General features: G+C 37.8%; 1 protein-coding gene and 1 pseudogene across 1 annotated transcript; one reads left to right on the forward strand and one right to left on the reverse strand.

The window, feature by feature from the left end:
- Window positions 1-18465: 18465 nt before the first annotated feature.
- On the reverse strand, window positions 18466-198464 carry MEI4 (meiotic double-stranded break formation protein 4). The gene is made up of 5 exons (XM_036415126.2): window positions 198410-198464; window positions 137733-138044; window positions 109093-109628; window positions 69749-69880; window positions 18466-19508 (listed from the first exon to the last, which is right to left on the reverse strand). Exons 1-5 carry the CDS (start codon window positions 198462-198464, stop codon window positions 19239-19241), a joined length of 1305 nt encoding a protein of 434 aa, XP_036271019.1. The 3' UTR covers window positions 18466-19238.
- LOC118706266 lies at window positions 162325-162415 on the forward strand (annotated as a pseudogene).
- Window positions 198465-288358: the final 89894 nt, after the last annotated feature.

A 288358-nucleotide genomic window follows, 5' to 3' on the forward strand; every position in this document is an offset into this window, starting at 1 on the left:
TGACATAATTCAATTTCCCCTCAACACTTATATTGGAGATTTTCTTAGTTTTTGAAGTCTTCTGTTGAGAAGAAACTAGTTACACATTTCATCAAACTTATGAGATAAGGGAGGGCACCATGGAGCAATAAGTCTCAATGACTGATTCTGTGGAAAGCCCATTTCTATCTTATTACCATAACATTTAGTTATATTGGATTCCTGCTTTAACAGCTTGTCAAATTGAAGCAAAAGTAAGGGGAGAAAGTGCCTTAAGTTTCAACTATTGGGAGAAGATTAATATTTTCCCCAAAGCAATGAACCATTTAATTTCTACAAGTGTTATCTGGGGGAAATAATATCAACAGGAAACACATAGGAACCAGAATAAGCACTCAGTTTCTAAAGACTCCAAGATGCCTGGTTCAGGGAAGTCAGAATAAAATTGTCCTCTTAAAATATCATTGACTGCTGTGTGTTTTTTTGTTGTTGTTTGTTTTGTTTTTTTGTCTTATTTAGAAATTAAACTGAAGTTGCCAGAAAATTGTCAAGAATGAATATCTCTTTGGGAATTCAAAACCTACTGACAAGTTCTGTATTATGAAGAGATAAAGACATTTATCTTAAAATGGTGAATGATATTTTAATATGTCAAATAAGTGACAGTTAAGACTTACTGTACTTCTTGGGTTTTCAGTGAGAGAGCAAATAATGAGCATTCACACATGTGAGCATGCACCCTCAGAAATAAATGTTAAATAAAGAAAATGTTGCTTATTTTTCGGGTTAGCCCTAAAAGAAAACTTCTGGCTTGGTGGTGAGGCAGAGGGGATTGAGGAATCAGTAATGTTCTCACAGTTAATTTTAAATAACTAGCCACAAATATTATTGACCACATAATAAGAAAAAAGTAAATCTCTATTTCTATGTCTAAGAAATTTTATCTCAGCTGAGCCATTAGAAGTAGATGCACTGGAAGAGGAGTCTATATAAGGCAGGGTCTGAGTTGCATGGGAGAATGGAGAAAGCATATAAACTGATTTCTATGGTTTATAAAATTAAGTTGTAAGAGTTACTGAGATCAATATTGATTAGGCATTATTTTGAGGATTATCTAAGATTGTTTCAAGCTAGTAACCTACCATTTAAATTCAGAATTATTGACCTTAATACTAATGATTAGAGGGAAAAAAGTATCATCTGACTGGAATGCTATTCATGTAGGAAGATATCATAACTGGTGCTAATGTCAAACACATTATCTGTTTCATATCACACACATTGGGATTTAAAGTTTCAACAGACACTTGGTCCTTTTCTCTGGGAATAGTACCTCGCCCATAATGGTGGGTCCATGCGAACCATAGTTCTGTCACATCGCCCTGCTTCTCTGGAAATATCAGATTGGTCTGGGTGAACAACTGATTAGTCACATTTGGTTAGTCACATTTCCTTCAAGAATGTGAACTGAGGGCAGATCCTGGGACTTGGGTTCTGAGTCACTTTGATGGCAGAGTTCAGTGGAACATCGCAGACTCTTGATGCTGTGAACGCCAGACCAGTCTCATAGTTTCTTAAGACTTGCTTCTTCAATGTTTTCAAAATTTTGCAAAATACAGTGTAAAATCTCTTCATAATGAAGACTTCTCATGTTGGTTCTATTGTTTAAAAAATAAAATTCTTGAGTAAGCAGTCATGACAATAGAGCTTAGGAAAGGCCTTAAGGAATCATCTAGCTCAGTTCCTTCATTGAACATGAGACAATCAACACTCAAGGTCTGAGAAGTCCAGCTTGTGGTGAGAGCTTAGTGTTCACTTTGACTGAGTGTTCCTGGTTCTTGAGGTTTACCCACGTTACAAGAAAGACATGGAACACAAGCCTCTTAGTTTAGTAACCTTCCCCCATAAGTGTTTCCTTACGCTCATGCTACACTTCTCACTGTTCATATTTCTAATTTTTAAATAACTTTTACTGTATGACGGAATTAAAAGGACCAATGATATTTGCAAATGCTCTACTTAGCCAAATTCCCCAAATTATTATCAATATAGATTATTGATAAACAAAATTTATTTACATAGGGAGAGTCTAAAATAGTTAATAAAACGAGTGACTCAGCAAGTATTTATTAAATCCTTAGTGTGTGCCAGGCACTGCTTGAGTTGGTAGGGCTATGGTAGTGAACATCGTAAAACTTCTGCCCTTCTTAAAGCTCCTCTTCTAATTGGGGAAAAGACAATTAAGATCTGTATGTAAAATAGACAGTCTTATTATGTTGGAATGAGAACTGGGAGTGAAAATACAGTAGGGAAGGGAAATAGGCATGTGAGGTGTGGTACTGTAGTTTTAGAGATGGCGTTTCCACCTGAGCGGCTCACAAAGTGGAATCGCCATTTGCCAACTAATGCAGTATGACTAAAACAGATCCCACAGGGAATATAAAAATAAGACTATGATGTAGGATGCCAGGGATTAGAGATATTCCAAGCAGAAGTTTTTTTTAATAGCTGTCACATGCTCAGATAATACTGAATGTGCACTTCAAGCCCATGTATAAATGTGGGTATGTGCTTAGCCCAAACTTCTGAGAGACTTTGTAGCCATCTGCAATTACTCATCAAAACATCCTTACCATCGTTTTAGGGAAGGTGATTTTCATGCTTTCGTTGTTAGTGGATTGTACAGCACAGCCAAGTACTCAGACACAGTGACACTAGCCTGTTTTCCCAATATCTTCTTTTCAAAGGATTGGTTTATGTTACATTTCCTATGGCAGGGCCTGCCATTGGGGATGTTAAATGAAGTCCCAAACACAATCTTGTTACAAATGCTTCTTAGATGATTACTTATTTTATTTAGGATTAGAGTTTATTCTTTATTGTTATTTTGCCAAAATACAGCAGAGGAACATTTGACTAATAGTTAACAGAAAACATAAGGAATCAGAGAAATTGATTTAAATTCAACATGTTGTCATTTTTGTGCCAACCTCAAGTACATCTGTGAAAAAATTTCCCTCCAGAATTAAACTAATTTACGATGAGAGAATTATCTTGCTTTACTTTACCCCAATAATGTACCATCTGCTCAATGACCTTGACTTTCTTTAAGTCCAAGTGAGTATACTGCCACTCACCAAGAGAGAAGGCAGGGATAATTATTTCTCTCCTATTTTTGAAGTCATTGCTCAACTGCAATAAATGTATTTCATTTTTCCTATAAACCTAAAACCAGTTGGTAAGCTACTGCAGAATAAAGCCTTCTTCTGTTTGCATATTCACATAATGTTGGAGCATGAATAGGATTCAACATTTTCATTTTTTTAAAAAGAAAAACAAATGTGGGCCTTTCACTGAAATAATAATGAAGCCTTTTGTTTTGTCCTTTTAGAAAGGGACATTTTCCATCTAAATTTAAAAAAAACACAAACTAGATTCAAGAATCACAAAACCAATTATTTATTTTTCAATTTTTCCTCTTGCCCTTCCTTCTTGCATACCTCCCTTCCATAAGACTTATTAAACATTTAGTATGTGACAGGCATTTGCTGGATACTGATAATAAAACAATGAATAATCAAGGTCTACCATTAAACAACTTATGTAAAAAACATAAATATAAAAATATCTCGCAACAGGGCTACTTCCTCTGCAAACTCATCTCTGTTTCCTGCCCCCTACAGTCTATTCTCTACATAGCAGCCTGGTTAATTTCATAAACAAAGATAAGATCATGTAATTCTCATGTCCAAAATCTTCCTGTGGCATGTCATGTCACTTAAAATAAATTCCAAACTCCTTACCATAGTAAGATCATAATATGATTAGACTCAACTCTCTCTGACTGCTCTCGCCATCATTATGTTGTTCAGGACACATGGATGTACTTTTTCTTCTTAGGGCCCACAAACATGTCCTGCCTCAGGGCCTTTGCAAGGTTTTCTGTGAAATTACTTCCCACTATACCTTTTTAGGATGCACTCCTTTCAAGTCTCTGCTTAAATGCCACGTCCTCAGACTCCTCCGATCGCCCATTCCTTTCTATGGTAATGAGGAAATCAGGGAAGGCATCTATGATATTGTGTCACTTTAGTTTTAATACCATTTATATAATTTATACAGTTTCTTTACTAGTGGCCTGGTGCACATTGAAAGGAAATTAATTAGAAGAAATATCTTAATATTTGCCCTTTCTCTATGATACAAGTGCCAACAGTTGATCTTCAGACATATTCTGTTGACAATACTTTCTTTCAGCTTCACAATGTCAACAAAAACAACCAAATTCATGATGGACAAGGACAGATCGAAACACATGCATGTGATTGGTGCCAGAGAGAGCTTTATATGTATTGCACATGCACAAGTCAACATTTATTTTTAAATTGCCAGTGCATGTCATATGTACCAGCCAGTCAACCGGTCAGTCAGACAGATGGACGATTAGCCTTTTATATTTATAGATGGCATCATCTACTTTCCAGATTTTTTTAAATTTTTTAATTTTTTGTTTACCACTTCCCAGATTTTAAGTTTCATGCAGGAATGGATGTTTCTACCTGTTTTGTTTACATTTGCATTCCCAGCCTCTAGAAATGAGCCCAGCACAGAGGAAGTACGAACCAATCCTACCGAAACGATTTCATACATGATGATAGCACAGATGGGCAAGTGGAGTGACGGGCAAGCAGGGAAGTCAGGGGACAACTCACTGCAGTAAAATGGGACTAGGGTGCAAAAGATAAGCAGAGATTTGATTGATAGTGAAAGGAAGAAAGGAAATTTTGTGGAAGATATGTGTATGAGGTGGGTACCCGGTAAGGTGATGAATTAAATTGATCCAGGCATGAAGTGCATGTGGGAAATTAAGTTTCAAGTACCTAGAAGACACAGCTATGATAGTCATTATTAGAGATGTAAATGAGAGCAGTGGGGTCTCTTTGAGGTTAAGCATAGGGGGAAACCAGGACTCTAATGCTGGATAATGCCTCTCTTGAAGACAATGTGTGCTTTCTGCTTACTGGTGACAAGCATCTCCATGAAGAATTTGCATTCCATTTTAACAAGTTTATGATAATTAGTAAGTAGTTTTAAGGAACGAATCCTTTTGTCATTCTATTACTAAAATTATTCACAAGCAGAGAAGCTCAGGCTTGCATTTACATTCTCCTTTTTCCCCTGCCAGCTCACAATGCCTGACACACGGTTAGGAGCTCAGGGCATGATGACTACAGCAGGAGTTTTAAAAGTCTTATTTTAAAGCCAAATATTGTAAATGAATTGGGAGTTCTATTTGGAGCATCCCTCAGAACCTTTGTAAAAGGAATAACTGCCTTTCATTTATCCATCCGAAATCTCAGTTGCCCAGAGTATACAGTGGGGCTGTATCTGGCTGGGCAGGATGCCCCTTGGTCAGGTTTGCAAGGGGTCCATGCCATTGCCATCCTCAGTGGCCAGGGTTGGCACCACTCCTCTGAAGGGCAGCACCATTTTTGTTCTCAGCCCTTGAAGTTCTCAGTCATCAGCAACACTAGTTGGGTATAAGTCACCCTGTTTCCTAACTACTTAAATTTACAAATTGCAGACATAAGGATAATTAAAATACTTGGAGTTTCACCCATATTTGGAGTTTCTCAAAGATGGGAATAGCTATGCTTGACTGTTATCTCAAGCATCTAATATAATTTTTTTAATGTGTTCAGTTAACATATTTCTGATGTTGTAAGTAAGGTATTGTTTAGCATGCTTTATATGGGGCATATGACAATGAAAAAAGAAAAAGACAAAAAAGTTTACCTTCAGTGTCATATAGTCTAATGGGAATAAATAGGAAATAAGTAACATGTATGGTATGTGAGAAGTTGGCAGATGTTAAGAACAATGAAGCAGGGAAGAACAATGAGGCAGGGAAGAAAGTTGGTGATGTTTGTGAAGGGGAAGCTTGCAGGCTAAGGTAGGGGCTCAAAGGGAAGATGGCATTTGTGCAAAGACCTCAGGAATGTGAGGTGGTATATTTATCTCTAGCTATGTTCATCTGCCTGAGTACAGTCACCTGAGTACAGATTATGGGCTACTCGGCCTCTGTGTAGGTGGGTGAGGTAGGAGTAGACTATGACGTGGTCAGTGGTGTTAGAATGCTGATCAAGCCAGGAGAGTTCCATGAGATATTAGAGAAAGGACTGCCCATGAGAGCAGGCATGGTTACTGGCTCCTGAATGTAGGGGCTGTCCCTGGTTATCTGCTCCCTGGCTAGCCTGGCATGATTAGGGCAGATGGATGGTGGCCCAGAGTGTGAAAGCCTCCTGCCAGCCCCTTAAAGGAGGTAATTGGGTATGGGCTCTGGATTGGTTGGTTTGAATATGAAAGAAGTACTCTCAGGCATAATTGACTACCTCTGGGAATTGGCCAGTGTCAGCAAGGCCCCAGAGGTCAAAGACTCAGATAAATGGCAAATAGAGAGATAGAGGCTAATGTTCTATCTTGTGTTCTATCCTGGTCATAGTGACAAACATCCAGTAACTCCCAACGGAAGAAACATAAACTGTATCTTCCCTGAGTGAGGACTATAATTACCAAAGCACCTAACTGATGCAATTTATTTATTTTTTTTCACTGCAAGAGAGACTTTGCTAGGTTTCAGATTATATTTAATATCTCAGAACCTGCCAGGCTGCAAGATCATTAAAAAGGTCTTTGACCTACGCATGATGGTACACAAGTTTGTTGTCCATAATAAAGATCCAAGTCATTTCTCACTCATACATTTGTCCCCAAAAGTTCTGTCTTCAAAAAATGGCTTCATATAGAAAGAAAAAAATCATTTCAGATCACACTTGAACCAAAGTGCTCTTTAAACCTGTGCCAGAACTCGCTGCATCTGCTTTCTCAGTCCTCCTCCTTGCTGTTGGCTGTGATGCGTATTCTTTATTCCTCTGAACACTATCTAGGCTGCTGAAGGAGAAACTCCATTCATTTGCATCTGTAGAGCAGTGTTCTCAGTTCTCCAGCAGGGATGGGAGAACACATGGTGACAGCTCCCAGGCACCCTTAAAAAAAAACTCTGCCTTGGGGGGTGAGAGGGCTTAGTGGAGAATTTGGATTCACTTAAAAAATCAGCTATGGATACTATCAGATTACTATCATCTGTCCAGACATTAAGAAACTCCATTGGCTCATGACTTATTGATGGGAGGCCAAATATCCTAGAAGACTCATGTGTGACTCTTTGCCTGGGCTCTTAAGCTCATCTCCTATGTCCTACAAATGGATTATGCTTCAGACCCATTTGCACCTGACTTTATCCGTTCTGCTTCCCATTTCATTACTTAGATTGTTACCTTCAAAGCTCATGTAGCTGGAACCTATTTAGACAACAAATATTTTGTTAATCAGATAGTATTAGTCATATTAAGTATTAAAACAATTTTCAAATAAATCTATTTTCAAATCTAAGTTTTAATATTTGAATGGAAATGTTTCTCAGATGTAAGGATTAGAACTCTATTCACATGGATCAAGCTGAAAATATTTTTATTTCAAAACAGTCTTTCTTTTAATTTGGAGAAGAAAAAAATAGAAGCACCAGACTTTCCCGTTTTCTTCTCTATGTCCCAGATATAGAGGATATTTAATAGTTTTTGCAAATACTTGAATCAGAAAAAGTGTCAACATTGTGAGCCAGCATGAGGTATGAGAAGTAAACAAACCAAACCCCTGGTTTCCAAACAAGAAGATTGAAAGGAAAATGATTCCATGAAAGCAATAAGCTGGATATAAGGAGAACAAATGAAACAAAATGAAGAACAGATGGGCAAATAACATGATCTGAACAACAAACCACAGGGTAATTTTTAAATCTACCAAGTTAAAAAAAAAAAAAAAGCCAAACACAGACTTAGATAGAACAACTAAAAAAAAACCCCAGAAGTATAGGAAGGGAGTAAAAGCATATTTTAGCTGTCATTCATTCGTTGACTCAACTTCAAATCCTCATTCAAATAATTATTACTAGCAGGGATCAGGGAAAAGAGAACCCTTGTGCTCTGTTGGTGGGGATGCAGATTGGTGCAACCCCTTGGAAAGCAATATGGAGTTTCCTAAAAAAATGGAACTGCCTTATGACCCAGAGATTCCACTTTGGGGAATTTATCCAAAGAACCCCCAAAACACTAATTTGAAAGAATACATGCACCCTTATTTCATTGCAGCATATACACAATAGCCAAGATCTGGAAGCAGCCCGTATCAAGTGTCTATCAGTGAGTGAATAGCCTTAAAAAAAGAAGGAAATCTTACCTTTTGCAACAGCATGAATGGACCTGGAGAATTTATTTATTTATTTTTAAAACATATTTTATTGATTTTGTACAGAGAGGAAGGGAGAGAGATAGAGAGCTAGAAACATCGATGAGAGAGAGTCATTGATCAGTTGCCTCTTGCCCATCCCCCACTGGGGATATGGCCGCAACCAAGGCACATGCCCTTGACCGGAATCGAACCTGAGTCCCTTCAGTCCCCAAGCCGACGCTCTATCCATTGAGCCAAACCGGTTTCGGCGTGGACCTGGAGAATTTAATACTAGGTGAAATAAGCCAGTCAGAAAGACAAGTACCAATATAAACTAACAAAATGGAGATAAACTCATGGACACAGAGAATAGAATGGTGATTGCCAGATGGAAATGGGGTGGTGAGAGGAGATAGAAGAAGGTAAAGGGGTCATGGGAGGATACTTGACTTGGAGTGGTGAAAACGCAATACAATATATAGATGATGTGTTGTAGAATTGTATACTTGAAACCTGTATAATTTTATTAACCAATGTCACCTCAATACATTCAACTAAAAAATCATTATTGGCGACATATGTTGTGCAAGGCATTGAGGAAACAATGGCAAACTAGGCAATGTTTTCTTCATCCTGGAACGAATGACCATTTTGAGAAGACAACCCCAAACAAATAATAATAAAAGGAGGGTAAGAGTGAACATTAAGTATGAACTACTTTGAGAGAATGTAACTAGCATGGAGGATCCAGGAATGAAGGCATGTTTCCAGAGGCAATAATGTTAAGCAGAAATGGTTATTGGTGAGTGACTAGGTGTAGTGTTATAGAAGGGTGGTGGTGGAGGACATGTTGGGTACTTTGGAAAGTGGTGTTAGAAAGAAAATATAATAACAGGAGCATAAGCTCTGAGGTGGGATACAGCATAGCTTGTCTTAAGAAAATCCCAGTCAGCACTTCTGCAGAAGAGAGGGAAGATACGATGAGCATAGGCTAATCCATTTAGAACCTTAAAGTTCTGTCCGAAATCTCAACTTTACACCCAAAGAAATGAGAAGCCATTAGTGGGTTTAACTGAAGGGATTTTAAATCTAAAAACAAAAGAATCATGCTGACTGTAGCAGGAAGGCTGGGTTGTAAGGCAGTGATAAAGGTAGGTAAATAGATATGAGGCTGTTTTATTAAACGATGTAAGGTGATGGTGTTTTGGAGCAGGCTGTTGAAATGGGGCCCAGGATGACAGACACATAGCTGAAATAAAAGCCACAGCACTTGGGAATTGACAGCATGTGAGTAATAGGAAATGGGAAGAATCAGGAAAGGTCCCTAGGTTTTTATTTTTATTTATTTTTTAAAAATATATTTTATTGATTTTGTACAGAGAGGAAGGGAAAGAGATAGAGAGCTAGAAACATCGATGAGAGAGAGTAATCGATCAGCTGCCTCTTGCACACCCCCTACTGGGGATATGCCCACAACCAAGATACATGCCCTTGTCCCGAATCGAACCCGGGTCCTTTCAGTCCCCAAGCCAAAGCTCTATCCATTGAGCCAAACTGGTTTCGGCAGGAAAGGTCCCTAGGTTTTTAGATAGAACAAACCTATGGTTGTTGGAAGGTGGATTGAGGAAAAACAAAACAAAACAAAAACAAACAACAACAAAACCAGCAGAGGAAGTTTACGGAAAAGTTCAGAAATTCTGTTTTGTACATATTGAAATGGAAGTGTTGTGTGCCAACTTTGTGTACATTTTAAGCAGGGAAAGGTTCATAAGTATTTCTCACAAAATAAATATTGAACTGGGGTTGTAAAATTAATTCAAGTAATTTAGTGACCTTATATTGTTATCTTTTCACTGATACTAGGACTAACTACACAGCCTAGACCAACTTAAGACATTAGATACATTTAAGAATGCAACTAATATTGAAAATAGAAGTTGTAAAGGAATTAGACTTGATTTATAAAGCTGCTTTGCAGCAAATTTTGCGTTTATTTTATATTAACTGAAAGACATACTTATTTATCCCCAATTAGCTTCACTTGAGATTCTGCTGGAACTTAGTTTTGCCTCCTCGCATGTCCAAACAAACCCTTTGCTAAGCAACTTGGGGTAATGCAGAGTCAGAGTGATTGTGACCATTTCCTAGGTCTACTTATGACCTGAATTGTAGCCAAAGTATCTGGGTTGGCTAATACTTAGTGAGAGATTAAACAAGACTTGGTTAGGATTGGTACAAAGCATGTTTAGCCTAAGTACTTTATGCAAAACTTGAAACTAGTTATTAAATGTCCTCTATGTCTGGTTAAAAAGACATTAGAGTGTATGCTTCTATTTCTCTTCTTTTTTAATTTGCAAAAGGTAAAGAATTAATAAGGTCCAGTATCTTTTATCAAAAACAACTCTGTTCAGACAGATATTGGACTCTGGTTCTATTATTGTGTTTGTTTGTTTTGTATATTTGTGTGTTTTTTCTGTGGATGCACGGAATTGGAGTAATCATGATTCCAGGCCAACACTACACTCATTATTTGTCCTCTTTTAGCCTGCCTGCTTTTTCTGTCTATCCCTTCTTCCCATTCCATGTTCCATATTTCTTTTATTAGTTATCTTTTTTTAATAGAATAACTATTCATAAATCTGAAACAAAATCTAGGAAGTCCTTGACAATAGCCTATATCTAACCATATGATTTATTTTATCTAATCTGTTTCCCTGCTTGCTGATAACTGTAAGAATCATTCTAAATCCTATTTCATGTTTCCTTTTCATATAGTACTTGAGGCCTGATGCATGTAATTCGTGCAAGAGGCTTGGCCCTCGCAGCTGCAGCCAGGGCTTCGTCCAGAAGGTCGTTCTGTTGTCCAGTCTAATTAGCATATTATGCTTTTATTATTATAGATTTCACATCTATATGCAGTCATTAAAGTGCATATTTTATTTTAATTATTTTTGATTCTTTAAAAATAGATTTCATGCTATATGTAATCTTTGTGATTAACTGATTTATTTTTGTTGTAATTCATATTGCTGAATATCACTGTAGTTCATTTGTTTTAATTACTGAATAGTTCCATTGAGTGAAAATAACAATTTATTCCCTTCCTTTCTGATTTATGAGCATTTGTAATCAGTGATGCTGTGAACATTCTTGAATTAATAAATGTTCTCTTTGTATAAATGCCAGGGTTTCTTCTGGGTATTTACTTAGAAGTACAATTACTCCATCACACCATACTTGTTTATATTGCTGTGAATATTTGTCAGGCTTTAGTTTTCATGATTTAAAACTAAACTAAACTAAAATAAGATAGGAAAAATATTAGACCATTTCTTCTTCAATGGTGTTTGAATATATTTGCTTTGAACTACAGTGATATTCAGCAATATGAATTACAATATGAATAACTGGCCAAATGTTGGTTATAACTATGTCAGTGTGACACCTGATTCACACCTAAGATGCATTTACTTCTTAGTGACTACAAAGAAAAAAGAATGCCATGACCAAATAAGCTTCTCAAAGTATAAGTAGGCCCATTTACAAGTAATTTTCTATTTTTATTTACTATTCTCCCATTCTCTTGAATTGGTAATAGGTGGAGAAGGGCCTAATGGAGAAGGGCGAACATGGAGAATAATGTAGCAGCCAGTTTCATTCTGCACTGGCTTCCTGGTCCTGCTTTCTTTCCACCAAAATGACCTCATAAAAAATAATAAATGAAATTCCATCATTTCTGTTCATTTATTCCATAGTCAATCAAAATAATATGAACCCACTTTGAAAATCCTATGCCCTTCTATTCACTATGTCTGAGCAATACACATAACTCCCTTCAAGACATTCTTTGGTCTAAAAAGTATTTTCTTTAGATACCAAAGGAAAATAAATATATGACACATTTTGCCTAGAGCTTTTCAACCCTTGATGCAGAACTATTTTTTAATAATCTAGTTAAAACTTGTTGTCAAGAGTAGAAAGATTTGAAGTTTCTGTTGATAGTTTTTATACATTACAATTGAGTTAAGTCATAAAAGATTTTTTACATTATAACTAGAAAGGGGGATGTATTTACATAAAATTATATTGTATACAGATAGGGTTTTCCATCAGTACAAAGTCTTATTATTTAAGACAAACTTAATCCTTGTACTGTTATTTGACCAATGATTATTCACAATTGGTAACATAAGGAAAACACTTTCCAAATCTCAGTCCATTCTCTACTTAGGCAGTATCACTTGGAAACAAGATAGCTACTAAGAGAATACTTCTGTTTACATTTTTAGATTCACAGATCTAGAATTACTGACTGTGAATTGAAGGAAAGAAGAGTTGCTTAGATTAGTAGTGGTGCATAGTGGGTGAGTAGTGGGTGCTCCAGACTCTTCACCCACTTTCGTGTTTGTAGATCATCCTCAATTTGGCGAACTGATCACCATTGCAGAATGAGAGAGATGAGGAAACTGATAATTTATAGATTAATATAGCAATGTAGTCGATATTATTGATCACTTACTATGTGCCAAAACATAGCACTTAAAGGTGCTAAACTTCAGGGTCTAAGTTTAGAAAGACTAATGTCAAGCCCATTTTCATCAATATTTTTTTAAAGTAGTTCTAAGTCAGCCAATTGATTACTAGTAAGTGTGTGACTTGACTTCTCTGCTTGATCTTTCTATTTTGTCACCTATATAATGAGGGTAATGAACTAGATAGTATCAAGGTCCTTTTTAAGTCCCCTCCAAAATTGGACATTTAAAAATATACAATGTATGAATGATGGGTTAATGGAGTGAATGGTATTTTTTTTTTTTTTTGTCATAAACTCTTATATGTGCTTAGATTACAAGATTCATGGGTAAGAGACAGTGCACCTGGTTTCTGTCCACAGGAGGAGGTGGACTGCCAGGGAAATTGTCAGCATCTGGAATCACAAGGTCCAAAAGGCATGCAGAATCTGAGTTCAGTCCAGGCAAGTCCAAGCAATTGGGAGATGGATGGGTACACGGTTGCTTATACTTCAATGAGTAATGAGTGCTCTTTAGGGCAAGGTGACCAGCAAAATTATTGTTCATAAGAACTCTGTTGTGATTGACACAGGTATCTGCTGGTAGAGTGTCATCGATGATGTGAGAACTGGAAGAGAAAAATACTGGCAGTGTGGTCCAGCCACATTATAGAGGGTGCTCAGAGGAACAAACAAAAAATGGAATTAGTACAAATAATAGTATTGGCCTATTTACAGGGTTGGTATGAGAAGTCAGTGAGAAAGTGCATGTAAAGTGCTTACAAGAATACCAGATACCTAGCATACACTGTGTGTTAGCTCATCCTTTTTTTAGTATTGTTATTTTTATTTTAGAGTTCACAAAATGCTTTTAACACTATCATTGTATTTCATACATACAAACAATCCTGTGGTGAGATTATCATTTTTAAAATTTAAAAAAGGACAATTTATTCATTTAACAGGGATAGAGTGATACCCTCACGTTTTACTCCCTGTACTAGACCTTGTTAACTGTGAAAAAGTATCGCTGAAGGCCTCCATGAAGACAGGAAATAGGCCCAACCCCAATGCGGGACAGTAACTTTTAGTAATACGGGGTAGTTACCTGGACCGGTTTTAGTCTAATCATTTATGCTTGCATTCAGAAGAAACATGTTTCCCTAGAAGATCCTCTCTGTTCTTTACACTTTAACACGGAAAAAAAGAGGCTCTATATTATTATGAGACAGTGAGAGTACGAAATTATTCTTTCTTTCTAAGGCACAAGATAACTTGGCCAATGATGGCCCTCTTATCTGTTTTTCTGTTCTCTCCACTACCCCTCCCTGTCCTTTCATCTGTGCCGTCAGCAGTGTGTTCTCATTGTTACTTCAATATGGCGAATAGGAGGGCTCTCAAAGGGAACTGGAGGCAGGGTTGATTGACAGGCAGAGTGCAGGGGAAAATCCTCACATCTCTTCTCCTCACATCAAAGGAAAATGCATAAACGAGAGCTGCCTGAAATTTTCTGGGGGAACATATCACCGAAATATTTTTATTTATTTATTTATTTATTTACTTATTTATGTTTTTTGTTCTTGTGATAATACATTTCTTTTTACCTCTTAAGATGATTTAGAAATGTCAAATACTGCCAACAGGATCATATTGATCAAGTCTAATAATAAAAAATATATATATTTTTTCTTTGCACTTAAAAAATATTATTTTGAAGTCAGTGTAGAGAAACAGCGCCTCATATCTATTATTTTCCCCCCACATCTAAGACTTTTGAATTAGCTCTCATCCATGTACAGTTGTCTTATCTTGATTCTAGCATTTTTGAAAGGTTTAACTTGCATTGTCCTCAGAAAGTGTTACCCGCACTAGCTTACAAAAGAATCAAATACTAGAGTAGAATTTAGACCCATTTAAATAAATGCCACTGGCTGGAAACCTCTGAGATCTTACTGCAACTTTTTATCCTTCCACACACAAAGGCTACTTCCATCATCCAATTTTACTTAAAGAAGTGTAAGTTTCCCACCATTACAATGATCACAAGTGCATGAAACATAGGTCTAAAAAGAACTCTTAAAAAAAGAGTGAAAACTGTCAGGATAACTTAACTCTACAGTTTCCACTTTTGCAGTTAGGACATGACAGCTGTGGTACCTGAGGCCCCAGAGTGCACACTGTTGCCTTCGTTGCTTATCACCTGTTTGAATATTTACTCTGATTCCACCCCCCCCCCCACACACCCCAGTCCAAATTACATGCTCTACGCTTACTTCTTCATCTAACATGGGATAATGTATACATATCTCATAAGGCTATTAGGATTAAGCAAAACAATACATTTAGAGGATTTCCCAGCACATACTGGGGCTTATATATCTGCCTTTATAATGTGGAGGTACCAAGGCACTGGATTATCTGGTATGTATGGAAGAGAGTCTGTTTAATAGGACAGAAAGAACCTCACAAGCCAAGATCATACTAACTTCAGAAATGAGTATTTTTGTTTTCAGATGGGAATAGTATCAGTATATTCAGTTGGAGTTAGAGATATCCTCACATTTCTATAAAGTGACTTCTAGCTTTGCTGTGTGTTGTATAATTGGAGAGCCCAGTCTCTTGTGCTCTATCCTAGATGTTGTTAGTTGCAAGATTAGGTGCCTGGTGAACTCCACCTCTTGGTCATGGTCCATTGTGGAAGGAGATAAGCCACACATTTGAAGTCCAGTGGTCGCTCTTCTCAGGGGAGTGGCCTGGCTCTGGAGTCTGGGGAAGGTCACGCCAGGGCAGTGTCAGGTCTGCTCCATGTCCTTGATGCTGGATAGGACAAAAAAGCACCTGCTTGTGGTGGCAACCCTTGAAGAGAAGGAAGTAAAATATAAGAAAGGAGAATTTTTTCAAACTTTAGAATTAGTTTCAAGAGATCTGGATCTCTTTTTACAAAATGAATGTTGAATTGAGTGTGTGATTGAAGAGAGAAAAAAAGAAGAAACAAATCCTTTTCCCTGATGGTTAAGTGTTTGGTGTTTCTATTGTTCCTCAAACATTAATCATTCATGAAAAGGTCTTAGTAGTTAAGATGTTAAAGCCCAAAGCAGTGATAGCTCTGTTCCCTTATCATGTCTGGGGAGCTGTTCTTATGTAACTCCGAAGCTTGCAAAAATGTGGAACTAAAAGCTAAGTATGATAATGCTGATTTTTAAGTGTTATTATGATTGGCAGATATATTTGTAAATTAAATATTCATTTTAAGTTAATCATGAATAATTAAGTTTCCCCAAATCCTCCTTTGGGATTTTAAGGCACACACAGGGAAAGTTAAGTAGTTCAGTTAAGTAATTTGGTATGATTGAATTTCTACTTTCTGAATGCCTTTATATGCATTAAGTCCTCCTATTTGGTTTAAACAATGATTAGAACAGTGATTCTCAAATCACTTGATAAAAGAGATTTCTGGGCTCCATCCCAGCCTTTTTGATTCGGAAGTAGGTCTTGGTGGAGACCACATTTGAAAACCACTGTTTTATTTGTAGATCAGAGACTTAATGAGGTTAATGTTTATCTATGAATATTCTATGGATTTCCTATGAAACACAGCTACTAACTAAAATGTAAGTTCACCAATTAAGCAGCTGCAACAAAATTAGATTAAATATCAGAATAAAATTTTACAAATTCAGAGTATATATCTATGAATTATTTCAATGTCTTGAGTGTTAGACTCATATTTTCTTTTTACAAGTTATTTTCTTATTAGTAACTAGAGGTCTGATGCACGAAATTCATGCAGTAGTAGGCCTGCCTTCCTCTGGCTGCTGGCACTGGCTTCCCTCTGGCCATTGCAGACACTCGGGACCCAGGCTTCTCTTGCAGCCCCAGCTTTGTACGGAAGGTCATACAGAAGGATGTATGGTCTAATTAGCATATTATGCTTTTATTATTATAGGTGGATTATTTATTTTTTAAACATTTAAAAGATATATATATTTTATTGATTTTGTATAGAGAGGAAGAGAGAGTTAGAAACATCGATGAGAGAGAGACATCGATCAGCTGGCTCTTGCACACCCCCTACTGGGGATGTGCCCGCAACCAAGGTACATGCCCTTGACTGGAATCGAACCAGGGACTTTCAGTCCGCAAGCCGACGTTCTATCCACTGAGCCAAACTGGTTTCGGCTATAGATGGATTCTTAAAACTACTTAGAGGACTTTTATATTAAATGAAACAACAACAACAACAAAAGGAAGTGGGGTCAGTCATACTTCATAAGATTTTGACAGTTTTTAACAGAGTAGCCCATTCTTTGACCAGATGAGTTTAGTGTTGTCCAATTCTATAAATAATTTAAAAAGAATGAATTGACTTTCCAAAATAATAAAATAATGCTGTATCTTTTTTTTTCAATAGAAGGTCAATGTTACCACTCTAATCATCTCCTTCAGCAAATACAAACTTTTGATCTTGAGTCATTATATTGACTGTAAAAGAAAGTTCTATTTTACAAATCTGATAAAATACAAAACTTAATATGCTTATTTTTATATGTGCAAATAATTGGTTTGCACACAAAGTTGGTGCTTAATAATTGATGAATAAATGAAATCAGACTGTCACAAGTTAGAGCCACCAATATTTTTAAAACATCTACAAATGTACAGAAAAATCTGTATATGTAAATAGCTTTTTGCCTTGCCTCTCACCCAGGAATATTCTTCCCTATGTATGCCAACAAATAAGAGTAAAAAGTACACTAGTTTGTGAAAGAACCACATAAAATGTCACCGATATTTAGTTATAGAGCCAAGGATAAAATAATCACATTTATTTCCTCTCCTCACTGGACTGAGTACTGGAGCTTGACAGTCCATCCACTGCACCTTTAGAGTGAACTTTGCACTTTTATTTTATTTATTTTTATTTTTTTATTTTATTGATTTTTTTACAGAGAGGAAGGGAGAGGGAGAGAAAGTCAGAAACGTCAATGAGAGAGAAACATCAACCAGCTGCCTCCTGCACACCCCCCACCAGGGATGTGCCCGCAACCAATGTACATGCCCTTGACCGGAATCGAACCTGGGACCTTTCAGTCCGCAGACCAACGCTCTGTCACTGAGCCAAACCGGTTTCGGCTGAGCTTTGCACTTTTGAAACATCAATATTTGAGGATGTTTTTACTCTGGTAAAATGCTATACATTCAGTAAAGAAGTATCTTCATTGTCCTCAACTTGGGGTGCAGAACATACACATGTGGGAGAGACCAAAACCCTGTGTACAGTAAGGAGCCCAGGCCAGTGAGATCTGCAACCTGAGCAGAGCTTCCCAGGAGAGCCCAGTTCAGATGAGCTGACCCCCACCTGATGCCCACATCTCTGAGAAATAACTACTTCCTGCTTTGTGTCACTGAGATTGTGTGACTGTTTATTACATACTAATCGCTGACTGATACATACATTGAGTCTCGGTATTATAAAAAAGGCTTTCTTTTCCATAAAATTAGAAATAAACTCCAAAAATAACTTGCAGTTAGTTATATTACTTTTTATATACATAAAAAATATCAGTGACATTTGGGAAAGGTAATTAACTTATGAAGCAAATTTGGGTTTATGGTGTCCTAAATTGTGGAATAGGAAATATATACTATATGCTCACTAAACTAGTTGGGTATGATTTTAAGAATTGAAATAAAGTCAATAAAACGATGTAACTGAAAAATTTAACCAATACTTTTAATAAGTATAAATATACTTTTAGTAAGTATAAAGTATATTTTTGGATAGATGGCATAATTTGTGAAAATTTCCTTAATGTCTTATTACACGACTTAAACTACATTTTAACAATAACAGGAATATTACATACAATCAACAGGATCAAAACTAGCATTTTTTGAAAAAAACAAATAGAATATTTAAGCCACTAATGAGTACTTTCAAAAGGATTTGACAGATCTGTTGATTATAGGAAATTAAAGGCAGTTACTCTTACAAATGTTCAACTTCCCTCCTGCAGGAGTCCCTTCTAAGAGAGACAAAGATATAAGTGAAACTGTGTAAGAAAAATGTTTTAAAAATCTAATTTATAACCACTTATTTGAAATGCTGGGTTGATAAAGCAATAAAACTTTTAAGATCTCTTCCATTGCTTTTTAATATCTATTACATGGAAATATTTTAAAAGTAAATACGTTTTATGACATGCGCAATTAATAACCCATTTTAGAGACTAAGAGACCAATATTGAATAACATTATAAAGTTACATGGGAATAGCTGATATTGACTGATTATAGGAAAGAAATATGATTCATAATAAATTATCACATATTAAGACTCTTAAATTTAATCATTATATTTAAAGATCATTTAAAATGCTCATTTAAAAATATTCTTGAAAATCTTTTAAGTATAAGACCTTCATATATACAGCTTTTGTATGTTTCTGATATTTGATAAATTACTAAGGAAGTGAGTTATTTTCAACAGTTTTTATTTCTATGGAGTTCAAGAGAATGCCCAGTCTCCATAAATAAAAAGTAAATAAAGGAAATGTATCAGAGAGTTGCAAAACAGCTTCATCATGCTTCTGAAGAAACTTCTTGATTTCTTGATCATCTTGCCCCAAACTCAAAGTATTGCCTTCTTCCTTTTCCTTTTGAAGAAGCTGCTCCAGAACCCAAAAGAGGGAGAAAATATTTTCATAGCCTGAGACATCATAACTGGCTTGTACCTACAAATAAACAACAAACTGCTTTTAAAAAATATTGGTTGTAGCTCAAATCAGAGAAAAGCAAATAAAGAGATTAAATTTTCAGATGAAAAATAAATACAGTTGACCCTTAAATAACATAGGAGATAGAGGCACTGACCCACCTTCCACCTATACAGTTGAAAATCCCCATGTAACTTGTGAAAACCCCCACGTTTAGGTTGTCCCTTAGGATCCAAGGGATTGGTTCCAGGTCACTGAGTGGGTACAAAATTCACATATACTCAAGTCCTATCTATACTAATAAAAGAGAAAATGCTAATTAACTGTACTGTAGCCACACCCACAGTCAATCAGAGTGGGTATTCAAATTAACCTAACAAAATGGCAGTTAATTTGCATATGCTGAGGGAGGGAGGAGTGAAGACTGAAGACAACATATAAGAGGGAGAAAAAGTGGAAAGCAAGGCAGCTGCTAGAGGGAAAGTGTGGGCGGGCTAAGGTTGGGCAAGGTTTGGCAAGGTTTGGCAGCACACAAGACCACTTGCAGGAATGTTCTTACAAAGGGCCCTAGATTAATGCATAGAGTTGACTCTGCACATAGGCGGACTCCCAACCATAGACAAAACACAGTGCAGGTATTTAATGAAAAAAATTGGCATTTAAGTGAATTCACAGAGTTCACACCCTTGTTGTTCAAGGGTCAACTGTATTTGACTTACTACCTCTGTCTGCATGTTCCTTTTTGAGAACGAAGGAGAACATTTGACAATCATGTATTACTTTTTTCTCTTGCTGGTTTACAAAGCTGTAAATCCTTTCTCTGAACTATTGCTGCAATTTATTACTCAGATGATTCTGAGAATACTTGGCAAAGAGGCTTACACATAGCAAGTTCTGTGTGTTTATTTTAACATTTCATCAAAGATTTCCAATAAATAATATTCTTGCTAAGGATAATATAAGGATTTTTAGGGGAAGGATTTTAGGAACATGTTTCACTGTACAACTCAGTTTTGAGCAGTTAGAGCTATGATCTGTAAGTGACCAGACATGACTGCATCCTGAATCTACAGAAATTAGGGAGTAATAGGATTAGATTGTGTGGAATCAGATATGTGGTCATTAGGGGAAATGTAGCTGTGTTTTGTAGAAGTTATTAGGCTTAGGTGGCTAAAAATGAAATGGGCAATGGAAAGTCTAACACAATGGAATACAGGAACCAGTGAAAAGATATAAAATGGCTTTATCATTTACTTATTAAGAGATGTGTTAGAAATATTCATCAAATATATTTGCTATAATAATACGTAAATGAAGAAACAGTCTTTTAGAGTCCATTGGAATGTATTCTTCTAATAAACAGAGTCAAATATATATAAACTAATCAAATTTAAATTTAATAAAAACAATAAAAAAACCAACCAAGAAACTGTAGACCAGTCTCATTTATGACTGTATACATTTCCAAGTTTTATGAATATACACACATAATTCCAAACAATGACATTTAATTCAGTAATGTAATCAAGCAGGGTTTCTTTTTAGGTGCTTCAATAATATTCTTATTGATAATATTCTTATCAATATAATCCATCATAATAAATTTAAGGGGAAAAACTATATGATCATGTCAATGGGTACAGAAAAAAAATTTTGTTTTCAATTACAATTTACATTAAATATTGTATTTTCAGGTGTATAGCATAGTGGTTAGATAATCATATACTTTGCAAAGTGTTTCCCTGATATTTCCAATACCCACCTGGCACCATACATAGTTATTACATTATTATTGACTGTACTTTATGTTGTACTTTACATCCCTATGACTATTTAGTAACTACCAATCTGTACTTCTCAATCCCTAATACATAATATTGTATTAGTTTCAGTTATCTATAAAAAGCCTAAGTGACCTTTACAACTGAAGGATTGGAATGACCAGTTGCTATGACATGCACTGACTACCAGGGGCAGATGCTCAATGAGGAGCTGCCCTGGTCTTCTGCTGCTCTGGCACTGCTACATCCCCCCGCAGGGTCCCAGATTTCAAGAGGGTGCAGGCCAGGCTGTGGGACCCCACCTGTGCACATATCTGTGCACCAAGCCTCTAGTACAATATAATGATTTTATATGTGTATATATATTGCAAAATGATCTCATAACATATCCAGTTAACATCCATCACCGTATATAGTTACAAAATATATTTTTCTTGTAATGAGAACTTTTTCACTTAGTTCCCCAAACCACTCCCCTTATGGCAACCAACAGTTTGTTCTCTGTATCTATGTATGAGTTTGTTTCTGTTTTGTTTGTTCATTTATATTGTTCTTTAGATCCCACATAAGTGAAACCATATGGTAATTGTCTTTCTCTGACTGATTTATTTCACATAATATTCTCTAGGTCCATCCATGTTGTTGCAAATGCTAAAATGTCATTATTTTCTTATGACTGAGTAATATTCCATTTCATAGATATATCATCACATTTTTGTCCAGTTGATGGGTCCTGGGGTTGCTTCTATTGCTTGATAATTGTAAATATTGCTGCAATAGCATAAGGGTAAATATATTCTTTTGATTTAGTGTTTTGGGTTTCTTTAGACATATTCCCAGAAGGGGAATTGCTGGGTCATAAGACAGTTCCATTTTTAATTTCTTGAGACAACTCTTTATCCCCAACAGTGCACAAGAGTTCCCTTTTCTCCACCTCCTAGCCAACACCTGTTGTATTTTGATTTATTGATGACAGCCATTCTGACAGGTGTGAGGTGATATCTCATTGTGGGGTTGATTGGCACTTTTCTGATGATTAGTAATGTTGAGCATCTTTTCATGTACAGGTTGGCAGTATGTATGTCTTCTTGGTAAAATGTCTATTCAGATCCTCTGTCCATTTAAAAGTCAATTATATTCTTACTGTTGTTTTACACAACTTCTTTATATATTTTGGACATTAACACCTTAACAGGTTCATGATTTGCAAGTGATATAGTCCCATTTGTTCATTTTATATTTTGATGTAAATCCAAAAGAATAATTGTCAAGACAAATGTCAAGGAGCTTACTACCTATTTTTTTTTTTATAAGAGTCTTATGGTTTTGGGTCTGATTTTTGTATATGGTATAAGATAGTGGTCCAATTACATTCTTTTGCATGTTACTGTCCAGTTTTCCCAATACCATTGATTGTCCTTTCCCCAATGCATATTATTGGTTCTTTGTCATCCTATGTAATAAAATCCTATATGCAAATTGACCAAATAGTGAAATGACTGGTCACTGTGACATACATTGACCACCAGGGAGCAGATGCTCAATGCAGGAGCTGTCCCCTGGTGGTCAGTGCACTCCCACGGGAAGCTGGGCTCATGGCTGGCGAGCGCAGTAGCAATGGCAGGAGCCTCTTCTGCCTCTGAGGCAGTGCTGTGGAGCAGGCCTAAGCCAGCAGGCGGACATCCCCTGAGAAGTCCTGGACTACGAGGGGGCGCAGGGAGGGCTGAGGGACACACCCTCCCAACCCTAGTATGTAAATGCCGTGCAGCAGGCCTCTAGTAAATATATAAGTGAGTTTATGTCTGGACTCTATTTGGTTGCATTGATCTACTGTTTTTTGACAATGAACATTATTTTGATTACTATAGCTTTGTATTGTAATATAGTTTGTAATATAGCTTTGTTGCTTCTCAAGATTGCTTTGCTATTCAGGGTCTTTTATGATTACATGCAAATTTTAAGTTTATTCTATTTTATACTTCCTTTTAAAATGCTTATAATATTAATTACTTCCCCCCTCACATTCCCACAAATTGGACTATACATTATTATATAAACACATCTAATATCTATATGCTGATTTCCTTGATATAGAATGGACCCTATCATCAATAACTAATTACTAGGACTTTGGTCAGCATTTAGTGATCACTAAAGATGCCAGGTATCTAACTGAGCCTTTCAGGACCCCACCATTTTTACAGATTTGAATTTTTTAACCTACATTCTGGTTGGTTATAAGTTTGTTTTATCAACTAAAACGCTAACCATGTTGAGAAAAGTTAATATGTTCCTTTCTCTACAGTTTTTATAATTTATAGAACAATGTCTTTCTTGTCCATAATAAATCTCAATATATATTTGTTGTTTCAAATTGAACAGGAATTGTAGTGATTTAAATGGTACCTATATAGACACATGCAGCAGTGCTCCCTTACCTATGGATTTGTTTTCAACAATTTAATTACCCAGGGTAAACTGCCTTCCAAATTATTAAATGAAAAATCCAAAAATGAACTTGCAAGTTTTAAATTGCAGACCTCAGTAGTGTGATGAAATCCCATGCTGTCTTGCTCCATCCCTTCTAGCACATGAATCACCCCTTTGTCCAGCATTTCCATGCTGTGTAGACTACCAGCCCATTAGTGGCCCCCTCAGTTATCAGATTGATTAGTACGGTATTGCAGAGCTTGTGTTCATGTAACCCTTATTTTACTTAATGGTCCCAAAGTGCAAGAGTAATGATGCTGGCAATTTGGGTATGCCAAGGAGAAGCTATAAAGTACTTCTTTGAAGTGAAAAGGTGAAAGTTCTCAATTTGGAAAGAAAAAAAAATCAAATGCTGAAGTTTCTAAGATGTATAGTAAGAACAAATAACTCTATCCATAAAATTGCCCAATTTATAAGAAAAGCAAAATATATATAGAGTTCAATGCTATCTGCAGTTTCAGACATCCACCGGGGGTCTTGAAATGTTATCTCCCACAGATAAGGGGAAGGGGTTACTGTATTGATTATTATCAGTGGTATTTTTCAATATAAAATTATTTTTCAACACTTTATTCCAAACTAAAATATTTTTGCAGTATGTGTTTAACCCGATAATATGAGCAATGTTTAAATATTTTTAAAATCTGCTTAGAAATGATCATTAATAGTCTAAATTCCTATATGAGATAAGAGGTAATTCTTCTTGGAACTATTATTATAAACTTATATACTTATTTAGACATTAACAGAAATTACGCGGTGCTTAAATGCAAATTCTATAGCAAAAAGGCACATGTATTTCATTTACTTTGAAGCTTAAACTACAGCAGATACAGTATTTTAGAATGACAATAATAGGTAGAGTGGTGCAAATGATTTTAGAGCTCACCTCTATTGATATTAGCTATATATTCTAGTATTTATCCTTTTGGGCCATACATTGGGATTTTGTGAACCAAATGGTTATTCTTCTTTGAAGTTACTCAGATTACTTTTTAGTTAACCATGCTTTACATGTAGAACACATTTTTATAAACAGTTAAAAATTGCCAAGTGTGCTTATCAGAGAGTGAAGAGAAGTCTCCCTCCCGATAGAAGCCATAGCTTTGGGGCAATTCCAGGGTAAGTGTGGAAAGCAGGCTGACTGGGTCTTGGCACCTTTCCATTTGCTTTGAGACCCGCACTCTGGGCATGTTTAGTTTCCAGGTGGCCTGGGGTCCTCACTATAGTATCTCACTCTTTATGTGGCTTTGGACTCTGCTTTTTACATTTACCACAACTTATCTGTCTTGGGTCCCACCTCTATGCTAAAGACCTGTTCTCTTAATAAGTAACTGGATAAACTCTTGTGCTCTAAGGTATTAACAACTCATAGATTATTAATTTGAGACAGTATTTACCTTACATGCCTTATATGCCCTCCCTCTCAGCATGACTAAAATGTGTGTCTGTGGGGGAGGTCTCTCCTGTAGTCATCAAATACCATCACACTGGTAGCTGCCTGCTCTGCTCAGACACTTTCACAATTAATGTACTGCCTAAATCAAAACTAAAATAAATGATATTAAGATGATGGCTTTTACTCTTCTATATTCAGGTATAATTTATACATTCTCAGCATCACATTAGACTGAACTGCACTAGAAAATGCTAGGAAATACCCAACACAGGAGGAACATACCCACCTGGAAACACCCAGGTTTTTTGTAGGGAAGATGGAATGAACCTCAGTCACAAGCATCATGGCTGGGTCTGTCTGATACATTGCTACAAGTCTGTCTTTTTATCTAGGTCTTTCAGGATTGAGGGAGCCTTCAGAGGAAGCTTCTCTAGTCCCATGACTACTTCTTCTGACCCAATCCTATTTAGATAGCAGGGAACCTTCAGAAGAGGACATACTCTTTTGAAAAATCATCAGATATTTTGTAGAACATATTTGGAGTTAAAACATTTACAATATCTTTATTTGTCTATTCTTGAGCTGGGCTTGAGAAAGTCAAAGTATATAAATATTTTTAAATGGTGAGAATATATTATTTCTAACATGCTGCTAAATTTCACTTTAAAACTTAGATTCTGAAGGTAAGGCTATAGACATAGTATGCCAGTTTCCTAACTAGTTGGAATTTAGATATTTTTGCAAAGGCTTACTATAGTTGAAAAAGACACTGCTACTTGCTCATCCACATCCATTTTTTCCTTTCCTTTTTCATCTGTTAACCTCAGTTTTGTTTCTGGTGACAATGGATCAACTAAAAATGTACACTGTTCAGTCTTTGTTAAGGCCAATTCTGGTCAAAGAGTTGCAAATAGAAGTGACAGGGTGGGCTTTCTGCGAAAGCTCTTTGTCTTTAATAGTGGACAGACTCTGGTGGAATGTATCTTGTGCCTTCCCTCTTCCTGGGCAAATACAGATGAAATACTTGCAAGGAGAAGGGCCATCCTGTGAGTGTGAGGATGAGGACCACGCAGGATGGGCAGGAAGGGCCAGGTTCTGGAGGGCACTCTGCAGCTCAGTATTCCCACACAGGGAGCTGTTCCTGCCTGTACTATATTGGAATCCCTTTCTCCACTTTGACCTTTTATATTTGGGAACTTGCGACTTCATCTAGGCAGGAAGGTAACTCTTCATGTTCCTTGGCTTTGATAAGGTGCAGCCTTCTGCTGTCTCTGACACAGAAATGAAAGAGAGGCCTAAAGGAACAAAAACAGTCCCATTCCTTGGCAGCAGATAAAGAAGGCATTGTACACTGGAGGTGTGGCTCGAAGTTTGCATGTTTGTATTTAATGCTGAAAAATCTGTCCATGTTCACTAAATTCAACAGTTTAATTGATATGCTGGCTGAGGGCATGCAGAGGTAAAGTCTGACATTTTGAGAAATAAGTATGCTGCTACAGAAGTGGTGAAAACACAACATGACATTTTTTTCATATTTCTTCAAACTCAAGAGGTAAAGAAAATCCGATCATTACAGGGCAGAACATCAAGACAAAAAAGTATAGGCATGTAACCTAAATGTTAAATTCAATGATCACTAACTATAATACACCAATGGCTCAGCATCCTGCATGTCAAGATTTTATGAGACTGTACCAACTGAAATCAATAGTGTTGAAAAGAATAAATTCAACACAATAATTTAAAGGAAAAGGTCTATTGTCACGTAATAACTAAATGAGAAACATACCCCTGAATTTTAAGAAACTTGGCCTTTTTTCTCTACTAGAAGGCAAAGAAGCAATAGATTTCAGTCAAGGAGCTGAGGAGGAGGAAGTTCACTCTCTGTCAGCAGTTACTATGCACTTCTGATGCCCATGAGAAAGCACTTACAAAGCTAACAGTTAACCAGGGGCTTGGCTAGTGCCCCAACAGTACTGCAACAGTGCATCAGAGTAGAGTAGAACCACATGCATATCATATTATATATATATATATATATATATATATATATATATATATGTGTGTGTGTGTATGTGTAAGAACACATAGAATCAATAAAGCAAAGGAAGCACATATATCTAATATATGCTATATAATATAGTACATATATTTAAAATATACTGCCTATAATATATGTATATTACATAATTATATATAATATCTGTTATTTAATTATATATTTCTATTATAGATATATCCATTATATAATATACATGCATGTGTGTATATGCATGTGTATAAATATGAAATAAATGAACTTATTGCAAAAGAAACACACATTCACTTAAGACTGTTTCCTACAAAGATTGTGTCATATCCTTTTCCTCTGCCCAACACCTGGGTGCCAACCCTTACTGAGGAAGTACAAAGCTAAAGGCCGATAGGAGCAGAAAGTAGATAATTGGGGAAGATTTCATATATATGAATTGTGAGCCAGGGCTCCAAGGGAGTGAGGGCTGTAGAGTGGTGTGTCATCTTTTGATCAAAGTGCTGGGCAAAGAAGAATAAAAAGGATTCAATGGCTATTAATCCATTGTGCTTTATACAGATAATGGTACAGATATCTACCTTAAATGCTGGATATTGGAGACTAGTTCCAAGGGGTTTTTGTCAAATTTGTGAGGTAACTTAGATAAAAAGTTCTAAACTATTAACATTACTAACATTTGAGATCTTAATAGCTTACCTTGTAAACTCTCCTATGGGGAGTAGTTCAAGTATGCAAGGTTTGTGCATAAAAAATAGTATGTGAGGAATAAAGATAACAAAGTATTTGAAAAGTAGGTCATTATGACCCTTGTTCAAAAAAACTAATTTTTCTCATTAACCGATTTTACTTACTTTTCTCAAATCTGTTCCCTGAGACAGAATTTATATAGTAAGTAATAGTAAAATGAGCAAACTAAAAAATAAAAACAAAAATAAAAAAGGCCTGTAGGGTAAGAGGACTTTGGACAGGGATCACAGACAGAGAGGGTGGTTTGTATTTGACAAAAGTACAGACTGAGTCTCCCAACAAAAACAGATGTGGCAGTGCCGCCTGTTGGTTGAGATCTTTGACAAAACAGAATTGTATTGAGCCAGATTTTTTTGTAAAGGAAGACCATCATGGATTTAATAATCCCCACTGGCCATTTACTAGTTGTGTAACCTGGGCAAGTTATTTAAACCTCAGCCTTACCTTTTTCCTCATCTAAAGCTTAGAAATAATAACAATTACTCCTCCAGTGGGTTGTGCTGAGAGGATTACATTAAATCATACATTTAAAGCATAGCACAGGAGCACAGATTTTCTTGAATAAGTAATTATCTATTATCATCATAATCACCATCATGAAGTTTTTCCTCCAAAGTGAAAGAGCTCCCAGGGGAAGGTACCCTGCACCTAGGGGAAGACTACTGGCATGATTCAAGCAGTGTGCTGTGCCAGTTATTGAACACATCTCAAGTTTACTGCCAACTGTTCTAGAGCTTTGTCAAGAACCTGAGGTAGCACCTTTATCTGCTTTCCTCTATTAAGAAAATCCTTCAAAAACAGCAGTAATCTAGCAGAGAACTCCTTTTTGCATAGGAGAGAGGTGCTGAGGAACCTAAATGTAAGATGATTATTTTAAAGCCTTTCTGATACTAGAAAGCCCTATAGGATATGAATATCTGCAAAAGAGTCCATTCACCCCAGACCTTACTCCAAACCCCTATCAACATCATATTTAAAGAGCTTGATTGATTGTCTCTCTTTAATGTTATATTCTCCAATTATTGGACTAGTGTTAAATGGGTCAACTTATTCAAGTTCTATTCTGGAGGGCAGCTCTATCCTGAGTCCTAAATATGTCCTTTTGGTGACTCAATAATATCACAGATTAAACCCTAAGACTTTAATGTTTTATATTTGCATGTTTCTCTGGGTAAATATACTGTGGTTTGACGCCTACCTACCACTTTCTGGGTCATCAGTATTAGCAGACTGGTGGTTATGATGATAAGATAGATTCCACGTTGATTTTAATACATGAACATAGCATGTTCCTGTTCTAATAGGTCTCTGGAGTCAATTTTAAATAGCTGTATGCTGCATCCCCACTGCTTTCTTGGGATCTGTAGCCTCAATTATGGGGTCATCAATCCCACTCAATAACTTTTTCACTATTTTATAGTACAATATTAAACTTGCTCTAAAGCTAGAAATCCTAAGTAAATTTGAGAAGCAAATATATCCTTTATGAGTTTGGACTTTTATCACAGTAATTCTTGACAAAACAATACAAACCAGATGATTTGGTTATTAATATGTCTATTAAGTGAAAGAACAGGACTCAGACTGGAATAAAAGCAGCTGAGTTCTTTAAGGACTAATTCTGCTGGGAGTACTCAGCACTTTAAAATTTTATGGTTCTGCCTGCCTTGCACTCCCCTCTCTCTCTGTTCAGTCCTATTACAAACATTTGTTGAGTACCCTCATGTGCCATACCCTATGGTGAGTGCTAGAGATAGAAATGAACAGGATAGGTTCCCTACCTATATAAGAACTCCAGTATCCATCTCTAAGGAGACAAAGAAGTGTGTAAATAATGACAGTGCAGAATGCTTGTGCTAAGGGCTATAAAAGAACTCCAAGGAGAATTGAGTCATTTGGTGTGAGAAGATGCTAACGGGCAGGAAATGACTTGGGTCATGAATGATGATCCTGCAGGTTTGCTTCCTGCAAGGTGGGAGGGCAGGATGCTTTGGGAGATGACTTGAAAATTACTGTCAGCACAGGTAAAACACCTGTCTCTGGTAGGAGAATATGCAGTGAAGTAAGGCAGAGACAGAGAGCTTTAAAGGGGCAGTAGGGAGGGTTCTCACCAAACTCTGGAATAGTTCACTCTGCAGAATCCCTCTACCTTCTCTCAGGCCACGGAAATAGACTAGATTACTGGTGTGCACAGTCAAGGGCCAAATCTCTTCTACTAGTAAGTGTTAACAAAACCTTTAAGAGTGTAATTGTTTCCATGAGTTCTACAGTAACTGAAATGTTTGAAACTTTCTGAAAGATGGAATGGATAACAAGAAGAAGCAGGAAAGTAGTATTCTTGGGAGAGAATGAAGTTTCACTAGGTTCAATGATTCCTACCATGTAATTAAGACAGAGCTTGAGAAAAAGAAGCCAAAGCTGATGACATACCGGCTATATACTGGAAACAGATATAGATAGCCATTACTGATGAAAAACAAATGTCCAAATAGCCAGCCACTGCAGGTAAAATAAACAACAAACATTCTTCTTTAGGACTCTAAATAAAAGATTATTCAAGATAGCATCTAAACCTGACCAGCCAGGCAGAAGACAGGAGCTAGGTTTTTAGAGGAGCATCAGTGACTTCCCAATCAGGCAAAAGCAGAGCATTAAAGCAATGTCCTGGAGGCTGCCACATTTGATAAATGTGCCTAAGTAAACAAGAAAATATATAATATATGTATATTTTAAGAGCACCGGATCTAAAGCCAAGATTAGTGACAAGGCGATGTGCTGAAAAGTGACCAGATCCTTTCCACTAATTTTGCTTAGAAATTGAAAGCTGAATTTGATTTGCCTTAGATAGTCTACTTATTATCTGAGGCAAACTGAACAGGGTTGGGTTCACAGAGATGAAAAGCCAACACATCTTTCTCTTTTTTCTTCCTATTTTCAATATGTATCATTACTACCTCCATGAGATCAGTGTATTAGAACTTGCTATCAAAGGCTGAGTGGAACTGCATAACACAGAGGGAGGTTTAGAAACATAAAGGAGAAAAAACTATTCTATCAACATTTTATCTTGTTATTGAAATAGAGTCTGGGCCTAGAGTAAAGTGAATAACATATTCTTTTTAAAAAGCCAATCGACCATCATTTCTCATTTTTTTTTAAAAACAAGTTTTTTGAGATAGAATTGACACACAGGAAAATTTACCATTTTAAAGTAGTTTTTTGAATTTAATAAATTACTTTTTAAGTGTTTTTTTGAATTTGATAAATTACTATTACAGAAATAATTTTTGAATAAAGAAAAAGCAGTCATGCTACAATCATATGATATTGTTTAAAAACATTTTGAATGTTTATTACCTTCTATCTAGTTGATTTTTTATTAATATATATATATATACACAGCATTTAGTGTATTTTTTCACTGCTACATAAAATATTTCTCTAACACTTTACTATAATTTTGTTATCTAAAAATATTTCAGAGAAATTTTTTTAAAAACAAAAGAACCATATGCAATGTGGAAGGCTTAGGAGAAGGAACTAGACATCAAACTATGAGTTTTTCTTGTTTTGTTATCAGAGAAAAACGTGTCTTGTCTTTCCCTATTGCTAGTGGGAGTTTCATTCTTGGGGTATCGCTGGAAGAAACATTTCTAGAGGTCCCCAGGGGAGGAGGAGATATGGTAGAAGGCTTTATTTCAGTGGAATTACATTCCTGCATTGCTAAAGTCCCATTTCCCTAATCCAGTCACAGAAGAAGTGTAGCTGGGTTTTAGTAAAACTAGAAGCAAAGTCAATATCCAGAGTTTCCTCTCCATATTGGATTGGGTCCAGTATAGTATCAGGCTAGTTGCAGTCCATCAGTGTGTTGTATGTGGGGATCCACATCACAGGCCACCCGGGAAAATGCCAGGGAGTCCAGCATGCTAAGAGGAACCAAGAGAGTGAACTTCTTTGTTCAGGATATTATATACCCCAAATTTTCTGTGAGCTTGCAGTGGCCACACCCATTCTGGCCAATGACTTCTGTTCCCAGGTGTGACTGACAGTAAGCGCTTTTCTTAGTCATCCCAATGCAAGGGCTTGCATCTGTTTGTCCAGTCCCCCTTTGTAGGGAACATGCCTATAATGTCTGGCCTTCAACTGTTTTCTTCCCTTTTATTAATAACTAATAAAGTACAATGGTATCGATTTAACTTTTTTCAATATCACTGTGCTGAGAAGCTGCTGGGAAAATTGATCTGTTACAAAATGCTAAGTAGACCTACAGCAAACATGTCAAACTCGCGGCTAGTGGGCCACATGCCTCATTTATTTAAAAACTCGTGCTTGACCTAGAGATAGCTTCCTTATCTTAGTGTTGTTGGTTTTTGTGTGTGTGTGTTTTGTTTTGTTTTGTTTTATTAAAGGAGTATAGAACCAGAGGAAGTCTTAAGCTTTCATTCCTTCTTCAAATGCCATTTCCTCAGTAGCTACTGCCAGATACAATGCTGAGATGGAAATGACATAACAGCAGCAAGTATGGCTTTAAATCCTTTAGGCCTCTCAGTTCAAGGTGGACTTACACATAAATGACCACAATACAATGGGATATAATATCACAAGAGAGTATTGTCCATGGTATTACTGAAGCGGCATTGCTGCTGAATGAGTTATAGTAAAACACATGAATAAGGAAAGTTAGTGCATTATAGGAAATTCACGTATTAACTTAAATATACTGAAAAGAAAACAAGTAGAACACTTTAGCAAACTTATGCTAATAAACAGGTAAAAGTGCTGCTCATCTTTTCCAGATGTATATTACAAAACCAAAATCAAGTGTTCTGAAGGAACACTTGCATTTATAAGACAGATCAATTACCGTATTTTTCGGACCATAAGACGCACTTTTTCCCCCCCAGAAGTGGGGGGAAAAAGTCCCTGCGTCTTATGGTCCAAATATAGCCTACACATATACTTTAAAAAAAAAGTTTTTTTTACTTGCCTGGCTCTGTGTGGTCTCTGTGTGCTTGCCCGGCTCTAAAATGGTTCTAAATGCTGCTGTTTACTTTACAGGGTTGATTACATGTGTTTATGACTGTGATGTTGGGTTTTAATGCACATAAAATATTTTAGGACACTATTTGTTTCAGAATCTTTTTTTCTTCATTTCCCTTCTCTAAAAACTGGTGCGTCTTATGGTCCGGAGCGTCTTATGGTCCAAAAAATACGGTAGTTTATCTAACACTGTGAGGACTTGGGTATATGCTTCACAAGCAGTTGTTTTCAGAAACAAAATGATGTTTCCATTGTCATTGGTTAATTTAACATAACCATTAGAAAGTGGTCTAGCTGGTTTGGCTCTGTGCATAGAGCATAGGCCCCACACTGAACAATCCTAGGTTCAAATTTGGTCAAGGAAAAATTTCTTATGAGGAATAATTTTTCTAGTGATCCTAGAAGATATGATGGAACACTGAACATTACCTATTTAGGGGTTATCTACAGAAAATTACTACGAACAGTTACTCTTAGCAAATAGTATAATAGATTAAGTTGTATATCTTTTCAAAGATTTAAGTTTTAAGAAAACTCATTTAGAGAAAAAGAGTACCCATACTATAGGCACAATTTATTTTAGGAAATTGTGTGTGTGTGTGTGTGTATACAACTGCATATAATTAATATAGACATACTAAGTTGATTTAATGACCCACAAGTGTGTATTTAATATCTTGACAACAATGTTTTATAAACACAATTTTAAAGCAATTATAGAAAAACCTGCACTGGCTCCTATGAAATAAGACTTTGGTTTTAAGAGATTTTTAATAAAAGTTTGGTTAGTAAAAAAATATTCAGTGAGCATGTATTGTATAATGCAGAAATTTGTCTGGTCTTTGCCCCTAGTTCCTTGGTGAGCCTCTAAATCCTTGGAGTTACCTAAGTACATAGGAGTGTCTTTGTTATTCATGGGGGGCCTTAGCCTCACACTTGAAATTACTAAGGAGATGAGTAAGGATGGGGTGGTCACCTGAAACACCAAACATGCAAATGAAAGGATTGGGGCATTGAGCCAGCCTGACCTTCAGTGAAGACTGGGGGCTAGAGATTGAATTAATTCATGTGGCTAATGATTCCATCTATCACATCTACATAATAAACTCCAATAAAAATTCTGGAAAACATTGCTTGGTGGGGCTTACTGGTTTGTGAACACCGATACACCAAGCAGGTACCGTACCCTGATTCCCATGAGGAGGAGGGAATACTGTCTCTGTTCAGGACCCTTCCAGACCTTGTCCCATGCATCTTTTCACTTGGCTGATCCTGACTTGTATCTTTTATCATAAAATAGTTGCGTACTTTCCTGGGTTCTGTGGGTCTAGTAAATTATCAAACCTGATGGAGGCAGTAGGGACTTCTATCTATTAATTGTGCACTTTAGCTAAATATTGATTTCAAATCATTTACAGTATTCCTCAGGTAAAGTCATGTGATGGTTTATTGTTGAATGCTTCCAGTTTGAACTACTGAGAATCAATGGTATTTAATTTACTAATTCATTTTTGCTCACTAAAAGTAGTTAGGCTTTAATAGTAGGAGATCATATTCATTCATTCATTTTAGATTTCTGTGTGAGTGAGATTCAAATAGCAAAACATGCAGAAGCCCAAGGGCATTAACTCTGCTCTGACATAATAATGCTGCCCCTGATGACCAATCAGGGCCTGAATCAAGCCAGTCTTATGAGAGTGGTCACTACAAAGCAGTCATTTGCTGCATTTATTGCTAATATGCTATGTTAAATTTTAATTATTAAATGCTGAGTGTTATTAAATGCTCTCAAACCATTTACTTCTCTTGGACTCAACATATTATGATGTGCTCACTTCATTTTCAAAGTCAATAGTATGCAATTTTCAGAAAATTCATATAACCCTACCTAATAAAATAGTAATATGCAAATTAACCATCACTCTGCTACACCAACCACACCCACCAGCCAATCAGAGTGAGTATGCAAATTAACCTCAGCCAAGATGGCTACAGCCACAGAGAGCAGGAGGGAGGCTTGGGTTTCCCAGGCAAGGGAAGAGGCCAAGCTTTCCGCCTGCCCTTGCCTGCCTAGGCCTCCACTCAAGGCTAATTATAGAAGTTTTAATTATAGAAGGTAAACAAATCCAAACAGAAATGACTGCCGGCCACAGAGCAAGCAGGAGGCTTGGCTCTGCTCCAGGCTACAAAGTTTCAATTGTAGAAGGTAAATAAATTCCAGATACCTCCATTTGGATTGCTAGGGGGCATTCTTTTAGAACATGCCCTGGGTAAGGAGCACTAAGAATGGCCCTGGAAGATGGAGAATGATTCTTTGGCCTGCAAACCATCACAGGCCGCCCCAAGGGAACCCCCACCCTGATCCAGGACACCCTCAGGGCAAACTAGCTGGCCCCCACCTGTGCACCAGGCCTCTATCCTATCTAATAAAAGAGTGATATGCAGATTTACCATCACTCCAACACACAGTAGCTACCCCCATGTGGTAAAAGATGGCTGCCCCCATGTGGACACAAGATGGCCACCACAAGATGGCCAGCAAGGGAGAGCAGTTGAGAGGAACCAGGCCTGCAAGGAAGGGCAGTTGGAGGTGATCAACCCTGCAGGGGAGGGCAGTTAGGGATGACCAGGCCAGCAGAGGAGGGAAGTTGGGGGCAAACAGGCTGGCAGAAGAGCAGTTAGACATCAATCAGGCTGGCATGGGAGTGGTTAGGGAGTGATCAGGCTGGCAGGCAGAAGTGGTTAGGGGCAATCAGGAAGGCATGCAGGCGAGCAGTTGGGAGTCAGCAGTCCTGGATTATGAGAGGGATGTCTGACTGCCCGGTGGGATTGGGCCTAAACAGGCACACATCCTTCAAGGGGTCCCAGATTGGACAGGGTGCAGGCTGGGCTGAGGGACATCGCCACCCACCCCCCAAGGCCCTGTGCATGATTTTTGTGCCTCAGGCCTCTAATGTATTATCTTTTCCAATCTTTTTGTTCTCACTTAAAGTAATTTGTTTTATTATGTCTCAATAAAGAGAAAAAAATTGTGAGAGGCCAGAGAATCATTCTCCATCTTCCAGGGCCATTCTTAGTGCTCCTTACCCAGGGCATGTTCTAAGAGAAGACATTGACTACTGGGTTCCTGGAGCGGAGCATTTCACCCTCCCCAACACAAACTGCATAGAGAACGGACTGAGTCAACAGAACAGACTGCTCCCATCATTCACAGAAACTGATATTTTCAGAACATCCATTTTTCAAACGGCCAGAGTTGACATTTCTGATAGTCAATATTTAAGACTGTTATTCCAGTTTAAACTATTAGCCATCTATTTGAGTATGTATGTCAGTTATAAAGGTTGGCAAATATAAGCCTGTGAGGAAATCTTCCTTTGTCAGCCACTATCACCTGGATGACATTTAGGGAAAATGGCATAATATCTCTTCCTTCTGAATACTGGCATTTCCACTCTCAAAAGATTATCTTCTGAAATATTTGGCCATGGAAATCTGAGCAATGCCATATCTTAATGGCCTCCTATCAATCTAACTTGAAAGGATCATATGAAACTTGGGAGGAAATATAATTAATATAACACGTAATATTTCATATATAATATATATTCCTGTTTGTAGCTAGTGACAATGAAAGTTAAGTGTGATGACACTATATTTGCTAACATCTGAAATTTTCACTCAGCATTTCCCTTTTTCCCCCTTCTTTTCTTTACCTTCCTCTTTCTATTTCACACATTTTCTACTTCTTTTTCTCAATACCTGAGATATGTTGCCTTTGAGTTGTTATGATAGTCTGTCTCATATTTTCCTAAATCAGGATGGTTAGTATTTTTAATAGCTTTAACTGATTAGTAAACAGATGTGTTGGCATCAAGAGGCCGGTGCATGAAAATTCATACACTGGGAAGGAGGGATGTCCCTTCAGCCTGGCCTGCACCCTCTTGCAGTTTGGGAGCCCTCAGTGGGAGTAGGCCTAAGCCATCAGTCAGATATCCTTAGTGCTGCTGTGGAGGCAGGAGAGGCTCCCGCAACTGCCACTGCGCTCTCCAGCCATGAGCCTGGCTTCTGGCTGAGTGGCATTTCCCCTGTGGGAGTGCACTGACCACAGTGGGGCAGCTCCTGCATTTAGTGTCTGCACCCTGGTCAGTGTGCGTCATAGCGAACAGTCATTCTGCTGTTCAGTTGATTTGCATATTAGGGTTTTATAATACAGTAAATACAGTAATCCTCAGGTTATGTCGGAGATCCATTCCTACAGCATGACATAATGCAATTTTTAAAAAAATATATTTTATTGATTTTGTACAGAGAGGAAGGGAGAGAGATAGTTAGAAACATCGATGAGAGAGAGTCATCGATCAGCTGCCTCTTGCACCCCCCCACTGGGGATATGCCCGCAACCAAGGTACATGCCCTTGACCGGAATCGAACCCGGGACCCTTTAGTCCCCAAGCCGACGCTCTATCCGTTGAGCCAAACCGGTCTCGGCCATAATGCAATTTTTGCAGTAAGTCTGAACCCACCTACATAAGCACCTACGTCACTCACATGGAGCACATACACAGCAGTAATGAAGTGAAACATTAAAAAAGAACATTGAAAGATAATTCCTGACCTTTACTTGTGGTAAATGAATAATAAAAAAACATAAAGCACATATGTACACATGTCAATTTTTTTTTAATAAATAGAAGGGAGATGGCGATGTAACCATGTAATGACATACGTTGAGTCCCACGCAACCCAAGGACTGCTTATATAGGATTGCCTAAGGAAAGGTGACTTTAAGAGAAGGTAGAGAAAACCAATATTTATTGAGTACCAACTGTAGTTCAGGCAGGGTGCTAGGTACTTGATATATGACTTCTTATTTAAACCACAATGGGTTAGGTGGTGGTACTATCATTATTTTATAAAGACACGGTGAAGCTGGGCTGCGTGTGCCATAACAGAGCTGCGATTCTCCCCGGGTCTTTATGGCTCTGAATTTGTGTTTTCTTATTTTAAATTTTAGTATCTTGTGGTGTGACCTTGGAAAAGTCCGTTATGTATTGATTTATATCATCACATATTAGAAAAAGGATTTTTAAGTAAATAAATCCCAATCTCTCTGGATTATAGTTTCTTTGTAAAAAAATTAGAACTTCAATTCAATAAGCCCTTGATTACTATGGTTTGATAATTTCCATATGGACTAGAGTCCCAATGCTCATAATAAGTGGTTATGTATCTTAACATGCTGTATGATACTCATTTTACCACTGAATATGTATTTCAATGCAACTCTCAATCCTTTGCACATTATTAAAATATTAAATTATGTTACCACAGAACTGTATGAAACATTTATGTAGCATAAAAGAAGATGTAACAGTATTAACACAGTGTTTGCTGCTATAGACAGATATCCCTTTCCAAAATTCTGACTTCTGGATGTTTTGAAGCACTACAAATCACTTTTGGACCTAAAATGACTCTGTCCAGTTCACCCACCCTTTTTAACGCTTGTTTCACAATTTCACAGGCATACTATGTATTTTAAAGTCATATTACCCTGTGATAACACACAGTTCTTTCACACTTGTAGTTATTTCTTCATGGAGTCATGCATTCTCATAACTTCCTAATTGCCTGCAATATGCTACATAAAATGCTGGCTTCTCTGTAGTAGTGGACCAAAAAGATATAAGATGTGCCTGGAAGGAGTTTACAGTCTAATAAAGGAGACTGCAAATAAACTAAACACACACACACACACACATGAATACTCTAAGGAAAACACACGGAATGCTATGGCAGATCAAACCAGGAGATTGGCAGCTCCCCATGATGGAATCATCGGACAGCTGAGAGCCCACAGAGGCACCACCTTTGTGAAGGAAGTGGGAAACACTCCTGGCAGAGAGGGCTGGAATACTGGTCCATGTATGCGATTGGACAAGTTCAACTCCTACCCTTTAGCTGTAACCCTTCAGCTTTTGAAGTAAATAAACTAAAAATAGGCAAGACATTCTACCTTCCTGCCTTCTCTAGAGCTAACAAAATACACATTGCCTTCCTCTACACACATTTCTCCTGAGAATAGCTTTTTATGGCATGTTGTGACATGTGAATCTAAATGTATAAAATTAAGTTGAATTTAAAATGAACATATTCTACAGTATAATTTTATTTTCTCAAGTACCTTTTCAAAAAGAGACTTATAGTTCATTCTTTTTGTTGTTGTTTAATAGGACAAAAGAGCATGAGAGGTGAAGAACTTCCAGTCCAAGGACTGCTGTGAACCCTATAAGCCACCTCCAGCTGTGAAATTCTATGATGATCAAAATTCAAGGTAAGGCTCTGTTTGAGTGTTAAGAAACCCAACTCATGTTGCTAAATACACAAGTATGAAATATGCATTATCATTACTGTAGACATAATTCATAGGCATTTGCCAAATGCTCAATTAACTGATGAAATCTCCCTCAACCCAAACATAGTTTGGAACCTAATCTAAAACAATTATGTTAGTTACTTTAAATAAAAGAACTAGTTTCAATAATTTATTATCTGAACACAATACGATGAGCAATTACTTCTGTAAATTAAAGACACATTTCCTTTAAAAACTACATTTCTTTGCTGTAACAACAACAACAATGTTCAATAATGCAGCTACCTAATGAAAACCAGCATGCCACGCTTTACTGGGAACGTAATTATAGTTTTCCTAGCTCTAACTTTCATGCTTGTAAACAGTTTGAATGACACATAATTATCTGTTTTCCCCTAATACAGTCGGTCCCTGAACCTTTTTGTTAAATGCCTAACAAAATCATTCCAGAATTAAAGTCAAACTAATGCCACATCCATTTAACTTTACAGTTTAGACTTATCACTGTATGAAGTAAAGTGACACTTAGCAGTATTATGTAACTCAATCTAAACTTAATTGGTAGTTCTTTTGTTTGTTCTCCTTGGCATGGGATTTAGCGTGCATCACTAAAATGTCTACATTTGAAGGGAACTAGTTTGCCATGTCCTTTCTGTCTCTCCTCATCCTATCTACTCTGCTCCCCGAGATTAGGTACATATGGAGCATTTGCCCCATTCCGACTCTGGTGGATGAGCGATACCCTGAGAAGTCCCCCATATAGCAGGGCTACGTTCCCTGCCTGTCCTTCAGTTCCCTGTCAAGACAAGTTGTCTCTGAGTGGGGAGTTTGGGCAGTCATTCTATTCCTTCTCATTCCTCCCAATTCCATAGGTACTTCTATGTGCCCACTTCTACCCAGTCATCCATGTATTCACCAAATATTTATTCCAAGCACTCTGCAGCCTCATGACCTCTGTGCTTGCTGCCCCTTCTCTGTGATATTCTCTTCGCCAAATATTCACCGAGTCTAGTCCCTTCATCCAGGTTAGTGTTCAAATGTGAGATCTTCAGGGAGGTCCATCTGACACCCTACTGATGACATGGTCCCCTAGCATTCCATCGTCTCACCACAACTTACTTTTCTTCCCAGCACTTATTATTTGACATAATTTATATGCATCTTTTTTCTTCTGCTCTTGGAATGTAAGATCCAGGAGGAAGTGCTTTGCTTTGTTAACTGCAATATTCTCCTCAGGTAAACTGGTCTCTGGCATAGAGTTGCCATTCAATATACAAATGCTGAGTGAGTAACTTTTCTCAGGACCTGCTCTGCATAAGGCACTGGGCTTGGCCAAGCAGGCGATGCATCCAAGGGGAAGTCACATTCCAATAGTGAGGGAGCAGTAAACCCAAACGAGGCCCAGGGCTGGATGAAGCACAGTTACCATCACTCTTTTCCACCCAGCGGCCATGCAATGCTTGATTTGGGCACCACTGGTTGGGATCTCCGGGATGATCACAGGATCAGGGGCAATTATGAACACTTATATGTAGATTAGATAATTTGTCTGACCTTAGATTCAGTCTCTGGAAACTTTTGCTCAATAATTTTATCTTTTGATGTAAAAACAGGAGGCAGTAATTTTAGAGTTATTGGGTAATTATCTTCCTTTCTTTCTCATTACCTTCACATCGATACTCTTCCCACTCACATACACAGAATTATATAACTTCTTTTGAAGAAATAAGAGGAGAGTTTACTGAACAGTGCTCTAGATTGTTCTGTGTCTTTAAGAATTTCTTTAATAAAACAATAGGTATACATACATATACATATATGTATTTTATTTGGCATGGATGAGCTTTTTTTACTTATGTGTTTATTACTGTTGGTGCATAATGGCTCAAGTTTTTCCTTTCATTTTTAAGTATAGGTATTGTTAATCTGTTTACAGAGGTCCTATAGTCTGATTGCCTAAAGCATATAAAGTCAGTGTCTGAACGTACATTGATACTAAGAAAAGCAGCTCAAAATAATGAATGTTTCATATCCTGAATTTTCTTATTTATCCTATAAAATTTAAACTACCATGTTTACTTGCATTATTAATGAAATCAATTTGAGATTTGTAAGCAGAAAAATGTCACTTCAATATACATCAATCATTTCTTTTTCTCTTTTCCTGTTTATTTTCCCCCTACACATGCACCAAGACTTCTGAAACTCACTGGCCACAATATATGTCCTAGAGTGGTTTTTCTCAAATTGTGTTTGGTTAAAAGATGTTTTATCACAAGAAAATAAAAAGATTTCATGGCCATTAGTTTGGTAATATTCATAGTAAAAGCTCTGATAAATTCTGTAGCAAATATATATGAATAATTTATGTGTTTCCTATGCCTTTATTTTTAATGCTATTTTTTACAGATAAAATCTAGTGAGACAGTGATCTGTGGGATGTTGATTTGGGAAATGCTTATTTCACAGCCTTTTGGTTCATGATCTTTTTAAAAACATTTATTTATTTTATTTTTTGCATTTTAATTTCTTTATTGGTTAAGGTATTATATATTTGTTCTCATTCCCCCATTATCTTCCCAGCCCCCCCCCCCCCACTCATGCCCTCACCCCACCCTGTTGTCTATGTCCATTGGTTAGGCTTATATGCATGCATACAAGTCCTTTGGTTGATTTCTCCCCTTTACCCCCGCCCTCCTCTGAGGTTTGGCAGTCTGATCAATGTTTCCCTGTCTCTGGATCTGTTTTTGATCATTAGTTTATGTTGTTCATTATTTCCCATAGATGAGTGAGATTATGTGATATTTATCTTTCTCTTGATTGGCTTATTTCACTTAACATAATGCTCTTCAGTACCATCCATGTTGTTGCAAATGGTAGGAATTCCTTTTTTTTTTAGTGCAGCATAGTATTCCATTGAGTAGATGTATCTCAGTTTTTTAATCTACTCATCTGCTGATGGGTACTTAGGCTGTTTCCAAATATTAGCTATGGTAAATCGTGCTGCTATGAACATAGGGGTGCATATATCCTTTCTGATTGATGTTTCTAGTTTCTTAGGATATATTCTTAGGAGTGGGATTACTGGGTCAAATGGGAGTCCCATTTTTAGTTTATTGAGGAAATTCCACACTGATCTCCACAGTAGCTACACCAGTCTCCATCCCCACCAGCAGTGCACGAGGGTTCCTCTTTCTCCATATCCTTGCCAGTACTTATAGTTTGTTGATTTGTTGATGATAGACACTCTGACAGGTGTGAGATGGTACCAAATTGTCCTTTTGATTTGCATCTCTTGGATAATTAGTGAATTTGAGCATGTTTTCATATGTCTCTTGGCCTTCCTTCTATATTCTTTTGAAAAGTTTCTATTTAGGTCCATTGCCCATTTCTTGATTGGATTGTTTATCTTCCTTTTGTTGAGTTGCATAAGTTCCCTGTAATTTTGGAGATTAAACCCTTATCAGTGATAACATTGGCAAATATGTTCTCCCATGCAGTGGGCTTTCTTGTTGTTTTGTTGTCATGATCTTTTTTATGCTACCAGTCCCCTCTTTTCCTTTTCTCAAGTCTTTGCACTTGCTATGTCACTCAGAGCCCATTTTAAACATTCTCAAGGGGATGACCCTATGTTCCTCTCCCCATCCTCCCTGCCATTCCTTCAAAAATTACTCTTACCTCATCTGTATACTAGACTCTGTGCTTTGCTCTCTGGATAAATGACCAGTAGATTCATTAACTACTATTGAGGAGTTTTAGGGAAGCAGAGAAGGAATATCTAACCTGAGATAAGGTGTAACTGGGCTGCACCAGGAAAGTAACCCAGTAAAAAGTGATGTAGGATTGTATTTGTATATAGAGGAGTAATTGGGGGAAGGTTCTTTGATATACATGACATATTATGGGCAAAAATATATAGCATGTGCAAATTGTACTCTCCAGGACACAGGGAAAGAGGAGGAGGTGGGGATTAGTGTGATCAAAGAGGGCTTTGTATATTAGGCACATTGATTTATCCTCTAGGCTAGAGGCTCACAAGCTAGATTATGCACTTGAATTACCTGAAGTTTCTTAAAAATTCCTATTCATGTACCTGGCATCAATTCAGATTTAACATATCTGGAGCCTCATGTAGGATCTGTTTTTTGTTTGTTTGTTTGTTTTTGTTTTTGTTTTTTGTTTTTAAACTTCACAGGTGATTTAATATGCAGCCAGGGTTGAAACAACTGTTGGATGCCTTGAAAACTTTGGAAGCTATTGAAAGATTTTTAGAAGTATGAAACATGATCAGATTTACATAGAATAAGTTTGTTCTTTCACATACCTGATTTTAATATGATGAGTGCATTAATATCATCCAACTTTATAAAAAAACAGCCCCAAAATTTACTTCCTCTAATTCATGTGGCTATGATTGGCAGGGCTAGGTCTGGATACCAGGACTAATCCATGCTATTGAGCTACACTTTGTATTCATGAAGAGGATCTTGTGTCACTGTCAAAGGGCATTTCCCAAACCATGTGACATGCTCATGGGGTCATGTCACTAAGTGGGTTATCATTAATCTTTTTCTCTTCCTTATTTCTCCATTTATCATAAACTTAGGCAACCCTTCATGTGCTCAATGGGCTAAACAGAGGGATTTATAGGGACATATGCCAGAGATACTCAACGGAGTCAGGGGGAGTCAGGTAGGCATCTGAATTGCATTTGAAGGATGAGAAGGCTTCAGGGAAGGGAAGGAAGGCTAGAGTTGGGAATGGCATTCCAGGCAGAGCAGGAGTATCAACCAAGGCAAGGATGTAGACAGAAAATACTGCATGTCAGCGCACACTGTGAGAGACGTGGCTGCAAAAGTATGGGGCCAGTTAATAGTGTCTTGTCTACCATGTGAGGAAGCTTGGATTTTACCAGGTAACTAATGAAAGAATGGATGCGAGAAGAAGAAAAGCATTTTTCATAAAGTCTTGTGGAAGTTATGACAAGAACTGATACCCAGAGTAAAATTATTAGGAGAACATACATTAGGCCAAAAACAGATAGCAAATTCTTCACACAAAAATGCAGTTGCCTATTTGCAATTCTAATTATTTTTTTAAAGAAATTTGCTAAAGTTCTAGTTAAACTGACTTTCTCTACTGAGATGAATAAAACAACACTATTTTGTATTTCCTTAATGATATAATCTGTTTCCAAGTATGTGTGTGTGTGTGTGGGGGGGGGGTATTTTTTTTGTGTGTTTTTTGGAACTACCTTTTCAGTAATCACAGTGTTTTTTTCCTCCATTTAATCCTTACTCTGCAAAACCAATTACCTTAGCAAAGCATAAAAGTCTTTTTAATTGCTTTGTTTTTCCAAGAATATAGCATACTAATTAATAGCCTCGAGTTTGAAATCAAATATACCTGAGCCTTACAAACCATGTGGCCGGGAACCGTAAGACCTCTAAACCTCAATTCCTGAGCTTTAATGTGAAAATAATTAAGTGCAATAATTTTCTTACATATGTATCATATAATAGTGGAAACATCATTATACATTTGTCCAAACCTATAGAATGCACATCAAGAGTGAACCCCAATGTAAACTACAGGCTCTTGGTAATGATGAGGTGTCAACATAGCTTTAGTAATTGTAACAAATGCAAAACTCTGGTGGGGGATGACTGTGCACATATGAAAACAAGGAGGTATTTGGGAAATCTCTGTAAACGCTCCTCAGTTTTACAGTGAATCTATAATTGCTCTAAAAAATAAAGCCCATTAAAAAAAAAAGATAGAGAGTATAATGGGAATTTATTAGAAGAACAAAAAATGAAAAGTCATCCATAATACATCACTGCTGATATTAACTTTGCATTGTGCATTATTTTAGTCATTTAATATTTATTTCTCTTAATGTTTTTAATTTTTTTACTTTATTTTTATTGATTTTTTACAGAGAGGAAGGGAGAGAGAGAGAGAAACATCAGTGAGAGTCATCGATCAGCTGCCTCTTGCATGCCCCCCACTGGGGACATGCCCATGCCGGCAACCAAGGTACATGCCCTTGACTGGAATCGAACACGGGACCCTTCAGTCCACAGGCCGACGCTCTATCCACTGAGCCAAACCGGTTTCGGCATAATGTTTTTAATTTTTTAAAGAATTATAGTTCAAGACAAAAGTCTTATATTGAGCATGTTGGTCAACAATTTAATCTTAAACACTGAGGTAAAAAGTTTTTGGGGTGAGTGATGCCATTTCTTATGTAGATTTAATAGCATAGAGCAAATTCTCAAATAGAAACTTTAATCAGAATTCAAATGATTTAGAATCCTCAATTAATTTATCCCCTACCTCCTATTTATGCTTTTAGGAGAAAACAAATACATAAATAAAAAGAAGAAAACAGGATATATTTTTTAAAAGAAGGTCATGGTCACACAGAACCATTATTAACAGATTCTCTTTAGTTCAGATAAAATCCACTGAGAACTGATATTCACAAGCATCATACTCTCCAAGATTGTCTAGAAAATACTTAATTATGTTCAAGTAACTATTAGCTAAACAGAAAATCCAATGAACTAGAATAGCCCATTACTTGGATATTCTAATAAAATGCATAGTCTTTAATGAATGAGAGTCATCAAAATGGATCTTCTCTAAGATATTTATTTTTGAGATTATATATTCTAAGCCTCACATTATTTCCTTCCCTAATCTTTAAACAGAACTTAATTTATGTCCTGATACAGAAAATTCATGAGATGCCCACACAAGGACTTGGTTCATGCTTTTGAGTTCAGTTAACTCTCCTGGAAGAGACTGAGCCTGAGTACTTTCACAGAGTAAAAATTCTCCAGACCTTGAATGTGTCATAAATGTTAATATAGTTCCCAAAGCTCCCTGATGTACATTGTCTCATATGCTCTTTAAGCTTATGTAGTGTAGAAGTTGTTAGCTTTGACTTACAACAAAGGAACTGTAATTCGGAGATCTGCAATGGCTTTTTTCATAAGTCCACAAGCCCTGAAATTGCAGAGTGAGCACAGCATTCGTTTTCGTTGTTGAATAAGCAACTTTGGGTAAGCCAGGGACTTTCTTGGAATTCTTCCATCTTGCACTAGTAAAAGGCAGTGACCAGTCTAGAAGATCTACAAGTCTGCAGAGCACAGAGCAATGTGTTACTAGTACTTAGGTATTAGGAAACCTTGTTTTGCTGGCAATAACCTTTCTTATTGGCTTCACGGATCCCTATTCCTCTCCATGAGCATTTCTCAGAGTGTGGTCCACAAAGTGCTGTGGCCCAAGACTTCTTCAGAAAGTCTGTGAGGTTAAAACTATCAGAATAAAATTAAGAAATTATTTGTCCTTTTCGCTATCTTAATATTTGCATTAATTATACAAAAGCAATAATGGGCTGACTCTTAGGCACATTAGCATCAAATCAAAGCAGTGATATACCAAACTATACCAGTAGGCATTCTTCTCTACCATCTAGCATGACAGTACAAACAAAAGTAAAACAAAACACAAAATGAAAACAATACCTTGATGGAACAGTAAAAATAATTAATTTTAATAAATAGCAATTCTGAGTGCACCTCTTTTTTTTTTTTAACAGTCTACATGACAAAATTAGAAATATGCATGAAGTGTTTCTGCGACATGCTTAAGTATGATGGATTCAGACAAAAAATTACTTGGGTGTGAGTTGCAAGCCGGCCTAACTTCTTTTTGCATGGAATACCATTTTACTTTGAAGAATCTATACTAGTAAAAGGGTAATATGCTAATTAGACTGGATAGACCAGAAGTCTTCTGACGTTCTATTGGACAAAGCCATGGTGGTGGGGGCTGAGGCAGAGGCGGTTAGTTAGGGGCAAACAGGTCAATAGGCAGAGTGGTTAGGGGCAATCAAGCTGGCAGGGGGAAACAGTTAGAAGCAATCAGACAAATGAGTGGTCAGGAGCTAGCCGTCCTAAACTAGCAGCTGGACATCCCTTGAGGGGTCCCAGATTGGAGAGGGTGCAGGCCAGGCTGAGGGACAATTCCCCCCCCCCCCCCCCCGCACACACACACAAGGGCACGAATTTCATGCACCAGGCCTCTAGTAGTTAATAAAAAAATATATAAATAAAATATGAATAAAGTGAGACTCTAATTAAAAAAAACACATACCCCAAATTGCAGTATTTGTTACTAATGATACATTCAAGCTTCCAAGAAAAAATTAGAAGTTTGATAAACTTGTATCCACCACAGTGAGCTGGAAAGTTTTCTAATATTTAATAACTTTTCTGACCAGATTACTGGTAATATTAACAGATACATATATATATGTATAGATGCTTCATATGTATTTAATATTATATAATGAAATGTGTGATCATTTAGAAAATACACATAACTCAATGAGCCAAAATTTTTCAAATGACTAATTAATTCATGGGTAAAAGATTCATTCAAATGGATTTAAGAGAACAGAAGAGTATGAAAAATTCATTGTATGGATTCAAATTGGTTGAGACCAAGAACAAACACTTTTGGTGTTTCTCATCTTTCTTGCTCATGTTCTCCCCCATTTAGAATGATTGAGAATCCTCAGTTAACTTATCCCTGCTCCCCCATTTATGCTTTTCTCTCATCTTCTGTGTATCTATATTCTTCTAACTCTTTAAGGACTATCAAATCTTGCATATAGGAGACACTACAAATATGTACTGATTTGTGTTAAATTACAGTACAAGCCAAGTCTTTCAAATATTACCTTACTCAAGAAAAAAACTATTTATTGCCCATTTCCCATAAGGTACTGAGGGTTAAGAGGTGCATGAAATGCACTTTGCTCCCAGAGGACAAAAAGCTTCTTGCACACTCTCTCCTTGGATATTCCCCAGGACAGCTCAATCCCATGTGGTGTCTTACTGCACAGTCAGCAGCATTTACTTGAAACCAAGAGTTATATGCTGGCGGTATATACCTCACTGCTCAGGAAGGCTGTAAGCCCTCTGAATGCTTGCTTGACAAGTTCTGGCATAATGAAGAGTTTACTTGCTTTCCTAACATGATCATTTAAAGAGTACTTAATTGTTGTTCTTTTATAAAAGGTTTTTCATTTAGCTGTGTCCCATATATTGATTCAAGAGAAAAATATGCTTTATACATAATACTCTTATCAACAAATTAGTTGGCTCTACTGGGTGAGAAGGGCTTACTCCTCTTTTCTATAAAATCTTTAAAAAATGTAAGTAACTTGGATAATACATAAATATCTTCAAATGCGCTAATAATACTTAGTGAAAATGCTAATAGCAACAGCCTTTTGACTACTTTTCCACAGTAAGTGGCTCTTTTTCTGCTTTGTGAAACTCCAACATCTAATTTAGAACACTGCATATAGAAAACACTAAAAAACCCTGTTGATTTAACTTATGGTTAAATTCTAAGACACATAATCCACAAGCCAAAACTAAACCTGTCTCTAAACTAAAGTTATTTAGAAAATATTAGCTTATTTTCAAGAAGGATGAAGCGTTCTACCAGCTTTTTCTGAGTCAAAATACATTTTAAATGCTTTATTCCTATGTTTTATAGCTTGCATATTTTAAATAATAGTTGTCCTTAGGATAATTATGACACCATTTGAAGAAAGATACAATATTTATGTGTTTTTATTTTCAAAGCTTTTCTTTAACACTTGCCACATCCCATCAACTTCTGAGGCTTTCTGTCAGGGGAGCTGAGGCTCAGCTTTCTAACGAGAGACGTTTTAATCACCAGAGCCAAGCAACCAAGTTCAGAAGGCATCCTATTTGTACAGGAAAGAAACAAAGCAGTGTAATATTCAACTTAAGGAGAGAACTTGATTAACGCTCTAAGAATGGAACTGTATTACATATTTGGGTCCTTACTCTCCCTCTCCTATGTATACATCCTAGATGTTTAATTAAAAGAAACCATAAAAACAAAAAACAAAAACTTGGGCTCATATACAAATAAGCAAGTTATATTATGTCTAGGCCAATAAAGGTCTAATCAGACACCAGGCAATAATAACACAAGTTCACTGTTTTTGAAGCTATCAATATTCTTTTTTTCAAATCCCTGCTTTCAACTTCTGTGGGTGCTATTCAGTATATCTTCAAAGGCTGAGTGAAATAGAACATATAGCATAGTTATCGCCTCAGATGCTTAGCCATATTGTACATATTTAAGATGAAAATAGAAATACAACTTTTTACCAAACTCTGCCACTGCTTTCACATTTTAATATTAGATGTGCTCATCGGAAAAGGGATTACAATCAATCTGCCACATGACATGCATGTGTATGGAAACACTGTCTCAAATGTTAATGTAATACTGTGTCAACTAGCAGTTCCACCGAAAAGTGTCAGACTCTGAGAAATACACATGCACGAACTGGGAATTGGAGGTTTCCCTGCGCGTGGTACAGAGAATCACTGAAATGGCCACTTTGGCATGCCAGGCACCACCACGTCCCTCGTCTCCTTACTGCACACTGCAGCTCTGCGGTCACCAGGCTGTGCCAGGGGAGGCCTTGCTCCATAAATAAGTTTGTGGTTCTCACTTTTCCTTATTTGCATTTTTTTAACATCTAAGCACTTTTAAGAAAACATACAAAAATATGTGAATATCAGTATAACAATCCCTAAGCCATACGTTATGGTGAAAGTCAAAACTTCAAGGAGAGCATTAGCACAAACACTGAATGTGATTTCCCCCCCGAGTGACAGTAATGAAGCCCTGATGGGTCAGTCCACCCTTCTCATATCTCCAGGCACCGCACTGTGCCATCATACTCCCAGCTGACCCGAAACGTTTCCCCTAAGACCTATGACCACTCAGCAGACTCAAACCCTTCCTTTTCTGTGAGCTTGTCCAGGGAGTGCCCAGCCACCTTATTTTTTCTTTTGCACTTGCTCTTTCCATTAAAATATTTACATTCGTTCTCTATATAAATCTAAATATATGAAATAGCAGTCAAATCTGTTCTTTCAACAATTATTTTATGCATATATTCATTCAGAATACTTACTGATGACCTGCTTTGGTCTGGATTACTCTTCACAGTGAAACTGTAAATGTCCCATATACCTCATTCCCCAGGACATTTCAGCATCACACTCGCCTCACAGTGAAAGCTCGATGTATGTTAGGTTAATAATGATGGGCAACAACATGGTTTGAAAGTAGCTACAGTTCATATTCAAAATGACATGGCTAATAAATGAGAAAATAAGTACTATAGTATTGTAATTAGCACTGCAAATCCTAACTACAGATGAGAATACCTTCTGCCTCTGAAACCTGGCTGTGCACTTAAGTGTGGCAACTGCAGAATGTGCTTGAGAGAGAGGGCCTCAGCTAGTGGCACTCTAGTTGGAAAGGAGGTGGCACAATATGGCAAATCTGAGTATGCCATGTCACCACCACAAAGCTCACCTTCCCAGAGATCCTGGCGGAGTTGAGCCTGTTGCACACAACAGGGGCCTTAATAGTACACCTTCATACCACCTTCCTTCTCTACTTTTAATCCAAAGAATTACCATTCCTTCATCAACCTATTGAGGTTCTGTGTGCCTAGCACTTTGTAGGCACTGATCAAAATGCCAGGCATCTGTCTTTCCTTTGACTTTACATGCTGCTGTCGTCTCGAATAATTCCTATGGCCCTAGGATGAACCATGTAAGGCCCCTGACAGACGCTTTATTGTCCTAGTTATCTGCAATGAAGCTCACATCTCCTCCATAACTGACAGCTAGAAGTGCTCAGTTCTAAAATCTGAAACTCTGAACTTCCACACCCCCACTACTTTTCTTCTTTTTGTTTCTTCCAGTTCCTGAACTTGTCACTGAGCACCTCTAGGCCATTCAGAACGACTCCATCACTGTTAATTGCTTTTGTTTTCTCCCCCTAGGATGTAATTGGCAGATAACTTTATAGTGTAAAGTGTTTAGCATGATTTGATTATATATATTGATATATTGAAATAACTACCACAATAACTTTATTTACTATCATCGCTTCACATAGTTACAAAGGCTTTTTCTTATAAGAACTTTTAAGGTCTACTCTCTTAGCAACTTTCAAATAAAAAATATAGTATTGCTAACTACAGTCACCATATTTTACAATTCATCCCTAGAATTTATCTTATAACTAGAAATTTGTACCTCATGAGCTTCTTCCCCCTTTCCCAAACTCCTACCACCACCTCCGGAAACCACCAATTTGAGTGCAGTTTTTTTAGATTCCTCATATAAGCGAGATCATACAGTATTTGTTTCTCTGTCTGACTTATTTCACACAGTATAATGCTCTCAAGGTTCAACCATATTACACATGGCAACATTTCATTTTTTATAGCTAAACGGTATTCCATTATATGTGTTGTATATATGTATCTGTGCATCACATTTTATTTATCCATTCATTCATAGATGGACACTTAGGTTGTTTCCATGTCTTGGCTATTGTGAATAATGCTGCAATCAACATAGAAGTTCAATATCTCTTCAAGATACTGATTTCATTTCCTTTGGATATATACCCAGAATAGGAATGGCTGGATCATATAATAGTTCTGTTTTTATTTTTCTGAGGAACTCCCATACTGTATTCCATCGTAGCTGCACCAATTTACATTTCCACCAACAGTACACAAGGGCTCCCTTTTCTTCACATCCTTACCAACATTTGTTAGCCCCCCCCCCTTTTTTTCTCTCTCTAATGTTCTTTTTTAAAATTGATTTGAGAGAGAGAAAAATTTATAAGCTGCCTCCTGCATGCCCTCTACTGGGGATTGAGCCTGCAACCCAGGCATGTACCCTGACCACGAATCAAACTGGCAACCTCTGGGTGCATGGGACAACACTCAGCCAACTGAGGCACACTGACCAGGCTCTCATGTCTCTTTATTGATAGTCATCCCAAGAGGTCTGAAGTAAGATCTCATCAGGATTTCGATTTACCTCTCCCTTATAATTAGTGATGTTGAACACACCTTTTCATGTATATATTGGCCATTTTTATATCTTTGGAAAAACATCTATGCAGTCCCTGTCCCTGTTCTTTGTTCTTTGACTGTGTGTTTTTTTTTTTTTCAATAGACTTGTATGAATTCTATACATATTTTGAATATTAACTCCTTATTTTATATAAATGATTTGCAAATATTTTCTCCCACTCCATATGATTCCTTTATGTTTTGTTGCTATGCAGAAACTTTTTACTTTGTACTCCCATTTGCTTATTTTTGCTTTCTTTGCTTTTGGTGTCGATTCATTTTTTTTCTATTCCTTCAAAATGGGCTTTATAAAGTACAAAACATGTGTCTTGCATATCCTTTAATTCTTTAAAAAATATGAAGAGCCACATATTAGTCTTTTTCCTTTAAATCATTTCTTTTTTCAAACGATGTCTGTATAAAGTGGACATGAAGGAGATGGAGATTCCAATGTTCTTTTCATTCATTGTCTTCTTTTAAATTCTGAGTGAATCACAATTTAGAAAACAAGATGTAGGTGTTTCAGAGTCAGTGATAGTTGATAATTTTGGGGTATTTCATTTCTATTTTAAAACAAAAAATCCTCATTTATAAACACACTTATTTTTTCATAGGTGAGTTAGAGAAATAGAAAAATGGATAAGACATTGTCACTAATCTTGGTACATTAAAAAAAGATTCAAATAATACCGAATTATAATTATTTCCAATAAAATGTGTTACTGTATCATATAAAGATAGCAGTAAGAAGGATATGGGAGTTCCTTGCCCATGGTGATTAGAAAAGACTTCACAGAAGGCATTAGGTTTTAACTGCATCAGAAAATTGTTCAGAACAAATGTGATTTTACTTGCCACAGAAAGAAAAAAAATTGGGAAGAGACATTATTAAAATACGTTTGGAATTTTCTCATGATACGGAAGTGATTCTATGATTTCTATTATTACTGACAGACCTTTATCATGACAGCCAATAAAACTGTAGCAATACATTCTGATGCTTATGGAAAAAAGTAAGAATTAATCATATTTAATTGACATTTTATTGCTAGCACAGCCAAATACAGAAGAAATAATTGGCTTTATTTCCCATACTTACTGAAAACTTCTCCAGTTAATTATAACCTAAGCACTGAGTGGTTGTGACAGCAACTGTACACTTGATTCCTCCACAGCTGTTTGCTCCTTTCTGTAAATTTGAATTATACACCTACCTTGAATTCATGCACCCTTGCAGAACTTGTAGAGAGAGCACCACTGATTCTTTTATTTAAGCTCATTTCTCATTAATTCACCAAAATAAGTGAATAAGGAAATGTTCCCTCACTCCTTTCCATTGTGGGTAAGAGCACAGCACCCTTTAAAAATGACAGGAATTCTGCCCTAGTTGGTTTTGCTCAGTGGATAGAGCGTCTGCATGTGGATTGAAGGGCCTTGGGTTAGATTCTGGTCAAGGGCACATATTAGGTTGAAGGCTCACCCTGACTGGGGTATGTAAGGGAAGGCAATCAATTGATGTGCCACTCTCAAGTAGGTGTTTCTCCTCCTCCCTTCCAAGTTCTTTAAAAATCAATGGGAAAATATCCTTGGGTGAGGATTAACAATAACAACAAAAAGGAATTCTTATTAAAAATTACTTCATCAAGAGTCCTCCAGTTCCTCATTTAAGTATCTATGAGGGCAAAAGAAACTAAGCAGGAGGCTAATTGAGAAACATAATCCATAGCCTTCCCTGCTCTCTGCCTCAATTCTCCTGTACTTGCCAACCCACAGGATGGGAGGTCCAGGAGCACTAATGCTGTGTATAGGACAAGTTGCAGCAAAAGGTCTAGAAATTGTCAACGCTTAGCACTCTGGTGTTACTATATCCCACGCGCTGATCAAAGCACTCTGGCCCAGGATCACAGGATTCCATGTCAGGGCCACGAGAAAAGCACTGAACACAGGTGCCATTAACCTTGTCACAGTCTGCTCTCTGGAAGAGGAAGGGATGGGGGTTTTCTGTCACCTCAGTACACAATGACCAGGGCTAACAGACATGGCATTTGTGGGGAAATCCCAGTCAGATCCAATGGTAATTTTTACATTACTTCATATGAGAAAAGGAAAAGTCAATTAAACAAACAGAAGAAATATAGACCCCCATGAGAAACAGTGAGGCGACACAGAGAAGAAATAATATCCTAAATATTAGATACAAGGAGGAAGGGCAAGACTGGAAATGACTTACTGAAGAAACTAGAATAAGGAGAGAGAAGATGGTTAAACAAGTTCAATGGCATTGAAGGGTACATGTTCATTATAAAAAGGTAAAAGCCAATGAAAGATAGACAACATACTGAATTATAAAAAGCATAGAGTGAAATAAAAGTGTAATATGGTGAAATGAGGAAAAAATCCAAAAGGAAAACTGAAATCCACACTGAAGATGATAAACTGATGAAGCAACATTACAGGAAACTGAATAAATAATGAAGGAAGAACTTGAGAAGTTTGCTTTACATGTAATGGGTAAGGACAAAGAGAAGGGCTGAACTGTCTGGAAAATGAGGACCATCTTTGGGAGTGAGAAATAATAAGACTGAATACAAAGAGATGACCTGTCCCAGTGCTGATGCTGTCCCATCAGGAGAACTGGCCAATCCTCGCTGACCAACATTGTGGCTACTTCTCCACAGGACAGAACAAAGGCTGTGGACTATTCAAGGTGGGATTGGGGAACTGAGGCACCCACATAAGGCTGAGGCCATCCACGTCTCCTCTCCATTAGTAGGTGAACCAGGAAAACAAAATAAAGCTTAAAGAGTAAGAATGTGTATTCTTGCCTGCTTCACTTGATTCCCAGTGGAAAGGAAAAAAGGAAAAAGTCTTTCTGTAAATCTGAATTATACACCTACCTTCATAGGTTGGAGATTAAGCTCACATATACTTTAACATTTATATAGACTATTATTCTTTGTAGGTTAAGTAGTCTTAAGTCTTAAAGCCACTGGTACGTGATGTTTTTACCAGGAGGCTACGGATAGAGTGTGGGCATGGGCTCCATTTTATTTTCTATTATCAATATAACATGTTTTATATTATAGTAAATCCATATAAAGTATAAAATAAAATATAAAACCACTGCCTTTAACTTCTTTCTTCAACATGGCAGAAATTGGGTGTAGGCATAGTCACAGTTATAAATATAACATTAAATGCAGTCATATACATGCACTGCATAATTTAAATTTTGGAATAAAAAACATATCACATTACTGACTTTTATGTATTTAATGTTTTATATTCACCCCATCATTCTTTAACAAAAGGTTTCAATTTGCAATGCAAACTTCTGAATTAATAAGCAGAAATTTAGAAAGCTGAGGAAGTTTAATCAATTTTATGGAGAAACAAATTCTCTGTATCTTCAAGATGGAGAAAATTAACCCCAATTCATCACGCATTGAAGAAAGGCTTCTGTTAGGTTCTGAAGGCTTGAAAGACAATTTACTGCAACATTTCAATGTACATAGAGAGCCTCTGTTTGCAGGTATAAAAATGATCAGTAATTCCAAATCTAAATTTTAGAACATGCTTTATCATCATGAACTCTACTTTTAAAGAATTAATATCATGATTCCAAAAGCTATAGATAATGACTGTGTCAAGAGAAAGACAAACATAAATAAATTCATGAGCCACTCAAGCATCAGTGATGTCAGCATGCTCTGTGTGGGCATCTGTCTCTCTAACCCTTGAGAAACTCTCCAAACTAAAGTGGTAAAATGGCCAAAAAAGTGGAGTGAACATGATGCAGTCTGTTTGAAGAGTTCCCATAAAACACATGTTGGATTGGCTGCCTTTCTAAGTCTTTGATTCAACTGTCTAAGAATTAAAAATTATACATCCACCAAATTGTAACTGCATCTAATTTTAGAATTATGTTCAGTGGAATAGATTTTCCACAGCCACTCAACTAGTTAATGAAACTAGAACAGAACCCAGTGCTTCCAATTGGCACTGTATTCTCTTTCTACCCATTTTACCAATTTTATTACATCTCTGCCTTAAACTATGATTAAATCATGAGTAAATTAATGATGAGCCTATTTTTAAGAAATACATTTATTTTTATATTTTGAATTGCACTGTCATAGCTTCTTCAGTATAGCTTCTGGACTTAGAACACAGAGACCGATATAATGCTCACAAATACATAGAAATGCATGGCCTTTAGTGATAACTCAGTCAGTTCTTTATCTTTGATATACTGATCATGCCCTCTAGATAGAGACTGAAATGGTTATTTGAACCACTTGTTCTCTAACATTTTTTTTTATAGTTTAAAGTATTACATATGTCTCCTTTCCCCTCCCCCCACTGACCTTCATCTGGCCGCCCTCACCCCCCTAGTGTCTGTATCCATTGGTTATGCTTATATACCTGCATACAAATACTTTGGTTGATCTCTTACTCTCACTGAAGTTTGACAGTCTGTTTGATGCTTCTCTGTCTCTGTATCTATTTTTATTCATCAGTTTATGATGTTCATTATATTCTACAAATGAGTGAAGTCATGTGATACTTATCTTTCTCTGACTGGCTTATTTCACTTAACATAATGGTCTCTAGGTCTGTCCATGCTATTGCAAATGATGAGTTCTTTTTTATAGCAGCATAGTATTCCATTGTGTAGATGTACAAAAGTTTTTTAATCCACTCATCTGCTGACAGGCACTTAGGTTGGTTCCAAAGCTTAGCTATTATAAATTGTGCTTCTATGAACATAGGGGTGCATATGTCCTTTTCAATGGATGTTTCTGGTTTCTTGGGGTATATTCCTAGAAATGGGTTACTAGGTCAAATGGGAATTCCATTTTTAATTTTTTGAGGAAACTTCATATTGTTTTCCACAGGGGTTGCATCAGTCTGCATTCCCACCAGCATGGGGGTTCCTTTTTCTCTGCATCCTCACCAGGACTTATGGTTTTTTGATTTGTTGATAGCCATTCTGACAGGTGTGAGATGGTATCTCATCGTCATTTTGATTTGCATTTCTCAGATGATTAGCAACTCAGAGCATGTTTTCATATGTCTCGTGGCCTTCTGTATGTCAATTTTCGAAAAGTGTCTATTTAGGTCCTTTGCCCATTTTTTTATTGTATTGTTTATCTTTTTTGTTAAGATGTATGAGTTCCCTATAAATTTTGGACATTAGGCCTTTAATGGATATAACATTGGCAAATATGTTCTCCCAAGTAGTGGGCTTTCTTGTTGTTTTGTTGATGGTTTCTTTTGCTGTGCAGAAGCTTTTATTTTGATGTAGTCCCATTTGTTTACTTTCTCTTCAGTTTCCATCGCCCTAGGAGCTGTATCAATAAATATATTGCTAAGCCATATGTCTGATATTTAACTGCCTGTGGATCCTTCTAAGATTTTTATGATATCCCATCTTACGTTTAAATCCTTTATCCATTTTGATCTCGTTTTATTTTTGTGTATAGGGTAAGTTGGGGTTCTCGTTTCATTTTTTTTGCATGTATCTGACCAATTTTCTCAGCACCATTTATTGAAGAGACTGTCTTGATTCGACTGTATGCTCTTGCCTCCTTTGTCAGAGCATAATGGCTTGGGTCAAGAAAATTATAATTTATATTTGTTCCCTCACTTCCACCCCCATTCCTCTCCTGCTATCTTTTCTCATTTCCTGCCAGGGAGAGTAGGTTTTTCTCAGATCTGAGTTTTCACCATTCATGCTGCTGGTACACAGTTACATGACTTTGACCACTACTGAAGGGACTGGAAAGAAAACAAAATGAAAACATCGCAAGGATTCTTGCCATACTGTCCAGCTCAGAAATGCTGCATTCCCTGCCACCTGCCAGAAAGACAGGATCCTATCCGAACGTTTGCTGTCCTCAAGCACTGTAGTTAGAGTGGGGCTGATCTTAGATCAAATCCCAGAGGTAAAAGAGGGGGAAAATGGAAACACCCTATATGATATTTTTTTGTTCAGATTTTTGTCCTCAATAATTCACACTTTAATTTTTTTTTTTCCCAGAGTCCTCAGGTAGTTGCTTTTTGTATTTTTTTCTTCTTCTTCTTCTTCTTTTTTTTTTTTTTTAGTTTAATCAGTGGGAGAGAGATTGTAGTGGCTTATTCTGTTTTATCCAGCATCCTAAGTCACATTTTGTTTCTTCAGTGTTAAGAGTTTTAAGTTTTATTATACGAAAGTAAAGTCAGAAAGCAAGCCTGACTTCTTTTATAGCCTCCCACGACAAACCTTTCAACCCTCGCCAGCTGCCACCGGCCTTAGCAACACAAGGAAATTCGGACATCACCACCAGGCTGATTCTGGTACCTCTTCAAAGTGTTTCTTAGACTTTTGTCCAAGATTTATGCTGAGGGGAGATGAACATTATAAACTTACATTCCCGGAGTAAAACAAAAATCTTTGTGGTTACTCATGCCTGGTTTCTATAGAGCATGGGTTAGAAACCATCATTCATAATGATGGAAACAATAATGCAAACATATCTGGAAAATTGTTCTTGAATATGGTTCTAATGTCAATTTTTTATAAATGTGTATTAACATCAGTGGGGTATTCTGTTTTAAGCTTTATACCTTATTAAATAGCAATAAGAGCAATTAATAGCCATTGGGCACTTACAATGTCAATTTTGCTAATTGCACATACAGATTATTTAATGAGACCCACAAAAATTGCGATAGTACTATTGCTGTCAAAATTTTAAGAGAAGAAAATCTGAGGTTTAAAAAGATTATTTTCACTTTATCTTTAAATACTTAAACACTTATTTCTAAAAGCTAGGGATCTTCTAAAAGTATTACTAAGAACATTATCACACCTAAAAAATTAATGCCTTAGTATCATTATATATATATACATAGCTTTAGCTTTCTCCAACTGTCTCATAATTTATTATATTTTATGACTTATTCAAATCAGGTTACAAATACGATTCATATAGAGCAAGAATTGGCAAGCTTTTTTTGTAAAGAGCCAGATAGTAAATATTTGATGCTTTGCAGGGCATATGGTCTCTGTTGGAACTACTCAACTCTGTTGTTTTAGTGTAAAAACGGCCATAGACAAGGCATAAATGAATAATCATGGCTGTGTTTTAATAAAACTTGATTTACAAAAGCAGGTGGCAGGCCAGATTTGGCCCAAGGACTACAGTTGCTCAATCCCTGATATATACCAACCAGTTAATATGTCTCTGGAGACTCTTAAAATACAGGCTCCTTCTTCTGTTCTTTCTCTATGCTCTCCTCATTGTAATGCAATCTATGTGTTGAAGAAAATGAGATGGTTTCCTGTAAAGCCTAAATTTTTTTTAAGGTGTCCCCCTGCCACTCCCCCGTTATTCCTCCTTCACCCTGCCCCACCCTACCCTAGAACTTCACCACACTATTGTCTGTGTCCCTGGGTTATGCATATTTAATATCTTCCCATCAATCCCTCTCTCCTGCCCTCCGAGATCTGTCTGTTCCATTCATCCATTTTACCAAGTGTATCCTCATGGTTAATTTAACATATTCTTCTTTCTGTATTGCCTGTGCTTTTGTAATTCATTCTAGAGCCTTCAGAGTCCATATGTTAATAAAACAGACTACTTCAGAAGTCACCTGGCATTTTAGCCAGATATCTGATTCCAAAGCTCATGCTCTTAGGCAAAATGAATTATCTTATCCTTTGAGGTTTCTCTTAAAGATATCTAGCCTAACCCCGATGGGGGGTGGGGTGGCTCAGTTGGTTGGATCATCATTCTATACACCAAAAGGTTGCAGGTTTGATTCCCCATCAGGGTACATACCTAGGTAGTCACTCTCACATCGATGTTTGATATTTTTCTCCTCTCTCCCTCTATAATCAATAAAAAGTCATATCCTCTTATGAGGATTAAAAAAAAAATCTAGTCTATATATGGCATATGTCCTAGCTAATATTCACCTTTATTACCGGTTTAGGTCATAGATTTCCTTAATAAGTAGCAGCTTCAAAAAGGCACTTAGCAACATGGTAATGTTATAACCAATCATGTGTACTGGGGCATTTTAAGCCTTGTCTAATGCTTACTTAATTTCATTATTTGAATAAAAAAACACTGGTAAAGAGAAAGCTTCGCTAATCTAAAACAGAGCTCTTTAGGAGGAATTTCTCCTAAATTCCTATTAAATATTGCAAAAATAGGAAAAGCCCACACTGAAGACTACTGATCTCCATGTTGTCCACTTGAGCACAGTTTGATGCAAACCTGCTCTCCCTGTGGACTGGCTGCTAACTAAGCCAGGCTTCCGAGATCTGCATAGGATCAAAATTCGCACACTTTCAGAAAGCATTATGGCTCCTCGCTCAGCTGAACCAGGTCACCTCTTTTTTGCACAGAGCTATGATTATTTTTATCTTTATCTTATTACAAAATGATTATTTTATGGCTATATTTTGCCTCACTATAGAAACTTAGTTTACTTTAAAGAAAGTATATACAAACTCATTTCAGATTCAGAATCTTTAATTTGCATATTCTATTTTTATATGTGAGTTGCTTAGCTTTTATTTTATTTAATAAGTTAAACAGATATCTGAAAAGTAAAAATGCTTCCTGTTGTGAGCAGTAGAGTATTTTAGTTTTCTTCTGCTAATATGCTTTTCTTCTAATTTAAAATATCAATTTTCATGGAAAAATTTCATCTACTTTGCAAATATTAAGCTTCTGAAGTATTTAATATAAGTATATACATAACACTCTAAATTCAGATTTCATCCCATTCTTATCAATATTCCAAAAGCATTATTCATTTTTAATAGCATGGCTACTATACCCCAAAACAAGCTGATTAAATAGAGGTATGAACCCTATAAAGGAGAAAAACACTCCTGTAAAGTATCCATTAAAAATTGAGATTTCATTTTAAAGTAATATAGTTCTTATATCTAAGAAGACTTTTCCTTTTATAATCTATTTTACATTTCTAATTCTGAATATTTTTCAACAGAAAAATATTTCATAATGGAAAAAAGCATAGCTCTTGATATGCAGGGTGCAGCAGAAGTAGATTTACTGTTGTTCATATTAATTAATAAATAATAATACAAGAATAAAATATTTTGCATACTGACAACTATAAACCTACTTTTGCCTCACCCTGTATACATTCAACACCATTAATATTTTTTCATATATACTTCAAATTCTGTATCTTTAAAAAAATTTTTAAGTGTATGGATATAGTGGAAGAGTGTTGTGTGGGTGAACAGTTTTGTATATATAATTTTCAAAACTTGTATATTTGAGTATCTTTCCTCCTTGGATACTTCATTCTTCCTCATAACTCAATATTGTGCTTTTAAAATTTACCAGTTAATACATTAAGACCTAATTTATTCATTTTAATTAATATTCTATAGAATATTCATTTTTGGCATACCACATTCAGCCATCTTTTAAAAATAACTACTGTTGTTTCCAATTTTTTACAAAATTGTTAAAGTCCACAACCTTGTTCAGGTCTCCTTTGGTACAGATACAGTAGACTAGCTGTATCTTAGAGGATAAACATCGTTAACTTTACCTGGTGATGAACGCCATTTTCCCACAAAATCACAAACACCTGACATTGTTCTTGAGTTAACTTTAAAAATAATTATGTCAATATAATCATAAATCATGAAACAACTTAGTTTTGTAATTTTGCATTCCCCTGGTACTGCTAAGATTGATCATCATACAAGTTAACTTTTGTGTTTCCTCTTCTATTAAACTGCCTTTTCACTTTATTAGCTATTTTTCTATTAGATTATTTTTCTCTCTTTCTTATCAATGTGTAGTTCATTATGCAATACTAGAGGCCCGGTGCACAAAATTCGAGCATGGTGTGGGTGTGTGTCCCTCAGCCCAGCCTGCACCCTCTCCAATCTGGGACTCAACATCCCTCTCACATCCAGGACTGCTGGCTCCCAACCACTTGCTTGCCTGCCTGCCTGATTGCCCCTAACCACTCCCCTGCCAGCCTGGTCACTCCTAACTGCTCTCCCCTGCAGGCCTGCCCCCCAAACCCCAACTGCTCTCCCCTGCAGACCTAGTCCCTCCCAACAGCCCTTGCCTGCAGGCCTGGTCCCCCCAAACTGCCTTTCCTTGCAGGCCTGATTGCCCTTAATTGTCCTCCCTTGATGGCCTGATACCCTCCCAACTGTCCTCCCTTGCAGATCTATCAATAGTTGCCCCAAACTGCCCTCCCCTGCAGGCCTTGTTGCCCCAAACTGCCCTCCTCTGCTGGCCATCTTGTGTCCACATGGGGGCGCCCATCTTGTGTGTTAGAGTGATGGTCAGTTTGCGTATTATCTCATTATATAGGATTATTATATAGGATTGGTATTAATCTTGTATTTGTTGTATGTATTTTTGAGGAAAATACCTTACACTTATTCACCATACCAAGAAACAAAATACACCTTCTTAAAGAAATTTTCTTTCTCATTTGATCTGGTTCCATAAACATGCTCCTAGCATACTGAGGCCTCAGGAACTTGACAGCAAGTTGGGAGGAAGAAGACGAAGCTGGTGGTACTTACTGGGAATTGGCCGCAGGAGAAAGAAAAGGAGGCTGATGACTAGGCCTATATCCTCTTCAAGTGGACCTCCTGCTAGTTGTAATTGGAAGGAAATTTCATCTATTGAATGTCCTTAGTAGAAAGTTCCTAGCTAAAGAATTACTTATACCAAACAGACTTAATCTAGGAGACATTTCTCCATGAACATGGCCATATAAGGTGTAAAATTATCTAGCTACTAAAATGAAGATCTGTAACAACTTCAATTTCTCACTCTGTGAGAAGTGCAACAAAAGTTTCTTCTGGGGACCACGTCTTTTTTGAGGACAGAGATAAATTTATCAAAACTAGAACCTCAAGAACCACACTGGATGTCCCGCATCTCTTTCTACTTCCTCTGCCCGCTGATGGCCGATCTCTTTGTAATTATTAGTAAAGGTGATATAGAATAAGATCTCTGATTCACAGGGTTCAATCCAAATGTGATTTTGCTCAGTGTCTGCAACTATTTTGTCAGGGCTAAGCCTCAAACCCCCACTAAGCCACTATATTATTTACTTTGTGCCTCGTTCTGGTCTTTCTCCTATCTGATTTCACTTGGCATACCATACATAGAAACTATTGATTTAGGTTCTTCCTAAAATGTTATCTTTGCCACCTTCCTACTTATCCTCACCTCAGGGCAACTTGAGGCCCAAATTGGAGCTGAGACTGGAGGTTTTTTTTTAACATGTATATAAAGATAAACTAAACATCCATGCCCCCCCTTTCCAGGTCACCTTTCCACATTAACAAAACACTACTTTTGTTGAAATCTGAAAATGCATGGATAAACCAGCTTTCAGTAGTATGAAATTTTATCAATGCCTGATCATAAAGCTGATTCTGTGAAAATCACACACATCTAGAGAAAACTGTAAACTTATTATTTTTTTAAATTATTATACAATCCATTTTTTAAAATATATTTTATTGATTTTTTACAGAGAGGAAGAGAGAGGGATAGAGAGCTAGAAACATCGATGAGAGAGAAACATCAACCAGCTGCCTCTTGCACACCACCCACCAGGGATGTGCCGGCAACCAAGGTACATACCCTTGACCAGAATCGAACCCGGGACCTTTCAGTCCACAGACCTACGCTCTACCACTGAGCCAAACCAGTTTCGGCAATTTATTATTTTTAATCCTTACTCAAGGAGTGAGGAATTTTTTCCATTGATTTTTCTCAGAGTAGAAGGGAGGGGTAAGGGGGCCAGAGAAGAAAAACTTTGATGTGAGAGAGACATATTAATTGGTTGCCTCCTATAGCTCCCTCCTCACCTCCACCCCAATCAGGGCTGCAACCTAGGTACTTACGCTTGACCAGGAATTAAACCCGCAACCCTCCAGTGCACAGGCTGACACTCTAATCACTGAACTATACTGGCCAGGGCAAAAACTGTAAAATTATTAATAAAATTCTTACACACAAAGCAGAATCTACTGAAAATAAGTCCTTTTTCTTTTATATAAAGACGAGGCCTGGTGCACAAAATTCATGCATTCAGGAGAGGAGGCTCCCTCAGCCCGGCATGCGCCCTCTCACAGTCCAGGAGCCCTTGGGGGATGTCCAACTGACAGCTTAGGCCAGCTCCCAGACAGCAATCAAACATCCTTAGTGCTGTTGTGGAGGCAGGAGAGGCTCCCATGACCACCACTGCGCTCACCCAGGCATGTGCCTGGTTTCTGGCTGAGTGGTGCTCTCCCTGTGGGAGCACACCAGTTGAGTATCTGCCCCCTGGTGGTCAGTGCATGTCATAGAGACTGGTCATTCTGCAGTTTGGTCAATTTGCATATTAGCCTTTTATTACAATATATAGGATGTTCAGCCCATGGATGCTCTGTAATTATTTACTGACTGGCTTTTCCTAGATATGGAAACTGCTTGCATTCTATCTAAATATAGGAAGAAAGCCACTTAAGGAAAAAGTTACTCACAAAATTTTCCAACACAATTTCCCAGTGGCATAATGATTGGAAAATTAAAATTACTGTCTTGATTTTGTTCTCAGTTTTGAACAGCCAAAGAAGGCAGGCCTTCAGAAAAATCAGTATGTCTGCACTCTATGGAATCCTACAGGAACCACTTTTTCAAAGTTATTCCCAAAATAAATAGAAAACCAAGGTGATTCTGTCACAATAATCATGCAGAGAAAATTCTGTCACTCCAAAAAGAATGATAGCTACAAACTCTTAATTTATAATAAATCAATTGATAAAAACTCCAAGTGGAAAAATACAAATCACATATTTGTCAAGATACTAGGAAAGTTTTATCCTCAGCATTAAATAAACGATTTTTCAACATCCAAGAAAACAGCATTCAAATAAACACAGCTATAGAAAAAGATAAGAGGATACAAACACTCTTTCTCAAAAAACTGGTAAATAGTTACCTATTTTAAATGAAAAAAAAAAAAAGTAAAAGTCTTGGAAGATTATGAAATGTTTAGAATAGTGTTTAACAGCTTTAATATATATTATTTGATGTTGAAGGTTCCTATTTTACCTTATTATTTATGTTTTCTTTTAACATACTATAAAAGCTATGTTGGTACTTGCATGCTAATTCAATTATTTTTCTCAAACTTATGATTTTATATATTCTTGCTTCTTCCCATATACTTTCTGAATGGCTGGCAGACATGAAAGACATCATGTTGTTGAAGTTCTATACTGTGTTGTTCCAGCAGGCAGTTAATTTAGCTGTGAATCAGCAAGATCCTCTCAGGGCTTCTTTATAAGCTTTGTTAGGATCCATGCAGCACAGCCTTTATCCTAGGACTATAAATCACCGTGCTGCTAAAGGTGTAACCTTTTGAGGTCTCTATTGACTGCCCAGAGTATTAAATAAGGTCTTGCCAATATGACTGGGTAAAATTAAGATGGCCCCGAGCACTGTGTGAGCCCTGGCCATGGCTCAGCTCACAGCTTCTTTGTAGTTCTTTCCTGAGTAGATTTTGTTCACTTGGCCTCGTGAAGTGTCCTGCATACATGCAACTTAGTATTCAACAAATAATCAAGAAAACCTCTGCATACAGTTCCTGAGCCATTCCTCTTCAGTTTTCTTCTCTCCATGAGCATGACCTAGAAATTCTACCTACATCAATGCTCCTGAATTCCACCTGTGTCCCTTCCATTGAGGGAAGCTGCTGGGATTTGGCTGGGCTCTACCTGTGCCAGTCCAGGAAGGGCCTTCAACCTCAGAGTCACGTTCCCTATCTACAGAATCACCTTTTGTCTTAAATTCAAATTTATATTTTTGTCCATATTTTTAGCTATTCACATTGGGAAAGATATTCTGTTAATAGTAAATTATCACTTTTAAAAATTCTTTTTCAGAAGTTCTGAGAAATTTTATTTTTAATTATAATTAGATATTGTTATATACTTTCTCTAAAAATCTTAATATGCAAAAATTTGGGATATGTTACTAATACGATTGAATGTAGTTAATTCAATAAAATATATATCTTCATGAGTCAGTTTTAGAAAATGGTTAAGTTTTATATCAGAGGTCAAACTGCATAACAATAACCTAAATGTCCAACAATAGACTAAATAAATCAAGGAACATAAATGTCATAAAATACTATTGAGTAACTAAAAAAAAAATAACATTTTCTAATAAGAATGCATAATACAAAACTATGTATTATATGATACAGAGGTTTGGAGGAGCAGAAAACTAAGATATAAAGAAAGCAAAATGTGAAGTATGATTTTAGTATTTATATTTCTATTTATAGATTTTCTGCAAAATCAACATTATATATAAAATATTTATATCTGAAAAAAATTTAAACCAACATTTATAATGGTAATCTAACATATATATATATATATATATATATGAACTTTTCTTCTATCCTTGTTTGTATATCTGCCTTTCCTATTCTACTTTACTTTTCTGAGTCCTTGTTCTCTTTCTATGATTTCATGATTGCCATAAAACGATATTTCCAAAATTTCAATGTATGCCCCTTTTTCTCTTGTTTTAATTTCATATTTACATCTACCTACATTTAGATTACTTCATTGTTTCCTCAACTTTATACAAACTCAACTTAATGCCATTTACAAACAAGCATTCCTTCCCAGTTACCTAATCCTTCCCAGTGGTAACATTTCCCCCTCTTAGTTTTACAATATTAATATTTCTCCTTTCTCCTCCACCTTAAATCTTTCCTTGAGTCCTTTGAATAACATCTCTTATATCCAGTGATTATTTCTATTGCTGCTTGAGGAAGATATATTGCTTTGAGTCCCAAACAAATGGCCTCCCTGTATTCACTACTACTCTTGACTCCATCTCTTCCCAGTATACTACTAAATAACTCTCCGAGCCTCTTATATGATAGACACCTTGGACTAGAGTGAAAAACTGTAAAACTGCATTTTCTCTATTTCCTGCTGCTAGGGTTCTGCATAAGCTGTTGGTTCAGAAACAAATGCACTCACAAAAACTTTGTAGTTAAAACTGAATCACAGAGTGATACAGGTATAGGGCCTACATTTGGCGGTTGTACATTGTGGCTGGAATGTTTTCTGGACTCTCTGACTGAAGCAGCAGCTTCTTTTTATATATATATATATATATATATATATATTTTATTGACTTTTTTACAGAGAGGAAGGGAGAGAGAGATAGAGAGCTAGAAACATCGACCAGCCACCTCCTGCACACCCCGCAACCAATGTACATGCCCTTGACCGGAATCGAACCCGGGACCCTTCAGTCCACGGACCGATGCTCTACCACTGAGCCAAACCGGCTTCGGCTGCAGCAGCTTCTTGATTCAGCAGGTAGAGTCCTGGTCATAATTGTAAAGACAACAATTCCTTTGGTAGCTAAATTCTACTGAGTAGTTATGGGAGTCATTCATGAAATAACACATGTGGTCCCTTCAGCCCTCCCAATAATTTAATAGTTTGGAGTGAATTTTATTGTCTACTGTTAAGAATAACAACTAACCCGACTGGTTTGGCTCAGTGGTTGAGTGTCAACCTGTGAACCAAAATGTCTGGGTTCAATTCCCAGTCAGGGCACATGCCTAGGTTGTGAGCTCAGTCCCCAGTAGGGGCCATGCATGAAGTAGCCTATTGATGTTTCTATCTCCCACCTCTCCCTTTTTCTCTAAAATCAATTAAAAATATTTTTTAAAATAATACCAACTAAGAGTTTCCTTGTCTTTAAACAATAATTCTAACATCTTGAAGGGTTATTAGAAGAATTGATAGGTGGACAATTCAGGTAAAGCATATTAATAGCAGAAATGTAGTTACTGTTCTTGTGTTATTGTTAGCACATAACAATTAGAGGGCCAGGGTTTGAGTTACATCTTTAGCAGATGTTCTTTCTGCAATCTTGATCAAGTTACTTAACTGCTCTAAAATTTTATTTCCTTATAATGTAGGTGAAAAATACAACTACTTCATGAAGTTTTGTGAAAATTAAATGAGAATATATAACTAATTTTCCCCCTGTATTTTGTTATTCTCCAAACAATCTTACTTGATCAACTAATTTCCCACATTACTTCCTATTTTTAAATGCCACAACCTTACCTATTTTATCAGAATCCTGGGCACACAATTTTACAAAAACATGCAGTGGCTCTATATTCTGCTGTTATCTCCTTTTTAACTTAAAGCCATTTTTTAAGTTGTACCTTTTTCATGAAGTCTTTGCAGAGACTTGCAACCTATCTTGATCACTTCTTTGATCTTGGAGCTCCTATAAATAGCACTAGGCAATTTGACACTTTGCTTTTTTTTTCCTAATTAGTAAAATATGCCTTAGTTCTTTTTCAAATTGACTTTTAAGTCCTTGAAATTAGTAGCAATTAACATTAAAAATTATCTAACAGAGTTCTTAAGAGAGTTTACCATTTAGTAGTCACTTGAACAAATTGCTGACTAGATGATTTACCATGCCATTCACTGAATTCAATTAGATTATACAGTATTTTTGCCAGATGCCATTAAATGTAGGGCAGAGAACTCAGAAGTAAGAACTTGGTTAAAGGTACTTGAAATTATATACATACATTTTTGTATTCTTAACTTTTTCTTCTTTACCAAAACATTTCTACCAGCCTCTGAATTCCTTTAATTGTACTTAATTCTACCATAGAAACAGCAATAAGTTAACAAAATGAATGCATAATATACCAATCAACATTATAATATTGGAATGACTGCTGTTCCTTAGACATATCTGTCAGCGGTGATATAAGATATACATATAAATGGGCATAGAGCACTGGTTTTCAACCTCGGACACATGCTGGAATCACCTAGAGAGGTTTAACTACAGAAACCTCCATTTAATATGAATGGTATATGGCTTGGGAACAAGATGTTTAAATTTAACCAGATGATTCTCACAAGCAATTAGGAAGAACCACCACTGGTTAGAGGCTATGCTCCACTCAGCACCCTCTCCCATCCACTTTCTCTCACTGCTTTGCTTTAGGAACATGCTGCCTGCTTGGAGATTTAAGGCCATTCACCTAAGCATTCCGTTGTCACCAGTAGCACCTCTGGTACATATATACAAGTGTAAGTAATGGGATGTTATTTTGAAAACTATTTTCTGGGGGGAAAAAGCTGTCTATAATTTTAGTAGGCAGTAATAGTATTCACATGCATAAGAAATGAGGTATAAGTTAAATATCAGCATGGCAAGAAGAGGAGGGGATGGGAAAGAAAAGCTATAGCCCTATTAACAATAAAGGAGAGCTACAATTTCAGTTGTAAGTACCTGATTGATGGTATCCAGATCATCAACGAAACTATTTACTTCTGATAGAAGCAGAGATATTATAGATTTTCTCAACAAGCTGCAACTTCCCAGGGTTACCAGAGTCTGAGACACACCATGCTGTACCTGAAACTGAAGATAAAAAATGAATAGGTTTCTACTTTTTATCAATCAGGTCAAAATAGATTTAGTGGACATTTTATAAGACTTCACTAACTGAGCTCCATGCTGTGGGGAGTACAAAAAGTGTCAATGTAATTCTAGGTGAGTCTCAAGCACAATTATGAAATAGATAAATAATAATATAAGTAATGAAATTTTCTATAACAGTTCATATTTTTAATTGTATGACAAGGTGCAAAAATTGAAATTTTAGCTGAAGTATCAAGATGATGTAACCATTTAGATGACAAATTACATACAAGAAGAAAAAAAAGATGACAAACGAAGACACTTAAGCCCGTAGCCACTAGATGGATAAATATAGACAGAGAAAAAGGGTGAAAGAGAGAAGTTAGAGATGTTGTTGGGGAGAACTACTGGTATAGTATGAGTCCTGCTTCTATGGGGACACACTTCTCTAGTCTTCACAAGTCAAAATCTAAGCACTTCAAAGTGAGGAGAAAATAATGAGGGGCTCTAAATTGTCATCCAGAAGCCAAAACGTACTTACCACTAATAAAATTAAAAGAGAAATTGGATACAATAAATTATTTCACATATAGTTATTAGAAGAAAGGCCATTTTATTATTATTCACATTAAATAATGTGTATAAAACTCACAGCTGAAAATTCATTCAATATATCCTTTAAAATACCTGGGAGAAAGGAAGCTTCAAGGAGAATCTCAAAACCTAGAAACAGCAGCTACCTTGTGATTGTACTATATAAGTTTAGGAGCATATTAAGCATTTATATGTAAAATGACTTATTTATTTAATATTAAATGCCATATGAAACGTGTCACTCATATTCTTTAGGGTGATTACTTAATATAGCTATTTCTCAAAATGACTTTCTTTTTAACGCTCACCCTAGGATATGTTTTTATTGATTTTATTGATTTTTAGAGAAAGAGAAACAAGGATGTGAGACAGAAACACTATGAGTTGCCTCCCACATGCATTGCACCGAGGATCAAAACTGCAACCTAGGTATGTGCCCTGACCGGGAATTGAATTGTCACCTTTTAATGTACGGGACAGCGCTGCAACTAACTGAGCCACTTGGCCAGGGCTCAAATTGACATTTTAAAGATGTATTTTAACTTTAAAATTCAGTCACTATAGAGTGAATGTATTATAGAGTTCAAAAGCAATTTTATTATTATTCTGGGCATACATCACTAGCTATTAATAATAGTTTTCTAAATCAACTTAATCATAAAATCACATCAATATATTACCATAGAAGTCTAGTTATTTTATCTTATTTCTTAAATATATAATTGGTTCAGAGGCCCTTTGTAATATTCCAGTACTACTTATTATTTTCTTTGTACCTCAAAAGAAAAGATACTCTCATCTAAGCTCTAAAAACCTTCAGTTGGGTATTTTGCTATTGCTTTAAAATTATTTATCTCCTTTCTCATTATTTAATTCTTTGTGACAGGGGTGGGGAACCCCCATCACCTGGGCCCAAAAAATGATTTGGTCTGGCCCTGCCAAGGCATTAGGAGCAAGTTAATGAAATGTTTGACCAGATAAAGCAGGCTAATTTTTAAGTTGACAACTTTGTATGGCCCTTGAATAATGTTATAATTATCCAAAATGGCCCTTGGCAGGAAAAAGGTTTCCCATCCCTGCTTTGTGGGATAACTTAAAGTGAAGAAAAAGTTGGGATGCTCACATTAAAATAAGAGGGATTTTAGTAAATAAGAGATTTGCAGACTCAGAAGCCCAACATTGTCTGAGTCAAGCTGTTATGTCTCAGTTTGCAAACTAGTGATTGTGACAGCATCTGCTTCCTAAAATTATTGTGCATATTAAGATAGACAATAAATAAATGGTTAACATAGTGCCAGGCACCTAGTAAGTGCTCAGTAAGTGTTCAAAGTTATTATAATGTAGAACTAGAGACCCGGTGCACAAAAATTATGCAAGGGGGGGATGTCTCCCACAGCCCAGCCTGCACCATCTCCATCTGGGATCCCTCGCACAATCCAGGACTGCTGGCTCCCAACTGCTCATTTGCCTGCCTGTCTGATTGCCCCTAACTGCTTCTGCCTGCCAGTCTGATCACCCCCTAACCACTCCCCTTCTGGCTCAGTCACCCCTAACTGTCCTCCCTCACCAACCTGGTTGCCCCTAACTGCCCTTCCCTGCCCAACTGTCTTCCTCTGCTTGCCAGTCACCCCTAACTTCCTTCCCCTGGAGGGCTGATTGCTGCTAACTGCTCTTCCCTGCTGGCCGGGTCCCCCACCCCCTCCCCCTCAACTGCCCTCCCCTGCTGGCCATTTTATGTCTTAGAGCACATGTGTCAAACACAAGGCCCGCGGGCCAAATCCGTCCCACCAGGCCTTGCAATGTGGCCCGCACCGCGCTGTCATCACTGCACTCCGCTGCGTTTCCATCACAATGACAGTTTATGATTGTTCAGTAAACCATTCAGCCCGCGATTTAGGCTGGATTTTAGATTTTGGCCCCTTCTCTGATTGAGTTCGACACCCCTATCTTAGAGTGATGGTCAATTTGCATATTACCCTTTTATTAGATAGGATGATAATATACGAGTATTGAAGGTTATATAAGGTTAATTAACTGACCTTTGAATTAAATACTAGCAATAAAACCTACTTTTCTAGAGTTAGTACAGTCCTAGTAGAGGACACTGTTGAGACCTAAATGTCTTCAGAGAGTTTTCCATACTATAGGTATGAACATATACTGAAGTTCATATGAGAGCAAAACCATGAGTATATAACCATTAGGTAATTAAGTTTGTGTACACTATTATAAAAATGGCATTTCTTCTCTTCTTCTTTACATCTTAATTGACACTGTTCTTTTGTAAATTTGGCAGAACTTTTTGAGACAGGCTAACAAGGAGGCCAGGGCTGACAATAACATTATAGGCTACCATAGTAGAAACCATGGAAAGCTCTCTCAACACCCATGCCATCTTTATCTATTCTAGCACATCTTCCTGAGATGCTAGTATGTTCCTTCTGCACCCAATTTGTTCAGAGTTATGTTTTTTATCTACAGTTCTTTATATGGTGCATAACATTTATTGAACCATTCTTGTATTCCAGAAATAAATTGCCTTTGATCATGGTATATGATCCTTTTAATATGCTGTTGAGTTTGGTAATATTTTGTTGATAATTTTTACAAAGATAATTATCAGGGATATTGGCCTATAGTTACATTTCTTGTAGTGTCCTTGTCTGACTTTGGTAGCCGAGAAATGCTGGTCTCATATATTGAATTTAAGAGTAAGAGTGTCCTTTCCTCTTCAATTTTTGGGAATATTTTTGTTTAAATATTTGGTTCATCATGGAAACCATTACAAAATCACTTTTGAGGGAAATATTTCCAATTTAGTTCTTGGGAAAACCCACAGATGAAATTTTGACAAACATGTACTAATACTAAAAAGTGACCAAATAAACTTGAAAATAAGCTATCATCTTTTAAACAGTAATAATAAGTTAGATCTCCTAAAAGCAACTGAAACTGAGAAATACTCATTAAATGACAAAAATATCAAATTAGAAGTAAAGGGAATGGTAGTAAGTTGGAAATAGATATAAAGAAATCATTCAGAATGTGTAAACATGAATAGAGATTAACAATCAATTAAGGTGTTATATGTTTATATAGATTTCTTTTTGTAATCAAGAGAGACATCTGGAGAAGAAACAACATAGGGAAATATAAAAGAAGAAAGTTTTCCAGGCATAAGAACAACAAGAATTCCCAGGTAAGGGAACCATAATATACACCAACAGAAAAGAGCAATTAGAATGACACATAATTCCTCAACAGCAAGAATAAAAGCCACAATAAGCCTTTAACACACTGTCCTCAAAACACTTAGAGAAAATAAATTAATCTATAATTGTATGCTAGGCACAAGTATATGAATCCATAATTTTGTTCTTGAAGAACAAAAGAAATGGGACATTTTTAATGAATAATATAGGTAGTTTAATACTTATTTAATAGTACTAAAGGGAACTCTAAAGGGTGAATTTTAACAAAAGGGAAAATTATCCCTGTAGTCTTTTATTTGCTGTTTTGAAGAAGTCTGCTTCCCTTTTCTGTGACAATTTATTTTAAAGTTTCTTTAGACCTACTTTTATATTTCATTATAATCTGCAACAAAAGAGAGCATAACCTGATACTAGCATTTGTTGGCTGTGTTAGTAAAACTACAGATTACACATAGAAGAAAGGTAAAAACATAAGGACAAAAATAAATAAGGTTTATGGTCTCAGGAAGCTCATAATAAAAGCAAACTTAAATAATTCATGGAAGAAATAAAGAAAAGCAGGGACACATAAATATTGTGAAAATCATAAGTTCTTGAACAAATGAATCAGAATAAATCATCAGAGTAAATAAATCTTTCTAGAATGAACAAAAGATCAGATATAGGAAACAGGACTTCTTCAGTTTTCAAACAAAATCGATACACTGAAACCAAGATATATCTAGGAAATATTAACTTCCAAATAAAAGAGAAAGGCTCTTTTCATTTCCTAAGGCATTAACTGGTAGATCTCTTTAAAAGAGAAAAACTACTATCCATATTCTAGTTCTACAGCATCGCTTAAAAGTATCTCCCTCATCATAAGTTAATATACTCATTGGAGGAAAAAGGGGCAAAGTGATGGAAACTGGATGCTCACTGGTTAATTAAAATATCCACAATAAACTGAATTAAAGGTAGATTAAGTAGTTAATACCAGAAAATAATACTTATGTTCATTAGAATTCTGGTCAAGTAATGACTTTTCTAAGTTTTAAGCAATAAAATGAGTAAAACAAAAAAGTTCACATATAAAAAAGTTTTAAGTATAGTAACTAAAAGTGACAAAACTTGTGAGAAAAAATCTATTAGATATGACAAAAAAGACTTAATGGAGCTAGTAAAATATACTTAAAGTGTTAAAATATCATTGAGCAGTTAAAATAGGTAATTCACAGAGAAGTAAGTAGAAATAGTAATATTTGAGAAAAGAGTTCAACACCTAAAAATAGTCAAATTAAAACAAAGAACATAATATTTAAACACTGTGAGGGAATGGGAATGAAAATACTGTGTGTGTACACACACACACACACACACACACACATAAACACACACCGTATTTTCTGGCATATAAGACGACTTTTAAAACGAAAATCGGGGGCAAAAGACCAAAATTGCACAAAAATTACGTGCAGATCTTGACAGCAAAGTACCCCCCCACACACACTTCAAAAAAAAGACTTAGTCTTATACAGCGAATATAGGCCTAAATCTATGTTTTAACTGTAAAATTAGGGGGTCGTCTTATATGCCGGAAAATACGGTGTGTGTGTGTGTGTGTGTGTATACAGAGAGAGAGAGAGAGGGAGAGAGAGAATGTTTTTAAAATATCTAACAACATAGGAAATAGGATGCATCTATTATATATAGCAAACACTGCAATGATGTATAACATAGAATACTTCTATCATAATAAGTTAAAAAAAAAAACAAGTGATTAGTTTTTGTTTTGTTTTTAAAGTAAGGGGATAAACGTGTATTTGTTGAGATCAGGAAGAATTTAAGTTTCTAGAAAAGAATTGTAAAAATTAATTTGACTTCATTTTACGGCTGTGTTAATGTTGATATTTCTGTTTTAAAAGCTCAAGAAAACATGAATTCAAGAAACTAATTAGACTGATATACAGGGTAGACAAAAGTAGGCTTATAGTTATTCACAGGGAAAATGATACAAGAATAAACTCTGTTTTGTGTGCTTACAACTGTAAACCTACTTTTGCCCCACCCTGTAAATGTAACAGATTCTGTTGTAGTTCTAATGGGACATGTGATTTTTTTACCTTATGAAAAGATATGCAAAATAAAGCACCTATTTTGAAAAATCAAGGACACTGATTTTAAACATTAGTTTTCAATGAAAACTTATGGCAGTAAACATACACATACCAAAACATAATGAAAATCCTGAAACAGACCAGACTAATAAGGTAGATGACAGCAACCATATATAAAATAAAAAACAAAACTACGTCCAATTTAAAAAATGCACAGAAGTATAATGGTGGCTGGGGTTTTAGCTTGAATAACAAAGTATTTTTTACCTTCTGTAGTCTCTACTCAGGTAATAAGCCAAGTCCTTGATTTTGTGTGAAAAAGAACTATGATATAAACTATAGTCTGAAGTGGTAAGCAAATATAGTCTTTAAAAAATAAATATGACAATGATGGCAGATGATAGCAAGAATTTCATTAGGACAAATTGGAATTGAACATTTAACAAGAGAGCATTCTAAATAGAGGTATTACAATTATAAGTTTACCGGTCAAAGCATCACTTAGGGAGTACACTGTGTGTTTACTTGAGGTCAAGTTTGAGTACTTACATTGCCAGTCCATTTTTGGCTCCTACTGGATTTGAGGTTTTGCACAACAGTATCGGATTGGATTGGGCATGAGTATGATAAATTTGAAGCTCAGAAATTGCTAATAATAGTATAAATATTTACTATTAATAATAATTTAAAATATATACTCATAAGAGAATGAATAAAAAGCAAAAATAAACTTGACAATGTGTTAAAACATCTAGACAAGAGAGTATTTTAGCTTAATTCAACTTATTAAGCAAGTTAATTATAATTACAGTAATGTGCCTATAGAAGGGAGAATGAGAATTAAAAATAAAATTGTAGCTATCTAGATGAAGATAGGAGGATTGCTTACAAACATTTTAAGAATGAAAAGGATTAGTGATTGGTTGTTATTCAGGAATAAGTAGAAATCAAGGGCAAAACAAAGAAAATTTCTATAAGAAAAAGAAGTGTAACACTTTTCTTTAATAAATATACCTTGGTCATAAAGTATTAGTTCCACACTTTAGTGTTCAACAGAAGTGATATAAAAAGTATTATGGCGACGCCTTAAAGGGCTTGGAGCCAGTACTGTAAAATAGTATAGTGAAGGCACATTCAGAAATTAGTTTTGGCTTCTGATGGACAATAAATCTGACACAGCTCAACAGAAATCAGCCCACAGAAGACAGAAAAATAAAGACCCAGATGACAAAATCAAGTCAAGCTCAGGAGTTCATGCGTCTTTGCTGGCCACCTTTGCACACTGTGGAAGCCCCTGACCAGATTCTGACCTTGCGGCAGCCTGGACATGTAAAAGAAGTTAGTTACTGATACTTTACGGAAGCCAGTATCACTTCCTATAATCACTATGAGTTTTTCTTTTGTCTTCCCATCTGTAAAAGGACAAGGGACCATATACAGGGAGAACAGATTAACAAAGGTAGGTAGACTCTTGAAATAGCTAGATTGTGATCCAACTGTAAACAGATTCTCACTTGCTACCTTTCTCTGACCTGGTGGGGAAAGACAATGGAGTGAGTGTCTAATTGAAACAACATCATGCCTGTCAAAATTCTAGATTCAAACCAAGGGGAAATTTGTTAGAAGTACACAAAGAATGTGGCCCTAAACGTCAAAACTATACATGTTTGTCCATATGGGTTTCTACCAGTACTGGATTCTACTTCCAGTCAGGATTCTTATTTTATTCTCATTAAAGCAGCGCTCAGTATCACCTCACAAGAAAACCCTTTGTTAAGTATGTTGTAGGTCTGCATCTTCTACCAAGATTCTTAATGGACTGTCCTCTTTAGATTGACCCATGCACTCCTACACTCCCATCATGTCCTCTTGCATCTGCATAAGTGATTTCATAATTAATTGTAAGGTCTTTTCATTGCAAACTATAACTTGTATTCAGAAAAGTGTTTTGTTATAAAACCACATACTCACACACAAGCATTAACATTTTAACAAATAGAAAAGAAACACTTATGTAATATGTACCAACCCCAGGTCAAGAAGTGAAACTTGGCTAGCACCCCTCTCCCTCTCCACAGATAAACTCTTTCTTGGTCTTTCATACTAATCAGTCCCTTTTTTGAAATTATATCAGACAAGAAAAGAAAATTACAGGCCAATATCCCTGACGAACACAGATGCAAAACAAATTCAACAATACATTAAAAGGATCATACATCATGATCAAGTAGGATTTATTCCAGGGATGCAAGATTGATTCAACATCTGCAAATCAATTAATTTGATACATCATATTTACAAAATGAAGGATAAAGATGATAGGATCATTTGAATAGATGCAGAAAAATTCAACACCCATTTATGAGAAAAACTTTCAACAAAGTGCATGTAAGGGAGCAAACCTCAAGATAGTAATGGCCATATATTACAAACCCGCAGCTAACGTCATATTTAATTGTGAAAAGCTTTTCCTCTAAGATCAGAAACAAGACAGGGAAGCCCACTATCACCACTTTTGTTCAACAAAGTATTAGAAGTACTCATCAGAGCAGTTAGACAAGAAAAATAAGGAAAAGGCAACCAATATGGTCACGATTTGCATATGATATGATGCTATATATAGAAAACCCTAAATACTACATCAAAAAATATTACAGCTAATTAATTCTATAAAGTTGCAGAATACTAAATCCATATATAGAAATTTGTCACATTTCTATATAGAAATTTGTCACATTTCTATAACAAACTCCCAGAAATAGAAATTAAGAAAATTTATAATTGCATCAAAAAATGCCTAGGGAAATATTTAAAGTTAGAAGACACAAATAAATGGATAGTCTATACTCACTGATTGGAAGAATTAATATTGTTAAAATGTCCCTACTACCTAAACCAATTAATAGGTTCAATACAATCCCCACCTTATCAAAATTCTGAAGTATTTTATAGAGAAATAGAAACAATTCTAAAATTGTATGGAACTACAAGAGACCCCAAAAAACCAAAACAATATTGAAAGAAAGAAAAAAAGAGAACAAAGCTGAATTCATCACACTCCCTGATTTCAAAATGTAATCCAAAGTTATAGTAATCTAAATAGAACATAGATCAGAGGAACAGAATAGAGAGCCCAGAAATACTAGTGAACCCACACATATCTGGTCAATTAATTTATGCCAAGAATATTCAATAAGGAAAAGGTAGACTGTTCAATAAATAGTGCTGAGAAACTAGACAGCCACATAGAAAAGTGTGACACCGGGCCACTATATTATACCATGCACAAAATTAACTGACCATGGGTTAACAACTTGAATGTAAGACCTGAAACCATAAAGATCCTAATTGATTTTGGGCAATGATTTTTTTTTTTCAGGTGTAACACCTAAAGAAAAGGCAATGAAAGCAAAAATGAAGTGGGACTATAACAAAATGCTTCTGCATAGCAAAAGAGTTAACAAAAATGAAAAGGCAACTTACTCAATGGAGGAAAATATTTCCAAGTCATATATTTATCTGATAAGGGACTATTATCCAAAATATATGAAGAACTCACACCTCAAAAATAATAAAAAAAATTCAATTAAAATAGGCAGAAAATATAAACATTTTTTCAGAGAAGATATACAGAAGGCCAACAGGAACATGAAAAGATAGTCAACATCACCAATTGTCAGGGAAATGCAATCAAAGCTACAGTAAGATATCACCTCACACATGTTAGAATGATGGTCACCAAAAAGACAAGAAAAAACAAGTGTTGGCAACCATGTGAAGAAGGGGAACCCTTTAGCTCTGTTGTTGAGAATGTAAGTTGGTACAGACACTATGGAAAACAGTATGGAGGTTTTAAAAAAAATAATAATTTAAAAAGGAGCTACCATAAGATCCACCAGATCCACCACTTCTGGATATTTATTCAAGGAAAACAAAAACACCATTTGAAAACATATATGTATGTTCATAGCAACATTATTCACAATAGCCAAGATATGAAAACAACCTAAGTGTCCATCAATGGTTGAATGAATAAATAAAGCAAATGATAACACACACAGTAAGATTTAACCATAAAACTGAAAGTATGAAAGGAAAAGTTAAATACCAATTGTAGCTACAAAGATCTGGCAGAAAGAAAATAATTTCTTATGTAGTTTTGATCAGAAAAATATGACTAAATGACCTGCAATATTTAAAATCACACAATACTCAAAATCAACCAATATCAGATCTGGTCGAAAGGAGGGGGAACTCAGGCTCCTTGGATCATCAAGCTTCTGCATATTCTGATAGCATGATGCTGGAAAGAATCAGGACTCAAGAGCCCAGCATAGTGTCAGAATAGGTGGCCTCAGGAGAATGTTCTGAAGAATCTAGGGGCCAGCTTTTGAGGAGAGCCAAGAGACAGAAAAGACAAAGGAGAAGAGAAAGCTGTTTTTTTGTTTGCTGCCTCATTGACCCTTTGAGGAACATACCTAGCTGTCAGTGCTGAAAAATGAAACGAGTAGCTAAGCAATACTGGACCAAGGACAATTTCCTGATATTATGCTAAATAACACTAGTACAAATACTTCTTTTCTATCCCTGTATTAAAAAATACTAGAACTGGGAATTTAAAAACATAGCTGCTTCCAACAGGAAATACTAGCTCCCAAAAGAAAAAATTGTGGTCAATCAAAATAAATTGCTTGTTAACACTTGCTTCAGGATACTCACCTAACTATGGCCATCAATCCAAAGTTATTACATTGCAGATTTTTGTCAGTCCCAATCAGTTTGACCCTTGGCAAGACCCACCTGAAAATCATTGGGCTCAGGCCCTAAAATTCTATAAATAGCCTTCCTGAATTTTTCCATTTGTAAATACCACTACAGCTGTGCCAAAGGGCTGTTCTATAAACTTTGCTTTGTTTTAATCAATAGTTTTTTCCTGGTGGTCTTTTGGAGGATTGAGAATGAAAGCCCATGTGGCTTCACCTGCTCTCCTAATGCCTTGGCACCACTGTATGAAAGTATCCATGGACTAAGAAATATAAAGGCTAGCTACCTTTTGCTGTACCCTACCAGTGGTCAGCAAACTCAGTAGTCAACAGAGCCAAATCTCAACAGTACAACAATTGAAATTTCTTTTGAGAGCCAAATTTTTTAAACTTAAACTTCTTCTAACGCCACTTCTTCAAAACAGACTCGCCCAGGCCGTGGTGTTTTATGGAAGAGCCACACTCAAGGGGCCAAAGAGCTGCATGTGGCTCGTGAGCCACAGTTTGCTGACCACGGCCCTAGGCAAAGTATCAGATGTTTATCTTGCTCCAAAACCCAACCTCCACTCCAGTAAGCCAAACGCTGTATCACTGCTAAATAATTGGCCTGGAGAGTAGCTCATTTCATTTTCTGACTCCAAATGAAATTAAGAACAGTGAGGTTGACACAATTTCCTGCAGAATCTATGCATATATAGTTCAGTATATCCTTTTATTTTCACCTTCAAAAGTTCTACCTTCTTGCTCGGCCAGTATGGCTCAGTGTTTGGGTGTTGACCCATGCACTGAGAGGTTGCCAGTTAGATTCCTGGTCCAGCACATGTCAGGGTTTGGGGCCTGATCTCAGTGGGGACCTGCAGGAGACAGCCAACTGATGTTTTTTCTCTCATCAACGTTTCTATCTCTCACTCCATCTCCTTCTTACTCTCTATAAAAATCAATAAAAACTTTTTAAAGTTCTACCTGCTTAATCTTTTTCTGATCTAAATTAAAATATTAATATTCACTGAACCATATGATTTGTGTAATCAAAATAAATATTTAGAATTTGCATATTTAAGCTTCTGATAATTAAGAAATATAGGAAATGCTTCTTTGTGGATTCCCCAAAGAATATTTATCCATATGGGTTCACAACAGCTGTTACATATTCCAATTGAGCTTTTCAGGAAGCATATACTTAGGGAACACTAAAATAAAGAAAAGCTTTCATCAATTTGCTTTAGCTATAAACCCACAGAAAAAGATTATTTAAGTACCTTCTTTTGAACAGAAATAAGATATTTCCACACACATATCTCAGGATCCTAAAGTAGATTATATACTGTGAATTTATTAATTGCCTAGGAAAAGATTTCCAAGTACATACATCCAAATAATTATTTTGAGAGTCTCAAATTAGAAGAAAAAAAAAAGCTGATGAATGCATATCTTTGCTTGCATATACACAGTAATTTTAAAACATTATGTGAGATATGAAACTGAAACCAACCAATGAACGAATAAGAAAAATAAGCAAACAACTCATAGACACAGACAACAGTACGGTGGTTACCAGATGGGGAAGGTGGGTGGGAGGTACTAAAGAGTAAAGGGGATCAAATATATGATGACGGGAGAAGGTTTGACTTTGGGTGATGGGCACACAACGCAAGATGTAGACGATATATCAAAGAACTATACATTTGAAACCTATATAATCGTATTAAACAATGTCACCACAATAAATTTAATCTGATTCAAGGAACTGTTTTCTTAAGTATATGCCAGACAAACAGACATGTATGCTTAAAATAAATTTGTTTTTCAATACTAGAAATGCATCTATAAACAATAGAATGATGACTCTGATATCTATTTACACAACTTTAATAAATTGCTAAAAGAAAATTAGAGTACAACTGAGCTTTAATTAAATACCCTTGAATATCCAATCATGCAATCAATTTCAATATAAGCAGTTGTGATTTTAAGTAGATTGATTTTTTTCCTCCTTTTCCTGCTCACAGCAAGAGATCTAATCAAGAAGATACATTTATATGCATTAATTTGGAGACAGACAATAGATTCTTACAATATAAAAAGAAACCATTTATAATATTCAAATATAAATAAGGATAGATACTGCTGCTTGTGTACCAGAAAAAAAAATTATTACATTTGTGGACAAGTTTATATTTTGTGACCTATTTATGTATTATCCTTTGATTACTAAAAATTCATTGTCTATGACATGTATCTTCCATTTAATAGTAAGATACTATTAATAGGGCCAAGTACTGAAAAGGCCCCAAAGTCTGTTTTGAGTAATTTTTAAAATATATTTTATTGGTTTTTAACAGAGAGAACAGGAGAGAGATAGAGAGCTAGAAACGTCGATGAGAGAGAAACATCGACCAGCTGCCTTTTGCGCACCCCCTACCAGGGATGTGCCCGCAACCAAGGTACATGCCCTTGACCGGAATCGAACCTGGGACCTTTCAGTCCTCAGACTGACGCTCTACCACTGAGCCAAACCGGCTTTGGCTGTTTTGAGTAATTTTTACATCTCTATATATAAAATATGCAAATAGAGCGAATGACAGAACTGAACAACAGGTCGCTATGACATGTAACCACCAGGGGGCGCACACAGAACATGACAGGCATGGGCTGCAGCAGGATGGTAGAGCAAGTAAGTGGGTGCCCCAAGACCAAGGTGGGGTGTCATTTGCTGTCATTGGGGTGAACTTTTGGTGGTTACTGAAAATTCTTTGCTCCTGTGTGCCACGGTCCTGGCTGGGACTCATACCTGCTGCCGGTGCCAGCCCTGGTCACATCTGTAGCTGGCGCCACATCTGCAGCTGGTGCCACTGCTCGCCAGTGCCAGTCCCGATCGCTCAGCACCGTCATTGGGTGCTAGCAGTGGCTGCCAGCCCCAATCACCCGAGGGCTTCTCCATCTCCCCCTGCTCCTGAAGGGCCATCAGGACAGCAGCCTCTGCTCATACCCACTGATGGCGCTGGCCATGCTCATACCCACTGCTGGCTTTGTCTCCAATCACTCTGCACCATCAGCATGTGGGAGCTGTGGCAGTGGGAGCAGGGCTGAGGCAGGAGGGGTCAGCCGGGGGTGCAGAGGATGAGCCAAGACCTGCCCCTGTGCCCACCTCAGTCTTGTGGCCCACAGTTCCTTTCAAGGTGCAGGAATTCATGCACTGAGCCCCTAGTTATAAAAATAATAGCCCAGGGCAGCAACTTTCAACTGGTGTACTGCAAGAATTTTTAAAGCATACAATACCTGACTATTTAGTCAGGGGCACTAACTTTTCCCTTTTTCCCTTAGATTGTCAAATTAGAAAAATGACAACTATGTGGCTCTGTTGGCTGGGCATCATCCAGTGCACCAAAAGATTGCCAGTTCAATTCCAGGTCAGGGTACATGCATGCCAGGGTTGCGACTTGTTCCCTGGATGGGGACATGAATGAGGTAGCCAAATCATGTTTTGCTCTCATGCGATGCTTCTCTCTCCCTCCCCCTCCCCCTTTTCTCTTTTTCTAAAAATTAATAAAAATCTCCTTTTAAAAATGGCAGCAGCCAACACAACAGTAGTCATTTGGTGTGAATGAATTAAAATTATATGTATTTTTGGTCAGATTGGCAAAAATATATTTTTGATGTGCCACTGAATTTTAGTAATTAGTTTATGTATGCCATGAGATGAAAAAGGGTTGAAAATTGCTAGCTTAGGGGCTCAGTTCTAGCTTGAGATTAACACTGATATTAAAACAAATACTTGTGAAATGTATTGCCTAACTTGCCTCTTCCTTTTATCCCCGGGCACCAGGCAGATGACTTCTTTGCCTCCAGTGAAGCTCATGTACAGTTTTATCTCTATGATCAGACTCTTAAAGATGCTTTCACTGGCAGCAGCTGGCCTACAGATCAGTTTATAATCATGGTGAACTGGGACAAATTGCTCCTATTCCCTTTTTCCAGAACATTTACCATCCTGAGACCAGTGCAAGAGTGCCAGAGTCCCCAACAGGTGGCCTGGAAGAAGATTGAGAGATCCATTCAAGTGTTAACTACAGATTTTTGCTGCTTTGCAATAGAAATGCTAGACCATCTGCCAAGTACACCTCTATACTCGTTAAAACGGTCTTGTCATGTCTCTTCTCACTTGGGAAGATTCGATAGGCATTAATGAGATCCCACTTCTAATAGTGGGCAACATATACAACCCGGACTTGCTCAGCATGCATTGATTTAGCTCACTTTAACTTGCATTCACTTAGACATGCCCATCAACGTAGGTCTTATATTTTCTAGTGTTGCCAAATGCAAATGCTATCAAGGGATTCTTTCCTTTTTCTTTTCTTTTTTCTTTTTTTCTTTTTTTCTTTGCCGTACAGACTGTAAAGGAAGCTGAAAATCTCATTGTGTCATATAACTAGAGCTGCCAGACTCAGCAAATTAAAATACAGGAAACAGAATTCGAATTTCAGATAAACAATGAATAATTTCTTGGTATAAGCATGTCCTAAATAATACATTTCACTTGGAAACTCTCATGCAACATGATTTTTGAATTTGATAAAATATATCTAAGCTCTGCCTAATACCAACCAGCTTGATTGATGGAAAGACTAGTAGAGAAGATGTGAAAAGATGGGCTTCTCAACCTCTATGCATTCCAGTATCCATACTTATAAAATGGAGAGAATGATACTTTTCCTGTCAACAGGGTTAAGAATCAATTAAGTGACCAGAAGTTAAATGATTCTAAAAACTAAATATAAGACAACCTTATCCAGGAGTTATTATTAATATCTACATTTTCAATAAAGGAAGTTGGCTTGTTACCTTTTCAAATAGAAATCAAAACTTATCTCTTTGAAAATAAAAATATCACATTCATTGCTCAGACTATTAATACTTTGTCTGTTTCTACCCAAACCACTGCACTTAACTATTATTGTAAAGGTTACAAGTGACTTCTTAAATAAGCTAATTAAATCCTAATTCTGTATTGTTCATTACTTAACTCTGTGCTTAGTTCACTGTACTTACTACAACATGTAATAATTGTTTTACACATTTATCCACCAGCACTTAATCTGCCAGGCATACCTTAGATCTTTAATAACTATACTGAGTAAGTAAACAAAGATTACTTATCAGTCCTCATCTAGTTTGTCCTCGCGGTAGACACTGATGGCCATGCAGATGCCCATTCAATGAAGCAACTGTCACTGCGGCTAGGAGAGCATTACCAGATAGCATTCAACTGCCAGTTATTAGCTCAGCTCTACAGAGCGACCTCACTGGAATTCATGTCCATATTCCACCAGAAGTATAATGACCTGGCCTTTGGGCCCAACTTAGGACAGCTCTAAAGAACCATTCTAGCTCCAAAGCTCTCTTGGGGGTCAACAAAGCTTGCTGTTGGGCCTACATCCTGACTCCATTTCTTCTGCTTATCCTCCTTCCAATCCTTGTCTTCCACAGATGTGGATCCGAAGTACTCCTGGATAAACATCCTGCACATCACACCTGTTCCCAGAATCTGCTTCCCAGGCCAGGGAATTTAACCTGAGATATTCTCACAATTTTCGAGAGTAAACTGCCTCTGAAGCAACCTCCTTGCAGGGTTCCTTTGCCAGTCCTCTTCTTTCCTCCTACACACGTTAAGATGCTAGATTGACCCAGAACCAGCCCTGTTCCTTTCCCCCCCACCACCAATCTATTTTACTTTATTTCAACAATTTCTGTATTTCTTGATGTTAAAGGTACCCACACTGATCTCTCATCCACATTGCTTTTCTGAGTTTCACATTTGTAAAACCAAGTTCATCTGAATGGCATCCCCATTTGGTGCCACCATTGGAAGGCAGGGACCCCTAGCTGCCTTTCAATCAATTCTTCCCATGCCAGATACTGATCTTTTAAAAACAAAAATCAATCCACATTCTTCTTCTGCTTTAGGGACTTTCCATTATGTTTCTTGATAAAAATTCAAAACATTATCCATGATCTAGGAGTAGGATGGATGCTTTTCATAATAGTGAATATTCACTTTTCATATACAGTCATTCATAATTATTCAAACAGATGCTTTTGAGAGTGAAACAAAATGCTATTGACATTTGCTCCAGGAAAAGAGACAATCAGAACTAACCCAGGCAATTGATGACATGTCCATTCTAGGTTCAAGTATTCACTGTAATGTTTGCAAACTTTCTTAAGTTACAGAATGACTACACATAGTTTTAATGTCCTAATGTTCACGGCCTTCATACTGATTTGGATCCCAAATTATGTCATGGTAAAAAATGTAGCATTGACATTTTGAGTGTGAAACCCATTAAGATGTCTTATGGAGCTGTTGTACTTAACTAACCCGGGGCTCCACAGCCTTTAAGGCTTTTTGGCAATCACCTATGGGACATTTTCAAAATGCATGCCTACAATACATTTCCAGAACCACAAAATCAGAATGCCGGGAGTAACCCAGGCCTGCGTGTTTTGGAAAACCTTCCAAGGGTGGAACCACTGCACTATTCACTGACAAGCTCTGTTCCCACCACTTTTGAAATTAAAGGGAAACATACACAAACATTGATTATGTACCCTTATCTGCAGTGAGACTATTAATAGGCTTAGCAGTATGGCTTACCCTTTGACCAGTGCTTGGTTTTGCTTTAGTATACTACAGCAATAATAGAACTTTTTGAGGAGTAAAGATAGAACATGATTGGCAAAGGCTGATTATGGCTGAGATGGAGGGTCCATTACATGGTTGTTCATCCCTACTTTTGCATATGTTTGAAAATTTTGATAATAAAAAGCTTAAAAATAAGAGCCATTGGTAAAATAAACAAACAAATAAATAACTGATAAACTGAAATCAATGGCATGCCCAGTTAATTATAGTTCTTAAATGACTTTTAGACCTCCTCCTGACACTAACCTTACTTCAGGATTTTATTATTTCTTGCCTGAAATCTGAGTTTACTTTTTAACTCACTTTGCTATCCCCTAATGGATATATTCATTCATTCTTCGAAATATCTTTATCAAGCACATCTATTTGCAAGAACTAGGGTATGTCAAGTAAATAGCATGCTCTCACCTGTCAAAGCTGGTTTTGTAGACATAAATGTGGTCAGGCCATCCCCAGAAAAATAAGACAAAACTATCATACAAGACAGGATTGCCACACTTTCTGTGTCAGATAATAAATATCTTAAGCTTTGTGGGCCAAAGGTCTCTGTTGCAACTACCCAATTCTCCAACTGTATTGCAAACGCAGCCACAGACTATATATAAACAAGTGTGTGCAGATAGTTCTAATAAAACCATATTTACAAAAATAGTTGGCAGGGTAGATCTCATCCACTAGTATGGTCTGCCACCTGATCCAGGTTAATAACAAATTCCTTAAAACAGTAATCCAAGGTTCTCAATAATTAAGTTCCTTTAACATAGTAATCCAAGGTTCCACATGAATATGACCCCAAAAGGCCCTTATAGCCGATTTCCTGCCAGGATCCCATGCTCTGGAAGCTTCTCCCTATGTTTTGCATTACCACAGACTTGGCAAACTTTGGTTGAGCACTTATAATATTCCAATACCTATAACAGTAATATTCTCCACATGAAGCCTCTAGATTTCTATATTTACTGAGTCTTGGCAGAGTTAACACCTCCCCCAAACATCTATATATATAAAAGCCCAGCAACCGAATGGCAGAATGACCAGAAATGACCAGTCAACCAATTGCTATGATGTGCAGTGAGCACCAGGGGGCATACATCCATGCAGGAGCTTCCTTGGTAGGTTCCCGCAACAGGAGCAACTGCTCAGAAAGTGGGTCCACACCCACTCTGCTACCAGAATGAGCGGTGCTCTCACAACAGAATTATCCCCACAGGCCACACACTCCCACCAGTGCATTAATCTATGCTCCAGGCCTCTAGTCCAGTGGTTGGCAAACTACGGCTCATGAGCCGCAGCTGCAGTTTGCTGCTCTATTGACTAATGAGTTTGACAACCACTGGGATAGGGGATTAATTACAAGGAACAACAACAGCCTGTAATTATTAGGAATTGAGAGTCTAGGTCAGTGGTTGGCAAACTAATTAATCAACAGAGTGGCAAACTGCAGCTTGCAAGCTGCATGTGGCTCACGAGCTGCAGTTTGCCAACCACTGCTCTAGACCTATCTAATAAAGAGAGAATATTCTAATTGACCCTCATGCTGTTGCAAAGATGGCGATGCCCACAGCCAACAAGGAGGGAATATGCTAATTGACTGCCCTATCCTCAAAGATGTTGACACCCACAGACAATGAGGGAATATACTAATTGACTACCCCACCCTCAAAGATGGCAGCACCCACAGCCACAAGATGGCAGTGCCCAGTCCCCTCAGCCCCACCAGGGTGCCAACCTCCAGGGTCCCCCAGTCCTCTTAGGCTTGTGCTGCCGGCAGGGCAGCAGCAGAGGTGTGATTGGGGTGTTGTCTTCCCCTGATTGCTGGGTTGCCTCCTGCCCCTGAAGGCTCCTGAACTGTGAAAGGGGGAAGGCTGGGCTGAGGGACCCCCTTCCAGTGCATGAATTTTCATGCATCAGGCCTCTAGTATATGTATAAAATGCTATGAAGGTACTTATCAGATATTACAAATTCTCTAAGTTCTATAATATATCCCCACCATCACTGCCCTGGCTAATCAGAATGTCTGTTAAAGGCATTTCTGGACACTGCCACTTCAGCCTCTCAGAATAGACATGTACTTCTTTTTAAATACAATAATCTCCTTTATCCAAGACTGGATGCCCAAACACAGATAGTACCAAATCCTATATCGACTATCATTTTTCCTATACATATATATCTATAATAAAGTTTAATTTATAAATTAGGCAAGAGATTAGAAATAACTAATAATAAGTAGAACAACTATAACAGTATATTGTAATAAAAGGTATGTGAATGTGATCACTGGTTTCATGGGATCCCTTACTGAAGTCCTTACTGCAGGCTCAATGTTTTCTAGCACAACTTACTGCCAACAATTGGAACCAGCTCCTGTTCATGTCTCCTGTGCACAAATTTAATGCCTTTTCCTTCTTATCGAAGCACCTATCACACACTGTGACTGTAACTTTTTCAGTCTGAGATGTGACAGCAAAACTAGCACAAATTTATTTTTCCTTCTTCACAATTTCAAGGGCAAGATTCCTTCTTATAGATCTTAGCAACTTCAGTGTTTTTTCCCCCCTTTCCTTAGTTGAGAACTTCCAGTTTTTCACTTAAGGAAAGTCTTTGGGCTCCTCTTTGGCATATCAAAGTTGTCAGCATCACTGTTCTTTTTATTTGGGGCCATTTTTAAGTAAAATAAGTGTTACTTAAACATCAGCACCATGATCCTGCCACACAGTTCAACAGAGATAGCTCTTAAGTGAATAATGGGTGGGTCCATATACAGTATGGATACTATGAACAAAGAGATGCTTCACTTGAAACTTAATATTTGAAACATCATTCCAAATATTTACTTTTCTGTTTTAACCTATTGGTACTAAATAAGCCCTGCTGGACAGAGAGACAGGGTGAGATCTCACCATGCTACTCAGATCGGTGCCCAATTTAAAAGTTATGAATTTTTTACTGAATTGTTTATTTCTGGAATTTTCCATTTAATAGTGGAACTGCAGGAAACAAACCTCATAAAGTGTTAGATAAGGGGTGCTTCTATACTGACAATATTAAAATTTATTTCTTTTTCTTAGTCCAAAGCAATAACCATGCAGACATAGTACTTCATGGAAATTAATGGTATAGCTCATGTGCACTTTAACTACATGCTTTGTTCTAAAGTTATTCCTGTAGTACACATTTTTCTTTGCCAAGAATCTAATGAAGTTTCTGGCCATATTTTCTTCTCATGCACCAAAAACAGACCAGATAAAAGGGACAGGTCATTCATCCCTTTTCTCTTAGGAAGAAACATTCTTAACATACCCCCCAAAAAAAGAAGAATTCTATTTTAGAGACCTCAAGAGAAAATGATTTTACAACCTCCTCTGGTAACCTGTTCTAATACTTAACAAATTTTGCTTTCAGAAAAATAATCTTCATTTAGTTCCTTATACTACAAAATAAGATGAAATTTTTCCTTGTCCTGTTCTCGAGGATATAAAACAGCATACATTACCTGTGTAAAAAACCTGAACATGCTTTAAACTTAATGAAATTAGCCGAAACCGGTTTGGCTCAGTGGTAGAGCGTAGGTCTGTGGACCGAAAGGTCCCAGGTTCGATTCCGGTCAAGGGCATGTACATTGGTTGCGGGCACATCCCCAGTAGGGGGTGTGCAGGAGGCAGCTGGTCGATGTTTCTCTCTCACCGATGTTTCTAGCTCTCTATCTCTCTCCCTTCCTCTCTGTGAAAAATCAATAAAATATATTAAAAAAGAAAAAGAAAAAAAAAAGAATAACTTTAACAAAAGAGTTAAAAAAAAAAAAAAAACTTAATGAAATTATCCCTAACCTGTAGCCCTCATCCTTTTAGAATTTTTATTCCTTGAAGCAATAATTCTGGTTTCAAACTGCAAAAATGTTTGAAACTAAACTCTTAACTATATTTTTTCTGGTTTAAATAACTGGTACTAAATAATTGCTTATACTGCCTTTCCTTTTTATACAACTAGGAATCATTCATTAAAATGTAAAGTTCTAATTGGAACTTAAAAATTTGACTCCTATCCTTTGTCTAGCCCCTGAGCAATAATGTTCCCCAACAAAAGTTTTTTAAACTGGATCATACACAGAACATTCTTCAACTATCCATTTTTACATAGTAATATGTAATTGAAAATAAATTAACATAGTGTTATCTAAAGTGAGAGGTTTGAAAGCTCATTAAATTGTAATCATTCACCTTGAATAAGAAAAGCACATAGCAGGTAATGGTGATATTTTGCAGAATACTAATTCTAACTACTTTAGTTCAATTTAATCAGAAGGCCCAAGGGATGACAAGGGAGGACATTATTGTAGGTTTTATTCTTCACTTATTTTTTACTTTTCCAACCTAAAGATATTTTCACTTTAATAGAACATTCTTATCATTATTACACAAGATGAAAATATCTCCTATTATTTTATTGTGCTATTCTGTATAATACAATAAAAAAGTGAGAAAAATACACTGCTCAATATGATTTCAAAGTGTTTTAAGGTTTAAAAGTCATATGCCTAATACTGATGTTGAAAGTACAAATAAAACCTGCTAACCAAAAATCAATGGCCCATAAAACATATTTAGTAGACATACTGTATCAAATTGAAACATCTATAAGCATACATGTGAATAAAACTCTATTAAATAGAATAAAGAGATTATTATCTTAGAAGACTAGAAAATATCATGTATATATCAGTGCTTCTTAGACTGGATATACTTCAGAATCACCTGGGAAGCTTTTAAAGTTATATTGGTACCTGAACCCTGTCACAGAGAATTGTTGATTTGTCTGGGATGGGTCTTGGACATTCATATGTTTAAAGTTGGCTAAATCTAGGGATATAAACTACTGATGGAGCTAGACAACAGAGAATATTATATAAAAATAAAAAATAAAAAGGAAAGAGGGAAAACAAAATGGTTTTGAATTCAGCATGCACTGGAACTGGCAAGTTCAAGAAAGAGAAACCCACTCAATGCTCATGTAAAGATGGAAGTTTATTGGCAGGAAGGAGTATATGTGTTGATAGGGGGCAAATGTGCTGAAAGAATAGACAGAAATGAAGTAATCAATGGCCAGCTTTTCTAACTCTCTTGGGAACCAAATGATTTATTTTTTCTATTCACTCTATTCTCCTTTCTAAGGTCTGGATTCTACTATTTCCCCACAATTTAACATTTTGTTTAATGTTTAGATTGTGTAACACTATAGCACTAGTGTTCACCATCAGCTGACTCAAGTTTTTGTCCAATTCTACATTCCAAGAAGAACAAATCTGTCTGTCCTTGCTTCAATTAAGCATCCTCCTGATTTTGTGTGCGCATATCCTAAGAGATATGCCCAAACAATTGCTGGATTCATCAGTACTATTCCTGATAGAATATGTGACCAATTTGACCATCTCATATCTTTTAAAAAATGTATTTATTGATTTTGAGAGAGAGAAGAGGAGAGAGATAGAGACATCAATGAGAGAGATCATCATTGATTGGCTGCCTCCTGCACACCCCCTACCAGGGACTGAGCTGGCAACCTGAGCATCTATCTGCCCTAGCAGCCAGGAACCGAACCAGTCACCTCTTAGTTCATGGGTCGATGTTCAACCCCTGAGCAACACCTGCCAGGTCTATTTTATATCTTTAATTTTTTCCTGAAAAAAAAACAAACAAACAAAAAAAAACAGAGCGTCTTCCTGGTGTTTGGAAGCTTTAAGTTAAAATAGTAAATATATTTAAGTAAAAACAATGCATAAAGTCATAGCTAGGAAATAAGCAGTTATATTTTTTCACTATCCTTTCAGTATTCATCATATTCTTCCCAGAGTATCACAGGACACTGCTAGCTATATTGCCACAACTAAAACCTAAATGGCAACTTCTTCTCTCAAGTATGTCCAAAATTCATATTTTTCTCTTACTCTTTTCAAGTTAGTAATATATGAGGGAGCCTAATGTTCCATTTTCAAATCAGTGTGTAGCTAAATGCACAGTCATGACTCCTTGAAAATAGGGCATAGAATCTTTACTACCTCCATACTTCTTATATCCAGAACAAGTAAGGGGAAAATTCTGAATAATGTTCAAACAACTTGATATTAGTATTATGTAATGTACCAACTTGATTTCATTCATAATAAATAGAATCACTCTGAATAAAAGTTAGTGTAAAAAAATCTATAAATCCTTAGTGAATAATTTTAAGTTATGGAAAAGATAACACATAAGCTGAACATTTAGAATTGTTAAAAACACACACACACACACACACACACACACAAGATTAAACACTGGATATGCCGTAGGATGTTTCTTTCTATGCCACAAGTGCCCTCTAAAATTCTAATACTGTGAATCTGATGGGAGCAATCTAGGTGATTCTGAGGTCTAGTGAGAAAGGGGGATCCTGGAGCAAATAAAGCTGATGATTATTTCCTGTAGGGAGAACGACAGCCCTTGTTCCATTTTACTGCTTTCTATCTAGCTGCTGCTTCTCCACTTTTCCTAATCCAGTTCCTCCAAGCTGCATTTACTATGTTATTCTTACCCAGGAGCCAAAGGCCTTCCTTATAAAGACAAATAAATTGAAAGTTCTTCTCACTTTGCCACTCCCAAAACATAATGCTAGTAATTTCTCCCACATTCTCAAACCAGCAAATGTCCAGTGGCACATTCACACATATAACATCTTGCTTTTGTGTGTCATCCTAAGAACTCTTTTTACGGAATGACATAGCAGAGTCAGATAAAAACGAAGGAAGGAATACGGAAATGTGAGATATTTCTATTCTGTGTCCTTACATTTTCCTTCTCAATGGCCTCTTACTCTTCTTGCTATGCTCTCTCTCATTCCAAATAGCTTATTGCAAGTACGGAAAATATTACACCTCTTCATACCAACCTAGGCCTAATAATCCAAGATATGATCTGTAGTTGGGAATAGCTTGAGACAAATCCTCACAAGGATTTTAATGATAACTGTAACCTTTATGTCTCATTTCTCATTACAGAGAGGGCTGGGTTTAATAATAAAATAATAGCATGTGCATAAAGTTTCAAAAATTTACAAAGTGCCTCCATAAACATTATTTTATCATCCCCTGGTCCATTTTCAAATAAAATGAAACTACACAGAGATTATATGACTTACTTGTAAGTGAAAAACTCACTTCCAAATCCCCAGCGATTTTCTATATTCTATACCATCTTAACCCACATGTTCATGTGATGGAGGAATTTTAGTGCTAGTGTGTTATTCAGAGGTAACTAGGAGGGGAATGTGTATGAACAACTTTTAAAAAGCTTCAGTCCTTGGGTAAGTAATGTAAACTGCAACTGATTCCTTGGAAAATGTGAACAAGTAGCTCATTAGAAGGAGAGATAAATAGAATCAATAAGGGTTGCCTAGTATGGCACCTGAACAGGGCCCAGATGGTTGATTATATTTTCTCGTCTATCTATCCTGGGGGTATAAAAGGAGAAATTATGCAAGTAAATATGGAACTGGAGAAAACCAACCTAGTGCAAGTCAATTTAATTTGAGATTTACATTTAACAGTGCTCAGCATGCAGTCATTTGCTGTTACTTACCAGACTGCAAATTTTAAGAGAGCTTCTTAATAACCCCTGTGATTGAACTGTTGTTCTGTCAGCTTTTATCGACACTCTTGCACCTAAGAATTTACAGTATTTCTTATGCATTAATTCCCTCGGAACTAGTGTTTAATTAACTCATGGAGAATGAAGCCTTGTGTTTATTGGTTTGAAATGCATCAAGGAGATACATTAATCTATATTTAAATAGCATGTGTCCATGAGCAAAAATCTCTCCTGGCAGCTGAGTAAAATTATGTCAACTCAACAGTTGCCCAAACCAGCATGTGATGGCTGCTCAGTTCACAGTGTCCGCTCAGTAACAGCTTAAACTACACCATGTGCCACATCATACTGAGATTATTGTTCATTTCAGGACCTGAAAACTTCAGAATTTATACTAAATCATCTAAAAATAATTTTGTCCTTTCAGTTACTAAATGGCGTGTGTATTTGTGTGTGTGTGTGTGTGTGTGTGTGTGTGTGAGTGATCATTAGAATCGCCTGTGAGACTTTTAAAAATATAAGATGCCTAAAGATTAAATATTAATGGTTTTGGCATGGGATTTAGACACTGTTTTTTTGTTTTGTTTTTTGTTGTGTTTTTTAAAAAACACAACAAAAAACAAAACACAGATTAAGAAACATGTAATTTTATGTCAATTAGTAGAAATTATTTGAAGAAAATTTCTATATTGATGCTTGTTAAGCCTTGATTTCTCTTAATTATTTAAGATTAGTTTGCTATAAAAAGGAAATTCTAGTACTATTTTCTATGGAACTCGTCTCTTGGCAGAAGACTGACACTAAATAAGTATTTAGTAAACATATATTTCTAAGTAACTACATACAAATCTTGGTTAAATGTATATATTCATGTTTAAGTGTCTTGACTTTTATTATTTTATTTTACTCTGAAGCAATAAAAAGATTAGATTGGCAACATCTACTTTCATTTTGTTCAATCTGATGTTCTTTCTCAAAAATTTATTATCATAAAATATCAGAAATATTGATGAAAATGGCTAAAATAAAAGAAACCTTTTGCTTTGCACAATAATTGATCTCATATTTCAGAAGAATTTGCTTCCACAATACACTCCCAGTGAAATAAATTAAGAGATCTTTCTAAGACAGTTCTGGTTTCAATTATTTACAAAGCCAAGAAATGGAATACATATTATTGTTTTATTTCCAAGCATCTGAAATTATTATTTAGTCATGTAAAGAGAGCAGTTTCATCATGCTTTTCATTTTTGTTTGTTTAATACTCATGAGGAAAAAATGAACACATCTGAATGGCAGAGAAAGTGTATTTTTAAAGTATTTTGCCACTGCCCCTTTTATACTCTTAGGTCAGTGGTCAGCAATCTCATTAGTCAACAGAGCCAAACATCAACAGTATAACAATTGAAATTTCTTTTGACAGCCAAATTTTTTAAACTTAAACTTCTTCTAACGCCACTTTTCAAAATAGACTCACCCAGGCTGTGGTATTTTGTGGAAGAGCCACACTCAAGGGGCCAAAGAGCCACATGTGGCTCACGACCTCAGTTTGCCAGCCACGGTGTTAGGACATTGTGTGATTTTACACATTAAGGAAAGGATCTCCATATCATAAAAAAAAGTCATTTATTCATGAGTTTAAATCAGCTTTGTTTTTAAAATAGATTGTACATACTTAAAATACATAATTTGATAAATTTTCATCTACTCAGTTTGTCTAAAATTCTTCTCACAGGAGGCAAACAACCCTTTAAAACACACACATACACACACACACACACCTTTCTTAATATCAGAGAGGAAGGGAGAGGGAAAGAGAGATACAAGTATCAGTGACGTGAGAGAATCATTGATTGGCTACCTACTGCACACTCCCTACTGGGTATTGAGCCGGCAACCTGGGTAAGTGCCCTTGACTAGAATTGAACCTGAGACCCTTCATTTCGTAGGCAGACCAACCCTCTATCTACTGAGCCAAACTGGCTAGGACATGAGTAAACCCTCTTGTCCACAAAATATAAAAATGAAAGTATGTGGGAGAGTTTACACTACTATGATTGAGATTTTGCCAAATGATATTGAACTATGTTTTGTTTTGATAAGGGAAGAAGTCAAGTTGAAAGAAGTCACAAGCTGCCTACCAGTATAAGGGGCAAGAGGAGTGTGCAGCTGAGATTGGAGTATAGGGAGATTGGGATCATTCTGTAATTTCATAGTTTTAGCTTGTTTATTGTCATCTATAAACAAAATGTTGTTGTATATAACTTGGAAGCATGACCATTGCTCAAACATGCTTTGCAAATAAAAGTAACAGATTAAATATGAGTTTTGAGTGAGTAACTTATTGAACATATATACAATGGCTTATTACTTTTAATCAAAGGTCTAGCAACTTCCCATTTATAGTAGTCTTTGAGTAAGTATAGCACATGCAGTGTCATAGTAAGCTACCATTTATTTTAACTTGAGATCTCCTTAGGGCATGTCGCTGAAATTTGGAAGGCATCATGACATTTCTTTGTAAATCTGTTGTTTTTCCCCACTCCTTGTATTGTCAATTGCAGCTATGTTTAGCCTTCTACAGTTTGAAGGGAAACCATGAAATGCTGTCTCGGAATTAGAAAAACTAAACTTGCCTACACATTCCAGGGATCACTGTTTGGAGGATGGGGCTTTTCCTCCTATTTCCTTATAATATATGCTTAGTCTCTGCTAGGTATATACTTAAGGCAGTGGTCTGCAAACTGCAGCTCACGAGCCACATGTGGCTCTTTGGCTCCTTGAGTGTGGCTCTTCCACAAAATACCATGTGCAAGCACGCACATACAGTGCGATTGAAACTTCGTGACCCATGTGCAGAAGTCGGTTTCCGGCTCTCAAAAGAAATTTCAGTGGTTTGTACTGCTGATATTTGGCTCTGTTGACTAATGAGTTGCTGACCACTGCCTTAACCCTAACTAATAGATTGACTTTTATTCCCCAAGGGAATTCTAAAAGCCAGATTACAGACTGTATTCAAAACATACCCCACTCTCTCTCCATTCTCTATCTTTCCCAATGGCCTTGCATCTCCCAAGGTCTGAACCCATGACAGGCAGGCAATCCATTCAGATAGTTAATTCTAAAATGCTTTGGTAACCAGGACAGAGAGAAGATGTATATTCTTCTCAAAGACTTCTGTTAGGGTATAGGAAAAAAAAAGATATTTTCTGAGCTGAAAGGATAGACATTGCACCAGTGGACATAGGGCACTGGGCTTCTACTAGCTAGGGTTATGGAAACCACAGCTTTGGGAAGGCAGCTAGTGCTTATGAATGGAGCCTCTTGAGTAGGACTGTGTGGATTAGATCCAGGTTCTGCTTAGCTATACTCATGGAAAAGTTAGTTCCTCTCTATGTCTCATTCCTCCATCTGTAAAATAAGGATAATAAAAATACCTTTCCTGGGTTGTTATAAGGGTTAAGTAAAATGATCTATGAAAAGCACTTAGCAAGAATTCAATACATGTAGGGTTTACTCTATGAGGAGTGGGAATCAAAATTTGTTTTCTAATGCAGTACTTCTCAAACCTTAATGTGTATCTGAATTACCTGGCGATCTTGTTAAAATGCAGAATCAGATTCTGTAGATCTAATGGGTTTTGAGATTCTGCATTTCTAACAAGCTTCTACATGATGACAACATGGCTGGACTCTGGACCACATTTTTAGTAGTAAGGTTTTAAGGCATGAAGGAGCAAACACTCGTGCTGTGGGAGAGAGTAGCACACAATATTTGGGAAATCTAATTGTACTTATGTGGACCGATCATAGGCATTAGAAAAATAACAAAGGGAAAGACATGTCTGCTTAGTTCTACAAAAGCAATCCTAAATTATCATGTGATACAACATCAGTATATGCATTTTACTACCAGATTTTTACCAGGATTTACTTTATTTTAAGAGTAAATTCTATATATAAATGTTAATCTTAATATGGGAGTCTTAATCTGAGCATGCTTAGTGATTTTGTCATGATGATCTTGAGATAAACATTTAACAGAAGGAATGTTAGCTAGTCATGCATTAATCCAATTATTCAATTCAATAAAACTTTATTAAAATTAAATTATTTAAGTCAGGTAGACTATAATTAGCTAGGAACTGTGCTAGGCCATTAACTTAATTTTAAACTTGATGGAATTGAAAGGCATGATATAGAGAAGAGATAAACAGTAAACCAAAATAGTAAACTGATCAGCAGATTAATCTATACTGATAAAAGCTTAATACCCTAATTAGATCAGGAGACTTTCTGGACAAAGCTATGATGGCAGGGCCGAGGCAGAGGTGGTTAGGGGCAATCAGGCCAGAAGAGGAGGGCAATTGGGGGCAATCAGGCCAGTGGGGGGTGGGAGCAGTTGGGAGCTAGCAGGTCGGCAGTGGGGGGCAATTGGGATCCATCAGGCTGACAGGGAGGGACAGTTGGGGGTGAGCAGGCCAGCAGTGTGGGGGAAGTTGGGGGTGAACAGGCTGATGAGGGGGGGGGGGCAGATGTGGGTGATCAGGCCAGCAAGGGGGGAATGTTGGGGGCGAGCAGGCAGGCAGGCAGAGTGCTTAGGGGTGATCACACAGGCAAGCACGTAAGCAGTTAGAAGCCAACATTCCCGGATTGGGAGAGGATGTCTTACAGAGATCAGGCCTAAACCAGCAGTTGGACATACCCAAGGGGTCCCGGATTGGAGAGGGCGCAGGCCAGGCTGAGGGACATCCTCCTATGCACAAATTTCATGCACTGGGTCACTAGTATCTATGTAACTTAAAAAGAGAAAACATAAGAGGGTAAAAGAAAGTAGCACGTGCCCACACTTGCTGAGCCAGTCTGCACTCATCCTTATAATAGCCTGCTTTTTCTTAAGTTGATCTGAAGGAATCTCCACTTTATGCAACCTCCCAAGAATGCCTATTCCTTCCTAGGCAACATCTCTATTAGGTAACTATTACCTTAAATGCTGACTCCCAGACACTCTGAAATAATTTCAAATAACTATAACTTTATCTCAAAACTAGAAGCATAGTGCACCAATTCATGCAGGCCTGGTGCACAAATTCGTGCACAGGTGGGGTCCAGCTGGCTTGTCCCAGTGGGGGCCCATTGGGCTGGGCCAGCAGGGGGCAGGGGCCGAAGGCAGTTGACCATCCAGCCCCACCCCCATTCAGGGTGTTGGGGGCTGATTGGGAGCCAGGCTGGCTGGGATGGAGCTGATTGGGGCCCAGATCAGGCTGGTTGACTGCCATACTGTGCATCATAGCCACCTGTTCTGGTCATTCTGGCCATTCCACCATTTCAGTCGCTGGACTTTTATATATCTATAGATGGACATGGGAATTTCTTCATTAGGATAAATGAGTGTTTAATTGAAAATGTTAAGAATTCCCTGAATAACTATGAACTATGGCCATCTCAATGCCATGCTCTTCTGTTTTTAAAATTTTATAAACTAGCTCAGCTGGCGATGCTCAGTAGTTGAGTGTCGACCTATGAACCAGGAGGTCAAGTTCGATTCCAGGTCAAGGCACATTCCTGGGTTGCAGGCTCAATCCCCATTGTGGGGGAATGCAGGAGACAGCAGACAAATGATTATCATCATTGATGTTTCTATTTCTCTCTCCCTCTCCCTTTCTCTCTGAAATAAATAATCTATCTGGAAAAAAAAAGTTTTTACAGTATAGAATGAAGGAATTAAAATGTAAAATGAAATAGCATTTTGATATAACTGAGAGATAAAAACCCTAGACAGGGCAAAATATTAACAACATAAAGACACTTATGGTAACAATGTCATATCCTTCCACACTTACTAGTCTGAAATGAGTAATCAACAGGCTCAGCTGTCTTATGTAAAATATATATCCAAGTGAAAGAAAATATTTTTATAAGAACATATAATTTTAAATTATTATTGTGAATTATCTATACTATGTTTCCCCAGCATTAACTCAAAATGTCAAGCTACTGAACATATATGCATAACCCATGGACATAGACAATAGTGTGGTGAAACCCAGGGGAGGCGCAGGCCTGGGTGGAGGAGGGCAGGGAGGAGGAAGAGGTGTGGGAATAAGGGATATCTGTAATAATGTCAACAATAAAAAATATACATATCAAGTTCTTTATGAGAAAGCAATAACCCCAGAAATTAAGATTTTTCTGTGCTTAGGGTTCAGTCCTAGGCCCTCCTCTCTTTCTGCCTATGATTTCCCCTCTTAAAGCTTTAAACAATCTCTATATACTCTGAAGAGCTAAATTTTTCTCCAGTCAAGTTCTCTCTTTTGAGATCCTGATTGATAAAGCCAACTGCCTTGCTCTGTATAAATCTTGTCATCTTGCAATCATCATAAAACTCACTATGTCTGAAAGAATCCTGTCTTCCCTCCCTCTCCCCAAGCCTGTTCATCCTCTAGTCATCCTTTAATCTATAAATGACACCTTTATTCTCCTAGTGGTTAATGACCAGAAATTAACTAGGAATTAACCAGAAATGACTAGGAATACTACTGTTGGATGTCCACTTCTTCCTCTCCCACACTGAATCCATTCCTAAATCCTGTGGGATTTTCTCTTTAACATACTTAACTTTCCCAGTTTTTTAAATTACAAATTTTCAGGCATATAATATCGGATAGTTTTATTGTATCATTTATTTCAAAGATGGTGGTACCCTGTCCATTCCAAGAGTTTCATTTCCATTTGAAACTTCTAGTTGAGTCTTTTGGTGTTTACCTGCATTATTCTAAATAACTTACTTTTCTTTTCACATTAACTTTTTAAAAAAAAATTAAACTGATTTGGGTTACATTAGCTAATGAGATTATATAGTTTTCAAGTGTACACTTCTATGGTAGATGATTTGTATATTGCATTGTGTGCTCACCACTCAAACTCAAATCATCTTCCATCACCATATACTGTCCCCCTTTTTCCTCTACCACCCTCTCCACACCCTTCCCTCTAATAATCATACTGTAATCTGTGACTATGAATTTTATTTTTCCTTTTTGTTTAATTATTGTTTTCAGTTTCATATCCCACAAAATAGATCAAAGACTAAATATAAGATAGGAAATGACACATTACATAGAAGAAAACATAGGTACTAAATTTATGGACTTTGGTCTTAGAGATATTTATGAATTGGACCCCAAAGGCAAAGGAAGTAAAGACAAAAGTAAATGAATGGCACTATATCAAACTAAAAAAACTTCTGCACAGAAAAGAAATAAAAAACAAATCAAAAAGGACACCAACTGAATGGGAGAAGATATATGCAAACAACAGCTTTGATAAAGAGTAATATCCAAAATATATAAAGAACTCATTCAACTCAACACCAAACAAACAAGCCAATAAAAAATGAACAGAGGACCTGAACAGACACTTTAGTCCAGTTTTTAAAAAAAAAATATATATAGTACCTTCACCTTCAACTCTTTTTCCAATAAAATACCTTTCAAAAATTATTTCTGAGAATAAATCTCTAGTCTTTTTGGTTGTTGTTATGGGAGAGGAATATAACCCTATGAGGTAGGAGAGGACATCCAGGATTCTAAGGACTTTCAAACCACCCTCTGACCAATCTTCCTTATTTTCCCTTCCAGCATCTGGCCTCCACTCCTTCCAGAAGTAACTAACAGAGCTGATTCCTTCCTTCCTTCCTTCCTTCCTTCCTTCCTTCCTTCCTTCCTTCCTTCCTTCCTTCCTTCCATTTCTTTTTCCCTTCTTTCTTGTATAATTGGCATACAATATTATATTAGTTTTAGGTGTATAACATAGTGATCCTACCTTTATATACATTACTAAATGACCACCACAATAAGTAATTACCATCTGTCACCATACAAAGTTAATACAATATTATTGTTTATACAGTACGATAGTACCCTTGCTGTACATTACATTCCCATGACTTGTTTTACATCTGGAGATTTGTACCTCTTGTTTGTACCTTTATCTATTTCACTAAAATCTCCCAACCTCCCTCTCTCTGGCAATCATTTGTCTGTTCCCTGTGTCTACGAGTCTGGTTTTATTTTTTCAGCTTTTTGTTTCATTTTGTTGTTTAATTCCACAAATAAGTGAAAACAAATGTAATTTGATTTTCTCTGTATGACTTCCTGTACTTAGCAAAATATCTTTAAGGTCTATCTATATTGTTGCAAGTAGCAAGATTTCATTTATTTTTTATGTCTGTGGAAGGATCATAAAATTATGTCCACTACCTGGTACATGGAGGCACTTTAGGAATGCCATTACAATGTCAATAAGATAGAACTGCTGCTAAAGAATATTTTATATACAAAAATTGAACAAAAGTCAGGAGATGGTTTTTAAAAATATGGGAGCATATGAAGTATAACTTTTCATTTATTTTCATTGTTTCATTTTTAATTAAAAAAACAAACATTTTGTTTCTAATACAGGCTCAGCATTAGTGGGGGGGAAACAGGATATGGCCCCTTCCTCAAGGACAAGATTAACAAAAAGAAAAAAATTTAAAACCTTAGACCAAATATTATGCTAAGCACTTCATTCGCATTTACTCATTGAAAATTCCCCAAAGTCCTATGAGTCATATGGTAATAGTCATATTTCTTATTTCCATTTCATAGATGTGGAACTTGAAGTTAGTTAATTTATCTAAAGTCACTGCTAGTAAATAAAAGTGTTGGGATTTTAACCTAAGCTATTAATCTCTGTGATAAAAAACATATGAAAAGCTAAATAAAAATTTTAAAACTTGAGCCATACTAGATAAGCTGAAATAAGATAGCATATGTCAAATTGAAAAGTGAATTGTGTTGACAAAAATCGCCACAGAAGTTCAGAAGAGGAACCTATTTCAGATCAAATTGATAAGAAATAATTTATTAGTAAAGTGAGGTTTGAGCCATGTTTTGAACAGTGAGTAGAATTTGGAGGGGAAGAAAATAATTATTTGGGTGGGGACTGCTTATCAATCTCAATGATTTCTCAATGTCATTGCAAATGGCAAGATTTCATTCATTTTTATGTCTGTGGGAGGATCAGGAGATGATGTCCAACTACTGGTAAATGGGGCACTTCAGGAATGTCATTACAGTGTCAATAAGACAGAGCTGCTGCAGAAGATGTTATTTACTTTTAGGGATCCTGGTACACTTTCAGAATCACATGCAAACTATGAGCACCTTCCTAGGTAAAAATGCACATAGTCCTACACCTAAAAATGTGAATACAATTTTAAATTGTACACCTAAAGACCCTTGACCTGTAGAAGAAACTCAAGTATTAACAAAACACAGAAATTTTCATTACCTTGCCCTTCATCATGCTAGGCTCATTCCCTGCTAAGCTCCTCTTCTTCCCAACCAAAACCCCCAAACTTGTGTTCAGTCCAGGGCTCGCCATGCTTCCTCCTGCTTCACAGCCTCTGTGCGAGCAGTTAGCATCCCTCCCCGGGTGATCTGCCAGGTGGCCATCTTAAGACTTAGCCATCTTTCCAGATCAGTTCAAGATATTGAAAAGCCTTATATGTGATAAACAGTGAGCACGTGAGATGGGGAAATCAAGACCAGGAGTAAATAGAGGCAAAGCAGTGAACATAGAACATATGAACATTTTACATCTTATTGTATAAAAACAAAAACAGGGAGCTATAAAAAGAAATAATCATGAGAAAAATAACTCATAGAAACTAAAAATACTTAAGCAGAATTTTAAAAATTTCAATAGAATGGCTAGGAGAAGATATGAAGGAAATCTGACGGGAAAAACAAAAAAAATACAGTATCATAAAAACATAAGTAATTTAGAAGGTATGCCCTAGGACAGCTGTCGCCTACCTTTTGACCTCATTGACCACCAGTGGTCCTTGGACCACCAGTTGGTGACTGCTGTCCTAGAACAAGTTAACAGGGAAGGTAGAAGGCAAAATATAGTAGAAAAACTAATCAAAAGTTTTTCAGAAGTGAAGGATAAAATCCCAGATTCAAAGCATCACCATAACTCAGGAAAATGAATTTTAAAAGACCCACAGTAAAAGAGTGTTCATCACCTCAATGAAGTTATAAACCAAGAAAAGAAATACAGGTGCTCCCCAAAAATGTATACACATTTTAATAGCGGTTTCCTATTACATTTGAAATGAAATCTATTTCAATAAACTCTGCCTTTATATTTATTCAATGTGTGTATACATTTTGGGGGGATACCCTGTATATGAGATCCAGGGGCTATGTGAAAGCGGCAAAGAGAATTCCCAGGGTAATAATGAAAAGAAGTCCCTGGAGTAAAGCTAAGCAGCAGATGAAGGGAGCATCATCTACTTTAGAACGGGAGGATTAAGGGTTCCATAAAGAGTATCTTAAAAAAAAAAAAAAAAAAAAGATGAACGTGATAAATGAATTAATTTGTTTGGCTATACTGAGAGGATGTTTGTAACCCTGTTGAAGAGTTTGAAACAAGAATCAATTATAGTATATAGAAAACTAAGCAAATGAAAAATTAATTATATATTGCATGTCTCAGTGCTTATATTTCACATCTATACTAATAAAAGGTTATGCTAATTAGACTGAACATCTTCTGGACGACCTTCTGGATGTCCCTCCGGACAAATCCATGGTGGTGGGGCCAAGGAAGAAGTGGTTAGGGGTGATCATGCTGGCAGGGGAGAGCAGTTAGGGGCAACCAGGCCTGCAAGGGAGGGCAATTAGGGGTAACTAGGCAGGCAGGGGTGCAGTTAGGGGCAATCAGGCAGGCAGAGGAGCAGTTAGGGGCATCATACAGAATGGTTAAAGGCAATTAGGCAGGCAGGCAAGTGAGTAGTTTGGAGCCAGTGATCCCGAATTGTGAGAGGGATATCCGACTGCCGGTTTGGATTTCATCACACTAGTCAAAAGAGTTTCTCATTTAAAACTATGCACTGCTTATTTCTAAAAATTTCCACTTAATATTTTCAGACCATGGTTGACTGCAGATAACTGAAATGGAAAGCAATACTGTGAATAAAGGGCGACTTCTATATAGATGTAGGTCTAAGGCAGGGGCGGGCAACTTTTTTCTGCCAAGGTCCATTTGATATTTATAACATCACTCACAGGCCATACAAAATTATCAACTTAAAAATTAGCCTGCTATATTTGGTCAAAAATTTAATTAATTCACCCCCAATGCTTTGACAAAGCCAGATGAAAAATGATTTCAAGGGCTGTATACAGCCCGCAGGCTGGATTTTCCCTAACCCTGGTCTAAGATGAAAATTCCTTATAAATTTGTTATTAAATAAATATAAAGTTTCTAAAATAGCATGAAATAAATAGAATTTATCTAAACCTGAAAATTCACAAATCACACATTTTCTCCCCTAAAATTACAAATAATTTCAACCAAGCTAGCATGAGGGAGTTATTTAAAACAATTTTCAGGATACTTCCTATCTCTTGAATCCATACAGCCCTGTCATTAACTAATATTCACAATTATGACCTCAATATCTCTGCATCATGTGGTAACTGATAAGGAATATGAATGTGAGCATCTGAAAGGATCCAAATCACACAAAACCTGTCTAAAGTAGTTTTAAAAGAAGAAAGAAAAAAGAAAGCATAAAGAAAATCAGTTTTCCAGACAGAAACAAGCTCTTATTGTTCATTAAAGAAAAGTTAAGCAAAATCAGAATAATTTTATGACTAAATGTATTGAGAACATGTGGTTGAAGATTTATGTTTTATTTAAAGCATAACTATTGTAATCCCTGTCATATTCCACAAGTTTTCCTATTACATTATACAAACATAAGCTCACTTAAATGAAATTGATAGCAGAGCTCAAGTTTTTAAGCAGTATAATTTAACTAAACACTTCCAATCTATGCAAACAAGTTTTTCAAAGGAGTATATTTTCTCTAAACTATGCTATTTTATTTTAATCAATCAAGAGTAGTATCAATAAAAAATGCAATAATAGGAGCTATCCTATATTTCATGTCAAAATATATTCTTTCTGAGATTTTGCTTATTACTCAAGAAGGCTAAAAAAGACAGAAAAGCATTTAAAAAGAGCAATCAGTATTCAATTATTCTAATAAAGCAGCTCTCTGAACATATCGGGGAGATGATGATGTTCATAATGATAGTGAGGGTGACAACAATTTTAATGACTCAGTCTAGATGCTTTTACTGAGGAGGAAAATATCCCGATAAAATGTCATTAAAACTTATTTATGGATCATCATCCTAATTGTACAATAAGACCAGTGTGCTATTTTATAATTCTTTCTCTAAATGCAAAAATTACCTTTCTGAGAAAATAACAAAGCCATTCATTTACTTATTTTTCCAACTACCCAACAATGGCTTGCAGCATGACAAATGTCATAAAATGTACTTAAGACCCATCTGTACCATCAGAAGCTTCTACACACTCCTTACTTCCAAACATTTCCTAAGGCTAATCTTGGGTGGTTCAGTCCTTAAATAAGAGAAAGACTAGACTGAAAACATCTTTGCATCATGTGGTGACTGATAAGGAATATAAATATGAGCATCTTAAATGGTCCAAATCACACAAAACCTGTCTAAAGTAGTTTTAAAAGAAGAAAACAAAAATATACCAAAAAAAAAAAAAAAATCAGTTTGCCGGACAGAAAATTCAATGTTTTTCACAAATGGCAAAAGGTTAATCATGAAGTTTTCTATAATGTTGATTAAATCATACCTTAAGAGAGAAGGAAAGAACAGATATATGTGCAACAAAAATTAGGTTATTCAAATTTTGTCAGAGATTTGAAAATTCAGGTAAAGCCTACACTGTACCAAAACTCAGCATTAGATAATGGCTGAGGACAAACACTCAATAATGATATAGCTAACAAAACAAAGTCAGACAACATTTTCCTCTAGTGAAATAAGTTAATAAGTTAGACCTTTTAGTTTCCTCTGTGAGATTTTCAGTTGTCAATTAAAAAGGATTAGAATATAAAGGCATTTGGAGTTTCCCAAAGGATCAGACAGTGAGGAAAATAGAACGTAATAAAGAAAACAACCCTCTATTATGCCTCAGGAGCCAGAGAACAAAACACTTCAGGTTACCTCAATGTCACTTGTGAAAAAATAGTCCCTGAGCCAACCTTTCTAAGCAATGTTAAATAAATTAAGAAAAAACTATAACAAAGCCATATATTATGTGCTCTTCAGCCAACTTATTCAATTAACCCATATCTGCAGAGGGCCCACAGGGTATTATGTCACTTACAAGAGAAATTCTAAAAAAAAGATTAAAAAAAAACACTCTTTGACTTCCAAGCCTCTGTTAGTCAATGTCAGAAAAAGAAAAAAAAGAAAAAATCAACACAGTACAGGGAATTCATAGAAGTTATAAATTGGGAAAACATCAATGTTACTGGTTTAAAAAAAATATTGAGATTTTTTAAGCAATAGGAAGTAAATGTAGGCAGGGCAAAACAAAAGAGAAGAATCCAAGGATGTGATAAAGAACGGAGAAGGTAATTCAAAGTAAAAAGGCAAGAGTTTTCCACATATGCATCTACATAGATAGCAACACTGTAGCAATCAGAGGCAGACAGAGGTGGGGACATGAGGGCTGGAAATACCGTTTCCCCGAAAATAAGACAATGTCTTATATTAATTTTTGCTCCCAAAGATGCGCTAGGTCTTATTTTCGGGAATGTCTTATTTTTCCATGAAGAAGAATACGGTACACACTTATTGTTAAATGAAAATAAAAGAAATTTATTACCTGAATACGGTATGGTAGTACGGTAGTTGTCAACACAAACCAGACAAACTGTGAATCCTACAGTATCAAGAATTTACTCATTTATTCAATGACAATCATGTCATCATCTTCTGGAACATCATCATAACAATCCAATTCCTGAATTTCCTGGTGAATTTCTTGTGACTCCATTTCTTTCAGAATCAGTGGACCAAATCTCTCAGGTTTAGCCTAGGGGGCCTTGTTTTTTGGGGGATGCCTTATATTTCACTCAGAAGGAAACCTATAAGTAGGTCTTATTTTTGGAAGATGTCTTATTTTCAAGGAAACACAGTAGAAGCAAAACATCCAACTAAAAACTGAGCCACAAGGTTAAGGGACAGCAATAGCCATTATCCAATGGGAATGTTCATCAAAATTACAGATATATTAGAGATTTCATAAAGAGGTTTACTACTTACCCGGTTTATACGGTTGTTCCTTAAAATAATGTGCAGTAGAATTTTCTCAAATTCTTCCAACTTCTTGGAACATGTTTCAAGAATATGACTAGATAAGTTACAATCGCTGAGCAGTCTAGCTAAGGTAGCAACAGCTTCTGTCCAAAAGATTGGAAAAGGAAATTTTGGGTCACGGTAAAAAGTTATCAGGCCTTCTAGCAACTGAAAAACAGAATCAGATACGGTGGAAGAGGTGTTCTCAAAGTGGCTCAAGTCTGTTTTAAGACTCCCTGATTCTGTCCAGTTCTTCAGTTCAAGTAGATGTTGCAAAAACTGCATGTGAGAAGACAAAGGATTTTTTGAAGTCGCATCTTTTTTCTTTGCAATTGGCAGTGGTGGAAAGAGTGTTGGGGTGCAGCTCTCCACAAAATCTTGAGACACCTCTGAAGGTTCAGTTCTCTGCTCATTTGATAAATCACACCCAGAATCTTCCAGCCCAGTCAATGTATTTTCAGAACTTCCAGGCTCCTGAGCCTGCAGCTGGGAGGGTGAGTCTCCTGAAATGGAAAGAAAGACAAGTGTAATCTTTCTGTAGCTAAAATATTTTCATATAAAAACTAGACATTGACTTTCCTAATTTAAAATGCTAAATGAAGCACAGATATATGCATTAAACATTTTAAAAGCAGTATGATAAAAATTGAATAGACGAAAAACTGAAAGAAATTGTTTAGGCTGACTGCGGAAAAGGTTTTTATCTTTACTGTAGGAAGTAAGGGTGATTCATCTATATCGCTATCTGTCATTCAACTGTGTGCCAGGCTTGAAAGATGCAGAGGAGAAACCACAAAACCTGAAAGTGGTGCCATCTGGTAGAGTCCAACAAGCAATAAGGGGTACCTAGAGAGAGATTTGCTCAGGGTGTTATGCAAATAGAAGGACCCTGATTAGCTTAGTTCATTCTGGAAGAGGTGATGGTGGAGCTAACTTATAAAACATAAATAGAAATTCAAAGTTAAAAGTTAGGGGAATGGAGGAACACAGAAAACTCCATATACCCAAAGGGTAAGCACAAAAGCACAGGCTTAAGAAGAAAAAGAAAAGCATTGTGTATATAAGGACCCACAGTAATTTGACATTCCTTTTATAAGAAAAACAAATAAATAAGGAAGAGGTTAATATGGAGATTAAGAGGCCAAGTCATAAAATATCTTAAAAGAATTTATAAGTGTAGAGTGAGTGTAATTCAAACTCTAATAATGTAAAATCACTTTGGAAAAAAAATATATGCATACCCACACATGCACTTATATATAAAAATAAACAATTTATATTTGTATGTATACTTATTCATGATTATCTACCTATCTATCTATCCTTAAAACTATGTCTACTATTGTAATCATTAGAATCTTCTCACATGGCTAGAGAAATACTGAAGTTAAGGTTTAATCTACTAACTGTAGGTCATTCTTTGATAGAGATGCCATCAGAGACATAAATAAGGTTGTTGTTGTTTGTTAATGATTTTCACCAGTGATCACATCCATAGCAGCTTTGCTGAGTCAGGGAGGTATAGAGAGGTCAAGCTGCAATGGCCTGGAGAGTGGATGGGGAGAGTGTAAGGGAAGAATGGTAACAGTCATGTGGAATGAATTAAGTTTGAGAACTGAAGTTCCACTGTAATTTGTTGCTCTTTTGTCCTTCGGAAAGTGTAAACTGGAGAATAACTGAAGACAACTGTGGCATGACAAATTAGGAGAAACATGAGCAATTACAGACTAAGAACAGAGACACAAGTATTGGAGATAGGAGAAAATATGAAAATGTCAGGTGAGGCATGGCCTAAGAGAAGGTAGGAGACTGAGTCAGGGATGCTAGTGGATGGGTGCTCATGATTTTGAAGATGCCTCGTCCGCATCCTGACCTCCTCAAAGACACCCTGGAAACAGGGCTGAAAGGGATTCCTTTAGGTTATGTGGAAGTATTTTTTTTCTCTGACGCTAAAGGAACAAAGGGGAGAACGTATAGGAATATTTTTTAAATGCCCCTGTCATAAAGGAAGATAAAGGACATTTCACCTAAGAAGTTAGATATATATTTTTTAAAGCTGGAGACAGGAAGACACTAATTGAACAAGGCATAAGAATAATGATGAAAGTGACATCTTCTACCCTCAGCACCATGTATTTGGAAATCTATCTGCAGTTGAACCTCAGTTTTCAAATGTCTCCCATCTGGAACATTTCGGTTCTCCACCAAGATGTTCACAGAAAAAAGTGTCTTGATTGTGGACAAAAAACTTAGTATTCAATCTGACAACCCTTTCATGCTGATACCTCTGCATGACAAAATGTCTCTCAGGAAACAAAGGAGAGAATGCTTCCGTGGCTGGCCAGATGAGGATTAGCACTTTTAAAACATAAAGTGGCCATCGGCCATCGAGAGTGGTAATGTCTCTCACAGTGTGAAAGTACTCACAATACAACAATCAAAGGCAACAGAATACGTAAAATAAATTGTGTTGACTTGAATAAAGGAAAATAGTTGGCCAGTGATAGCATTTCTGAGGCAGTGATATGAGAAAAAGTGAAGATGCCTCGTCCGCATCCTGGCCTCCTCAAAGACACCCTGGAAACAGGGCTGAAAGGGATTCCTTTAGGTTATGAGGGCGGCTTGATAAATTTAAGAAGTGTTTATTTATAGATTAAACAATACATTATACATGAACTATACATAAAAAAGGTTAAAACGGAATCCTCTGTGGGTCTGGATTCAATGTACATTTCTAATGGTTAAAAATAACTTGGTTTTCAAACAAATCCCTTCTCAAACAGCCTTGTGGAATGAATTAATTTTGAGAACTGAGGTTCTACTGTAATTTGTTGCTCTTTTGTCCTTTGGTAAAATTAGAAGCTGATGAGACAAAATCAGAGCTTTAACTTGGAGTTCATACACTTTAACAAGTGCCTGCTATAATTACTGCTAGTGTGCAAATGTGTGCTTGCTAATTATCACTATACTATCTGACTTCATGATAGGGAGAATATGCAGTAATTTAAAAAATGTGGCGATACCCAGGACAATAAACTATCAGCAATGTGTCTAACTGCACATGGCTATTTCTATACTAAAACAGGCAGATAGCCTGCTCGTTTCAAGCTAATGGACAGTTTCTTTTACTTATGAGCAAGGATAAACATTTAAAACTAGAGGCCTGGTGCGCAAAATCTGTGCACAAGACAGGGGGGTGGTTTCCTTCAGCCTAGCCTGCACCCTCTCCAATCTGGGACATACCTCTCACAATCCATGACCACTGGCTCCTAACTGCTCACCTGACTGCCTGCCTACCTGCCCTAACTACTCTGAATGCCAGCCTGATAGCTCCCTAACTGCTCCCCTGCCAGCCTGATTGATGCCTAGCTGCTCCCTGCTGGCATGATTGTCCCCACTGCCCTCCCCTGCTGGCCCGATCTCCTCCAACTGCCTTCCCCTGCAGGGCTGAGGGGAATGAGGGCTGAGGCTGGATGAGGCTGGATGCTGCAGAGACTGGGTGAGGCAGGGCTGAGGGGACTGGGGGACTGAGGCTGGATGAGGTGGAGCTAAGGGAACTGGGTGCTGCCATCTTGTGAGGGTGTAGCAGTCAATTAGCATATTCCCTCTTTATTAGATATGATGAGTTCTCAACACATTCATCTCATTCTTCACAAAAGTAAAGGAAAGGGGTGGTTATTATGGTAATTATTCAGGTAGAGTATATTTTTCTTTTAGGTAATTCAGAATGTTGCTCCACTAAGAAAGTGAACAAAGTTTAAATATTTCATTAACCTACTCAATTTTTCATTAAGGTAAGCTGAATTTTATGGGTGGTGATTTTAAGGAAGACTCATAAATTCTACTAACTATTAAACTAGGAAGCAAAAATCTACTTTCTTGTTTCTGCTTTTTACTCCTCACTGGTGTGCCTTTTGGCAAATCAAGCTACACCACCTCATCTCCTACCTGTACTGAGAGATACTCATTTGAAGGAAGTAGTTTTACCCATTCCTGTGCTCTGGAGATAGGACACTGAGATTTTATACAATACTAGAGACCCAATGCATGAATTTGTGAACCAGTGGGGTCTATCGGTCTTGCCTGGGGAATTGGGCAAAAACCGGCTCTCTGATATCGCCTGGGGGGGTCCCTGATTTCGAGAGAGTCCAGGCCAGGCTGAGGGATCCCAATGGTGCATGATCAGTGCTGGGGAGAGAGACAGGAGATTGGCCAGCCAGGGAGAGCATGGGAGGGCTCCAGAGCATATCCAGCCTGATTCACTCAGTCCCGATCAGCAATCAGCTAAACCCCAGCAGCAAGCTAACCAACTGGTTGAGGCATCTGCCCCCTGGTGGACATTGCACATCAAAATGAGCAGCTGAATAGCCTTAGCATGTCATTAACATATTACACTTTGATTGGTTGAACGCCTGACTGGTCGACTGGACACTTCACTTATTAGGCTTTTATTATATAAGATGGCTTACAGTGTTAAACTCTCTCTATTGAAATGAATACAAGTTTCTGATATTCATTTTTCACTTTGCAAAGTAGTTTCACCACATAATTCAATTGTTCTTCCCAACAGCCCTGGGAGATAATGAAATGCAGGCTCAACTTGACTAAGAGATCTGGGAAAAGCCATACAGTGAGCAAGAAAAACCAATTCTTCAGTTCCAAGTCCAATCATGTTGTAACTACAGCAGGAAAAATAAAAATAAAAATAAAAAAGCCTGTGTTTTTCCATGCCAGCTTCTGAAATTTCCATTATAGTGTTCATCAATTTCTATATGTTGTCCACTTGCTTATGAGCTCCCAAATGTCAAAAGTACTATCTCTTGCAATCTTTGTGGACATCTCACTAAATAATACCATCACCTGCAGAAGACACCTTATCAGGAGAAACTCTTAGTGCTACCACTTGCTGCCGGCTGTGACAGACAGATCTTCTGTCATCCTTTAATATTCATAATGACATTGGGAGATAATGAAATGCAGGCACAACTTGACTAAGAGGATCAACTCCTTTGCAACTTTTAATAAACCACAAGTTTATAAATAAGAAAAATAACATAGAATATATAGACAACAGAAAGAATTTGGCTATGGTAGTAATCATTTAAAATGTCTCAAAATACTTGTTAACAAATAGCCAATAATATACTTTTTTATAGAATCTACCACTTCTTATATATAACCAATAACCAATTTATTTCCTCTCCTATTTGTTCTCAATGAAAACTTTGAGGACTATGAACAGGGTTTCCATTGATAACCAGCACTTCTATATTAGAAAGTACTCACTGCCTAATTCAGTAAATAATAGTGGGCAAGCATCATTATTGAATATGTCCCTATAAGATGGAAAAGAGAAAGAGGAGAAAAAAGCTTCCTAGAGAAAATTAAGCATTTTCAGTAATACTGAATATTAACAGGTTACAATCTCTGACAATAATCATTAATAATATATTTATCCATACAAACAAGATTTTTAATTAACCAAGCTTATTTAAGTAATTTATAGCATGGAAAAGACAGTAATATACCATTGTCTCCTTTAAACGAGTCTTACAAACTATAAACAGACTCTTCTACTCATTTGTTTGGATGGTTTCTCTAATCATAAATCTCAAAGCATGGCTAACAAAACATCATACCCAAAAGGAGGAGGAGAAAATAGAGGTATGCTTCTGCAGCTTTCTGCTGTTCCTGTTTTTCCAGGAGAAACTAAGGTGAAGCAGAAGTCAAATGACACTTCTCTCTCTTAAAAAAAAAAAAAAAAATGTTTTAAGTGATTTTAGAGAGAGTGGAAGGGAGGAGGAGAGGATAGGGGGAGAAAGAGAGAGAGTCAGAGACAGAGGCAGAGAGAAACATCTATGACAGAGAAACATCAGTTGGTTACCTTCTGCGCACACCTTTACCTGCAACCTGGGCAAGTGCCCTGACCAGGAATCTAACTGGCAATCTCTTGGTGCACAGGATGATGCTCAACCAACTGACCCACCCTGGCAAGGATTCTCTTTTAAGTTCTTATTGGGCTGAAGAGACTGAGGACCATAATTTACCTCCAAGCCATTGGATATGATCTAACCAACATGTTTGTCATTAGATTTGAAAGAGATAAAACACACTAATCAAGCACAGTCTAGCACATATTAAATGCTTAGTAAATACAGGGTGTAGCAAAAGTAGGTTTACAGTTGTTTGCATGGAAAATAATATAATAATTAATGAATGATAATACAAGAATAAACTTTGTGTTTCACATAGTTTTAACTGTAAATCTACTTAAGGGCAGACAGAGTTTACTACTCTGGGTATTTTCTATTGCCTAACGCCTACCCTTCTACATGGTTGGTGGTCTAAATACTTGTTGCATATATATTAACAAAAAGCAAAATCAAATAGCATCTTTTCCATTCACTGAAAGGTCATCACTACCAACTATGATTTCTCAGCATTAATAATCATCACATGCATGGATACGTAGCATAAAAGTAATGTTTACGCCACCTGGTGGTCAAACAGGAAATGCAATGTTAAAGTACCACACAATTCATCTGGGGGGGTGGGGGGTGGAATTCACTTTAAAGCAACTGTCTTCTGCATCTGGAAGGATATATTTTAGCCTATTGTAAAACATATTTGAGAAATGCTGTCCAAAAAGGCTGCAGTTTGATTAATCCCTCCCTAGCAGCATGTCACAATTCTAACTTTGAATACAGGAAGAGAGAAGCAATGTCAAACGCATGAAATTCCAAGTTAATGGTATGATATGTCTTAGCTGAATTTTCTTCACTACATGAGGTTCACAAAACAGCATATTTGTTCTTGTACTTGTCTGCTTGGTTCAGGACTATTTGACAATATAATGCCTCCTGCCTTCAGATGCTCAAACTAAAATTTTCTAGGTACCCCCATCTCTCTCTCCCAAGTCATCTTCTAGTTTGCCAATTTAAACCTTCCTTGTTATTGTGCCTTTGGCTTTCTTCTCCTCTTCCTGCTTCCTGAGTGTCCCCACTTTTCCTACAGCCTCAAAGGATTCTTTTAAGTAGATGTCCCTCAAATCTCTATCTCCAAATCTACCTACTCTCCCAAGCTCAAGTCCCTAGGTATCTCGACATGACTTGATCTCACCACTGTAAACCTCTTATGTCTAAACCATAACCTTCACTTAAACTTGGTCCAATTTCCAAATAACAGCACTCTTCCTCGACCATTTGAAACCTAAGAGTCAACTCTGACTCTTTATTGAACCTCATATACATTCCACTGACAAATAATATTAATCTTGCCTCACCTTTCTGTTTCTTGAGTATTTTTAAATTTGTTCCCATTTTGGGGGCCTTTGCATTAAATGTTCCCTCAGATGCTCTCATTTTCTCAATGCTGGTTCCTCATTATCATTGTATTGTCTGTTTAAATGTCACTCCTTCAGAAAGGCCTTCCCTAAGCTAAACAAGCCGCCAAAATAATCCTAGCTGGTTTGGCTCAGTGGATAGAGTGTCGGCCTGCAGATCAAAGGGGCCTGGGTTTGATTCCAGTCATGGGCACATATCTTGGTTGCAAGCTTCTCCATGGCCCAGGCCCTGGTCAGGGCACTTATAGGAGACAACCAATTGATTTGTTTCTCTCTATCTTTCCCTCCCTTTTCTACCCTCTCTTAAAAAAAAAAAAAAAAAAAAAAAAAAAAAAAAAAAAAAATCAATGGAAACATATCCTAGAGGATTAAAAAATAATTCTTAAAAAAAAAAAGCCACCAAAGTAACTTTTGTCACATCTTCCTGTTTGAATTCTCTGACTCTCCCTTTACACTGCACTGCCTGATCATTTCCTGCTGATATAACCTGTCTCACCCACAAGAATGAGCACTCTGATAGTCTTGGACTCCCTGGTTTGTGGCCAAATACCAGAGCCTGGAATGTGGTATAAGAGCTCAATAAATATTTACTCAATAAAGAAAAACCTCCTTTATATCACCTCTTTCTTTCCATGCTAAAATAGTTACACGTAAGACCTGGCTGTGACAATGATGTTTTCGTCTCCAGTCCCCTTCCTCTTCCAAATAATTCTAAACACAACTACCCAATTACTCTGCCTAAGTAACCTACCCCTCAGGCCACCTAAAGAATCACTTGCAAGAAGCATACTGCTTGGCACGTGCCTAGCACACACCCCATAAATGTTAATTTCCCTGTTGAAAAAATCTCCAAAGGCTCCTCATTGCCTTCAGAATAAAGCGTGTTTTCCACTGGCTGCCAATCCTCTTAATAAGCTCCAACCTAGTTTTCCATCTTATTTTCCAGAGCACCACTACATACTCTAGGTGCTGCAGTCAAGGTAAACAATTTGCCAGTAGAGTCCTGTGTCTGTACTTAACACTGTTCCCTCTTGACTGAAATATCCTAGTATCCACAGCTTTCTAAATCCTGCCCATCCTTCAAAGTTAGCAACTTCCTCAAAACAAAACAAAAAACAAAACTTTCAAAAGTCCTGTTCTCTAAAACAAAATAATCACTCTCTTCCTCCTCTGAACAATAGTATCTTTATCTGGACCACAGAGTCTTAGTAGCTATAAGCAGTGACTTAAGGTCACAACAGATTATGTAATCCTATGGGCAGGGCATGGACCTTTTCTCTTTATATTATCTACATTTTTGTAGCTAGTCACTACTGAATAAAAAGGGGCTGAATATCTGAACAAAATAATTTCTCTAAAGGAAGAGTTACTAAGACCAAATGAGGAATTGGTAAGCAGCAGCAATCACTCTTTGGATTCAGTCACTTACAAGGCAAAGATGAGCAGGATAGGTAAAAAACATAGTCCTAATTTCATTTCCTCACAAACACAATCAGGTTGAGACAGTGGACTCTTATGCTGTGATGCCAGTATCACAGCTCTACAGAATAACATCAAATCCTCAGAAATGCAGCTCTCTGCCAAGTGAACCAATGAGTCCACCTGCACAACTTCCATTCATCAGTGTGTGGACATTATGAACACCATGTGGAATGGGTGATTACTAAGGCAGCAATACACTACGTTAATTCGCCTCCCAGTGCTATGAATGCCAAACCACACAGCTCTCCACAATCTAGCCCCAATTACCTTGCCTGCTGAGATCCCACAGATCTCTAAACTCTTATCGACCAAACCTCTTCCAAAGAATTTGCCTGAATTTGTTTCCTACCATCCCTTGGAGCCACTGCTTTGATTTCAGTTCTTGACCACAGGGTTCCAACTGCTCACATCTCTACTGCCAAGATATTAACTCTAAGCTGGCTTGATAGTCGGAGCCTCCCCTTAGATAACTGAGGTTGACATTCATTCCCATGAATGTGTCCATTTGGCTCACTGTATCAAGTGCAGTTTCCCCACCTGTGCATCGCATAAGGGGGGACATACTAAAATGAAGTATTCCTAGGGAATCCTGTTTCAGGGAGGGCTCCAGAAACTTGTATTTTAAATAAACATCTCATGGGAGTCTCATAATTGAGCAAGTCTCAAGAGCAATGCTTTTCTCTATTTCCAAACCCACGCACTGAGCCTATGTTACTTGTTTGTTGCTGGGCTCGAGATCTCCAAGTCTATAAGAACTTATACAGAAAGATTTTACATGAGTGGTTTTCAACCTTACTTGCATGTGAACAGTGACTTTAGAAACTTTTTAAAACTCCAAATCCAGACCACAGCCCATCCTAAGTACATCAGAATCTTGGGGGTGGACCTCAAATATCAATATTTTTTAAAGCTTCCCAAGCGACTCTAGTGTGAGAACTACTAGATTAACTTGTCTGCTCTGCCTTCTTTGGGTAGCAGAGAAGCCATCTCCAATCACACCTTCAAACCTCCCAGAAATGTCTGTTTCCTCCCTACAGGTTGTTTAATTCATGCTTAATATTTCCAAGTTCAGCTGGATTTCCACTCCTTTTCAGGGTTCACCTTTGTCAGTTTATGACCTATTCTGCAGAACGGGAGCTTTATCTATTCCAGCTGTGTTCTTCCTGCCTTGTCCTAAGCCAGTCAGCTTCCCTTATGGACCAGAGCCTGGGATGCCTACCCAGCAGTCCTGCTCCTACTCCTTCTTACGTTCTCCACGCAGCAGCCAGAGCAAGAAGAACATTTCAATCTCCTTCTTAATGCTCATCAAAGGATTCCCACTAGAACAGCCCTACATTATCTGCACTCTTGTACACTTCCTGGCCTCATCTATACCTCACTCACTGCTATGTAGCCACCGGCTTGTTTCTGCTCATTGATGCCAGCTAGGTGCTACCTCAAGGTCACCCGGTTGACCCTGCCCAGGCAGGAGCTGGCTCAAACATCTCCTTCTCAATAAGATCTCCCTGACCACCCTGTCTAAAGTAGCGGCCCCGCCCCACGCCCAGGCACCCCATCACTTCAACCGCATTTGTTTTCCTCACAGCTTTTAACACTCTCGGAATTTTTCTTGCTTATTGGTTTACATGTTATTACCTGTCTCCTCCATTGGGATATAAATTCTATTTTTCTTCTATCTTCTACTACTGGGTCTCCAGAAATCACTGTGGGTTGTTTTTGTTGTTGTTTGTTTGAAGAAATGAATTAACTGCCGAGACCGGTTTGGCTCAATGGATAGAGCATCGGCTTGGGGACTGAAGGGTCCGGGGTTCGATTCCGGTCAAGGGCATGTACCTTGGTTACGGGCATATCCCCAGTAGGGGGTGTGCAAGAGGCAGCTGGTTGATGACTCTCTCTCATCGATGTTTCTGACTCTCTATCTCTCTCCCTTCCTCTCTGTAAAAAAATCAACAAAATATATATTTTCAAAAAAAAGAAATGAATTAACTAACCAACAAATGACCACAAATAAATATAATTAAAACCAAAACTATATAGATCGTATGTAATATTTTTATTGTGTCTGTCTCAGGAGATCTTGCCTCTCTAACCAGACCATAAAGTCATAATGAACAGCAAGTAAACTTTTTTCTTCTTTTTTAATCTTGAAAGTCAAGCTCAGTACTGAGTAAATATCATATATTTAAGTACTTACTGATTATATGGGCTATTTTAGAAGATTCTTGTATTATGCTGAAAAAATGTGTGTGTGTTGTTGTTATTTTAATTTTCTGCCTAAACTATATGTTTACAATATCACACCTGGACAAGAACATTAAGTCTCTAATTTCAATTCATCTTCCAATTTTTTTACCCTTCCATTCCACTCTCTAAATTACATTCATCTTGTTAGGTACCTTGCAACTTGTAAAATCTATAATTGCAGTTTTGACCTGCATGTGGCCATTGAATTGCCTGATATGGAGCCAGGCACATATTTGTCTAGCTGATACACATCTGTTCAGATAAAAATAAATCAGAACACTACAGAGACATCCCAAGATCAGCTTCATTTCTAGGGATAAGGACTTCCTCTGACCAGAACATTTTTGAAAGCCTGTCTTATATATTATAGTAATTCATGGCTATGAGTTCTGGTTTCAAGATTTTATCTATTTATTTATTATTTATTTAAATCTGACATATCAAAACCAGTACATGGAATTCAGGCTTTGTTGAAAAGCTATAAAAAAAGTTACTATGCAAAACTTGGATTAAAAAAATTATTGATAATCACAAATTATTGTTTTCTATAAAACATTAAAGGGGCGGGGGGAGAGGAGCCTAAAAAACTCAGGTAAAGTTATTTTTCTAGTAGCACTTAAAATATGATTTATTTATGCTTAGAGTGGGCATTATTACCTTCCAATGTTCCTTCTTACTAATTTCAGAATTAGCACCAATTCATTCTGCCCAGGTAACTGCTAAACATATATCTTCAAATAAGTTAGGCTTCTTCAAGGAAATAACCATGTAGTCCGAGGATACACAAAACATTCATAAATCCCTTTTAATCTTCAGTCCTGGTGACTAAAAATAATGTCCCCATCAGACACACCAGTCATGTTCCTTTTGCCTTGCAGAGCTGTGATGTATTTCCCCATTATCTCCCCATGGTGCAGGAGTCCTCATAAATTCTGTTGACTCAGGTGAAGGCACTCTGCTCCAGGATCCTCCACACCCTGCTGGGCTCAGAAATCACCACTCCTTTTCATATGGAGATGTCACTCCCAGAGCAGTCAGAATATGGATTTTGCAGGTACCAAACAAAATTATAAGACATTGGTTCCTTAACTATGTTTTCTCTTTCCCTCTCAAAATACAAAATATGTTTGGCCTCAGAGTCAACAAAACCAACACATAACATATAGGCATCACTGTAATCCCTGCTAAATAAAAAGTTTTCTTCAAACTGTGTTCTCTAGCATAAGGACACAAAGAAAATTTGCCAATTTTCAATATTTTTAACTCCTTTATAGCACTCTCTTTTTCTTCTCTCCCTAAAGCTCCTCAGCTATTCAATAAGCTGCATACTTTTTGTTTCAAAATGTACCTTTGGAACTTTTTCATTCCCCTTGCCAGGATCCTGGTCCATGTCTTTTTTTTCTTTTTCTTTTTAAAATATATTTTATTGATTTTTTACAGAGAGGATGGGAGAGGGATAGAGAGCTAGAAACATGGATGAGAGAGAAACATGGACCAACTGCCTCCTGCACACCCCCTACCAGGGATGTGCCCGCAACCAAGGTACATGCCCTTGACTGGAATGAAACCTGGGACCTTTCAGTCTGCAGACCGACGCTCTATCCACTGAGCCAAACCGGTATTGGCACATGCTCTTTTCATTTCTTGTGTGGACTACCTACCATGTCCTACCAGGCTTTCTTGCCTTCAGTGTCTTCCCCTCTCTTACATGCAGCACTCTGTTGCTGAATTAACACCCAGTCTTAGTCCATAACCTTTTAATGTCTCCTTATTATTGGAAAATAAAGTCCAGACTTCCTTTAAAAATCCTGTCTTCTGGGACAACACCCCACACTCAACCTCAGGATATGCTTTCCTTGGTGGAGAATACACACTGGCTTGCTGAATCCAGTGTCTCATTCAAAGCTTATTCACATGCTCTCTCTTCCCTTGAAAGTTTCCTAACCACACCTACAGTTACCTTTCCATGGATAGTCATAAAACATACTGCCTTTTACATGTGTATGGGTTTTCATATACCAATATATTCTACTTCTCTCAGCAAAGTTGACAATACATGAATGAACTCCTGGTCACTTGATTTAATAGACAGTCAATAATTTCTACCTTGCTGGACCTTTCACCTCATGCATTTCCTCATTCTCAAAATATTTACACTTGGTTTATGTGATGCTATCTTAGAATTTTCATTCTATCTAATGATTTTTTTAAAATTTCCTTTTGCCGCTGCTATAGTCTGAGTGTTTATGTGCCCCCAAAATTTATATGTTGATATCCTCACCCCTAAGGTAATGACATTAAAAGGTAACACCTTTGGGATATGATTAGGTGATAAGGGTGGAATTTTTAGGAATGGGGTCAGTACCATCACAAAAGAGGCCCCGGACAGCTCCCTCACCCCTTCCACCAGGTGAGGACACAGGGGGAAGGTGCTATATATGGGCCAGGAAGAGGGTCCTCACCAGACTCTGAATCTGCTGACACCTTGACCTCGACTTCCCAGCCTCCAGAACGAAGAGAAATCAATTTTGTTGTTTATAAGCTGCCCAGTCTTTGGTATAATAGCCCTTACAGACTAAGACACCAACTCTTACCATTGTTCACCATCTCATTTAATGCCAGCCTTGCCTAAACTATGCCTCTCTCTTGCACAATTCACTGCGATGCCTTGTAACTGGTCTCTGCACATTCAGCCTCCTCCCTCTCCAATCTGTCTCATGCTGGAGCATAAGGATCTTCTTGATCACAAATCTTATGTCACCCACCTGCTGAAAATACCCCAATAATGGTTTTCCAAGTATCCATAGTCTCTCTCAGAGTAAGGTCTAAGCACTGAATTTTTTCCAATTCCTCAGGTGGTTTTAATATGCAACTAAGATTGGAAATCACTTATTTTTTTATTTTGTTTTAAAATATATTTTATTGATTTTTTTACAGAGAGAAAGGGAGAGGGATAGAGAGTTAGAAACATCAATGAGAGAAAAACATCCATCAGCTGCCTCCTGCACACTCCCTACTAGGTATGTACCCGCAACAAAGTTACATGCCCTTGACTGGAATTGAACCTGGGACTCTTGAGTCCGCAGGCCGAAGCTCTGTCCACTGAGCCAAACCAGTTAGGGTGGAAATCACTTTAGACATATATAGCTCAACACTTCTGAGCTAATTTTAAAATCTAGAACATTCTCCTACCCCTTTCAAACCCACCTATCCTAAGTACTATTCAATCTTCAGATTTGAATTTAAATGTTCCTCCTCAGAAAGGCCTTTTCTGACTTTCAAGATGAGATCAAATTCCTCTGAAAAGGATTCCCATAAAACTTGTTATTACGTTTGTTAGCTGTCTTCTGCCTGAGACTTAAACTCCAAAGACAAGGCACCACATTGGTCTTACCACTGTATCCTAAGCACTTAGCATGGAGCCAGGCATGAGGTGGGTGTACAGCAATCTCACAAAATGTTACCATAGCATTATAAGAAAAGTGTTATGCAATCTCAGAGGTGAAAAGATTATTTCACTATGGGATAACATAAGTGACTCTTTTCTGTAAAAGCTCACAAGACTATTTTAAAATATTGCTAATACTCCTAAACTGAGTGACAATTCAAAAATAGAAAAATACTGTAATTGGACAATTTTGAATCCCAGAATTAAATGCCTTTCATTTCACTCTGGAATATAATATTTGAAGAATGACATAATAGTTCATCAGATATCCTAAGTATATGACCTAATCACAGGCTTGTTATGAAGATCAAGAATCATTCATATGTCAGTCTAGGGACATAGGCATTTCCATAGCTAACATTCTTTTTTTCCTTTTAAGTATAGTCTATCCGCCAATAAAGCCTCAATGACGACTCTGTAAGAAATTGTGACTATGGTCAAAAGTCATATACTTAATTTTATAGAGTGTGTTCTCTAGCATAAGGACACAAAGTAAAAATATTCTTAATTCTGAAAAAGAGGTGTAGCCAGAGAGAGCTCAGTAGTCAGTCATTACATGTGGATTATGATTAAAATATATGCTAGCGAGGGAGAACTCAAAGTCAATTTTCTACAAGTAATCACATTATTGCTAACCAAGCAGAACTCATTACTACTGATTTTACTATTGTTACATTCCTGAAAATAAAGTGCTTTCTCAGGGGTTCTGGTTTTCATAACTTGCAAGGCTGAGTATAAAGCAGTACAGCACAGCTTCAGTATTACAGTTGATTCATCCATCAGTCACTGTAAAAATGAGCAGTTGAGGAAATTAAATAAACTTGACCAAAAAGAGCAGCATAATCTCTTACCATTAAAAATCAAAATGAGCACACATTTTCAGAGAAAATAAGCCAAACAAAATAGATTCTGCCTTGCCAGAATAGACAATTTCACAGAGCTTATATGTATGCAATGCAACAATATAAAGGCACTGAAAAAAAGGGCTAAAAGGATTCAAATGGTAAATGAGGTATGGCCTCCTATTATCAAAGAACTATGGAAAAGACCAATAACTAGCTCTACAATAGGTCAAGAGGCATTAGTGTCAAGCACAGGTGCAGATGATATGCTCCAAGAGTACAAAGAAGTTAGATCAAGCTAGGAAAAATCAGGAAAGATTTCATGTCATGTGAGTGTCAAGGGCTCACAAAGCTTTCCTTAAGGAGGTCTTTCCTATCAGGAAAGAGCATGAACAAGAGGCAAGGGGCACGGGCAGTGGCTCGCAGAAGGTGTAGCTGGAACACAGGGAATGCAGAGGTATGTAGAGTAGGATGCAGGTCTGAAAGGGAAGTCTGGGTTCTCAATGAGAAGGAACTTGAATGTAATATGTCCCTAGACAACAGAAAGCTACCCACTATTTAAAACATGCTCTTAATTGTGAGGAAAAAGCAGAAGCAAAAAGGGTGGCAGATAACCTACAGGGAACTTCTGAAATAGGAGAAAGATGTTTCATAGAAGAGAGAGAAATCTTAGGGCTTTCTATGGAAGGATAAGAACACTGAAAATTATATAATTGGGAAATCAAAGCAAAAGACTAGAACTCAGATTCGAACTTTTTATGAAACAGAGTAGAGAATGAAAATCAAGTACCATTAATGTAACTTCCAAAGTAATTAAACAGGATGACAGCTAAATTCCCACTCAGATGGCCAGGCCTGCAACACACTGAGGATCTTCTACTTTTGTTACTGGACTAAAACTGAGAGTGTGGCAGTGATGCTAATCATTCCGTTTTGCTACTGGAAAGCAAAATACACAAACCGTTAAACCTTCGTTCTTCCCTTTCCCTTCCCCACCTGTATAAGCTGCTAAAACAGCTAGATCCAGAACTTTGCGAGAAAGAAGTAAACAAAAACAAAACAAAACCCTAAGGTTCAATGACAATTGCCATCAGAATATTAAGGCTGAGGTGGAAGGCAACTAGTCTTTATTTTTATCTATGTGTCAGGAAGCTTGGTGCCAAGTATTCCCATTAAACCTCACCACTGCCTGTTAGTGTCCTCCTCTTCCTCCTCCTCCTCCTCCTCCACTTTATCCTTACTTTACAGAGGAGGAAAGTGATTCTCCTGGGATGTAAAGAAAAAGGCTTAGCAAATATGGGTAGGTTTGAGATTCAGCCCAGATTCATTAAACTTCAAAATCCATGCTCTTTCCAATAAAAAGTCTATGCTTAAAATATGTCCTCAGCAACCCTTTCCCCCTTCAATAACACCTCCTATTCCTTTGTTGGTTCTTTCTTCATTCATTTATGCATGTTCATTCTTAAATTATTCACTGAACTACTCCTGGGTGCTAGACCCTGATGATGACCACTCATCAGAGTAGAAAAATGTTTTATATTGAGCATGGTGTTTGAGGCATTATCCTTTTCCTCATTCAAACATGCTGTCATATTGAATGTTACAATCACATCATGTCTATTTACAATTTCCAAGATGTCTTCTGGTAAACATACAGGTTCATAATATTTATGCCATAAAACCTGAGTGTCTACTAATCTCCAGTAAATATAGGAAATTTTAGTTAGTTGGAGGGAAAAGAATTTACCACAGAACTACCTAAAAGCTAATATACTAAGTAATTTTAATAGCTGAGAATTCTTGATAAAGTCAACAGAAAATCAGAATCCATGAATTATGATCATGTTGCAACAATAGTTTTAGTGTAATTTTAACTAAAGCACTATTAGGTGTGTGTATATATGTTAAATACTTTCTCAATTAAAGACTTACTTATAAACCATGCAATAGGTAATGTCTCTACATCAATTAATATTGGATTTCTCAAAAATATAACAAAGTATTACCAATAAGATTTCATAGCCACCTAATATGGGAAACCACCTGCAACATGTAAATGAAAGGGAGGAATAATACTGGCTTCTTTCTAAAGAGACATTTTCACTTATCATGGGCTGCTCAATAACTCAAGGATCCTGAATAGTATAATAAGTAGAGCAATAACATTAAAAGATGCATTTGAAAAGCATGCCACAAATTAATCACTAAGCTATATACTGTAACAAACAAATTAAACTGACACAAGAGCCCTGGCCTGTGTGACTCAGTTGGTTGGAGCAATGTCCCATACATTACAGGCGTCTTCAAACTGCAGCCCACGGGCCACATGCGGCCCGCAGAGGAGTCTGATCCAGCCCGCCAGGTTTTTTGGGCAGTGAGCGCAGCCGAGGTGTTACAGTAGGAATTAGTAGTTCATATAGTCCGGCCCTCCAGCTCTCTGAGGGACCGTGATCTGGCCCCCACTTTAAAAAGTTTGAGGACCCCTGCAGAGGTAGCAGGTTTGATTCCTGGTCTGGGCATATACTCAGGTTATGGGTTCAAATCCCAGTTGGGGCACATGTGGGAAGCAACTGATCGATGTTTCTCTCTTTCTCTCTCTCCCTCTCTCTGTTTCTCTCTCTCCCTCTCTCTCTTCTCTTCTCCTCTCCTCTCCTCTCTAAAGTCAATAAAATATTATTAAAAGCAACTGAAAGAAGAACAAAAATGCAAGTATTCCCTAATTTTATAGTTGTTAACTATTCACCCAAAGAAGCTTGAGATCCATCGAAGACCAAAGTCCAAACCAGCTGTGCCACCAGCACATCCAAACATGCACACAGACAACTGCACAGCCCTCCCCACAGCTTCCCACACACCCACCCTCCCTTCCCACAGTGTCATCCATGATCCCAAATTTCACACTGAAGTCAATTAGTGTAGACTAAATCTATAGTCAGATGTATCCCCAAAAAAGGACCAATTATTGTTTTCTACATTCCAATAAATAACTACAGTGTACTAAATATTCTGATAGATTAATCCAATAAAATAGGGGATTAAAACTAAGTGGGATTAGTAATGAAAGCTTTTAATAAAGATGTTTGAGTTGAACATCCTATATAATAAAAGGCTAATATGAAAATCAAACTGCGGAACGACCGGTCGCTATGATACATACTGACCACCACGGGGCAGACACTCAATGCAGGAGCTGGCCCCTGATGGTCAGTGCACTTCCACAGGGGGAGCACCACTCAGCCAGAAGCCCTGAGCCAGGATCACAACTGGCAAATGCAGCAGTGGTGGCATGAGCCTCTTCCACCTCCATAGCAATGTTAAGGATGTCAGACTGGCAGCTTAGGCCTGCTCCCGAGGGTGGGATGGGGTGGGGAGGGGAGAAGGGTAGGCCTAAGCTGGAAGTTGGAGCAACCCCCCAACTCCCATCCCGGGCTCTCAGACTTGTGAGACAGTGCAGGCTGAGCTGAGGGACTCTCCCCCACCCCCGAGAGTGCACAATTTTCATGCACTGGGCCTCTAGTAGAAAATAAAAGTCTACCTCTAACCAATGTTCCTCAATCCAAGCTGTATTTTAGAATAACCTAGGGATTATGAAAAAATAGCGATGCTTCCAGCGAACCTCCTAAGATTCTGACACAATTGGTCTGGGGTGCAATTTAGGCGTCAGGATCAAGGCCACTGCCAGGAGCTTAGCCTGTGTCTACCAACACTGCAGAGGCAAAGCCTTTCAGAAAGTGGCTTAAACGTAAAAATACACTTAATTTCAAGTTGCAAATTTGATTAATGGTACTTCTCTTTTTCACACAGGTACAAAAGATTCACATATAGCCACATTTTCTGTTAAAAAACAAGTGAGCTTTTTGTCATCACTGTGCTCACCTCTGCAGACGTCTGTGCGTGGACAAGGCACTTATTTAAGAGGAGTTTCAGAGGGACCAGAAAAGAACAGATCACCGAGGCCCGTGCTTCTCTGGGCCCAGCTCCTCAGGCATCAGAGAGCTGTGCAACCACACAAAGCAGCCCACCAGCATGGACTTGTCCTACTTTGGATTGACTGCTGCTCGGAAATTACAGATATGATGAGACATCTTGCAGCTCACAGGATAAAAAATAATCAGATGAGGATAAATACTTTACAAAATACACAGGTAGAAATAACTTGAATTATTAAAGGTACAATTATTAGCAAAATTAGGTATTAAAATATGCAAACTGCCATCTAATTTGTTATGAAAGGGTCAAAGAATAAGGTCATTCTATCAAAAATATTGTTTTACCAGAAAGAATGAACAAATTATACTAAATCCCAGTGGGGGGGCGGTATCTGTTATTAGAATAACAATGGAAGGAAGGAAAGATGACAAAATTCTGCAATAGTACATAGGATAGGAAGCATTTTGTAAAGTGTTACCAGTTACTTTTTCAGCAAGTGGCTATATTAAACTGATGTATCGATAAAATGTAGTACTCTAAAAAACGGCAAACGGTTTTGACGAGAGAGGAGCGAACTGCAAATTGTGACTCTTTGATTACGGTTGTTGTCGGTCAACTCATGAGGAACCCATTTTCCAAACTTTTGGACTTTGCCAAGTGCACACAATTGATTGGAAATTGTTTTTTGTGAACAATTTAAAGTTGTCGCAAGCTCTTGTTGGGTAATTTGAGGATTTTGCACCAAAAGAGCTTGAAGAGCTTCTTGATCAAAATTGGACACACGGTCTCGACCACTCTTGTCATCTAACGAAAAATTTCCCTCGCGAAATTTCTCAAACCAACGCTGGCATTTTCTGGCGCTAACTGTATCTTGACCAAGAGCACTACAGATGTTTTTTGCAGCCTCACTTGCTTTTCTTCCTAATTGGAACTCGTAAAGCATGCAGTGCCGAATATGCTCTTCATCCACCATCTTCTTAGCCCTAGTTTTGCAACAAAAACCAAACCAAACACAAACTTTTTCAAGCAAAACTTTATGTATTACATAACGGTACATTTTACGTAGACAATCCCTCTTGAGCTCATGAAAGTTATTTACACAATAAATATTTACCTGCCTAATCGGAGATGGTTAATTTGAATATCAAGCTGAGAAACATCTTTAAAGAACTATCTGGTGTAAGATCACACTGAATCAAGCCCTGTCTGTTCTTCATGTGACTTATTAATTAAAAGAATAATGAGGAATTTTTAGAGCTAGGATTTTGAAAGCATAAGAACCAGCATTCTTTGGAAACTATCTTTTTCTTGTTCATTTCAAAGCACAAAACTTGGCAGACATAGTCTAAATGTATTAGAGACACATGGGCAATATTTATCTCTGACTCTAAAAGAAATGTGAGAAACCAAAAACAAGAGAAGTTATCATATGCTTACCATACAGTAACTGATGTGTAAACAATGGGTTTGCTGGGTGGCTGAGAGCAGCTCACCACCTGTGTCTCCTGCACAGAACACGTGTCCCACAGTGGAGGCACTCTCTGATGTGTTTCATTGCCTCACTAGCTCTAAGATTTAAATTTTAAAATCCTCATGTTTCCAAAACAGGAGATTCAACTGACAAGGCCACCATTTACCTGCAGGGTAAGAAATGTATAATGGCTGTCTTTGTAATGAGTGCTATCTCACAAACCACAGAAGAACCCATATGAGTCCCACACATTGGATCTCCCTCCAGAGGTTCACTCCCCAGCACTGTACCACTGTTACTGATAAATGTGCCTGGTTTTGTACCACTGTTACTGATAAATGTGCCTGGTCTCTATATTCCATTTAGGAGTTCATTCAAATTTATTTTAGATCAGCTTAGATAGCTTAGCTCTCAGTACAACCCAGAATATAATGCAAGTATGTGTGTTCACAGATCCAAGTGCATGATAAAAAACTTTATGAGTAAATGTGTTTTGTATTATTGTCTATAACATGCTAGCATTAATTTATAGCAGTATATTTAGTTTTTAGTTATGTTACTCCATAAGGATTGGTATAATAGCATAGTTTAATCAGAATGTAAGGTGTGGTTTTTTTGTTTTTTGTTTTTTTACTGATTTCTGGTATACAGCATACTGCATTTCCTATCCAAAAATTTCCTTACAAGGTATCTTTTAAATTACTTGAGATCAATATAACAAAAATGATGGTTTCTCTGCAAAACAAAACAAAAAAGGGTGGGGTGCTATCTCATATAACTGCACAGACATATTCTGAATCCCTAACATGGGACACATGGGTGCTTATTAGGAAGGGAAGAGGAAGTAAGGATAGAGGGAAGGAGAGAGAAACCAGAGATTCACAGAAAGTAAAGTCAAACCCACCAAGGGGGTTACCCAGGCATTCAAAATACATACTTTCCTGGAACCCAGCGAGGCAAGGAAGACGGCTGTGCCATGCACTGATACTCAGAGCCTGGAACAGGGAAGAGATTGGGAGGACTGATGATTCCCACTGGAACACTGTATACCGCAGGATGTGCGCCTGCCCTCACCTAGGCACAGCCTCTGAAGCTCCTATATTCCTTTGGGCCCAGCACCTACTCCACTGCTTGTCTGGCCCTTCTTACACTCTATCTCCACCTCTCCTTACCAGAGTCAGTTCTTGTTATAATAACCACAATGGTTACATTTCTAAATTACTGCCTTGTCACTATTAAAGCCTTTTGAAAATATTCTGAGTCTTTTAACTTTAATTTCTTTGTATATTGATAATCTCTAATTTCAAAAGAATAACTCACATCCTATCTAATAAAAGAGTAATATTCTAATTGGCTGTCACTCCAACACACAAGATAGCTGCCCCCATGTGGTCAAAGATGGCTGCCCTCATGGGGACACAAGTTGGCCACCACAAGATGGCCAGCAAGGGATGGCAGTTAGAAGGGACCAGGCATTGCAAGACGGGGCAGTTGGGTGCAATCAGGCCTGCAGGGAAGGGCAGTTAAGGGTGACCTGGACAGCAGAAGAGAGCAATTATGGGCATCAAGCCTGCAGGGGAGAGCAGTTGGGGGAGGAACCAGGACAACAGGGGAGGAAAGTTGGGAGGGACCAGGCCAATAGGGGAGAGCAGTTAGGGGCAACCAGGTTGGCAGGGGAGGGCAGTTAGGGGTGACCAGGCCAGCAAAAGAAGGCAGTTAGGGGCAATCGGGCTGGCAGGAGAGCAGTTAGGTGTCGATCAGGCTGGCAGGGGAGTGGTTAGTAGGTGATCAGGCTGGCAGGCAGAAGCAGGTAGGGGCAATCAGACAGGCAGGCAGGCAGGCAGGTGAGCAGTTGGGAGCCAGCAGTCCTGAATTGTGAGAGAGGTCCCAAATTGGAGAAGTTGCAGGTTGGGCTGAGGGAAACTCCTCTACCCCCATGCATGAATTTCATGCACCAGGCCTCTAGTTTTATATAATGAATAAAACATACCTAATGTATAATTACCTATGTAATTTAAATTATTTTAGAGCCTTTCCTTTTTTTATTTAGTTTCCATTACAGTTGACATTCAATTATTATTTTGTACTAGAGGCCCAGTGCACAAAATTCGTCCCTCAGCCCAGCCTGCACCCCTCCAATCTGGGACCCTTCTCACAATCCAGGACTGCTGGCTCCCAACTACTTGCCCGCCTACCTTCCTGATTGCCTCTAACCACTTCTGCCTGCCAGCCTGATAACCCCCTAACTACCTCCCTGCCAGCCTGATTGATGCTTAACTGCTACCCTGCCAGCTTGTTTGCCCCTAACTTCCCTCCCCTGCAGACCTGGTCCCCCCCAACTGTCCTTTCCTGCAAGCCCAGTTGCCCCCAAATTCCCTCCTCTGCCAGCCTGGTCCCTCCCCTGCTGGCCTGATCACCCACAACTGCCCTCCCTTGCAGGTCTGGTCCCTCCCAACTGCCTTCCCCTGCTGGCCATCTTGTGGCGGCCATATTGTGTCCTCTTGGACACAGCCAAGTTGTGTGTTGAAGTGATGGTCAATTTGCATATTACTCTTTTATTAGCTAAGATAAAGGCCTGTTACATGGGTGGTGGCCAGCTGGATTGCCCTGAAGGGTGTCCTGGATCAGGATAAAGATTCCCTTGGAGCATGGGGCCACCTGGGCGATGGGCCTATGATGGTTTGCAGGCGGGCCCACACCCCCCCCCCCCCCCCCCCCCCCCGGTGACCCAAGTGGAGGCCCTGGTATCTGGGATTTATCTTCTATAATTGAGAATTTGTAGCCTTGAGCAGAGCCAAACCTCCTGCTTGCTCTGTGGCCCTGGCCATTTCTGTTGGGAATTGTTTATCTTCTATAATTGAAACTTTGTTGACTTGAGTGAAGGCCTAGGCAGGCCAGGGTGTGCAGAAAGCTTGGCTTCCTCTATTATCAGGGAAACCCAAGCCTCCTGCTCGCTCTGTGGCCACAGACATCTAGGTTGGGTTGATTTGCAGACTCACTCCTGATTGGCTTGTGGGTGTGGCTTGTGGGTATAGTGGAGGTATGGTCAATTTGCATATTACTCTTTTATTAGATAGAATTAGTTTCGCACAGTGGTTAGATAATCATATACTTTACAAAGATATCTCCCCAATATTTCAAGCATACCTGGCACTATACATAATTATTACAATGTTACTGACTATACTCCCTATACTGTACTTTACATCCCCATGACCATTTTGTAACTGCCAATTTGTATTTTTTAATCACTCCACCTTTTTCTTTTCTTTCTTTATTTTTTCATTTCACCTTTTTCACCCACTGCCTCTCCCCTATGGCAACCATCAGTCTATTCTATGCATAGAAATAAGCCTGTTTCTATTTTATTTGGGAGCCTTTCATTAAAACCAATATTAAATTAAGGACACATTCTCGGATGTTTATGTATATTATGCATGAATGTTTTAAATCCACTGCAATTTTAAGTAAATGTCTATTATTATATTTGACAATTTATATTAGAAGACCTAGTATGGGAAAACTAAGAAAGAAATGCTTATGCATTAATTTTCCATGCTCTTGTAGCATCTATAAAACTGTGAGCGCTCCAACATATAAATGCTGAGCTGTTAAGGCAATTATTTGCCATGTCTTCCCAGTACATGACCTGAGACAAGGTGAGAACAAAGAGATGGGGCAGAAAAGTAACCATCAGTAGAGAAAGACAAGGTTCATGCTGGTTCTGATGAGGTGCACATGGGCAGCTGCTAAATCCAGCCACTGTTCTGACTCTTGGTCAACACCAGTGTAGCTAGAATCTTTTCTTAAATATAAACTCACATAAGCCAAGAAGCTGGGTCTAGGGAAGGCAAAGAACTCAATCTTCAGGATATAAGGCACTCAAAGGGGACAGCTAGAAGGGTAGGGACACACCCAAAGCTATCTGGTTCGAAGGGTTGTTTCACAGGACCCTTATCTTAGATGAGCTAAATTCATCCTAAACTAATTATACTGCTCTGCACACAACCTCCACACAATCTCTGTATTCAGTGAGTTTTACAAATAAAACAATGACTTAATTTAATTTGAATTTCTCGCACTTTCTCTTTACTCTAGCCAGTTACTCCTCCAGTAGCCTATCTATCATTTCTAAAGACACACTGAGTACATAACATTATAAGGGGAAAAGCACATACCTGACACTTCATCCATCTATTGTACTTCCCTCCTGTGAATGCCAAATTGCTATACAAGTGTAATAGCAAACTCCAGATTCCCCTTGCCTGCCTCCCCCACCCCTCTGACACACACACACACACAAACTCACACACACACAAACACGCATGCACACACACATTCACTCAACAAGGCACTGCTCCTGACACCCTGAACTTTCAATCCCTAGTCAACACTGAAGAATAGTCACTAACATCTCCCTGGCCTATCTCTTCGCTCTGGGTCTCACACACCCACCTATTCAGTCCTAGGTGAAACGGTTGCCAACATCACAAAGCATCTTTAAGAAACTGTAATAGATTAAAGAACATAGTTTTTCTCTTTAATCTTATCCACTGTAGATCAAGAATATTCTTGGGAGAAAAATTAGTGTTGCTCTAATTTATTCATCACCCCTCTTCTCCCCCTACCTCCCTGCTCTATAAATTAGGATGTGCTCAGATACAAGGAAGGGAATACATGGATAACAATGGCTTAAACTAGGGGTGTCGAACTCAATCAGAGAAGGGGCCAAAATCTAAAATCCAGCCTAAATTGCGGGCCGAATGGTTTACTGAACTGTCATAAACTGTCATTGTGATGGAAACACAGCGGAGTGCAGTGATGACAGCGCGGTGCGGGCCACATTGCAAGGCCTGGCGGGACGGATTTGGCCCGCGGGCCTTGTGTTTGACACATGTGGCTTAAACCATTGTTGACCTTACTAAAAATGCCTTATAAAGTAAACCTAGAGTTGCTTTGACCTCTCGGCAATGTTGAGAAGGACCCAGGTTCTTCTTATCCTACTATTTCACTATCCTTAGCATGTTGGCATTAATCTATAATAAAATTAAAAAAATATGCTAATTAGACTGGACAGCCAAATGACCTCTATCTAGACATTATTCCAGAGGTCCTTCTGATGAAGTTGCTGTGGCAGGGGCCAAGGCAGAGGCAGTTAGGGGTGAATAGGCAGAGTGGTTAGGAGTGATCAAGCAGGCCGATGAGCAGTTAGGGGTGATCAGGTAGGCAGGTAGGCAGAGGGGTTAGGGGCAATCAGGCAAGCAGTTAGGGGCAATCAGGCAGCTAGGCCAGTGGTTAGGGGTGATCAGGCATGCAGGCATAGGGGTTAGGGGTGATCAGGCAGGCGGGTGAGCAGTTAGGGGCATCAGTCAGACAGGCAGGCAGAGAGGTTAGGGATGATCAGGCAGGTGGTTGGAGTGATGAGGCAGGCAAGCAGAGTGGTTAGGGGTGATTAGGCAGGCAGGCAGGCAAGCAGTTAGGAGCCAGTGGTCCCAGATTGAGAGAGGGTACAGGCTGGGCTGAGGGACAATTTTGTGCACTGAGCCTCTAGTTTTCAATATTGCCTCCAGTTTCAAAATGGCCACCACAGTTCCAGGCATCATGTCTTTATGTGGCAGTGTCTCATATGGGAAAAAGGGTGACTGAGGATAAAATATATATATATATATATATAATTGCTCTCTTTCAGGAACCTCAAGCAAAGAAACAAATATTTATCAAAAGCTCATAAAACTGCCCTGGCTGTTTTGGGCTCAGTTAGTTGGGCATTATCCCATGTACCCACAGATTGCTGGTTCGATTCCCAGTTAGAGCTAATGTCCAAGTTGTGGGCTTATTCCCAGGTAGGGGACTTGCATGAGGCAGTTGATCAAAGTTTCTGTCTCCCTGTCTCTCTCTCTTTCTCTTTCTCCCTCTCTCTTCCTCTCTCTGAAATCAATAAGATAAAATAATTAAAATTAAGAAATAAGCTCATAAGACTGCTTTTTACCTTTCAATGGCTGCTGCCCAACCTTAGGACAATATTGGCAAAATAAGTCGAAGGTGTTCATGGGTTAACTCACTGGGCATGAGAAAGAAAATGGTGAGTTCTTTAGTAAGGAGGAAAAAAGCTAGATATACTGGTAGATAACTTACCATGTCTGCCATGCATCACCACAAGGGTTCTGAGGAATGTCACTGGATATCTGGGCTTTTTTCTTTTTTTTTTTTTTAAATAATGAGCATTTACTTTATTTTTTTTAAAATATATTTTATTGATTTTTTACAGAGATTAAGGGAGAGAGAGAGAGAGCTAGAAACGTCAATGAGAGAGAAACATTGACCAGCTGCCTCTTGCACACCCCTTACTGGGGATGTACCCACAACCAACGTACATGCCCCTGACCGGAATCGAACCTGGGACCTTTCAGTCCACAGACCGACGCTCTACCACTGAGCCAAACTGGTTTCAGCATATCTGGGCTTCTTTGATCTTTCCTCCCTCCCTTTCTCTCTCCCTCACTTTCTCCCTCCTTCTTTCCTTCTTTCTTCCCACTACTAAGGGGAATTTAAGTAAAATAAAAATGTGGCATAATTCTCACCAAGTTCTATTTATCCTTTCTATGTATAGTTTAGTTCCTTAATAAATAATATTTTTTATATATATATATATCTCTAAGAAGCTGTAGAAAAAGAAATTAAATAACCGAGTTCCTAAAATACTTTAAAAATTATATCATACTTCCTTATTTGTTTACTTGGAAATTTCAGCTCTGCTTTATTTCATTCTCGGTTTCTCAGTTGCTTTGATGGGTAGTTGATACTGTAAATTAAGTTCCTCAGCTCCTCTTCCTATCAAGTATTTGTTTCAACATTTATTGAGGGCCTGCTGTCTAAACACTCCAGAAGAGTTGCATATGTAAAGCAACCCTAAAAGTTCCAGAAAGAAATACTAATGATATAAATACATCTATAACATCATTTTGATTTTTAGGAACGGAGTTTTCTTAAAACAAGGTATGTCAACACATCTTGAAGTAACATCTGTGTTCCTCCTTACTTTCCTATCAATCTACTTTACTCCCTTAAGGTTGTTTTTTTTTCTTTCCCCTTTAAGAGTAACTCTATTTATCTGAATCAATCCATTTATTCCTTATTTTTCAAGTTTGGAGAGATGGAGAGATAGATCACTTCCAGACATCTACAGTAAAATGCTTTACCTGTAATTCCTGCTGAGTAAACTGATTTTAATTATATGACATTTAAAAATTTCTCTCACAGGCATTGTAAATAAGAGTTTTCAGTGTAAGAACAAGTTATCACTCGGGCTCTCACTGTTAGGGACACTCTTATTCCAAACAAAAAATCCATGTCACTATGTCAGGGTTATAAATAGACCACAGCAGTTTTGATATCACGGATGTTTATGGCAGTCACACTTTAAGATTACTGAAAAATTTCATATGTGTGCATTGTGTCAATCATAACTTTACAGAGAAAACTGAGAAAAGTGATTGTTTGGCATTCACTGGGTACCATTCCTAGAAAGACTCTAGAAAGACTAAAATGTGACTATAAATCACATAACACTATTTATTAACATTTGGATATTAGGATAGTGAGTTTTCCCGACAGTTCCCCAAAGTAAAGTTAGAGAGTCCCTGTCACCCGTAACAATCATGTGTGCACTACACTTACATGCTCCTAATGTGACAGTCATGTTCTTTTCAATGGTTCCTTTTCCTCTGCCGTCACCTACTGTCTAAACACTCCAGAAGAATTTCGTGCACCAGGCCTCTAGTTTCTAAATAATTGTGAAACTAAAATAAAATAGATGGCTATATTAATAAAAGATAATTTCATACTCACCACTCTTAAACAATCCAGAACAAATCTTGCTCAGAAGAAGTTTTTGACGCAACTGCAGAACTTCAGCTTCCAAGCTTTCAACTTTAGCTCTCCACTCCGACTCCTGCCCAGACACTACCCTCGCAAGGTGCTCTGTGTATTCTCTGCTGCTCTTGTCTGCTGGTTTTGAGCGGATAATCGCCAAGGCCAGAGCTAGCTTTGCAGTTCTCAGATACCATACTTGATGATCTGTACTGGCTTCTATCCCTATGGGGCAATAAGAAAAAAAGTTATAGAAGTGCCTTTTAACTTTTGTACTGCATTTTATCGGGTCTAGTAATAATTAATGTCGTTTTTAAACATTTTAAAATCTTGCTTGGCGTTGACTTGTATTGACATAACCTTCAAACACGTGGTATCTACAGAACGTGTGAAGTGCAATTAACAAGTTTTGCTTGAAAAAGTTTGTGTTTGGTTTGGTTTTTGTTGCAAAACTAGGGCTAAGAAGATGGCGGATGAAGAGCATATTCGGCACTGCATGCTTAACGAGTTCCAATTAGGAAGAAAAGCAAGTGAGGCTGCAAAAAACATCTGTAGTGCTCTTGGTCAAGATGCAGTTAGCGCCAGAAAATGCCAGCATTGGTTTGAGAAATTTCGCGAGGGAAATTTTTCATTAGATGACAAGAGTGGTCGAGACCGTGTGTCCAATTTTGATCAAGAAGCTCTTCAAGCTCTTTTGGTGCAAAATCCTCAAATTACCCAACAAGAGCTTGCGACAACTTTAAATTGTTCACAAAAAACAATTTCCAATCAATTGCGTGCACTTGGCAAAGTCCAAAAGTTTGGAAAATGGGTTCCTCATGAGTTGACCGACAACAACCGTAATCAAAGAGTCACAATTTGCAGTTTGCTCCTCTCTCGTCAAAACCGTTTGCCGTTTTTAGAGCAAATTGTTACCGGAGATGAAGAATGGGTGCTGTATGTTAATTTGAAAAGGCGGCCTCAATGGTTGGATAAAAATGAGGCTCCGCAGCCCACGCCAAAACCTGACTTGCATGCGAAAAAAGTGATGTTGTGTTTGGTGGAATTTTAAAGGAATTCTTCATTATGAACTTTTACCATCTAACCAAACCATTACAAGTGCAGTGTATAGTGCCCAATTGGAAAGGTTAGCCCAAGCTTTAAGAGAAAAAGAACCCGCGCTGATTAATCGCAAGGGCGTAATTCTTCACCACGATAACACACGACCACATACTGCCAAGAATCACTGCTGAAAAACTGCGCCAGTTGGAATGGGAAGTTCTCCCTCAACCTGCATATTCTCCTGATATTGCCCCTTCCGATTACCATTTGTTTCATTCTTTGCAAAACTTTCTTCTTGGAAAAAAATTTAATAATGAAGAATGCCTCAAAAATGCATTGACCGAATTTTTTGCATCAAAATCACAAGAATTTTAGAACAGAGGGATTAAAATGCTTCCTGAGTGTTGGGCACAAGTAGTAGAAAACAACGGCAACTATATTGTTGATTAAATTTTGTTGTATTGTTTAAATAAATTCGATTTTAAAAAGTATTAGAAAACGACATTAATTATTACTAGACCTATTATTTGCTCAAAATTGATTTTACAGAGTAACACTAATTAGTAAGTTTATAATACCAATTGACACTAAGTAACAAAAAAATTTCTCAGGAACTGAAAGCATTATGAAAAATTTGCAGAAGAAAAAATCTATTCACATGCATATTAAGTTTATTAATATTAAAACAACAGGCTCAGACAATTTGACAAATTCTTGGGATGGAAAACACATACATTAATTCACTTAGTGATATCTAACAAATGGCATACATTAGAATCTCAGTATATATATATATATATATATATATTTATATATTTATATATATATATAATCACACACACACAGATGTGATCCCATCTCCCCAAATTCTAATTCAGTAAATCAGGGATAGAACTGATACTTTTTTGTAACTTTTCTTATTTTTTAATTACAGTTGACAAACAATATTATAATAGTTCCAGGTGTATAACATAATGATTAGACATTTATATAACTTACAAAATAATCACCCAGATGAGTCTAGTACTTGTCTAATGCCATGCATAGCTATAATAATATTGACTAGAGGCCCAGTGCATGAAATCATGCACAGGTAGGGTCCAGCCGCCTGGCCCCAATTGGGGCAGATTAGGGCTGGGCCTGTCAGGAGGAGGATATGGCAGGAGGTTGGCCAGCCAGCACCACCCGATTGATTTTGGGAGGGCTGATCAGGGATGGAGCTGGATAGGAAGAGGGGCCTTGGGCCCATTAGGGAAGTAGGGGCTGACTGGGGGTAGGGCCAGCCATGGGGAAGGGCTGAGGGTGGTGGGCCAACTGGCCCCACCCGCAAATGGGGTGGGGGGAGCAATCGAGGGCCAGCAGCCTGGGGGAGAAAATCATGGGTGGCTGGCTGGCAGGCCCAGTTCCTGATCAGAGTAGGAGGGCTGATCTGGGGTGGACCTGGAGTGGGGAGGGGCTGCAGGAGGTTGGCTGGTCCTGCCCCCTATTGGGGTAGGGGGGCAATCAGGGGTGTGTCCAAATGATGGAAGGGAATGCGAGCCAATCAGTGTGGTGGGAGCCCGTCAGGGGCAAGGCCGGCCAGGAGGAGGGGCTGCAAGAGGTTGCCCGTGGGCCTCACCCCCAAATGAGGGTGGGAAAGGCTGATCAGGGGCAGGGCCAGCTGGGGGAGGGGCAGCGGGAGGTTAGACAGCTGGCCCTACTCCCTGATTGGAATGGTTTGCTGGCTGCAGTGGGCTTCATAGTGACAGGTCGTTCCAGATGCCACAGTGTTCCAGTCACTGGCTTTTTATATATGTAGATGATGTTATCTATGCTATACTTTGCAATCCTATAACTGTTTTCATAACTGGCAACTGTACATCTTAATCCCTTCCCCTTTTTCACCCATCCCCTGAGCTTCCCTGCCATCTGGAAGCCATCAAAATGTTCTCTGAATCTATGATTTTGTTTCTATCTTCTTTGTTCATTTATTTTATTTTTTTGATTCCACATATCAGTGAAATCACATGGTATTTGTCTTTCTCTGTCTGGCAAATTTCACTTAGCAGAATACCTTCTAGGTCCATCCATGTAGTCGCAAATGTCAAGATTTCTTTTTTTTTTTTTTTTTTTTTTTTTGTCTACTATTTCATTGTATATATGTACCATCTCTTCTTTGTCCACTTGTTTATCGGAAGACACTTAGGTTGCTTCTCTACCTTGGCTATTATAAATAATGCTGTAATGAACATAGGGGAGCATATGTCTTTTTAAATTAGTATTTTGGAAATCTTCAAGTAAATACCCAGAATTACTAAGACATATGGTAGTTCCAGTTTTATAGTATTTTTGAGCATCTTCTGTACTGTTTTCCATAATGGCTGCAATCCCACCAATTTGAAATTCCACCAACAGTGCACAAGTGTTCCCTTTTCTCCACATCCTCACCAATAGCTGTTATTTGTTTTTGTTTAGTTATTGATGATAGCAATTCTGGCAGGTGTGAGGTGATATTTCATTGTGGTTTAAATTAGCATTTCCCTGATGATTAGTAATGTTGAGCATCTATTGGCCATCTGTATGTCCTCGTTGGAGAAATGTCTATTCAGGTCTTCTGCTATTTTTTAATTTATTGTTTTTTTTTATGTTAAGTAGTAAGAATTCCTCATATATTTTGGATATTAACTCCTTATTGAATGTATCATTTCCAAATGTCTTCTTCCACTCCTCAACAGGTTGTCTTTTCGTTGCTAATGGTTTCTTCATTGTGAAAAACTCTTTAATTTGATACAGTCCCATTTTGTATGTTTCCCTTGCCTGAGGAAACACATCCAAAAATTGATTTATTACTGATTGATGTTAAAATTTTTACCACCTATGTATTATTCTAGAAGTTTTATGGTTTCAGGTCTTACATTTACATATTTAGTCCATTTTTAGTTTTTTCTTGTATAGGGTGTAAGAAAATGATCCACTTTCATACTTTGGCATGCATATGTTCAGTTTTCTCAACACCATTTATTAAAAAGCCTGTCTTTATCCCATTATATAGTTTTGCCTCCATTTCATAGATTAAATGACCATGTAGGTGTGGGTTTATTTCTGGGTTCTCTATTCTGTTCCATTGAACTTTTTTTTCTTTTCTTTTTTTTAAATACATTTTTATTGATTTTCTACAGAGAGAAAGGGAGATAGCTTAAAAGATGGATAAGAAAGAAACATCAATCAGCTGCCTCCTGCAGCTGCCCCTGCATGACCCCTATGTGCCCTTGACTGGAATCGAACCTGGGACCTTTCAGTCCGCAGGCTGACACTCTATCCACTGAGCCAAATCAGTTTCAGCTCCATTGAATTTTATGTATGTTTTTATACTAGTACTATGCTGTTTTGATTATTATAGTCTTGTAGTATACTTCGATATCAGGTAGAGTGATACCTCCAACTTTAGTATTCTTTCTCAATACCGCTTTAGATATCCATGTGCTGTTAGCAAGGTAAAGATAATTCTGTTTCTCCTAAAATGTTGTGGGAGAAATGAGCTTCCAAAACATAGTATCTGTTTTATTTAGGAAAGATCAGTAGTAACTTTCAGAAAACCTTTTTTTTTTTTTTAATTATCTTTCTCTTTTGTTTTCCTTTCTTAAATAATTAAATTTATTGGTGTTACATTGATTAATAAGATTATATAGGTTTCAAATATATATTTCTATAATATATGATCTGCATACTGTACTGTGGGCCCACCACACAAAGTCGAATCTTCTGTTTCTACATATTTTAAAACTTTTAAAATATTTAATGTATACTCAAATAATTATAGTAAGTAATTAAAATGAACATTTAATGTTCCTGTAAGATATTTAGTGTCCTTGAATTCTTAATAGCTGAAAATTTAAAATTAACAGTCTTTTTAAAATAGTCTTCTTTCAAAAGTGCTTTCTTCTTCTTTGCATTGGAGAACAGGGCTTTGAAAAATCTAGTCACATTCCTTAGGACCTCTGGGTTCCCCTCAAAACAATTTATAATAATAATAGTGTAATATGCTAATTAGACCTGACATCCTTTAGGATGAAGCCAGGCTGCCAGGGAAACCCGGGTCCTAAATGCCTGCTGGCAGCTGGAGGGAAGCCTGGGTCCCGGGTGCCAGAGGGAAGCCAGTGCTGGCAGCCAGGGGAAGAAAGGCCTACTCTTGCATGAATTTCATGCATGGGGCCTCTTCTGTGTACATAAATATCTACTCTGCAAACAGTATTTTGACAATATTTATCTGTCCAATTTCTCCTATCCTCACTTTTCTCTAATATAATTTGCCATAACAAACTCTATAAACTGTCAATACTACAGTACTTTGAATTATAATCCTGAAGTCTAAAATTAGTTCATCTCCAAGATCACTGATGAAAATTCTGTATGAGAGCCCCAGGTCACTCCTATACAGGACTGGTAGAAGTTTAAATAAGATGACCATTCAGGAGAATATTTCCTTAATATGTATCAAACACCTTCAAGTATTTATGCCCTTTGGTCCAAAATAGGTTCTAACACTTTAACTTAACATTTTATTTTAAAGAAATGATCAGATCTATGAACAAAACTTCATGCTCACAGATAATCTTACAGGATTATTTATAATTACCAAAAAAATCCCACCAAAACCTAGAACAAAACTTGATACCAGTTTGAACATCTAACAATAGATACATTCATTAAATTGTGACCTATTATACAATTCAATTGAAAATGTTTTTGAAAATATTTCAAAGTATGTGAACATATTTTCCACATGATGTTAAGTACAGAGTAAAATGTAAGCGTAAATGCAATAAAATTGAACATTTGAGAGAAAATATCTACAGAGATTGGAATATTAATAGATTTAGAAATAATTGGGAGGGAGGAATGGAGAGAAAAAAGAGAAAGAGGGAAGGGGGAAGGAGAAAAGAAAACTTGAGTGATTTAAAATACAAATGATACATTATGAGTTGTTGAAGTAGAATTTTATTTTCTTATTTATACTTTTTTATAGTTTCCAAGTTTTTCACAATGAACCTCATAAACATATAAGACATAAAAATGTCTTAATGCTATTTCTACAGAAATATCCTCTATTCTACTTTTCAAAGTAGAAATTATAGGAAAAAATTAAGACAGTTTTTTAATAAAGCCCCAGAACTTTATACCAATCATTTTATGGTTATGATAAGAAGCGCCAGCCTGTGGTGCTCATGTCCTGAATTCTAAGACGTCTCTAACTATAAAACACATCAGTCCAACAGCAGCTTGGGAGAGGGGGGTAAAATAATAGCACATTAAACATACTCAAAACTTTAACCTATCAACAAAGGACTTTCAAAATTGAGCAAACACAATCATTAAAATGAGAATTTTGTCTCCCAAATTCTCTAATCTCCCTGATCAGCTTTCCCCAAAGTCTACTAAGTTTGTGAAGTTCAGACCTTTCCATGTCTACAAGTAGAGTTATGCACAAAACTTTATTCCCATAGATAATCTTTAGAACTAATAATTACCAAAAAATCATTCAGATGTGTTTGGTGTTTCTTCAACTATTTCAAAGCACACAATATGTTCTGAAGGTGGGACAAAAAAGCTTTCCAATATGACCAAGCAGCACACTACTCGACACCACATCCCCGAAGCAGGAGCACTGACTGGCTTGTAGTAAGAACTCAACTAAATTCCTGAATGAGTAAATAAATGAATGAATATATCAATGAAGGTCAGGCAGTCACAGCTGCTTGGCCAGATCTTAATCCTGGCTCTCATCAGTAAATCTTTGTGGATTACATCCTAGGGAGAATAGCCCTGGAGGGGGGATGGATTAGGAGGGGAATTTAATTAGTTAATCTATAGGTCCCATGTCTTTCACTTTGTGATGTGTCCTTTCTTGTCTATTTCCAGTGAATATATCGAATACTTCCTCTAAACTTATGCCTTTCTACAGTATAACTTTAAACTTTCATCAGAACAATTTCTGAGTAAAGAAAATATATGAAATCTAGTTCATACAGAGGTTTATTAGGTAAATTATAAGGGAGAAAGCCAGATTTTATTTCATTGTGAACACAATAAATACAGTAATTGCCTTCTCATCAAAGCAAGAAACTGAAGAAGACTGACTGAACATTATTTAAGTCACTGAGATAAATATGATAAGGACAAGAGTCTGAGTATATGAAGAAGTCCACATATACCATGATGATTGAATGTGCATTTAGCAAATGTTGGTCTGGGGCACAGCAAGCTCTCCTAATGCCAGAAAAGTAAGCTATTGTAAGACTTTTTAGAGAATTACTTTCAATAAACATACAGAATCTAATATACAATTTTTTTATTAGTTCCAGTTGACAACCCCCTATTATTGGTGTAGCTTCAATACACACTGTATTGTGAAATGCTCATCAGATTAACATCATGTGAATTTTAAATTAAAAAATCAGGAGTTAGTCAAGATTTGAAGATTCTCCACTTGAATTATTAAGGAGGCCTTGAAAAAGCCTTATCAGCAAAGAAAATCTGTGCATGACAAGAGACTAGTAAGGATAGAAGGATGCTTGTTTTATTTTATTTTTTCTGTTTCATTTCCATCAAAACAGGCCAATTAACTATAATTTCCCTCTTTTTGAAAGAGTTAACTAATTACAGACTTTCAATGTCTATAGAGTCTCTTAACAAGGCTTTCTTTTAAAAACTATATATTTTATTGATTTCAGAGAGGAAGGGAGAGGGAGAGAATCATTGATTGGCTGCTTCCTGCAGGCCCCCTACTCGATGGGGATGGAGCCTGCACCTCAGGCATATGTCCTAATTGGAATCTTACCGAGAACTCCTGGTTCATAAATCAATATATAACCACCGAGCCGACCAGCGGGCAACACTGCTTTATTTTTTACACAAACTTGCACCCCTCACCTTTTGATTCCTAAATATTTCTTTTTTTTTTTTTTGGCATATGAAAGGTTTTCTCTGGATTCTGGCAAGAAACTTGTGTAGAATTTCATACAGGAAAACACATCAAACACATGTTATAAATCAGCAAAAAAGAACACTGATTCAGAAATACAAAGTCAAAACAGCACAAGCAGCAATTATTCTCCACTAAGTATTTCATACACTGAGGTGGACATAATCCTCATCACCAAAACAAGTATAATGTTCTTTAGGGCACACAAAAATAGCCGATAGTTAACCCAACTTAAAGCTATACCCTCTGCAAATCTGAAATCTTTATGAGGCTACACTTTGGAAATGGAAAAAGTTAAAATGAAAATATATTATAGAATAAAGCCAGAAACCTAAGAAACACCCAAAAGAGGCAACAGAGAGAGGGTCAGCCAGCCCCAGCATAGAGGAACAACTGGCTTCTGGGAACCAGCAAGCCAGAGCCGCGCTTCAAGAAAAACAAGAGTGAAGAGGGGAGTAGGCAAGGCACAAAGCCCTGTGGAAAAGGTACATGACGCTATCATAAGAAGTCCCATTTTGTGAATGACACATTGGAAAATAAGATGTGTTTTGCAGTGACTATTATATAATGTCATCTTGGACTTCATTTTTGTGTACACTTAAGATATGAACTCAAGAAAGCACAAGCAGCCCATAGAAACATTTTCTTTAAGGCTCATTTTTAAGTCTTAAAAAATGCTCTAATTCTCATCCGTCCCACTTACTTAAATCTCACCAAGGAGAGCATCACAGCAACTGACAATGCTTCATAGCTTTTCACAGGGCTTCATTTTACAAATAAATCTAGTATTTCTTTTACTTTCTACTTAAATTTGCATTTAAAAAACAGAGTTCTAATTTTTCTAGCCTATTAAAAGAGAGGAATTGTTTCATAAATACTGAGCACTTTGATTCTAGACATTCTCTAGCACATGATGTCCTTTGCATGTTTATCCCTTTAAACTCAACTCCTCAACTTGCTCCAAACACCACCACCCCCCTCCCCCCCGCCACACACACACACACACACACACACACTATTGCCTTTGTTGTAAGTCAGTCATCACTCAGGGCTGGTCCTTATGCTTTCTTTCCATTACAACTATCTGTTCCCACCTGTGCCTGCCTAGAATGTCAACTTAGTTCTATGATTGCATATCCTCCAAAGTCAGACAGTGACAGACTCCCCTACTTTCACAGCACTTAAGTTGCATCCTATATCAATACAAAGCTCTTTTCTACCAACTACGTGTTAATTCACAGGATCCATGCTACCTATCCCTGTCCCACTTGGTAGCACTACAAACCCTAACCAACTAAGGAATACTAGAAGAAGCTGCAAGCCAGTAAACACACACACACACACACACACACACACACACACACACACACACACACACACACAAAAAAAAACCCACACACAAAACAGTATGATATCCTCTTGGGCAACAACAACAACAACAAAACAGCATAAAGTAGATATCCCTGGGTACCAGGTTAGGGCATCCAAATCAGGAATTAGTCCTTAGCTATCCTCCCACTATTAGAACCAATACTTACCTCTACCCATGTGACAGGATCCATTTAAGTAAAAAATGATGGCAATCCCTATGGCCTAACAGCTATTATCTACTTTTCCCAGGCAACTATACCAAACTTTCCAATTCTTCATTGATCTACCCATGAGAATGTGCTTCCCTCCTTAAAATTTAGATCTGACCAACCTGAAATTACCAACCCAAATTCATCATAGCCAACCATGGCCAGGCCTGAACCTTGGTGCCCAGTGAAGTATAGGCAGAACAGCAGCTACGTAGGCTTTTTTTTTTTTTTTTTAAGTAACACCATTTGTATTAAGAATTTCTAGAACTTTTTTTTTTAAATCATGCTATCTTGTGACCATGAAAGAGGTCTTTTTTTTTTTTAATATCATCAATCTATTTCATCTTATAAATAGAATACTTAAACAATAGAAATATGATAAGTCCTAGCTACATCAGTGGTTCAGTTTTACTCCAGGGTAATCAATTAAAGTCATTTGTTTAAAACCATAGGAATTTCTTAAAGTAGCTCATGCCCTAAAAGAAATTCAGATCTTTAACTTAAGGTTTCTGAGTCTAAATCTATTTGTCCTTTCAATAACTATAAGAAATTTATAAAATTTGGGTTTTACCCTATTACAAATTTTACTGAACTATTAAATGAAAATTTACTGAGAAAATAAAGAAACATTATTAACTTACCCATATATTTGATAATTTATCTCAAAAAAATTTAAATCTAAATTGTCTACCTAAGTTATTTGACTTGAATATAAAGGGCTAAGTTGAAAATATTTAGGTTAAGGTAATCATCTATTTTTAGACAAACATGGGTTGAAAATAAAATATAAACACTAAACATAAGAAATCTGGGGTGGCTTTATTAATAGCAAACAAAAGAAACCTCATGACAAGAAAATATTACCAAGAGAGATATAGAGGAACATTTCATAATGATAAAAAGGTCAATTATTCAGTAAGATTAAAAAATCCTTAATGTGTATGCATATAATAGCAATTATAGAATTTCCAAAAATATGAAGCAAAAACTGAAAGAACTGTGGACAAAAAGGGGCCACATGCTAACCTGACTAGCTCAGGGAAGGCCTGCATGGTGACTTTGCAAATTCAGAGACCTAAAGTAACCACAAAGGATGGTCTGAAATTAAAACTTTTAAAATTGGCCAAAACCGGTTTGGTTCAGTGGTAGAGCTTCGGTCTGTGGACTGAAAGGTCCCAGGTTCGATTCTGATCAGGGGCATGTACATTGGTTGCGGGCACATCCCCGGTAGGGGGTGTGCAAGAGGCAGCTGGTCGGAGTTTCTCTCTCATCGATGTTTCTAGCTCTCTATCTCTCTCCCTTCCTCTCTGTAAAAAAATCAATAAAAATATATATTTTAAAATAAATAAATAAATAAATAAAACTTTTAAAACTGAAAAGCAGTTTATGGTGGGTATTCATGTCCTAGACCAGTATCTTGTTTGACAAAGGTCAATCTTTACCTTGACTGAGCCTGTCTATTGACTTTTTGCACCTATGATACCATATCCTTGGAATGTCAAAGTAATTTTCTTTTTTCTGGACCCCTCAAAGCACAGGCACAGGTCTGTGGAGACCACAGATCTCCTAATTGTTACTGAGTTCATTGTTGAATGTGAACTATCCTGTACCCATCTAAGTAAAAGAAGTATCTATCATTTTACTTTTTATCCAATCCAAGAGGTTTCCCCTTTGCTTTCTCCTGCCTCTCGAATCTATGACTAATGGATTTCATATAACCCACTTACATCTCTTTTTTTATTGTAATGCATAAAACAAGGTGCAAAACTGCCATTCTCCTAAGCACTATCTCAAGCCATTGAAATTCTGCTTTTGGGCATTTGTCAATAGCTTGGCTCAGATAAACTCATAAAGTTCTGCACAGATATTAATGTTTCTTATGTTGACAGAACTTGAGGAAGAGGTAGACAAACCCACAATCATATGTGAAGATTTTGACACACTTCTTTAAATAAATGATAGAATAATTAGACCTGGAATAATAATGATCTATACTAATAATAGAGGAATATGCAAATTATCTGGGATGCTGTCACATCACGACCATTCAGCAGGGTGGGTGGGGTGTGGGGCCCCAGGGCTGGACTCTGAGTCTTGCATGGTTTCATCCCACCCAGGCAGACTCCCCTGTGGTCCCGCAGCCAAATCCCAAGGTGGACCCAGGGTTTACTAAACTAAACTTTACTGCAGCTGCTCCCCACACTCCCACCCCTTGCACCAAGACTGCACTTTCCTCCTGACAGGTGGGCAGCTGGGGAGAGCCTAGTGAGGTGGGGGTGGCAGGGAGCCATGGAGGGGTGGAGCAGCTGGAGCCAAGTTCCTGGGGATCTGAGGAGAGCGCCTGACAGGAGCCTGGACTGCAAAGAAGGAAGAGGAAGTGGCCACAGAGAGCTCTTCCAATCCCCCTGCACAGTCACCCTACCCCAACCCCCACACCCCTGAGGGGACAGGGAGGCTGACCAGATGGGGAGAAGACCCAGCTTCAGGGGTAGCCACAGCCCTCACCTCCAACCCCCAATCTCTTCCCCCACTACCTCCACCATGGGCACCCACAACAACAGTATGCTGGCAATGACCGGTAAGTGCCCCTGAGGCACCCGGGTCCGAGGCCCGCCATTGCCAGTAAATTTAGAACTATGTCCATATTTTCACAGTCAACTCATTTTCGACAAAGGCATCATGGAAATAAGAAAAATAAAGTCTTTTTAACAAATAGTGCTAAAACAATTAATTAAATATATGAGAAAAAATGAACTCTGTTATCTATTCTAATCTTACCCCAAAATTACAGTTAGCTAAATCACAGACCTAAAACCTAAATGTAAAAACAGGATGAAATAAGGTATAGGAAAGATTATTCATCAAAGTCAAAAAAAGTACTAAACATTAGAGAAAAACTGATAATTTAGACCATGAAGGTTCAGTCTGCTAAATTACATAAAACACTAATAAAAAGGAAAACAATGAACTGGAAGGAAATGGTCACTCTCTAAATCTGACAAAGGACTTGAATACAACTATTTAAAGCACTTTTACAAATCATTTAAAAAAAAAAAACACAACACACACACACACACACACACACACACACATATATATATATATATATATATATATATATATATATGATAAAAGCAGCTTTAAAAAGTCAGTAACTATATAGGGGTGGGCAAAAGTAGGTTTATAATTGTGAGTATGTGTATTCTTGTGCTATTATTTATTGATTATTGTCTTTATTATTATTATAATTAACCTAATTTGCCTGCCCCTATATAAAAAGGTATTCAACATTATTAGTTATTAGAGAAACACATTAAAACAGTGATACGCCACTTTACACCCACAAAGAGCTAAAATTAAGAAAGATGTGAATGCAACTGGGACTCTCACACATCGGTGGAACTGTAAAATGACAACCATTTTTGGAAAAGGTTTCACAGTTTCTTATATGTGAACAAATATAGCCTAGGAAATCCACTCATTTATTTACTCAAGAAATATAAAAATATATGTCACGAGAAGGCTTTCTGGTGGCTGTTCTCCTTCCAATAAGGTTGAAAAAGCAGACCCTAACGTCCCACTTCCACAAAAACTGGCAGCAGTGCGTTAGCATGGTTTAACCAGCTGGCACTCAGGATCCAAAGATGCAAGGCCAGCAAGCCAAATTCAAAGCACATGGCACTGCCCTGCACCTTGTATTGGGACCCATCCAGCCCCACAGTGAGATGTCCCAGGAAGAGGGACCACACCAAAGTGAAACCCAGCAGGGGCTTCAGCCAGAGGAGTGAAGGGTGGCTGGCATCCACAAACATATGCTGGGACCACTGGGATCTTGATGTGTTGGAGGAGGGGGAAAAGTCCAAGAAGTCCCTGTAGGCCAACAGGCAATGGCTGAAGGAGTAGCTCTACAAGCTCATCTCTTCCCCAGGAAGCCTGGCCTCCTAGAAGAGAGACAGTCCTGAAGAACTCAGGTTGGTCACCCAGCTGACAGGACCAGTCATGCCCATACCGAATGTCTACAAGAAGGAGAAAGCCAGGGTCATCACAGAGGAGGAGGAGAACTTCAGCCTTCTGACAATCTTCACATGGACCTGCCACTGCCAAGCTCTTTGACATCCAGGCAAAAAGAAAAAGAAAAAAGAAAAACACCAAAGAAGCTGCAGAACAGGATGTTGAAAAAATATAGTGCTGTTGCCAACTTGTGATTTAAAAAAAAGACTTCTATAAGAATTTTCATAGCAACTGTAATCAAAATGATCCCGAACTAGAAATAACCCATGTGTTTTTCAATAACAGGATGAATAAACAAATTTCAGTATATCCATACAATGACATACTACACAACAAAAAGGAATGAACTACTAACGCATTCAATACCATGAATGAATCGCAAAACATTATATCGCGTGAATAATAAATACACAAAAGTGTGCATACTCCAAGTTTCCATGTAAGTGACATTGTAGAACAAACTAATCACTGGTTAGAATAATTTTCATCTAGGAGATGGGGAGAGGAAAAAAGAGTGAAGGGCTGAGATACACTGGTATGTTAATTTAGTCAGGGCCACCAATGGTACACTTAATATTTTCCATTTCATTGTATGTAAATTTTACCCCAATAAAATAGAGGGTTTCTAGCAAAGATGGAGTTTAACCCATAGACACAGACAGTGGGTAGTGAAGGCTTGGGTGGCGGGGGGAAGGTGGGAGAGGGCAATGAAGGGAAAAAGGGACATGTAATACTTTCAACAATAAAGATTCTTTTTTTAAAGGGCCAGATTTATAATTCATCTTAAACAACTAAAAGCAAAATATAAAATGTAAAACAAAACGTTTTCAAACATTGGACAGAAAGCAGTGCAGGACTATAATTCCCTAGAGAAGGGACAAAAATAAGCTAAGTATCACACTGCATAGACTTATTGCCTGAAGGCAGGTTCCAGGTCATAGCAAGGAGATGGACCCCAATAAAGACAGACTATCTCAGTGGACTAAGAAGACTGAGATTGGGGCTCTGGCTGACTAGCTCAGTTGGTTAGAGCCGTGGTTGGCAAAGTGCGCCTCTCGAGCCACATGTGGCTCTTTGACCCTTTGAGTGTGGCCCTTCCACAAAATACCACGGCCTGGGCAAGTCTATTTTGAAGTGGCATTAAAAAAAAAAAAGAAGTTTAAGTTTTAAAAATTTGGCTCTCAAAAGCAATTTCAATTGTTGTACTGTTGATATTTGCTCTGCCCTTTGTCAGCTAAATAACTTTTCACTGTATGCAAAAACTGAAAAACATATAGTTGACCCTTGAACAACATAAGGTTTAGGGTGTGCAGACGTCCCACACAGTAAAAAAAAAAATCAGTGTATAATTATGTGTTTAGTAGAAACATTCTCATAAAATTGGTTTAAAGACAAAGTGAATCATGGTTGGAAAGTATGTATAGTGCCTGCTGAATCTACTCAAGAACTGTTGGTTATTTTTATCACTGCTAGTACTAGTACTACTATTACAGCTATGCTATTACATTACAATTTATTTGAAGGGAAGCAATGAGTCTTGGAATCACATAATTTCTAATTTTGTGCTTTCCTACCCAATTTTATTAGTTTAACCATTACATTGATCAATGTCTTCCTTGACACCCAATTAGTAAGCTTGAATCCAAATGCAGTTCTGGTATAGCCAGAAAAACAATTAGTTATTCTGTGACCAAATGTTCACTTTTCTAGACAAGGGTAATTGTTTACTTAACAAAAACTTTCATCATAATTGCTGACCTGGTATCAGTGATGTCCCTAGTGAAATTTTGTTTAATTCCAACATATTTTATAAAATCATAAACTCACTTTCATAAATCTACTACAAACAGTTTCTTCTAAAACATATTATCCCCCCTTTCCCAAAACACTATTCTCCCATGTCAAGTATATTTGCAAGATTTTGGTATTTAGCAATGACATATTTATAACATTCTATTGAAAGCTCCTTTGCGATTAAATACACTTTAAAGCAAATTAAAAATAAGTTTAAATAAGCAGCTGTGGGATCTTTCAGGCACTCTGATCAAACACGATCCTGCAGATTTAAATTTAGAACAGTTTGACACAGCACTAGCTGCTGACAGCACTATTTGATCTGAGTAGATGTGCAAACATTCAACAACAAAAAAGCATGCGTCAATAATTCATAGGTCTAGAGGCACCTCTCTTGGGTAAGGAAAGTATATCCTTTAATTTTTCCCCTATATCCCAAGACACATTTTGCTCTGCACAAAGTCTTTCCTATTCAGCCTGCCAGGAGACAGAGCACCTGTTACAATCAGATGTTCTGCTGACTTCAGCTGTTTTAGTCCATTAAGACGGGGCAGCCAGCTAGCTCAATGTGCAAGTCATGAAACCACAAAAGACAGCAGTTGGTGCAGACATTTGGCACTCTCTGAACCCCCAGTAATCTTAAACCCTCAATCCCCTTCGAGTAGATGAAGTTGTTCCTAACCCCACCCTGTGAATTCTATCTAGGCAGGTAACATGTTTCTTAGGCTCTGTTCATGCTGGGAGGCAAGCTGAGATCCCAGCACCCTTCGGGCCCAACTTAACCTTCTATTACATGTGTGGCCTAAACACACTGGCATTTCTGCCTCTATTGCCTTGATAAATCCCCTTCATACACTAACTCCAAAAAAACATATTAACACAGAAATAGCCAACTAGCTGGGGCTGCGATCACTCTGAGACAAAAGTCTTTTAGTGACACACTGTCAAATCAGAAATCTAGATGATGAATAGTTACAATGAACACATAAACAGGAAGTTCAATTATTTGTTGTTACTTTAAAATAAAGCAATACTCACCAAATTGTGACCTTAAGTCATTAGAAATTAAAGCCAGTGATGAACTATATATTTTTTCCATTTTCAGTAATATTTTTTAACTTGAGAATTCTAATATTTCATTATAGGAATCCTACTCAGATAACTATTCTGCCAGAAAACAACCCTGCAGCACAAGAAAATTAACCGACCAATTAATTTATGAATCTGAAACATAAAAAGGAACAATTCATAAATTTCCCAGCTGTACCTTTCTTCTGTTCAAAAAACTGGGAAGCATCTCACTGTACTTTTTTTAAAAATATTATTTTATTGAATTTTGTACAGAGAGGAAGGGATAGAGTTAGAAACATCGACAAGAGAGAGTCATCGATCAGCTGCCTCTTGCACACCCCCGGTACATGCCCTTGACCGAAATCGAACCCGGGACCCTTCATTCCCCAAGCCGATGCTCTAGCCATTGAGCCAAATCGGTTTCGGCTCACTGTACTTTTTTATAATAGACCACATCTAAAACATAAACATGATGATAATTCATTTACTTACCCAAAAACTATTTTTTTGGTCACTAGCTATGTCCAGAATATAGCAGTAATAGAAATAGATGAATTGCTGAGCTCACATTATCTAGTTGGGGGAGTTGAAAAATAAATAAAATATTTGTAAACAAATCGTGATGAACAGCTGAGAAAATGAATGCAGGTAAGATGGAGAGAGAAGAGACTGGGTGTAATTTTAAATACAGTCATCAAGAAGGGCCTCAATGAGCAGATAACTTTTGAGCAAAGATTCAGAGAGGTGAGGGAGCACATTCGGCTGATGAGGAAGAGTGGAAAGTGAAGGCCAAGGAGAGGGAAGCTGACAACAGGTCTGAGGCGGGAGGTGTGGTCTAAAGAGCACTTCCCCCAGCACCATCTTATTTGACCCCCATTAAGACAGAGCAGCTGTATATTAGGGTTATTATATAAATTAATAAAGATGTACATTAGGGTAGTTATTATGTCCATGTTATAGATGAGGGTCTGAGGTTCAGCTATGTTTCCGCTTGCCCAAAGCAACACAGCAAGCAGGAGTGCTCACAACCTTATCCTCGGTCTTACAGCTCGACCTAGTTTTTTTCCGCTGCACCTACTGCCACGCTGCTGTGCCCAATTCTGTGTCCTACAACTTGTCAGGGATAATGGATTAAACCAGACTGTCCTGAAGGGTGACTGTAACAGTGATGGGACTGGAGACTTCATGTGGAACTGCTGAAGAAAGAGAAGACCTGGAGAAGAGCCACATTTGAAAGGCTGCCAGACAAAAGAGGGAGAGAGATGTTCAATATTTCTTCAAAAGGCAGAATGAACCAATACATGGAAATTACAGAGACACACTTCCAACGCAGAGATGAATAAGATATCCAGTGATAGCAGCTGTCCAACAATGTAATGTGCTGTCATGTCAAGTTATGAAACTCCAATTACTAGAGTTACTCAAGCAGAGCCTGAATGGCCATCAGTCTGAGATGAAGACAGATTTCAGCACTACACTGCAGTGAAGGCTACACAGACTGACCGATATCTTTTCAAAGGCTGAGTCTGTGATTACACAAGCACCCGGCAGTGTAGTGTGGCAGTTAAATGCTGCAGCTGTGAATGCAAACAGCTTAGTTAACATGCAGTCTCTACCACTCATAAGATTTGTACACTTGACCTTTAAAAACCTTAGTTTGCTTATATGAAAAGTAATAAAAATAATAGAACCCACCTCATAGGGGCTATAGTGAGGATTAAATTTTAAAAAATGAACGTAAAGGACTTAAAATGGTGCCTAGCACATAGTAAGAGCACAGTAAAGTTTAGCTTCTACAGATAGGTATGTGTATTTGGGAGCCTGTGTATATATTTGTTTCTCTTTCTCTGTTTTTACTTTTACTCAGTAGTTCAATATTCTCAAAACAGAATTCTTACAGCATAGTAAATTACAATATGATGATACTAACCATAATAATAATAATGATAATAATAATAATAATAAACATTTAAACAGTCAGCCTAATTATTTCATATTATGTCTCTCTTTATTATCAGGAAATATGCAGAAAAGTTCATCTTTTAAACATTTGAAGCACAATTTAAAAATCATGAAATAAAATTCAACATTTTCTTAATTGAAACAACTATTAAATATTTAGTTGTGCTTTCTCAGCATAAGAAAAAAATACCTAACAATCTGCACCTGTATTTAATGTGTTTGTATACCCTAGTATTCAGGCATACATGAGTATGTATATATGTATATACATACACATACACACATACATTTTCTATTTTGAAATTAGGGAGCTAAGCTGGAAACCCACAGTAACTTTTAAGTTATTTCTCAATAATCAAAATGATTCCAGATATTTCTAATCAACGGTCAAGAATTTTATGTATGTGTGTCTATATTAATAGAAAATGAAAGAGAAATAACCATAGAAAGGTGCATCTGCATGCTGGAATCTGGAGATGCTTCTAGATGGTGGGGAATGAGCTACAATTTTAAGTAGATTTGTCATTACTCTTTTGTTATTCTGGATAAGCTGATACTTATTATTCATTGGGAGACATTCAAGAATGAACCTGAATGATAGAAGCCTTCACTTTAGAAAAAATGCAGGTGATGTCACTATATTTTATTTCTGCTGTAGGGTGCTCAATGTTTTCAGGAGGTCATAGCATGATACATTATAAAACAGGAAAAAAATTACTTGCAATACCAGTATTTGTATGATACAATAACACATATATGGATTTATGTCTATCATCATATTTGATCCTCCAATAACCCTATGACATAACTGCTATTATGCACTCTTTATGAATGTGCAAATAGGGGTTGAGGGAATAACTTGCTCAAAATCACATAGTAAGATATAAAGATCCAAATTTGATTCGAAATCCTTTTATCTTTCTGTATTGTCCATCATGTGGATACATTAATGTATAACAACATTTATTTAGCACCAAAACGAAGTTGAATATAGGTCATGGATTCTTAAGAGCTTGGTGTTAGAAGAGATAATCTAGTCTGTCACCCAATGACAGAATCAGAAGTTCAGTCTCCACAGACATAGTATTGAAAATTTGATTACCTAATGATTTGTTCTTAGAAACGCCTTCCAGACACTCTAATAGCTTCTGCTTATTAATCTCACATCCACCCTTGAAAGCAAAAGAGCATAAGGTCCACTCTGTCAAATCACTCTCTAAGGATTGGAAGTGAGCCATCATGCCCTCCCTCCCCACTCCTCACCCCCACCCATAAAATCCCCCATGTCCATTTCCCCTAAAATTATAATTGAGCTTTTCATTATGGCAGACACCTCTGATTATTCTCTGATTTGTCAAAATCCCTCTTCAGAGTGAGACCCAGCACTAAACCTCCAATTCAGCAATGAACCTAGTTATAGCCCTCAAACCTTTCTCTTAATGTCACCTGAGACAATGTTGTTATTAACAGTCAAGTCTCAGTGTTGGCTTAGATGGACATAAAACAATTAAATCTCTTTTTAAAGTCAGATCTGTAAACACAAAATTGATTCTATTGAGAAACAAAAACACTGACACCACTCTGGCTTCAATTCTCCCCACTGCCCATGGATAATCTAGCCACGGAGTACACTCTCATAATTGTGAGCCTCTGCCCAGGTTGTTTACTCTCTGACAGACATCCTTCTCCCAGTCCCTGCCTGCAGACTCTCCACTCACCCCACAGGCCAGTGTAATTGCCCATCTGAAGTCCTCTAGATTCACCCCTCCTTAATTCCTCACCCTGGCTGGATGAACTGCATTTCCACAGCAATCTGGAACCACCCTTCCCTCAAGGCAGAGCCAATGGCCATGTGGGGCTCTCCTCCCCGATCAGACAGCAAGTGAGCTCTGCAAAGGCATGGACTCTGCTTTCATCTTTCATCATTTCTAGCACTGGGCTCAGTGGGAAAGATTAAAAGGCTAATATGCTATGTGTCCTTCCCACTGTCCGGCCAGTCGCTAAGACATGAACTGACCACCAGGGGGCAGACACTCAAAGAAAGAGCTGTTGTGATGCACACTTGCCATTTACACAGAGATGGCAGAGTTGACCTGGCCAACAAAGGAACACTCGGCTCCCCCGACGTGGGATATAGGCCCCACCACCACCTTGAAGCGATACCCCACCAAATCGCAGCCAACACTACCAAGACCCCATGGCCAGCCTGGAAACAGTCACTGTGGGCGCCGTGTAATGACCTCACGTAGAAACCCCTGGCTTCTTCTCCCTAGCAACAACTAGCCTCCTTGCAGTTTCTTTAGCCCAGGAATATGATTTGCTTTATAGCCAGGTGCAAACATTTCACACGTTAACCAAATGTCTATGAAACCTTGTGCCTCATCTCATTTGATCCTCACGGAAGTGCTAGAGTAGGTAGATAGAAGACTCAATGGAATCCTATTTTCTTTTCATTAGCTGGAAAATGGATATTTAGAAAGTTTAGAAATTTGACCTGACTGAAAAGAAAAAATGGTGGACCTTGAAAATGACTTCAGGTTTTCTCACTGCACTGAATATAGTTAACTGCTACAGTTAAATATTTGTTGCTCACAATTACCTGAAAGAGAAGTTGGGGTGCTACATTGAGCTGAAAAAGTTTAGATACATCAGAAAGCAGGTCTAATTAAGCAAGTCTATTCTATATATATAAAAGGCTAAATTGACTCACACGTGCATGAGACTTATAAAGCTCTCACTGGTGCCAATTGCATGTATGTGTTTCAATTTGTCATTGTCAATCATGAGTTTAGTTGACACTTCTATTATAGAGAAAGGGCGAATAGCAATATTAAAATATTTTTTCTAATTAATTTCCTTTCAATGTGCACGAATTTGTGCACTGGACCACTAGTGTTATACATGAATGAGTATGCTAAAGGGTTGGGAGTGAAATTATTCACATACAGTAAAGATTAATTCCAGCTAAGGAATCATGGGAAGCTTCATGAAAAAGATAGTACATAAGGGAAGATAGGCAATGTGAAGGAAATGATGGCCTGCTTGGTTACATGGACAAAGAGAAAGGCATCAGCAGGGATGACAAAAGCCATAGAGCCTCAAAGGAAAACATTAACATCTCTTGGACACCATTCACTTTACACTTAGCACTTCATTGAATTATCTCACTTAATAATTCTGTGAGTTAAAATTTAGTATCTTTAGATCTAAAGAAATTAAAGTTCAGAGACGATAGCCTCCTCAAGGATACCTAGTTAACAAGTGGTAGAACTGTGTTTTGTTTTTAATCTTCACCTTTCTGCCTGTGTTCTTTCTACAATACAGATCTTGGGCTTAGGGGTAATGTGTAACCTTTATAGACTGGGCCTCCATGAACTGCCCTTTGGTTGTTTTGTGCCAACCTTGATATCCATCTCAGCTTATCACCACAGAAGTTCAGGTACACACATGCACACATACACACACATTCAGGCCCACTGACATCAAAAGCTCTATTAAGTGAGGGATGTTTCTTCCTAAAGACTCCCAGTCAGACAGGAAAGAATAATATCGCATGTCAATTAATCCTAAAAGTCCCCATCACAAATCATTTCAAATGTACCTTGGAGAGGCAAGAATAGCATAAGGACTAAGAAAGCAGGTCCAGGAGCCAAGCATGCTAGCTCCTTACTAGCTGTGTGACCTAGACAGGTTACTCAACCTCTCTGTGTCTAAGTCTGTTCGTCTAAAATGGGAATCAAAATAGTACTTAACTTATAAAGTTACTGAGGAGATAAAATTAGTTAAAGCATGTGATCTCCATGAACAATATCAGACACATAGTAAATAATGTGATGCTTGGTCCACTTGAGACTAGTATGTGGCTATGATTCAATCCCAGGCCAGCTGTCTCCAAAGCATGTGCGTCCACATAGGTCTTACTATAAATCTATGAAGAGCTCAGGGAAAGAGACTCGTGTGGGCTGATGTGAAAGGAGAAAGGATCTCTGGAACAGCCCTGGAAGATCTGAAAAATGAGTAGAAATCAGAAGCAAGGAGGGGGCAAAAGATCACTTCCAATGGGATGGACGGCACAAGCAGATAACAGATAAATGGCATGAGTATTTGTTGGAGAGCGCATGGATCTCCTTAACTAAAGAATAAGGTATTTCAGGGAATAAAGGAAAATAATATAGTAGAGAGAAGTTGAAATCTTGAAAGCCTATCAGAGGACTTTCCTGCAGTGGTAGGCTGGAAACAGGTGTTGACTTTACTGCAGTGGGCAGCTGGAAACAGATGTTGTCTTCTGAGTGGATGAGTGAAATGATCCAGTGGTGTTTTAGGAAGAGTTTTCATCTGGGTAAGATGGAGCTAAGAGACTACTGACACCACACAGTAAAGAAGGGCTGGAAGTAGGAGGAGGCCAGGGTGCTGGCAGTGTGCACACAGAACAGGGAAGCTCTGAGAGATGTTTGAATGTCAGGGCTTCCTGCCAGATTGGAAAAGAGAGAAGCTGAGGAAAGACTTGAATATGGTTCCACTATTAGGTTGGTGAAGTGATGGGCCACAGTCAGAAACATGTATTAAAAGTACTGTAAAGTACAAAGTGTCCAAAATAATGCTGATAAAATATTTACTCAGACCATTGGAACTATTCTCTGAAGTCATTGCCTTAATTCTCTGCTGAACCCGGCTTTTTATCAATGAGAGACGAAAATGAGGTAAGCACATTCATAATTCAAGAAGCTGGGTTCCTGCCATGTAGTTTGAATCAGTATCTTTCTCACTGATCTTAACAGTACTCATATTTTTAAAAATACACTGAGAAACTTGAGTTTATCTACTATTTACTACAACAGAATTAAATGAGCAATCTAATATGAAATGTACTGCTGGGGTCTTTGGGCTGTAATGGGTGCGTCATTGCTATCCACCATTATGCTACAGTTACTTGCATGCATACTACATTTAAAGTATTACAATTTAGGTTTTGGGAAACTGATTCTGATTTGAATTTATTGGAAATGTATGTAACAGGAAAAACCTATTCTTTAAATAGATTTAAAAAAAGGGGGGGGCTTATAATTATCAAATATATGATAGCTGATGGATAGTGGCTAATTTTTTTAAATTAAAAAACACAACAACCTTTACAAGAGTTAGTTATTTAAAACACTTATTTATAATATAAATATATTTTTTAGGAAGCAGCAACTTCTTGAGAGCTATATAAGTGTTTTATACTCTATTATAAAAAGGCAGAATGTCATGATAAAGTTATATTCTACCAACAAACGCTCAGCATCACTGTGCCAGGCAGTGGATACAAGGATAACCCTTCCCTCAAGAGCTTTGCATCCAGGGGAAGGCAGACAAATAAGAAAATAAATAAAATACGAACTAATGCATGAATAATAGAGCATTAGAGCAGTAAAAGAGGTAAGGTACACAAACAGTTCAGAAGAGAAAGAAAGTAGTTTTCGCCTACCACTCTCCCAAGAAATAACAAGAAAGAGATTGCATACAATCAGCTATTGTAAAACCCATTTTGTAGAATTTGAAAAGGATCACAAGTATGTTTTGTCTTGTTATGTAATCATGCACTAGAAGGAAAGCATAGAAAACAGCACAGCCTCTGAAATATATTTCCGAACAATTACATTAAAGATTAAGAAAGTCACATCTCTCTCTCCAACAGTGAAAACTACTTTCTAATGGGTTGTTTTCATTCTTTTATTCATCCAGATTAAACCAAAGCACACACTAAATACAAGAGGATTTATTTTCTGGAGTTCTGCCATGGCGAAAGCCATCTAATAAAAAATGAAATGGGGAATGAGCTCACTGAATAAATCAGAAGGAAGAATTAAAGAGCCTGACGGATATTTCGGAGGCCTGTTAAAAAATAAATTGAAGTTTCATTATAAAAATTGACTTAAATGAATGGTATACTTAAAAATCTACTTCAGAACATTTCCTTAAAGTCAATTTGACTATCAACCATAAAATACTGCATTTCAATATACTATTTTATTAAATTTCAAAATGCAAGAAGTACAGTAATAGGCATAAGCACAGAGTAAATGTCCAGAAAGAAAAGGAATAAAATACTAAAAATCTATAAGTATGCTGATATCTGCTATTCAGATATTAAACCTAAATAAATAGTTGAATCGCTTCTCGGCCTTTTGGTTAAGATCAAGTGTAGTATCTGTTCTTATCGGTTTAATAAATAGTTGAGAAAAATATTTTAAATACTGCCTCCTGAAGTAATAAAAGAATGGTTAGTGTACTTTTGATAGCTGAGGAAAAGTCAAACAAAACTGGGTAGTAGCCAGCCTTCTAAAGATCTGAAATTTCTAAACTACTTTACTCTCCTGATAGATGACCTTTAAATATAGATAAATCCTATAGTAGGGAAAAAATTAAACCATCATTAAAGACAACTGTTCATTTGATGTGATACTTAAACCAACAGAGGTGTGGAGTACAGATTGGGGGTGGATAATCCACCCCCACCCCCCCAACATTTGCAAGGCAAGGAAAGAGGAGGTGTTGATCCTCTCATATTCATTCACTGCAGGCAGTCAGGCTTCTAGGTAAAGTTATCATGCTTATGCCCAACTCAGCATGATCAGAAATACACCTAGAAAAAGAGGTTCTATTCTCAGAAACCTACTTATAAACAGATATAGTAAATGAACCATCTCTGAAGAACAGAGGAATGAAATATAAATTGGATTTGTTCCATGAAACCCCAAGAGACAAGACAAGGACAGTAGTTGCAAGTTGTATATACATATTCTGTTAGTCAGATGTGTCTAAAGAGGAGATTTTTAGTAGTGAGTTCCCTGTTGTACAAGGTGTTCAAGTACAGAGAGAGACGATAGGGATGGAGCAGAATGTACCCAAACTCTAAACAGAAAAAATTAAATGGATCACCTTCCAGGTGATCTTTCAGCTGATATCCTGTGATTATAAGAAATAGAAACCACCGTCACTGACTTTGTAGGAGTTAAAAGTAACAAACAGGTGTCTTTGAAACAAGTGGTAAGGATACTGGATGGTCAGGGTCCAGGCAGAAAGCTAATTGTACCTCAATGCGATAATGTGAGGAGTCTGATAAAGAGACTATTTCTAAGTGTGGGCAATCCAAAGGGGTAGCACAGTGTCCTGGGCCCAGTAATAACAGCACTGGGGCAGGGGCATCCTTCACCTGGGGGAGCCCTCGGTCTACAGGGATGAGAGGAGGGCACCTTACCAGCACTGGGAAGAGAGCATGGTGAGGAGGGGACCCCCTGACTGCAGCTGGATTTCTCATTCTACCAGATCCGTGGTCGGCAAACCGCAGTTTGTGAGCCACGTGCGGCTCTTTGGCCCCTTGAGTGTGGCTCTTAAACAAAATACCACAACCTGGGCAAGTCTATATTGAAGATGTGGCGTTAGAAGTAGTTTAAGTTTAAAAAAATTAGCTTTCAAAAGAAATTTCAATTGTTGTACTGTTGATATTTGGCTCTGTTGACTAATGAGTTCGCCGGCCACTATAACAGATCATCGTTATGACTGTGGAGAGAGCAGGACTGGCGTGACCCTGCAGGATGAAGGGGTATGGAGAAGATCTGGAGGGCCTTCAGATATTTGGTGTAAATGTTAGCAAAGCTACACAGAACAGGGCACACAATGAAAGCCCCAGGCTGGGTAAGAGATTGGAATATATTCTCTCTCAGGCCCCTTCCGAAGGATATAACACTGAATGCGCTTTTACTGATGGAGAGTCACAGACCTATGTTCTTTCCTATCATTGCACAGCACCAGCTCCTTTTCATTCCTTGGGCAATCCTCTGGATTTGTTCTCTGGACTAAGCACTCAAGTCCAATACAGAAGTATCCCAGAATACACATTACAGGACCAGGAAATCTGAAAATAGAATCATCTTACCTACCTTGTCAAAAATTGTTCATCAGATACCCTTTATTTTAAAAACGTTTAATTGTCTCCTACTTGTCAGGCTCACACAGGGATACAATCATCAACAAGACAAGCCTCTGCCTTCACAGAGCTTTCAGCTGACTATTAATCAATACAATATGAAACACCCTCTGTGCGGTAAAGGCATCTCAGAAGTGCTATAGATCAGACGTCGGCAAACTACGGCCCACAGGCCAAACCTCAGTGCCCTTGCTTCTGTAAACCATGTTTTATTGAAACAGCCAGTCCACTCATTTATGTATCGCCTTAGTGCTACAACCTCAGAGCTGAACAGTTGCTACAGAAAGAGCATGGCCCGCAAAGCCTGTAATATATTCTATCTGGCCCTGTACCGAAAGCCTGCCAACCTGCTCTAAATAAAACCTAATGCTTTAAGGATATACAGTATAGAACACATACTGTCACTCGTAAACCATCCCTCCCTCGGTGCCCTACTTACAAACCAAGTCCTAAAGGGGGTTGTCTTCCTGCATGGTGGCATTCCTACTGTCATACGTTTTTTCTTTTCCTTCTTTCATTGTAAAGGCAGATAACAAAAAGGACCAGGTGGATAAGGACTTCTATCAATAGCTAATTCTCTTCAGATGATGTTCACATTGTCTTATATATCTAGTCTTCAAAAGATCCTCTTCTCAGAATCTCACCAAACAAGTTTTGACAGGGGTGACTTTAGTTATCTTTTACACTGACAATAACAATGATTGTAAAAGCACTTAGCCAACACTCAAGTGCTATATAAATGCAAAGTCCTAGCAGCAATAGTATGTTTTCTTCCCTGCAGATAGAAACAAGAGTGGATGCTCATTCCCCAAACACTCCACCCAGACAGCATTAAAATTTAAAATATAATAAGGAAAAAAACAAAATAAAACTAGCTTTCACTGACTAAAATTACTAATTAGAACTGACAGGATCCATGCTGGTTCTGGTTCCTTCAAAGGAGGCTAAGAGGCTAAGTCAGTGGCGGCTGCGGCTGACTATTGATTTGCCATTCCCCAAACCCTTGCCTTTCCCTAATGGGAGTAGATGTAGCATGAATAAAATGGAATGGCCACTTAGTTCATACTTAGGCACTAAATACTGCAATAACTGGCTTTAAAAGATCCTTGCAACGCCTTGGTTCCTGAACATTTTCCCACCCCACCAACCCACTGATAAAATAAATTTCAAATGCTCAAAAGAGGGGAGGCTAAGCCCAACAGTGAACAGAAAACCAGGGATTAAATGATAACAGTGACACAGCAACGCCAAAACCGGTTTGGTTCAGTGGATAGAGCATCTGCCTGCGGACTAAAGGGTCCCGGGTTCAATTCCGGTCAAGTGCATGTACCTTAGTTGCGGGCACATCCTCAGTAGGGGGTGTGCAAGAGGCAGCTGATTGATGTCTCTCTCTCATAGATGTTTCTAATTCTCTATCCCTCTCTCCATAAAAAAATCAATAATTTTTTTTTAAATTTTTTTTTAAATTTTTTTTTTTTTAACTGTCATCCCGAATGCTCCTATGGCATCCACACATCCAGCAAGGAGAAGGATGGCTGAGTTGGTGAAAATTTTTCTTAATACTCTTACACAGTGTCAGCTCCCACTAATGAGCAGTGGTTCTCAACCTTCCTACTGTCTCGACCCTTTAAAACAGTTCCTTGTGTTGTGGTGACCCCCAACCATAAAATAATTTTCGTTGCTACTTCATAACTGTAATTTTGCTACTGCTAATGAATCATAATGTAAATATCTGTGTTTTCCGATGGTCTTAGGCTCTATAGTAGCGATTCTCAACTTGTGGGTCGCCTAAGACCGTACTTCTGACTTCTGTCTCTCAAGATATAATCATGCTCAGGCTGCTACCAGCTGTAAAACAGCAATCAAACAAACAACAAAAAATACCTCTAATCACCTCCACCACCAAAGCTTACTGTTCCTTCCAAAGTTGAAAATGATAGAATTGCCAAACCTTACAGCTGCTTGCAAATTCTCCTTCACTCCTCCAGTCTTAAAACACTCTGCTCTCTGACTTTAATGACACTACTCCAGTGATTATCCTCGAGTCTAGACCTGTGGTCAGCAAACTGCGACTCATGATCCACATGCGGCTCTAAAAGTCATCCAGATTACACAAGTTCCAAACTACTGCACTTGATCTAAAATCCTACTAAAGTAAGTCTCCCCAAATAAAAACAATTAGAATAGTGGGTAGCAACACACAAACCTCTGCCAAGTGACTGGGTCTCACGGATGCCACACAATACAATGGTAATCTCTCGATTTAATTAGAAAAAAAAAGGGCAATACAAACAAACAAACAAACAATGTGTATAATTAATTTGACACAAATATTGCTAAGGACAAATATATCCTACTCATGAACAGAGTCCACATTATTGTGTGTTTTTTTCCTCTGTTATGAGCATTGTATCCATATTAAAAAGAGTGCCTTTGCCGTGGCCGGTTTGGCTCAGTGGATGGAGCTTTGGCCTACGTACTGGGGAGGTCCCAGGTTGGATTCCAGTCAGGGGCATGTGCCTTAGTTGCCGGCATGTCCCCAGTGGGGGGTGTGCAGGAGGCAGCTGATTGATGTTTCTGGCTCTTTATCCCTTTTCCTTCCTCTCTGTGAAAAAAACAATAAAATATATTTAAAAATAAAAAAATTAAAATAAAAACAGAGCGCTTTTTTATACTTCGGATCCTAATGAAAGTCATACCAAGCTGTGTGAGTACTTCCAGACAATAAAGCTGTTCAAAGCCTTTCCTCATTCGATCCAAGCTATTCGATCCAAGTTCCTTCCTGGCTCTTCACCCTGGACACACTAACGCAGGGGTCTTCAAACTTCTCTCATTATGAGAATCACCTGGTGGAGGTGTTAAAACACAGATTCCTGATAGCACTTCTTATAGTTGGGATCCGGGAATCTGTGTTTTAACAACTCCACCAGGTGATTCTCATAATGAGAGAAGTTTGAAGACCCCTGCCTAACGCATCGTCTGTTCCGTGCACGCCGGCTTCCTGCTTTTCCTCTTGCCGATGCTCCCCTCCTCTGCCTCAGAGATGGGGTACTCACCCTCCGGAGGGTGCGAGCTTCTCCAGGAAGCTTCGCTGTCCACAGCATGTTATCCAGCCCTTCTCAGGCACTGTCATCCCGAATGCTCCTATGGCATCCACACATCCATCTCTAACACGAGCCTTTGATTGAATGAGGAGACCACGTGGGTCTTGTTGGGCACCCACATCCCTCCCCATTCCTCCCGCGTCCCCAGGGCCCGGTGAGCGGCTTTGCCCCCACCACCCCCCACGGCCTCTGCTCCCCCGGAGCCTCGGGAACCACAGTGGCGGCCAGGCCAGGCGTGGACCTGCTCCGGGGCGCGGTGACAGGGGAGAAACCCACCCCTCGGGGGCCGCTGTTCCGTGGCTGCAGTATCCCGGGCGCTGGGATCGGCACAATGAAGTGAGATGAGCCCCAGGCGTGGGGGCCACACAGCTGTCAGGGCGCGAGGCACGTGGGCCCGCCGGAGGGAGCACGAGGCCAGCGGAGGGGGAGGAGGGCGGAAGGGACGGTGCTCGGGGTCCCCACCTACCTTCAGGGCTGCGGCAGCGGGGGGTGGGTGCCCTCGGGGGGGAGCCGATGTGGGCAGCGCTGGGCCCCGGGCTCCGCGCCATCCCGGGCGGCAGGCGGCCCAGGGCCGGCGGGGCGGCGGGCGGCACTGACAGGCAGCAGCCGGCCTCCTGCCCTCAGGGAACGGCGGTGAGAGGCCCCGGGACCCCAAGGCCTCCTGGGCCCCCAGAGCCCCTGTGGCCGCTGGTTGGGAAAAGCGGGTCCTGCTCCGGGCCGGTGGCGGGAAAGGGCGGCCAGCTTCCTGTGGAGCCCCGGCGGCTGGAGCGCTCAGGCTCCGGAAAGGAGAGGAAAGCCTTTCCCCCGGAGCGCGCCCCCTCGTGCTCGCCGGAAGTGACACCAGACCTGAAGCCCAGGGGGCTTGGCTCAGCAGTTGAGCAAAGACCTAGGAGCCAGGAGGTCCCGGTTGGATTCCAATTTAGGGCACCTGTCCGGTTCGTGGGCTGGATCTTCGGGGAGGGCCATGCAGGAGGCAGCGGACCAGTGATTCTCCCTCAATGATGTTTCTCTCCCTTCCTCTCTGAAATAAATACAAAATAAATAAATATATATATATATATATATATATATATATATATATATATATATATATATTAAAGTTACATTGATTATATATATATTTTTTTAAGTTACGTTGATTTTATATATATATATATATATTTTTTTTAAGTTACATTGATTCTGATGGGGGTAAATTCTAAAACAATTTTTCATTTTCCAAAAGTGAAATTAAATTTGCATTTCTTCCAAGAAATTGTGACAAAAGTGATTTTGCGCACTTTTTTAAATCATTCATGTTGCATTGTTCATCTGTGTTCTAAATCACGTTTTGCCTTATGTCAGAATTCTTCCATGCTTTAGAATCCTCTGTAGTCTTCTCTAGTACTACACACAGTGCTGGTTGCTATTGGGTAGAAGTCTCAGCATATATTTATAGAATAAGATACCAACTATTTCTACATGGAGATTTGTTCAGTTTATTTTACCAAATGGATGAACTTCCTTTATCAAGATATCCATTTTTATTCAATCAGTTATTGTAAATTTCTTTAAAAGGTTAAGCATTCTTTTTTTAAATATATTTTATTGTTTGTTTGTTTTTTTTACAGAGAGGAAAAGAGAGAGATAGAGAATTAGAAACATCAATGAGAGAGAAACATCGATCAGCTGCCTTCTGCACACACCCTACTGGAGATGTGCCTGCAACCAATGTACATGCCCTTGACCAGAATCGAACCTGGGACCTTTCAGTCCGCATGCCTATGCTCTCCACAGAGCCAAACCGGTTTCGGCAGGTTAAGCATTCTTGCTCATTAAAAGAGAGTCAATGATTTTGAGTCTATTGTAATTTGTTTAATGTATCATTCTTCATTATTCCTGCAGACAAAATTTAGTTAAGCCAACACTGAATTATCTTGTACTCTAACCTAATGTTTTACTGTATTTGCTGTTCTTATTTGAGAAAGTGTAAAATTCAATCATTGTTCATCTATCACAGGTATAATCAAGAGTTGAACAGGAGAAATGTTGCAAAGTTGCCTTGTGTTGCTACCTGTATGGAAAGGACTCCAATTCTACTCATTCATTCAATATGCAAATGAACTGAACTACTGTGAAGGGTCAGGTACGCAGTGAGGCGTGATTGTTGCCCTTACAATGGCACAGTCTGTTTTTTTTGTTGTTGTTGTTGTTGTTTGTTTTTTAATAAATGGCTAGCCAAGACCTGTTTGGCTCAGTGGATAGAGCGACAGCCTGCGGACTGAAAGGTCCTGGGTTCGATTCTGGTCAAGGGAATGTACCTTGGTTGCGGGCACATCCCCAGTGGGGGGCATGCAAGAGGCAGCTGATGGATGACTCTCTCTCATTGATGTTTCTAACTCTCCATCTCTCTCCCGTCAACTCTGTAAAAAAAAATCAATAAAATATATTTTAAAAAATAAATAAATGGCTAAACTATCAAAATATAGTGCAATCCCTGAAATTCTATTAGAAAACATTAGAGTCAGTTTTAACAAAACTGTATCCTTTCTCATCAAGCCTTACATAGATATCTAAGTACTTGAGTACTATTTACTATTTACAATTTTCTTTGAGTTTCTGAAGAGGCAGTGGTTATGGATTTGATAAAAGTATATTCAGTTTTCCCCTCCCATATGTGGTTTTGCTTTTCCCAACTTCAGTTACCTGAGGTCAACCACAGTCTAAGAATATTAAATGGAAAATTCCTGGAATAAACAATTCATAAGTTTTAAATTGTGCACCATTCTGAGAGACTTGGTGAAATCTTGTGTTGGCCTGCTCCATCACTATACAAGAGATGGAGTTTGCATCATTTAGCAGTCATTTTGGTTAGCAGGTCCATTGTCTGGGATCCTTGTGTGTTCAAATAACCCTTATTTTATGTAGCAATGGCCCCAAAATGAAAGAGTAGGGATTCTGACAATCTGGTTATGCCAGAGAGATACCTTCAAGTTCTCCCTCTAAGTGCAAAGGTGGAAGTTCTCCACTTACACCTTTTATCACCTCATGTCATCATGAGAAGAAGGGTGAGTCCAATCACATAAGATATTTTGAGAAAGAGCCGAAACCAGTTTGGCTCAATGGATAGTGTCGGCTTGGACACTGAAAGGTCCTGGGTTTGATTCTGGTCAAGGGCATGTACCTTGGTTGCGGGCATATCCCCAGTAGGGGGTGTGCAAGAGGCAGCTGATCAATGACTCTCTCTCATCAATGTTTCTAACTATCTCTCTCCCTTCCTCTCTGTACAAAATCAATAAAATATATTTTTTAAATGATATTTTGAGAAAGAGACCACATTTCACATAACTTTTATTATAGTATACTGTTATAATTGTTCTATTTTATTATTAGTTACTAGAAGCCTGGTGCACAAAATTTGTGCACTGAGGTGGGAGGTCCCTCAGCCTGGCCTGCCACTTCTGTCTGGGAGCCTTTGGGTGATGTCCCACTGCTGACTTAGACCCGCTCCCTGTCACTGCCATTGCATTTGTCAGCTGTGAGCCCAGCTTATGGCTGAGTGGCACTCCCCCTGTGGGAGCACACTGACCATTAGGGGGAAGCTCCTGTGTTGAGCATCTTCCCCCCGGTGGTAAGTGTGGATCATAGCAACCAGTATTTCTGCCATTTGGTTGATTTGCATATTAGCCTTTTATTATATAGGATTATTTTTATCTCCTGCTGTGCCTTATTTATAAATTAAACTTTATCTTAGATATATGTGCATAGGAAAAAGCATAGTATATTCAGGGTTGGATGCCATCTGTGGTTTCACACGTTCACTGGAAATCTTGGAATGTATCCCCAGGATAAGGCAGAGGGAACTTCTTTTTTTTTTTTTTTTTTTTAAACATATTTTATTGATTTTCCACAGAGAGGAAGAGAGCAGGATAGAGAGTTAGAAACATCGATGAGAGAGAATCATCGATCAGCTGCCTCCTGCACACCCCCTACTGGGGATGTGCCCACAACCAGGTACATGCCCTTGCCCGGAATCGAACCCAGGACCTTTCAGTCCGCAGGCCGACGCTCTATCCACTGAGCCAAACCGGTCCCGGCCAGAGGGAACTTCTGTAATAGAAAAATAATGTCATGAAAATGATACAAATGTTCATAGTAGTTTTCATCATACTCATTTCTACTGGGACTATATAAATCACATGTGTCAAACACAAGGCCCGCGGGCCAAATCCGTCCCGCCAGGCCTTGCAATGTGGCCCGCACCACGCTGTCATCACTGCACTCCGCTGCGTTTCCATCACAATGACAGTTTATGACTGTTCAGTAAACCATTCGGCCCGCGATTTAGGCTGGATTTTAGATTTTGGCCCCTTCTCTGATTGAGTTCGACACCCCTAATATAAATAATCAATACAAGTTTGTTGAATATACAGGGTAGAGAAAAGGAGGTTTATTGTTTGTATGGAAAATAATACAATAATCTATAATAATAATAGAAGCATAATATGCTAATTAGACTGGATATCCTTCCAGATGACCTTCTGGAAGAAGCTGGCACTGCAAGGGAAGCCTGGGTCCCAGTGCCAGAGGGAAACTGGTGCAGGCAGCCAAGGGAAGGAAGGCCTACTCTTATACAAATTTTGTGCATCAGGCCTCTAGTTAATCTACACTAATAAAAGGGTAATATGCTAATTAGACCAGAAGACCTTCTGGGAGACCTTCTGAATGTCCTTCCAGACAAAGCCATGGTGGCAGGGCCGAGGCAGGAGCAGTGAGAGGCAATCAGGCCAGGAGGGGAGGGCAGTTGGGGGTGATTGGGGGCAGGGGCAGTTATGGGCAAGCAGACTGGCAGAGGAGGCCAGTTATGGGCATGCAGACTGGCAGGGGGGGAAGTTGGGGGCAGGTAGGCCAGCAGGGGGGAGGGGCAGAAATTGGGGGTGAGCAGGCCAGCAAGGGTAGGCAGTTGGAGACGATCAGGCTGTCAGGGGAGTGATTAGAGGGTGAACAGGCTGGCAGGCAGAAACAGTTAGGGGCAATCAGGAAGGCAGTCAGGTGAGTGGTTTGGAGCCAGTAGTCCTGGATTGTGAGAGGGATGTCAGCTGCCAGTTTAGGCCCGATCCCATGGGCCAGGCTGAGGGACACTGCCCTCTCTCCCCCCATGCGCAAATTTCATGCACCAGGTCACTAATAAAAAATAAGAATACTGTTCCTCATACTTACAACTGTATATCTACTTCTGCCCTATCCTGTAGAAATGAATGGATCCTCAGTATTTTAAAACATTTAATTTGTTCCTTTTAGAAACTACTTTTTTTGAAAATGTTGTGATTTGGCGGTGTGTGCCATGGCACAAAACACTTTTCTAAAGGAGTTTATAAAGAACAGAGGAAGGTGAGAATGTGCAAAGAAAGATGCACCCAAGGTTTCCTAGCTCTTCCTGTGGCTCACTGAACTTGAATGCAGAGCATTTGAAGGGGCCTGAGTAGAGAGGTGGAACAGCACATTTTAGAAAGTCATGTTCCTCATGTAATTTTAAGAGAGCAAATTCATTAAATGCCAATCAATATTTGTCATAGGAAACTATTAATGGTCTCTATGTATAAATGTTCAGGTTTCAAATGAAAACACAAAGGAAAATGGTTTACCTTAGATGGAGAATATAACTTACTATTAGCCATTTTAACATACTAAATGCAAAACAAGTAAACTGGATAAAATGAGCACAGAAAATGTAATCAAGGAATAATTCTAATTATGCTTTTTAAATATTATTTTAAAATTATATGTTTAAAAGCTTGTTTGGGGGGATATCTGTAATAGTATCAACAATAAAAATGAAGTTAAGAAAGCCTATTGTTAAAAATGTTATTTGTTTTAAAAAAACAACTTGCATTATTTTATAATATAAAATTGTGGAAGTAGTTGTAAGTCATTCTATCAAGAAACAGAGAAACTTCATGAATAATTCTAAGGCCAAAAACATTATATAGGAGAAGGTTATTAACTCAGTGTTCATTTCAGTTGTTCAAGAAACATTTATTATGCTAGGTATTATGTATACATAAGAAAGTCCTTGTCCTCAATGATCTTACCATCTACTAAGGGAGCCAAATTTTTCTATCAAATAATAACCAGAAAATACCAAACACACTGACTATGCCAGGTAATCATGGACTACCTGATTTAATGAATTGCCATAAAATCCTTATGGGTCAGGTGCCGTTTTTAATACTTAATTTACAATAAGGAAACTAAAATTTGGCTTGCTTAGCTCACCCATGGACATTCAACTTATAGATGGTGAAGCTGGGCCTTTCACACCACTCTGCATTACTCCAAAAGGCATAAATAAACCTAGCTTCTTCATGCTAGCACATCCAGATAGGCCTCTCTTTAGCTGCTGCCCTTTAATTCAGACCCTATTCAGAGTGTTCCATCCACTAATGTCTTAATAGTGGTATCTGAGGCAGCTAGCTCTACAATACTCTCATGTTTTTCAATGATTCTTCAGGCTTCTTGGACCAAGGTCTGTCATGGTTAGACTTCTACCCAGTAACTTTCACACCTACTTTAATTTCATACCCATATTTGTCACCACTCAGTATTCTATCACTAATATTTTCTTCAAATCGGTGTGTAACAGCCTAACATAATTTTCAGCAGCTTATGATCTCGTGGTCATTAGAGCTACATAGAAAACTACATATCATTTTCTTTAATAATTTAATTGCTGTTAATACAAAATTAGTATTTTATACTGTGATGCATATAATTATTCACAGTTAAAATTGCATCTTGTAATTTCCCCCCAACCTTTGTTAATGTGCTTTAAGAAGAGCAAAATCCATAAAAGTTTCCAAGTGTTTCAGACCATTAAACTACATTAAGTACATAAAAAAGAGTATGTTTTTAAAGCACTTAATGTTAAATCTTAAAGTTCAGAATTGTAGAAAACTGAAAATATTGAGACTATGGCAAAGGAAAGCAAACTTTTACATCTGTAAATTATATCTTTATTTAATATACCTAGAGTCACATATTGTAAAAAATATTCCCCAAATTACTTTACCTAAATGTTTATATTTGAGAAGGATTTAAAAAAGTATTTTATAGTAAACTTATGTTTTAAATTGACAAAGAATGTTAAGCTTTGTCCTAACTGATTAGGCTCAATGGAAAGAGCATCTGCCTGTGGACTGAAGGGTCCCGGGTTCAATTCCAGTAAAGGGAACATGCCTGGGTTGCGAGGTCAATCTCCAGTGTGGGTCTGATGTTTTTTATCTCTCTATCCCTCTCCCTTCCTTTCTGAAATCAATAAAAATATTTTTAAATGCAAAGTTGATTTAATAATGGGGAAATTTTAAAGTGATAATATGTTGGTCTGTTTCAATAACAAAATTAATAATCTGGCCGAAACCGGTTTGGCTCAGTGGTAGAGCATCGGTCTGTGGACCGAAAGGTCCCCGGTTCTATTCTGGTCAAGGGCATGTACATTGGTTGCGGGCACATCCCCAGTGGGGAGTGTGTAGGAGATGGCTGGTCAGTGTTTCTCTCTCATTGACTTTTCTAGCTCTCTATCCCTCTCCCTTCCTCCCTGTAAAAAAATCAATAAAATATGTTTTTTTTTTAAATTAATCTGTATAAAACAGAATAGTAAGATTATTTTTAAAAATTAATCATATTCAGGGGCAGTAGAGTTCTAGTGGAAGAGTGTGACTCTGATTATGTATATGCTAGAGTATATAGCTCATTAAGACATAAATGTCTGAAGGAATCAGGAAGTTAGGCATTAAAATGCTGAGGAATAGAGAAAAGCCCATTTCTTATCATCTTTAACTAGCAACACACCCTTTTTATTCCTTGAAAATTGAATTTGTTGAGGATATTTGTTTATTTGTTTGTTTGTTTGATAAAAGGCATCTAATATAGTGATTATTAGTATGAGCTCTGAATTAAAACTGCCAGGTTTTGTTCCTAGTTTTGCTTAATAGTGAACCAGGGTAAATTACTAACCTTTTAATATTTCAATTACCTAATCTATAAAATTGAGATAATAATGCGAGTTGCACTCATATTAAGTGATATAATCCATACATAGCACCTCAGACACTATCAAGCAAACACTAAGTTTTAAGTAAATACTAGCTATTATTACCTGAATTCTTATCTCCATTGCATAGTCATGTTTTTAGCAACTCCAAATATAAAAATAGAGTACAGTAGTGCATAATATTTTGTTTTCCTTACCCACAAACAAATGAGTATAGACAATTACTATCCATAAGGAAACTCTCAATTACTTTTACCCTCAACAAAAATTCCTAAGTATATTTGTCTCCCAAAAGAACACAACTACTACAGTTTTTCTATTATTTTCCAGCTCCCTTTTATATGTTCTGTGCTTCCCAAATCACAGAACAATATGACCTCTGAGCACATCTTTTCCAAATAAGGTTTTTCAGAAAAAGGCACAGTTGAGATTAAAGTAACTTTTTGATGGTCGCTGGTGCCAGTTCAACACCAAAAGGAATCCCCAATCTGGGGTGTGGTGAAGAAGGAAATTTTATTCAGTGCAAACAGGTCTGTGGTGATATGGCATGGCTGTAAAAACAACATGACTATATTGGGGGGCCAGGCCCCTCTTCAGCTAGGCAGCTCAGCTCAGCTTTGTTCTGCTCCCCTCTGCTGTGCTCCACTCTGCCCTGGCCTGCTCCTTGAGTCTTTGGTGTTTCAGCTCTAGCCAGGGAAACCCAAGACTTCCTGGAAGGGAAAATGTACTTCCTGATTAGTCTGTCCTCATGCAAATGAGCACTCTGAATTATCACAATTTGATTGGTCCAAAAGGCACTGTCATGATGGGTCAGAATTGAGCCACTCTGGTTGGTTGGATCTATGCAGTTCAAATTGAATGGGGAAATCTTCATTCCTATTGATTAAAATAGGATTTCAGGAGCTCCTTTATAAGGGTCTGCTCAGGTGGCAGAAACAGTGCGTGCAGGCAGGCAGTTCTGCACAGAGTTCAGCCAATGCAGGTTTCTCCCTGAAGGGCAGCTTGCACTTTTTGTAGAAAAAGCTGCTAAGGTGTGTGTGTGTGTGTGTGTGTGTGTGTGTGTGTGTGTGTGTGTGTGTGTGTTTGGGGGAAGGGGGTGTTTTGTGTATATGTGTTTGTTTGTTTGTTTGTTTGTAATTTGAGCCCAGTTAGCCCTCTAGGAGTCTTATGAGGAGGAATCTTCTTTCTCAGGGTCCACACTTATTACTTCTTTGTGTCTCCAAAATATAATTTTTAAAGAGCTGTCTTAAGAGGATCTAAAACCCAGTTTTTATTCCAAGAAAAAATTTGAACAACCAAAGATATCATTTTTAAAATATGATATACAGTCTAAGAGAAGAGAAAGAAAAACATGTATAGTAACGATATGTTGAAGACTGATTTTATACATTATTTGGTACTCCATCCTCTGTTAGGAATTTATTTGGGTACAAACTTTAATCAAGGCTATTTAAGCTGCAAGTCTGAAATGTGAAGACAATAACAATATCTGTTGTTTACTGATGTCTCTCTTCACTAATTACTTTGCATACTTCTTCTCATGTAAACCTTAAAACTCCACAATTATTTTATTTTCCCTCCATCAACAAATCACAGAAGTAACATTAAAAAGTCCCCAGGCATTTCAAGTATCAAACACCAAGGCTCCAACTCATTTCTGACATCCCTTTACTCTGAGTTCTCACTTTCTGGCCCCAGGTTTATTTCTTCCATCTGAAGTAAATGACCCTCCATCCTGCTTTTCCTTGCTCCCCAACACACACATTGATATTAGGTGGCTTTTGTCTGGGTCAGAGGACCTAATTCAGGATGGACTGTCTAATGATACACCTTGAGGGCTAAGTGAAATGCAATTGTACTTCATGACAAAGGATGAGACTAACTAGGCCCTAAAGCCTAAAGCCATATTCCTGTGTATTCTAATACATCTAGTATTCAGTTATATTTGCCCTCTTCCAAATGATTTGTTTTTTTTTTTGTTTGTTTTGTTTTGTTTTGTTTTTTGAAAAGGATATGCTATTCTTTTTTTTTCTCTTTTTTTTAAATATATTTTATTGATTTTTTACAGAGAGGAAGGGAGAGAGATAGAGAGCTAGAAACGTCGATGAGAGAGAAACACCGACCAGCCGCCTCTTGCATACCCCCTACCGGGGATGTGCCCGCAACCAACATACATGCCCCTGACCAGAATCGAACCTGTGATCCTTCAGTCCGCAGACCGATGCTCTACCACTGAGCCAAACCGGTTTCGGCCTCTTCCAAATGATTTGATGTGAAGAGTTATTCATTTGATTCTAGTGGTATTGCCTTATTACAGTGGAATAAATTTCTATCACAAATGGCAACAGCCATTTGCTTTCCTGCTTATTATATAGTACAAAGCAGTGAACCTATGTTGCTCTCCTATTGGTAACTGGGAGCCAGAAACTTGCACTTTCTACTTTCATTGTTGAAGGGGGTATGCTATCTTGGAAAAGACATTGGCATTAGAGTCAGAGCACCTGGGATTTAATTTGCAGTCTGCCATTTATTACACTGTGAACATAGGCAAATCACTTCAGCTCTCTGTGAAAAACAGAATTGGGGCGAGATGACGTCAGAAATTCTTCTCTGTCCTAAAATTCTCATTGTGCCCCAGGCCATATTCAGGTTACCTTAGGTGCTCCTGAAATATGTCACATGAAAATGTCATGCCATGGGGCCTTAGAGAGACTGAAAACCCTGTATTCATCTTGATGGCATCAACTGGAATCCTCATTGGAAATCTATGTGGTGCCTGCAAAACTCTGGGCAGACAATGAAGGGATCACCATTAAGGAACTCATTCTTTGGGGAAACACAGACAGTTAACAAGCATCAGGGTGTGGCATGCGTTTTAATGAAGACAATACTAGGTGTCATGGAAAACGTGGGAATGGACATCAGGCTCAACAGTGGGGACAAAGTTAGGAATGGCTTTTTAGAAGAGAAAATCAAAGCTAAGACAAGTTAAGTGATGCTAAGGGAGGATAAACTATTTGAGGGGAGGGAAGGGTATGCCCAGTCCCAGATCTCAGCCTAATGGGGACTGGCATACTTGGGTGTGTAACAAAGTGAATTGTTGCTAATTTTTAATTACCATCTCTTTAAAACAAATGACAACAACAAAAAACCACTTTCCAATTTATATCCCAATTATTTGTTACCAAAATAAATTGAACTATGCTGGTAGATTAAGATAAAATGTTCATTTTCTTGCCTGTAACTTAACTTGCTAGTAGAAACGTCATCTCTAATTGCTTATTGTGAAGAGATCTTTGAACCCTTGAAAGCTCATCAGAAATTATATTATTCTTGTTTATTGTAATTCTTACCTGTTGTTTCAAGTTGTTCTTCTGAGGCTGAAAATCAGTAGCTTTTGTTCATGAATAGTAATTCAATTTAAGAGTTAAAACTGAAGGTTTGATACTACCGTGTATCTTAAGACAGCTAACGTTCTCTGTCCTCAATGAGTTCACTATTTTATTATCTTTTAGAAATGCTATTGTGGCTTGCTTTTTATACTATCCAATGCTTCATCCAGATAAACAATCCCCCCCCCACCCCCCAGAATTCCAGCTGGAGGTGTTTGCCTTCTTGAGCAACTCATCAGAAGCATATTGTCTTCATCCTTTTCTTGCTCTTGCTTTTCAGTCTAACCTCAAATGAATTCTGTTTTGTTTGCTTCTAGGTTTGATTAGGTCATATTAATGGAACAGATGTAGCAACAGTGTGAAAAGGCATTTGGAAGATACACCATTTATGCGTTATCCCTGTCCTAGCACTTCATAGAGTTGCTATGTATTTGGGTGTTATTAAGAGAAGCCAGGTATCCATAACAATTGTTTCCAGTTTTGAATGATGTGGCGTGCCAGCCCTGGCTCTGATCCTTGTTGCACAGCTTTATGCTGGCATCTCTGAAGATGAGAGGAATAAAAAACAGGGGGGAAAGAGTTCATTGAAATATTTATGCATGTGCCTTAGAATTAGAAGGAGTGAGAATATTCTGGAAACTGCTTTTTAAAATCAAATCTCTAGAAATATTAATATTTTAATGTGTTGCCCCAAGCAAGCACTTTTAAAACATCTAAATTACCTTTGAAGTATTTTGATGAAGCAAAATATAGTGATTCTTGATGAAATAAAAAATCACTCAGATTTTTAATAAGAAATAATAGAAGTTGTGGCACTAAAGAGGTTGGTAAGAAAAAGCAGTGATATTAAGGACTAGCTTATTCTTTTGTTGATTATATTAGTGTCCAAATAGCTTCAGAATATGAGTAATAAGATAGAAAGGCCTTGTGGGAATGGTAATAGAAGTATGAAAAACTGTTCTTGAAATCCAATCCTGCTTTAATCTTGAGGTACACAACTCTTCTACCCAATTAGCTATTCGCTGCCCTAAATGAGCTATTTAAGAGTTTCAAAGGTAGTGGAGTCTTTCAACACTGCATTTAAAAGTGCAAATTCTAGAGTCAGACAACTTCAGCTAAAATGCCAGCTTTGCCATTCCTGGGCTGTGTCACCTTGGAAAACTTAACTTCTCCAACTCTCAGTTTTTAAATCTATAAAATGAAGATTATAGTAGGGTTTGTGAAAATTAAATGAGAGTAATTTACTTGAAGCACATAGCAGTCTGGCACACAGAAATGTCCAATATATTAACCATTATTAGTAGGAAAATAGGACATTTCAGTAAATATTCTCACTGTACTCAGGACTTCCTATTTAATGCTTGCCATGCTTGTCTGTTAGAACCATACATAGCATGTATGTATCAAAGTGAATGTATGTGGGTTAGTGGAAAGATTAGGTCGTATCATCTCTAGTTTTAGAGTAGCTATGATTCTGTATTCAACTTTTCTTGGGTAATACATTTGGTTGTGGTTTTGTTTATTATGTCCACAAGCCCAACTTATTTTAGAAATTTGGATTTGAAATACTATTTCTAAACTTGGAACAGAAGAGAGAAAATCAGGTACAAATGTTCCGTACTTCAAAAAAGTATTGCCAGAAGCATATTATAACTAGGAACAGAAAAATTGCTACATTAAAAATTCATAACTGAACACACTAAGGTTTTATATCACCTAAGTAGCTAATTAATTTATTGAATCAATCAAAAAGTACAAAGATTGTTAAGTAGGAAATATGATGAAATAGCTAGTCATTTTTAAATGTCAAATTTGGTCAGAAATAACTCTCTCCTTTGTTTTGAGCTGTAAATGAAAACAAATATAAGTAGTCAAAAATATTTCCATTAAAACATAAAGAGAAAATAAGCGTATGCTTTAGGGCGGTGCCTTGCACATTGTAGGTGGTCAATAAATATTTGCTAAATTGAACTGAAATACACAAAACACACTTCAGGATGACTAAAGTGGATTGAAGAACAAGGAATAAAGGTAGTGTCCTGTTTAGAAATGAGAGGCTGTTTGAAACTGGACCCCTATTAATCCCTGTCATGTCAAGAGCATTCCATTTCTTTTTATTTTATTTTATTGATTTTTCACAGAGAGGAAGAGAGAGGGATAGAGAGTTAGAAACATCAATGAGAGAGAATCATCAATCAGCTGCCTCTTGCACACCCCCTACTGGGGATGTACCCACAACCAAGGTATTAATACATGCCCTTGCCTGGAAACAAACCCGGGACCTTTCAGTCCGCAGGCCGATGCTCTATCCACTGAGCCAAACCGGTCCCGGCAAGAGCATTCCATTTCTAATTAAATTTCCAATTTTGCAAAGAAAACCAGCTGCATTCAGTTACTTTCTCTTTTAAGCAATTAGTTGTGTTACTTTTAATCATGGTAACTTTACCTCTCCAAGTTCCCTTATTGCCGCAGCTGTAAAAGGAGGATGACAGAAATCTTCCTTCCATGCTGCTGAAATCCCTTGAATCAGCAACGGCTGAGGGACTTTGTCAACTAAGCGCATCCTGGGGCCCATTTAGGCCTCAGTCAGAATCTCAGAGGCTGGGCCTGGAAGATATATTTTAAGAACCTCCCCTCCCCCATGTGGTTCTTATAATCATTGGTCATCAGAGTTCCCATCAGTGACTGATTTAGGAAAGGAGCCGTGGGTAGCATCAATTAATAGAGGCAATGCATTCTTTCCTCTTGAAATAGAATTCAAAGACCTAATGTTTTGCTAAACATTAAAAAAAGAAAATATCTGTATATATGGAAGCGAAATAATAATATTATATATTGTAGTAAGCTCTAATTTACTACCTCCAGAGTCAAGAGAAAGTAATAAATAATATTTTCCCGCCGAAACCAGTTTGCTCAATGGATAGAGCGTCGGCTTGGGAATTGAAGAGTCCTAGGTTCGATTCCAGTCAAGGGCATGTACCTTGGTTGCGGGCATATCCCCAGTAGGGGATGTGCAAGAGGCAGCCGATCGATGACTCTCTCTCATCGATGTTTCTAACTCTCTATCTCTCTCCCTTCCTCTCTACAAAAATCAATAAAATATATTTTAAAAAATATTTTCTCATGTGATTAGTATATTGCAGATTTAGAAATCTATAATTGTTCCTGAGAATTTAGGCTTAATTACTGTACATCCATGACTTGCTACTGTGTGTTTTTTAGTTTTCAAATCTATGCAGAGCACATGCTCCCTGACTAGGTATTGTTATAAGCACATTAGAAAAGTCTAAGAAATTGAATAATCAAGCAGCAAACATGCTGCTTTTTTATATGACTTTCAATTCCCAACATATGTTCAGACTGGCTTATCAAAAGGAGGATTAATAGAAAGTGCACTTTCTTCACACACTATTCTCTCTTTAAAATTGGAATGTGAGTAAAAGAATGCATTTCTCTTTGAATCAATTCTATTTGGCTATTTGGCTGCCTTGTTACAGTAAAAGTAAAAAGGCTCACAAAAAATTACTCATTACATGTTGAAAAAAAAGCCAAGTATACAAAGGAGAAAATAAGGCAGAAATTATTAATCTCAGAATGCACTTTATGGCAAGAAGTAAAATAATGCTGAAGTAATTTAATACTTCAGAATTTTCAGTAATAAATGGCTTGATAATGATTTTATTCAAATTTTTTAAATTACTTTTTCCTTTTCAGAATAGAGTATACTAATACCACGGCTCAGATCTAGGAAAGGTAAAGGAAAACCATCTTTTCTCAATGTAGCAAAGGCCTTCAATATAGTGACCAAAAGTGCTGCACTCTTTGTAGGGTGTCTGACAACTTTTAAGCAATAGCATGAAAAGAGAAACTTTAAAGTGGAAAGAAATACATTAAAATTTTGAATTAGTTTGAATGATTTTTCTGTTGGCAAATATTTCCTGTCTGGTTGTAAGAGAAATGTATTTGATTTTTAGTACTTCAGTGCTTATGTCTATTAAGTTTTTACCAAAGACATGCTTGGGTGTAAGCTGCTCAGAAGACCAAGCTTGTTTGCTTTGCTGCCTCCTCCTCCTCCTCCTTTAAGCCAAGCCAGCATGGCTCAGTGGTTGAGTGTCGACCTAAGAACCAGGAGGTCATGGTTCAATTCCCGGTGTGGGGTGCAGGCTCAATCCTCAGTGTGGGGTGTGCAGGAGGCAGCCAATCAATGATTCTCTCTCATCATTGATGTTTCTATCTCTCTCTCCCTCTCCCTTCCTCTCTGAAATCAATATATATTTTTTTAAAGACCAACTTTAAAATTTCACTTATTTTTTTAAAAATAAAAATTTAAGCCCTGGACTGGTTGCTCAGTGGGTTAGAGTGTCATCCCATAAGGTTTCGGGTTCCATTCCTAGTCTGGGCACATACAAGAACCAACCAATGAATGCATGCATAGTGAAAAACAAATCAATGTTCCTTTAATTCTCTCTCATCTTCCTCAAATTAATAAATAAAAAAGATGAAAATTTAGAATACACAACTCAATCAAATGTTTAGGAAAGGTTACAAGAGCCTGCTTTATAGTTCAGTGGTATGCCAAAGATAGCATAGGATAAAGTATGATGTCTGAGGTTTAAATTCAAATTTCCTTAAAGATAACTAAAGTACTTGGCCTTCAAGAAATGTTCAGAGCTGTTGCTGGTCACCTTTTGATAAATGATTATATGATGACAAAATTTATTGGGGAACATAACATTCATCAGCTCTCTATAATTTATAATGTATCTGAGTAGTTGTTTTTTTTTAAATATATATTTTATTGATGTTTTTAAAGAGAAGAAGGGAGAGGGATAGAGAGTTAGAAATATTGATGAGAGAGAAACATCCATCAGCTGCCTCCTGCACACCTCCTACTGAGGATGTGTCCTCAACCAAGGTACATGCCCTTGACCGGAATCAAACCTGGAACCTTTCAGTATGCAGGAACCTTTCAGTATGCAGCTCTATCCACTGAGCCAAACCAGTTAAAGCTATCTCAGTAGTTTTGAAATAAATTTTAGGCTTAAGATGGAGCTGCTTCTGCCTTGAGTGCCATATCAGCAAAATGAAACTTATATAACTTTCATATCCCAATAAATGCTTTGCTTAACCAGGAAAACAGTAAGACCCTTCTGTATCCTGGGGGCTCAGTGGGGGTTGGGGAGGAGAGGTTGGTTCCAGTACTCCCCACAGATAACAAACTCTTAAGTCCCTCATATAAAATGGTGTAGTATTTTTATATAACCTATTTGCATGTAGGTTATCGCTAGGTATGTCTACATATCACTGAATTCAGATAGATTCAGTGTAGTGCTCCATACATGGCAAATTTAAGTTTTGTTATTTTGAAACTTTCGGAGAATTAAAACAAAACAAAGCAGTTTTGATTCATGGTTGGTTGAATTCATGGATGTGCAATCCATGAATTCAAAACTCAAACATGTGGAAAGTCCACTGTATGTCAAATCAGCCAATCCCCACACACCCGGCTAACTCTGTGTAAGAATAAATAAGTAGGCATAAAGAGAGTAAATGAGATATATACTGAGTGAAGAAAAAACAACAACAACAAATAAATTGATTGGAGAAAAAAGCATGGTGGAAGTACAATTGAAAGCAACTTATGAATAAGAAAAATGCAATAGTTACATAATCTGGAAGACTGATTCCTGTATTGAAGTAAATGATGATTTTAATGGGGAAAATTTATTTTTATGTAAATATATTGTAATATCCATCCTGAAGTTTGTTGGGATATATAGTGTGAAGGAGAAGTTTGCAAGAACCAAAATGGTAACATTAAAATGTGTGAAGTTTTGCAGAAACCGGTTTGGCTCAGGGGATAGAATGTAGGCCTGTGGACTGAAAGGTCCCGGGTTCGATTCTGGTCATGGGCATGTACCTTGGTTGAGGGCTCATCCCCAGTAGGGGGTGTGCAAGAGGCAGCTGATCGATGATTCTTTCTCACCGATGTTTCTAACTCTCTATCCCTCTCTCTTCCTCTCTGTAAAAAAATCAATAAAAATATATTTTTTTAAAAAATGTGTGAAGTTTTCCCAGCAATTGCTTCATGGAGAAAGGGATAAATTTCATAAGTTTCATGAAGGGACAACTACATTTAGCCCACTGAGATGAAAGAAGAATGATCAAAGGTTACCCCTGATTTGTTTTCTTAAAGGCAGTAATTATAATGGGGAAAAATATGAGAAGAGGAACTAAATAGAATCCTTTTTTTTCTCATTTATGAACAGTCAGAAATACAACCTTGTTCATATGACAGCTGAAGGTAAAAAGTGAAGTCTACAAGGGTAGAATTACTCATGTGGGCCATGTATAATTATGATTAAAGCAAATCAAATGATAGAAAATGACAAACTTCCATTTAAAGGATTCTGTTTAAAACTTTCACTTTAGATCAGCTGTCAGAAAATAAGCATTCAGATTAGAGAATAAAAAGATAGTAGATGTGACAAAAAACAACAACACAGGAATTAAAGAGAAGAAGACAACAGCGGGAGAAACAGCTTTAAAACTGTGTCACAATTGAAATCAGAATATTTTAAACCATAATATTTGAGATGGCTATTTATTAGACTTGTTATTAATATCTTTTTATAACAGCACAACACCAAAGGAAAATAAATTTTAAAGTTTATATTAATATAATAGTTGTCATTAAAGAACAGCTTCTTTCTTGTTTGATAAAGCTTTTAAAAAACAGCTTTCTTGTTTGATAAAGCTTTTATTTGAAAAGAAATGCATTTTACTTGTTTGTTTTCCAGTATAAGAAGTTCATTTTAAAATGTTTGCCACTCAAATTGTGTAAGTAATCAAAGTTTTTTTGCAAAAATATATTTTTTAATGTATGGATTCTAGTTTATGTTAAATCTTGTCATCTTAAATACAATTTCCAAAGATCAGACAAATATTCCCTCATTCCATATTGGGAGCAAAGTATGAAATTGTTTTAAAAATATTCTACAAGGGACTGTGGTATTTATGAACTTAGCCTTTTATGGATTTGATATGCTATATTTGTTGAATATTCCAATATTGCACACATTAATAGCAGCCCAGAATGCAATATCCCTGCAGTATCGCTTCAGTGATTTTTCTTTTCACTTGAAAAATTTATGAACTTTAAAGTGAAGCTGATATGTTATTGGCACTTTCTTCTAATGTAAGAACTTGGAGGGAAAAAGTAAAAAAAAAAAACCCACAATTTATAAGGTAATATGATAGATAGTAGATAAAACTAGGAAGAACAGAAATTTCCAAATATGCAAATTATAATAATCAGTTACTTGTTTATAATGGTAATAACAATTTTTTTTTTTTTTTTTTAAATATATTTTATTGATTTTGTACAGAGAGGAAGGGAGAGAGATAGAGAGCTAGAAACATCGATGAGAGAGAGTCATCGATCAGCTGCCTCTTGCACACCCCCTACTGGGGATATGCCCGCAGCCAAGGTACATGCCCTTGACCGGAATCGAACCCGGGTCCCTCAGTCCCCAAGCCGACGCTCTATCCATTGAGCCAAACCGGTCTCGGCAACAATTTTTTTAAATGAGCCTATAATTTCACATTATTATTTGTTCCCCATAAATCATTGTTTTACTTGTTTTTCATGTAGGAAACATAAATGTGATTTGTCCCTGGCCATTCATTCATTTTCAAATTGAAATGGTTATGTTTTACAAGATAATTATAATTAAAAACACTCCTCAATGAATATGAAAGTCCATAGCATTATTATATACACATATCCATAATTCCTCCTGCACAAATAATTTATTCATCTCTCCAGGGAATATCTGACTCTAATAGCAAGAGAAGTAAGTTTCAAGTGTAATTTTAATGGCAATCTCCTGAGAAAGTCCATGTGTAATAGCATTTCCTATATGAATGGAGTGTGACAATATTTCATCAGTTAATCCCTGTGGATTTCAGAGAATTCTGATTTGCCATTCTGTGATGGGGTTGGGGGAGTATCTTTCTGCAGAAATTCTTCACTAATCAGAGCTAATGGTTAACAATGATTCTTGTAAAACTTTAGGACATATACATTTGCTTTACTTCTCAAAATAAGTCATTTTTTAATTTGTGCTTTTGATTTTTAAGGTTAATACACTTGTCATTCAACATATTATTATTATTGATGCAGTAATTCCACATATTAAAAAAATATTCAAATATGTGGGCACCAAAATCTATTTGTATGCTCATCATAGCATGCTTAATAATGTAAAAATCCCTAAATGTGTTACACTAGGGTGGTAAATAAGTTGTGAGTGCCCTAGACCATAGAATATCATTGGACCTTTATTAAAAATAATTTTTAGCCCTAGCCAGGTTGGCTCAGTGGATAGTGCATTGATCTGTGGACTGAAAGGTCTTAGGTTTGATTCTGGCCAAGGACACATGCCTGTGTTGTGGGCTCCATTCCCAGTAGGCGGCATGCAGAAGGCAGTCAATCAGTGATTCTCTCTTCATTAATGTTTCTATCTCTCTATCCTTCTCCCTTCCTCTCTGAAATTGATAAAAATGCACACACACACACACAAAAAAAAAGATTTTTAAAAATCTTTTTGTGATATGTAAAAGTTCTTAGAATGCAATATTATAAGTGAAAAATAGGGCTCTAAAGTAAATATACATGACCTAAAGCATGATAAAAATATGTGCATAGATAAAATGTGAGAGACACACTCCAGTGTAAACAATGGTTTATTTGAGTGGCAGGAGTGGTGAATGATTGTAATTTTCATCTCTGTACTTATCTGGATTTTCAAATTGCATCTAATGGATGCATATTTAATTTGTAATCAGAAATACATGCTACTTTAAAAAAAATAACTATTGCTGTTGATCTAAACTTTTCAAGAAGAAATCCAGATATTTATTTTTTGCTAGAATACTTATTCAGAACCAGTCATTTCTGTGACCATGCATAATATCAGTTCCTCCTCCATGTGAAAGATGAGAGGCAATATAAAAGAAAGCCACGATTATTGTTATTTTCTATAAGATCATTTTATACTCTAATGCTTCTTGAGCAAGTGCAAAACACATGGGTCTTCCCAAAGTTTGTGAGACATGGCATGGCTGATGTATGACAGAAAATAAAATCTGTTTAGTAATGAGAGAATTCATGCTCTCTTTCTCCGGAGTGACTTTGCAATATGAGTTCTGTTTCAAGGACATACAACAGAAATCTCTAGTTCTAAATTAACATAAAATGCAAAAGATTTTGAAGTTTTTCAAGGACATGTATATTTAGGGGACATGATACATAACTACATACCAAGAATTTGAGTAAAAACTTATATTCCTCCTTGCAAAGAGAAAGAAATTTTATATTAACCTTGATACATTGTGAATATTAATTTGACATTTCTCCATTGCCATAGTATTATTATAGTTCCTTAACTCTGCCTAACAAATGAACACATTCTCAGTGGCTTAAAACAACACAGGTTTATTCTCCCAGAGTTCTGGAAACTGGAAGTTTGAAATCAAGTCCTTTACAGGGTCACACTCCTTCTTAAACCCATAGGAATTCTAGAAAAGATTCCTTTCTCACCTCTTCCTAGTCTTTGGTAGTTTCCTGCAATCCTTGGAACGATCCTTGGAATTCCTTGCCTCACAGCTTCATTACTCCCATTTCTTCCTGTTTTCTAAATGACTATCTTCCTTCTGAGTCTGTCTGTCTAAATTTCCCCTTCCTAATCTATCCACTCTAATTCAAGATGTCCTCTTCTTCACTTGATTACGCCTGGGAAGACTATTTCCCAATAAGGTCACATTCATGGATACCAGGGATTATGACTTGAACATTTCTTTTCTGGAGACACAAATCAAATCACAATATGCCCTCTCTCCTTCCTGTCCTTCCTTCCTTCCTTTTCCTGCTCAAATGAGACTTTCTTCTCTTGCTGTCCTTGAAGCTTCAGTCTCCCAGATGTGTTTATACTTTATTGGCTACTCCTCTCAGTCTTCTTGCTGGAACCTTCTTTGCTGTTAAGCCTTTAAAATTTGTTGGGCCCAGAACTTGATCCTGAGTTTCCTCTCTGTGGAATCCTGATGTTTTTCATAGTTGATCTTATCCATTTCCAAACTCCAAATATCATATACATAAGCTTGTATTTTGGAATTTCTTGGGACTAGACATCAGGCTATCATTATCATACTATGTACTACTGTGTACCCATTCCCTGGATGATGTTATTAACTTCAGGCCTTTGAACATTATTTACTAGAAGAAAGTTTTTGCACTTATCCATTTTCTGGTATTTGAATTCAAATGCCCCCTTTTTTATTTTTTATTTTTTCATGTGCCTACCACGCATCTCCATTTGGTATCTCACAGGCATCTCAAAACAAATATGTTCAAAATTCATGGTAAAGGGCTCTTCCTCCCATTCCTAGAAGTTTCCTCCTATAATATTTCCATTTCAGGAATAGCCTAAATTTCTACTCAGTTGCTGGTGGTAGAAACTGATTTAATTTAGTTTGGACATTTAACCTTATTTCCCTTGGTTGGCTTCTGAATATTAGTGGAGAAGAAGAAACCTCAAAGGAGTCTAAAAATAGGAGCCAACGGGTTAGGAGAGTAGAGAATAATAGGAGCAAAGGGAGGGATGTCTTTTGAAAGAGTATATTTTTATTGATTTCAGAGAGGAAGGGAGAAAGAGAGAGAGAAACATCAATGATGAGAGAGTATCACTGATCAGCTGTTTCCTGCATGCCCCTGATTGGGGATGGAGCCAGCCAATGAGGCATGTACCCTGACCAGGAATCAAACCATGACTACCTGGTACATAGGTTGATGCTCAATCATGGAGCCACACCAGCTAGATGAGGGAAGAATGTTTTAAGAAGAGATTTACTTTCCCTTTAAATGGTATGACATTCCTTATAATGAAAAATAGAAAATTTCCTTTAAATGAAACAAAATGAATTCAGTGGTGACTTTAGAATAGGGGTGTCGAACTCAATCAGAGAAGGGGCCAAAATCTAAAATCCAGCCTAAATCGTGGGCCGAATGGTTTACTGAACAGTCATAAACTGTCATTGTGATGGAAACGCAGCGGAGTGCAGTGATGACAGCGCGGTGCAGGCCACATTGCAAGGCCTGGCGGGACGAATTTGGCCCGCGGGCCTTGTGTTTGACACATGTGCTTTAGAAGATGAGCTTTTAATGAAGATGTTGGCATAGAATGGGTCAAGACATAGAGAGCAAGAAATTGAAGAGGGATGACATCCAAGGTCAACTCTTTGGAGAAGTGGGGCTTGAAAATAAGGAGGGACATAGGGTGATAGCTTGATAAGAGATATGAAGAGCAAAGGTAAGTTTGTTATTGCTTTCTTCCTTTCTATTGTTTTTAATTTTAAAAACATCCTAATTTAATGTTGATTTTTAAAGACCCACTAGAACCAACAGAAATAGATATAAAGGAAGCAGGATATTTGATGGAACAAAAATCCTATGAATATAAGGTTGGGATAGAATTCAAGAACATGTGATAGATTTGACCCCAGGTAGAAAGACTTGCACCTCTCTTATTGAAATAACAGATTCCCCTAAAAACTTAAAGAAATAAGGATTAGGAACATATGTAGACATGGGTTTATTTTTCAGTGTTTTAAAATATAATTCTCTTCCCAAAGAAACACAAGACTCCTTACCTTGAAATAATTGCAGGTTCAGAATAATTTGTGGATTGTGATGAGATGTTTTCTGTTTTGTTGGGAATTGTGAGGGAAGGGCATCCATTTAAAGTGACTTATGAAGGTGGGACATCATGTTTGCGGGGAGTGTGGAAGATGGGAAATTATTTTCTTTAGAGATTGGAAGAATGAGGTAATTAGAGAAGCATGGAAAAGTATCTGGCAGTTTTGGGGGCTAAACTGCAACTGGTAATCATGAACTCATGTCAGTATGCATCTTCATTTAGTTTACTGCTCTGATATAGACTGCTAATATACTTACTGTGTAGAAGTTTTAAGGAAGAGGTGTGGTTGTCAGCTAAGGGAAGCCAGCTGAAGGCTGTCAAGGAACATTACAAAGTGGCATTGACCTTGGTGGATCCACCACAGATTGTAGACTGGATTGCTGCTTTGCAGGATCAGAATTTTGATCTTTTAGCCTCTGAAGGGTAATACATCTTTTAGAAGAAAACCTATGTTGCTCAGGTTCACAAGATACAATATGTAAGACAGAATAACAATTTACTATTTAGTATGATCACTACAATTGATATACTCACACTGGCATGATTTTCTATCTTTGCCTGTATGCATAGAATACCATATTATAACCAAATAGTGGTTTGATGAACATGAATTTAGAGCAAAAGAGATTAGATAAATGAGTCTTAAACTGGCTGACATCTATAATAATAAAAGCATCATATGCTAATTAGACTGGACAGCCAAATGACCTTCCAGATGTCCTTCCAGAAGAAGCCGTGGTGGAAGGGGCCAAGGCAGAGGTGATCATAGGTGATCAGGCAGGCAGGCAAGCAATTAGGGGCAATCACACAGGTAGGCAGAGTGGTTAGGGGCGATCAGGTAGGCAGGTGAACAGTTAGGGGCAATCAGTCAGGCAGGTAGAGTGGTTAGGAGAGATCAGGCAGGCAGGCAGAATCAGTTAGTGGTGATCAGGCAGGCAGGCAGAGTGATTAGGAGTGATCAGGCAGGTATGCAGAGTGGTTAGAAGCAATTAGGCAGGCAGGCGAGTGATTAGGGGAGATGAGGTAGGCAGGCAGAGTGGTTAGGAGTGATCAGGGAGTCAGGCCAGCAGTTAGGAACAAGTGGTCATGGATTGCAAGAGGGATGTCCAACTGCCAGTTTAGGCCCAATCAGACCTAAACCATAAGTTGGATATCCCTTGAGGGATCACAGATTGTGAGAGGGTGCAGACCAGACTGAGGGACCCCCACAGCCCCATTCCATACACAAATTTCATGCACCTGGCCTCTAGTAGAATATATAATAGCCTTGGTAATAGGTAATTTTTGCCATGAGAAGAGAGATGCCAGATGAATTGTGCCAGGACACCACATCTTTGGGCATTAATGACTTATGCACATACAGTGTATGCTCTCCCACCTTACCTCTTAACTTCCCTAGTTTGTTTATTCTCCTTCTGAATGACAGATTGTTTTTTTGTTTGCTTGTTTTTTCAGATTTACTCTGGCTGGGACCCATTATATAACACTCAGCAACTCTGCATTATCTCTGCTTTATTCCATTTTTGGTGGGTTCATAATTAATTCTCACAGGGCAATTTTATTTTTTTTCTTTTCCATAATCGTGGAATATAAATTGCCAAGTCAGCACAATCCTATCTATATTTTGTCAAACTTAATTTATGATTTAGATAGTTCATTAATACAATTAAGAAATGTCATAATTTCTGTTTTTCCCTGATTTTTATAACAAGTTGCTATTTTTACTTTGTGAACAATTAATGAGAAGGAAGGTAATAAAGATAATATTAAAATTTACAAATGAAACAAGAAGATTAAGTAAAATTGTTTTACTTAACATTTATCAGCAACTTCTAGAGAAAAAATGTACAAAGAACTTACTGTTAATTAGCTTGGTTTACACAGAGTAAACATACAGTACTTTTAACTGTACATTAACAAATCACATCCTGTTAATTATTCTGGTTTACACCAAGGAAAACAGTGCTTTTATCAGCAGCTGTAATAGTTTAAAAATGAGGCATGACTACATAACATTTTGTCTTTTGGCTTTCTCATACTGCAAGACTGAATGCAGAATAAAGAAATCCAGAATCCTTGTCTCTCCCAGCTTCTCAAACTAGTTCTACCCAAAAGGTCTTCAAAAATTCTTTTTAAGAAATTTAGTAGCTATAGGAACATATTAGAGAAGAAATCACTAACCTTATCAGAGATACACACATATGCCTGAGTCTTTTGTAAAAGCCTGAATTATATTTATATTTCTTTTAGTTATTGTTTCTTAAATATACCCAGGTTTTCTGAGGCTCCAATTATTTCTTTCCTGGATATATGCTAAAAGACTGTTAAAAAGAAAATGTCCTTTAAATAACCTCTTCTAGAGGCAACCAGGAGACCCAGTTTATGATCTATAATGTCATTGCTGCAAAACAGACCAGAAGTAAGTCCTGAGGCCCCATTTCCACGAGTGACCTCAATACCACTGTTGCATTCTGCTATCTTAAGGACAATAATAAAATTATAACAGTAATCCTTTCTAATAAAGAGGGAATATCCTAATTGCCCATCACTCAGTCACAAAGATGGCTGCACCCACCACTGAGGCCAAGTTCCCATAGAAGACTTAACAATTAGCAGGGACCTGAGGCTATGCCCTACCCCACCCCTGTGGGGCTTGAAGGAGACCTCAAGCCACATGCACCACCCACCAGGGCTGGACAGGGGACCTCAGGCTGCGACCCCCGACCCCAGCTTCAAACCAGGGGACCTCAGGATGCATCCTCCACCAGGTGGGGCTTGACAGGGGACTTCAGGCTGCACCCCCTACCCCGGCACCAGGCCCAGGCCAGGGGAACTCAGACCACACACTCCACCTGGTGGGGCTTGATAGGGGGCCTCAGGCCATGCCCCAACCCAGCAGGTTTTTGACAGGGACCTGAGGCTGCACCCCCCACACACACCTGGTGGGGCTTGACAGGGGAACTCATGCCATACCCCCCACCCAGCAGGCTTGACAGGGGATCTCAGGCTGTGTCACCCACTTGGCAGAGTTTGATGGAAGACCTCAAGGCACGAACCCTGCCCCAGTCTGGGCTGGGGGATCTCAGGCCATGCCCTCTGTCCTGGTGCAGAGCCAGGGGACCTAAGGCTATGCTTCCTGTCTGGCAGGGCTTGACAAGGGTAGGACTGGCCAGGTTTGGATCTAGCCCAATTTGGGGGGGCAGCTGGGTTTAGGTCTCATGCAATTTTGAGGTGCATGTGGGTTGGCGGGGACTTGACTCTGGGTCCCTTGGTGAGCCCCAGACTCTGACAGGAGGAAGGTTTTCATATACATTTCACTATCTTTTTTTTTTTCCCCCCATCTCTGACACTTCTATTATAGAGAAAGGGCAAATAGCAACATTAAATTATTTCCTCTAATTAATCCCCTTTTAGTGTGCTCGAATTTCATTCACAGGGTCACTAGTAAGGATAATAATGATACTACTTTTTATTGAGAACCCTTGGATAAGGAACTTTTTTTTTTTTTTTTGCACTGTTTCATTTAATTCCAATCTATTCTTAAAGCAAACCTCCCTAGATTCAACTGGAGGATAGGCCCTTCATTGGCCAGAGGCCTGTTAGCATTATTCCAAGACACTTCTGGGAAAACTTTCATCTATGCTCCTAAATCTAGGAGCTCTTGAATCTACTTGGACCAGGCTCTGTTAGCCTGAGGTGACCAATAATAAATGATAAGTTCATTCAAGGCTGAGTAATATCATGTATTAAATAATTCTGGAATTGACAAGGGGCAACTAATTCAAGTAAAAAGGTTTCAAGCAAGTATTCACACAAGGCTATTCGTAGGATGACCTTAGTCTTCTAGATGTAAGGCCCATCAGTAAGAAAACCCTTAGGCCTCCTGAAGTTCTGATGTAACTTTATTCACCCACTGCAGGATTAACCCCAAACACATATCCTCCCACCAGTTCCAGCACACACATCCTCTCCCACCCTACCTCCAGGGTGAAGCCCTTTCTCAGGCCTGCCTGATGCTTATCTGCCAGGTGTTCTCTCAACAAAGACTTCCTTCTGTGTCTTTGAGATGAGAAAAATTTGTTTGACTTGTCCAAGTGTTTTCTCTAAGTCTTTCCAGTAATCTGAGACTACGTTTAACATATGTGTACAGAATAGTTACATAGCATTACTATCCCTCTTCTTAGTAAGAAGAAAAAAACTGGAAGGTAACATGGCTGAGCAAAGTTACAGTGGCATCTAGCATTACAAAGATCTGAGATGTTTACATGCTGTCATCCTACATGGGTCCACTGTGACATGATGTTGGCCACTGTCTCTCCTCTATTGAGGGGTCACTCCAAGTTAATATGCTTCACACCTTTAACACATAGTCATAGCTGTAGAGCAGTGGTTCTCAACCAGGGACCATTTTACTTCCAGAGCACTCTTGGTAATATCTTTAGACATCATCATCATTATTATTATTATCATTATTATTATTACGGGATAAGGAGGTGCTGCTGATAACTTGTGGGTGGAGACCAGGGATGCTGTTAAACATCCTGCAATGCACAGGACAGTCTCTTATAACAAAGAATTATCTAAAATATGAATAATGTCAAGGTCAAGATATACTGCCCTAAAAGCCCTCTGTCTTCTGTAAAATAGAACGACACTGAATATTTGTGGGGTAGACATGCTTTACCTCTAACTACTCTCTACTCTCCATCTGGATATCTCTACCAGATGTCCTGGTCTTTCTTCCTCTACTGATCTCTCTGGAACAACAGGATAATATTCATTAAAATTACTCATGTATTGCATGTTTTTATTTTTAGTATTTACTTATACCAATATTTTTAAAGTGACAAGAATTATATCATGACAAATACGTTTTTCACTATCCTCTAAAATACATGGGAGAGAAAAGAGAATTCTAATTCAGCTCATTTTTTTTTCCAGTTTATTATCTTTTCCTCTATTCTAAACACATGGATGAATTATTTAAATAATAATGAGTAACATGTTTAAAAGCAAAATTAAAATGCATTACTATATTTAAAATAAGATTAGTACCTTCATAGATCTGAAATGATAGGAAACTGTAGAGATAAGTGGGATGCTTTCTTATGAGTTCAGAAATAAGAGGTCATGAAGAATTCTACCCTGCAGAAAAAAGGAATTAAAAAGTCTTCAGCTGAACAACAACAAAACAAGCAACTTTATGAAAAAAATGTGAAAGAACTAGAATAGACATTTCTCCAAAAAGACACACAAAAGGCCATAAAAACATGAAAAGATGCTCATTATCACTACTCATTAGGTGAATAAAAATTAAAACTATAATTAGATAACACCTCACACCAATTAGGTTGGCTATTACAAAATTGAAAACAGAAAATAACAAATGTTGGCAAGGGTGTGAAGAATTTGGAACACTTGTACATTGCTGATGGAAATAACTAATGGTGCAGCCAAATGTAGAAAACAGTATTGTGGTTCCTAAAAAATAAAAAAAAAAAAAAAAAAAAAAAAATATATATATTTATATATATATATATATATATATATATATATATATATATATATATATACACACACACACACACACACACACACACACACACACACACACATAGAACTATTATGTGATCTGGTAATTCCTTTTCTGGGTATATATCCCCCAAAATTGAAAGTAAAGACTTTTGTTCTCCTCAAAGTAAAGACTTTAACAGATAGTTGCACATCCATGTTCAATAGCAATATTATTCACAATAGTCAAAAGGTGGAAGCAACCTGTGTTTATCCTCCACTTATGAATAATCAACATCACAAATTGAAGTATGACCAAACCTCAATGTATAATCTGCAGCTCTTAGAAAAAGAGAAATACCTGAGGTATTGCTAAGGAAAGAGGTAAATATCTATCTAAAGTAAGCATTATGTTCTAAATCAAAGTGTAGAGGGAAATGACAGGGATGAGAAAACATGATACTCTCACAAATGAACTGGGCCATCTATGCTAATAATAACCTAGGTGGCGTCATGCCCTCATGTCATTACAAGATGATGGCCTCACAAGATGGCTGTGTGCACAGTGGAGACGGGGTCCAGAGGCTGCTCTGTGCAGTGAGGCCTGGGGTGGGGGGTAGGTTCCACAGCTCTGCAAGTTGCAGAGGAGGCCAGTCGCAGCAGGGGAGGACATTTGGGGGTAATCAGGCCAGCAAGGGAGCAGTTAGGCATCAATTAGGCCAGCAGGAAAGCAGTTAGAGGGCGATCAGGCTGGCAGGTAGAAGCTGTTAGGGGCAATCAAGCAGGCAGGCAGGCAGGCAAGCAAGCTGTAGTTAGGAACCAACAGTCCTGGATTGTGAGAAGGATGTCTGACTGCCAGTTTAGGCCCAATCTCTGTGGCAGTGGGACATTCCCTGAGAAGTTTCAGATTGGCGAGGGTTCAGGCCAGGCTGAGGGACACCCACCCCCCACCCCCCATAAGAATTTCATACACCGAGCCTCTAGTGTTCATATAAGTATTGTTCAAAAGTACTATGTTATGCATGTTATCACATAGTAAAATATATCTCTCCCTAAAAGTCCACTAATTACTTCCAGTATATAATAAAAACTTGGAGACCATATTCTTTGATAGGCAACTGAGAATAGAGGAAATTGAAAAGAGAAGCAGCAAATCAATAAAATTTTTCATAACTAATTCACAGCTTATACAATATATTTCCTATAGTGCTACAAAATATTTAAAATCAATAAGCAGTTAGGTAAAATATTTTGTAATAATAATAATATTTGATAAGGTCCTTAAGTTTTATGTAACTCTATTAATGTAATAGAATTTGATTCTATGTATGTTTAAAGAAGAATCTCAAGTCTTCTCTGCTATAGATTTGAATGTGACAGCTCTAAAGGCAGACTAGTACTTACGGATGAGTAAGTTATTATCTCAAATATAAGTTATGATGATATTGTCACATTATTTTCTGCAATGAAAATCTCTTGAGAAGTTGAGATCAAAACAATGTACAATATTTTGTTGATTTGCATAGAAGAGTCATATTCCTGAAAAATTCAGAATATATATATAAAAAAAACAAACAAACAGTTAACCTTACTGGAATTACTCCAGCAGTGCATTCCAGAATTCTGAAACACCCAGAGAAATGTCGAAGTTTTCAGCACCCATCCTGTGCATTGTAAGAATCCTAGAATCTTTGGCACCTGTCCTCTGGATGCCAGTTAACTCTCTATAGTCATAATGACAGCCAAAAAGCCCCCATATTTTCCCAAATGCCTCCTCAGAAGTAGCAATAGCTAGGTTAACAGGTAGAGTTTCTAAGCAGATGATTCACAGACCTTTTCCGCCGAGCCAGACACACCCCCAGCTGCCTACACCACACCTCCACTTGGATGAGTAATCAGTATCTCAAGTTATGACCAAACTTCTCTGCGGATCTCTCCACCCACCGCCACTTTTCTTCCTCCAACATTGCCCATCTCAGTCAAGAGCACCTTTATTATCCTCTGCTTCTCAGATTAAAAACTTTGACTCCTTTTTCTCTGTCACACTCCCTATTTGATCCAATACTGTTTTCTCTATTTACAGAATTTATTCAGAGAGTGAATGCAATTCACCATCATCACTCACCTGGATAATTACATTTTGTCCCCTAGATTCTATTCTCACCGTGGCAGTCAGTTTTGTTCTTTCTTTCTTTGTTTTTTTTCCCCCCCTTTTTTATTGAGTTTATTGGGGTGAGACACTGGTTAACAAAATTATATAGGTTTCAGGTGCACAGATCTATAGCATAATACATCATTTGTACACTGTGTGGTGTGTTCACCACCCCCAGTCGAGTAATCACAGGTGTAAGATCATATTACTCCTCTGCTAGAAAGACCCTGTGAGTCTAGTGGTTTACTGTTATCTTTTGGGGAACTTGGCGATCAGCCCTCCCTTCCTCTGTCTGACCTCAAATTGGACCACTCTCTACCTACCTCCTTCCTTTTCAGCCTCAATGGTCACTTTGTATTCCTTGCTCATGCTCAGCATGTTCCTGCCTCAGAACTTGCAATTCTCACTTTTTTTAAAAAAAAAAATCATCATCCAAGGTATACATTGAGTGGCCAGATTATTATGATCTTGGAATGCATAATAATCTGGCCACTCAGTGTATATTCTATATAGTAAAAGGCTAATATTTAAACTGTCCCTTCGACCAGGAATTTGATCAGCAGGCAGGTTGGCCAACCGCCCATGTCCCCTCCCCCTGGTCAGGCTGGCCAGACCCCACCCATGCATGAATTCATGCACTGGGCCAGATTATTATGCGTTCAGAAATCATAATAATCGGGCAACTCAGTGTATTTTCTCCATTGATTTTTAGAAAGAGTGGGAAAGACAGAGAGAAATATTGATGTGAGAAAAACACATCAATTGATTGCCTCTTGCACATACTCTGACCAGGGCCTGGGCCAGCAAGGAGCCTGCAAAAGAGGTATGTGCCCTTGACTAGAATCGAACCCAGAACCCTTTGGTCTGCAGGCCAATGCTCTAGCTACTGAGTCAAACTGGTTAGGGTATGGTTCTCACTTTCTAAACTTACTCTTTCCAATGACTTTATGGCTGTAGGTATTTACTTAAATGTTAACTTATCAATTCTTTCTTGATTACCTATGTAGAATAGCAATCACGTTCTCGCCACGGCCCTTCCCATTTCTCTTGCAATAGACCATTCTCTTGCAAGTATACGTACATACATACAAAGAGAGAGAGAGAGAGAGAGAGAGAGAGAGAGAGAGAGAGAGAGAGAGAGAGAGAGAGAGAGAGAGAGAGAGAGAGAGAGAGAAATTTTAAGGAATTGGCTAATGTGATTGTAGGGCTAGCATATCCAAAATCTATAGGCTAAGCCAGCAGGCCTGAGACCCAGGGCAGAGTTGTTGCAGTCATAAATCCAAAGGGACTCCAGAGGCAGAATTTTCTCTTCTTCAGGGAGTCTTGATCTTTTTTAAAGGCCTTCAACTGGTTGTATGAGGCCCAGTCACAGGATGGCGGTTAATCTGCTTTACTCAAAGTCTACTGATTTAAATGTTAATCACATCTTAAAAACACCTTCATAGAAACATCTAGACAGGGTTCCACTAACCATTAGGAACCATTACCTCCCCAAGAGAACCCATAAAATTAACAAGCATACCTCTTACTGTGCTTTATGTTCTTCATAGCACTTATCATTATCTAATTTTATATCATTGTTGTTTATTGTCTGTCTAATAATATGCAAGCCCCTTAAGGACAGAGTCTTCCTCTGCTTGTTTACTGCTCTGTATCTAGAGTGGAGAACAGTGCTTGGAACATAGTAGGTCCTCTATAAATAATTGTTACATGAATAAATACTTCACTAAAACTACTTGGCCATAGTTATCAATGACTATCATGTGATACACTAGAGAAAAAATATATAGTTGGGGCCAATACAATTTCCTAATTCATAGGGATGAAGATTATATAAGGGCTATATCTTATATAATTTAGTTTATTCATGTTTCTCTTAAATAAAGCACATTTTATTTTAATGCCAGTTATCGATTCAATAAACACATTCTGTTAGATTGACAGAGTGGTGGTGGTGGTGGGATTGGGGGGAAAGACACTTTTAAACTGATAAAAAATCCCAAATTCTACAGATTCTATTACAGATAAAAAAAACAAAAAACAAACAAACAACACTGGTGCCTAGAAAAAACAAACAAAATCTCTTACCAAAAAAGGCTTTTTTTCTATATGTACTATCACATTACTGTTAAACATATCTTTTATAAAATTTGTTGCATAAAGAAATCATAAGAAAGTTAAGTTTTTCCATTTTCAGAGAAAGAAAATAAATTAATTCAAATGTCAGTTTATTTTGCATGAATAAGAATTTGGTTTTTATTTTTGTCCAAGAAAGCACAAAATAGCCATACAGTTACATGCTGAGTAAACTCAACTTTCTCTTTAGTCCTTTTTTCTTTTTTCTTTTTTTTTCTTTTCTTAAGCACAATAGTCAAGGGCAGAATTTTGCTTGATTATTTTCGGTTACAAAGTCTTCTTTATGTGAAATATATTATAGCATTGAATATGTCACATAATATCGGAGCCCTTCAAGCTCTTTACCCCCAGCAATTTCTAGAATTCTATATTTAAAAACTATGTGTGACATCAGTACACTTGACTACATTTTACATGTATTGTACACCAACTCTCATTTCAACTCTTTGTAGTTTAAACTGGAGTTTTGTTAGGTAATTGATTTTGTGGTTTCACTTTCAGATGGTATCAACATATGGACCAAATAATGAAATAACAAGTTCAGTGAATAAAGAAACTACTAATGTATTATTCACCACTCAGTAATTAGACATATTTTTTAATATGTTGGCACAAAATAAACAACATAGACTGTAAGCCCTAAAAGACTGTTTAGACCAAGCTGTGTTTCAAGCTAGAAGCACTCTACTAATTCATTCCCATTGGAAGAGTGTCTGTGACATGGTTCTGATTTTTCTAATAACAGGAAAATGAAATTACACTTAAGGTTGAGTTCGAGAAGGGAAGTGTAATTCTCTTATTTTGCAAATAAGAGACAGAGACTCAAACAAGTTAAATCCAAACCTACTTGCTGACAAAACTGAATAAACCCAGAGTCCCATTTACTCAAATTATGTCACCAAGTCTCCTTTCCTCTCTCTTAATTTTGATTTCCTGCATGTGACTTTACGCTCAGAAATGCTTTTTTGTTATAATGGCATGTCTACTACCAACCAACTCCATGCTGGCATTCCCTAGGACACCCTGCAACAAAATGAGCTCTTTCGGGTTCCCATAGAGCAGTGTTTCCCAAACTTCTCTCATGATGGAGTTGTTAAAATACAGATTCCTGAATCCCAACTAAGAAATGCTAAACTAGAATTTTTTTGGAACATATAAGTAAAATTGTATACTAGTAAGAGAAGTTTGGGAAACACTGCCATAGAGGATTGATGCCTCATTTCTCAAATGTCTCCATGGGCTCATGTCAGGCAAAAACAGCACAAATAATAAAGACAATTTATGTTGTCTATCATTTTTGGTGTTGTTTTATCTCCAAAGTATGGGGAAAATAAAGGTGAGAGGAGAATGGCTGTCCTTTACATATTCTGGGCCTAAAATAGTTCTCATTTGAAGCTCTGATTCTGTATGTATGATCCTACAGAAGGCTAAAGTCAAATAATAATTTATTCATAAGAACATCACGAGACTAAAGACTTCAGAGCAACAATGTACACTAATGACTTCGCCACATTGCAAGTATTAAGGAATGTTGGACACATTTGTTTGATTTAAGGCTAACTCTAAACCTTTTATTTAATTTTTGCAGAGCTAAATAACATACTAGGCTATGTTTATAGGCAGAATTAAGCACAAAGTTTATATATTTCATATTTTAGTAATTTATATATTTTGGATTCTTTTTGAGGTAAATGTAATACATTCAGCAAATTATTTTGTGACTATATTTCCTCTTCTTTTAGATAACACAAGGAATGAAGTGTGATTATTTAGCTTTCTATACCTGTACTATTAAAAACACAAAAATTCATCTTTTTGTGTGTGTGAAGACTGGTCAGGGGAACAAAGGTTGTAATTTGATCTTCAATAATTATGTCACTTATGTTAAATTTTCTTTCAATTGCTGTCATTTAAAGACTTTTGATTGTCACATCAATATGAAAATAATCAGAATTCTATTCATAACCTTTGTAAGGTTGTCACAAACTTTAAAAATCAGATAAGGTTAATGATGTAAAGTGACATATATTTCAAGAATTTTCACACATTCTTTGTGACATGATAACCACAAACAGATTGATTAACACATCCATCATCTAGCATAATTACCATTTTTTTCTCTCATCATCCCTTTGCTTGGCATTAGCACTATCCTAGTCTAAGCCCTACTGTCTCATGCTTGGCTCTTTAGAGAAACTTTCCGAACTGGTCCTCCTAGCCTCCAATATCTACTCCTCCATTTCTTCTTATACTATTGTCAGATCAATCTTCATTATGTCACTTTCTATTTGCAAGCCTTCCTTACTGCTGACCCAATTAAGTTCAAGCAGCTCAGCCTGGCATCCAGTACCTTCTAGTATACTTCCTTATCCTACAACTCTCACCTTACCATTGTGTCCTCCTCTTGTTTTATATCTTCTCTGTCTATCTGTCCCAAAATCAGACTAGTACATCATCATTCATCTAGATTCTAGTTCATTAAGAACCCTCCCTTCACTGAACTTCTATAAAACTTGTCTTCTCTGGAACTTGAATAGGTTCTATGACAACTCATTTGATATTATGATATATTTTTATTAACTTTCAGATTGTGCTGTGTTGTATTTCCTTATCTTGTCTAAGTATTAAGCTCCTTGAAAGAGAAGATGTAGAATCATATCTCCCAAAGTTCCTGCTGTATAACTAGATTTTGAGATTTACAATAAATTAATGAAGTCAAATAATGAATTCAAATTTTGAATACTGTAGTATGTATAAAAAGATTAAAAGGATGCACAGTAAAATGTTTATTATATTTCTCTCAAGAGGCAGAACTGATGTATTCATTATTCAACAAATATTTCTGGTGTGCTTAGTCTGTTCTAGACACTGTTCTAACTTATAGACATACATAAGTGAACAAGTTGGACTAAATCTCTACCTTCACACAGCTTATTTTAAGGTAAATGGAGACATAGAGAGAAAGGAGACTAAATAAGAGGGAGTAAAGAAAGAAGGTGCAAGATAAAATGGCTATAACAAGAATAAAAATGGTGTAAAGTGATAAAGAGTGGTTTCTTAAATGTTCTGGACTGGTGTCAGGAAAGTTCTTTCTGAGCAGCTATCATTTGAAATGATTTATGATAAGCCATGCAAAAATTTCAAAAAAGAATTGCAGCCGTGAGGAACAACAGCTACTACAAAGAGGTTACATGAGTCCTGAGATTGACATATTGCAGGAAATAAAAGAAATTCAGCATTGATAAAGCCCAATGAGGCTGGGGAGGTAGGCAGCCTCTAGCTATATTGTTTTGAAAGAAGGGTAACAAGTTTTAATTTTAATTTCAAATACATTAGTTAAAGTAAAGTGCATGACTGGTGTGATTAGACCATTGTTTTTCAAAAATTTCTCTGACTTATCTTTATGGGATAGGCAATAGAAGACAGGGAGACTATTGCAGTGGATTATGGAGAACCAGGTTATGAAGACTCAGAACATGACAGTTATACTAAAGAGAGAGATGGAGACGTTCAGAGATGTTTTGGAGATTGGCATGACAAAATTTGGTTAGGGATAAATGTGGGTTTAGGAAAAGAGAGTAATCAAGGATAAATCCTAGGGATTAGTTTTGAGTGGGAATGGAGAAAATGTATTGCATCACTTTATGAGATGGGAATAATTAAAGTGTAGTAAGTTGAGGGTAGGGAGGGATGTCAGTGTTTCTGTTTAGACTCATTAAATTCTTGATGCCAATTAAACATCCAATTAGAGATGCAGAACGGCACTTGGTTTTCACTCTGGAGTTCTGGGGAGATTGGGAGATCTCAGTGATAAGATAAATATTTTAGAATTGTTGATACAGAGATTCTATTTATAGCCATGATTCTAAATGAGATCACATTGGAAGGCAGGATAACAGCACAAAGAGGAATGGGGTTTCATTAAAGATCTAGAAGAATAAGAACAATAAAAAAGTTTTAAAAGATCTAGAAGGATAAGAACAATAAAAAAAAGTTTTAAAAGAAGCCCCCCTGGCAAATAGAATGACTAGGAGAGTGTGATGTCATGAAAGTTGAAAGACAAACATGTTTCTAAAACGTATATGCATATATGCATAATCCATGATCACAGACAAGTGTGGCGAAAGCCTAAGGTGGGGCAGGAACCGGGCAGAGGGGCACAATGGGGGGAATGGGGATATCTCTAATATCCTCAACAATAAAGATAAGTATTTTTTAAAGGAAGGATGCTTACTGATGGTTTCATTTTTCTTATGTACTTTCCTATATTTCTCAACTGTCTTTTGATCAATTTAGTGAACATTCAGAGTCTTTCTAACACACATTTCTGTTTTATGGTAGCTGAATGGGATTGACCCTACTGCTGATTTCCAGAATGTGCCTGGAATTATGCCATCTCTCCTCAATATAGATGCTGTGTGTATTTTGAATCATATAATCCATCATTGTGTAGGATTGTTCAGTAATCGCATAATGTTTAGCATTCCTGATCCTTTTAAATGTCAACAACACCCGCAGTGATTTTTGTAATTTAAAAAATCTTTATAAATATAATCTGTATGGATGCACATGGCAAATGAGCCTGCCTATGTACAGAGATGTCTATGCTATGTGCCATTGGGTTGACTCCAACTCCTGGCGACTCTGTGCCTCAGTGATGTCCATGACGTCCTGTCCTCAGCAGCCCTGCTCAGCTCCTGTGGACTCATGCCTGTGGCTTCTTTCTTTGAGTCACTTCACCTCATATTTAGTTTTCCTCTTTTCTTGCTGCCTTCTATTTTCCCAGAAGTATTGTCTTTTTTCAAAGAACCTGACTTCTCATGATGTGCCTGAAGCCCTTGCAATCAGCACTGAGAGCACAAAGACGCTTAACACTCATTCCCTCAGGGAACTTGCAGTTGTGGGGTAGACACACAGAAGCCAATGATAACAATATAACGTGAGGAGTTCAATATTGGAGTTTTACTTTACACCCAGTAGAGTAGTGGTGGAAAGAAGGTAGTGATCAATTTTATCTGGATGTGTTAGGGAAATATTTACTAAGAGATGTTTATGTTGAGTCTAAGTTCATGAGCACCATACTAAGAGTTTGAAATGGGAAGTGTACAGAAAAGAGTCAAAAAAACAAGAACTGACACGGTTGTTCTTATAAAGGCCTGCTTGCAAATTTGGTCCTTGCCTGGGTGTCTGAGAACTTAAACTGTTCTCACCATCCCCTGAATACAGCTTATCAGGGGATGTATATAGTTTAGGTATAGTTCTCACTATACCTAAACTATATACAAACAATACAGCTTTTGATGAACACCTGTTTCCTTATAGTAGTCTGGAATTCTGGTACCGGTTAGGGTGCTAAGCAGAAGATGCCTATGAGACTACCCCTCCCCCACCATTAAAAATCCTGGACATTGAGTTTCAGATGAGCTTCCCCAATAGATAAAACTTCACAGGTCTTGTCACAACTTGTTGCTAGCAAAATTAAGTGCATCCTGTGTGGTCCCACTGGGAGTGGGTTCTTGAAAGCTTGCACCTGGTTTACTTCAAACTTTGCCTCATGCACCTTTTCCCTTTGTTGATATTTACTTGTATGCTTTAGCTGTAATAAATCACATCTCTGAGTATGACTCTATGTTGAGTTCTGTGAGTCCTCCTACCAAATCAACCTAAGTGTGTGTGGTCTTGCGGGCACCCAGGACAGGGAAGTTATTGTCAGAGGGAACATAAGTGATCAGAGACAAGTAGATGCAAAGAGAAACAGTGGCCCAACTGGCATGGCTCAGCGGTTGAGTGTTGGTCTATGAACCAAGAGGTTGAAATTGGATTCCTTGTGGGGGAACATGACTAGGTTGCAAACTTGATCCCCAGTTCGGGGAGTGCAGGAGGCAGCTGATCAATGATTTTCTCTCATCATGATGCTTCTATCTCTCTCTCTTCCCTTCCTCTTTTAAATAAATAAAAAAAAATATTTTTTTAAAAAAAACAAGCAAAAATAAAAAATAAATAGTGTATGTTTTGAGAATTGCACCTAATTTTTAATGATTCTCCTAAAATGGGGAGGACCATTGCATAAAAGCCAAAAATGACCTTAAGCCTAAGGTATTTGATTATTATAGAAATGACTACAATAGATATTTGATTATTTTCCCCTTTTAAGGGCTTTAATTAGTCCAATTCTTAATTGATCGTCCTTTTTTTTTCTTTTTTTTTTTTCTTTAAAGCATAATGTTTCTTACTGGGAATGAGAACAGAGAGGTAATAATAGTCCAACTGAAGTCATGGACCCAGCTCAAAAATTATTACTTCTATAAATATATTCTCAACTTACACCGGTGAAATGTAAAATCTCACCATAGTCTTATTTTTCAAAATATTTATTATAAAATAAGCCTCCCAAGAGAATTATTGTGTTTTATTCATTTTTTTATTTATCCTCAATGCAGTACCTGACATAGTGTTTTGTCAACAGAAGACATTTAATAAACATTATATTTATGATCATTTATAAAATTATGAGCTTCTTATGATATGGAGTCATATTTTATTCATCATTGTATCTCTGGGATCTAGTATATTATCTGATTTACATTATCCATTTTTTCATTGCCAGAATGTTTATTGACCATCTATAATGTGGTACACAAAGTTTTAGGTGCTTATAACTAAATAGCAAACAAGATAACATAACTAGCTAACAAGATAACTAGTAAGGCAACAGTCACATAGGAGCTGAATGTTGCATTCAGTTGTGTTTACTAGTATTTGCTCTTATGGAAATAAGCAAGAACTAGTTATTCCCACCAGTTTGCTCTTATCCCTGTTTTTATCCCCTACTTTGCTTACTATATTCCCTTATCTTTCACTGTAATTTCAATTCTGAAACTAGAAAAACTCCTCCTCTTGCCATTCAAAGAGTTTTATTTGTTTGGTTGTTTGAGAAATGATATAAATTCCTAGTATGAAAAAATTCTAACCAAAGACACAATTTCATTGACCAAGATGGACTATGACAATAAAAAATTGTAATGTGAGAGTTGGATTGTAGGTTCCAATGAGAGCAGGGAATTTTTTTTTTTTTGACCTCTTTATTCTTAGAACTTAGAACAATGCTTGGCATAGTAATTGCTCAATAAAAATTTGTTGAGTGAATTAGTAGGCTAACGATGCTTATGTCTGCATCAAATGAAAGTTTTATCAGCAAAATATTATTTAAAAATGATATTTAAAATAGTAATATTAGTCACAGGAGCCTAAACATACAACACAGAATGTAAAAGAAGATGAAAAACTCATGAAGATTCTGGAATGGAAACAAATTCCTGAAATGAGAGGCAGAAGATTTAGGTTCTCCTTGCTTTGCATTAACTTGCAATAATAATAATGACCTTTGGTCCTTTTAAACTTTTTGCAACTCAGTTTCCTCAACTGTAAACCTGAAGATATTAAAATACATTTCTGAACTCTTCCAATGTCAATATTAAGTCATTGTGATTGATAAAAGGACTGATGCTTGATTGGAGTGATGTAAAACCTAAAGTGACTCTTCTGTAGACTACTTCCATTGGTTACTGACCACTTTCTCGTGTTCTAAATTTGTGAATGTCTTAGACTGGGATGAGGATGGTGGATGGGCAGGTAATAATACAAACAATAGTAGCAACTTACGGGAAAAACTGTTTTCACCAGGTGAAGCTTTATCAAAAAATAAAACAAAATAAGGCAAAAATAAATAAATTTGCTAGGGAATGAGGAAGTATGGAGCACAATAGGATGATGCAATTTTTTTTTTTTTTTAATTTCTGTCTTCTGTAGTGTATTTGAATCTAGGTTGTGAACATTAGGAAGAAGGTTGGATTGACAGACACAGACTGACCTAGGAAGGCTGATTTATTTTCTAAAAAAAAAATTATTCATTGAATTTTACATTTTAAATAGATGTTTAACCTATTGTTTATATTTTAATAGTGATATATCTTAGTATATCTATTATTTATAGCTAATACGTAACAGTTCCTAATAGATTTGCAGAAATTGGTAAAACAATGTATTTGATGCAATAAAATGAATACCAGTGATATTTAGCTTCCTCTGAGCTGAGCCTCTTGAGAATCCAGATATATAAACATTGTAACACAAAGCTCCCAGTTTTTGAAGATTGCCTTGGGACAGGCTGCCACTGCTGTTTACCCAAATATACAGCTACCTGGGGCTTTCATCAGGCATGAGAATTCTGGGACAAAAACAAAGATTTGCTGTGGAGTCTGAATTAGGTAGATGATTAGCTTAAAGAGTAAGCAATTTTTCACATTGATTTTTTTCTTTTTGCCCTCATTGAGTCAGCCTCACCACTGTCTGGCTTTCTCCAGGATTCATGACATGGAATATTTATCTTATGAAATGTTTGTTAAAAACAAACAAACAGAAAGTATTTAAAGTTTATTTCTATTATGTGATGACTATGATGTAGCACCAGCATTTTTTAATATCTTCCCATAGTTATTTATCTGAATATAAGTTTGTAAAGGATCTGGTTCCATTAATATGAACATAAGAATAGCATAAAAATTTGTTTGGATTTTCAGTAGAAACTTTTAAGAATAAAATGTTTTTTATTCATTATAATTTGGGTTAGTGAAGGAATGGGTACTTAATATAATTCTTCTACATCCTTCTTTAAAAGACTAAAAGAAAGGTTTATGACTGCAAAAATATGACCTCTTAAAATCTTCATGGCACTTATTTTTTTTTAAAGAAAAACCTTAGTAATTCACATAAATGTAGTGAAAACAATTTTAGTAATTCACATAAATGTTGTGAAAACAATTTTAAAATATAAACAAATTTTGAGTGCAGTGTATTATTCATGAAGTTCTTTGTAGTAAATTTGCCAAACCTTATATCTAAATTTAGCCACCTTTGTCTAAATGCTCAATTTTGATGACTTTAAATCTCATTATTTCATATTTATTTCTTTAGACTTCTTCCTGATTCTTGACCTCTGTCATTTTTAAGGTAATTATGTCATTGTAGGTTATCTACACTAATAAAAGAAAAAGATGCAAATTGACCATACCTTTGCGATGCCCACCAGCCAATCAGGAATGAGTATGCAAATTAACCTAACAAAGATGGTGGGTTAATTTGCACATGTATGTGCCAAGCAGCTGGGGGTGAGGTGGGATGCATGCATTATCACCATGGCCTCTGGGCATCATGGGAAGGCAGAAAGGTGGCTCCAAACCAGAACAAAGGTGGTGGCGGCAGCCAGGGGGAGGAAGGCCAATTCTTGAATGAATCTTTGTGCATTGGGCCTCTAGTATTTCATAATTTTACATTTAAATGCTTCAACCATAGTTCTCTTACTACAAAATGAACTCATCTAGTACCAATATTATCTTTTCATTTATTCATTTCCTCAGATAAATCATCTAGCCCAAAGTCTTCAACTCTAACCTAAGAGCTAATCATCACCAAACTCAGTCAGTTATTAATTTTATCAATAGATATGTAGAGTGTCTCTGACCTCACACTGTGCTGAGTGCTGGGCATACAATGGTGAGAATCTCTCCTCTCCTAGACTTCCTTTCTTCCTGTCTCTTCATTCATTCTTCTATACAACAGACATCTATTAAACTGCTACTTTGTGCCAGGGAAAGTACTGAGTATTAAAAAAAAAAAAAAAAAAAAAAAAAAAAAAAAAAAAAAAAAAAAAACCCAGAGCCCAGCCCCAAATTTATTAGATAAGTGCTATTATGATGAAGTTTTTACACAGAAAACTGTGAAAGATGAATGCATGGGTTTCAAGAAAATGTTTGCAACAATACAAATCCTATATAACAAAAGCCTAATATGCTAAGTGTCTGGTCAACCAGTTGGCTGTTCAACCAATCAAAGTGTAATATGCTAATGATATGCTGTCACTTAACCACTCACTATGCCATGCACTGACCACTAGGAGACAGTTGACCAGTCACAATGTTGTGCATTGACCACCAGGGGGCAGATGCTTTGACTAGTAGGTTAGCTTGCTGCTGGAGTCTGGCCTATGGGAACTAAGTGAAACAGGCTTGATATGCCCTGAAACCCTTACTTTGTTCCCCCCTAGCTGGCCAACCTTCTGCATCTTTCCCCAGCCCCAATCATACATTGGTGGGGTCCCGTGGCCTGGCCTGTGCCCTCTCGCAATCCGGGACCCCTCAGGGTATGTCCAAGAGCTGGTCCCGCAGACCGAGGGGCCTCTAGTATACAGATAATATATTACAAAATTATATACCTGAAACCTATATAATTTTTTAAGATATATATATTTTTTTATTTCAGAGAGGAAGGGAGACAGAGAGAGGAAGATGGAAACATCAATGATGAGACAGAATCATTTATTGGCTGCTTCCTACACACCCCGCACTGGGAATCAGCCTGCAACCCGGGCATGTGCCCTGACCAGGAATCCAACCATGACCTCGTGGTTCATAGGTGGATGCTCAACCACTGAACTACTCCAGCTGGGCTGAAACTTATATAATTTTATTAATCAATGTCACTTCAATAAATTCAATTAAAAAAAAACAGAAAAATATTCAATATTGAAAAGAAAATGTTCTGCATTATTTAAGATCTTACCTTAGATACCAAACGAAAACCAATTGTACTGTTTCCCTGGAAGTTGGCCCAGAAACAAGTTTTATTATTTGACCTAGAAGCTGACCCAGAGACTACCCTAAATGCAGTAGAGCTGACTTAGAGATAAGGATTCAAGTGCAAGTAAATTATTTAGTAAATTGGTAGACAGATGGAGAAGAAAGATGATGGAGAAGGAAGCCAATATACTGTACTGCTAAAGTGTGTGAGATGAAGCTAGTTACTATGATGGGAAGCTATAAGTCAATCCCTCTGGGGAACTCTGAGGAAAAGCGTGGCACACAACCCAGAGTTATCTACTTCCTCTGCCCCTAGCTGAGGAAGCTAGTTTTTACCCACCAACTCCCTGTCCATTATTGTCTGCTCTGGGGATGCTGACTATCACTTCCACCTTTCCCTATGTGTAACTGAAGGTGCTCTTGGCGCTGAACAAAGCCTGTAGACCATTAAGTGTAAATATTTACATTAAGCAGTCTTCACTGTATGTAAATTAATGTCACAGCCATATGCATGCGGTAGGGATACCATCTGTTAAACCAAGTAATTCAATAGAGGGAATTTAATACAGGACATTAACTACGAAGTTGTCAGAAGTGCTAAAATGACAAACAGGACAAGGTGAGGCAATATCAAGATTGGCACCTATAGGAAGCCTCTGTGGCCTTTAGCACAAGAGGAACACAGGGAGGAAAAAGTGTGTTTGGGTCCGGGAACCAGGGCTGTGAAGCAAACATTTGAAGCAGGAGTTTGAAGCACTATGGAGATGTAGTAACTGCTGATAGCTGAAGAACATTAAGATAAAGTTAAAACCTGGCTTTGTTTATCTTCTTATTCTCCAAAGTCTAGCCAGTACTTCCCATTGGCCAAATCTAGTCAAAGGACCTTGGTAAGCGTAGATTGAGGGATCAGGCCCTTGCAGCCCTTGTAATACACAGCAGAGAAGAGAAGAGCAGGGGATAGACTTCAGACCAAATAAATAAATAACCAGCACAAGTGTCTTCAGTATATGTTGTCTAAGCAGAGTTTTTGTTCTTTTCGCCATGTTATATGTACTCTTTGCCACCAAATAATCTCTACTGTACTCAGAGCAGTCTTTTGCTTACTCTTAAAGTAATGGTATGCTCAGTTTGTTTTTCTGATCTAGTCTTCCTTTACACATTCTGATTGTCTTCCAAAGTCCAGATATGCCAAAACTGGAACTGATATCCCTGATATTCCCTTCTCTGAAAGCCTTCATCTTGGGTGGTGTGTGTGTGAATGTGTGTGTGTGTGTGTGTGTGTGTGTGTGTGTGTGTGAAAGTATGTGCATGCACACATGTTGATGAAATGCTATTCCATGCCACTGTATATAAGTTCCTGTTGAGCATTTTACTTGGTCGTTCCTCACCCCCCAGAAGGTTATGGGCCTGTAGAGTTAGGATGGCATTATAGTGTTTGATAGGCAAGCTAAAATAGCACTCACATATTTTTCTGTATCATGTAAACATGGATCATCTAGGTTAATATGATGGTTTCTGGTCCTCAGGGATCTGAAGCCTTAATCCTAATCCTACACATGCTGCTTCTACTTCATCATCTGAGTTAGCTGCTGTGCATCTAAACATTGTGCCCACATCCTAGCAAGAAGGATAGAGGCTAATGGGAAAGAAAGGTCAAGCCTACTTCAGTTAGGAAACTTTAAGATTATTACATCATATCCATTTATAGCCACATGGTTACATGGTCACACTTGGATGACAGAAAGTCTAAAATATTGCTCATTCCAAGTAGTCATATGTGTTATGTTAGGTCCTTTAAGAAGCAAACATGAAGATATAATTAGAGGTGTAAAAACTTTACTAGAGGATATATCTATGAAGAATAAGAGAGAGAGAGTAGGAGGAGGAGGCAGAGGACATTTCTAGGTCATGATTGATGCAGCTCTGACATCTGTGAAAGGAAAGGAATTGGGTAGAAAGAAGTTCATACTGCAGTGTAGCTCTGATCATAATCAGGTCACCATGGCTTCCTTGCTTCTATCACTGTAGAATATTCATAGGACCCTTCCTGATACTTCTTTTCCACCCCATTGCCCTCCAATGCAATATTATTTACATGGCTGCAGAATATAATGTGCATGAGTTTTATGAGTGATTTGCACATTTTAAATGTCAGTTCATAGACTCTAGCTTTTTCTTGCTTATTTGAGCAAAACCATAATACATAAACATAGTAAGACTTTTAGATGTAACAAGATTATGAGTTTTCATAATAAGCTTCAAATAAAAAAAATATTCTGAGAAAGTAAAGCAAATCAGGAGCCATCACACTTTTAAATCTTAATCTATACAATAAAACTATAATCATAAAAACAATGGAGCTGGCATATAAACAGAAAAATAGACCAATAGAACAGAATCAGGACCCAGAAATAAGCCCATGCATCTACTGTCAACTAATATTTGACAAGGGAACCAATGGAGACAAAACAGTCTCTTCAATAAATGGTCCTGGGATAATTGAATATTTCCCTGCAAAAGAATGAAGCTGGATCCATATCTTATACAACACACAAAAAATAATTCAAATGGATTAAAGACTTAAATGTAAGACCTGAAACCATGAACACCTAGAAAAAAGCACAGGAATAAAGCTTCTTAATATGGGATTTTTTTGTATATGACACCGAAAAGACAAGTAACAACCCTAAACTGTTTGACTCAGTGGATAGAGGGACGGCCTATGGACTAAAGGGTCCTGGGTCAATTCCAGTCAAGGGCACATACCTTGGTTGCAGACTCAATCCTGGCCCCATGTGGGAGGCCACCAACTGATGTGTCTCTCTCACACTGATGTTTCTCTCTCTGTGCCTCTCCCCATCCCTTCTTACTCTCACTAAAAATCAATGGGTGGGTGGGGAAATAAAATATAAGCAACAAAATAAAAAATAAATAAAAGGATTACATAAAACTCAAAAGCTTCTGCACAAACACACACAAAAGTATCAACAAAGTAAATATACAACCTACAGAAGGCAAAAAAAAATAAACAAAATATCTGATGAGTTAATACCTAAAATATATAAATAATTCATACAACTGAGTAGAAAAAAGGAGGGGAAAAAAAAGATGGGCAAAGAAGTTGAATAGACATTTCTCCAAAGAAGATATATGAAAGGCAACAGGTACAGGAACAGATGTTCAACATCACAAGTCATTAGAAAAATGAAGATTAAAACCACAATGAGTTATAAACTCATATATACTATAGTGGTCATCATACAAGTGGCAATAGATAACAAGAAATAACAGATGGTGGTGTGGGTTTTGGGAAAAGCAGACTCCCGTGCACTGTTGGTGGGATTATAAACTGATACAGCCACTATGAAAAGATGTATGGAGGTTTCCCCCAAAATTAAAAATAGACATACCATATGATCTAACAATTTCACTACTGGGAATATATTCAAAGGAAACAAAAATACTACTTAAGATATATGCACCCTCATGTTTATAGCAGCATTATTTACAATAGCCTAGGCATGGAAACAACCTAAGGGTCTATTCATGGATGAATGAATAAATAAGTTTTGGTATAGATATATAATGGAATATTATTCAGCCCTAAAAAATGAGTAAACTCTTCCATTTGTGACAACATAAATGGAGCCTGAAGGCATTATGCTAAATGAAGTAAGTCTAAGAAACACAATACCATTGATTTCATTTATAGGTAGAATCTAAAAAACAAAACAAACAAAAACAAACAAAACAAGCCACCACCTGGCTGGTGTGGCTCACTGGTTGATTGTTGTCCTTTGAACCTGGAGGTCACAATTAGATTCTTGGTCAGGGCACATGCTAGGGTTGCAGGCTTGATCCTCAGTGTGTGGTGTGCAGGAGGCAGCCAATCAATGATTCTCTCTCATCAGTGATGTTTCCATCTCTCTCTCCCTCTCCCTTTCTCTCTGAAATTGATAAAAAAAAATTTTTTTTGAATCACCAAATTCATAGAAAAAGATATCAGATTCGTGGTTTCCAGACGTGGAGCATGACCAGAGGGGAAATTGAAGGCAGGTGGTCAAAAACTACAAACTTCCATTTATAAGATACGCAAGCACTAGGGATGCCATGTGCCACATGTTGACAATAGCTTATACTGATGTATGATTGGCTGAAAAGTTAAGAGACTAAATCCTAGGTGTTCTCATCACAAAAAGAAAAAAACAATTTTCCTTTTTTCTGTTGTTCTTTTCTTTTTATTGTATCTATATAGCAAAATAGGTGTTAGCTAAATCTATAGTAGTAATCATCTCACAATATATAATAAATAAATCAAATCATCATGCTGTATTCCTTACTATTATACAGTGTTGTAAGTTGATTATTTCTCAAAAAAAAACAAAAACAAAAAAAAACAAGTGGAAAAGGAGTCATGAGTTCCAATTTTTTCTTTGAAAAGTAAGACATTTTCTGAGAGATGATATTTCATTAGTTGTTTAATGGAAAGTTGTTAAAAGTAATGATGAGAGGGATTGTCTTAAACACTGATAAAGTCAGCATAAAACTAATGGGCTTGTGGAATTCAGAACTAAAGAAGTGAACATATAATTTTATGGATGAAATCTAGTTTAACTTCTCCTATTAGAAGAAAAAAAATGAAGATAAGGAGGCACAGAGAGTAATTTACCTAGATTCGCACGGTGTGTTGAGACACTGTCAGGCCTAGGGCCCGGCCCCGGGACTTCCCACTGTAGCCTGCGTTCCGCTTCAACTTCCTACTTCTTCAAAAGTGAGCACCCTTTTCTGTGTAGGGCTTTATCACAAAAATTTGCTAACTAACAAATTCATTTTGGAGGTCACATTCTCTAAAAGATGCTGAACAGAAATAAAGTGATTTGGGGTTTGAAAAGACAGGCCAAAGAAGCTATTTTCCTGCAAAATGAAAGACTTTGTTATATGCATTAAGCATAATAATTAGTGACTTATCGTCATAATGACTTATGCTCTCGTTACCCTAACCAACAGAAACTATAAAATATCAATCCATTTGCTGCTTACCCCAGGAGATGATTTGGGGGAAATGCTGGGTTTTCATATTAATTGGAACACATAGCAGATAATGGGCTTCTCTAAATGGCCTGATGCCTCACACTGTCAAGTTTCCACAGTCCAGGTCTTGAGGATCACTCTCTGAGCTTTAAAGACGCAAACTGCTTTGTCTTCCTGAAGTCGTCCACCTGAAGTGTAAGAGGATTGCTGCATGAATCACGAGCAATGGGAGTTTAGTACTCCTTCTCCCATTATTGTTAAGCATGAAATAAACTGCAAAGCTAAACACTTGCCCCCAGGCTTACTTACATCTTCATTTTCTTACCTCTGAGAATTCGGGTGCTTTTGCCACAAGTTTACAGCCTCATAAGACATTAATATCGCCCTTCGGTTGCAATAATGTTCCTCCAAGTGCAGTGTTCTCAGAATGGCACCGTGTGTGCTGCTATTAGTACATTAAATCTCTCCAGTCCGCCAGCCTCCGGGATCGAGGCTATATCAGGGGAGCTGTCTGGAGAGGTTGCTGATTCTCAGTATTAATAACAAGGAGCCAACTGTGGGGGCTACAGTGCAATAATGAAAGTGCATCTTGTTTTGTAACAAACAAGAAAAAAAAAACCCACAGCTTTCCTTTTCTCTTTTGGACCCTGATATCCTTTAATCAGAGCAGAATCCTTCACAAAGAGAAGGTAGCTGGTCCAATTAAGTAACAATAAATGCATCATGCAAACTCCAGGAACACAGGATAAAAAACCAGTTGGATCAAGAGTGTGCTAGTTTGTCCTGACTGTGCTAGTTTCTGCTCTATTTTCCCCAATTATGTTTAGGAAAAAAGTGCCCAGGTAATTGCAGCTCCTTTTATCAAATAGCAACAGTTTAGCTGTCAGTAACAGAATATTCAGACAGGAGTAGCTTAGGCAGTAACAACATTCTCATACAGCCTAGTAATAGGTGGTTCCTGGGTTCACTTAGGGATCCAATGACATGATCAAATATTAAAGATCTTCCTTTTTCTTTTCTTTTTTCCCCCCCACAATCTTTTACCCAATAATCACTATGCCCATAACCATTATGGTTGGCCAGTGATGATGTTGAACAATTAGTAATTTAAACAAACAAAAAACCCCTACTTGGGAGTGGATTAAATGCCAATTTATAAGCATTATCTTATGATGAGAGGAAAGGCCATGTGAGGACTTGGCCAAAAGGCGTCTGTCTACAAGCCAGAAAGAGAGCCCTCACCAGAACCTGGCCACATTGCTCTCATACTTCCAGCCTCCAGAACTGTGAGAAAATACATCTCTGTGTTTAAACCACCCAGTCTATCGTGTTTTGCTATGGCAGCCCAGGCTGACCTGTGGCAGGCATTATATTGGCAGCGATTAAAAAAGCAGATGCTATTATGTCTGTTGGCCACAAGTGCAATGACTGGATCTATGCTCTCATCCATGGCTGGAGGGAGGATAAATTAGAGCAATCACATTGGAAAAACAGTTTGGCATTCCCTGGAAAATTTAAGCATGCAAATATTCCATAATTAACTCCTAGAATCTACCCCAAGGAAATGATTCCAAATGGGTACCAGGAGGTAAGCACATGAATATATGGAACAGCATTGTCTACCATGGCCAGTAACCAGAAGAAGCCCGAATGTTTATCAATAGCAAAGTTGATAAATATGCTATGATACATTTATACAAAAGCAAGCTATAATACAATGAAAAAAATGATAACTAATCCACTGATTGGTCAACAGGGTTAATGTCAAAAGCATAATATGAAATGAAAGAAACAAGTCACAAGAGAATTTTTACAATATTATTTCATTTATATAAACTTCTAAACCAGGTAAAAGAAAATTTTTATTTTAACAAGCATTATTGAAGCATAATTGGCATAACATCAACTGCATATATTTTTAAAGTATAAGGTCTGATAGGTTGTGACATTTCATCCTTCTGTGAAACCATGACTACAAACAATACAGTAAACATATTCATCATTTTCAAAAGTTTTCTTCTGTCTCTTTGTAATTCCTTCCTTTTATCTCCTTCTGTGCCATATCTCCCCATTTCCACATCATGATGGATCTACTTTTTATTGCTAAATATTAGGGTTTTTTTTCTAGAGTTTTATGTAAATAAAATTATATAGTATAACTATCTTTTGGTCTGACTTCTGTCATGCATAATATTTATTTTGACATTATGCATCAGTAGTTGAACAGTAGTTGTATCAGTAGTTGATTCCTCTTTATTGCCAAATAGTATTCTATTGTATGGATATATCACAATGTATTTTACCCATTCACCTATTGACTGACATTTTGATTGTTTCCAGGTTTTGACTGTTGCATATAAAGCTGCTCTGAATATTCCTAAACAAGTCTTGGTATGAGCATGTATTTCTTTTTCTCTTCAAGTGCAATGGCTAGATCTATTCTAGGTGTATGCTTTACTATTTAAGAAACTGCCAAATTGCTGTCCAAAAAGATTGTACCATTTTACATTCCCACCAGGAGTATATGAGCATTCAAGTTTCTCCACATCCTCTTCATAATCTGGTATGATTAGCTATTGAAAATATAGCTTAGGCATTCTGATAGGTATCTAGTAGTATTTCATTGTATTTAATTTTATTTTTCCTAATTTGCATAGTGGTTTATGATATCAGGCATATTTTTTCATACCCCTATTTTCCTCCATATGTCTTTGATGAAGTACCTGTTCCAATCTTTACCCAATTTTTAAATTAAATATTTGTTCTCTTACTGTTGAATTTTAAGAGTTCTTTATCAGGTATGAGCTTATTTTAAAAAAATATATATATTTTAATGATTTTTTTACAGAGAGAAAGAGAGAGAGATAGAGAGTTAGAAACATAGATGAGAGAGAATCATTGATCAGCTGCCTCCTGCACACTCCCCACTGGGGATGTGCCTGCAACCAATATACATGCCCTTGACCAGAATCGAACCCAGGACCTTTCAGTTCACAGGCCTGCGCTCTATCCACTAAGCCAAACGGGTTTTGGCAGGTGTGAGCTTTGCAAATATTTATTTCTAGTCTATGTGCTTATCTTCTTATTCTCTTGAAAGTATCTCTCAAGGAACAGAAGTCTTAATTTTGATCTTAAGTTTATAAATTTATTTTTTAATGGATTATGCTTTTGATATTTTGATATTGACTTAACCCAAATTTACTTAGACTTTCTCTTATGTTTTATTCTGAAAGTTTTGTAATTTTTAGTTTTATATTTAGGTCTATGATCTATTTTGAATTATTTTTATATGATATGAGATATGAATTCAAGTCCATGTTTCTGGACATCCAATTGTTCTATCACCCTCTATTGGAATAACTTTTCTTCTCTACTAAATTATCTTTGCATCTTTTAAAAAAAGTTATTCGTTCCTATTTGTGGGGTTTATTTTAGGATTCTCTATCATAAAACAATATATGAGGTTAAACTATAAATAAAAGTAAGAGAATGATTTACACAAATTTCAGGGTTATGATAACCTTAAGGTGAGTTGATAGAATAGAGAAGTGCAAGATAAAAGGGAGGCTTCCAGGATACAAAATGCTCTATTTCCTACTTTTGGTTTTTATTTATTTATTTATTTGTTTTTTAAATAAATTTTTATTATTACAAAGGTTCCTCCCCCCCCCCTCCATTGCTCTCCTCCACCAGGTTCCCACCCCACCCTCTGCCCCCTCCTCACCCCCCCATTGTCCTCATCCATAGGTGCACAGTTTATGCTCAGTCTCTTCCCACATCCCCCTCTCCCCTTTTCTCCATGAATCATCAGTTCACTCCCCTTCCATACCTCTGATTCTATTATATTCAACAGTTAATATTGTTGATCAGGTTTTTTTTTAATTTCCTTGGTTTTTAGATTCACTTGTTGATAGTTACGTATTTGTTGTTCATAATTTTTTCTTTATTTACTTTCTCTTCTGAAAGAACCCCCTTCAGCAATTCATATAATTCTGGTTTGGTGTTGATGAACTCCTTTAGTTTTTTTTATTAGTGAAGCTCTTTATCTGACCTTCAATTCTGAGTGATAGCTTTGCTGGATAGATTATCTTTGGCTGTAGGTTCTTACTATTCATCACCTTGAATATTTCTTGCCATTCCCTGCATGGTTTCTGTTGAGAAATCAGCTGACAATCATATAGGTGCTCCTTTATAGGTAACTACCTGCTTTTCTCTTGCTGCTTTTAATATTCTCTCTTTGTTTTTTGCTCTTGGGATTTTAATTATGATATGGTGGTGTGGTCCTCTTTGGATTCCTTTTGTTTGGAGTTCTGTGCACTTCCTGGACTTGTAAGTCTAATTCTTTCACCAGGTGGGGGAAGTTTTCTATTACTATTTCTTTCAGTATGTTTTCAATATCTTGCTCTCTCTCATCTTCTGGGACCCCCATAATTCTGATGTTGGTTCACTTGAAGTTGTCCCAGAGGTTTCTTACATTATCTTCAATTATCTGGATTCTCTTGCCTTCTATCTTCTGCGAAGGAGTGTGTTCTGGCAATGTGCGTGCCGCTGGGACCTCCTTTCGCTGCTCCCCCGGGGTTCCGCCTTACAGCCCAGCTCCCTCTGGATGAGTCTGGGTCCCCAGGGTCTGGCCTAGAACTGGGGTTCAGAGCAGTCAGAACTAGAGCCGAGCACAGTCGGAGCTTTTATCTCCTTCCTGCTAGGGAACGCCAGCCAGGCACTCAACCTACCTCCTTTCCGGCTCCATACTCTCCGCACGGCTCCGTCCTCTCCGCGCACGTTGTGTGTCTCCGTACCTTAGGCTTTTACAGCTCCTCCACGCTTCCTTCTGGTTTTCTCCTTGCTTCTTGTTGTAGAATTTCCAGTCAGTTGACTTTCCTGTAGTTCTGGGTGATGTCCATTTTATATTTTAGTTGTATCTTATTGAAATTGTTGTGTGCGGCTGCAGTTAGGTGTCTACCTGTTCAGCCATCTTGGATTCTCCTACTTTTGGTTTTTATTATTAATCTTTAAACTTAACATATACATTATAGAAAATTTATTTTATAAACTCTACCCCAAACAACTCTGCTAGTATTTTTCACAATAAAAAGTAAACCCAAGTTGATTCCCCATAGGTTTCTTTAGTCAAAACTGGTTCACATGGATCACCCAAATAATTGCCAAGAAGGTATAGAATTCTTCTGTGTTGTAACATGACCAAAGCTAGTGTGCAAATTATTAAAATATTTTCTCTTAGTCCAACCCATTCTTCTGTACTGAGCTCTGCTTTGTGATGCTGGGGCTGGGCCTCTGAAACATTTCTGTTTGCTAACTTTCTCCCTGGGAGATTGGCAGCAAAGGGCTCCAGAGGCAGAAGGGAAAGCAAGAGGAGACAAAAGAGATATGCAACTTCCTGTTACGTATCTCCAGGCAATGGTTCTTTCCCCAATCAATTGGTTCCCATTTTCAGATTTCCCCCCACACATACACTTGCTGCCTACACTGAGTTGCCAGCACGGGGCAGTGCCCCTTTCTCCGAGGTCTGAGACCATCTCTCTTCGCAGTTTCTAAATTCTGAAAAACTGCACTTTCCCTTCAGCCTGCAGTGGCAGCTGCTTTCCGCATTTTTCTGTCACTGTTAATCTCCCTGTTCCCTTCTTGCTATAGTCCTCCAATACACTTCCAATAAATCAATTCTCTGTATCAATTTCACACTCTTAAATAGCTGCAGGAGTTTCATTTTTGCAGATTTGACACTGACTGCATGCTATTACTTTTTTCTTTCTGGAAGACGTGTAGCTTCAAAGAAGAAGAGATATACAAAGGCTACCATACAACCTTTATACATCTTAAAAAAAAATCAGATGTTTTGTTACAATAAGAGCAAATATTAGAGAAAATTCTGCTACACACTCCAACATTTTTTAGCCAGCAGGAACAAAACTGTTGTGACCAATTTTGTAATTCAGTGAAGGCCCAGTTCCTATCCTTTCAGGTTCCACAAAAGCAGATCCAACATATTTATTTCAGTGGCAGGGTTCAGTTAAGCTTCCAGTCAGACCAATCAAGTAAGAAATCCTCCATAAATATCTTAACATTAGAGGCCCAATGCACAAAATTCATGTAAAAATAGGCATTCCTTCCCCTGGCTGCTGGCACCAGCTTCCCTCTGGTACCCAGCATCTGGGCTTCCCTCACAACCCTGGCTTCATCCGTTTGGTCTAATTAGCATATCACACTTTTATTATTATGTATAGTTCTTAAACCTAAATTAAGCAGTTCGTTCTAAGCCTTAGTTCTAAGGACAGTAGGCTACTGGGCTCATTAGAGTCTTATATCCTTTCCAGGCACTGATGAAAAGGCCACTCCACAAGACTGGAACAACACAACTTCACAAAGAAAAAACTACTTTCTAACAAGCCTTCTGGTGCTGATTAGAGATAAAATAGTAGAAGCATTTCTAGTTTGTGCTCTGAAATGTGGGTGCCTGATTAGAATCTTTCAGATCCCAACTCTCCATACTTTGATTAGAATATTTCAAATGATAACTAACTACCCCTAGAGTGTGAGAGGGCAGGGTGGGGCGAGGATGAGCTCCCAACTGTGCCCTGCAGGGCGGAGTTATCCCTAGCCCTCATCCAACCAATCAGGGTTAGCCGAGGCAGTGACATCACCACCGACTGGAGTAAAATCCCTGGACTGGGAGAAGTTTGCGCTCTTCCGCCATGCTGCTGGCGTGAGTCGGGGAGCCCATGCTAGCATGGAGAGGGCTCTTTTGTTTATTGCATCGGACTCGGCTCCCTGGTGGTCCTTGGGAATCACGAAGTCTGGGCGTAACATACAGGGGAATTCGTCCGGGATCCCCAGGACCATAAGAGACCCAATCCGGAGAGCCTGACTGGCCGTGGTAAGTGTGTGTGTGTGTCTGTGTTTTTGTGTGCGCGCTCTGGAGGGACGTAAAACCCCTTGTGGAACTGGTGCCCGAAAATGCCTGGTGGACGCACCATGAAGGCCATGGGCAGGAGGATCAGAAGACGTTCTGACCTCCCGGGAAAGCCCGAGAGGGACCCTCATATGGGGAGAGGAATGGCGTGAGCCGTTGCCTCACCTGCGGAAAGTGAGCCTTTCCCAGGTCTGAGTTTGGTATCTGTGGGCGACATGGCGCCCCAGGATGGAGCTGGCGAAGTGTGGCCGGCGTGGCGGTGCGGGGGCCCCTGGCGGCGTTGGGTCGGAGGGGGGGCTCCTGCGGGGCTCAGTCTGGGCGTTGGAGCGCGGCTGGGCAGTGGTAGCCTCACTGGGGGAGCAGGCACCTGGGTTAATTTGCTGGCTGCCTGGGGAAGGGGAAGTGGAGCCGGGAAGCCACTGGGGTGACCCGCGCTTTCTCCTTGGGGGTTGCCTGAGTAGTGTGGCTGGGGTGGCCAAAGCAGCCTTGCTCTGGGGGCCTGGGCCCTAGGGGCCTCGGCCAGCGTGGATACATTGGTCGCTGGAGACATCAGGTACCGGAGAAGAGCTCAAGGGCAAATCTCTGTGCTCAGTAAAGAGAAAAGGCCAGTTCAAAACGAGTGCGCATAGTTTTGGGCTGTGCTTAAAAACACTTTTCTGGGTACAGAATAAGTTTTAAAAGTGGTGGAGATAACTGGGAGATAAATTAAAACTGGTTTCCCAAGACATTGTAAGCAGCTTTTGAAATTCCCCGCCATGAGGCGGAAACTAGAGGGTAATGGTAACAAGTTTATGTGAATGGTGGTGAATGGCCATGAATGGTGGTGAATGGCCAGGAGTCTTCAGCTAAAGAATGTGTTCATTTGCATTTGAATGCTACCCCAGCAGCAGGGAGTGGCAGGTGATTAGGTGGTAAAGCAGCCCAGATGGCTTTGCTTACAATGGTTAGTCTTGTCATTGGTATCAGCTAAGCAGAGTCATATAACTACTTAAGTATGAATTGTGATTGACCTATGATTTTCTGACATTGTCTTAAATCCTAGTAAACTGCCTCTGGTGTGGAGAGGTCTAGGGAAGGCCGGAGAGCGCAAGATTATTAGCTCTCCTGCAAAGAAATTATTCAGTGCTTTGTTTGAACTTCAGAAAAAATTTTGAGATCTGAAAAAAACTGTATGATTAGATCTGTTGCTGAAACTTTACCCTAAGTAAGCAGGATGTATTAGAAATGTAATGTTATTAATCTAAAAAAATGCCAAATATATTTGACTTGCCAGCTTTAAAAGTTCAAAGTATAAATTGAATTAGGAAAAGTTAATTGCAGTAACTAGATGCCTAGAATATGGCAGGCTAAACTGTATTATAGGTGTTAAGAATAAGCAGTAATGATCAAAGATCTCAAGGATTGATTTATTCTCATTTGTCAGATGAAAAAGTATGTAATGCTTACACTTAAAAAAATTATTTTAAGTCAGTTTTTCTGAAGTAATGTTTAATGTAACATGAAACTTTTATATTTGATTTATTTTGTTTTGCTTTTCTCATATGCCATTGTTGTTGAATTTGGGCTTGTACCTGCATCTTGTATTTTGTTTAAACTTTGGGAATCATTTTTGGTTTCAGTCATGTGTTTCTACTTTATAGGTTTCAGTAGACTTCATCACAAAGGTTTATAATTTATTTAGAATTGTGTTAAAACAATGTGAAAACAACTATTTGTATGATTTAACCCCCCGAGACTGCTTGGACAATTTTCACCGAAGTTCTGCAGGGGGGAGTAGAGGGGCTTAGAAATGCAGATAGATCTGTATCTGTAGGAAAAATGTGGCATTTTAAATTTCAAGAGGCTGGAGGCCTGGGAACAGGTACTGGACCTGCTCCCTCCTCCCTTGCATTTTCTTTAAAATTTGAGGCATGGTTATGTATTTTTGGAAAATAAGATTTTTATAAAAATTATAAAGAGTATGTCCTGACAGGTTAGCTAGGAGAGGCAAGCCTGTTAGTTTCCTGATGGGCATTGGGGCAGCCTATTTAGTCTTGAGAGAGCCAATAGGACCCGTACATCAGCCCAGGAAGCCACCGGACAAACTGCCTGTTTTCCTTGGACATCAAGAAGGACTGTGGTCCTCAGAAGGAACACGTACTGGGGGAATGCAGCTGTTGAACTGGTCCAAAGTGGAACAACGAGTCTTTGAGGAGCTAAAGAAGGCTCTCATCTCAGCAGCTGCCCTAGCCTTGCCAGGCATTGCGAAGCCCTTCCACCTCTATGTGAGTGAGGTAAGAGGCATTGCCAAAGGGGTTCTCACTCAGACTGCTGGTGAAGGAGGCAGATAAGCAGACTCTGGGCCAGGAGCTAAGCTTTTCTCCTGGACCAGCCCTGTGTCCAGTTTCATAAGACTCTGGCCATCAACCCTGCCAGCCTGCTTCCAGATGATGATGGAGGAACCCATTCATGACTGCACAGAGGTAACAGACGACAAGGTACTATTCACGGATGGGAGCAGTTACGTTCAGGATGGGACCTGATATGCAGGGGCAGTGGTAGTCACCCTGGACCACACCATTTAGGCACAGTTCCAGAACTTTTGGCCTTAATCCAGGCCCTTTGATGGAGACACTGTGCCATCCACAGAGGAAAGAGGGTTACCAACTGCAGCCAGAAGGAATTGGCTGAACAGAAGCAAGCCACTGAAGGACCAGATGGTTGATGGACCCTCCAGATGACAAGACTGTTGGTTCCAGAGGCTCTAGGTCAGAGTTGCCCGGTGAAACCAGGTTAAGTGTCACCAAGACTTCTGAACTTCTGTGAGGCAGAGTTGCTAGAAGTACTGTCTGTGCACAGGTAAATGCTAAGCAAGGTAAGGGGGTCCCCCTGGGAATTCGGGTCCCAGGGAACCTCCCCAGGAGAGCATTGGTAGGTGGATTTCAGAGATCAAACCATCAGCATTAAGGTCTAGTTTTTATAGACACTTCAGATTAGATTGAGGTATACCCCACTATCAGATAACAGCCCCACCTTGGTAGCTAAGATATCTCAGAGTATAGCTCTAGCCTTAGGACAGGTAAGTGGGACTCCGGAAAAGGGGGTTTAACTAAATGTGTCTTAGAATCGGTGAAAATTGGACCAACCCCCTGTCCTTTGCCCTCTTGAGGGCCAGGTGTACCCCTTACTGGGACAAGTTTCCCCTTTTTTTGGGAAGGGATCATGTATGGTAACCATTTCTTGCACAAGTCCTTACAGGCTCTGCAGTTTGCTTGTTCCAGATGCACTGCCAGTGCCCACCGCAGACCCTGTAGCCCCGGAACTCAATGTGGATAAAGAAGTTCACTGCCCAAGGACTCAAAAGGACACTGCACTGTTATCCTGAGCACACCCACTGCTGTTGAAGTAGATGGCACCCAGACCTGACTACATGACTCCCAGCTCCTGCATGGCCTGGATCCTGGCAACTATAGGCCAGGAGGAGAACTGATGCCTGCAGGAGGGGAACTGGACTTCAGTGAGGACAATACTGATGGGAACTGTGGTACTAAGGGTTTTGGTAACTGTATTTGTTGTTTATGCTGAAAGGAAGTAGGCTGAGTCAATGATTTGACTAAGCACATTAGACAAGGGGGGAATGAGAGGGCAGGGTGGGGCGAGGATGAGCTCCTGACTGCACCCCGCAGGGAGGAGTTATCCCGCCCTCATCCAACCAATCAGGGTTAGCCGAGGCAGTGACATCACCACCGACTGGAGTAAAATCCCTGGACTGGGAGAAGTTCGCGCTCTTCCGCCATGCTGCCGGCGTGAGTCGGGGAGCCCATACTAGCATGGTGAAGGCTCTTTTGTTTATTGCATCGGACTCGGCTCCCTGGTGGTCCTTGGGGATCACGAAGTCTGGGCGAAACAGAGTACACTAACAAGCACACACACACATGCACATGTACAGAGAACGTGTGTATTTCTTGATAATAAAGTATTATAGTCAGTATAACACCAAGCGAGGTTCATATCCTGAAGTTGGAAGAAAAGACATAATCTTTTTTTTAAATATATTTATTGATTTTTTACAGAGAATAAGAGAGAGTGATAGAGAGTTAGAAACATCCATGAGAGACAATCATCTATCAGGTGCCTTTTGCACGCCCCCTACCAGGGATGTGCCTGCAACCAATGCACATGCCCTTGATCTGAATCGAACCCGGGACCCTTCAGTCTGCAGGCTGACGCTCTATCCACTGAGTCAAACAGATTTCGGTGAAAAGACATATTCTTGAGTACATTGCTTCTCCTCGCCTAAACAGTAGTGGAGTTCCTGTATCAAGACCAACGATATATGTCTCAAATATAAATATCTTAACTAGATTTATAAATGTTTACTTGTTAGGTTGGTAGAACTTAACTTCATTGAATTACATGAGGACGATTAAAATTTTATTTGTAACTCTAGTGTTTATGCAAAGATGTCGATATTTCCCCCCAGGATCTTTCTGATTTATTTATTTTCTCTGAATGCATTATTGATAACACCTTTCAGTCTCAATAGTGATCAGATTGGACAATATAATCTATAATCTTAGTAAGTAGAGTAATAAAATGAGCCATGTCTATTTTTCATTGTCACCATGCAAAATTAGTTGGGAGAACACATAAAATTCTCAGATTCTTCTAAAATGTTCCTATTAATGTTGAAGGGAGAATTGTTATTTAAATCCTATTTTAGAACTGCATTAAGTTTTACTACCATCCCTTTCAAACTTTCTACATGTATTTTTTTCTCTCTGCATTTTGAGAGAGTGTGCTACGCAATTACAATAAAATATTAAAATTTGATGAGAAATATTTGTCCTAGTTCTTAACAAATGAAATATCAATGTGTTCTTAGATTATAGATGAGAGTTTCAACCAGAAAATGTAAATTGACTAGGAGTCAGATTTAGCGCAACTCACTTCATCTGTACTAATTATGCAAATAAGGAATCTTTACTCAGAAATTTGCTACATGTGTTAGTGAAAAAGCATTAGTAGCTAAAACCTCTGGCTTTTAATTGAGCTGATCAAAGCCATGTAAAGGAATACCAAAAAAAGTAAATAACCAGAGAATTACTTAAAAGTTCAAACAGTAGAAACGAAGATTTGTGTAGCAGGTCCCTGGAAACTACAATAAGTAGTCTTGAGCTAACAGCCAAGCAAAAATTGAAACAATGAAACTGAGACAAATATTTATGCATCTGATTTATGTGAAAGATAACATATTTATAAAAAGATTTCAAAAAGAATTTTTCTCCAATATTTTCCTACAAGAGAGAATAACAGTTCTTGTTATATTAGCTGATAGCTATAGAGTTCTTGAGTTAAAGGTGTTTATGAGAAAATTCTTTGTAGATGCTAAAAGCAATTTAGAATAACCCTTAGAGATGAAGTTTTATGTTCCTGAGGTCCAAGAGAAGAACATGTCTAAAATCCAGACTTGTTAATAGGTCTGGGAATGTTACATCTAATTTTCAGTCCTGACTTTCTGTTCTTCCCTGCATATGACAGTCTAAGAGCAATCTGCAATCCCTCCCCTTTCTTCGTATTTATAAAGGTCACAGGCCATTATGCTTATCTCACAATCAGGCCAAGTATAGACTTTTGTTTAATCTCCAGTCATGGGCCAGTAAAGGTCATTGATGGCAAAAGGTTTTGATTCTCTTTATTCATTATAGAACTATTTACTGCAAAATAACCCCTATAATTGACATTTAAAGTGATTTACTTTGTCTAGTCTTGAGAAGATAATGCTTAGAGAAGTGATTTAATTGTATTCTGAAGTCTTTTCTATGACAATGGTTTCTGTTCTGTTAAAGGTTAGGGCAAAAGGTGTAGAGCAAAAGAACAGGTAAGATGAATATAGAGTAGATGTTAGAAACATTTGGATTTGGATTTGGGGCAGCCAGAATTTATTTGTCAGATGTTTGCTCTTCTGAAGATATTTAAAGGAAGAGTACCAAGTAATTGTTTTTCTAGAATAACTGGAATCAATCTTTGCTGGGCCAGAGCAAGCAGTGTTTAAATAAGTAATGCTATCCTTTTGAAGTTGACAATGTCATGCATCTATCTATATTTATGAACCTATGTAGCTCTCTATGTATCTATGTGTCTGTCACCTGGCATCTATCATTTGCGGTACTTTATAGTTATAAGTCTAAATTCATACAATTTACCTAGTAATCAATAAAAGTTACTTTGAGGAATCTAATTTCTTAGACAATTAGTGAAGTTTTTACTAGCCTGAACATTTCAACTGCTCTCTGTACAAATGTGTAAATGAATGCATCTATGTGTGTGTTTCGAAAGAATTCTTTCAAGAAAATTATATTTGGTGTAGCTAGGCAGCTACAAAAGTACAACAAAAATGTCCTCAGTTAAGGTGAGGAAACTCGGAGGGGACCAAGGAATATAAGGAAATCGTTGCAAACTTGAATTACTAGCATATCTACACAGTGAATCCCTCAGTGTCTCGGGCTTTAATCTGGAAGATGATAACAGCTTGCTCTTCAACAAGTTTAAATATTCACTGTTTTGGCAGAAACTAGTAAAAAATCATATGCCATTATAAGATGTTTTCTTTGGCAGTTACAAACCTTAGTTTCCTTAGTGGCTGATACTGGTAGACAGCCTAGCCTCTCTAAGCATAAAAAGTGAGCAAATTTTACTTTAGTCCATTGAGTCCCTATTTAACTTTCAATTTATTGCTGAAGTTATCTTCAGTTGTAAGTAGAAAAACATTGCCTTATGAAATTTGGTTTGGTGTGTTGAAATACTAGCAATATGCTAGCGACTGTAGGCACATAATTGCTCAAAGGTATTTAATTATTGGAGTTTCCTTATCAGAACAAAAAGGATATTTTTTGTTTGTTTTCTTTTAAATAGCCTTGGAAGCATCTTGGTTCAGGATAGCCAGTGAATGATGTTATTAAAAAGCAAATTCTAAAACTTACTACCCATATCCTTATAAAGATGGTACATTGTCTTAATAAAATTGTTTCCTTTGTATGATATTATCCTATACTCTTTTGAAAAATGTTGGCATCATTCTAACAGTTACTTCATACCTATCTATACAACATTCAGGGATTGAATGCATTTAGTAATAATTTTTCTATGCCTCCCAGTTCTTTAGCTTCTTCTAACATTGCTCCATTTTTTTGAAGTTATTTGAAGATTTATTAAAAATAGCTCAGACAATTATTGGTGTATTGTCCTATAAATATATTTTATATACACACAAATAGTTGTATGTATGCATTTATGTGTGCATATATGTGTGCATATGTGTGTGTGTCTATGTGTATGTTGTATACACATAAACACACATATACATAAATGTATCTAGGCTAATAGTATTTACATTTTGGGGCATCGAAAGTTATACACAAATTTCCAACTGTGTACGAGGGAGGGAGAAAGTGCCCCAACCCTCATGTTATTCAAGGGTCAGCTGTATATTCATATCAAATACATTTTAGTGTTTTACAAATGAATAGGTACCGTGTTTCCCCGAAAATAAGACATCCTCCGAAAATAAGACCTACTTACAGGTTTCCTCCTGAGTGAAATATAAGGCATCCCCCCGAAAATAAGGTCCCCCGAAAATAACCATGAGAGATTTGGTCCACTGATTCTGAAAGAAATGGAGTCACAAGAAATTCACCAGGAAATTCAGGAATTGGATTGTTATGATGATGTTCCAGAAGATGATGACATGACTGTCATTGAATAAATGAGTAAATTCTTGATACTGTAGGATTCACAGTTTGTCTGATTTGTGTTGACAACTACCGTACTACCATACCGTATCCAGGTAATAAATTTCCTTTATTTTCATTTAACAATAAATGTACCGAATTCTTCTTCATGGAAAAATAAGACATCCCCTGAAAATAAGACCTAGAGCATCTTTGGGAGCAAAAATTAATATAAGACACTGTCTTATTTTTGGGGAAATAGGGTAATACTCTTTATTATACTTATCTGCATGGTTATAAAGAATAAGCAGCTCAGGGAGCTACATTAAATGTCTGGAATTGTAAAAAAAAAAAATTACATAATGTAATCAAGAAAGTTAGATGCAGATTTTTTGAGTCTCCTCTGAGCTGTAATAATAGATTCATTTCAGCAGGGCTGAAAAATGCAAGCTTCTAGTCATGGCCTGGTCTTGTACCCACCCCCTTCAGTCCCCGCCCTCACCCAGGAGCCATCCAAGAGCCCACTCAGAGTCACCAAAACAGAACCAGAGACACTCCTGCTGCTGTTTTCACTTAGGATTTGCCACGGGTTTTAGGAGCCCTCTGTTAAGGACAAGGTCAAAGGCAAATATTAGAACAAGAGTGCTCCCAGTGTTCTTATCTCAGAGTAAATTACAAGGGTTTCAGCAGCTCTGTGTCAGGAACCAGGGGGCAGGGATATATTCTATTATCTTACACCTTGGATGGCAAAACCTGACCAACATGTAAGAGATAGATTTTTAAAATAAGTTTGTCTATGACATTTTCTTGACACCTACCAGTCAGAACGAGGCATGTTTTCTTGGACATGAATCCCTAGGGAGCTCAAATGGAGGTCAGACATATCAGACAGCATGTGGTACAGTCTTGGGTGTGACCTGGAAGAGCAAGTTGCTTAAGTATTTTAGATGTGTATTGCTTTCCTAGGGCTGCCTTAACCACCTCCTGCAAACTGGCTAGTTTAGCAGCCGAAACGTGTTCTGTCATAGTTCAGGAGGCTGGAAGTAGGAAATCAAGGTGTCAGTGAGGCCATGTTCCCTCTGAGACCCTGGATAAAATGCCTCCTTGCCTCTTTCTAGCTTCTAGCATTCTGCAATTTCTGGCTTGCAGTTCCATCATCCCTGTCTCTGCCTCTGTCTGTAGTCACGTCGTGTTCTTCCTGTGTCTGTCTCCTCCCATAGCAGTCCTTCCTTGTGTGGTTATATTGTCTCTATATAAGGACACGAGCCATTTTGGATCAAACCCTTGCCCTATTCCAGTGTAATCTTAAACAATTATATCTGCCACACCCCTATTTCTAAATACCTCACATTTCGAGGTACTAGAATTTAGGACTTTAACATACTAGTATCTTTTTTTTTGGGTGGGGGGCACAAGTCAACTTATAACCAACAGTAGTGAAAGGGTACATTTTGTTGGGGAGTCTGGGAAAAACCTGGATGGTGAGGATAGTCTGTTGTCAGCCTCAGGTATTGGTCCCTTTGTTTAGCACTTGGATTTGCTTCTGAGCTCTGGGGAGAGGGCCTTGGGCAGACACAGGAGGGTAAATTCATGTGAGGATGTGTAGTTGTGAGACATGGATGGGCCTGAGGATCTGCGGAAGCAAAGGTGCCCACAGTTCTCACTGCAGAGTACTGAAGAGGAGAGCAAACCCCCAAAATCTGCAGGACAGCTCCTGGGGGATTCAGTGGAATGCCCATCCATTCACATGTATGAGAAAACTAGCTAAGCCTAGAGAAAGCGCCACCTTTTAGGATTACAGATAATAGTGCCCTGCAAGGTCAAAAGTTCTCCTCTGGCAGACAGAAAATACCACAAATGGAAATACAGGTCTGTGTAGAGAAGTGAAAGAGCTCTGAAATGTTGGCTGCATGGGTAAATATATGAAACTATAAAATTTGTTCTGATGCCTTTAAGAGATAATTGACTGTTTCTGCCAAAACCGATTTGGCTCAGTGGTAGAGCGTCAATCTGCGGACTGAAAGGTCCCGGGTTCGATTCCGGTCAAGGGCATGTACGTTGGTTGTGGCCACATCCCCAGTGGAGGGTGTTGCAGGAGGCAGCTGGTCGATGTTTCTCTCTCATTGACTTTTCTAGCTCTCTATCTCTCTCCCTTCCTCTCTGTAAAAAATCAATAAAATATATTATAAATAAATAAATAAATAAATAATAAGTAAATGAAAGATAATTGACTGTTTCAACAAAAATAATAATGTGTGGTGTTTTCTGCTACCCTTTGCTTTTTAGTGAGAAGCCCCGACAAATTGGATAACTTATGGGTAGTGGAAAGTATATAACTCTTCGCCAAAGGGGTGTCCGTGAGAGAAGGCTCAGTGGTGAGTGCTGGTGGCAGAATGTCTGTATACTAAGGTGGGCTAGGGGCTTGCCAAAGTTTGTCCCTTTATACGGAGAATTGCAGGCCCTGTCAAAGGTTTCAGATTTTTCTCTGTCAACCTTGAAACATGCCCTTTGAGCACTTTCAAACTTTACTTGAGTAGTTTTGGACTGTTCTTTCATTAGAGATCTTGTGGAAAGATGTTTGGGAAGAACATGTGCTGCAGGAGATAATTAACTCAATAGCAAGTCTTACGAACTTTTATTCAAATACATATAAATTTGATAGAGGTATACAATCTCATAAAAGAACAGCCGGGAAATTAGGAAAATTGAATTTGAACTTTACTTGAATTCTGACAACAGACATCAACATGATACCAGGTTTTCCATCCAAATGTTTATTTTGTGAAATCAATAACTATTAAAAATATTTTTAAAATAGGGAAGGGAGGAGGACAAGTAGGAGGAAAAGGAACTCAAAATACAATCATGAGACAGTGAGAGTTCTAAGAGAGTTTTTACAAATAATCCCGGTTGTATTACTTTCAGTTAGAAGCTTTTTACTATGAGGAATCAAACCATTTTTACTTCTTGATCCCATTTGGAAGCATATGTGACAACTTGGTAGTAGTCTTATGCCGAGAAAAACCAATCAGCTTTAGGAATATGCAGTATTTATTTCTGAGATGAATTCTGGAGTTTATCGGTTCCTCATCTCGAGATCATACAAGCAGTACATATTGTGGGAGGATAATGTGCAGTGGGAGTGTGGCAGTGATGAGTCTGGGCTGATAAGCAAAAGTCAGAACATTGGGGCATTGGAACACTTGATTCTGTGGGCCCACCATTTGCTCTGGCATTGGCATCGATGTACCAGTTGGGTGGGAAGTGAAAGAATAAGCATATTGCATCTTTCTGGAGCATCGCTTTTTCTCAAAATCTGGTGGGGTGAAGTGTTAAGGGCAAAAAGAATAAAGTTTAAACTTATAATAACAAGTATGTGTATTAAGTGGTGTGTGACATTTATGATAACATATGAGTGCTGAAGTGCAGTGGAATCTGGAGGAATATTGTGAAGATCTACTGTGGTGCCTGTTTACTCTGCTTTTCGTAATACTTTTGTGATGATTTGGAAATATGTTGTAGGTCACAGGGTCTGAACTGAGGAGAAAGGGTCTACATTTCTTTCTTTACTATAAAATTAGCATAAGGCAACTACTATCCAACGCTGAAGGACATTGTCAGATTGAGAGATTTTAGTTCTGAGGTGAGAGATGAACAAACAATTGAAGTGCTGGGGGTTGAACCCGGGGCCTCGGCCCTGTGCCCCACCACTGAGCTCTACCCTCCCTACATTGAGGAAGTTTAAGCAGCAACACCTATAAGCTGGGAGCAGCTCCTGAAATGCAAAGAAAGAAAACAAAGACTAAAGGCAGGAGTGATAAAATCTGAAGGCATATTCTTAAAGATGATAAACAATCCTTAGATTCAGGGGAAAACTCACCTTCTATGAGATTTCTCTGTAACACATAGCACTTAACTGGATGATTCACTTACTGAGGCTTCTGAAGTGCTAGAGTCCTACCCCAATGTTTGTGGTCATTTTTCAGAGTGTGTTAATTGCCTCTGGAATATTTTCTTCCTTATTCTTAGAACTTCTTTACCTTTTCCTCTCCAAGAGACAGTTTTCAATTTCAACAAATATTGCTTACCTAGACCTACAAAAGCAAAGCAAAACAAAACAAAACAAAACAAAAACATTCTCAGTTTAAATCACTCCTGAAAATAGTCCCCAAATGCAGAGTTGACAAATCTTTGCTTTTGTGATGGTTGTGATAAACTGCTCTTTATGTCTATTTTATGAGCTGTTCCTATGTCTGTGCAATTTCCATCCTCTTTCCAAACAGTGGCAAATGGCCAAATTTACAAAACAATCCTCTGAATGGAGTATCTATATATATAAAAGCCTAAGCGACCATTCCAATGAAAGGACCAGAACAACTGGTTGCTATGACACACACTAACCACCACGGGGCAAATGCTCAACACAGGAGCTGCCCCCTGGTGGTCAGTGAGTTCTCACAGTGGGAGCGCTGCTCAGACAGAAGCCAGGCTCATGCTCTTGGTGGCAGAAGCCTCTCCTGCCTCCACAGCAGCATTAAGAAGCAGCAAGAGAGCAGCAAAAGCAGAGAGCTGTAAGAGCACGGAGCACATAGTCTGGCTTGGGCTCCTCTCCAGCTGCCTGCCACTTTGAACACTGCTACACCCTCCCCCCAGGGGTCCCAGATTGAGAGAGGGTGCAGACCAGGCTGAGGCCCAACCCCCCACCTCCTGCATAAATCCCTGCACTGGGCCTCTAGTGTTATTATAATTTTCAGAGCAAATGAAAGTCAAAGACTTAAGGTGATAGTTTTAGACTAAAAGATTTCTAAAGTCCTTCTGTGACTTTATCACTCAATCACCTTCCAGGACATGGTATAAAGTTAAAAGTTTTTAGTTTGACTCAGAATACCCATCACGGCTTCTAGACTCATCTACTTCTCAGACCACTCAGGCCATGATCTTGTATAGATAGTTTCATGCTTTTGCATCCAGTTTGGGAAATGTTACTTATTTATATATATATTTTTTTTTTTGTATTTCACTTTAATTTGTCATGCTATATCTTCATATGCACTAATACTCAGCAATGTTGAATTTGCTATTAATCACAGCATGTTATTTTTTATTATCACCCATTCTAGATTTTGTCTCTACATGTTTGGAGATAATCCACCATGTGTATGTCGCTATCTTTTTAATCAGATTTGGAAATTTTTCAGCCAGTTTTTCCACCAATATTTACTTTTGTCCCATTATCTTCCCCTCTTCTCTCTCCTTCTGGGAATTCTATTATGTATTTGGTAAGCTGCTTGAACTGGTCCCACAGTTTTTGAGGCTCTATTAATATATTTTCCATTTTTACTTAGTTATTCAGAGTGATTGATTGCTTTTAAACTGCTTTTAAGACCATAGATGTTTTATCTGTGTCCAATATATGGTTAATTCTACTAACTCATACTTTTATTTTAAATATTAGATTTTTATTTCCAGGTTTACCATTCTTTTTTATAATTTCATTTTTCTTAAAATTTCCATCTCTTTTCCAATTATATTTATTTTTTCTATTGATGTTTTAGCATATTTATTATCATCATAAATACTTTTCTCCTAAATCCACCATCATCAATGCTGTCAGTGAGTCTCTTTCTATTGACGTATTATTTTCTTGACTATGAGTCATATTTTTCTATTTCTTTACATTTTATAACTGTGGATGATGTGGTGTAAAGCCTATGAGAATTATTTCATTTTTTCTATTGTCTTATTATATTACCATGGATTGTGCTTTTAGAGTCTTGGTTTTTAGTTTTTTTAGGTAAATTTAGTTTAGTTTAGTCTTTTGGCCAGTGAAGTTTCTTTAGTTCTAGGACATATTTCTTACTCCTAAGACAATGTTTATCTGGAATTTCAATTAAAAGTAAACCAAAGAACTTATACACTTATATGCATAGCCCATGGACATGGGCAATAGCATAGTGAAGACCTGGGAGTGCAGGGTATGGGTTGGGAGAAGGAGGAGGCAAAGAGGGAACTGGGAGATATCTGTAAAATATCAACAATAAAAATATATTTAAAATATTTTTAAAAACTATGAGACACTTACCATGCCCCTCTAGCATGTGAAATTTGAACTTTAAACGTTGCCTCCTTTGCCATGGGCAGCAGGTATTGCTATTTCGCTAAGCTCTTCCAGTCTTCCAGTTGTCATTTTCTTCTTGGGCTTCATTTCCTTTCCTTCTCACATGCACAGTTTAAGAACCAGCCAAGGATTGAAGGAAATGTATATGCAGATTTTTGACTCTCCTCTCTAGAGATCCCCCTTTCTGAGTTTTTTCCCACTTCAAATTCCAACCCCTCTGGCAGCTCAAAATCTACTTAGGTCTCTTTAAACCAATAATAGTGTAGCTGGCCGCTTAAGTTTATCTGTCTCATGCTGTGTGGACTGAGGAGAATCCTTGGAGGTGCATAACACAAATCTAGCTTGTCCACAGCACAGTCCCCTTCTTTCAAGTTTGAACTCTCCTCTTTTCCTGCTCTTTCATCACCTCCACTGCCATTAGCAGTTCCTTTTCTATCTTATCAAGAGTTGGTAGTTAGTATGGACAGGAGGATTCATCCAGTACATGCTGCTCCACCACTGCTGGACTCAATAGTGTTTGTTTGTTTCTTTGTTTTCCCCCTCTCAACTCTGAACACCTTGAGGGGCAAGGTCTTTATTTTTGTACTTAGAACACTGTCTGACATATATCGATGTTCAATAACTGTGTTCAATGAATGATGACATTTTGACCAGGTACCATGAAATGGGGAATTCTGAAAGTCAAAATCATCCAAGAAGCCTCATGAAAGGGAAGAATATCCAATACAACGAAAGATGTAGCTTTACTGTAGTATTTGTCACATCGTGTTTGAGGTGAAACATCTGGTTATACATTAGTGCTTATTGTGAATTTAATGGAATTGAGGAAATAATTCATATTTTCCACAATGCACTTCTTCCATCTGTTTTCTCTCTCAGAATTCTATTTACAGGAAATCAGACTTTTCCCAATAGCTTCTAGTCAACAGAATCTGAAGCAATGTGGCAATGAAGGTGAAACAATAATTGTAATTTCATTTAAGTAATACTACTGATCCTATTTATATGCAGAAGCAGTAGATCACAAGCATGTTTAAAGGATCTTTTATGGATAGTGCTTTATTTGGGAATGGCTGCAACATTCTGTTACTTTCACGGCATATTTGAAATGCATAAGCCTTCATGACCTGGTCCACAGCATATGGTATTTTGCTTAGTCTTGTTTTTCTTTTAGGTGTTGCTTTTTTCTTCCAGATAGTATCAAGGATGTAGTGTAACATATCATGCAAAAGAATGCACTATAGAAAGGAAACATGCAAAAGGAAAGATTACTTTTGTGAAAGAAGAATTAAAGGGCGTTTGTGGCTTCAATCAGTCACTATTGTCTACTGCTTAAAAACTGAGCCTGCAGAAAAAACTGGATGCTGAATAAGACTCCGTGTGAGACGCATTTTTCTGTGCCTCTGTCAGGACAGTGAACTACAAAATAAATAATTCTGGGCGAGTTAAGTGCTGTCCTGTGTTAACTGTTTCTTTTCAAGGGGAAAGAATTAAAAGCAAAAAAATAGACAAAAAAAAAATCAAAAGACAAGTAAGTGTTTCTTTTAGAAATATGCAGTATTGCCCAATATTCATTACTCATATTGTCCATGTCCACGGGCTATGCATACGTATAACTTGCTATATTACCTTAAAAGACAGAGGACATTTATTATGGTTAATTTTGCACATTAAAGAAAATATACTTCTGCGTAAATTTCTCTAATCACTTACTGAAAAAGAACAACATGTGTTCCAAGAGAGAATACATAATACAGCTACAGATACTATACTACATTAAAAAATTGTGCCTTCCAATATAAGGTTATCAGAGAACTTCACTTTCTACCCCCTCTAAAATAGAGCACATAGGAGCTACCGGTCATATTTTCCTTTTGAAGAAATATCTGCTCTCTTACTAAGTTAGAAGGAATTATTTCAATAAATGTATCTCATAAGAGGACAGGAGACTTAGACAAATTAAATATTTAAATTTAAACATGTCTTCCTCTCTCCTTAAAAGATAGTTTTAGCTAGTAAGGCAAAACAAAGGAAACTAATTTTTCCATTTCTTACTAACAATCTAGCATTTTTGTTTATTGTATTTTTTTTAATCCTCACATGAGCATATATTTTTCATTGCTTTTCAGAGAGAGTAGGAGTGGGAGAGAGAGAAAGACAAAGAGAGAGAAACATAGATGTGGGAGAGATACATTGAGAGACTGCCTCCTGTTTGTGTCCTGACAGGGACCAGGGATTGATTGAACTGCAACCCAAGTATGTGACCAGAAATCGAACCCATGACCCTTCACTACGCAAGCTGATGCTCTAACTACTTAGTAATACTGGCCAGGACTATTTAATGTATTTTAAGTAACATTTGTTGAGAACTGGGTTAGGCACCTCAGTGGCTATAAAGATGAATAAAGCACAATTCCTCACCTCAAGCTGAATGTCAAACCAGGTAGAATACAAGGCAGATTATTTTAAGTGCCAATAAGAAATATATTTTAAAAAGTGTATATTTTAGGGAGGAAGAGCTCAAATCCAGTTAGCAAGTTAGAACAAATTTCATGGAAATGCAACTTGAAGGGATATTATGTTCAATTCATTGGGAAGAGGGTAGAAAAATCCAAGTTGTAAAAGCAGGAGAGAGGTGGCTTTATTCAGAGAATAGAAAGGTCCTGCAAAGAGTAGGAACATAAGTTCCATGAGACTTCCGCTAGAGGCTTTAGCCTGCTACTGTCACTCTCCTCAAAACTGCTCTTCGCATGATGTCCCATGCCCCAAACAGACCCACCTCTTCCACTCATCAACTGAAACACACAATTCAGTGAAGATTTATATGGGGAGGTGAGCAAGAGGGTTCTTATCACACAAGTCAGAGAATGAATTAATCGCATTTCCCAGTAGATAAATCAGGGTTCCCAACCACACTTTATCTTCACCAGTTCTCCACCCCTCCCTTCCCCTACACTTCTCATCACTCCACCTTCTGGACCATGCTCTTTGCAAGCCAGACAGTTTCTGCATCACCACAGGCCCTCAGTAACTCTTTGCTTGCCCTCCTGTGGCTAAGCTGAACCTTCGGACCCACCATGCTCACACTGCCACCACAGACAGGGAGAGCAGAGCACAGCAACTCCATGTCATGGGGGAAGCGATGGGTCAGGTTTGTTTTATGTGAAGATTTGCTTATTTGAATAATCTGCCCTGCAGGAGATACACCATTTTTTTCTACTCTGTTCACCCTATAATTATGGCTGCAGGGCTGCATCCTTTAGAAGTTGTTATGCTCTTGAAATATGCATCCAAATGTGTCTAATGGTTTGATGTGAAATTAGATAAATTATATTACATAATGCAATGGTGTTTATGAGAACAACAGGGCATGTGATGTTCTACATTGGAGGATGTCTTTTTGTCGCAATTGGAGAGTCATTGGGGACACAGAGGGTCATTGGGATGGTGCCATTGGCCTTGAACACCATCAACAGAGGCCACAACGTGATGTGCTAATGTTTGTTTAGAATATTCATCCCTTGCTGAGTATCACTTTCTTCTTTTTCGGCAGTTTGTTCCAAACTACAGCATGAAATGTCACATTATTGATGTGGCATTATCAAGTTTCATCATGATTGACCTGATGCCACACTGTTTTGTAACACAATTGCTTGCTGTCAATCAGAGGCACTTACAGAAACCCGTGGTAAACACGGAGAACAATTTGTGCCGACCAAGAACCATCTGGCACGCACTTCTCTTTAAGAGGGACCTTGTGGTTATTTAAAAATCATTAAAATTGAAATGTGAATTTTTGCTTTAATATAGCTGTACTTGATCTTCAAATTTTCAACATTTCTATAGTGTTATTGAGGTAGGTAAAAATGTTGAGTACTTTTCTTTATGTAGAAGTTTGTTTTGTTTTACTTTCTTAATGTAGGAATTTTCTTTGGTATTTGTGACCCTTACCTGGAGGTCAAGAGATCAGGGTATGTATACCTATGATTCTTCCCTGGAGAAGGAAGAGTGTCTTGATGAGGGTGAGAGAGAGACAGAGGGAGAGAAGGAGAGAGGACCAAGAGAGAGAGAGAAGAGAGAGATGGAGAGAAACAGAATCAGACGCAGAGTGATCCTTTAGCTAAACCACCCAAAAGGGAAGAACAAATAGCAGAAAAGTGAAGCAAGAGCCAAGGCTGGTCTGAGAGGCCAGGCGTGATTCCCAGTGCCCAGAAGCCCTCTCTGTCCTGAGACGGGACCTCTGAGCTGTGGTTATGGAGCTTCACCATGAGTTCTCTTTGAGTGCCTAAACCCTGCTATTTCTGCTGCTACCTCTCTGTTTAAATGTGACCTTTATGTATCCAAGTCTTTGAGATCAATTCCTTGGGTTTTTGAAGAGAAAATAATAAGTGCAGTAGGTACCGTTTAGGATAAATGTGGTAGAAGACGGAATGTTGACTGTAGCTTCCTCACTTTTCCCCACTAGACAAGAGGTTTGTCTATGTCCACTAAAATACCAAGGAATGACTTCACAGAATCCCAGAAATCTAAGCCCCCAATACGTACTTGCTTAATAATAATAATACACAGACTTTTCTGAGTGTTTTTCCAAAGATGTTATCAGTATTGTGGTTCCTCTCTGTTAACTTGACTCTAATATTCTGACTACTCTGAAGAATACTTTAAAGAAGAAAAGGTGGACTAGAAAACAGGAGGGGAAAATGGGAAGCCTGAGGAAATTTATACTCAGATTTAAATGCTCTATAAGAGCTATTTCTCTATAGTGTCATCTCTAGCACTCTCTTCTATAAATATGGCTGCTTTTTAGCCCATTATGTTACTTTAAAATATGTTTCTTGATATTAATAAAAGGTTTACATAAATATTTTATCTATATTACCTGGCTTCACTTATATTTGCATAATTTATTAACTTTTAACTTTAAAACTACTCATTCTTTTTTCATCAGCATGTGATGAAAGTCATTTTGCAGCTAGTCACTTGACACATTTAAATGTGTGCTATCTGGATGTTTTATATATGCTCACATGCTTTAAATGTATTTTGGCTTTTTCTCTCTCCAAGTATTTTATTGCTTTAAAATCATTTCAGATATTTTTCTTATTAAAATTTTATATTTGTTCTCTCCTTATTTTAATCATCATTAATTGCATGCTCCTACTCCTATGTTAATTGGCCTACTTTCCTTTAGGCACTTCTTTTAAAAAGATTCTGACACAATTCCATCTATACATTTTATATCAGAATTGGCCTTACGATTTTTGTTTGCTTGTTTTTTTTTTATTTTTTAAAGTTATCTCTATTATTAAAGTATTACAGTTGTCCCTTTTTCCCCCATTAACCCCTTTCACATTTGTTTGTTTTGTAATCTTTACCTCAGGGTATGTTGTTCATTGATTCTAGAGAGAGTAATGTGGAGAGGAGAGAGAGAGAGAGAGAGAGAGAGAGAGAGAGAGAGAGAGAGAGAGAGAGAGAGAGAGAGAGAGAGCCTCACTCATATGCCCTGACCAGGGATTGAATTTGAGACCTTAGGTCCATGGGGCAATGGTCTAACCACTTAGCAACACTGTCCTGGGCTACCTCAGACTTTATAATAAGCTAAGTATCTGTTTGCTTTTCCCCCTTTCTTCTACATTTCAAGCACTTGCTTGTGTATGTGTGTGTGTGTGTGTGTGTGTGTGTGTGTGTGTGTGTGTTCTTTTTAATGACAAATGTTATGTCATTTTTCATTCACTCAGTAGAAAAAGCAAAAGGACTTAGAACAGTCCAGGCTTTTGATTTATGGGCAGCACTGCTCCTACACTATGGGAATTTAGAAAACATCCTGTCTGGTTCCTGACCTGTTTGGAGAGCCAAGCGTCTCAGGTGCTATGTCCACCTGGAGAGCTGCTCCCAGTGTAGCCCTTCCTCTCTCTGACACCAAGTAATCATTCCCAACTCTACCCACTGACAGCAGGTCAGGCCATATGGGTCCCAAGGGCAGTGAGATGCTCAGTCTATTTCTCAAGTGGGGTTAATGATATGGCAGTGTGCAGGGAGCAGACCGCCTCTGATGAAGTCCAGGATTCTTGGTTTGGAGGATCCTGGAAAAAGTAGGCAGGAGGAGGGAGTTTATATCATTTCTGCCTCCAACAGCTTCCCCAGCAGGTGCAGAGGTAGCTGTACCTGCCACTTCTCCCTCATCTCCATGGAAGAGGATATCTTCATACTTACTATCACATGGTTATCATTGCTGATGCTGGTTCTTACCTGAGGTGATGCTTGTTTCTTTTCTTTTAGGCTCTAAAGGACACTTAATTGGATTCATGAATAACTACAGTGTTCATTCTCAGAATGCTATAGCAGGACCTAATTTCCCCATAAGCTCCTGCATGCTTTCACTTGGTAGGATATTGAGGAAATAAGAGGTCAATTATCCTATATCATAAAAGCCTAATATGCTAAGTGTCTGGTTGTCCTATAGTCCATTTAACCAATCAAAACGTAATATGATAATGATAGGTTAAGGCCTTGCAACTGCTCGCTATAATGTGCACTGACCAGCAGGGGGCAGAAGCTCCAACTGGTAGGTTAGCTTGCTGCTGGGGTCTGGCCCTAGAGCCTTCCCACGGTCTCTCCCCAGCTGGCCAACCTCCTCTTCCCTCTCAGGTCCTGATTACGAACCAGTGGGGTCCCTTGGCCTGGCCTGTCCTCTCTTGCAATCTGGGACTCTTCCAGGGATGTTGAAGAGCTGGTTTTGGCCAGGCTGAGGGACCCCACTAGTGCACAAATTTGTACACTGGGCTTCTAGTATGTACTAGTATAATAATAACTTGCTATTAAAAGACAGAGGACATTTATTATGGTTAATTATTAATTCATATATGAAACTGAACTATAGATTGCATTGCCCTTGGCACTGTGGTCCAAAGTAACTGACTTAATTTTCAAAATATGCTAATCATCCTTAACAGTTGAGATTGCTTGAAACCCAATTAATGTTTTTTTGTTTTTGTTTTTAATAAAACATCAATAATGAGAGAGAATCATTGATCAGCTGTCTCCTGCATGCTCCATACTGGGGATTGAGCCCACAAACTGAGCATGTGCCCCAACCAGGAATCGAACTGTGACCTCCTGGTTCATAGGTCTATGCTCAACCACTAAGCCATGCTGGCTGGGCCCAAGTTAATGTCTTGTAATTTACCTTAGGATACACATCCACCACAATATATCCTTCCAGTCCTTCATGGCTCTATCTTACAACTTCTCACAGACCAGATATGGCCTAGCTTGATTGAGAAGAAATTCTTAGTGCTGACGCTGTGGTGAAATCATTAGGAACCCTACATCAATTTGTGCTTTAAAATATTCTGCTTTATTGTTAGAGAAGTGTTCCCTTTACCTAAGGCAGTTTGTATTTGAAGCCATTGTTAACAAGTTGATGGACAGACAATCTTCTCTGGTTGTACAAAATTAGACCAGCAGTTACTGCTTGGTAAGAAGGTCAGGGCACACACACACACACAAAAAAGCTAACTGGAAAAAAAAATCTTTTTCTATTTTTGAAAAAAAAAAAAAAAGTATCCTAGGGAGGATGGTGAACTAGAAGGGAATCAGGCTTTTAGTGCCAATTTTCTAGTAGGTAGCTTTTTACTTTTTTGTTGTTTATTCTCTTTCTGTGCTGAAGGAAGAAAAAAATGGATCTTCAGGGCTGTTAGTTCAAGAAAAAAGAAACTGAAGTCAGTCGGTGATTATTGAAACTCTATTCTAAGCAGGGCCCGACCTAGCCTTGGAATACAAGCAAAATATAATGGAGGTTTTAAATGCTGAGTTAAACTGGTGATAAAAGACAAACGATTGGGCAAACTACAAGTAGGTTAAGTAGTAAAGAATATTCTAATTAAGATATGTAAGACTTTTTTTAAAAAAAGCTGATAATAAAAAAGTTAAGTATTAGTAAGAAAAAGGAGTATTGTAGTAATCCATTTTTTAAAATAGAAAGCTATAAAGTTATAAAGAATTTCTTACTTAAGTCACTATTAACAGTGTTTACTGATTTTGATTTGAAAAGTGGCAGATATCTAGTTTTCCTAGGAATATTCAAATTGTTTCACTGTAACGTGAAATCACCACTTGAGACTCGTGTGCCTCTATCACTAAACCAGTAGTGCTTTTTGCCTCTGAGAAGAGAAGATATTCTTTTCTGAAAGATGAAATGATAAAGTATATAATTAATGAAATTTTTGCATATTTACACTCACTCTTTCTGATTAAGCAGTGAGCAATGGGCTAATCAGCATTGACTCCCCTCTTTCCTCATTGACTTAGGAAATGAATATTCTAACCATTAACAATATATGAGTTGAGTGGATACTGTCCTGTTAGTGGATATCTAGATCAGGGCTTCCCAGGTTTTTCTGACATAATGCTTATGGAATAATAAAACATATATGGCATGATGGGGTACGAGAATGTCATGACTAGAGGTCAACTGCATTGGTCCAGGCTGGGGACCAATCTTAGACAACCCAAAATCTAGGGGGTCCGTTTATCATCTCCCACATAACCTTTTAAAGCATATGAGTACCAGAAAGCTCTTACCTAGATCATTCCACCCACCTAGACATCTTGTGCTTCCCCACTACTTATCTACTGAAAGCAGGACAGTATAACCTGAATAAAAATCAGGGAGCAAATTTTCTTGATGTCAAATCATGGCTAAGTTTTTAATAGACAACCCCTTCCCCTGAAAAGTAGAAAGTGGCATGATTATCCAATTGTTCTCAGGGGTATCTTAATCTTGTTTTGAGGAGCTTCTGGAAAAAAAACACTTTTAATGACTTGAATTTTGGCCAGAGCATCATAATAGAACTCACAGACAATCTAGATTTGATGCTCTGTTTTGTTGAATATAAGTGTTACAGGGGAAATTTGGCTTCAGTGTTTCCTTAGGAAAATTACTCTTGGACCATTTTTATTAGATTTTGACTTCCAAAAAAAGAAGCACAAATAGTGGAGAACAAAAAATGGATACTCTAAGCAATTTTTTTTTTTTGAAAACAGATGGCATCTCCTGGGATAGCCTAGTACTAATCTGAGGGAAAGATATTTTCATATTCATATTTGAAATGGGAAGAAATAAATGCCAGAGGTAACATGACAGCCTGGTGCATATTAATACTAAGGATGCAGACTGTTTGAAAGAGGTTTGTTAAGTGTTGATTGTGTGAGTAAATCAAAGAGAGGAGAAATACACATATATGCCTTAGTATTATTATCTAAAATAACCAGTATCTGAACAGTTATTTCTTTGAACACAGAGAGTACTTTGCTGTCAGTGAATCTTGGAAGACGGTAAGAGAAGCCAGATGAGGGAGCAAAATGAGAATAGAAAACTTTGACTTTTAAGTTGTCCTTAATTTTGACCTAACCAATGATTCTAATAATAAATAATAGCAGTATAAACTATTTCAGATTGGAATCTGATATGCTGTGTACTTTTAAAAAATAGCTTTGATAGCATAGGAGTTCTGCTATGCTAATGTAAATAATAATTTAATCACCAAACAAATGAAAGGCAGAGCATTTTTATATTCAGCAAGCCTTCTTTATAGTAAATAAAGAGTCTATAACTTTTGTTGTCCATGTTCAACAAAAAGGTCACTGAATTGTTTCACTATTTACATTAAAAAGCAAGGCTAGCAAATAAGCCTTCTTGCCTCCAGGGAGTTTCATAAACATCAAGTTAATTCATAATTGATCTGATTTTACATAAGGAGTTCTTGCCTTTGGGAATGAAAAACAAAAAAGTGCTGTTGTCATATACTGAGGGGCAAGTTGATGAAAGTCAATCCAGTGAGAACAGGAAGGTTAAATACCTTCTGGTTACAAATTTTATAGGTTTATCATGCCTTTTCAGTGTTACTGCACAGGTAGTGGGAAGAAAATAGTTTCTGTGTTAGAGAAGCAGGTCTGAACTCTGTCCTTTTCAGACTATGGTGCCATCAGGATGGCTGGCTGAACACATACTCTACATTTCCAGTCACCTCAGTAGCTTTAAATACGGGGGAGACATATTATAAACATCTATAAGCATGCTAGGAAACAAAATATAAGAGGCTTTTTGACAAAAAGAAAACAAAACACAAATGGAATTGGATAGATGGACAAAGAAGTTAAAAATTAAACTCCCTGAAGACAGGTACGATACAGGAAGCAGGGTATCTCTGAATTTGCACAAACCCAGAGATAATGGAAATAATGAGTGGGAGGAAGTCAGGGGCACATATTGAGAGACTGAAAATGGAACTACAGCCAAGAACTGATGCTTGCATGCTGCACCTTTATTCTCTCTAGCCAACCAGCAAACAGCAGAAATGTCAAGTCCATGCTAAACCAGAGAAGGTGGTAGCTAGAATGTGAAGTGCAAACTTTAGAAGGAAAATAGAACCTGTAAAACCAGAAAACATGTTGATTGTACATCTCCTCCTGCACACACACCTATAGCACCACTGCTCTGGAAGGAAAAGTGAGCTGGCGTTGACAATTTACATCCACAGACGGGAAAACAGGAACTATGAAATACAAAGATGAGCAGAAACAAAGAATTACCAAGTTTTGAGATCCATCAATATATGAAGGGCAGACAACAAACTCAAAATTAAAACTACAACCTGGACAATGGTGTAAGGCAAGCAAAGAGAAAGCTTTAAAATAAGTGTGATTATTAATATTCTTAAAAATATTATATCCTATTTATAAAAATTGGCAAACAGACAACAGAAAAACTGATCTTAAAAATATGAAAATTTAAGAGCTAAATAGAATAAAGAATTGACTTAGATGAAAAGAGAATAAATTAGTTGGAAGAGAAAGTAGAGGGATTACCACAGATCAAAAGAAAAGTAGTTTAATTTTTAAAAAAGCATAGTTAAAATATAATATTGTTTCAAGAATATATAATAAGGGTCCCATGAGGAGTGTGTGTGTGTGTGTGTGTGTGTGTGTGTGTGTGTGTGTTTGGTGATAGTTGATGGGCATTGGAAACTAAGAAAAAATAGAATATTCCCAGGGATAAAGTAATTATAAAACCTTAGTTTAAAAAGATTCCAAGGTATGAATAAAATGAATTTTAAAATAGCATACATATATTCACCATGACGTGTGTTTCATATTTCAGAGCACAATAAATATAAAAAGGACAAAAATGAGACTAGAAAAAATTAACTGAAAAGGCAGTAGAATCACATTACTATTTTGTCAACATCATATGGCAAAAGACAAAGAATATTCTGAGAAAAAATAAATTTGAGTGTAGAACCCAAATCACAATGATACTTAGTTTTATTACTTTTATTGAAGGACTAATGAAAAGATATGCTCCAGCTGGAAAAAAAATAGTAAAAAAATAAGTATATAGATATCAATTGGTTTTAGCCATTCATAGAAAATAATAGTTTAAATATACATATTAAATACTAGAGGCCAAGTGCATGAAATTAATGCAAGAAGGGGGTGGGTGTGTCCCACAGCTCATCCTGTACCCTCTCTAATCTGAGATCCCTCTCACAATCTAGGACTGCTGGCTCCCAACTACTCATTTGCCTGCCTGCTTGATTGCCCCTAACTGCTTCTGCCTGCCATCCTGATCACCCCTTACCACTCCCCTGCCAGCTGGTTACCCCCAACTGACCTCCCCTGCAGGCCTGAGTTCCCCTAATTGCACTCCTTTGAAGGCCTGGTCCCTCTCAACTGCCCTTCCCTGCTGGCCTTGTTGACCACAACTGTCCTCCCCTGCCAGCCATCTTGTGTCCATATGGGAATGGCCATCTTTGACCACATGAGGGTGGCCATCTTATGTGTTGTAGTGATGGTAAATTTGCATATTACCTCTTTATTATATAGGATTATTATTTAGGATAGAATTTAGTACTAGAATAAGAAAAATATATGAATAATCTGACAAGTAAAATCTGATTAATCTAAGAGAACTAAAGGAAGAAAACAAAAATAATGGAAAATGAAAAATAAAAAAAAGAAATAAGGACAAAAATCAATAGTCATACTATTTATCAATGTATTCTAATATCAAATGTCTCAAATCTCAGATTGTGGAACTGAAAAAAATTCAACTAAAAACTGTTAACATAGGGAAATTATAAACAAAAGCATAGATTCTCATTTTATGTTTGAAAAAAAAATGAAAGATCCAAACAGTAGAAATAATATTATTGCATCTAAGACAAAATGGACTTTAGAGTCAATAGTATTAAATGAAACAAAAGGAGATTTCATATTGAAAAACTAAAAGCATAGAAAAGATAATATAATTATGAACCTTCATGCAGCTAATTGCATAACTTAAAGATATATATACTAGAATGTAAAGAAATACAGAAAATTTGATTAATCCTCAAAATTTTTAGGATACTGTTCTTGAAAACAATTGGTACAATTAAAACTTGATCTAAAGGATGAATGTAAATTGACTTTTGTTTCAAGTACATTATACATTATATCTTAAAGTCCTTGAAATAGTCAAGAAGTTTGATCATTCATCAGATCACACACACACACATAATCTCAATTAATATTTTCAAGGACAAATTATCTAATCACAATACAATTTTAGTGAAAGAAGAAATCTGAGTGAACATTTAAAGCAACATTTAGAACTAAATGAAAATTAAATATGGTATATCAAACAAAACTTGGGGTATAGAGCTAAATAATTGGCTAGAAGGAAATGTATAGCCTTCAACCCATATGTTAAAAAAAAATCTATAAATCAGTGATTAATAATCTATTTCTAAAGAATAGTAATGTAATAGCTAATTAGACCTAAGAAATGTAAAATGAAGGGAATAATAAAGATAATATCCTATATGAATGAACTAGGAAATAAGCTTCTACCAAAGATTAATCAAGAAAAACTTATTACCATCAAAAGAAAACACATTACCAAGAAAAAATAAATTCAAAGGGATACATTATTCAATGAAAATAAAGAGAACATCATGAACAATTTTATGCCAATAAATTTGAAAATTTAATTAGAAAAATAACCTCGAAAAATATAAAATATCTTACCAAACCTGATGCAATAAGAAATAGGAAATATAAATGTCTTGTAAACCAGTCAAAATTTAAATCCATAATTTAAAAATTGGCCTCTGTTTAAATATAGTCTCATCCTCCTCATAATCTTAACTTTTCCACATTTTTAAATTTTTTTAAGTTCCTCAGACATTCTCTTTAACCTCTACAAATCAGTCTTTTGGTGTGTTTTTTTTTCTCCCCACTCCCTGCAGTTCCTAACCCCTGCTCTCCATCTATAAGTGGCTTCTTTTGTTTAGTTTAGTGTTTTGTTTGTTTTTTACATTTATAAGTGAAGAGAACATTAATTTCCTAGCAATGATGTATGTATATTGGTTAATCCTCACCCAAGGTTATTTTTTCATGGATTTTTAAAGACAGTGCAAGAAAGGGGTTGGGGGCAGGTGAGAGAAACATCCATGTGAGAGAAACACATTGATTAGTTGCCTTCCACATTGCCCCATCTGACCTGGGATCGAACCTGCAACCTAGGTACATGCCCTTGACTGGAAATAGAACTTGGCCCATACTCTAACCATTGAACAACATTGTCCAAGGCCCTAGCAATTATTTTAAAACAACTCATGTTTAAAACAACTCATGTTTAATATCACCCATACCTTTGGTTAGTTACCATATACTCAATAGTTCAAAGGTGCACTATTTTTAGTCTGTTCTCTATACCCTGCAAAGTATTCCCTAATGTATTATATTTCTGAATTTATTAGGAAAGTCCATGTTCAAAATTGTCTCAGTTTAATTACAAGTTTATGTCAGATGGTTGACTTTATTGATTGTAAGCATACAATGAGGATCTTGGATTAACTGTTATGAGGGTTTTTTTTTCTCTCTCTCAAATTTAATGCTCATGACTCATATTTATGTGGTTCTCATTCTCTCTGAAATTCAATATTTTTTATCTTTAAGATAAGGGGTTTAGGTTTTATAATATTTGTAGTGCCTTACATAGCTAAAATTCTAAAAACATTTGAATATTAATAGAAAATTTGTATTCCACAATAGGGACTTTAAGCCTAATTGAGAATTTAGATTCTGTATGCTTATATATTTGCTTCCACCACTTGAATTATGCTATTGCCTAAGAAATGTATTTGTTTTCATTGATACATAGTGAAGAATATCATTATATATATGGAATACATAAATGTATAAGAAGGACATGAATTTCCCAATAACAGCAGGTAGATGTCAGAAAATGTTAAACCTGTCTTTGATACATGCCATGGTTAATCTCTTTTGAAGATATTTCATCAAGGACACACATAAATTTTCTCCCTAAAGCATTAATCAGGCGAATAAAAGAGATAAGGGAAACCAAGTACTTGTGGTAAAGCAGCCTAACTCTCTAGTACAGTGAAAATAAAACTTACTCATCATTTTTAATTGTACAATTTCCTCATGGTTATTTATGCAAATGAAATTGTCTCTATAACTTTACTTATGATAATCAAGAAATTAACTATGTAGTGGTTTGATAAAAAGGATACTGACTAGGGAGTAAGTTACAAAATTATTTTATGAAAAAATATTTTTGTAAGTTAACAGAATGAATAGAACTGGACCTATTGAACAGAGTAAGAATTATGATTTATTTATATAGCATTTATTTATACAGCACAACAACAGCAGCTGTTGTTACTAATCTCAAGAGATAAACTGAGGCCAATATAATGGCTTTTCATTCTGTAACAAGAATTGTCTAGATTTAGGATTTGTCCATATATGGCATGATCATCTCTGTCCACCTCCAAATGATAACTGACTTCAGTCTTCAATGTGGTATGGCACATCACTGAGAGCTACGCATGACATCCCAGTTTGCCCAGATTATATTCAACTAGAAGCCCAGATTCTACATAACTTTAGTAGAGCCATTTGCCAAAAATTCCATTAGAATTCTAAATCATGTATGTGATTGTCCTTATTGCTTTGGATTAAATATGAACCTGAATACCCTGGGCCTCATCGGTGGCCTTTACCAGTTCTCAATGCTGCTGCCACTCGGTCCCACCTGCTTTGCTGCAGAAGGGCCTACACTCAGCAGATGGCGTGTATGTTCCACTGCGTCCTGCATTCTTGTTCCTGGGGGTCCTTGTCCTCTGTGGCTTTTAGCCAATGGTGTTCTGATAAATGTTTAACTACTGGCTCTCTGAGAGGGGAAAAAGCCTTGATCTTTAGCATTTGCCAATTTTCATGGTGTAAATAATCCCACTGCCAATTGGTAGGCCAATTTCAACCTACCAATGAGACGTCACAGAAGGAGGAGTTGGGAAGAGATGCACACAATTGGCTGTGAGAGCTAGTAAGCATCAGCAGCAGCACATAATTGCTTTTAGCTGTTTCTTTTTAAATATATAATATATATGCTTTATGTTCTCCTTCCTTGGCCTATTAAGACGACTTATAGTCCTCATTAATAAGGATTGGGCACTTCTTGCTGCTTATAGTTCTTTTGCTGCTATTCTCCTCCACTAGCTCCTCCTTCTCTTCCTCCACCTCTCCTTTTTCTCCACATGCTTTTCCTATTTTTAGAAAATTTGAGGCCATAGAAAACGTAAGTGGCACCTGCTACTGTCTCACTGAAGAGTATGCGTGTATTCTCAACAACCACTGTTTAAAAGCACACTGCATGCCTTTTATTAATTCAAGGAGAATGTATTGCGCACCCCGAACACACCCCCATGCCTAAACTCAGAGGAAATCTTGGAGAACCCACTACATTCATTATCACAGTTTTATTTTATCTTATTATACTGAATTAAGAAGAATGTTCATTGCTCTGTCATACTTTGTTCTGGTTTATTTTGTCTATTTGTGTTAAATTTACTGGTGCCAGCATTTCTCAATTCAGACATATCAATACAAATCAGTAATTCAGAAGATATGGAAAGGAGGTTGCTATTTTCTGTCTAGTCTCTGAGTCTAAGATTTTGTAAATATGGAGCCAGAATTTTAGTCTATGTTTTTATTGCATACTTATGTACAGTGTTCCTAGTACAGAAGCCTAAGGGCTCAATTATTTCCTTGTCCCATTCTGATGTGTGAGTAAGGTGCAGCAATCGCATTCTTCCACCCAGAACTTTAAGGCTCTAGGGACTGATGCAAATTTGCAGGAAAATGGTGAAATTAATTGTTGTAGCGATGCTTTTGAGGGTTCAGTGGTAGTTGTGTTGGTGGTAGAATCCCAGCTAGAACATTCTTAGGACATTGATTTGATTTTTTTCTGCCCAAATTCTGACTTTGGTTCCCTATTCTTGCCACAGATTTGTAAGCCTTCTTAGTTTCCCAAGACCATCCTAACAATATTATTATAATACCACAAAAAGCTTTCCTTTTATTATGATCTGACTAACATGGCTTTTTCAACACAGGATTTTATTTCAGCAAAATATTTTGTGCTTTAAAAAAATGTTTGAAAACAACCAATCTAAAGCTTCCAACTTTTTAATAGATTAAAATACTAAAACTTCAAAAAGATGCTCAAAATCAAAATAATTGGACTACTATTAAATAAATGGTCCTGAAATTCTTCCTTTTAGGGTTATAGGATAAATTCATTTCCATATTACAACACGAGACCATACATGTATCTGGATTTGGGGTTGCTGTCTACATAACAGAGGATGTGGGTTACAAGCAGCTTCAATTTTACTAGTTATAACTCCACACATTCTACTCATTCAAAAAAGCTTTATTCATTCATTTGTTCATCCACTTACTCCTTCACTTCTTCACAGAGTATATTCCCAGGACTGTGCAAGGCACTGGACTTTCAGTGGTGAACAGGGCCAGATGGCTTCTCTTTTTCAGCAGCTTACAGAGTGATGGGTGAGAAGGACATTAAACAGGTGATCTCACAGTCAATAGGATTATGAGCTGAGATAGCTGTTCTGAAGGAACATGACAAAACTATAACAAAAGCAGTTGTCTTAGATCGGGGATGTAAAACTTCCTTGAGGAAATTTCGCCTGAGCTGAGTGACATCATGAGGATGCAGCACGAGACTGCTGCTGCCTCCCTGCCCCCTCCTCTCCCAGTCCTCGTCCTCTCCCTCTCTTCATTGATGCTGCTTGGAAAGTATAGAATTGGGACTCATCTTGTGAGTTTACTTGTTCTCCGGCATGCGAGTTCTGTTCAATCTTTTAAACAAGGTCTGCACATATTTTCTTCATATATTCTCACCAGCTTGAGGAGGGAAAATACAGCACAGCCTCTGTTACTGCATTATGTCTAGAAACGGGTTTTTGTTGTTGTTGTTGTTTGTTTGTTTGTTTGTTTTGGTTTTTGCCACATGGAGGCATCATTGTCTGTGAGAGCTTGTGTGCTTGGATTCATGGGTGTAGATGGACTTTGGAATAGGTTGTGTGGCCAGGAGAGCAGAAGGGGGTGGCACAACAAGTTGGCTGTCGGGGGAGTTGAAAGAGAAAGGGAGATGGCTGAAAGTAGATTTATGGTCGAAGGAAAACTCTTTTTTTTATAAGATAGAATATATTTTGGTATGTTGCTCTGCTAATTGGAGAGATTCAACTGAGAGCTCATGGATTGAATAAGTAATTGATCGTGTGACATTTCTGCAAAGTCACCAGCAGAAGAAATGCAAAACCAGGCAGACCATTGGGACTCCAGTGTGTGCAGGGGAACCTCCTCTGACCCAGCAGGAGGGGATCGCCTGTGTGTAGGTGGTGTTACAGGTTTTCTACCAAAAACTGAGGTGTTCCTCGCTACGGGCTTCTTTTTCTCTGGGAAGTAGAAGGTTAGGGAAATGAAAGAATAATAGGCTGGGAGGGGGTTTTAAAAAGAAAGGAAAGGTTCTCTCTAGTCAGTTGTGGGGAAAAGTAAAGTGGGTTGACTTGGTAAACAATAGAAATTCTTGGGAGTAGGAAGGCCCATTAGAGGCTTTTGATTAAGATTATTTTACAGTGATACAAATATGTCTTACAGACGTGAAGAAAGCTGAAGGGTGAGGTATCTAATAGTAGAATTCGCCCTAGTAGGCAAAACACATTTCAGCATCTGGGTGAGTTGGAATGATGAGGAGCTAAACTTGAAGCAACTCTAACTGATATCATCTCAAAGTTTAGTATTTTTATTATGACTTATAATGTATTTCTATGTCAGATAGCAATAACTGCTAATAACTAATTATTATTATTAACACATTATTTGTGCTATTCTACATCACTAACCTCTCTATTCCTGTCCCCAGTAGGTTTTAATAACATGGCTCAGCATTGCTATGCAGGAATGAAGATTTGAATGCATCTTTTCACACTCAGTAATGTTTGTCTAAGATACTACAGTATCTTGCTTGTGTATTCATGTGCTTAATTTCTTTCAATGTTTTTGGAACTATAATATTTTCTACTGTCCTTTATTAATGATACCAATAGAACCATTGACTGTCAAAATCTCTGAGTGTAATTGGTGCTTCTTCTTTTTTTTTTTTTTTTTACTGTCTATGTAAAAGCTTGGAAGACCAAAGAGAGATATGGCCCTGACATATTTTCCCTCAAAGCACACAAGAAGTTACTTTATATTTTAAATTCTGGAGACTCATGACAAAGTTATGAAAAGATCACCTTATTCTGCACCCTTATTAAAGAGAAATAATAATAGCATCTATTTGACTCATCATCATTATAATTATTGATATCAATAGCACATTAGGTCAGACAGTAAAAGTAGAGAAGTTAATTAAGTTTCAAGTCAGATTAGGGGAGATGGGAGATTTTATGTAAATGGCCCTCGTTCAGATTGTCCTCATTCTGAAATTTCAGGTTTTAATAAGGACTGCAATATAGGGAGAATGAAAGATGTAAAACATTAGGAAGGCATTTAGAGCTCTAGAAAACAATGTCTTAAAGCAAATAGTGAGCAATTAGAGTTGAATGAACTGGCATTACATACACCAGATTGACTGAGTAAACTTATTGGGCTAAACTTCTGTAAATAATAGCTATACAGGTGTGTGTGTAGGCGGGAGGGGGGTCAGGGGGGAGGTGAGAGTAGGAGGTGGGGTGTTCCTTGTCCATTACACCTAGAGCAGCACAAAGAGATCTAACAGTGCCCGGCGTCAGACTCTGGGAGACGGAGGCAGGCTGGGGCCGCAGGAATGGTAAGCTGCATGGTTGGAGGAGTATCACTCCTCTCCGGTGTGACCATGGCTCAGGATCCAACAGCAGGGTGACAGCAGAATCTTGGATTTTCTCCCTGTTCTGCCTCTTTACATGTCTGTGGGAGTGAAGAAGCTCCAACGCTGGAATGATGAGAAGGCTGAGCTCCAAGGGGTATGTGTAAGGTCTGGTGGCTTCCAGGCCTGATGGGCTCTTGAGCTCTTTAGCACTAGTCCTGATCCAGCATCTCAGCTCTAGCCGCGGCTAGACTGACTTCACACCGGCCTTGGCCGCTTCTCATGGTGCTCTGCAGGAGGCCAAGCCCATTCCTTCCAGCTAAGACAGCAGAGAATAAATCCTAATCAAGTTGGCTCTTACCTATAACCCAGACTACAGAGCACAGGAGCACAGGAGCAGGTAAAGGTGCTTTTCCCACTTGAAGTCTCTATGGAAACATACAGAACCCCACTGTATCTACAGCAGCCCGAGTGTCTAGTTGGACTAGCTATTGTCCAAAGTGGAGACCAAGTATTTCTGCCTTTGCTCGGCATTAGCACCATTGGCAGGAGTGTGGGAAGAAAGAGCTAAAATAATTTAAAATAGAAGCTTCATGGGAATAGAAGTGAGCATGGGAAGGGAGAGTGATAGAATAGGAGAGGAGTGGGGTTTGTTTTTGTTTTGTTTCTATTACCAGTATTTCCTTAAGGAAATTGTATATGAATTTCTCTTTTTTTCTTTTTTTAAATATATTTTATTGATTTTTCACAGAGAGGAAGAGAAAGGGATAGAGAGTTAGAAATATCGATGAGAGAGACATCTATCAGTTGCCTCTTGCACACCCACTACCGGGGATGTGCCCGCAACCAAGGTACATGCCCTTGATTGGAATTGAACCTGGGACCATTCAGTCTGCAGGCTGATGCTCTATCCACTGAGCCAAACTGATCTCAGCTGTATATGAATTTCTTTGATAAAGTTTAAAAGTTAAAAAAAATTTGAAGAATCAAAATAAAGTCTAAGATAGAGACAAGGTTAGGGTCTTGATCTATATATCTCTATACCTATACCTATACCTATATCTATACCTACACCTATACCTACACCTACACCTATACTTGTCTATATGCCAGCAATACCTTCATTTTTTGAAATGTTTGTTTCTTTCCAAGTGCCATCTTTGGGGTATTATAAATAGACTTCGCACAAGATTGCTTTTAGTGCTGCTGACTCCAACTTTATTAATAAATTTAACCTGTAAGGAAAACTGCCAACTCAATACATTCAGGAGTTCGCATTCTTTCTTTCTTTTTTTTTTACTCTCTTCAGAAATAAGCATCAACACCAGGTGAATCTTGTTTTGGCTCCCTGCTCTCCAAGGGAAGCCAAAACATTTCCACCAGTCAGATGTTGTCCAGGGTAATGCACTGAGAAAAATACTCACTCTGACAGATTTGTCATTTGGCTGCAAAAGGTACTTATTCATTCCTCTGGATTTAAAAACCTGAAGAGATGGTATTATTCAAGCTGTGTAGACCACAGCTGTGAGCAATCACACAAGCGTGACCTCGGTTCTGTCTTGGGTCATTACCTGGAAACAGTGAGAAGAATCAATTTCTAGGAATCAACATGCTGTAGAGCAAACCAATGCCATCTATTTTTGAAAGGAAGAGACAAACTTTGAACTTGGACAGTGACCTTGCGACCAGAACCTGGCTCTGGTTTGCCTTTTGTTTCTCACAAGCACCCAGGGAAGTACTTATTAGATTTATTTTTTTAATATGGACATTGACACAGTTAAGAGACAGACACCGAGGATCACTTCAATCTCCCTCCACCTTGTTCCAAGTCACTTTGATCAGATCATTGTGACCTGTGTAAAGCATAGCTTTGAAATAGTAGCTGCAAATGCACTTTACCTGGCAGATGGTATCCTTTAAACATAAAGCCTCAGAAAGTGAAGAGTAAGAACTAAGAGTGAAGAGTAAGTGGAGGGAAAAGCATAACAGGTTTCTTTTCATCCCACTTCATTCTATTTTACAACTATCACAACAATGCATACACTTGGAATAAATTTTACTAGGGAGATAATGTTAAAGTCAAAACATCTTTGAAATTCGATTTTTTTGTTGGATGCTTTTATGCTCAAATTTTCCAGTTCTAAGCAAGTCATGCATAGTAGTGGTATCAAGGAATAAAAGACAGGGGAAAAAATCAAAAAGATTCTTTGAAAGAGTGAACTATAAAATTCATATCATCTTCCTTGCTCACACACTTTAATGGTAGCATCACAGTGGGAGAGAATACCATTCTGTCTGCATTCTACCTTTAATCCCCTGTGTTAATTCCTTAAATATTTGGTTCACTCCCATGTGACAAACACTGTGCTATATGCTAGAGACACACACAAAAAAATGCTTTTGGAAAGCTTATAGGTCTACTCTACACAGTAAGTCATTATTTCTACAAGTTGAGAACAGTGTCCTATCTTTAAAATTTTCCAGTTCATCCTTGGACCTATGTTTATATTTCTCTAGCAAAGAAAGTTTCCCATGTGGTTTCCCTCCCTCACATATACAGCAAGTACCCACTCTTTGCCAAGCACTATGTCAGGCCTCAAAGAGACACTAATGAGAAGAGTTAGAGAGCCCTTCCTTTCATGTGACTTACCAAGTCTGCCAATTTAGACTTTGAACTCACTTTCTCATGAGGGGCTATCACCTCACTCAAAACTTCTTTGGCTGTTACTGTGGTCTCAAGAGCAATGCTCTGTCTGGACCAGTTTATCTAAATCAGTGATTTTCAACTGGTGTGCCTCAAGAATATTTAAGCATGCAATGCCTAACTATTTAGTCAGGGCCACTAACCTCTTTTCCCTTACCTCGGAGGTGGGGAACCTTTTATCTGCGAAGGGCCATTTGGATATTAATTCTCAGGCCATACAAAATTGTCAACTTAAAAATTAGCCTGCTATATTTGGTCAAACATTTAATTAAATAACCCTTAATGCTTAGGTAGGGCCAGACCAAATGATTTCACGGCCCTTATATAGCCCACATGCCAGATGTTCCCCACGCCTGCCTTGTACTGTCAATTAAAAAAATGACAACAGACGACACACCAATTGCCATCCAGTGTGAAGGAATCAATATGCAGGAACCAAAATTATAGCTATTTCCTATTGTCAGATTGGCAAAAAAACATACTTTTTGTTGTGTGCAGAATTTTAGTAATTAGTATATGTATGCCATGAGTTGAAAAAGGTTGAAAATCGCTGAGCTGAACTATACTATTATTCATGCTAAGAAATTGTGAAAGAGTACTTGAATAAATGTGATATGTAGTCATATTATAGAACCATTACCGTAGTTTCAGAGTCCTTAATTACAAAATCTTTTTCAAGCTCCCTTAAAAGATTGCTGAGTTACACCCCCTTTCCAGCAATCATTAGTCAACATGCCTTGGAAAGATAACATATTATTTTATTAAAATGTTACTGTTTATCTGCTGTTTGTAGCCTAACCCAGTGGTCTCGGCAAACTGGCGCAGGAGCCGAGGTTTGCCGTTCTGTTGGCTAATGCGTTTAGCTTCCACTGGCTTAACCTGTTCTGAGCACTCAGAATACAAAGGTACCTGAATTGCACTCTCTGTTCTCAAGGAGTTTATCAGGAGAGATGAAGAAATGCCCAGGGATGGATTCTTGAGAACATAGAATTACGTTGTCATATGTATTCGATGTGTGACTAACTACCATAAGGTTTAACCAATAGATGTTTTGGTGGTAACATCAGTTCCCAGTGACCATATCTAGAAAAGTTTTTATCTTTTGAACCACTTCTATCTTGTAGTTGCAGAATAGATTCTCTTTCCTCCCTAGCAATTTATGCAGATTTTCAACACAGTGAGTTTTCTGTTAAAAAGGGTTCTGGTTTGTGCATGTCAAAAATGTGCATGTCTCTGTAAGACATTCTTTCAACTACTGAACTACAAACAGCGCAGTGCTCTTTCGTGACAAGTCTGCTGTGTGTTTTAGGTCTGCTGCATCCTGGAACACAGCAACACTCAGCCTGTTCTCCTCAGAGGACTTTTGACATGCCACATTCTTGTTCCTTCCCCATATGTTGAGGGATGGCATTTTTCATTCTTCACTGTCTTGTTTCTCTTGCGTAAGGACAACTATATTCTTTGTATCTTTCAAATTCATATGATTCTAAGAATACACACTTCCACCTTCCCCATTTTTTATTTGGTTTTTGCAAAATAACATGAAAAGGAATTTGATATTTTAGACAATCAATCTCAAGAGGGTAGGTTTGAGTTAAAATGTTTTCTCTCTCCCTTCAGAATCATGCTTCTCTAAGCAGTCACTAAGACTCTGGTGAGGAAACGGTGCTGGGCAGCCCTGCAGCTGACTGGTATTTTGACTGACTGGAAATGAAATGTGACAGTTCACTGCTCTTTATTGCCCAGGAGCAGCTGGGACGCTTAGAGGTGCCAAGTCCCCTTTGAGGAAGTTCAAGTCCTTCTCAGCCATTATGCCCACTCTTTTTCTGTGCTGGTACCAAGAATGCTTATATATTTAATAATAATAATAAATGATATATATTAAATCTAATGTTTTTAGATTTCACATATATCCCTAAAATTCAGTAATTTTTAGACAAAGTAACTATTCTATTTGTCTATGTATATGTTTCCCAAATACATTTTTAAAACTTTTAGGTAATCAGAGAGACTATAAAGTAAACATCATCTAGAATATTAAAAAATTCCTAATTAACTGGAAATTGAATATATTTCTAATCCTATATAATCTATATATAATAAAAGTGTAATATGCTAATTAGTCTAAATGACCTTCCAGATGTCATTCTGGATGTCCTTCCTGACAAAGTGGTGATAGTGGAGGCCAAGGCAGAGACAGTTAGGGGTGATCAGGCAGGCAGTGGAACAGTTAGGGGTGATAAGGCCAGCAGGGGAGCAGTTAGGGGAGATCAGGAAGGTAGGCAGAGGTAGTTAGGGGAGATCAGGCAGGCAGGCAGAGGGGTAGGGGTAATCAGGCAGGCAGAGTGGTTAGAGGTGATCAGGCAGGCAGGCAGGTGAATGGTTAGGAGCCAGTGATCCCAGATTGTGAGAGGGATGTCCCACTGCTGTTTTAGGCCCAATCCCTGCGGTATCAAGCCTTAATCGGCAGTTAGACATCCCCCTAGGGGTCCTGTATTGGAGAGGGTACAGGCCGAGCTAAGGGAACTCCCCTTCCCTGTCTCTAGTCCTATATAATAAAGGCTAATATGCAAATCAACTGAACAGAACTACCAGTCGCTATTATGCACACTGACCACCAGGAGACAGACACCCAATGTAGGAACTGCTCGCTGGTGATCAGTGTGCTCCCACAGGGGGAGCACTGCTCAGCCAGAAGCCCTGAGCTGGCCTAAGCTGTCAGTCAGACACCCCCTGAGGCTCCCCGACTGCATGGGTGTGCAGGCTGGGCTGAAGGAACCTCCCGAATGCACAAATTTTGCGCAGCAGATTTCTAATATATACATATATTATATACATATATACATACTAAAAATGAATATATTTTTAGTTTTAATCTAGAGATCTGATGTACTGTATTGTGCCTATAATTAACAATATTGTATGCTACTCTTAAAAATCTATTAAGAGGATAGATCTCATGTCAAGAGTTCTTACCACAATAAAATAAAGAAAATTATACATGCAAAAAATATTTGGCTAGGGTTGATCATAATGTAAACATTAAGGCAATATACTAACCAGGATATTACATTTTTACATTTTCAATGTGTGTGTGTGTGGTTTTTTTTTTTTGTTTTTTTTTTTGGGGGGGGGGTCATTGTGTTCCCCTGTGACTTAAGTTGTGGTTCCTGTCTTTCTTGAATACAAAGCCTAACTATAAATGGGTGTGTTCTCTTTGAGGTCACAAGACTATGACTTATGTCCTGAGTAGCCTGGTTAAAAAGATGAAGTCACTCCCAAGTGTTATCGGTACAGTGTGTCTCACAGGAAAGAGATTTTACTCTTGTCCATTGAGGTACTTCAATGGCACCACTCCATGTTGTCTCTCGTCCCTAAGAAGTTTAGACTGGGCTTCTTCACTTGGTGACACTAGCATTCCAAAAGCGTGAGAGCAGAGTCCTCACTGCTTATTGAGACTGAGGCTCAGAACTCCCACGGAGGATCTTCTACCACATCCTATTGGTTCAAGCAAGACACAATGCCCACCTGAATTCCAGAGGTGGAGAAATACACTTTGCCTCTTACGTGGAGGATAGCAAAGCCACATTGAAGACAGGGTTAGTGCAGGGATTGGAAGAATTATTTCAGTCAGCTGTGCCAACAATCTACTAGAGATGTTTGATAAATATCTTTTGTAATAAGGACATTAGGTTACCCCTAAAGTACCTAAAATATAAATAAAACTATTTTTCTAATCCATATAAACCTCATTTTAGATTTGACTGATTAGCCTAATGAAAAAAAAAAGAATGTCAACTACTATACTGATAGTTTCTCCCCTAGTAAAAACATACTTCCATTTTATGCATTATAGGTGGCTTCTAATTAGCATGTTAGCTATTTTATACCTAAAATATTTTTCTTTCTCTATGAGAACATTTTAAAAGCTTTCTACACTGGATTATTACCTTTAACTCCATTTTGCACATTTTTCCAGGAATGTTTTTGGTGCACAAATGTGACAAAAAGCACTTAAAATAACAGAAATCACAGAGAAACATTTTAAAGGATGTACTTTACTTTAAAAAACTATTGCAAACAGAATTTTTGTGCTTCAATTAAGTGCTTATAAATGTATTGAGTTCCCTTATTTAGAAAAACCTAAGGTCTCTAAGATAAATTACATTGAATATTTAATGTGTGAATAAATGTTTCAATAAGCAGTTAAAAATCAGAATATTTCCATCAAGAGCAGAGAACTTCTGAAGATTAGGTAATTCATCATTATTATGTACATTAGTCAATGGGAAATATCTATTGTGCTCAGTAATAAAATTTTTAATTTTTCCTTTCATTTTAAAAAAATATTTTGTTGCATACCTTTAATAACCTTCAATTGACCTAGGAAAGAAAAGCTAGCATTTTAAAAATTAACTTATCATACTGCCTGTAACCTGAATTTCTTTTATTGATCAGTGTTGGTTTCTTTTTTAAAATATATATATATTTTGTTGATTTTTTACAGAGAGGAAGGGAGAGAGATCTTAAAACATAGTTGAGAAAGAAACATGGATCAGCTGCCTCCTGCACACTCCCTACTGGCTATATTTTCACAACCAAAGTACATGCTTTTGACTGGAATGAAACCTGGGACCCTTCAGTCTGCAGGCTGATTTTCTTTCCACTGAGCCAAACAAGTCAGGGTTAGTGCTGGTTTCTTAATTTAGTTTTTTGAGAACCTAACCATGTTAGGTTCAGTGGAATTTGCATAGGTGATAATAAAAAATTAATATACTCAATTCACAGATAAAAATAATGTCAACATTCTCTAAATATTTATAATCAAGTTGATTTCAGATTATTTTGTTTATTATATTTTTAACACTTATAAAAAACTCTATTTTTAAAAGGTTAATTCTCCTACTATTTAAAAATAATAAAGAGCATACTAACAGTGATTTATATCAACATTTTTAGTCAATATGACCATAATTTAATAATAAATTGTTTTGTCTTAATTTTTCTGTTTTTTATCCTTTGAATGCAAAAACTTATCTAAGCTTTTAAGATTCTCTGATTAATAAGAACAAATATAAACCATAATTTTGATAATTCTGGAAAAGTCAACACGACTTATTATTTCCTGTGTAGGTGGCACAACTTTTGAATTAGAGTTTAATTAATCAACTTTAGGCACTGATTTCTATAGCACTAATAAATGAGGTTAACTATTAATATTATAGATAAGCTTCATAATATTTTAATAGATACCATATATTAAAACATTTTAAATAGTTTAAAATGTGTTTCCAATGATCAATACTCAAAATTCTAGTGTGAAAAAAATTCAGTCAATGAAAAATTATAGCCCAGCTAGTGCTTTGATCGTTGCAATAATTTGCATGATTATGTGAAATGAATGATGGTATTTTAAATTAATTCAGGTCCCAATGAATTATTAAAACTTTTACATAACCTTCCAAGTTCAGCACATACTGTACAATTTTAGCTTCACTATCTTAATCCTGACACTCTTGTTCACACATTCATTGGTCTGATATGTGGCCAAAGCAACTTGAGCACATTTTTAGTGACATGGGAAAGTTCAGTTCATGTTTCTTGGAAGATTTAAGGAAATTAGCAGCTGCTGCTTTTACCCGCTTGATGTAGCATGCTATCCCCTTCTTGTTTCTATATTCTTAACCTGAAATCTTTGGCTGTAGACACTGTCTTCTCATTTAAAGGAATAACACTATATTCCACATTCAGACTCCTGATTAATTTATATATTATTTATGCAGATTTTTTAAAATTTTCAATTTACATGATCTAATCCCATTATTCCCTAATAATGGAAATATTCCTAACCCACTGAAAAGAGTAGTGTATGAAACATTGACTGAAACTGTGTGTAGATGAGGTGGGGTGCATAATTCATATCTCTAGGACCTAGCTAAATATTTGACCCATAACAAAATTCACAAACTTTTTATCACTATAATGCTGCCTTATTAGATACCAGAGGCCCAGTGCATGACATTTGCACATGGGCAGGGTCCCTAGGCCTGGCCTAGTATCAGGGCTGATTGGGGCCTTCTGGTTGATGGCCAGTGCATTCCTTCATTTCTGCGCTGTCCCCTGGTGGTCAGCATACATCATAGCGAGCAGTCAAATGTCAAACTCCTGGTTGGTTGAACTCCCTGAGGGGACAATTTGAATATTAGCCTTTTATTATATAGGATTACTGACAAAGTTCACATGACAAAATATAGAATTGGTTTCATGGTGCCCATGAATATTCTATAACTTTGGTGATTCTTTGCTAATCACTGCTAACTCATGTTACCTTAGCATTCTCTGATTGCTAAACTTATCTCCCATACCCAAATCAGTCATTACTAATCAATCACTGCACTGTTTCTGACAGCCCAGAAGCAACCGTGAAATTCTCTAAAAATAGTGTTCCAGAACCCAACTACCAATCGATTTGAGTTAGCATGAAATTTGAGACCTGTCATTCTTAACTTAGTTTGGAAGATTAAATATTTTTGAAACATCAGCACAGCACATACCTTGTTCCAAATGATGCATAATAACTTCTTGTTGATTGATGTTTTTTGAAAAATCTTACAAATATGGATTGTATATGTTGTTATGTTTCTCTGATAATGTCAAACATGAGTCCTTGAGAAAAAAATATTCTTAGTTAAAGGTATTTGTAAGAGATGGAGAAGAATTGCTATTTTTAGCTATATATTTGCACCATTTTTTAAAAAGTCCTGTACATTTCTTGATAATTCAAAAAGTATATTTTATCTTGCTCATACTTTGGACAGTAAAGAATATGAGGCTGTCTTTGTGGTGTCTAACAGATATGCCCAAATCCCTACACAGCTGCAAATTGTACAACTGGCAGTTGTTTCCTTAAATTAATTAGCTGGAACCTGATGACAGTAGTTGCCTCGCCTCCAGTGAGGCAACCTTTTAGGATCAAATTGTGGCAGATGTTAGCATGGTTAATAGCAGACTTGTTTTTCTAGTTCTGTTTACCAATTGTGAGAAATGTTTGGATTTTGAATTTCTACATAAGCATCACCTAGGTTAGCATCATCCAGGTTTTAAAGTGGTATTAACTTTCAAACAGTTCTGCAGGGCTGTGGTGGTGTGCTTTCCCATAAGCAGGTCAGGCAAGTGCCCTGGATGCTAGTGAGTGTGGATGCAAGAGGCAGGTCATTACACTTCCACAGTGCTACCTGTCTTTCTCTCCATTTAAAAAACAGAGTAATCTAAAGATAGATTGCTGGTCACCTTGTAGGTCAATCCAAACCTACCTGAAAAACAACTGCGAAGATGAATGCACCTCTCAGTAAGATGTTCATCCTGCAGGAAACTGAGATAGGCTTAGCAGCAGCAGATCTTGAATATAGCAATGATGCAAACTGAATGAAACTCATACACACATACACCAGTTTGCTGGTGGTAAGAAGGAAGAGATATGGTTTCACCATTAGTTTATAGTCATATCTAAAATACAACTCTAGATACAGCCATCATTTTTAATCACGTTCAGCAGCACAATGGAGGTTTTAGCAGCCAACCTTAGCATGAAAAGTAGGTGGTATTTGTAAGATTTTAGGTGGAATGCTTGAGATACTAGAAAAACATTGAAAGTAAAAGAGCCATCTACATTAAATAGAGGACAGAAACAACTTAGATTGCTTAGGAGCAAATATTCTCCTTGACCAGCTCCCCTAGCCTAAAATAATGAGTCAGCTACCTGGAAAAAAATACTTACCTTTAATATATGGGGACAAGGAGACCTCCCAACTTCTGTGGCTTTCATCTAATCATGAAATATACCTGGTAAATCCAGTCACTATTGAAATGGTTTCTGAGATCTCACCATAGGATGTTGGTTCAGGTTGTTTTCTGTCTCCTTTGTGAGTGATCAGTTGCTTAATTAAAGTAAGTCATAATGGACAGATAAAATTTGCTCATTCTAAAATGCACAACGTTTTGTAGTTGTGATATAGTAAAAATGAGAATGTTTTTAATACCACAACTTGCCTATTTCATAACAGAGAATTTACTCAGTAAAGGTAAAGTTTACACATTTTCTTTTTCTCACAGAAGCACATGCATATGTCCTAAGGAAAAAAACTTTTTCATATTATTTTTATTTTTATCTCTTTTTCCACTGAATTTATTATTTTTTTTAATATATTTTTATTGACTTCAGAGAGGAAGGGAGATGGAGAGAGAGACACATCAATGATGAGAGAGAATCATTTATTGGCTTCCTCCAGCACATCCCCACTGGGGATTGAACCCACAAGCCAGGCATGTGCCCTAACCCAAAATCAAACAGTGACCTCCTGGTTCATAGGCCAATCCTCAACCATGGAGCCATGCCAGCCTCCGGCCAAAATGAATTATTTTGCTAACACATCATATTCACTTTGTCCCAGAGTGAACTGATTTTCCATTTGAGGCATACTCAATTCTCGCTTCCCAGTCTCTGTCCATTTATCCAGATTTAAAATTTTATTTTTATTTTTCTGGTAATTATCTTCCCCCCTCCGCCCCCCCCACCCCCAATCCTACTCATAGCTTCTTGTCTTTCTTCGAAGTGGTGTTAGTGTAGCAGCTAGGAGTTATTAAAAGAGAGGGAGTTCGGCAGGCTGAGCCTGACTGAGTCTGGAAGTTATAGTTAATCAGGCTGGGGTCTGGAAGTTGGGGCTTCAGATACCCAAGGGGATGTCCACTCCCCACCACTGGGATTGACACTTCTCTGTCCCCTCCTTCTCATAGGGTGGGAGGACAAGCTTTCTAATCCCCCCCAGGGAACCACCAGTCTATTCCCTGCAGATTACAGGGTGGAGGAGGAACCAGTGAAGGGGAAATCCCTAAACTGGGTGCATGAGGAGTAGGAACCAAGATGGCCCAGGGGGACGGAAGCCATGTGCACTAGAAATCAGGTGACACAGCAGAACTTTGAGGCAGGTGCAGTAAGACGGTGAGCACCGAGAAGAGGTGCCTAGCCTGAGAAAGGATCAGATTGTGTGAGGGTATGAAACCCAGGAAAGGGACTGGAAAGGGGAAGGACCCAAGATAAGCCCACGAAGAGCCAGGAAAGACATTGGTTAGTTTGAAAGAAAGCTTATTCCTTCCCAAGCCCAGGTTAGTATAAGCAAAGCTTAACAGAAGCCCAACTCAGTAGCACATGTTTGCCCGCCCATTTACATGTGTTCTTCCCCAGTGATATTGACCATATGTATATACTCTTTGAAAAAGTGTCTATTCAGGTCCTTTGCCAATTTTTAAATTTGGATTGTTTGCAGGTTTGTTTTTGTTTGTTTGGTGTTGAGTTGTATGAGTTCTTTATAAATTTTGGATATTAGCCCCTTATCAGATGTATTATTAGCAAACACCGTTCTCTCATTCAGTTGGATATCTTTTTATTTTGTTGAAGGTTACCTTGGCTGTAGTCCCATTTGTTTATTTTTTCTTTTGTTTCCCTTGCCCAAAGAGATATATCAGGAAAAAAACATTGCTATGACAAATGTCTGAGATATACTGCCTGTTTTCTTCTAAAATTTTATGGTTTTGAATCTAATGTTTAAAATTTTAATCATTTATTGAATAGGCCATATTTATTCCATAGTATGTTTTTGTCTCCTTTATGCAATTTTAATTGACCATAAGATATGGGCTTATTTCTGGGCTCTTTGTTCCATGGATCTATATGTCTGTTTTATGTCAGTATCATGCTGTTTTGATTGCTATGGCCTTGTAGTATAGTTTAATATCTGGTAACTTGATTCATCCAACTTTGTTCTTCTTTCCTGTGGGAGCCCCTTTCACGTCCCCCATGGTTCAGGGTTCCGGTTCAGGGTTCAGGTTCTGGAGAAGGCCACACACAATATTAAAAATAGACTAGAAAAATATTAATTTGGGAAATGGAGGTGAGGCGGAAGCCCAAGAGAGGACTACATGCTGCTCTGGCCATGCTATCCCTTTCATTGAGGCTATGGGAAACACCCATGGCCCTTAGCCAAGAAATAATAGAAATTTACATAAGACAAACAAAGGTGGAGGCTGCTTCAGCTAACAATGTTTCAACCAAGCAGTGAGCAAACTAGCTCAACCTTTCAGAGCAATGAAGGTTGTTGACAATAATCAGTTTCCAGCACTTTCCCAAGATTGCCATGTCTATTTCAGGTCTTTTGTGGTTCCATATTCCAAACATTTTGGAATATTTGTCCTAGTTCAGTGAAATGTGCCATTTGTATCTTGGTAGGAATTGTGTTTAATCTATAGGTTTCTTTAGGTAGTATGGACATTTAATGATATGATTCCTTTCAACCTATGAACATGGTATTTGCTTCTACTTATATATATCTTCTTCAGTGTCTTATAATCTTTTGAGTACATGTCTTTTACATCCTTGGTTATATTTATTTCTAGGTGTGTTTTTTAATGCAATTTTAAATGAGATTGTTTTCTTAGTTTCCCTTTCTGATCATTTTTGATGTATAAAAATGCTATAAATTTCTGGTATTTATTTTGTATCCTGCTACTTCATTGAATTCACTTATCAGTTCTAATAGTCTTTTGGTGCAATCTTTAGGGTCTTCTATATACAGTATCATGTCATCTGTAAATAATGACAATTTTAGTTCTTTCTTTCCAATTCGGATGGCTTTTATTTCTTCTTTTTCCTGATTATTATGGCTAGGACTTCTAGTACTATTTTGAATAATAGTGGTAAACTGGACACTTCTATCTTGTTCTTGATTTTAAGGGAAAAGCTTATAGTTTTTTGCCATTTAGTATGATGTTCGCTTTGCGTTTGTCATATATGGCCTTTTTTATGCTCAGGTATGTTCCCTCTATTCCCATTGTGCTGAGTGTTTTTTATCATAAATGAGTGCTGGATTTTATCAAATGCCTTTTTTGCATCTACTGACATGATCATGTGCTTTTTATCCTTCATTTTGTTAATGTTGTTTATCATACTCATTGAAGATATTGTACCAATATTTTATCTCTGGAATAAATCCCACTTGATCATGGTGTATGATCTTTTTCATGTATTGCTGGAATACATTTCATGTATTTCTGGTTTGCTAAGATTTTGTTGAGGATTTTACTATCTATGTTCATCAGGGATATTGGCCTGTAATTTTCTTTCTTTGTAGTGTTTTATCTGGTTTTGGAGTTAAGATAATGCTGGCCTTATAAAATGAGTTTGGGATTCTTCCCGCTTGAATGTTTTTGAGTAGGTTGAGAGGGATAAGCATTAGTTCTCTGAATTTTTGGTGAAATTTCTCCTGTGAAGCCATCAAGTCCAGGACTTTTGTTTGCTGAGATTTTTGTTTTTATTGCTGCTTCAGTTTCACTAGTTGTAATCTGTTTATTCAGATTCTCTCTGATTATTCCTGATTCAGTTTTGAAAGTTTGTGTGTTTCTAGAAATTTATCCATTTCATTCAGATTGTCCAATTTGTTGTCATATAATTGTTCATAACCTTTACTTTCTTTGACACAAAATTCTGTTTGAATTGTATTGGGCTTTGATGATTACCGGTAAGGGAATCCCCTTTACTTGGGTAAAATCACCATTCCTTTTCTTGCTCTACCAAGTTGCCTGCTTGATTACTGAAACTTCTCCACTTTGGTCCTTTTTTAAGCCTTGTATTCCAGGAAGTTGTGGTACTTCACTTGCTTATACACCCTCTTCAAAAGGGAGTCTATACCATTCATAATCAGAAGTTTGGATTCAAATATGTGATGCTGAGAAAAATCTTTTAAACTTTGATATTCAGCTCTGTCTTATGCTAATTGACGGTATATCTATTTCCCTTCATTCTCCCTTTGAAATGCTAGTCACTTTTAAACAAATCAAAATAGAGTTGAGATCGAACTGGATCCTCTTCCCAGTTACAATCCTATGTAATAAAAGCTGACCGTTCATTCAACCATTCAACCAGTTGCTATGATGTGCACTGACCACCAGGGGGCAGATGCTCCGACCAGTAGGTTAGCTTGCTGCTGGGATCTGGCTGCTCAGGACTGGGCGAGAAGGGCCAAACACACCCTAGACCCCTCCTTTGGTCCTTCACTGGTCCCCATTGTGCAACAGTGGGGTCCCTCGCACTGGCCTGCACCCTCTTGAAATCCAGGACACCTAGGGGATGTTGGAGAGACAGTTATGGCCTGATCCCCACAGGCCAGGCTGAGGAACACCACCGGTTCAGGAATTAACTGGTGCCCAGCTTTGTTTCTCTGGGACATTACGCTGTTCAGGAGAGTGATACATTTCCTCCTCACTTCTTGTTTTCACACCCAGAGCAGTTGGGGAGTAGGTAGGTAGAATGCTGTGGTACAGTATTCATTGTACATTTGTCTGCTGGTCAAAGCTGCATTCTCAATCCAACTTTATAAATTTTGGTCTTCCTCTATATGAACCAACCTCTTATTTGGTTTGAAATTTAGGGAAAAAGTGAGATTAATTATCTCTCACCAGCCCAAATAAAAACTATAAAACCTTACATAAATGTCTATTTATATAATCCCTGGTTATATTCTGCCTTAACTTTCCTCCGTGATAATAGTGAATAAGCCTCAATGCATGATACCTTTCAAGGACATTTGCCTTTTGAAAAAAATGACATTGAGTTTGTGGTATTTTTATCCAAAGAATAACTTTATCTAGTTGGAACTTTAAGCCATGTAACTCCTAATGGGAATGAAGATCTTAGAAGCTTGGGGACCTGTAAGAAGGTGTTAATAAGTCTCCTCAACCCTCCCCATACTGTTGTATTTACTGTATTAAGTCTGATATTATGTCTTGATTAAAAAAAATTAAAATTATATATATATAACTCCAGATTTTCTTTTAAGAGGAATTAAATTTTTTATCAGGCTAAAACTTTTACAAATAAGTACTGTTATTTGAGGGTCACAGTTGCTATTATTCTGTAAGTTTTTCTCTCATATATATACAGGTTATATTAAAATAGTGTTATCTGAATGTCAGAAAATATATCTAAGCCAATGTAATTATGAAAGCTTTGTATATTAATGCAATTGTCTAAGAATTTGCAGGCAACATACTGTCAAATACAAAAACTTGCTTCAAAGGTGCCACCAACTGTTTTGATTACACATTACAATTTAGGAATTTTATCATGTATTAACATAGTTCGTTAAATATTATTCCTTTTTTCACTGCTCTCAAGGAAACCAACTTCAGCCATTGCCTTTTTCTGTAAGTTTCGAGGCTTAAGAGAATGAGAACTGTGGTTCCCTTTGTTTATTAAGTTTCTTCCTCAGTGCTGGCTAACAAGTAGGATAATGCTCACTTGAGTTCCAAGTTTCAGAACATCTACTTAAGGAGTACCTGACACAATTTCTTAAGGAATTTATTAACAAGGAAGAAAAAAAACAGATATCTGGGTTGCAAAAACACAGCCAGTGAGTTAAATAGAATAGCAGGGATTATATTTGTGGACTTAATATAACTAGGATTCATTAATAAAAGGCTTCTGCAAAATGTGGATTTTCATATGCAATTCAGAGGCAATACAAAATCACACATGTGTTTTATCTTGGGCCAGCCAGTGGACAAGTTTGAAGGCAGAGTTCAGAAGGATATGTGTGGGCTGGAGGGTAACAAGTAGCCTGGGGAGGACAAGAGTTGCAGACATGAGAAAATGACATGGAAAATAACATTAACTAGAGGAAAGAATTTTGTGATTTAGAATGCTATGTCTGGGGAGAAAGTCAGGATAAGAACCATTTTCATCTCCACAAAGGACTTTTTAATAGGTATCCAGAAACTTTTGGATGGATCCAGGATTATAAACTAAGGCTAAGAAAAACCATGTGTTCCTCTCAAACAGTGTTGCAAAAATAACTCTTGCTATGTCAACTACTGCACTGAACAGGTGATCAATTAACTTTTAAAACTAATCTTTGCAGAAGAAAACTACATTTCATAATTGAAGAATTGGGCTATACGACACCAGAACTCTGTTTAAATGCTTGATGTTACTGTGTTGACCAAATTCTTAGAAAAATTTGTATTCTTACCGAAGGTGGGGACAGGTTTTGAGCCATTTTATTTGACTCAGTAAGTCACTGCTGTGAAGAAAGTGAATTTTCTTTTTAACACAAACTTTTTATTTCTCCAGACATGTAAGTATCTTGATTGGCTCATCAGTAGAAAGTATTTAATATATGTAGTAATGCAGATGCTTTTTAGCTATCTTCTATAAATAATAATTACATCAAACACACTCAACTGTTGAAATCATCAGGTTAAATGACTCCTATTAAATTTTCTTCTTATTTATTTATTTATTTATTATTTTGTACACCTAAAACTAATATGTCATGTGCCAATTACATCAATAAAAAATAAAATAAACAGAATCATAAAAATTTTTTAAAAGTTTTAACAGTCTTAAATAATAGAAAAATAATACATACTTTTAAAATAACATTCTATCTCCAAGCTTTTTTAACTGAATGCTTATTGTTCTTTTAATCAAAATGTGGACTGCAGACACATCTGATATAAATAAATCACAATTTAATTTCCCAGAATTTTGTATCAATAAGATTTATTCAAAATGGTATTGTTGGTCTAATAAATATTAAAAGAGAAAAAAACAACCAAGAATAAAAATCACTCCTATTTAGACATTTGCAAGTTCACTTTATTGGGACAGTTGTGCAATTATTTACTTTTGCTTATAGTTATGTCTTTTTCTCATTTTTACAAAGCAATATTTATTATTGAACGTAGTCTCTATATATTATCCATTTTGGGGACACCAGTTAAGCAAGTTGAAAACTTAAAAATGTGAAGTTGAATTAAATTTAAATGAATTGACTCAATAAAATTTATGCTATAGAAATTATTGAAGTTCTTTAATTAAAACTATCCCAGTGAAATATGAAAAGATTCTTAAATGTTTGATTGCTTCACTGATAAAAATAAAATGAGCATTATAAAATTCATCCAGTGCTATAAAAAGATAAAATATTTTATTTGTATGCATACTTTTAATTATGGATAATAACTATACAATCTAATACTAGATTTTTTTTTTCAATGTTAGTTTTCTTTGGATCCCTGAATATTAAAATTTGCTTGTGGACAAAGGAAGTACATGCAAAGATAAATGCAACTCAGAAACCCATTGGAAAAAATATATTATAATAGATTGAAATATTGCATATGGCTGAGACCCGTTTGGCTCAATGGATAGAGTGTTGGCTTGGGGACTGAAGGGTCCCGGGTTTGATTCCTGTCAAGGGCATGTACCTTGGTTGCGGGCATATCCCCAGTAGGAGGTGTGCAAGAGGCAGCTGATCGATGACTCTCTCTCATCGATGTTTCTAGCTTTCTATCTCTCTCCCTTCCTCTCTGTACAAAATCAATAAAATATATTTTTAAAAAAAGAAAAAAGAAAAGAAATATTGTATACGAAGAACTAGATTTAATTTTGAATCAGGTTGACATTTCTGATTTTTATCAGAAAATATTTGGTTTTTTTAAAATATATTTTTTATTGATTTCATAGAGGAAGGGAGAATGAGAGAGAGATAGAAACATCAATGATGAGAGAGAATCATTGATTGGTTGCATGTTGCCTGTGACCAAAATCAAACCTAGAACCCTTCCGTTTGCAGGCCAGTGCTATATCTACTGAGCAAAACTGGCTAGAACAATATTTGTGATTTTAGTAGAACTTTATTAGACATATCACATGTATAATTAATATATCTATCTAAATTTATAATTTTCTATGAAAAATAATTTACAAAATAATTGTAACATCTTCAAAGATTTTTAGATAGTTCCTTTAGGCATTAGAAAAATTAAAATAGTGTACTCTGAAAACTATGCATGTCTTTTTTATTTTTATTTTGTGATATGTGGCAAAAACCTTAATAGTTGTCAAGTTTTATAATTTATTGATGCATCTTTAAATGTACCAGATGCAGATTTAGACTTTAAAAATGTTTTTTAAAAATCTTTTATAGCACTGTAATTATGCTACTAAGCTTTTTGCTAAGTGTAAGTCTGGTTTAGAGAAACATGAGAAAAAGCACAATTAAATAGACATGACTGCAGTCTAGATTTAAGAATACCGATTTTCAATGTTTTTCACTTAAATTACAAAATACAGGGAGCCGTAACAGCTAGGAGCTTTTCATTTTTAAACTAAATTCAAAGAAAGATTAAAAAAAAATCTTAGATCTGGCAGTGCCTCTATTACCTAAGTCTCAAATAGTCAAGCTGTACATAAAACAAAGAAATAAAAAGAAATCATGAGAGTGACATGCATCACAGTTACTCACTCTTCTTCTTTTGACCAGAAAACATTATTTTCTTCAGATGGAACTGTTTTGTGTAGCATCTTTTATGTCAAATCCAAGTTCATCCAAAGAATTGATTCAAGCCATTCACTGCTACTTCTGGCTTGTCTAAAATTCCCATTAGCCACAGTACTCTTAGTCCTTTTCCTTGGGGTACAAGGACCTGCTCCCCTTTACAGATGGAGAGGAGCTGGAATATATTTATGTACTAGGTGGTAGAGACCCAGCTTGAGAAGCATGAGTAAGTTTGTGAAAGGGATGCTGGCTTTTCATTCTGGATAGATCATTCTGGGGACTGACTGCCCCTGCAGGATCTGATGCTCTCTGGTGTTGTCCTCCCTGGGGCCCAGCTCCCTTTTCAGGTACCTGTTGGTTGTCTCTGCTCTGTTTGAATGTAAACATTTTGAATAATTAAATACTGAGATGCCTCTGAAGATAAATCTGTTGCCTGTAAGAGAAATAATTAAATTCATTTGGTGTAAGAATGAAAAACTACAGTCATGACATTCTGTGCCTTTAATAGTATTCTGGTATAGAAACAAGTTAAATTAGTGCCAGCCCGCTGCTAGTTGATTCAAGTTAACTTCTAGTTCAATAATACTGGTAATTTGGGTTTTTTTTGTGTGTGCATTTTTTTTTGTTATTAAATCATAAGTATCACTGCTGGCATTCTTGTTTTATGCAGTTCCTCTCACTTTGAAAGCACTTGATTCCCCTCCCCCCTACCCTCCCCCCCACCCCCAACTTAATTTTTCAAAGCACATTTAAACCCTTCTTCCTCTATTGGGCCTTTGCTGAATTGTTTTTAAAATATGTTTTTTATTGATTTCAGAGAGAGGAAGGGAGAGGGAGAGAGAGAGTGAGAAACATAAATGATGAGAGAATCATTGATTGGTGCCTCCTGCATGCCCCTTACTGGGAATCAAGCAGGCAACCTAGGCATGAACCCCAAAGAAAGATAGAATCTTGACTTCCTGGTTCATGGGTCAGTGCTCAACCAATGAGCCACACCAGCCTTGCTCTTTGCTGAATATTTTAACCCTTGTTGACTTCTCTCTCTTTTGAGGCATTATGGTCCATAATATTTGGCTTTGGGTCACCTTTACATATTCCCCTTTAGCTTGAGGGTTCCACTGACCAGGTTTCTCTCTGTGTTCTTGGACCACCCCCATAGCATTCTATAAATGTAACTGGTTAAGGGATAGAAGTGCAAGGCCAGATTGCTTCCCCTCTTAGTTGCAAGCGCAATGATACCCAGGAATCATTTTTGCCTCAATGTTCCATGAAGACCAAAGAACTAAAAGCAGAATATTCTCAGATACACCACACAGAGAACCTATCTTTACATCTCTAGGAAATGAAAGCAGCAGGCATTCTAAAGGTGCAATTAATTTTAGGCATAATTTATGTAAATATTTAAACTTTTGAAAAAAAATCAGCATAAATAGACTTTAAAATGTCACCCAGAACTAAAATTATTGTTCTTCTTTTTAATCTTAGTTATTTGCATCACGTATGCTCCCATTTAAAAACTATATTAGGCATGTCTTCATTAAGTTTTAGTTTATTCCTTTTCCCCTTTTTTCAAGAAATGCTTTTACAAAATTTTAGGAAATTCTCACATTTCACTATTTATGCAACACCTTTTTTTAGGGCTTGTTGTCAGAATAATTATTAAATAATTCAAGTTTTCATGGGAATCCACACCTCCTACTCTATCAGAAATTCTTGGACTTTTGGCATACATTTATTTGCGGATAAAAAAAGCAATATTTATTTTGGGAACATGTGAGCATATATTTATTTTTTATAGGATAGAGTTTGATAGATGAATTGAACTTTGGACATGGGGAGCAGAGACTTGGAATCTATCACCTACTATTTACAATTATTAACAAACTTCCTTTAAAAAAAATCGTTAGTACGTTTCTTAACTCTTTCAGGTTTTGTTTCTCCTATTCTATTTAGTAGGGAAGATTCAACACTTTGTCACTTTTGTTTTTATGGCTGGGCTGTCAGTTTTGAATCTTTAACTTGGGAATCCTGGGGAAGCAGGACAGGCTGCAGACATTGTTACTGCACGAGGCACAGAGAGAGCAGGTTTGGATGCTCATTCTCAGTAACCCTGGGATTAAAGGTCTCAAAGCCTGAGACAAAGAGAAGAAACACTGTCCTGAGCACAGAGATGAGGAGCCACAGTGGGCAAGCAGGCTTGCCTTGATGCTGGAGACGTTGATATTTTATGGCCCGTGGTGGACCACTTGCTTAGAAAAAGGCACCACCAGAACTTAGGAAAAGGGGACCGTTTACTTGAGGATTTAATGAAAGCTCTTAATTGATGGAGAGAGCCAGATGCTGGTCTGCAATGGATCAAACATCTAAAAGAGGATGAAGGCAACTCTGGTATATGTGCTTATGTGGGAGGCTTTTGTTCTTTAGTTATTGATACCAGTTTTCCAGGAGGTTCCAGCTCTATCCTTACCTTCAGGATACGTTGGCTCTTACATTTTGTTTCTGAACTGCTCCAAGCCTGTTATCCTACTCAGATCCGGGTGGTGTTCCTTGCCCCTGTGCTCTGGCTTCTGGTTAGGTGTTAGGGGGACCCTGTGCTCTATGTCCCCTGATTCTGGCTTTGCCATCTCATGTCCATCCTAGTGCTGCTGGCACTTCATTCTTATTACTTCCTGAAATAAAACAGAGCCACAGATGTCTGTGAATTCTTATGGCGATTTTATTAGGGAAACAATAAGGGTGTATTATGATACTTGTGGGACAAGGCAATGATGGGGTTCAGCACTGTGTTTTCACATGTGGTCTTTCCAGGTAAGGTTTGTGCATATTTAAGTCAGACTCTTGAATACAAAGAGGTTTGCAGTTTGTTCCAATTCCTCAACAAAAATAACCATATTAAAGGAATTGTCCATGTGAGATAGAATAAAATGACATATTAATAATTCACTGGTTAAGGATGTTATTGGTGCCTTCTGACGAAGTTCATTTCATTCGCTTTAGCCAACCCCTCATTTTAGAAGCCTATTGTTTGAGAAGTAAGGGAGATTTGGGGGATCAATGAAATCAATCTGTCAGTTAGTAACATAATTAAAGAAGTCTCATGAAAGCTCTGAATACTTTAATTTAAAAAAAAAAAAAAACACCTGTGCCTTGAGGAACCAAGATGGTGATGTAGGTAAATGCCTCCCACAACCACATCAAAATTACAACTAAAAAACAGAGAGCCATTATTCAGAACCACCTTAAAGCTGGCTGAATGGAAATCCTACAACGAGAGAAGTAAATAAGAAAGCTTTTACCATTGAGATTGGTAGGAGGGATTGGAGGCATGGAGCAGGTTGTTCCAACATCCATGTGCCTTTTTTTTTTTTTTTTTTTTTTAATTGGGAGGGATATCTTAGTTGTGAGGAGCAAGAAATCCAGCCCCACATCAGACTCCCAGGCAAGGGGTCCAGAACTAGGGAGAGAAGTCCCTATAGCTTCTGGCTGAAAAACCAGCAGGGATTGTGGCTGAGTAACATGGTGGCTTCTGGAGAACCATGTGTTCCTCTTAAAGGGCCAGCACATGAACTTGGACTCCATCTCTCTGAGCTCCACTTCAGGGTGGCTTTGGGGGATACAGCCTCATATAAGGAGGAATTGGACTGTCAGGCACTGGGGCAGGGACTCAGGGGCAGCTTTCTCCCAGACAAGGATGCTGGCAGGGATCATTGTTCCTGTGCCGGGACCTCCCCCATTACAGGATTGACTGGCAGCCATATCTGAGGGTTCATCAGACTGGCTCACAGTGTTTGCTCCTCCCTGGTGACTCCCTGATACTCTGCCCCATCCAATTTGCAGCCTCACTCAAGCTGTTTGCAGATGCTTTTGAAGCAGGGCTTTTGGGGCAACATAGGCAGGCTTTGAGATTTTTTAGAATTGGGGTCCATAGGAAAAACACAGGGCCACAGACTGGAAGAAGGTACATTTCCATAACACAAGGAAGCCAGATGCAGTTACATTTCCATAAGACAAGGAGGCAGCAATAGGTATATTTCCATAAGACAGGGGACCTGGAAGTAGCCATGAAAGATCTATATTTACAAAATAAAGAGAAGGAAATCCATTTTTTCTGAAGGAGAAGAAAAAAGTCCAAAGGGAATAGATAAACAATAAGGAAGGAGTTTGAGCCCAGGAGTTACTATAGTAACCAGTCTAAGGGAGTAGTGACCAATCAGAGGGGATATTGGGCACCAGGATCTGCAGCCTATATAAGCCATAGGGAAGGGGAACCCAGTACAACCCTTTCCCCCCTCCCCACATGGGAGTCCATTATGTGAGACTCTCTCCCCCTCCCCCCCACGTGGGAGTCTGTACTTGTTCTTCAACTTTGCTCTACCACTTTTTATCCATAGATTAATTCTTCCATTCCGGTGGACAAAGAATCTGGGTTCCCGTAAAAAAATTTGGTATCAATTTTCTATAATGAATAACAAGAACCTACAACCAAGATCACTCTACACAGCAAAGCTATGATCTATGATTGAAGGTCAGATAAAGAGCTTCACAGACAAGAAAAAGGTAAAGGAGTTCATTGCCACCAAACCAGTATTATATGAAATGTTGAAGGACATCTTTAAGAAGAGGAAGAAGAAATAAAATGGATAAAATATGAACAATAAAATGGTAATAAATATATATCAACTGTTATGCCCAGACTTCATGATCCCCAAGGACCACCAGGGAGCCGAGTCTGATGCAATAAACAAAAGAGCCCTCTCCATGCTAGCATGGGCCCCTCCCACCCACACTGGCAGCATGGCAGAAGAGAGAGTGAACTTCTCCCAGTCCAGGGGTTTTACTCCAGTCGGTGGTGATGTCACTGCCTCGGCTAACCCTGATTGGTTGGGTGAGGGCTAGGGATAACTCTGCCCTGCGGGGCGGAGTCGGGAGCTCATCCTCGCCCCGCCCTGCCCTCTCATTCCCCCCTTGTCTAATGTGCCTGAGTCAAATCATTGACTCGGCCTACTTCCTTTCAGCATAAACAACAAATACAGTTACCAAGACCCTTAGTACCACAGTTCCCATCAGTATTGTCCTCACTGAAGTCCAGTTCCCCTCCTGCAGGCATCAGTTCTCCTCCTGGCCTGTAGTTGCCAGGATCCAGGCCATGCAGGAGCTGGGAGTCATGTAGTCAGGTCTGGGTGCCATCTACTTCAACAGCAGTGGGCGTGCTCAGGATAACAGTGCAGCGTCCCTCTGAGTCCTTGGCAATGAATTTCTTTACCCACATTGAGTTCCGAGGCTACAGGGTCTGTGGTGGGCACTGGCAGCGCATCTGGAACAAGCAAACTGCAGAGCCTGTAAGGACTTGAGCAAGGAAATGGTTACCATACATGATCCCCTCCCAAAAAAGGGGAAACTTGTCCCAGTAAGGGGTACACCGGCCCACAAGAGGGCAAAGGACAGGGGGTTGGTCCAATTTTCACCGATTCTAAGACACATTTAGTTAAACCCCCTTTTCCAGAGTCTCACCTGTCCTAAAGCTAGAGCTATACTCTGAGATACCTTAGCTACCAAGGTGGGGCTGTTATCTGATAGTGGGGTATACCTCAACCTAATCTGAAGTGTCGATAAAAACTAGACCTTAATGCTAGTGGTTTAATCTCTGAAATCACCAATGCTCTCCTGGGGAGGTTCCCTGGGACCCGAATTCCCAGGGGGGATCCCCTTACCTTGCTTAGCATTTACCTGTGCACAGACAGTACTTCTAGCAACTCTGCCCTAGAGCCTCTGGGACCAACAGTCTTGTCATCTGGAGGGTCCATCAACCATCTGGTCCTTCAGTGGCTTGCTTCTGTTCAGCCATCAACAACAATTGAATCTAAAAATAAAAATAAATGAATAAGAACTTTAAAGAACAAAATAAACTGGTTAATAAAATAGAATCAGAGGCATGAAAACATGGAATAGACTGACTAATCTCAGAAGAAAGGGTAGGGAGGGTGGGAAGAGATTAACCAAAGGTTTATGCATTACCTATGGACACAGACAATAGGGTGGTGAAAGCCTGGGGCAGGGTGGGAACTGGGTATAGGGGGTAATTGCCTCTCTGCTATACTCTCAACAATAAAGATTTTAAAAAAACGCCACCAACAACAATAAAACCTATGCCTTTTAGTACATGCTGAGTATTGTGAATAATATAAGTTACTTTGTTTTAAGATAATTCCTTAGCCTGGAGACCATCTATGACTTTTGCTACTTCCACTTTTTTTCTTTTTTAAAAAAACATTTTTATTGATTTCAGCGAGAAAAGGAGAGGGAAAGAGATAGAAACAGCAATGATGAGAAAAATCATTAATCAGCTACCTCCTGCACTCTTCTTACTAGGGACTGAGCCTACAACCTGGGCAAGTGCCCTGATGGGGAATTGAACAATGGCCTCCTGGTTTTTAGGTTGATGCTCAACTGTGAGCCTCATATGCTGGGCTGCATTTTATTTTATCACCCCAAATTTCAGTCTCTGTGTATGAGGCCAGTACCCAAGCACACTGTCAATGCAATTCTCTGGTTGAGTCTGGAAAGTCAGTCTCTGGCAGGGTGTGTGAGAATAAAAAAGTCATCTTTTCTGTCAAAGAACAATTTAGTCAGCTGCCATTTTGGACTGTGTGACTTGGCAGCCATCATGTTGGCCACATGACTTGCAGCTCCCTGGGGGCTTCCATTTTGAAACAACAAAGGCCAATCCCTCCCTTTGAATTAGCCAATCATGAAATACCTTGCACCTGAGCTCCAATCAAGAGTGAGGGACAGGTCATGTGCATCAGAATTAAAAAGCTGAGCAGACCACCTGCTCAGTGTGCGTGTGCTTCCAGACCACGTACATGCGCACTCTTCTGTGCAGAATAAAGATATTTGCCTTGCTGCCTGTCTCCTGAGTATGCTTTGTGTTCTACCAGGATCCCTGAATTTGGGGGCTCACCTTATTTCTTACAGTGTGATGTAAAAAAAATTTCAAAGAATGTCTTATTTTTGGGGGGCCTTCTATGTCAGTGATCCTATCTCCTCTTGGTCAGAAACCACAGCTTTGTTGACAGGAAGTTGAAGAATATTGGAAAGTCTTAGCCCTCCACATGGGGCTTCTTACACCACTACTGCTTTCTGCTAACTGGCGTCATGCCCACATTTCCTGAGTCTCTGTTATCATTGGCTTCCCTTTCTTAACTTCTCTATTTCTTATATGCCAATTTCTCCACTTCCATTATATCAAATCTGTAATAGCAAGGAAAGTTTAGAAATATAAAATACAAATTAAAATGTTAAAAGGTATCAAGGATACAGGATGAAGAGAAATGGGCTATCACCACCACTACAGTGACCTTGTGCTTGCAGGATTTCTCTACTTCCAAAAAACACTTCAATAACCTCATGTTAAACTTCTAGATTGGCTCTAAGAGCCTACACAGCCCCCTAAGAATTGTATTTTACATGTACCTTGCAGCTTGTTTCTCTCTTGGTTGTCTTCCTACTTTATTCCTTGCATATGTGCAAATATATCACAATATAGCAATTGCACAATAGAGTGCAGGTTATGTGAATGAATGGGTCATTTTTAAAAGGAGTTTATAATTTCGTGATTGTCTCCCCAGGGAATGTGGTCCAGAGCTGGACACATAGTTAGTTACTCTTCATAAAATATGATGACTTTCACTGTAGCACTGAGATAGGGACATTTGCATAAATAGCACTTAGGACATGATGTGAACCAAATTCTTCACTAAGTACAAGCTGCAGAAGATATTTCAAGAAGTTGCTTGGTGATCTTGATGAGTCCTATAGCTATCTGTGAGAAAGCTATACATTTTCCAACATCTGCTGCCTCTTGGCACCCAGTACTACGTTGAATCCCTTCATGAAGATGGTCAGAAGTTTTGGTGGTGTGTCATAGCTCCTCCTCTCATCCCCTTTGACTGACACCTTTGGTTCTCCCCTCCCCGCGCCCCCCACCCCCCACCCCAAGATGCATCATATACCTCTTTTGTTTATGAAGTTACTCAAAGTGGGTGTGGTGTGGTAATGTAGGCCTCCAGGAGATGTTTCCTCTGTGGAAATTGCTGAAAAACATTTCTGCATACTGAGATTTTATGGAGCCAGGCAGCCACATCTTATGGAAAGCAGTATTTCAGACATTTCTCTTCTGTACACATGAATACCTATCATTCTTTATGTAAGCCATCACTTTTGCTGAAATAAGTCATTTTCTGTTTGTTAACCCCTCCTAGACCAAGTGCTTTGAGATTTGTGCGTAAAATGCTTAGAAGAGTTCCTGTAACATGAGTATCCAAGAAATGTTTGTCTATTTCTGTACTGAATTGGACTAAATTGAAGGATTGGTGGTGTCATAGGAGGGGAAAGCAGATTGGGCTGGTGGTGAGGGAGAGCGTGTAAAGTTTAGTAGATTGGAACAGGATAATTCTAGTAATCCTATGGGACATCCTGGCGGGAAGATTTACTAAGCAGTTGCCAAAATGAGACTACAGCTTGAAAGAAGGTCCGGGCCACTGATTTTGGGACATAGACTGACTATTCAAGGCGAGGAGGAAGGTAGGTTAAATAGCTGGCTTTTTCAAGAGCCTGCATGGGAAGGGGTAGAAGCAAAGAGAACTTTCCAGTTTCCACAAGCCCTTTCACCCATGCTTTGAACCAGAAAATTAGCTTACTTTCATTATAAATATAATTAATTATCGCTTTCACAAAGAAAACACGCCCAAACTACAAAGCTGTGGTTTCTGACCAAGAAGAGATAGTCAATTACATAGAAGGCTGCAAATAGATAAGAAAGTCTTTGAAATTCCCTTACATCACACCCTGCCGGGGGTTGCCTTTCTCAAACTCAACCAGAGATGTTCACTGACAGTGTGATTGGCTGCCTCCTGCATGTCCCCCACTGGGGATGGAGCCTGCACCCCAGGCATGTGCCCTGACCAGGAATCAAACTGTGACCTCCTGGTTCATACAAGATTGACGCTCAATCACTGAGCCGTGCCATGGCTGAAGGTTGTTTCCTCATGTATATTTTATCTGCCTCTACTTTTGTTATTACAATTAGTTCCCAGTGATCAAAATGATCCCACAGTCCTCAGACTATTCAAACAATATGGTGGAAACATTGAAAGAAATATTAGGAACAAAATAGGCAGGTTTATAGAATAAAGAAGGTCCATGGGGGAGGAATGCATATATGAAGGAGAGGTTATCTCTGACCTGAGCAATTAAAGCAATTAAAAGGTAGATCAAAAGCAGTCTTGACCTGAGCAGCTTAGAGATGCCAAAATGCTCATCTTACTTGTACAGAGGATAGAGAAATGCGGGGGGGGGGGGGGGGGGGGGGGGGGGGGGAGTCATGGTGGGGGACGGACACGACGACATACATTCACAGTGGATAAAGAAAAGTCACAGGATAATGGAAAGAAGAAAACGTATTTTCACAGAGAATAGAGAAATGTTACAAGGTAAGGAGAGAGGGAGAGGGGGTCACACCTGGGCTTCGGCCTTTAGAACTGAAGTATCTTATTAATAAATACTGTGTAACAAAATAACCAATGAAGAAAGCACAAGGGTCCTAAATTAATGCAAGGTCCAATTAGAAAGGGTCAGGTTCAAACAAAGAACTGCAGCGTATTTAAACTGGAGACAAAGGGATATGAAACAGATTTTTTTTTCTCCCTTTTTCCCATTAAAGAGAGAAAGCGAGTGCAGGCTTTTCCCATTTGGGGGCCCCTCCCCAGGAGGTACCCTTTGAGGACACCCATACCCAGATGGAGTTTGTATATGCTTCCAATAAACTTCTACATTTTAATGAAATAAATCTGTTAGTCCACAAATTTATTCTTTGGCGGGGTCTCTCGTTTACGCATCCAGCACTGAAAGAGATGATCCAGTTCTTTGAGGAGAGGGGCTGGGGATTGAGACATAAAAGAAAGAGATAACACAGAGATAGAAGGAAAAAGCTGAGACAGGGTGGACTGCTGCCCTTTTTTGATGGAGAGACAGTGATCCAGAGCCCATGCAGGGAGTTTATTTTACACCCACAAATACCAGGAAGTTTCACCAAAAATCAAGACAAAGGAGATTATTTGCATTCTTGAGTAGGCCTGAGCATTCCTAGTGCTAGACTGGATTTACATGTCAAAACACACTCCCAGACACCTGGGCAAAGGTAAGAGTCAATGCTGAGAACATTTCTGCCTTTTTGGTAAGATGTGTAACCAAGATGCGGCTTTGCCTGTTGCCCTGGGTTCAGCTGACAATCATTAAGGAAGTATGCGCATGTGCCTTCCCAGGCACGCTCTACAATTCTTCATCTTCGTCAGACAAGAACCCATGAGAAATCTGTACCCCGAACCCTATGTTTTAATATCAAGCAAGGATAGATGTATTATGTGTCTTATTTCTATTAAAGAAGAAATAACAAATAATGTACAAAGAACACTGCACATGAGTTTAAGTCTTTGTTCTAGAGATTATTGTGTTGATTTAGAGCAAGCAGTTATATTTAAAGCAGTGGCGATGATGGTGACGATGACAATGATGATGATGATTATGAAGATAAAAATATCAATTCCATAGTGTTATTGTGAAAATGAAATGTGTGCATATTTGAGAAAGCACTATAAAACTACAAAGTGTGAACATTGCCAAATCAGAGTGCATTCTGTAAGTGTTGCTTTGTTTCAAATCCCCTTAGCCCAAGTCTGGTTTTAGCCACATGAAAACAATGGCAAACTACTGCTACTATTACTACTGCCTCCACTACTATAATACATTTTTAAAAAATATATTCATTTTATTGAGTTTTTACAGAGAGGAAGAGAGAGGGATAGAGACCTAGAAACATCCATGAGAGAGGAACATCGATCAGCTACCTTTTTCACACCCCCCAATGGGAATGTGCCCACAACCAAGGTACATGCCCTTGACTGGAATTGAACCTGGGACCTTTCAGTCCGCAGGCCTATGCTCTATCCACTGAGCTAAACCGGTTTTGGCCTATAATACATTTGAATAATAAATTTTAGGTAGATAAAATACAAATAAATTCATCACACTTAAATATGATTGCCCCGAGGCAAGCCTGAGCAGATCCATATGAAAGTTGCAATGAAAGACTTCACCTCCTACCATTCAAGTGGACAATTCTGGGAGGTCTTCTGTGACCTTCTCAGGTCAGTGAAATTGAGATTGCCACAGTAGGAACCTCAACAATGTGCCTTTATCTTACATTATCTGCGCCCCCTTCCTCTCCCCCCCAATCTCTCAGGTTTCCTGGTTTTTCACAGCTGCTTCCCCAGTGCAAACAACCACCTTTCTCCCAGTAGTTCAAGTTAAGATAGTAATATGGCAAAATTGTATTGAAAATGGGATTGCTACTTCTGGAGCACAGATGCTGACATTGGCAAACCAAGGGAGCAGAGGATGGAGGATGGCAGTGGAGCCATGGGAGCAATCCCCCCAGGCACAGGCAGTAATGGGCTGCAGTGTCTGCAGAGATTATTTTTAAAAAGTATTACACCCCACAGAAAGACAGAAAGCTTTGCAAGAATGCTATGCGACAGCAATTCTAAGTAACGTCAAGGGTAAAATCCTTGTTCCTGCTAGAGCAGGTTGATCCTACCACCCTCCTTTTCCTTTCTCCTCTGGTTGCTGATGTCACCTTTCAAATCCAATTATAGCTGTGAAGTTGGGTTATATCACATTGGTAGTTTGAGCATTTAAATGTGGGCTGGTGTGGGGTATGCACCTGGGTTAGGCCTTTGTTTCAATAAATAGGACATAAAGAATCTGAGTGACTTTGAGTAATAAATTATCACTATGTATACCAAGCATGCTAGAGGTTTTTTGTAGAGTCCCAAATAGACCAGCTTTGAGAGAGAAATGCAAATTTATGGGTGCCACTAAGTTTAAGGTCCTAAATATTCTTGTAAAGCTTTTAGGTACTTCAGAATATTTGTGAATGATGCCCAAGTCAATGCATTTGTATCCACATGTAATTATCTTGCCCAAAGATATGCAACAAAGAATCTCAGAGTCATTATTTGGGGATGTGGAATTTCAGTGGGCATTATTAATTTGTCATCCAAATAAAATTAGCTGCAGTTTTCTTAATAGAAACACATAGCATATTTTAGCCTAATTCATTGTTTTTACAAAGAATCAATAGCTTATGCTTACCTTTTTTTACATAAAATTCTTTCCTGTATATTTAGTAGTTTTAAATGGACATTGATATACAGTCCTGTCAATATTCACTATTTGATAAAAAGGAAAGCACTGAAGAGTATGGCAATTTGTTCCCAAATATAATTATCATTGACCTCAACATATGTCTCTCAGGAAAGTAAAGTATTACTAATTATTGTGCTTTCTACTTGGTGCCAAGGAAATAAGAAAGAACTTATATAAACTGATTATATAAAATGTGTTTTCACAACTTTTTCTATCTAAGAAGTCATGACTAAATCTGGTTGATATTTTTTTCCCTATTCCTATTTACATTAAAAATGTCATTGTCTATAAATTAAGGTATATTTATAACAATGTATTTCAAGCTCCCAAAACAATGTGCTGTATTCTTTTCTAATCTTTATAGATTTCTTTGAAATATATTTGTTTGTCATATTGGTAGTTTGAGCACTTAAGTGTGGGTGGCTGTGGGTTATGCAGCAGATATATATAAAATTTTTGTATGGGTTAGACTTAGTTAGATTTAATGATAATGTGCTTGTTGAAGTCCCTTCTTTAGGGAAAAAAAAATTGCCATTATTATATCAAATATGTAATTGATGTTAAATTTGTGTTTAGATATGCCAAGAGAACCAGCCTCCTTACCAATCAAGATAACCTTCAGCTTAATGAAATATTTGAAAATTAAGAGACTATAAAAAGCATTTTAATAGAGGAATGATTTATCTATCATAGTCATTTTCATAGCTGTGTGGGTTGGGGTAGTGTGGATGGCTGAGAAAGTGGCCTTGGATAAAGTCGAGTGATGTCCATAAAGTGAGAATAGTAATTCTCGTTTTGTTTTATTAATCCTCACATAAGGATATTTTTTTCCATTGTTTTTCATAGAGAATGAAGGGAGGGAGAGAAAGAGAGAGGGAAACATGGATATGAGAGACACATCGACTAGTTGCTCTCCACACATACCTCAACCAGGGTTGGGGAACAAACCCAATACCCAGATACATGCCCTTGACTGGAAATTGAACCCAAGACCATTAGATATGTGGGCTGATGCTCCAACCACTGAGCAACAGTGGCCAGGACTTAAATTGTTATTCTTATGCATGAATGGAAGATAATTTATAGGAACGGAATTTGAGGGTGTCTCAGAATGCCTGTTAAGACCCCTATT

This window comes from Pipistrellus kuhlii, unplaced genomic scaffold (assembly GCF_014108245.1).
Source record: "Pipistrellus kuhlii isolate mPipKuh1 unplaced genomic scaffold, mPipKuh1.p scaffold_m20_p_5, whole genome shotgun sequence".
Lineage (NCBI taxonomy): Eukaryota > Metazoa > Chordata > Mammalia > Chiroptera > Vespertilionidae > Pipistrellus > Pipistrellus kuhlii.

Coding starts and splice junctions, on each gene's coding strand:
- MEI4 (XM_036415126.2), bottom strand. CDS start 198,464: ATGCTGAGCATGAGCAAGGAATACAAAGTGACCATTGAGGCTGAAAAG. Junction 138,045..198,409: donor TGAGGCTGAAAAGGAAGGAG/GTAGGTAGAGAG, acceptor AATTATTACTAG/ACCCGATAAAATGCAGTACA. Junction 109,629..137,732: donor TTCTGGATTGTTTAAGAGTG/GTGAGTATGAAA, acceptor TTTCCATTTCAG/GAGACTCACCCTCCCAGCTG.